The sequence below is a fragment of the Rhea pennata genome, chromosome 20, assembly GCF_028389875.1.
Source record: "Rhea pennata isolate bPtePen1 chromosome 20, bPtePen1.pri, whole genome shotgun sequence".
In the NCBI taxonomy this organism is placed as follows: domain Eukaryota; kingdom Metazoa; phylum Chordata; class Aves; order Rheiformes; family Rheidae; genus Rhea; species Rhea pennata.
The window spans coordinates 1,609,438-1,868,931 of NC_084682.1; the positions used below are offsets into that span (position 1 = coordinate 1,609,438).

A 259,494-nucleotide genomic window follows, 5' to 3' on the forward strand; every position below is an offset into this window, starting at 1 on the left:
GGCAGCACCCAGCCACGGGGCTCTGCCGCCGGGAGGCACGGCATGGCGTGGCACGCTACGGCGTGGCGCGGCACAGCACGGCACGGCATGGCGCGGCACAGCATGGCATGGCACGGTGCAGCACGGTGCGGACCAGCACGGCACGGTGTGGCACGGCACAGCACGGTGCGGCATGGTGCAGCACAGCATGGCACGGCATGGCACGGCACGGTGCAGCATGGTGCAGCATGGTGCGGCGTGGTGCAGCACGGCATGGCACAGCATGGCACGGCGTGGCACGGCATGGTGTGGTGTGGTGCAGCACAGCACGGCATGGCACGGCGTGGCACGGAGGGCGCCCCGGCTCCCCCGGCCCCGCTCCCCCTCCTTGGTTTCGTTTTTAACTTGCTCGGGCTGCACCCTGCAATCCCGCCGCAGGAGAAGTGGCACACCTGGAAAAGGCGGGAGCGCTCGCATGGCGAGGTCTGGTTGGGTTTCTCTGCCGCGTCTCTCTCTCTCTCTGTATGTATATATTATACACACACACACACACATGTATATAGAATTGCCTGGAAGTAGTAAATAGAATTACCGGCTGTCATTCAGAAAAGCAGGATTCTCCGGGGCGTCTGTTGATTTCAAAGCTGGTGAAAACAAAGCAGGCTCCGAAATCTGCCCTCGCCAAGCTCCCGCCGCCGTCGTCTAAAAGATGGAGCTGATGATAACGTTTGGGGTTTTTTCTTCTTTTGAAACAGCTGAAAAATGTCATTTTCTCAATTAAGCCAAAAATCCCGACGTTTTTAATAAGGTCACTGCGACGCCTTCGTCGGCAAGGCGCTGCCCCGGCTCGGTGCCGCACGGCCCGACCCGCGCGGCTTTCGGCTGGGTTTCTTCGCGGCCGTTTGCGGGCGGCTGCTCCGCGAGGGGCAGGGGGCAGCTGCCCCCGCGCAAAGCCCGCCCAAGGGCGGGGGCCACCGTCCCGGGTTTTGTGATTTCGCTGCCGGTGCCGAGGAGGAAAGCGCACAGCCTGGGAAGATTAAACCACTTAAACTGTGGTTGCGTATTAAAAAAATGGATAAGCAAAAAATAATAAAATAAAATAACTAAAGCAAGCCTGACTCATTAAGCCTGCACTCTTAAAAACCGGCGTGCACGTATCGCGCCGGCGCTGCCGGCTGCTCTGCTCCAGGGAGCCTTTCCCCGTTCGGCAGGTGGGGCCTCGCGCGGGGCCGGGGCGGCCGAGCGGGGATCTCCGAACCCCACCAGCCGGTCGGCCTCCTGAACTTACTAAACGATAGATGGAATATAATGCAAGTCATTATTTCTTCCTTATGCGTGAAAATGAATTATTCAGTAAAGATTTAGACCCTTTTTATTATGACACTGGATTTATAGAGCGTACAAAACACAAATGCAGATTTCTCCTGCACGAGACGGCTGAAGTCGCGTTCTCCAGGCAGCGGGGGGACGCGGTCGCCACCGCTGCCCGCAGCGGGCAGGACGCCCAAGCGGAGCCGGCGCGCGGCCGGCGCAGCCCCAGACCTGGCTCGGCTGCTGGCGTCCCGCCTCGGGCGGGTTTAGGAGCCCCGGCGCTACCCGGGCGCTCGGGAGCCCTCCGGTCCCCGTGAGGCTGAGGTCCGGGCTCAGGAGGCACCCGGGCCCCCTCCGAACGCCGACCCGAAGCCGTGCGTCTTGCTTTCCAGGCTGGGAAGCGGGGCGGACGTCGGCCGCGCCGAGGGGGGGTCGGCGAGGCCAAAGCTGCCGGGGAGAAGCAGGGGCTGCACGAGGACGGGGACGGGCGCGAGCCTTCCCGCGCCCGCGGGCCTGCAGCGGCAGCGCCCGCACCAGCTTCGGCTCGCGCGCCGGCGGCAGCGCCCCGCCTTAGGGCAACGCGCGCTCTGCCCAAGTCCAAAAGGGGCCCGGGGGTGGCTCAGGGCGGCGGGCGGGAGGCCACCGCCTCCCCGCGCTGCCCGCCGCTCGTGCCGACGGGCCGGGAACGGGCGCGAAGGTCGCGGCGCCCGCGCGGCGCCGTGGGAACTGGAGCCCTGCCCGGGCGCCGGGAGAGGCCGACCGGAGCAGCGCACGGTCCCCCCAAACCGGCCGACCCGCGATGCTCGCGGAGGCAGCGCCAGCGAGGGAGGGCTTTATTTTTTTAAATATCCGGAAGGCAGCCGTTCTTGTCAGCTGCAGCCAGCCTGGCGGAGGGCCCCGCGGCCGGCAGCAGCGGTCTCCCGGGGCCTCCGCAGCCCTGCGCGCCGGCCGGGCAGCCCGAGGCGTAACGCAAGCTCAAGAGGCAGCTCGCCGAGCAGGGACCCCCCCGCCGCGGCTGTTCCAAAACCCAGCCACGGGCCGTGGGCGCCTTGCAGGGGCAGGAACCGCCGCGTTTGGGGCACTGCCCGCCCCGCGCCTGGCAGAGCCGGGAACGCTGCAGGCCGCGCAGGACCACGGGGCCATCGAGGGCCCCCAAATCTGCACCGGTGACTCCAGAGACGTGACGCTAAACGCGCCTCGGTTCAAGTGCAACTGGTTGCTTGCACCTCACGCGAGGGCGCCGGCAGCGCGGGTGCAGCGCGGTTGGCAGCGCAGTTGGCAGCGCAGTCAGCAGCGCGGTGGCAGTGTGGTTGGCAGTGCAGTTGCAGCACGGATGGCAGCACGGTTGCAGCGCAGTCTCAGCGCGGTGGCAGCGCGGTGGCAGCGCGCCCCGCGCCGGCGAGCTGGCTGCCGTGTTTGTGACTTCCGCCGGCCTTCCAGAGGGCGGCCCTTCCCCGCGGGGCGCATCGGGCCTCCCCTGCCGGGCGCCGCGCTCCGCCCCGCCCCGCCCCGCCCCGCCGCCCGCCCGGCGGTGCTCGGCGCTGCACACGTGGCGCCGCGCGCTCCCGGCCGCGCCGGGCCGTGCTCGGCGCTGCGCGCACCGCTCCCTGCGCGCGCGCGCGGGCCCGGCGGGGGCGGGGCGCGCGGCGCTGACGTCGCGCGGCCCTGGCCCCGCCCCCTCCCCCCTCCCCCCCCCCCCCCCCCCCGTGCGCGGGGGCGGGGGCGGGGGCGGCGCGCGGGGAGCGGGATGGAGGGAGGAGAGGATGGCGGCGGGGGGAGGGAGGGAAGGAGCGGCGCGGCGCGGCGCGGCGCTGAGCTAAGCCGATCCCACGTGTGACGGATCTGGCTGCTTCCCCAGCGCCTCTCTCCAGCGAGGTCCTCCGGTAGCCGCGGGAGGAGGAGGAGGAGGAGGAGGAGGAGGAGGAGGAGGGGGGAAGGGACGGGGCGCAGGCATAAAGCCGAAAGGAGGGCCGGCAGCGGCGCGGCGCGGCGCGGCGCGGGGGGGCGGGCGGGGGGTCTCTCCAGGGGCGCTCGCTCGGCTCGGCGCGGGATCACTGTGGGCTCCGCGCGGCCATGGAGGCGGACGGGAGCCAGGCTACCTCGGGGAGCCCCGGCGACGCGCAGCACGACCCCGGGTAAGTCGGCGGAGGGCGGGGAGGGGAGCGCGGAGCGCGGGCTGCGCGCCCCGCTCCGCTCCGCGCCGCTCCGCGCCGCCCCGCGCCGCCGTGAGGTGCCCCGTCAAAATGGCCGATCCCACCCCGGCGCTGAGCTCCGCTCCCTTCTCTCCTTCCAGCAAGATGTTCATCGGCGGCCTCAGCTGGCAGACCTCACCAGGTAAGGGCGCCGCCGCCGCGGCCCCCACGCGCGGGCCCCCACGCGCGGCGCGGCCCGGCGCGGCTCGGCGCGGCCCGTCCCGGCGCGGCCTGCCCCCCCCCCCCGCCGGCCCGGCGCCGCCGTGCTCCCTCTGCCTCTCTCCTCCTCTGTGTCTCCCGCAGACAGCCTTAGAGACTATTTCAGCAAATTCGGAGAAATCAGAGAGTGTATGGTCATGAGGGACCCCACCACGAAGCGCTCCAGGTAAACCGCCGCGGGGGCCGGGGGCACCGGCCCGGCCCGGCCCGGCCCCGCGGGGACACAGGGCGCGAGGCGCCGCCGCCCGCCCCCCCCCGAGCCCCGGGCCGGGGGGCGGCGGGGCGGGCGGGGGGGGGGGGGCAGCAAGAAGGAGGGACCGGCCGCGCCGTCGGGGACTCGCCGCCGGCGGTTCCTGCCCCGCCGCCCCATCGCCTCCCCCGCCTTTGTCTCTGCCCGCAGAGGCTTCGGGTTCGTCACCTTCGCCGACCCGGCCAGCGTGGACAAGGTGCTGGCGCAGCCCCACCACGAGCTGGACTCCAAGACGGTAGGTCGCCCCGGCGCGCTCCCCCGCGCCGAGCCCTGCCCGGCCGCCGCGAGCGGCGGCTGCTCCGCCAACCTGCAGGCTTTGTTTCGTTTCGCTTATTCTTCTTCTTGCCCCTTTCCAGAGTTCACTTTTGATTTATAGAAAGCTGCAACTTTTTTTTTTTTTTTTTTTTTATCCCAGTTTACCCATATCCAGTGATGACTCCTCCCCTCACCTTATATTTTATTGAGCGGTGACATTGAAAAGATTGTAGAGTAAAACCTAACTTTTTTGGTGTTACACTGCAGAATGCTTCCTGCAGGGAACTTTTTTTTTTGGGGTGTGTGTTTTGAGGTGGCAATGACTTAGTGTCAGATCTGGAAAGCTTCCTCTAGTGTCACCTCTAATTTTTGTTGTTGTTGTTGTTTTTTTTTTTTCCCTCCTCGTTCTTCTTCTCTTTTTCCGTGAGCAAATCCCCTCACCTGTGATGTTGATCAGGGGGGTGTGTAAGAAATACACGCATTATCTCACAGATAACTACGTGAGAGCTCAAGAGTAGAGGTGCTGCAGAAGCACAACTCCTGAATTCTTGGTTTGTTGCTTCTGCAAAGCTTTTTTGCTACATTCGGTCTCCTGTCAATAATACGAGGAAAATACTAAAGAGATTCAGCGGATCCATTTTTAATGAATGTTATTTTATTTGGCCACACAAATTAACCCTTGACCTGATACTGCATTTTTGGTATTGGGTCAAACAATAGGCATCGAGTGTGCGTGTAGCACTAGGGCCTGTTCCTCTCCCTGTGGTCAAGGCCATGGCAAAGGGTGAAGTTTGTGCATGTGTCTCACTTTGTTTCGATTTTAAGCCTCAGCAAACCTGGAGCAGGGGGAAGGACACTGGTAGAGGTCATTATTGCTTTGGTACTGATCGGTCTGCATGAAGGGGGTCATGTTTTGGGAAGGGAAGGATCGTACTGGTTTGACTGTCTGGCAGAGAGCTTTTGCTGACCATCTCGAATGTGTTCGTTGCTGTAACTGTCTTTTATAGTATGTATTCTGGAGCCTACATGCTTTATTTTAACGTGAGCACGGTGTTTGGAGGAATCCTTTCTTAATGCTGGTACATTCTCTGTGTGCCTGTGTCTATGAGATGGATATAGTTAAATGAAGAACAGAGGAGGCTAAGGAAGCAAACATGAGTGTATCATTTTAAATGTAATTTATCTGAAAACACAAAGCCCAAAGCCTTTGTAGAAGCAGGTGGAATCTAGTGTTTTAATTCAACCTACAAATTCTGCTGGGCTTGTCTCAACACGTAGCCCCTGCTCTCACATTCCTTAATAATTTGATTTTAGGTTTAATCAGATATGGTAAGATAACTGATTCAGCTGTGCTCCTGAGATTAAACTTAACAGACTTTTTGTGTACAGCTATGTTCTATATGTGTTTTTAAAGATAAATTTAGGTAGGGGGAGCAAAGGCAAACAGTATTTTGAATTAAAGTTAAATAAATAAATCGAAGACACCCAGTCATATTTCTAACCATAATTATGTCCTCTCCCAGCTCTTCTCTGTATCACAATTTAGTCGTTGCAATGTATTAACTTGGTCTTTATTGGGGGGAAGGGTGAAAAGCCAGACCAGGACAAATTTGCTTCAGTTTTGATTATGTGATAATGATTGAATCAATGAAAAAAGAAGTCAACCTTTGAATTGGTAATACAGCTTAAAAATAAAATTTAAAACTAGCCAGGTTCCCTTTCAGCCATTTATTTTTAGACGTATTAAAGTAACTGTTCTTTAGTATAACATAGCATTTGACTCTGTTTCAACGTTCAGCACAGGAGGCAGATCGGTTGGGTATTGGCATGGAAACGTCGCTCTTGTTTACAGTTACGTTAAAAGCTTTGTTTAGGTAATGGCCATTCATATCAGAAATAGTATTATAGTCATTTCCTAGAGGACTTGTAGATACAGTAAGTAGAATTGTACCTAACTAACTCATTTTTTTTTTGTAGAAGTTTTTTTTTTTTTTGGTTATTATTCAAATAGTTGACAGGGATATGCAAAAGGTATGGATCTGCCATGCTGATTGCTTGTGTTCGCCTTAAAATTGCTGATGATGATTACCTGAAAGTTTTTTGTGAAGGAAAATTCAGTTGTTTAAGAAGTGCTGTTACTGTGATGCAAGGGACCCGATGGTCTTTGAACTGACCTTCAGATATGAGTATTTTGCTTTAGAATTGAATAGCTCTTCCAACTTTGCTAGTGGATTGTTGCAGTAATGTCATTCTGGTGGGACTGAAGTTTACTCTGCTTTATTGAGAAAACTTCTACTTTGAAAGCAAATGTAGAAATATGCATATTTGCTTCTACCTTTGGTTTATCAATGGAAAATCCATACCTGTTGTATTTCTCTGGTAGACAAATGTCTAGTTGGTGCTGAATATATTTGTAGATAATGTTAATCTCTGAAAAGGTTAGCTTTCTAGATAAAGAATTTGACCTTTTTATGCTTTTTGAACAATAAAGTGGCGTGTAATCACTCATTTCTCAGGATTGTCTTAAAAATACTACATTTGTATCTGACGTAGAAAAATTAATTTCTGTTGCACATCAAATGATCATGCTATTTTCAATTTTGAAATATTAGTTGAGTCAAACTGCTAGTTAAAGGTTGTTTCATGGTTGTCTATCAGTGACATCACCACAGGAATAACAGTACCAAATGGAAACCTCTCCTTCTAATCAGGGTTAGCCTGAAGTGGGGGGGAAAAAAAACAACAAAAAAAGAACCCAAACTATTAAATAAGGCCTCTACATTTGGATATGCCTTAATGTGATCGGGGTTAAAGTTTGTTAAATAGTTAAAGAATGCACTGGAAACAGTTGAAAGTTTCACAGTTACAGTAGAATTTAGTCCTTTAAAACATCCTTTCTCAGAGTCTTTATTTAGAATATATCTGTGCAAGTGCTGCTGAAAAATAAAAGTGAAATCAGTAATATAGGGATATGCTGTTACAATCTTCTTAACGATGATAATTTAAGACAGATGTTTGTTTATAAGCTAGGATTTTTATTTATATCCATTCACCTCTGGTGGTGTCTTTTTGCTTTTAGGTGACTCTTTTGAATGGCAGAAAACAACTGCTTTTTTTAAAGAGGGCCTATGTGGAAGTTGTTTCTGAAACTGGAAAATTAGCGTTTTGAATTGCAGAGTGGACGTGCTTTTTGATTTGCGCAGTGAAATGGGACTCAGTGCTGCACCTTAAAATAAGGGGGCATGGGATAAAACAGATCTTTTTTCTTTTTTTATTTTCCTTTTTGTCTCTGTGGTAGCATAGTTCAAGTACACTTTAGGGGACTTTTTCATGGAAGATTTTTTTTATTATTATTTTTTAATAACTTGTTTTCTTCTGGTTTAAAATACCCATACATTTTCTCTCGCTCTCTCCCTCCTCCCCTTCAAAACCTTTTCATAATGTTTTGATGCTCACCTAAGTTCTTTCAGAGGAATTTGTATCCAAGGATCCAAGATCAATTAGGGATGTTGTTATGAAGAATAATCTTGTAGTCCCTTTAACTGTGTAGGTTTAATAATTAATTGAAATTATAATTTTGGTGTTCTGTATTTCTTTTTTTGTGTAGTGTTGCTAGTCATAGTTGACAAAACAAAGTAGAAAAATAAAAGTGAAATAGAAAATTAAAACAAAAACAAGGTAACCCAAAACCTAACCAAAGATGCAGGTGTCAAAAACAACAGGTTAAGATCTTGATCAGGAATGCTGGCTGTCTTTCTGCGCAACCTTCAGAGTAGGCAGATAATGTTTAACTTACAGTTTTGGTTGTAGAGGCAACACCCAGAGACTAGTAGAGTGCTTCCTGTGCACCAAGGGAGAGTGCAGCCCTGATGATCATGTAGGTGGTGTACAGAAGAGACCCCTCTGCCACCATCAAGTAGACTCCACACCAACTCCATTCTGTAGTCATCACTTCCAGAGTAGTTCTAGATGACAAAGTGTGCTGAATTATAAGCCTGAGAAATGAGGGATTAATATTTCAGCAATTAAAAAAAAATAAAAAAACAAAAGCTATCTTGTTGATTTCCCCTTTCTTTTTCCTCAGATTGACCCTAAAGTTGCATTTCCCCGACGAGCACAGCCTAAGGTAAGTAGGAGGATCGATAATAGGATTTTAGGCACACAGAGAATCATTGTTGCCAGGCAGTTCAGGTTTCAAACAGGGAATTGGCAATGAAAGCTTTTAAAGCTGGAGTGCATGGCGTCTTAAGGGTATCAGCGTATGGCTGTGAAACTACAGGAGAGCTGCTTTGTGTGATATTACGTGTCTTCAGTTTAACCATCTCCTTGCAGAGTCTTGGTCAGTTGTGACTGGCTGAAAAGCAGAGACTTCTAGTGGGAGATTGTTGCTGTGTTACTTGCATTTGTTAAACTATTTTATGCAATATGTTTTGTATGGTGTTTATGAAGAGCATTTGGATTAAGTGCAGACTTCAGGCTTGTTTTGAGCTGAGCTTTCAGTTCTGCGGTTGTGATGGATGGGAATATATCTGTCTTCATTGCTTGCAAGTTTTCTTTTGTGTAACTTCTGAGATGTGTCTGGAGAGTAATAAACATCAGATAGCAAGTTTCTGATGAAGCACTGAACTCTTCAGACCATAGGGTATTCTTCTGCAAGAACAGTGAAACAATGAGCTTTAAGTCTCTTATCCGATAATGCTGGCTGGATAAGTGACCTTTTTCCATGGTGCTCTTGTTATAGCGTGGCCAGTTTTCACACTGGGACAGAGACACTTGAGCCATGTGCAGAGAAGCTTCTGTCTGCATGTTCACCCTGAAATACTGCTAGGTGTCCTTCCTTCTGGAGGAACTGTTTATGGAATAGAAATGGTTCTTTTTTAAGAACTGTCTGTAACAAAAACAACAAATCAGTTTTCAAATCTAAATGAGCAGTTAGTCGTATTTGATTTTTCCTTTTGAAAGCCAAAGGCTGAAAAAACCCCTTTTATTATTGACTTTCATCTCTCTCTATTTGAGTGTCTATTGGAAGAACTTAATTTAGCTGGTGTATACCATGTAATAATCTTGGGTTGCTTCTGCATTCTTCTTGAAAAGTGGAAAGAGAAATACAAAGTTGTAGATGCGAGCAGATAGGGAACAGTGATTGCAATCTGATGGCATGAGACTACTGGAACAAATTTAACTTAATTTTACTGTATGTGGTTTCTTATGGGAGCACGCAATTTAATAGCACATGGAACTCTGTAACTTTACTGTATAAAACATGCATCCAGGAAAAACTGTGTAATCTAGGAAGCCTAGGCATATAATAGGAGAGGTGCTAGTGATTTTTTTTTTAAGAAAACAAAACAAAAAAAACTCCCCCCACCAAAAAACCCTAGCCTACCTGGAGAATCTTAAAACAAACTAATATAGTTAAGTATTTAGGGTTCTTGTTTTCACAGACATAGCTAATAACCAGTTAGGGAATAATGAGGTGGCTGACTTGCTTCTGTGCTAAGCAAAGGGTTTGTATGTTTTTGGTCGTCTGGATTATGTGGTTGAATTAATGCTGTCCTTTAAGATACATTTCTAAAGTTACCAAAATTTTGAATAGTTTCATAATTTAATTATGGAGATGATCTTGCACTGTGACTGATGTCACAGTGCAACAACACACTTTTTAAAGACTTATTTGCATTTTTAAGTTGTCTTCAACCAGAGTTATCTGCGTCTTTGTAAAAGTTTAATGCTTACAATGCAGCTGTTACTGTCCCATATAATTTCTTCTAAAACAATTAAAAGAAAGAACATTTCTTATGCTGTGGATATTAATATATTAATTTTCATGTTAAGGAATGCAAAATCAGGTTGGTTTTACAAAGGGGATTTTGTTTCTCTTCAAGTAGTACTTTTTTGGCAGAGGAAGAGGGATGGGTGTTCAGTAACAGACATCTTTCAAGCATGGGGTGAATCCTGGGATGTAATTTGGATCCTGCTCCAAGCAGGAGCTCACTCTTTCCGGAGAGGTCAGCACAGTGACTGTTTCTGCTCATCACCCACTTGTTTTCTAAGGTATTGAGATTTCTGTGGAGCAGCTTTTTGCTGTTGGAAAAGAAAAGCCTTAAGATTGAAAGGAGCTTAACACAAAATTGGAGAAAACCAGATACAATAAAGAACAGATTTTATATCAGTTTATGGCATATTATTCTTTCCTGCATTTTATAATCTGATTTTTGTGTGTTTTTTCTATTATGTAATGAATTAAGGTTTTGGACTTTAGCTGTTCATATGTCCCAGTTGAATAGTGAACGTTCAGTGTTAAAATGTGACTGTACTTTAGTCCAATTAACTAGCTAATGCTTGGGTCTGTGGAGATTAATAGCATTTAATACAATGTCTCTGTGTCTCTAGGTATGAGGAGATCCCCCCCCCGTTCTAGGTAGTCTTACTTCCTGATGTGTTCAGCAAAACGTGGATTTATTTTTTTTTTTTTTTCTTTCCCCTGTGGTCTTCCTGGCTTTCTACCCTGCTGGCTGTAACTGAGTGCCGAGGGAGAAGCTGGTCTGCGTGAATGTTCCCCGTTGCAGTTCACACAGACCTTCTGGCAGTGCTTTCCTTGAGCCCCTTCCTTCAAGAGGCCTTTTGACCTGCCTCGGCATGCTTAACTCTTTCGTGGGCAGCGGCTCCGCCAGCCAGAGGTCCGCTCTGCTAATTCTTGGGCTGTGCTCACCTTCTTGCCAGATCACGCATGCTTGCCGTGATCTGCGGGGTCATGCTCGCTTCATTGTGTGTGCATAGTAATTTGTGTCTATTCCTTCTCCCTTTCTGATTAAACTTTCTTTTTTTTAAATTGGGTGGTCTTCCCCTTTCAAACTGAATTCTGGTAAAATGTTCTTTTAGGCTTCTTAAACTGCATCTTCAAGATCTGACACCTCTCTGATGCAAACTGGTTACTGAGCAAGAAGTGACAGGTTGTAATGGAAGACTTTCTTTTTTTTTTTTTTTTTTAAATGACCCTAGCAGAAAATCCTATGTGATTGCCTCCAGTAGATTACACTATGGTGTGTAATCCTGTTCTTGTGAAGTCTAGGATAACTTGAAACCATTGTTTTAGGAAATTTGCTGCAGGGGTTTAACTTGTTGAGGCTCTAGTGTACGGCTAACAGTGAGATGAAAAGAATATACATAAGTGTTCTCGCAGCTGCCGTTGCTTGATAAAAATCTTTCTCACTTCCAAATGCTGGAAGGAACTCTGTAATAGCTGATCATTATAGCTCTGCTGGCATAAAAAAATCTTAAAAAGCAGCAATGACATGATGGTGGGGGGAAAGTAGTTTTGTCTTTCCTTTTGAATATTGAAGGTTGCAATAATTTATGTTTTTAATACTCAGCCTATCAGTTCTGGCATTATCTCCTATATTAAGTTGGAAAAGTTTTATCAAATTCAGCATGTCTGTTAGATATTTTCAAATACAAGCATTTTTTTCTCTTGAACTGTTACTTATTTTAATAAATACCTTAAGAGTAAAAACTGTTATTTTAATAAACCTTAAGAGTAGAAACAGCCTCAGTCCATGAAGAAGCTCTTTAGCCACAAAGATATATTTGTGTGACTTAGTGATACAGAAATTTAGATGCTTTGTGCAAAGCAATGTATGAAACAGGCAGGTAAAACTCCAGTCTAAGCTTACAGTTAATGAGGCTACCCACTGAGTTGTGTGGGGTTTTTTTTATTTATTTTATTTTATTTTTTTTTTTACTTAAGTTCCTGCAGGATAGGACTGAAGAACCTGTTCTTCCCAGCACTTACTACAGGGGCATAACGCACACGGGTGGGAATTGCTCTGGCAAGTCAGCAGTCCAGAACTACTTGCCGTAGCGTTCAGTGGCACTTAGCAGCATTGTGTATGTGACCTGTGACGGTGATCTGTGTAATTCCTCTTAGCGGCTGTTCAGTAAAAAGGGCAAGCCAACTACCACTGCTAGCAAAGGGAGCTGCTCCCATAGCTCGGGTGGGAGCAGGCTGTGCGCTGGGTGCTAGGTGTTCGGTGTTATGTCGACTGACAACCCAGAGCAGAGACTGTTGTTTTCAAGGCTGCATAGTTTGGTTTGGGATCCGCTCCACATGCGTTAGAGTATACCGGTGATCATCTGCTTAAAAACTGCAAATGAATTTTGTTTGGTGAGGGAAGCCTTTTGTCTGATAGTCAAATGGGGTGATGCTGAATACCAGTGTTTTTATTACATGTATTTTATTTAAACAGAGGACAGTGCAGAACTGATAACTAACTGATAGAATCTCTGTGCTCCCATCAGTTAGTGAATCTGCAAATCACCCCTACCTTGTCTGTGGAAATAGCTGGCTTCTTGTCTGGCCAGGCATGTGGACTGAAGAGGTGCAGATGTGCACCTCATTTCCATCCTCTTCAGGAAAAGTGGGGCATCAGCAACTCTCCTTTCATTTAGGTTGCTTTTTGTTAAACTCATGTGCAGGTGGCTATTCCAGAGCAGTAAAAGGAGGGCGTGCCCTCTTGGAGTAATGCACAAGCTAACCTAGGATATATATATTTTTAAAGCTAACTAGTGGATTTGGATGTGTGATTCCAATTAAGTTAACTGTGGGTGAGGTGTCTAAGTCCCTTGGATATTTGATAAGCCTAGGCCAGAGTAACAGAGAGCTGTTTCATCCCAAAGGAAGTGAGGACCTTGAAAATCAAGAGGTATGTTGCTTGTTTCCTCCCCTGCTTCTATCTCTAAACTCCTCCAGGTTAGTCCCACTACTTCCTATCTCATTTTAAGTACAGGGTAGACTTTGAAGTCTTTTGAAAAGAATGTGAACCGAACATGCTGATTAGAATTTGGGATTCTTCCTTTCCTTCCACTCTTTCTTCCCCAACTAGGCTGTAAAGAGTAGCAAGGTTAGACTTTTTTCCTACTTTCCCCTCTTTTTCTTATTCCTCTGCATTTACAGGTCTGGAAAGTGGTAAGAGAAGAAGTATTTCCTTTCCTTGGTATTGGGCATATATTTTCTATGTGTGTATGTGTGCCTTATCTCATTGTATCTTCTACACGAGGAGTAATATGAAGTCCAACCCTGATGACATTCAAGACTTCTTTTGGTGGTTGATGGCTGGTGTTTGGATTCTTTGTCCTGGGTAACCCACTCTTAAATTCTAAGAGTCTCCCTGTGGCTGCAGGCAGTCAAATGCAAAGGTTGATGAGTTGCATGCAGTTTTGGCTAGTTGACGCAGGTCTTTTCAGGCGGTGGTGGGTCAGGGTTTTAAAACCCATTATCCTTGCTTTCAGGATTTTGGCGTCTGTGATCTGTTTGAGGCAGGGCATGATCTCTGCTCTTTGGTTCTGGCAGCCAGAGGAAAACGTGGCTGTGCAAGGTATTCTATGGCGTACAGTGAGCTTTGTCAGAAGCAGAACTTGAGCTGTTTTTTTGGTTTTTTTTGTTGTTTTTTTTTTTTTGGTTTTTTTGAGATGTAAACATTTATTTCTTCTCCCCAACCATAGAGGTAAGATCGTTCACATTGTTCGCAATCCCTGGAGACCATCTTGCACTTGTATAAAATGTGTATCTTTACATTATGATTGCCTAAGGACATTTTTTTTGTTAAGAATAGTCCTGTGTCTAATGTAGTTTCCTTCCCTTTGACTTGGTGCTAACTGAAAATTAAAATGAAACATCATTTCACTTGTGTGATTTGGTCTTCTTGTTTTCTTTTTTTAATCAGACTTTTTTTAATGTTGTCTATCAGGTAACGTTCCTGCACAAAGATCTTGCTGCTTGGATGTGGCAGGAAGGGGTCTGAAATGGGGAAAGATCGGGGAAATGGAAGGAGAGCAGCATACTAACACCCTTGTACCTTCCTCTCTGCTTCCAGATTGAGTACATCTCGTCTGCAAAGTGCTGAGCCTTTATCAGCCCGGGGGTAGGTCTGCTAATGACTGATCTAAAACCATCAAATTCATTTATTTGTCACTGCCAGTGACAGGCCAGTTAATGCTAATGGATTCTTTTTTTAGCCTGTTGACTCTGGTGATAGTCTCATAAATGTTGTGAAATCCAAAGCATTAAGGGAACTTCTAACTTATTTTTAGAGGAGGGTGCTATTGAAACAGGATAACATGATGTGTATATAGATCAAAATATATATTGAGAAGGAAAGAGAACAACTCTTAAGTCATACATTGATGTCTTTGCTGTTCCTAGTAGTTATTTGACTTTTCAATTGTATTTGAGTGTTCTCTTTAAACACATTTTGGGTCATGCTGTAAAGGGAGGGGAAGCTGTAAGTAGAGCCAGTCATCTTGGGGAAAAAAATTGGCTTGTTTTTGAAAATGGTTCATCTGCAGGGCCTGAGTCTTCTCTGTCCCTATTGTGCAAAAGCACTTAAGCATATACTTAAGTTGGCATAAGCATGTGGGTAAGTGCTTTGCTGAATCAGGATGGACTAAAAGGACATTATTAAATGCTTTGTTGAACTGCGGAGCCTGTAGCAGAGAAAGATTAAAAGATTACTTTGTGTATTTGACAGTACTTTGTATATGGTCAGTTCCATCACTTCTTTTCCAGAGAGAGCCAGTTTCATCTCTCTGTTTTTTCCCCTCTACCAGAAGATCTGTCTCTCAAAACAAATTAGTCTGCCCTTTCCTCAAAAAAAAAAAAAAAAAAAAAAAAGAAAGAAAAAAGAAAAAAAAAAGGCGGTCCCAGGCATGAAGCTGGATCAGTGTAGCATCCACCTTCTTAAAGAAAAAAGTCATTGACTGAGCTTAATTTAGTCTTCAGCTCTGTAATTGCATGTTCTGTTTGTATTAGCTGCTGAAATAATTCTGTAAATTACATGAATAGTGTTCAGTGTGAGTTAGGTTTCTAAGATATTATTGCTGTAGAAATCATGGTTTGTGGAGTAATTTTGAAGTTCATGTGGATCTCTGTAGTCAGATCAACATGCAATGTTAATAAGTTACCTCTAAACTTTGACATTTTGCTGCTCTCCTGTTGAAAATGTTTCAATTATTTTATTTGAGTGCAGAGAAAGTTTTAAGGATGCTGAGAATTGTTTCTATCCCACTCAGTTATTCTTCCTTCTAGGACATCTGCAGTTGAGTATTAAGATTGTACTTTAGGAACTTACTATAAAGCAAGGACCCTACCCTGCCACAATTTATGCAGTTTTATGCATGGTGAATAGTTCCAGGGACCTCAGCAAGTAAAATTTAAATCTGAACAAGGCTTCATGATATATTGGTAAAGTGTGTAGGGCAAGAAGGGTGAAGGAAAAGGAGTACTGACAGCACCAGAAAGCGTCATTGCCTCTGCCCTTCCCTCCCCCAGCAAGGACTTGCATTAATTTCCCATTGACTCTGATGTACAATAGGGAAGAGGTTTCAAGCTGACTAAAGGGGCAAAGGTCCAAGAAAACTGCTGTAGCAAGAACTGATGCAGAGTGACAGTAATGAGGTGGCCTGGCAGGTGGGAGGGAAAATGCTGGGGTGGGGGAAAGAAATTAATATCTAGTGAATTAAGTAGTTCCCAGGGCTTAAAGTTGTTTAAGTCCTGTTGGTTTTGTTTTCCTCTGTATGTCATATAACTGTCAGATGCCACTAGAGCAAGACCTTTATGCTGTTTCTGTTGGATCCAGGTGGCTGAGACCTTGGGCTGAGTTCTGGTGTAGCTTCAGTCTTTGTGGTTCAAGCCCGGGTCACTGGGAACACTGTTTTTGCCCAGAGGTGGTGAAACGTTGAGACCTAAAATCTCAGGTGGCAACCTTCAATTTCCTCTGTTGCTTAATAAGATTCACTGCTTCCTTCTAAAATATCTGCAGACTTATGTTGTATTTCTTTGTGTATTAGTATTCCTGCCTCTAGGGTGATCTTTACGTTGTTCTGTGGGTCAGTTTTGCATCATAGAGAAGTTGAGGAGCATAGGGTGAAAAAGTGCTCTGCAATTTTGATGTTGTATTTGAAATAGGGGATGTGAAGTGCCAGCAGGACTTTCAGCTCCTTGAATGCTGATGGAAACAAAATGCCTACTAGACAGAGTTAATAGAGGTCTGTATAAACATTGTTCAGGAATTGTTTTGAAGGATGATTTAAGGTAGTGCGTAAAGAGGTTACAAGAAGGAGTTTAGTGTTTGTCCCAAACATCTGTAAATGCTACTGGAGTAAGAAGTGTTGGTCGAGTTAGAGGCCTGTTTGGTGGCAGCAGCTTGTTGGCTGCAAATATCTAGCAATAATGGAAGATGCTCTGTTGGCTGCAGTAATAGGAAAAGCTGATGCTGAAGGGGACATTGCTTGTGATTTTGCTGGAGTGCCTGCTAAAAGAATGAAATTTATATATATTTTTCAATTTGGTGACATTATCGATCATTTATGTTCAGAAATGTGTAGCTGCTGTTCCAAGTGTAAGCTGTAACAATAAGCATAATACACGTGCAGAACGCTTATCCTTTTGCCAAAAGATTGCAAAGTGTTGTAGATGAGTATAAAAGATGTTCATTCGCTGGTGAAATGCGGCTACTTCTGGTGTTGTATTTGGCAGACCTACAAAGCCTGTAGCAACACTTTGTGCTCAGTGAATTGTGGAAAGGAACAGAAAACACTGAAAAGAAATTTGAAGTTGCTATTGAGATGTAAAATACAATAGGAATTTACTGAGGACACTGGGGCTAGCACTCCACCCTTTGGCAGGGAGTTGCTACTAATTGTCATGTTACTGAATGATACTGTATCATCTCTACAGTACCCTGAAGATCCCTCCAGATCTCTCATGCCAATCCCAAACCAGCTCAGTGGAGCAACTGCAGTAAGAGATATGGATTTCTGCATGGCTATGGCATCCATAATTAATCCACCTTGCTCTTTCCCCTCCCCAAAGTCTATGGAATAAGCTTCTCTTGCACTAGTCCCCACCCACCTCCCTTATTTGGCTAGTGTTTTTTGTACTAGACAGCTCACCTTACTCCCCAATCACTTTCTGTAAGTCAGCTCTGTAACTGTGGCCCTGGATGGGTGGTCTGCTGAATATACAGCACATCTAAATTTTGAACTCAGTGCTCAAATTGTCCTTGGTGAAATAGCCCCTTGCACAACCTTCTGTGCTGTCTGTGCAGTAATGATAATGTCTCAGGACCAGTGCTCAGTTGGGTTTGACTGCTAAGATAAGCACAGCTTAGCACTCAGTGGAGAGGATTTGTCTGCTGGAGTAGCACATGGGAGCCCAAATGAGATAAGGTTCTGATGCTTTATGCTGGGCCTTATACTGAGGAGAAGGCTACCTCATAGCCTGAAGAGGCAAAGTGTTACAGGAAAAAGAGTGTCAAGGGGTTATCCAAAGTATCTCAGCATGGCAGAAAACACATCGTTAGTTTACCTTGTGGGTACCAAACTTGGAATCAATCTCCTCTGTTTTGAAGATGTTGACGGCATCCTGGATGTTGGAAAAGGAGTATGTGAAATATGAAGCAGTATCATACTCTGGCTTTAATGTCATTTCTGTTTGAGAGATTAAGCTGAGGTTTTCAGTTTTAACTGATTCTTGATTGAAAATTCTTATGGGGGCCCAGGCGTGAGAGTGCCAGTGCTTTAGTGTATGGTGGAGGTTCAGGGCTGCATCCTGAGGTTCTTGCTGCATGCTAGGGTTTCCTAATAGCTGCAGCGGGGCGAGGCGTTGGGGAGCAGGGAAATGAGATAAGGATGCTAGACCACAGTGTGTGAAAGGTAGTTTGTAGCATGAATTATGGCTAATGCCTGTCACATGGTAGCTACAAACTAGCTTGGGGGTGGGGTAAAGTGCTGGTGTGAATAATGCTAAAAGGCTTGGGGGAGACTGGCAGTAGTCTTAAATGCGCTCAGCAGTGCGTGGCAACGCAGGGACAATCCTGGTGCCCTCAGTAATGAGAGGAGAGGAAGCATGCTGAACTGCAGGTGTCCTGGAGGCCCTCTGCCTCCACTTGTCCTCGCAGAGCTGGGCGCTCCGCCACCCCTACGATCCAGCTCCGGGAACGTGGCTTTCGTCTTTGTGCTGCAAGACCCTGCCCGTTTCTCTCTGTGTGGCCTGTCACTTCTCCCTGTTGGAGTGTGGAGGGATGGTTGCGGTGGTTGTTTTGCACAGGTGAGGAGTGTGTCCCGACACGCTTCCACGGAGGAACGCAGCACTGGAGATGGGTTGCATCGTAATTGTACGCGTCTGTTCCCCCTCCGCCCGCGGAGCGGGGATTTCCTGGCGGAGTCAGGCCAGGATCCCGAGGGTGGATGGATGGTGGTGAAAAGGAGCTGTAGGGCCTGCTGCTACGGTGTCTTTATGCTTAAAATTTCTGAGTCATCTAATCCCATGAACTGTGATCACAGCAGCAGGTTATGCATGTGATGTGCCCAGCAAGTTGTGTAGGAAGAGGGAGTTGTGATCATCTTGTGTGAGATGTAGATGTTACATATTTTAGTCTGGTCACATCCTCTGTTATTAACTTTCCAGATGAAATAAAATGATAGTTGAAGGTCCTCTGTAGTGAAGATTCCCCCAAAATTCTGTGAGCATGGCCTCTTTTTTTAATTTCTTGTTTGTTTGTTTGTTTGTTTGTTTGTTTTTTTTGGGGGGGGAGTTGTGGTTAATTAGAAGCCAGTTTAGATTTCTAGGCCTCTGTTTTATAGGTAGATATTTTAGTATGGCTTTTTCTCTTCCCTCTCAGTCAAGTGTGTGTGTGTGTGCAAATAGAAAAATACAATAGAAAAAATACAGAATTAGATTAAAAAAATTGTTACCTGTCCAAAGACTACTGCTAAAGAATCATGAAGAAATCTTATTGGAACTATAATTGCAGATACAAGCTGTGATAGTATGTCTTCGTGCTTTTATAGCCCCTGTCACTGTCATCTGAATATATGAAGCTGATGGGAGTGTGTGCAGAGCTTTATTCAGCTGATGCTACATAATCCTGATCTCTCACAACATGCGAAAAGTTAGTGTCAGTTCATTTGAAAATAATGGCAAAAGGAAAAAGGTGCAGGGGGGGGAAAGAGATGAGTGTCCTTGCAGAAACAACCTTTATTTCATCTAGCCTACAACTGGAAGAACATGGTTGACAGAGTAAGAATCTTGTGTGGAGATGACCAAAGGAAATTTTGCTGTTTCTTAATGTTTTTAGGTGTGTTGGCAGGTGCAGTCCCTCATCTGCGGAGATGCCTCTGTCTGTTTCCTTGAAACACTTTAAATTTCCTCCAGCTGAGAGGAGAACAGCAGCACCTGTTTGTCTTGTGTTCCTGAGAACTGCAAATCGTTGGATCAAGGCAAACAAATAGGTGCTGCCAAGCACTTCTTCAGGTGGAACAGAGACCAGAGAGCAAGTCCTGAATTGCTTGGCCTGATTATTGCTGCCAGTTATGCGGATGAAAATGTGCTCTGGTCTGTAGAGAGGTAGAGGGGGAAAAGGTAATTTGGTTGCTGTATGCAAGACTCTTCCTGATGCTTGCTGGTCATAGTATTAACTTACTAGTAGTTTTTGGTGTCCTTGCTGTGCACTTTAAAGGGTTTTGTACATGATATGATGTTGCTCTGAGGAAGGAGAACTTGCACTACAGGTATAATTGAGCAAATAAATCTAATGTGGCATTTCTGAATTGTAAACTGGTGCCTGTTTTGTAAGGAGGCCTCTCAGTCTTTTCTGCTCTGAGAAATGCTGTATGAGAGACCTTCTACTGTTTGGTGGCCAGAGTGATAAAAGTAGCAGTACATGCAGAGCTTGGGTATCTTGCGCTGAGTATTCAGTCCCAAGATTGGCACAGGCTTAGGAGGCTTGAGTTTACTTGATCAAGGTCAGCATTGCTAGGGTCTGCTTGCTGTCTCTTCTGCCCTTTGCTCTTTTGTTTTTCTGGCAGGTGCGTTAAATGCCTGAAGTCAATTTCTGACTCAATTTTCATTGAAATCAGTTGCTCAGGGTTACTCAGGGAGTCAGTGGAAGAAATGAGATAGAAGCCAGGAGTCTCGATGTCTCTAAATGAACAATACGTGTGTAGTCTGGGGCAGAGTTTGGGTCTTAAGGTGAAGGAGAAAATAGATTTGTGGATGAGCAGATCTTTGGATAGGGGAGTCACTTATTCAGTGTGAAACTGATTGTAGGTTTTTGTTACTTGTGGAAGGTGGAGGCCCAGACAGCTATTTTGAACAGATGCAGGAGAATCCAAAACTTCTAAATCTACTTTGGTTTACTCTGATATTGAGGTTAGGACCAGGTAAAAACCATAACTGACTGTGTACATTATTGGTGGTGTCTTCTAAATTACTCTGTTGATTGTCGTTGCTTTCATTGAAGTCAGCAGGAATTAACCACTGACTTCCATTAGAGCAGGTCAAGGCAAAGCTCCTAATTGCCTAGTACACTTAAGGCCATGTTTAAAACAAAAATGGAAAACAGTAAAGTGCCTCAATACATGAAGAGGTAGGTAATGAGGTTTTCAGTGACACCTGCCTGCCTGTCTTCCATTTGAAATAAAAATGTGGTAGTGATGTTTTGAGAGTTTTTTGGTCTTCAACTTTAGCAAGATGGTGGTAAAGGGGAAAAATGGTTCTTGGAAAAACTCCATTTGAAATATAATTGAAAACCTGTGGGACTTAGATTTCTGGAGACATCAGCATACTGTTTTCATAAATGATTCAATTGCTACTATGTCTTAAATTGGTTTAAATCTACCCCTAATTTTATCGTGTGGAGATGAGGTAAGTGATTGTCATCAGCCTTGTTTTATGGATGTGGAAAACAAGTGCAGCTTGTGTTCTGAAATACACAAAATAGTGAAAGCAGCTTGTGTCTCCGAAGTGTGTGATCCCAAACCCACTGCTGGTGCTTTGAGTAACTCCCCTCTCCAGCAATTAGAAGCTGTACCCAGTGCTGAGCATTTTCAGGCTTTCCTGTTTGTGGTGTGAGGAGAGATGGGGGCTAGAGAAGCTGACGTCCGGGTTGTGCCATGGTCAGCGTGTCTTCTCTGTTGGGTGAGTAACTGCGTTTTCTTTGGTCCCCACAAGGTGACGAAGCTCTGTGCAAAGATTGCCTGACTGTTGCATCACCGTGGTCGTTCTGAGCTGAGACACGGGCGTGATTCACTCGTGAAAACCCTCTGCGAAAGGCTTTTGTAGCTTCTAGTGGCTTATTAGAAACAGTTGTTCCGAATAGGTCTGGTTTCACTGGACATTTGAAGCATCCTAAGAATGATGCTGGTGGTGTTCAGAGTCTGACCGAGGGGGACACAGACAGATGTGGGGGGCAGGCTAGAGTGTTTAAGATGAAGGGGCAAGTGCCTGGAAGAGCTGCCCGAATGTTGTGTGTCCGTCTGACACTTGTCTAATGCTTCGAAGCCTGCAGTGAACTACTGTCATATGATGGGGCAAGAAAGGGAAGCAAAGAGTACAGCTCTTCACCATGGTTTGATTTAGCTTCTGGGGGAGGCTCCCTGGAGAGGGCGTAGATGTAGCAGCGTAAAGCAGTGGTGAGACACTGGGCTCATCCCATTAGGGTGTGCTGCTCGTGACTATGGGTGCTGAGGAGCTTGTCAGTCCGTGTGGGAATGGGAGGCTGTGAAGTAGGCAGCAGGAGCTAGTGAGAGTTGTTCTCCATGCTTGATTCTGAGGTGCCCTTAGCCTCTGTTTCCATAGCTGTAAAATGCTGCTGTTAATGCCCACAGGTGCTGTAGTCCTGAGCACCTCGCATGCTTTGAGCACGCTTCTGCTCCTGCAAGGTAGGGCAAGTGCTTTCCTTCTATATGCAGCAAGTTTGTCGATATGGCAGGTCTATAGAGAAGGGAAAATTGTAGCCTGTGCTTCTGGGTCCCAACCTGGGTCTCCGAAAGACTGTACAATTGTCCCTCGCTGCTGCAGGCTCCTCTGTCAGGCGTGCTGGAAGCTATAATTCATGTGCTTTGGGATCCTCTGGCAGGCAGAGCCGTAGAAATGAGGAGTATCATTGTGTTTTATTGTGGCTTCTAAGAACGCAGTGTGTTTGTGCTTCGGGAGAGCCCCAGGGGCTTTGTTTTTCACCAGGCCCAAGCTATTCTTCAGTAGAGCCTTCCCGGAGCGTGATCTAGTTCTGCCCATTAGGAGCGAGAGACGGGCCTGACTGATTCCTGCTCCCTGCTGCATAATAAATCTGATACTAAAATTAGTGCTGGTCTCCCTAGGCCATAATTCTTGCTGAGATTATAGAGAATTGTGTGTGCAGACAGAAATCGTGGTTCTGTGTGTTTTGAGGTTGGGTTCTTTGTTTTTTTTTTTTTTTAATAACCTTGAGTGTCCGATTTCCAGGTTTTTTACTTAACTTCTCCTCCCCCTCCCCTCAGTCTTTTTGCCCTTTCCCTCTCTTTTGGGAAGTGCTTAGCCTTTCTGTGTATTTTGGCTATTTAAGTCTGCCACTGCAGGCAGATGAGTTCCTTGGGAGCTCTTCTGAAGGTTTAGTAATTGAGTCTTTTACCACGGCGACAGGATATTATTAACCTTCAGTAAAGCAATTTATTTCATACCCCTTTGTGGGGATAAGCCTTTTTTCCCCCAGGAAAATATGTATGTGTAAAGGTTTTACATACAAAGCTACCTGGACTTGAAGCAGTGATTATAATTAAAAAAAAGGGGGGGGGGCAGTTCTGTTTGTGTCTACTTAAAAGAAACTTTTGGTCCTGAATGACTTCCTCCCCACTCCCCCCCAGCAGTTTTGTTTTAAAGAACATACTTTTGGCTATCAATGGCTTTGGAAGGAGATTGTATTTCATTTTAGAACTCCAGATATTTAGCCCCTGTGAGCACTAAAACATTTTGTTTTTCATCTTTGAGACAGCCTTAAAAAATGAACTGTGAATTTGAGGGAGGAGTTCCTTGCGGGGTCTCCCTCTTGGCCTGGCCTTTGCCCTGAAATCAAATGCAGACTAGTCCAAAAGTTGTTAAAGATTGGATAGCTCCTAGAATAGCGATTTCCAGTGAACAAGTGGGAATGCTGGATAAGTAGCCAGCCTGGCTGAATAACCTGTATTTTCTGTTGAGTGTGATGACAAAGGCATTTGTCTGGGATTCTGGGGTTCTGGGCTTGAGTGTTATGCTTTTCTAGGATGCTTTACTAGACTGTTAAACTTACTATTTTTTAAAAATTGACGTTTGTCCTGATTTGTCTCTTGAAAACTGCGCTGTGATAGGTCCTGCTTTCTAAGAAGCTCACCATATCTTGCAGTGGAAATTTATTTCAGCAGTTATATCAGGTAAAGAGAGGTTATTATCTCCACATCAGACGAGTTTGGAAGGTGAAGTGCTTTGTCCAGAGTTTTACGTTTGTAACAAACTTGGATCTCTTGGCACTGTACATGGCTTTAATTGCAGTGTCATCCATTTTTCTGCTCTATGCATCTATAGTGCATTAAACTGCTGCTCCTTTACTATTGAAACAAGTAGAGAAGTATTTTCGTGTGTGTGAAGCTTTTAACAACAGTTCTTTAGAACCTTTTTAAAGCTGTCCTCAAAACCACGATCTTCCAAACTGGTCTTCTAATGTTCGACCACTTCCTCATTTTCCAGATGTGTTTGTGTGTATTTTCTTATACAAACTTTCTAGTGTCTGTTCAGCGGTTCCATCACTTTGGCATTGAACAGGCTTTGTCCATAGGCTGTGTTAGGAGGCCTTGACCCGTGCCTGCTCTTGCTTCAACTGCAAGCTCCTGGTGGCAGGGGCTGCCTGTCTGGCAGAGATGATGACAAACTCCTGCTCCATGGCTCGGTGCCAGGAGCGAGGAGGGGCGGCCGTCCCGCCGCAGGTGCGCGCTCATCCTGCGGTCCCCGAGGCCGCAGCCGCCGTGGCAGCCGGGTGCCGGCTCTGCCGCTGCCTGGGTACCCGCGTTGCACGGGCTACGGTAGCGCGCCCTGGGAGAGCTGCAAGTCGGGCTGCTGGGAGGAGGCTGGGTCTGAGGCGTGGAGATGGCAGGCATACCCGTTTCTCTAGGATTTCCTGCTGTGGGAAAATCCTGATTGGTTATTTTTGTGGAAAAAATGGAAATGTTTTACGTGCTCCCGGAGCACTGTTGCATGCAGGTTTGTGGAAGGGAATTGCCCTTTCCTTTGAGGCAATGGGTGTCTCCATATTTGTTGGTAGCAGTGATCTGAGGTTTTCAAAAACAAAGATAAATCCCCCGACCTTGCTCTTACACTGCAGGCTTCAAGCGCCATCAGTTCAATGTGTTACTGTATTTTCTGACCCGCCAAGTGCGGCGCGGTGGTGTTGCTGCTTGGCGGTGAGCGGAGGGGCTCCTCTAAAATGCGCCTCCCCGCAGGCGCCCTCAGCGTGGCCGGTGGGCGCTCAGCCGCCTGTCCGAGCAGCGCCTTCCTGCGCAGTCCTGTAGCTGCGGCTCGAGAGAGAGGTAGAGGTGCCGCTGCGTGGAACCTTCCTGCTGCTGAAAGGCTTCTCAGTCCTCCTGCGCGCTGGTTTGCGCAACTTTGCAGTTGGTGCATTTATTTTTATGTCTTCAGACACATTCTTCTGTTTTGAAAATGCTTAAGCTACATTTCCCCCCTATTTTTATATCATAACTGTTACTGTTATCGAACCCCACAAGCTGATTTTTTTTTTTTTTAAAAAAAAAGCTTCCCCACCAGAGGTTTAATTAAAATGTTGTGAAAGGCAGTCATTGAAAATGAGACTCCTTTTGAGTGGAAGGCACCCTGATTCCCCTCTGCGGAGCTTTTTGTCACCATAGAGATGAAAAGAGAAGCTCAGAATTGCACTTTCCCCTTGTGCATTGCTACCAAGGGGATGTGGCTGCAGGTAGCAGCTGCGCTAAAATCAGCAGGGCCCTTCGGGCTGGGGGAGGATTGGGGAGGCACTTTCTTATTGGTGCAGACACAGGCTCGCTTTTAACTCTTTGCAGGGCATGAGCCACTGAATCGGAATTTCCTCCTGTGATGGAAGTATTTCTTTTTAGTTTATTATTCTATTTTAATTTCCTGTACTTCAGGGCTGGAATTTATCTAGGCTTGTGAGGGGGAGGAATTAAGACGCCTGTTCTTTTGTTCCTCTAAAAGCATAACTAAGCAACTTTCTGCACAGCATGGCCTGTTGGGTCTGCAACAGAGTTGTTCGAAGCGGTTTTTACATTGCTGCATTGTTCTTGAGATGTTTATATATAAAGCCTGTTAAGCAACAGTATTGAAGTTCATCTTGGCCTTTTTATCACGTTAGTATATAAATCAGAACTTTTCTTGCTATTCTGCAGCAGGGTTCAAGCCTGTGTGATTCTTAATTAAAATGTCTAAATGGAGATTGTTTTTTTTTTTTTTTAATTTTAAAATAGACGTGTTACTAATTTTCCTTTCAGCAATCCTTGTGAAAGCATAGGGATTAGTAAACAAAAAATACATGCGGCGAGTGATAAAAACTACTCTGATACAGTTTCAGAGATGATCACACAAATTGAAGATTATTGGAGGATATGTGACACTGGACAGTGTTATGCTTTTAATCATTTTAAAAACAAAAATTTTCTCCCTAATTATATTAAAACAGGGTGAAGAGCAGACAGAAGTGGATTCTTGGCACAAACATCCCAGACAAATGAAAGTAAAATGTATATTCAAGCTGTCTGCTGTTGTATATTTTACTCCATACCTGTTTTTACGCCTAATGTCAAATGGACTTAATGGTTTAATTTGTAAGCTTTTTGAGCGAGACCTGTTATATTTAAACTTTTGGTAAAATGAGTATAACACATGTAATGGCATGATTAATAGGGAGTATTACCAAATTGTAATTTGCAAATTAATGATTTAACTCTTAGATTAAATATACAGCTGTGTTCTTGTGTAATGTTATAAGACAAAATTAGATCATGTATTTAAAAGCAGAAGGACCTAATTCAAAATCAGTGGGTATCTTCCCAAGGACTTTTCACTAAACTTTCCATTAGGCCTTTTCCTTGCTGTAATGAGGGTGCAGAGTTACCCAAATGTGCATGTGTCTGCAAGAACAGGCTGTTAATATCTAAACTACCAGAGATACCAATATATTAGGAGCAAAATAATAAAGTTATTCTTGTTTCCATGGTGGTAGTGACTAAGGCCACCTAACTGAGTTCAGTTTGTACCTGGCAGACTAATCTAAGTGCTGCTGGTCTGTGTGTGTGTCTGTGTGTGTGTCTGTGTGTGTGTCTGTGTGTGTGTCTGTGTGTGTGTCTGTGTGTGTATATATATATAATTTGAGTACTTGCAAGATTATATGTGAATTTTTAAAGGGGGGAAGTATTTGGGAGCTGGGCTCAGCTCTGATGCAATTTGCCCTTGTGCTTTCCTTAACTCTTGCTAGTAAGAGGTGCTGGCCTAAATCAGTGTCTTAAAGAATCATCGATTCACTAATTGCAGATAATCAAATCTCTGCTCCCTGCTCGTGCTGAGACCACTTTTGTTTTCTGCTGCTCCACAAGGATTCAGGCAGAGTCTTCCAGTGTTTGACGTGACCGGTAAAGTGGGTTTTGAGCTCCTGTATTGTTAATTCTCCAAGGCGACGAAGTTATTGGTATTCAGGCTTGATAAACAGAAGCTATTATACCACTGACCTTTCCTGCCAAAAGCAGACGCTGAGGTCAAAGCTTGGCAGTCGAGGAAGAAGGAAGGGAAGGCACGGTGGGAGATGGTGCAGAGCTGCAGCAGTGGGGAATTCCTCAGCTCTTGCCTCAAGTTAGTGCCGTTTTCAGCAGCTGTCTGCCTACATCAGCCTGCAGAACTTACTCTGAACGCATACAACAGCTGCTTTTTATTTGTGTATATATTTTATAAAAGATTTACTTAATGTTTTTCTTCCCAACTCTGCATACAGTTAGGGATTTTTTTTTTTGTGTGTGTGTGTGTGTGAAGTTTTGCAACCTTTATTTAAAGTGAAGCAGTAGCTGCTCGAAATGTGTGTTTGCTGCCATTAGAGCTCAGTAAAGAGAGACGAGGAGATGAGGTTGCTTCTTTGGTGGCTTCTTCCAAGCATTGTGTCTTCTAGCAGCACGTCATACGTGGCTGCTCTGCCTTGTGCTCTCGCTGGGATAATTAACTTTCTCTTACCTTTCTCCTCTTCCTGCCTCCCTACTTTCTTACTGTTGTCTCCTGCTGAGCTTGTATCTACAACTTATATCTCCACTTTGGCAAACCTTCTAGTTTCCATCAGCCTGTCTTCATTTCCTAACTGGACTGAGTTTTACCAGACAGGTGTAAAGAGGGGCAAGAGGTGATGATGGTTTTCTAATGACTAAGTGCCGAAGAGCAGCTGATCCCAGACCGTGAAGAAACAGGAGGGAGTAGGAGCTTTTTTGTCAAACACCCCGTTATCTGGTGGGTATGCCTTTCTCTTGTAGTGTAGGTCTTCTGGGTTGAGGAGAGCAGGGCAAATGCGTTTAAACTCCCCTTGCTTTGCTTTACAGGTGGAGGAGCTGAGCATATTGCCTTGGCTAAAACATTCTGCAAAAGTAATGAGGGTTTTTCACTTTGTTCGTCTGGATTGGACGTGACACGGTGTGCAGGAAAGTGCGTGCCTCTGAGATGGAGAAATGGGTTCGCTCTTCCTTGTGCGAACTGCAGGGATTTGCAAGCAGGGTTTAAATGGCAGGAGTGGAACAAACTTCAGCCCTGCATGTGTGTGTTTGGTCAGTCATTGTATAAAATGTGCTAGCAGATTTTGAAGTGGAGAAAGGGGAATGATGCAACTTGTGTTTTGAAGTGCACAAAGAGGAATGACAGTTGTGCAAGTCTCAGGAATGCACATGGACACCAAATTAATAGTCCTCAGCCGCAGGTTTGTGCTAGGGTTGGTTGTTAGCCACACTGCCACTTTAAAACAAAACCAGAAGAACAGATGATCACTGGACAGCTTATGTTACATAATCTCTTTCGGGTTTAATGTCAGGACTCCCTGAGCCCCATCCAGTGCCAAAGTTTCCAATCTGGCTCATAATACTCCTGAATGTCCTTTTAATTTTTCTCTTTTATTAAGTTCTTACTGTAGTGTGCTCACTCTGTGCTCTGCGTGCCTTGGAGTTCATTCCTCTTCTCTGAACTCTCCACTGCTTGTACTTCCTACTCTACCAGCAGCCTGGAGTTTTTCGCATGCATTTTCTTTGCTAGCTTCAGAAACATTTTTGGAAAAATGATGAGAAGAGAGAGGCAAGAGGGCAGAGACGGAGTTTGTGAGATGAGTTGGCTGTTTTTATGCATAAATGAAGCTTGTGAAACTATATGGGAGAACAGAGGCCCAATTGGAAGAGATCAGCTCTGTGGCTATAGAGATGAAGCTGATGTCAAAGGTGAGATAGATATATGAGATACGAAGTTCTTTGAACACCACAGCTGGCCATCTCTGATTCCTCCTGGTTGGAGTCCTGCTCTTTGCAAGCACAGTTTTATTAGCTAGACTAATTTTTTTGAAATTTAGTTTACTTATTTCTAACAGGGTTGTTTTTATTGTATTGAGTTTTTAATTATTTAAAATGAAGTTCAGGATATTAATCTTCATTGTTTTTCTGATCTCTTGCGTGTAGTAAAGACAGGCAATTCTGTGGAGACAGAGCAGCAGTATTCTTGAAAGCTAAAAGGCTGTGTGATTCAGGATGCCAGTGCTTTTTCCTCATTCCGAACTCCGTAAGTAGGTGGTTTTGCAGTTATTCTCCACTCCTGCTGGGATTGTCTATAATTTCCTGTATGCTTCCTGATGTCTGACATTTTTCTGAAAGCTCTACCTCTGGTTATGTCAGTGACAGCTAAATTTTAATTAAAAACACAGATAAATACATATGTGTATATATATATATATATATATATATATGTATGTACATACACACATTTGCAGAGGGGAGGGGGAACTGAAATGTGATTCTTTCAGACCAAGTCTGGGAGTCAAATAGAAACCACAAGATGTGTATGTTTAGAGCGCACTTGTGATTTACCAGCAACCTCAAGCACTCAAAATACTTCTGCCTTCATTGAAACAGCTTCTCTAATGTTAGCTGTTGCATAACATTCTCATGCCAGTTAAAGCTGTTGAAAAAATACTGTGAGGAAAGTATTTAATATATTGTGAACATCAGTGCAATGTAGCAGCTGTTTTAAAACGAAAGTATGAAGAGCGGAGAGCGGTGTGCCCAGACGGCTTTTGAAAACCTACTGGTAATAGGCTAAACTTACAATTAGAGGATTCCATGGTCTAGGTGTTAGCCTCCTGGGTTCTTGATCTATTTTTACTGCTTTAAATGATGATTTTACTAAGAAGGAGGAACAGTAGCTAAGTAAGGGAGGAAAGAAGCAGGGGGGACTGGTATGTCTGATTTATTTTGCAAATATAAGTAAGCATTGTCCTTGCTACCTTGTATGCTAGAGATAGTATTTAACAATTCATTCCTGAACTGTGTTTACTAGTAAATTATGAAGCAAAACTGATACTACTGTCATGATCTTGACCATGAGACATATTGTGCAAAATCCAGTAGTGTGCCTCTGTGTCGAAAAACAAAACAAATCATGAACTGATGGTTATAGAGCCAGCTGTTGCTATTTGCTGAAGTGGTGGATTGTAGTCTGTGATCTCTAAGTCTCTAAACTGTCTTCAGAGAAGCTGTGTGGCATAGCTGCAGTATTAATGCATTATTTCTCTGCATAATCTGAAAGAGCAAGACTTCAGGACTCTCTAATTTATGGACTTAACATTTTGGGCTGTGTCTCTTTCCTAGTAGATGTTTGCAAGTAGAAATAATGGCTCAGATGAGTAGGAAATACTGTGTACAGCTGAACAGGAATATGTAAGGAATTCTGGCATCCATTGCTTGTGTGCATGTATGTGTATATACACATTTTTATATAAAATGTACAAGACGTGTGATGGACATCATTGAAAAAGAGAGATGGAAAGGGAAATGAGTTATAGCTTTTGGTTCCTAAACTGCTATTTCTTGCTGTATCCTGGAAGAGCCTTCGTACTAATGATGCTGAGCAATAAATAACACAGGGAAGATTAATAGCTACCTATGGTAGCAAATTATAGTTGATTTATTGCACATAATATATACAGGTGCAGCTAATTTAATTAAAACACAAGACCTTTTTAATGTTGTAAAGACATCCCTCTCCCTAAAAGCAAAACAGCACTATGATACTGTAATAAGGCTTTAAGTGAAATAAGCAACATTACAAACAAAGCTCTATTTGGTCCGATCAGCCTCTGATATCTCTGAGGCAGGCAGTATTTTCCATAACCGTTAATGCCACTTTAAGTCAACTTATGCCATAACAAAGTTCAATTTAATATACTGGTGCAAGTTATTGCATCTCTGCTGCATCATGCAACAGCAGTTTGCATTGAACAACATGTGTAGCTTGTTATTTTCTTGGCTAGCTTAGCAGTGCTGTGCAGGGAATGGCTTGACTTGCAGAGGAGGAGGGTTGGAGCTCTGATGGTGTGGGATCTCACCCTGGGGATGCGAACAAGTAACAAACAAGAAGTTGTATTTCCCTGGAGCTTCTCCACTTGCTAGTGGGTTGTCTTTTGTTAATCCTTCATCCCAGCATCTGAGACTGAAAAGGAGGATTGTGTTAAAAGAAACTGCCTTAGAGCCTGTACATAGGTCTACACAGTCAACTTCTTGGGCTAGCTTGTATGCTCTCTGGGTCAGAGTAACTAGTAGATTGGATGATCAGTGCTAAAAGTCTTTAAAAAACAACAAAAAAAACCCCACAAACAACCTGTGTGTTTGTATATGAAAGCACAACTTTAACCCCGCTTCAAGCTATTCCCTCTGCTCTTTGCTGCTGTAATTTTCACATGAACTCATTCTAAGGAGTTAGTGAGCTTGCCCTCAGTGCAACCTTTCTCAGCTCATCATGATGCAGAGTTGAATATTTTTGCCTTCATATAATGGGAAAGATGCTCTGTGATACTTTGCCACCATTACTTGATTATTTGTAAAAGTGTAAAAGGCTCAAGTAGCTGATTGATTAATTTTTTTCTAAGTTTTTCTTCCCTGTGTTGCCTTCATCTGAAATATGTAATCAGTGAAGGAAAATGTATTAGGAATAGATGGGTATGCATATGAATGCTTAATTTTTCTAATTCAGGCGTTCGTACAGGCACGTGTATCCTGATGCATGCTGTGCTAAACAAATCTCTTCCAGTACTTGCAGGGGATAGGCAAGTTGGGATTTTTTTTTAATACCATAGTTTCTCTGTTCTGAATCAGTTGCTGTTCAAGCTTCTTGGGCACCACGGGGTTGTCAGTATGCTTGGCTTGGTGGGGGGGGCATAGTACAAAGCTCAGTATCTGCTAGCAGAAATCAAATATCTACTTGACCTTTTTATTCCTCACACTGGGAAGAAGTCCAGGAACTCTTTTGTCATAAATCTTTCCAGTGCGTTTGCTTTGGTACAGCCGTTCAGTTAGTCACAGTTAGGGCTTCCGGTTTTAGGTTTAAACAGATATTTGTTGTCAAAAGCTGGCAGGGGAAGTGGGGGGAGATGCAGGATTACCAGCGCGTGTTGAGGCTGAGAGGATCTGCATGTAGTTTGGTGCAACCCTGGGTGTCTGCAGCTGCCTGGTAGCAGGGCGAGCAGTACCAGTGCTTGAGGCTGGCAGAGGGCAGTTAACCCAGTGCTGTGCTTTGAGACAAGTAGTGGAAGTGACTCAAGTAGTATGAATTAAGATGTAGGAGGAGGAAAAGTCCCAGAGATAGTACATTTTGCCAATTTGAAAAACAGATATTTTAAATGCTTTCCCAAAATGAATAGAATTCCTAAGCAATATAAAACAAAAATTGCTTCTGTCCATTCTCCAGACTGTAAGTGACATAGAGAATTCCCCTAGTCTTGCACCACTTGTGGCTTTGCAGTGCTTGCATGGGAGTGATGTATAAAGGCAAATGGATTTTTATTTTAAAAGGCTAGAAATACGTGTTTTCATATGGTTGTCAAAACTTTAGTACCAGCTAATGGGAAGCACGGAATACAGCGTAACCGTGTGGAAGCAACTGCCTGGTTGGCGATAGCGTATTTCCATAGGAAGTAATCTCCCTGAGTATTTTCTGTGTAGTTCTGTCTTTCTGCGTGCTTTCTGGATGAAGACCTCAATGCCTCTGTTTCTTATCTGTTAAATGGATAGAGTAACAATCACACTTCTCAAGGAGTCTGTTGTGAAGTGCTTTTGAAAAGTCTGGGCTGAAATGTCACATTTGATAAGGCTGCTTGAGAGTTTCCATGAATATTATTTCTAATCCAAATAATTTTTGATGATAAAATATTGCAAAGCATTATTTTCCCATCGCCTCTCACTCTTCTGTGTTTTATGTTAGGGAGGGAGCTGAGAACATAGAGCCAAAACTGGAGCGGTTTTTGACTTTGAAATCTGTACAGCTGCTTTTATGGTTTGAGAAAAGAAATAAAATCTTTCTGAAAATCTCTCCGGGAATGAAAAATAACTTTAATTTTACATGGAAAAATTAACATTGTGTTCTAACTAAGTGCATTATTTGCCCTTCCATGCAGTATTAGTTCTTCTCGTACTTGTAGTTCTGATTCTGTTCCCTCAGCTGGTACTTCAGGAAATGTTTTCATCTTTGAGCCTGTCTAGTGACTCAGACATGTCTCCTTAGCATCTGGCGAGTGTAATTGTTGTTATTAATCTGCCCCATGCCAATCTGTCTTTAGAGTTACGGTGGGAGGAAGAGAAGGTATTGCATGACTGGGTGTACATCAGTGTTCGTTGCTCTATAGAGAGATTTGACTTCAAAAAAAAAAAAAAAATCCTAGAGGGAAGTCTTAGCATGGCTAGTGTTCCTTCATTTCCTGTGCCCCTGGTACCACTAGAAATTAAATTCTAGGGCTTCATGGACATCGATTTGGTGACTTTTGGTTGTTTGGGGCATGACTACATGCAGAATAATTGAAATAGCAATTTGAAGGGAAGTAATGTTGTGTGGATAAAATATTGTAAGAGTTGCTTTTTAATGTAAATGGCAACTCTTGCTAATTTTTTTAGGCAATGGAAAAATCTTGATGTGAGCAGTTGCGTATGCACGTTCTCTTCAGAGACTCTGGTGAGGTTTACTGGATCCTGCTGGGTTTTCCTGAAAGCTGCTTAGTTTTCATATGAGCCTGTCAGCTTCTACAAAGCCACTGCGGGCTGGTAAACGCACGTATCAGTGAGTGGCTTCTGTTTCCTTACAAGCCAGCTTTCACAGCTTTAAAGGAAGAATTAATTGCAAAAGTGGCTGGAATCAGTGTCCTGCCTATATTCGGACATTAGCCGATGAGAATATGCTCTAATTGTGTAATGCTTCTATTTTTGATTTTGGGGATGAGTATGTTGTAAGTTTATATCTTGCTTTAGAGTTCAGAGTTAGAGATTCATTGGAACCAGATACAGCCTGGTATTATCTCTAAAGCTTTTTGCATTTTCATTTTCAAATGCAGTTGAATGAAATCTCCCACAGTAAATAACATTCTTCCCTCTAATTCACGCAAAGGTCGCTCTTTCCTGTGTTCTAGCCACAAAGTGGGCAATATACTAGTTATAAAATACTTTTTCATAAGCGGGGAGTCTCACTGTGAGATGACCCTAAGCTCTTTGTACTAGCTGCAGTGCTGCAACTCTTGCTACTAAGACAGTGTTACTGTAGGCTTCACCCTTCTTGTTGTTCATCAAACTTGGCTGTCTGCTTAATGCTGCCCCCCTTCCCATTTTCTTTTTTTGGACATTGTGACTTTGGCATTGCTTCCGTAGTAGCAATTTGTTGCCTTTGGCTTCATGATAAATTGGGAAAATTAATAGTGCACGACTGAGAATATATACTTTAAAATAAGTTTAACTAGATACAGATGATATTATTAAAAATGCCTTTTTCTTCATTCTTTTTGTTTTGAGTAAAGGGCAATTCTGCTCTAACAATTTTATCATATGTATGCTATTGTAATTTACATAAATGAATTTTAAATACAGATATAAGCTGTGGGAAGATGTTATTGTCTCTGCACAATGAATGGGGAGATTTTACTGTGCGTACATCTTGTGTTAGATTAACATTTGTTCCCTTGTCTCTATTGGATAGTGTCATGATGGAGTCTTGAAATCTTTACAGAGGTACTTCTTAAGCTTACTTAAAATGGCATTTGAATTATTCTTCTCTCACAATCCATTCATTTCATTTAAATTCTCTTCTTGAATATCGGACTGATGACATTGACAGAAAATAACAAAACTTCTGCTAAAGGCAGATCTACTGTTAATGCTCCCCGCCCCCGCCAAAGTAAAACAGTTCACAGCCTTGCCAAGGTTTGTGTATGTGTAAGTCGAGCACTTGAGCTGTTTCAGTGAAGTCGGTCCAAGCATGTGCTTAAGCTTCTGTTGCTTTGATGCATTGGGACCTTTGTCACAGAAATTCTCTGCTGTGTTTTTCTGTCTTTTGTTCCAAGCCGTCAGTGACAGAAGTAGGTACAACTCCTGCCAAGATCAGTCCTCAGCTGTACTGCTTGCAACCTGAAGGTGTAGAGGGTTTTCACTCTGCGAGATGGGGGCCTTACTCTGGGCGATGCTAATCATGCACATCCCCCTTAGAATGACACTTCAGCTGGAATACACACTTGCCTGGTATGTCCTGGAGGAAGTGATGGTAGAGGTTAAAATGAATCAAGCCATTTTGCGTGCGGATTTGCTTCATCCCCTGAAGAGGAAGAGAGGCACAAGATGCCACTTTTTTTCTACCCAATCAAACTGTTGCTTTTTCTCCAAGTGGAAGCAACTTGTAAAATCTGTCCGAGTTCTTTTTCAAGATGATGTGACAGTGAAGTTCAGGTAATGGAACATGCCACGAGAAGAGAATTTCTTTCTGCCGGAGATCTGGGCTTGGGCAAGATGTGCACGGAAATGAGTAAGAGAACCTTTCCAAACATGTCTAAAGAGGAAAGCTAACAAACTGTAGCAAGGCTGCTTGCTGACTTGCCAAATACATGTCTGGTAAATGCTCATGTGGGGGCAGTTAGCCTTCATGTTGTGGGGGTGGAGAATAACAATTTAACTTGGGGCTGGTGATTATTCTGTTGCAGTGGTTGAATTTCTTTCAACTGTAGTGGAGTTTTTGAGTTCTGGTGGAAAATTACCAGCTCTTCTAGATGTCTATTTCCACAGCTTAAAAATGGCCATTTGGAGCAGATCCACCTGAAAAACATGGCCGCCTTTCAAGGCTCTCTATTGAGTCCTTTGTTTATCAAGACTCAGATTTTGGTGTGTCCCTGTCAAGTATGGTTCTATTCCTGAAAAATTAGAAATTCACCTGTGTGTGTGTGTGTGTGCACATGCAGAGGGGTGTGAAGGAGAGGTGTGTAGGCATTTTCTGTGCATGTCACAAAAGGATGGATTATTATTCTTAATTGATCACCTGCATCAGCTTCCATCTGGATTATTTAAACCAAACTTTCTTGGATGGCTATTCAATTGGTCTTACAGTTTATATCAGACCATTGCCTACAGGAAGGACAGCATTTTAGCTGCAGCTAGTAGTATGTGAACCCAGGCAGCTGCCTGCCCTCCCAGCTGTGGGTAAAGCTGCAGCACTTACTGAGGAGGAAGTGCCCAGCTTTCCTGCCACACAACTGCACGTGTGGCTGGTGCCACCCTGCAGAGGTGCAGCAGGCTCCTGGTGCTCGTCCCTGGGACTGGCTAGCTGAGGCTGTAGAGAGCCTGTCCCAAGTTGTATGATGAAGGAAGTTTTGCCTCTGTGCTGGTGAAGATGTGGGAAATGCAGTTGCTCACCCCAGGCTGCTTGTAGCTCATCAGGTAAGAGAAGGATCCAGGACTCCTGAGTCCCAGTCAGATTTTCTTATCCTCTAGCCTGTGATGTGGGTGTACTTAGCTGCCAACAGTAGTGGTGGTGGTATTTTTTTAACATTGCAGCTCTTGGTTTCCTGCCAGTTGGAGTCTTTGCCCATTGTGATTGAGAGCAGTATACTTACCATAAACATTTCCTCTTAAAATAAAAATTAAGACAAAAACAGCAGAGAGAGCCCAGGGATTGTGCTTGAGGGCTCCATGGAGCTGGCAGGAGGCAGCTCCTTGCCGGTCACCTCCCTGGAGTTTCCGCACCATAGAGCAGGTAGCCCCAGTGTCCTGTATGACTTTGGAGCATCTGCAGCATCTACAGTCCCGTGGGGTAGGGATGCTGGCCCTGGCTGGACATGTGGCCCTAGAGCGGGATTTGTGGGGAGAACGAGGGAGCTTGGGAGCTGAGTGGCTTGCCCGCTCCCAGCCCGTGAATCACCAGGCTCGGTGGGCACTGGATGAGTCTTAGGGCCGCAGCGCTGTCGAATTTGGTGACTGAGTGTTGCTGAACTAGTTGAAGGGGATGGTGCCTTTGCTTTGTGCCTCCTTTAGTCCTTTGAGTTTTTGTTTTTGCAGAGGGTGTATGGCGGAGACACATAATGGATAATGCTCTGTTCTTTACAACCTGAGTTTTCATTGCAAACTCCAGAGGGAAAGCTTACTTATCCTCCTTAGTGAAGGAGAAACCTTATACAAAGCCACAATTTTAACTTTTCTGCTGGCTTGGAAGGATGAGGGAGAAGTTTAAAAAAGAAGAAAGCTATGCAGATAATACAAATATTTGTGGTCATCTTGCCTCTCCCTTTAAAAAGGAATTTACTTGTTGTAGGTTTGAGTAACGGCTTGTCGGCAAAACAAAATTTCTTGTAGGGGAGTCTTGAAGATAGAAAAGGGTTGGTTTCATGGGGCAGTGAAGTGGTGGTGAGGGAGATAAATCCAGACACTACGGTGACTTCAGTGAGTTTTGCATGTTCTAAGCTCGTGCAGTCTTGCTCTTCCTTTCTTGCTTTCAGCCTCTCTTTCCATGTGCGAGGAATACTGTAGTCTTGCTTTCTTAGGTTTGAACTGTTGTTAGCCTTCAAGGGGAAGGGATGAACAAATACCAGTAAGGTAAATAAAGATTCTGTGTTTAGTGGGGGGTCCCCCGCCAAGTAATGTGCTCACTGGAGGTGGTTTCAGACCTCAGATCCTTTGGGGAATTTGATAAATTAATCTGTAGGGAGAACTCCTGCTAGGCAAATAGGATCAAGTTCTTTGGTGTCCCGGCTGAGGGCTTGGCTGAGACAACCTGCCTTTATTCAGCTTGTGTGAAGTCTCCTTAGTCAGGGGAAATAAATGGTCATGTGTGAGCATTTTTGTTTTTAACTTAGGATTTAATTGTTAAGATCTTAGACGTTGGTGTTCCATCTAGCAGGGAATCTGCTACAATTCTACTTTTAGATAACCTGTTTGCTCACTGAGGACTGAAGAAACGCAGGATTGACCTGAAGTTCCTAGGCCAGAGGTGCAGCCATTGACATATGCCAGTGTTTAATAAACTATGAAAGAATAAGTGCCCTAGAACATAGGGACTTTGATACACTGGACTCTACCTCATTCTTCTACGGTCATTACAGAAGTACAAGAAAGTGTCTGGAATCAGAAGCTTTGTCTTACAAGGCAGTGATTCTCCTTGCCTTGCCTCAAAGATGAAGCCTAGTTGAAAAAAGGCAGAATTACAGGTGTTACTAGCATAGAGTCATTCTGTGCAGTGGTGCTGTGAAGACTAGACTAACTGAAGGGGGGGGATTTAAGAGGCGGTGAGTAGCCTTAACTTTGGAAGCAACATGCAATCTTTTAATGCTCCATTGGGAAATATTACCCCATTTCACAGATAAAGAAAGCTAAGGCATAGAAGCTGCTGACTGGTGAATTGGTGACAGAGCCATATTTAAATATGAATGTCTGCTGTTGAAATTCAGGTTGTGTTAACTGGACTTTATTGTTTCTTACTGACTTGAGCTAATGAACTGTGGTAGGCATACTGAAAACTGTTCAGGGATTTCTTGTTATCTTTTAAGATCTCTTACTGAATATTACAGAAAGAAAATGCTTTGTTTGACAGTTCTTGAACTTCAAACCAAAGACCTGCTCTCTGTATCTAGGTATGTAACATGAAACTTCCTGAAGAATCAAATTTTGGTCTGAGATGAGGGCAAAAGGGACGGGTAGATAATCCAGTTATCTTAATATGGCAAACCAAGCATGCTATTGCCCTCTTCCCATTATCTGTTTTCCTCTTGGAGAATTGCAGGAACAGTTGGCATGCTTCCACAACTCCAGATGATCCAGTTTTCTTTTTTTTTCCATGTTCCTTTTCATACTTCCAATGGATCAAAAGACACTGAGATTCTTTGTACATAGGAAACAGTAAAAAAGGTGATGAAAATGAATGCTGAGTATACTCTATTTTAGTTATGGGCACAGGTTAGTGAGGCTGGGATCTGTAGGTCTTAATTGTACTGAGTAGTGGTGGGGAGCTGCTGTTATGCATGTGGGACTAGGAGAGAACAAGCACAGAAATAAAAGATGATCCTCTTTTCCAAAGACCTTTTGTTTCATTGACAGGCTGGAGACAGGTTGGGCATGCCCAGTATGACCTTTCATTTCTGGCCCATTTGATTACTGTGGGAATGGCCAAGTCTTGAAGTCAATGCAGAAATTCTCTTCTGGAAACTATTTTGACTTTGGCGTCTTTGAAGGTTCCAGCTGGTGTTTCTGGCTGGGCCTTACCCATCCCTTGGGATAAAGCATTAGGTCACTCAAACTCCATTTGCAAGGATACTGGACAGGGAAGAAGGCAGCAGTTATTTTAAGCTTTTGTTGACTAAAGCTGAATTTTAGATAATAAAAAATGTGTTATGCTGCCCATTACCTTGAGCTGTCCAGATTCAAGATTTTAGGTACTCTGAATGCAAGTTACTGTATAAGAGTATATTTGTATAATTCTGTATATGTGGTAGAGATTTGCAGATCCCTGGGAAAACTTGGCTGTGATGACTGTGTGAGGTCATAAAATTTATTGACATGCTTTCTGCTGAAACTTTCTGACAGCAAAACAAACAGGGAGGTTGCTCTTCCCTCTCAAATGCAATAGCTGCTATAGCATGGAGTTGTGTGTGTGTGTATTAACAGCTATGTCTCCCTCTTCACTTTTGAGTCTTTACTGTCCTGTGTAGAGCAGCTCAGGTTCCAGGGGATTTCAGACTACTCTACAGTAAACGCTTGACTATCAAAGATTGAGCCTAAGTGATGAAGGCAGCAGGGTTCAATGGCCAGCCTGCTATACTGGGAACCTGTGCTTGCTTCCTTAAGTTGCGTGAGTTTGGGCTTGTCTCGTGTCCTCTTAGTGCCTCCAGTTCTTTCCTGTCACTGTTTATCCTGTCCACTCCGTTTGAGAGCTTTTTGGGCCAGGGAGTCTCGTGGTGGTAGGGCCCTCATCTCCCCAGGACCTCCATAGGTGCTGCTGTAACATGAGGAAAATAACAGTGATGGTGAAAGGGTCTTGAAATGCCTTTTGACATGCATGCTACTCAGATTCCATTTGTGCCAAAGGAGAATGATGTAGGCAGTTTAGCCCATAATGCAGGGAAATGGCTAGGAGTTTTAAAAATGTTGCAATAAAAACCCACTGTTTCCGGATGTATAGAGATGCTGCAATTGCAAGAAGCCATGTATAGTTTGGTTCACATGGGTTTTTGAGGTCACCTGCTGAACATTATTTCAGATTTAGAGGGGTCTTGTTGATCCAGGAATGGAAACTAAAGAAGGATAGAGAAGGGAATGTTTGCAACTAGCTACTTGCACGATAAACATATATATCATAGTGACTGATCTATCTATCATAATACAATTTCCATCACTTTGATATATTTGGGTGATGTTGAAGGGAGACGAAGCTTTCTTTCTCTGAAAAATGAATCCGAAATGTATGTTAATGTTGTTTTTTCTGTCCTTCCACTCTCCTCCCCAGTGTAGTTTAAAGTTTATGGGACAAGGTAATTTAATGTCATCACTGTCATTCCTTTGCATCTTGAAATGTTGTTTTGCAGCTGCCATCCTACAGGTGTAAACTTGTTTCCTGAGCCAGTGGAATTGCTATTAAAATATGATGCATTCCCTTTTCCAGATCCTGAAAATTCCTTCTCTTCCCCCCCCGCCCCCCCCACCTTTCTGATCCCTCTGAGTGAGATCCAAGGACACATTGGTACCCTGTGAGGTGGTGACCATAGAAAGGGGCCCACTCTGCTTACGTCTGTGTAGTGCTCTCGATATACCTAAGTATTTCACTGAAGAGTTAGGTCTCAGGAAGTGCAGAGGCAAGTGCTCGCTACTAGGAGCAATCACTCCTGCTGAGTCTCAAGAAAAAAGAGCAAATAGCCCTTCACTGAGGGCGAGATACACTTCCTCTTCATGGAGGCGGAGTCCCCTGAAGTTGTGCTGAAATGCTGGTTAAGGCAATGTAAGGGGAAGTTGCCTGGCTGCCTTCTGGGCTGAGGGTAGTTTCTAGAGCCACAGGACATTTCAGAGTTGCTAAAGACTCTGGGCAAACTCTTCAAGTGGCAATAATTTTTGGAAGCTGAACCTGTGAAGTTTCAAATGTGACCTGCTGTATAAGAAGTTCTTTTTCTTTAACTCCCAAACTTGCAAGCTTAGCGCAACAGTGCTTAAGGGTAGCTCTTGGGAGGAGGGAGGCCAGCACTGATGTGGAGATTTGTCATTTGTTTATGTATGATGTTAAGCAAATAACATCTCTTCTGCATGCTGTTTTTATGGCTTTTGCCTTGTTTAAGATCGGATACTCTTTGCAGCATGGTTGAACTTGAACTGAGTGTTTTCTGAACTCCTGGTTTGCTGAGAGATGTGGATATTTGCTAAAACGTAAACAACAACGACCTTGGGATTTGGAGCCCTGGTTCAAGAAGCCAGGAAAGACAACATCTCGATGTTAACTGTGCCTATACCTAGTGAAGTGTGCAGTAGGCAAGTGGTGTCTAAACTCTTTGTAGCCCAAACTTTGGGGTCCTGCTTAGCTGTTTAAGGATGTTCCTTGATGCACAAGCTGTGTAGTCCAAAAGAGGAAAAGTTTACTTCCCGATCAGGAAGAGGAGTATTGTTAAAGAAGTTGTAGCAAAAAAGGCCAACTCTCAAGGAAATATCTTGAGCTTCTTTTAATGAAATGTGAGGAGCAGCTTTAGCACCTTTAGGAATGCTAGCTCGTGAAAACACCAGAGCTCAGTGGCAGGGCTGCTGAGAACTTACCTCTAGACCTTAACGCAAAGGATCTCCTCTGTCTCATTCTGTGTCTTCTTCCGTGGCCATAGCAGTATGTAATGCGCTCATCTTGCTCCAGCTTTGTTTGCGCAGTAGTGGTCTGTGTTGGAGATTGTGCGCTGCTGAGGCATGCCTTGCTCCAGTTTAAGAGTAGAGATCAGAGTCCAACCAGTATGAAGTGGAAGAGATTGAAGCTGATCTTCCTACCCACCTTAAAACTAGTATTTTCTTTTCTCTCATGTGCTGATGTTGCTCTTTTGACTTTTATAAATTAGGTCTCCATAAGCAGTCCTCTCCTTCTATAGATCAGTCTTTGATCATTGACTTTGCTCTGGAGCAAGGTGCTGCTGTTGTGACAGGAGAGATGCTGATGTAAGGAGCTAATCCATAGTGACTTTTTAAACACTTCTGTTTTCAAAGATTAAATGTTCTACTGGACTTCATAGTTTGAGGACATTTTAATGTAACTCCTTACCTCTGGACTAAGATGGCTCATATGCCTCTCATTTTTCAGGATTTGTTACATATGTATTTGAGGCTATTTGAGCTTTCTCATGGTAGCAGCTTAAAAAAAGGGAGGGAGAAGTATAGCTGCCCCAGGCAGTTTGACAGTTAATAACTCCTCAACTTCTGATTGGAATTCAGAGTGGGTTTACACCATTTGCCTTCTGTCTTGTTTTACTGTATTCGTGGTTAACCTCAGCAGAACCCTCCCATATTATTATTACTATTTTCTTTCTTGAAAATTGCCTAAAGAAAATTAGGTTCAAGTTGCATCAGGCAATTTTTTTAAGCTCAAAGGGGAATTCCTTCTGAACTGGGCACTTGTGAGGGAGGAGGAGAGGCATAAGCACTATTAAGAGAAGTAAATCAGAAGACTGGGTCTGCCTCTTCCCACAGGCAAAGTGAGGGCGTGAAACACTGAGGGTGAAAAAGGTTGATATTTGCCCTCTGTTTTCTTTTGTCTGTTTTCTGATGTCATTAGCCAGAGGAGACAGCTAAAGGATATTTATTCAGGTGACACTGCAGTGCTAGGATAAGATATGGACTACCAGCTCTGAAGTTCGCTGGTCCTTGCAATGAAAGAACCTGAATTTTACTTTATCAATAGAATAATCTGCCTACCTGAGATTGCTTCTCCTCCTCTTTTCCTTCACTGGTTCTGGTTGTTGGGTTTACCGTTGAAGCCGCGGTTGTGTTACGCTCTGGAGATAAGCGCAGATGCAATCAGCCTGCAGAGGTGACAGTGCTTGCTTTAGGGAGCAAATGGAATCCTTTGGGGTAAAAGGCTCTGCATAAATGATGGATCTTTTTGTGCATGCATGTATGTATTCTGTATGTCTCTATATTTTAGTAATTTGTGTACAAACGCATATGTGATGGTTCTGAGCTATTTTAAAGGATGCTTTACAGAATTAGATCAGTGTTGGGAGTGTGGTGCTGTGTATATGTCCTCTCCCTTCCGCTATTCCTTCTCTCTTTAGATATGTTTTATCATCCAGGTGGCAAGCTATTGTGAATGTTGCTGTCCAAACCCAGAATGCCGTACAGAGGTATAGGTGGTTTGATGCATACTTTTTTTTATTACTGCTAAGTTGGATTCAGATTTTGCCTGCCAGGTTTTCATGTCCTAAACTGTTTTCAGTTAACACTTATTAGAAAAAGTGATTTACAGTGCATTCCTTTCCCCCCTAAAGGAACACTGTGAAGAGTTGCAGGGGAGGATTAAATGCTTAGATTTGCTCTCCTATCTGACTTTTTCACTGAAAGCTGTATTTCAAAGAGTATACTCCTAAACCAAATCTGCTGTTTCATGCTGGCAGTCAGTTTTGAAAGTGCATCTATCATATATGTGCAGGATGGTGAGGGGGAGTCACTTTAACCTCTGCCAAGAGGAAAACACAACAGTTGGGAGAGGCACAATGTAATGATAAATATTTTATTGACATGTTCCAAACATATTGGATGTAAATTTACACAGTATTTGAGATTTCTGTTAAGTTTCCTTGCGAATTTTATGTCCCTGTAAATCCTAGTTCATTAATTGGCTATAAAGGAACAAACATCTGAGCCAATCCTTCACCAGCAGGAAAGCCTACGTTAACTGCTGCTCTGAGATAATAACCCCTCTGCAAAGCGAAAGCCCAGGCACCCTGCGAGCAGCCCTGCTGTGCGCTCCGCTCGCCCTCCTGCACGCACGGGAGGTTCCGGCCCTCGGGGAGGGGAGTGGAGGGAAGCCCTGCCAGCCTGATTCCTGTTAAAATGCAGGGAGAATAAATTCTGTCTTTACTGAAATGAGTAAAGGACTGGTCAGTAAGTGTAGAAAATCATTTTCTGGCTTCTGGAGAGTGTGATGGGGGTCTCTAGAGGAATTGGAAGTCAGGTTTCCTCTGTAAACTTAATTTGAAAGATAATTAAACTATTTTAACTAGTATCTTTAGGCACTGCCACCATCTTGTTTTGATTACCAGTTAGCCCTGATCTGGCTCCTATTTAATCATTTGCAAGAGGACTGAGCCTGGCTTTGGGACAAGGTTCAGTTCTTTAATAGCTGTAGAGAAGCAAAAGTGCCTGCAGCAGGAGCAGGCGTTTGACCCCCACCTCTGCTGGCCCCAGGCATTCAGGGTTCTCATCCCACGTGTTTCCCTTCCCTGAACACGCTGAGGAAATCTGGGGGAGCTCGTGGGGCTCTGGGTGGCAGACCCGACCTCGGCGGGGAGGCTGGCTGGCAGAACGGTTTGTGGGAAATGCCTCTCTCAAACCACCAGCTCCCTGGATGGTGACTCAAGACAGAATTGTCCCTCTGTGGTGCTAAAGCCTGAGTCCTCCTCCAAAACACAAAGGCTGGGAAAGCTTAGATCGAATTTGCAACTTGATGCGAGTGTTGCAGCAAAGTGTGTGTGGTTTGTTTTTAACAGAAAGGCAGCTTCCTGACGTAAACTAGCATCCTCATAATTGACTGTTGTGTCTATTAGTTGTGTAGCAAGTTTTTACTCTGGCAACGTTCTGAAAATGTGCTCCTCTTGCCTGCTGCCATATATTGGCTTTCCAGCCAAAATCTTTAGATGTGTAATTTGAGTCCAAAAGGTTATGCAGCATTTCTTTTACTGCAGTTCTTCCAAAATTCATTTGCTGGAGTATTTTGAGGTTTTTGTGATTTTTACACTCTATCCAATTAGATTGCTGGGGCTTTGAGGACTTGACTCTGCTGGCTGGTCTCTGTCAAAGTTAAGTGTTTGGTACCATGTTGAATCCAGAGATGATGGTGAAGCCTGTATTTCAGTAGTTAACTGCAGGGATTTGCATGCACAAGTGATTGAAAACTGTGGCTTTCCATCTGACCGTGGCCTGATTGTAACTCTTGCTCTCCTAAAATGTGTGTGTGTCTGGTGTTTTCATAGACTTCCCAGGAGTCAAAATAGATGTTTCAGAAAAATAAAATAAGGTTATTTGCTTCAGTAAATCTCCTCTTTGGAGTCTCAAAAAAATTAAGTAATGCCTCAGTTGATTTTGAAAGATGCCTCTTTAGAAATTAAGAGCATCAATGTATGAATGAATTGCTGGCAGCAAGGAGGTGCTGTGAACCTGCAGAACATCACCTTGTCTGTGGTCACACATGTGCATACACTTCACCACAGCTGCTATTAAAAAGGTTGTTTAAGCTTTTGGGCAGCCACACCTTCTAAATACCAAATCAGCAGACTTCTGTCTCATCACTTCCAGTGAGTGTGGCATGAAGAATTAAGACTTCAGTAAGGCTCTAAGAGGGTGCTTACAGGCTGTGGCACCTGTTCTGGTTGAAGTTAAGATGCTGATTTGTTAAATGTAAATTTCCTAATGTTTACTGAGTTGTCACAGGAGGTAGGCAGGAAATGTGGATAAGCTTGTCTCTTATCCTTCATTTAGTAGCATGTCATGCATTATAGGTACCAAGTGATAACCCATTTGTTCATGTTCATAGTTTACTCTGGAGCTTTTCTGAGTAAATGGTTTGGAGATTTCCCCACCCCTATGCTCTGCTCGCTAATAACAATTCTTGTACTGGCAAGTCATGCACCAAGACCTCCGGTGATAGGGACAGTGGTGTGCAAAGGCAGTTAATTAGAGCTGTTCTGCTCTTGTACTGGGGTTTTCTTATTGGCTGAAGTGAGATTTGGCTGCATGAATGGCTGTGATGACAGTAGGAGAGGAGAACAGAAACCGTCCTTCAGAGGCTAGTCTTTAGCCTGCTGGTAATACCAATAGAAGCATTATCAAATTCTTTTGTTTCAGATCACTTTTTTCCCCTGTTATCTTTTATTAGATTGGCTTTTGGATTAATGTTAGTGATTAGTCTCCAGCTCTGCCTTTTGGAAAGAGGACCTTCTGGGTAATTAATTCCAGAAGAACAAAACAGAGAAACTTGCCAAAAGCCATAGATGTTTCAAGGTACCAAGTTGTATATGATGATGATCTTCAAGCTTGCTTAGAAACACTGTGTATTATAGCATCTTTTTCCTCTGTCCCACCTCAGATCTTATGTAGTCCTAATGAGGATATGAGTTCATATGCTAACAACTACAAATGCCACAAGTTCACCAAAGAAAATGACTTAAATTTTCTGTCAAGGAGGATAAAGGGAAAGATCAAAAGGATTCAACCTCTTTCTCTTTTCTTAAGCAAACCATTCTTCTCAAATGGTAATAATGGAGATATCTCTTTATTATAGAAAGAAGTGCAGTCCTCCCACGGTTGTATCTAATCGTCACTTGACCTGAACACAGGAAGTTTTTATATATATATATTTTTTTCTCTTGCATCTGCTTTTATCTTGCCTTGGCTCACTGGGAGTAAGCCCGTCTAGTGGTATGTGCAAGTGTGCCAGGGCGGATGTGATGGGACTTGAAGAGTTGCAAGATGAGCTGAGCAGCTTTTTTCCCTCTTTACTGTTTTAATCTTGGTTAAACCCCTTAGTCAGAGGGTGATTTCCATTTCATCTTGAGTTACATTGGGCTTCCATGGCTTATTTCAAGCTATAGCTTGCCTTCTCCTTAAACTTCTGATGTAACTCCTATTATTGCATTACCCCCAATGGCTGCAAGGAACCATATCTACTGCTGGCTGGTTTTATATAGATATATGTATAAACACACACGCATTTTCTATTCGTTGCCTTCATTTGTCAGATGTTTGCGTTTGGTATGAGCACAAATGGAAAAGTTTATTCTCCTTTCAGGCAAAAGGCAACAAATGCTTATCTGAATGATCAAAGCAAAATTTATGGAGAAACACAATGGAAAGTACTCCTGGCTGTTTAGAAGCTGATGTACAGGAGTAAGCCAAGAGGAGCAGAAACGAGTGTTCTCAGTGTTTCCGCTGAGCAGATGATCTTGCTTTGCCTGTGTCTAGCATTTACTATGGAACTGTGATAAGAAACAAAGGGTTGCGAACAGGAAGGCCACTGCTTGTCAGTCAAGCCATGGAAAGTTTGGATTGTTTTTTTTTCTTTCCTTTTTCTGTAGTATTTTATTATTTTCCTTTTTCCCTCTCTTCCACTTCTTCCTTACCTCATGTGACTGTTTGCCACGGCTGGCATGAGGCCAGGTGGAAGCTCTTGGCTGTCCCTGCTGTCTGAGGCATGCTGCGTCCAGCGCCATAGCTGCTCCACCGCATTCCAAGTTAATGAGCCTAAACTTAGATTCACCGGCTTTCATTTTGTCTCCCATCCAAAGCTTGCTCTTCCTCAGATGAGGATAGCATTCCTAGCCCGCTTGACCAAGATGTCAGCATTACAGTGAGGTAGCTTATCTTATTAAGTTAACTCTAATGAGGCGTGACAGGGCTTCAGGCACCGGCTGCTGGCAGAGAGCAGGTTCTGTAGAAAGTGGGGGTTCAAGTGTGTGCATTACGTTGTTTTAACAAGTGTATTTGAACACTTTAAATAGTTACAACCAATCTAATGGGCTTGACATGAAGACATACTTGACACACAGATACAGCAAGTCTGCTGGAGCAGCCAACCTGGAACTAAACCTGATTCTTTCAAATAGACGAATCATATACTGCATTGTCTTCCTCTCGTTGCATCGGAAGTCTTATGTAGCAGATAAGCTGATTCTGTCGAGCTTCACAAACAGCAGGGAGGCTGGTTGTAACTCTTTCCAAGCTGGAGGTGTTTGGAATGGCTTTTCAGCTGCAAGTTATCTATGTAAGACCTGATGGCCTCCTTCCTTGTTTTTGGCAGTCCGTGGCTTCCCCTTAAGAGGAAAGCACTGCATTTTGATTTCTTGATCAAAAGTACTTATTCCTGAGGAATACTGTGTATGTTTGTAAGGCTCATTTGGTAACAAAACCAACTTTCCTATTGCTTTCGTGCTCAGGTGGGTTATTCCCAGGTGAATATAATGCTTACAAGGTGCTGAGTATGTGCGCAGTCTTTTACAGAGCAGGAAAAGGACCTAGCAGTGTCTCGTTTTTTAATGATTTCAGTTTGTTTTAATCGTGACCATGACAGGTGTGTCAGTAGCATTACCTTTTCATGTAAAGGAAGCTGAGTCAGAGACCGAGGGCCTCTTCTAAGAGGCAATCCTTGGTGTGTTTATGTGGTCCCACCTGCCCGGCCCTTTGCAGGCTGTGGTACAGCTGGCCTCTCCGCAGCCCTGCTCACGAACTCCCAAGTACAGCGTTGTACAGCAGTCCATTTTAGCCTGCTGAGCCAAAGGTTAGCTTGCAGCCTTTCCAAATCCATGGTCATACCATGTCATTCCCTCCCACACTTAGCATTTTGAACAGCAGTGTCCAATTATGGCCAGGAGACGCTGCAAGAGCCTCACAGAAGGGGCGTTATTTTGTCACCTAGGTGACAGTTTGTTACCCTGGCAGTTGTCTGGAGTGCAGCACGCCACTTCACATGCAGCTGACATGGTTTAGACACTTTTTAGTGAACAAAGTGAGTAGCTGTATCCTTAGTCCTTGTACCACAGAAAAATCAGAGTTTTGATCTGTAACGAGGCTGCTTTGGAATGTTTAATTTTGCAGTAGTCGTCTGCTTTGTCTCATTGTGCATGGGGTGGTGGCATAAAGAGGATTATCCTGAGTTACAAGTGCTTCTAGAAACGTGGGTCGTGAGCACGTACCAGGAGATAGGAAGGTGCTGTTCCTATTTTACAGATAGGCAGTGAGATGTGGTGCTGTGACTTACGCCAAATTGCTGGAAGCAATGCCTGAATGGCTTCCTAGAGTGAAAACAGGCTTCTATGTGTGTATTAACATGCTTATACTGCCTACTTTTAAGAGTTCTTTGGACTGTTCACCTTGAATTTATATGCCACTCATGAATCTCAGAGGTGGACTCTTAAGTGTCTCCTCTTTCTTTGAGATGCCAAGTATAGGTTTAGTTTTTTGGATTTTTTTTCTTTTAGTTTAAATTTTTATGATGCACCTTAGTTACCAATCTTAGTGTCTTCTTTGCCAAAAGCTAGCAAATGAGCAACAGTCTACTCCTTCAGGAAGAACCACCTGTTTATCCACAGTGTTCATCTTTTTGCTCTTTGAGGCTGGATTATATACGTAACACATTTTTAAACCCATTTTGCCCATCATGTGTTAAACATCTATCAACTCTACCTGGCACAGTTTGCAGAGTTTATATTTTAAAAGACTCACCTCTGCGCTCCTCGAATGGGGAAAGTGATTCGTGCAAGACCCCGTTCCTTCCATTTTGAACATGCATTCTGATAAGGCTGTGAAGTGGGGTAAGTCTTTTGTCTCATCCACTACTCGGGCAACCCTGTGCATGCCAGAGTTCAGATGCTCTCCTAGAGCATGCCCATCCTCACGCTTGCTGTGCCACAAACGTGTGGGGACAGCACGCCTGCCACACGAAATCACTGAACCAGTAGTCACGGGAGTAGTGAAAGCTGATAAAACTTGTCAGCTGACATTTATTAGTTGTCTACTCCCCACCATCTCTTGGAATCGTTCTTTGTCAAAGGTACTCTCGGCTTGGGGAGTGTACTATAATCTGTACAAGTCATTTAAAGCAGTGCAGGCAGTTAAAGATTAATCTTGCATGTGGTGACCTCTTTATTTTTAACTACTTTGTACCCTGCATCTTCAGAAATAACAAACAAATGCTCCAAACATCCCAAATCCCTTGGAAGACAACGATTTCATTGTGGCTGTGAACACGACATACATTACCTAAATATCGGTGCTTACATGCCCTGCTGATTCTTCATCCTTGGATGCTGAGTCTCCCAGCCCTGCTGCTCATGTTTCATAAGAGCTTGTGAGGAAACAACCAAAATCTAAGACTGAAATTACTGATTGGTCAGGACTCCCTTTTTAGCTTATCAAGGTGGATATTTTTTCATTAATATGATCAAATTGGCTCTATCTGTTAATTTAACAGCTGTTGTTGCACATTTATGCATTTGTCTTGACTTTTTTTTTTAATGTCTTTGTGTGGGTTTGCAAGACAGCACACACTTTGAGTCTTGTGTTACCTCTGGGAGAATAGTACCAAAGCCTTGTCTTTTTGATGGCAGGGAGAGGAAGAGAAATGAAGCACAGAGAAACTGTCCTTGTAACACTTCTGAAATGTGTTGCATTATAGCCTTCCTCCCACATGGCTTCTGTACATGGGCAGCGGCATACTCCTACTGCCATTTAGTCATGCTGCTCTTTTAGCTCAAGTGATAGAATATTGTGTAAAAGAGCTGAAAGTCCTAGTTTTCAAACCTTGCTGGTGACTGGTGGTAGAAGTAGTTTTAATTTCTTGAAGATTACATGTAACTCCAGTGGAGTTAAGAGCTGTTCTCTATTTATTTATATAGCTAGGCCACACTTCCTTGCAGAGAATAAAATCTAAACCGCTACATGATCTAGCAGTTGTTTCCTAAAATATGAGCAAAATCAAAGAATGAAGAATGTGCTGCTCAGAGCAGCTTGAGAAGCTGAAGTATTGACCTAAGTAGCTGAGAGAAAAGGAAGTAAGGTTCTGTATGGATGTACGGAGTTTTTCAAGATTGTTAAATCACTGAATTAATCTTCGGTGGCAAAGCCTTTTAAAATGAAGTCACGGCAATTATGTGTATGTGCTCCTGTAATTGTAAGGTGGCTACCCAACTAGAGAGGATAATTTTTGGTGCAGTATCTCATTCTCTGAATCAAAGAGACTTTATGAAACTAAAGTGTTTGCGTAAGAAAAGACTCTGAAATATAACCTGCATACAGAAACTTGGGGGCTGAGGGAGTTTCTGATAGACTGGTTTCACCTTTGAATGCCTCTTGTCTCAATGGCCCTTGGATACTGCTACTTCATGGAAAAAGTTCTAAATATAGTACTCGTTTGTTGTTGAATAATAACTTTAGAGGGCAGATGCTAGAGTTTCCAGCTCCTCGCTGGGAGTAAGCAGTACAGGAACTACATACTGTAAATGAGATCATTAATGAGTCTTCAACCCTATAATAGTGCTGAGCACTGACATAAATTTTTGGATGAATTATTGTTGTAATATTTTGTTTAAAGTCTGTCAAACTCCCTAAAGTGGAACTTCAGGCCTATTTTTGCCGTATGAGATGTTACCTTTTCATTCCCTTCTTGCCTGCTTCTAGGCATGAGACATTGCTGTATGTTCATGTACAGAGATGAAGAGATCTTTAAAGTTAAGTGGAATTGGCAGTAAATCTTTGGGAGAAAGGAATTGCCGTTATTTCTGATGACAGGAGGAAGAGCTGAAATCAAGGAAAGGTGCAGAAGTATGCCCAAGGTCGCCCAGGGGGTCTGTGGCCCAGCAGAGGTTCTGAAACTCTGGCTTTCCAGAATCTAGACATTTAACCCAGGCATCATCCTTTGCTGAAAAGTTCAGAAAGCCTCTTTGTTTTAGCCATCCAGTGAATGAATCTGCTTCATTTGTTGCCTCCTTCTCCCAGAGCTTTTACCTTAAAAGACCCTACCATCCTGAGTGATTTCCCTCTATAAAGCTTGCTTCATTGCTGTTTTATTTCACTAACTTTCACTTGAAAAATCACATGTTGCCTTATCTTTTCTTTCTGCTTCCTTATACAACTTTTCCCTGTTGCTATTGCTCATTAAATTGTGCAGCTGTCTGTTGTTTAACATCGTAAAGCATTTAGAGATATCCTTCATATAAAAGGAGACAAAATGAATGTGCATGGTAATTGTAGTCTCAAGATAGCAAATTTCTACTTCTGTGTGGAGTTGTGACTTTAACTTTCATGGCTTTGTAGAAGCTTTTACTTGCCCTCTTTATTTAGGTAGGCTGTTTTAGTGCTTGCCTGATTTTTAATGGTTTGTGTGTACATAAATATATTTATAATGCAGTTAAAGTAGTAAACTGTATAACTTGATACATTAACATAGGTATGAAGTTGTCTGAAAAAAGTGAAGTGTTTTTCTTTTCCTGAGTTCTTTAGCAGGCAACATGCTGAAGTGTTAACTGGCAAATCTGTGTTAACACATTTGAAACAGCAATGTCAACTCTTACATGTTGTATTCAGTATTCATAGCTCATGATTAACATTTAGTTGGTGCTCCCTTCTGTATGTGTGGTTCTCTGTTTTTGTTGTTTTTTTCCCAAAGCATATCATTTAGAAATTGTTTATCTAGATTTCTTCTTTTGGGGCATGGAAGTTCTGTACTTCCTCTCCTGGAACATGGAAAGACTTGACAGATATCATGCCTGTCTTCAGAAGTGATTGACATGATTATCTGTGTCTGAGTACTATTTTCAGGAATCTGGTTTTCTGCTGCACATGGTTGGTGGTTTTTGGATTTTTTTTTTCCTTAATTAAAATGCTTGTGGTGAGTGCCTCACTGCCATTGTTTCTTTATGTATTTTGGACCTGTACCAAGGACTTTGCTGGTTCTACAAAGCTATTTCTAAAAGTGGGAATGCTTTTCTCATGAGCCTCCAGTGAACAGCAGTAATAGTGAGGTAGTGAGTGCTGCTTCTTACTGTGTTTCTGGAGGGCTCCAATCTTGTTTCTGGCACAGTGCAAAAGTTGCATTGACTTCAGTGGCACCCAGCCCCGGGGAGAGTGTGAGCAGAGAAATCTATTGGTTGTATCTAGAGCTTGGCTGTTCTTGCTTGCATGTAGGTGTGCACAAATTTGTGCATGTTTTCAAGAACAGAGGGGAAACTGTAGACATAGAATTGTGTAATGTGGGGCACAGGTACCATGTTCTGCAGGCTCACTTCTGTTATTGCTCTTGATTATTTGCTTGTTTGTATTTCCAAGAGGTGATTTGTGCATCTGCTTCCCAGTAGTGGGAACATCTTTAACTGTGGTGTGCGGAAGATGGCTCTTCTCAGACTTTGTCCGTATCAAAGTTTTATATTAGTTGCATGTCCTACAGAAAGTAGGATGCTTGCAGGAGTGATCTTGTGTCTTGCAGAACATACTTTTTGACATACCTTCTCAAATAATCATTACTTTCTCTCTCTCTCTCTCTCTCTCTCTCTCTAGTATCTTGGTCAAAGTAAATTAGAGCAAGCTGAGGCTAGTAGAAAATACTAAACCATGACTCTTAACAGCAATTAATGTAAAGGAATGAACATTTTACAGTGCCCTGCAGTTATTCTTAGTTCTCAGTAGTAAACTGAAATAAGTCTGTTATCTATGTACTTACTAGACTAACTGCTCTTTTTATTGCATTACATTGTTTATTGCTCATTTTCTCTTCCATATTCAGACTTCTCTCAGGCTACTCTCCTTCCCTGTTGATACTGACCCTTATGAAGGGTATTACAGTTGCATGCAGTGTTTTTTTTTTATTATTGCTTTTTTTTTTTTTTTTTTTTTTGGACACAATCTAGCTCTGAAATTTGTACATGATATGTACTACCCTGCTGCCAGGGCTGGTGATAGCTAAGAGAGCCTATTCCCTTGGAAAAAGAGAAAAGGTTTGTTTTACAGAGAATTTGCTAGTTTAGAAGTGTTTAAGTGTGTCTTGCTTTAAGCCCAGGGTAGTCTTACTAGCTTTTCTGGAGCTGCTCATGCACTTGGTCAGATCCTCATCTCACAGTGTCCAGGTTTTCTCAGTTCAGAAGTTATCCCACTTGATCTGTAGTGTGGATATACCATACAAATATGTTCATACCGGCACACTGTGCTCTGTTCAGGAAAATTAGGCAGCTTTATAATGACACTGTTATATCTATGTTCAGGCTTGAACTGACATAATGATTATCAGCAAAAAAAATGACTTTTTTTTTTGTACTGGTATTAAGTAGAAGCCTAAATGATGGGTTAGTTTCATCCCTATCGAAAAGGCTATTAACAGTAGCCCTTTCCTCTTGCATGCTCTGTCTTGGACTTGTCAAGTTGCAGTAAGTTTGAGGTAGAAACTGCAAAGAGTAGCATGCTGGGGAGCTGGTGGGGATGTGGCTCTAAGTGCAACCATGAAACAAATGAGAAGAAGAGAATAGCTGTTGGGGCTTCCTAAATCAAGTTTACCAAGTCTTGCCCCTAATTTGCATGGAAAGAAGGAAGTGGGAGAGAGCCTGAGCCTTAGCAGCTTGTTGCACATGTAAAATGTTGGTGTATGAAGAACATGTGTGAAAGCTTGAGGAAATACTCTTCAGGCAATAAAAAGAACATGTCATGTAAGAAAACACTGTTATTTAATAATTTTTTTTTAACTTGGAAGCTATAGTCAGTGCATGCTGTAATACTTCTCACTCGTGTGATACAGTAGCAGCATGACTTTTCTGATTTATTACTTTTGGTGTCTCTTTAAAGAAATTCTGAATCTGGAATCAGAAGAATGCTTTCTTTTCTTGAGCTACAGAACAGAAAAATTGTTCAGAATAACATAAATCAAAAAGTATATTAAAGGCCAACAGAGCAGATTAAAACTTCTTTGGAAGATTGTCTATAATGTTTGGCAGAAAAGGCTCATACACTGTGTTTTTTGGCTGAATTTGTAACTGAGAAATACTCTAGGGTCCCTCTCCTTGAAATGAGTGATATGTGTAAACAGTAGGGCTGGTTGTGTGTGTGTGTGTGTATAACGTTGTATGTATTAACGTGTATATAACTTGTGTTAATGTACGTAAAACTGAAATTTAATTTATATTATGCAATATATAGAATATTCAATTACAAAATTATTTTTGTAAGCACTCTTAACCTCAGCCAAAAAATTCAGTATCCTCTTACTCACCACAGGGCTGACAGTAAGTATTTTCTTAATGTAGATTCATTTGTACATGATACACGTACCCACACAGCTGGGTATATGTTTTTATAGAGGTGTGTTACTGTATGCTTGTACTCATCCTTTTGGATAAACTACACTATCTGGTGTTTGGAAAAGGTGCACCAGGAACTTCAGAAGCACGCATGTGAAGAGGTTTTGATGCTTGCCTTTTGTCTCGTAGCAGCTGGGATGGAAGTACTCAGGCCAAGTAGTTCAGGATAAGTTGGCTATTTGTTTGCTCTTTAGCAGGTTTTTTTATGACATGTTTCTTTCCCTTCTAATGCATTCTTAAATTTAGTTATGTGGTTGTGTTCTGTGCAACCAAGTCACAAAGGACGTAGTGTGGGATAATTGGTGAAAACCACTGCTTCCTCCTCTGATGCTTTGGGCCTCTTGTGTCCATGACTTCTAGGATATTTCTGACATCTTAAGCAGAGAGTCATTTTTTAAAATCTAAGGAGATTATTTAAAGCCAAAAGATGTTATTGATACTGCTTAAAGTGTTCATAAAGAAATAGGTAGTCTTTTAAGTGTGGCTATCAGTTAGAAAGTAACTACAGCAATGACAGATTTGAGCACAATTCTAAAGCGAGTCCTCAGCCTGGCTGTGGGCCCGGTGGCCACCGCTGGAAGTGGCAGCCTGGGGTGGCTGGAGGCTTCCTGGTGCTGCTGAAGAGGCTTGGCAACATCAGCAGTCCACTTCAAACTCTGCTGAAGCCAACAAGTATAGTAAGTGAACAGGCTCCGAAATAACAGACTTACCTTTAAAAATTTTTGTGATAGAATGGTTAATACAGCATGGTCAAGTGTGATGAGTAGAGAGAAGAGCAAAGGATGTGGCTAATCCTCCAGTCTGTGCCTTGCCTGTCCAGCACGGCCTCCCCTTTTCAGGGCTGTCAGCACAGCATCTTTTCAGGGAGCTTCAGTCTGTACAAAACAGTGCTTTGCGAATCTAAGTTCTGACTATTTTCATTTATTTTCCTTTCTGTTATAACTGTTTCCTGGATGTAGTAATACTCGTAATGCTCTGGAGTTGTGCTGTTTGCGGTGGGGACATAACAACTAAAAGCTACGTGTAAACAGCTTTGTTGGCTACTTTTACTTTCCTTGCTTATATTGTACACCTTAAATGCGCTATTTCTTTTGGCATAATAGCAAAATCGCTGCTTATGGGAACTGCTGTAGATAATACAAAAAGCTCTTTGAAAAGAGCTTTATCAGAGTACAAAGTACTTGGAATTGAAAACCCCTAGAGGATTGCTTTATTTTCCCCCTTCATTCAAAGTTGTAGTGGTGCAGGATCGAGATACATCATGCCCTATTTTCAGCTGATTTGCATGTTAGAGAGAACGGAGTAATTGGTGTTTAACCAGAACAAAAGAGGATCTGTTTGCTAAAAGAAAAAGAATTCTTGAAGTAGACCCTAATACATATACTGCCTTTGTCTCTTCTCTCATTAAGAATTGAATAGGATGGCCTAGTAATTAGAACGTGGAAGGCATTGCTTTGGTGTTGATGCTTTTTGAGCTAATTGGTTTGAAAATTATATTTGATGTAGCTCTAAGGGATGTTGGCACAACACCTTCTTGGGACATGGACATCCTGTACTCCCATTTAACGGAGAAATAGGCACTTTAAGGCAGGGATTTGTGTGTTAGTTGTGTGGGGCGCTTTGTGTGTTTGTTGTTGTTGCTATTTACCTGCCCAATTGAACACAGAATACACTGGCACATTCAAGTTCTTCTCTTGCTGGTGTGGAAAACTTGAAATGACCTTGGGAAGAGATTAGCTCTTCCTTTTCTATCCACAAAATACTTACTCCAGACCTTAAAGCAGAGATTTAAGCTAAATTGAGGGTTTTTTTTCTTTTTTTGACAAAAATGTTAACAGATTAAATGCTTGAGCAGACTGCAGTAAAAACTAGGCCTAGAAACACCTAGGAAGCTTTCCTGAATCAGTGCCTGTGTTGGGGAAGGCTTCACACCATCCTCACCTCATTCAGGGCTATCTCAGGTGGGTTCTCCAGGGGCACTGAGGTCAGGCACAGTGTCTGCTTGATGGGCTGAAGAAGCTGAGGTGCTGATTACATTGGAAAATCCCACCTCTGGATTCTGAAACAAGATTGCTTTATTATGAAAGTTTTGAAACTTCAGAAACTTAATTTGGATCTCTTAATTGCTGAAGTTTTTTTGCTTCAGGTAAGCCCACTGGATAGCCTTTTGATTTTTATCTTGTATGGGTGCTATGGGTTTGTGGGAGGAGAGGTGTTAGGAAATTCAGCAAAGATGGATGTGTTTCTTCATACTGGAGATGATCTTCACAAACAACAAAGATTCAGCTATTCAGAAATTAAGTGTATTTTGTTACTGTTATTGTCTTATGGTACACATTGAAGACTGAAACCTGCTGTCCAACTCTGCAAAGGACCAGTATGATCTAATACAGTGTGGTGCAGTTGTTGCTTCATGAGGATGAAGTGAGCTTTTAAGATTTCCCTACAGGTTTCTAGAGAGAAAAAGAATACTTTCATTTTTATTGGCTGTAGGTTCTAGGGAATATATATTTAGCAATATATTTGTTATCTTTAATGGCTTTTGTCTTGTAATGAGGAGAAGTTTGCTTTTGTTAAGTATGTTTGTTCCCCCATCTTCCAGTGAGTAGGCATGTGCCCATGTTCAATGTTTTCATTAGGCTGCTTACAAACACATGACAGAACAATTTTAAAGTTGTGATTCTGGTTTTAAGAATTGTGTATTTCGTCCAGTACAACTTTAATGCCCTTTATCTTACCTATCAACAGGTCACGCTAATTTGTATTGTATATCTTAAAGTCCTGAGTTTGGACTGATCTTTGAGGCCTTGCTGCATCTTTTTCTCAGTTAGGTCTAGTGCAAGGTGTCACTTAGTGCAATTTTTTCCTGGTGTCCCTCTGACCACTGCCTGTCCGCACAGCTAGCCACTGCTCAGGGGATCAGCCTGGATGGGAGCTATCTATTAGTATAAATTTTCTGACACAGATGCATGAATGCTGGCTGCAAACTGCTTCTGCAGTACGAGCCACTTTGCTCCTCCATCTGTGCACATCAGTATATTAGGTATCTGCCAGCTGGGCAGCAGCAGATACTGAGGCTCATTTGGGCTGGAGCACTGTTGGTGTAAGATCCTTCCCAGCACTGTGGTTCCCTTATTGCCCGTTAAGCAAATCATTCCCTTCTGGACTATCAGCCAAGAACTCTTCAGACTGCAGCTGAAGACTGATGTGCCTAGAGGCATTGCTAGACATAACCAGTTACACTTACGGTGCACTTCATGCTTTAGGGGTAGGGAGGCAGTGGAAACCTGGATTTTATTCTTGCCTCTGATTGGATTGATCTCTTACTAGAAGACCTTCACTAAGGTTGTGATTTTCTTTGAGCAGTTTTCACCAGTAAATATTCCCTTGCATGGAGAAGATCATTCTGAATTGCCTTTGCTCAAGTTGTATGTCCCCAATAGTCAGCATTCAATGCCGACTTCAACAAGGTAGAGTATCTTATTTAGCTGGGTTGCACATAAGCACTGTTACATTCTGGTTTGTGTAATGCATTGGTGTTTCAATATGGTTTGTGTCCTGTGGGCTTGCCCTTCCTTGTTGGCTGAAGTTTGGATATCCAAAATGGCACTGACTGAAATCCTGCTCCTGGAGAGCAAGGTAGCTGGAAAAACTTCTTTTCTGTTTTAAACAAATGACATCTCCAAAAGATGGAGCTTTGAGGAGAAGAGTGGAAAGAGAAACTTAGGAGACCAGATAAAAATTTGAGTTGAATTAGTGCTCACAGTGTTGATATTTTCTAAAACAAATTTCTGACTGGCTTTTCTTTTTCCGAAAAGAATCTTTCTTACTTAAAATTAGGCCTAAAAGGAAAACATTAAAAAGGGATTAAATGATCTGAAAGTAAAAAATGGCATATTTTTGTTTAGAGTTAAAACAATGTTGTAAATTGACCCAAAATAACATTTTTAATTCTTTAAGTTTTGCCAAAAACTGAAAACATATTTGTTTTATCATAGGCAAATTTATCTTCCCTTTTTTTTGTTTAGTTTTGTTTTCGTTGTAGCCAGCAAATTGGGAAGTGGAATTGTTCTGCCAGCACTGCTTCCAGCGACGCCGGCTCCGAGGAAGCCACAGGACTCTCTCCCTCTAATCCTTTAACTAGGAGCCATCAGAACTTGTTGCCTGATCAATACCTCAGAAATTATAAATTAACCATATGGAACTACTTTAGTTTAAGTAACTTGTATGTTCTGATAGTTAATCTCTTTAAAATGTGTTGTTAATGACCAGTTTGTTTTCACCTGAGGTGATGAATACTCTAAAAATGGCTGTTAACTGCACCAGAGTTTTTTTTTCTCCTTTTGCCCAAGGAGGAATGCTGCTGTGCCCCATATTTAATGGTCTAATACGTTTTATTTCAGCCTTACCTTCCGGATATGCTGACTCTTTTTAATGGCTGCCTTGGAAAAAAAACTGTTTATTTTGTCTGCTAATGACTGATGCCAGAGCCAGCTGGAGTGAGGGCTGTGCAGTGCTGGGCACAGCAGAGCGGCAGGCGAGCGCGTGATGGCCCTGGGCTCAGCGCGCGAGGGGTCCTGCGTGCGCCCCGATACTGGGGATTGGGAAGAGATGAGGAATATTAAAACTTCAGATGATGTGCTGTGGTAGCTCAGCCCCCTCTCTCTGCTTAATTTTTGTGCTAACTTACTGCTCTTCTGTTTTGCACTTCTGTCACCTGAATGCAAATGCACTGGCAGCCTGCTTTATGGATAACACTTAAAAAATAATGGTACAGTAATAAGTGGTGAATTGCAGTGGAGATCTTGCTGAAGTGCTTGCAATAGCCACATCAATTTCAAATGAATTAATTGCAGTTAATGCTATTGTATTTAAAACTTGCCAGAAGCCATAATGATGATTAGTGTTTAAATGTAAAATGTTATTTCAGAGCAGCATCAACATGTTTTAAAATTGCAGTATGTGATGTTAGTGCATCTGACCTTAACGGCCATCGTTGTAAGCCTTTGTGTTAAGCCCAGTCTAAATACAGGGATCAAAAATACCTAAATGAGTAAAAGAGAGGCTGTAAACCAAATATGTTTTTCCCTGAGCTCTCTGTGGCAGCAGAAGTGGCTGGATGCTCTTCCCAGTGCTGTGGTTCATGAGCGGCGGGCTGCTGGGCAGGGGCCGCTAGTTGCTGTGACTTGGCTCTGCGTCGCCCTTCCTCTCTCCTGCCCCAGGGTACTTCTAGCTCAGAAGCAGGGGAGAGGAAGGTGGAAACATTGCTTGTAGCTATCAAAGAAGGGTTTCTTAAATATTTATTTCCACTCCTTGGTAACAAACTGATGCTATAACAAATATATTTATTATTTAGTAGTTAATGTGAAAATGACCTAATGCCTTTCCTTTCATAGCAGTCCTTGTTGGTAATGACTTGGATGTCTACAGCAGGTTTGTGAATTTTCCCTTGAGGAATTCGTCTTTGATGGAGAGTTGAATTGGGTGGTTGGCACCTGGGTTAAACCAAGTCTTTGTGGGATGAGCTGACACTGCACTGACTTAAATTACAAAGCTTGCACTGCTGCTGAGCTTCTGGGGGTGTTGCAAAGACTCCTTGCAATCATATCCCCCTACTCTTGTGCTGTGTAAGAGACTCCTCCTAAAAGGAGACAGAAGATTGCCTGTCTTGGTACAGGATGGATTGTGCAAAGGTGCTGAAAAGTTAGCAGCACTTGGTGATTCACCCTGCCAAGTGGGTGAAAGCAATGTGGGTGCCAATCTCTGCACTTCCCTCTTTGCCTCACTGCAAGTGAGGCCACTTGGCCTAGTTTGAAAGCTTGACAGAGCTGGAGGGAAGGAGCTTTGTAGGTACAGAAACCTGAGCTAATGTTGCAGGGAAGATGTGTGCTCAACAGCTGGTGCCACTCGATCATTTTCCTGACTATATTTCTGATAAGTGGTTGATGTTTGCTGTAGAGTGTGAACCTCCTGTGTTTTGGGTCCTATCTCTGATCTCCCCCACAGTATCTGCTCTTCTAACGTTGGTCTCTTTCTGTAAAACCAGATTTGAGTTGATTCTTGCTGTCCTCAAGATCAGTCCAAGTTACAACTGAAACTACTCCCCAGGTATTTATTGATGGGGAATGGGTGGTCCTTTAAGTTGGGCAGTTTGGTCCAAAATTTTTTTTAAGATGATGCCAGTGTGTGTGGAATTCTATTTAGCACATGTACTGATGTAAGTGTTGCAGGCCTGTGGTAGCACACAGGTGGAAGACCTCTGAGCTGCAGTGGGTAAAACCTAGAATGACAGAGGAGTGAGGAGACAGGGCGAGCTAGCAATGATGTTTCAGAGCTGTGGTCTTGTTGTGTGCTCCTCTCAGACCATCAGAGGAACTCTCAGATTGTCACACCTGGCTTAAAGAGAGACAACTTTTTTCAGTTTAACCACTTGTATTTCTATTTTAGATCTTTGTGTCTGGCCCTAGCACTACACCTGCAATTTGTCTGCTGATGATGGAAAGCACAGAATATAATCTAACAGATTAAGGCAGCTGCAGTTTGTTCATCTCAAGTGTGAGTTCTGTTTGACGATTTGCAGACATAGTTTCCACCTGGCAGAAAGGAGGGGACTAATTCTAGCATATGTGGGACTGATAAGATTTCAGGCCAGATCTGTCTTATAAACAAACAGAAGAACCCCCCAAAACTTGGTATGTTACTTGAATAATCAGTTTCTAGGATCTTTAATTAGATCTATGCTTTAGCTGATTTAGCTGTACTTCTCAATACACAGATGATTTATAGAGGAAGTAAAAAAGGATGTGCTAATTTTCAGTGAATGATGTTCTATGCCAAGTGATCTTTCCACTGTTTGTATTAGATATGCTACAGCATTCAGTCTTCCTTTAACAAGGAATTTGAATTTTTAAAAAGAAATGACATGTCTTTACAGCTAGATTGTCAATCTTTTTGTGAATGTGAATTTATGTTTACATTTATATGTAAATTAATTATTTAGTGAGGATTAGCAGTCACTTGAGGCCCTGTCTTTCCATTTTGTATGTTACTATTCATCTGCAAATTCATTTTGGTGTAGATACATTATGGTTACCATTATACTTGAAGTCTTTCCTGAATCACAGTTTCCTTGGACAGCCCTCTAGCTGCAAACTTCATTTGATTCTTTCAAAGGAGTGGAGAGTTCATTGTAGTCTGTTCAAGTTCTTAGTCCCTTCCTGGTAGTTTGGCAGCCACTTTCTAGTGAAGAAAGCTAGACTATAGACTGGGTTGAAGCTATAGATAACTCTGTTTAATCAGTTAACTGGCACTGGAGACATTTGTTGCTGTATTATTGTGTCTGAGCTCAGAACATCTTTGGCCTTGGGTTATGCTGCAGGGATTCGTGGGGTCTGATTGCTGTTGCCTTGTGGCATTTGTGTGATCAACTGTCACAACTGAGCTTTACTCTTTATAGAGCATCATCAGTGTGTGTTACTGTCCGTGTTGCCTCCCTTCCTGGAAGGGCCAAGCAGCTGCTGAACTTGGTCCCCACTGTTCTCCAGGAGGGATCAGAGAATTGTGCTTTCTCCTCTCTAGTGTCTCTATCATTTGAACAGTGTTTTGGGCCTGGGGCTATCCTGGCTCCTTTTTGTAATTGCATCATTCTCATTATTAAACTAAAGAGAACAGTGGTGTGTGTGTGTGTTTTTTCTTTAATAAAGACTTCCTCATGTGCATTCTGCGGTGTCTGTTTGCATCTAATCAAACTGGAATGCGTGTGGGTGCCAGGTCCTTGTGTCTCTTCCATGTCCCAAAACTCTGCTCTGAGTGATTTGCATTTCAGCACTACTGAGCTGCACTTTGCTCTACCTAAGGAAAGGGAAGTCCACATGGGTAATATATGTTGATTTACATATGTTACTAGTGCTGTCTAATTGTGATGTGGATGATTTGCTTGCTTCAGGCAACCAAACCAGGATATTTTTGTTGTTACATCCTGTTGATTTAAGGTGAGAGCTAAACTGGTGCTTGCTCTACTTGGTTTGCTATTGGAAGTTTGGTCTGAGGTTTAGGGGGTAAAGATCTGAGATACTTAGAAGGATTTGATCAAAAACCAGTGAGCTGCAGTGTGGTGTTTTTCCTTATCTAAGAGTTGCTGCAGCAACTTAAAACAAATTTTGTGGTTCTGTAAGTGAAAATCATAAAGCAAGGGAAGAAGCACTACAGGGCACTGCTGAGTAGCAGCATGACGTGTCATTTGATGTTTTAGCCTTTAGCAAATGCTGTTACATCTCTGGAATTCCACCCAACAGCAGCCAAGCTGGCTGTAAAGGTTTGTCATAAGAACCCAGAAGTTTCTTTTGCTGAAAGCTTCCAGGTATTGGATCATACCGATCAGTCTTCTACACTTTTTTTTAAGCAAAATCAAGATTAGAGGGGAACAGGTATTTTGGGAGGAAAATAATTTCAAATATTTTACTAAAAACCTATCTGGGAAGTGTAATAAAATTATTTTTTCTTTAAACAATTGCTAATTTTGCTTGGTCTTGATCTGTTTGTTGGAGCAGGTAGAAGACATTTTCCATAGACTCTTCCCATATAAATGAGGACTGTCCCACTGCCAGCAATTGCTGTCTACAGTGGGATTTTACAAGTGTGCAGGAGTTCTCTGGTTATTTAAATCTGGAAGCACTTAATACTTGAATGTGAGCCACTTAATGTTAAATGCAATGTGCTGTGCTCTTGCTTAGAATCTGAGCTTGTGCAGGTGTGTGTTTGCAAAATGTCCCCATGCAAGGGCTGTGCCTCGGTGGGACGCAGTAAATGACACTTGGGATCCTGGACCTGTTCCTGTTCGGAGGGGTGAGCGCAGCCTCATCTGAACCTGCTGTTGCCCAGCTACTGGTTGGCAAACAGTCAAGTCTTGTCTAAACTTAGAGGATTTTTTGCTGCTGTTTTTGCAGTAGGGCCACATTGATGCAATTGCATCACGTGCTGGGCTGGTGTGCGTAGAAAATACGTCTGCACTGGGGAATCCACTAAGGCAGTGTCTGGTTAGAGCTTTGTGCTGGTGCTGCCTGCTTTGCACTTGTCCATCGCCTCTTGCAAAGCATTTGTCGTGTGCAATCACGCTCCTGCTGATAGGTTTTTGGCATTTCTGTAGGAGATGCCTGCCCAGAAGAACTGGCCAAGCAAGAGGTTTCTTCTCTTAATCTGTAGTTGAATTAGACACAAATGTTTCTGCAGCCTCTGCTGCAAAAGTTCCCTGATTTGTCTGCAGGGGCTGAATTTGAGTGTTCCCTTGCAGAGCTGGCAGGATGGCCTAGTTGCTGTTCCCCATGTACTTTGTAGCTATAGTGTGGCCAAATGGCAGAAAAGAAACTCCTGCTGGAATAGGGGAGGCCTCTAAACAATCCTGAAGTGACCCCGGGTGCTGCCCGGGGTGCTGCCCGCAGCATCCTTTCCAAGAGTGCTCTGTGGTTTTTGCAGGGCTGTACTCTAACTTTGGTAACAGCAAATACTCTGTGTTTTGAAACACTCTTAATTTGTACTGGTAGAAAATGGGCTTAAAATAAAACTGGACTGCGAAGAGATGTCAGATTAAATTTTGACTGTGCAGTGAGGGCTGCAGATGGTGACCAGGCAAAGCAGCATGTAAGGGTCATCGCTAATGCTCCACTCCCTGAAAGCTCCTGAGCAGCTTGAGTGCTACCATTACCAAAATGCTTAGTCTGAAGTATTATTATTATTATTATTTATTAAATAATAATGTGCTGGTGAGTGAAAAGTTCTCGACTGACACTTCCCTGAGGCTGACATGTTTCTGTCTGTAAAGCAAGGAGCAAGTTTCTTACCTACAGGCCTTGTTGCTCTTGAAAGTGGCAACTTTAATCCTGGGTTCTGCACATCCGTGTTATGGTGAAAAATACTACTGTGTCATATTCTAAAACCCAACAGTTTGGCTTAGGAGGCTTTTATGACAAGGTGAGCATGAGCTTGCAAACAACTGACTTGAACTTCCCAAGTAATCTTTTTTTTTTTAATTTTTGCATCATTGTCTTGTTTGATGTTATTATCTGAAGGCTTCAACCTGCATGCTTGTTTTTAGAAGGGAATCACTGCCTTGGTGAAAGAGCTGGTAAATATAGCAGAAACTGCCATAGGAGCAGAATATAACTGATAATTGCTGTGTTAGTCTCAACGAACTGGATGCAATGATGGCTGGATTTATATCCAGGACACTCATTCACAAAAATATATGTGCCTACTTTGACTCATGAAGCTGTTTTTAAAGATTTTCTTTTTATCTTACTTTTCTTCCATTTTCCCCTATTTGGATGAAAAATCTTGAAGCACCTTTTTAACTCTTTCAAATGCTCTTTTTTTTGCATTGCTTTTAGCTCTCTTTAATTTTTAAAAACCCTACTTATTGCTGTTTCATAAGGAGAATGTTTTAGATTATGGGGAGAAGCAATCGTGACATTTTGTTCCGTATTAAAAGTTAATTTAGGACAGAAGGGAAGAGCAAGAGTGTCTTCTCTTATCCTCTACCTCCTTGTAATGCGAGTGACCCCGCTGCCTCTGGCAGACCGGGCATCAGGCGGCAGAGCGAAGTGCGCCGGGCGCTGGGCTGTCGCAGTTGGAGGGGTTTGCCCGACCAGGATGAAGCTCCCTGTGTTCGAGGGATTTAAAGCAGGTCTATTAGAGCGCGCTCCTGTCTCAAACGAAGCTCGTGATGTCTGACCTGGGCAGCCAACCTGTCAATGAGGCGGGTTACTTTGGAGGGCACAGCGGCGAAGGCGGCGAAGGCGCTGAGGCCGCCCTGCGAGCCTAGGGGAGCGAGTTTGGTGTGAAGCTGGAGCCGGATCCAAGGCCAGCCCCTGGTTAGCCTCTGCGCAGAGGCATACCTGGCCCTGCGGGCCCAGATGTGAACCCTTTGGGGCCGTGTCCCAGCCGAGCCGGCGCGCGGGGGCGGGCGGCAGTGGAAGGGCGTAACTCAGGCCTGCGCCGAGGGCGAGCTCCCGCCCCGTCCGCTTGCCTTCCAGGAAAGGCTTTGGGCGCAGCAGGCTGAAAACGATCAATGAACTCGGATGAGGGTTACGGAAACAGATTCCCTAGGAGAGCGCTCTCCTTGCTGCTGAGGTTGATAGAAGCCTGTGGTGCCCTGAAGCTGGGGAGAGGTGGGGGGTACGTGAATACGTGGGTAGGAGAGACCTGCGATGGTCCCCGCTTTGGGGAAGGGAAAACAGCGCTTTGCCGTCATCCTCCCGGTTCCCTTCTTGCCCCACGAGCATTAGCTGGAATCGCCCTCCGCCGTCCTCTTGCCAGCCCCGGGCCGAGCGCGTCGCCGGCCTCCCCCGAGCGCTCCCCGTGCAGGAGAGCGCGGTGTGGAGGCGGCGGCCCGGCCGCCTTCGCCAGCACCGCGTTAACTGCGTGGACTTGATCGGAGGTAGCAGCTGGAGGGTTGCTACCGAGACTTAATTATGCAATTGTAAATTTCTGTAAAATGCATCATAAAACCTATTCATGCCTTATATTGGCTTGAAAGAGTTATTCCAGCCTCTTGAGTTGTAAAATACATATTTTAGGAAATTGCCTAAATCTGTATTTTTCTTGGAGTAGTGCTAGTCAGCCACACAGGTTGCTAATAAATATTTCATAACCATCTATAAAGGATTATAATAATAAATATCTAAATGACTGGCTCTCTTTGGTGTAAGCAAAGTCTGGGAAACTGGTTTTGGTTAACGTCCTTGGCCCTCCCTGGCTCGTCAGTGAAATGTCCTTAATCGTAGACCCTACATAAACATCGGTTTGTTCTTACTGGCTCTAAATTTAATTTCTTCTGTTACTAAATCTGAGGGTTTTTTTAATAGCACTAGTAAGTGAAAAGCTTTTTTTTTTTTTTTTTTTTTTTTTTTTTTTTTTTTTTTTTTTTTTGCATTCCCACAACATTGCCAGTTTTATCCCTCCTGTTGCTATAACAAATATGAAAGTAGGCAGGAGTGGTCATAGCTGAGGAAAATGAGCAAGCGTACCATTTTCTACAACTTTTTTCCTCTTTTGGGGTGAACACAGACCAGTTAAACACACTTAAGTCACCTTTACCTCTGGCTGGCTCGTAGCTGGGGTTCTGGCGTTCCTGTGCCTGGCAGGCTGTCGTGGGCTTGCACCCCTCTGGCTTGCTGCGCTTACTCGCTGGAGCACCTCATTCTTGGTGGTATTTGTAGGCTTTTAGGGGTATTTATTCTGCTAAATAAAAAACTTTATTGAAGTTTTATTTCTCAAACTATGCTATGAGTTAAGGACAGACTAACGACTGACTTTTGTGTGTGTAGTATGTGTGCATGTAAATTGCATATTTGCCTCTATCTACAAGATGTAGATGTAAATACAAGAGATGTATGAAAATATAATGAAAAGGCACAGGAAGCTTGGTCTGTTTAAGCAAAATGCAACATATTAATCAATCATGTCCAGACACTTGTTCTGTACTGTAAAGCAAAAAGGGAAGAACATTAACCTTCGCTGGGGGGCATAAAAGTTGATGTTGCTTTACATACTGGGTGTTTATGGCTTTAGTGTGCTAAAATCATCAGGATCTTTAAAATGATTATTTTTCATTTTTGTGAATACTGAGGAAAAACATAAGACTAAACTTTTTTGATAGAGCTGTGGAAACGTGGTTAGTTCTAACACAGCGGGGGGCTAAGGGGCTGTATTGGTGGAAACCAGCAGTGCTTTCAGTGCAATCAAAATTAAGTGCAGAAATTTAATTAAATGGTAGCAAGGCTGGCAGAAACTTTGTAAAGCAGCAGTGCATTGTCAAATTCAACAATTATTTCAAAGAACACAATCCACAGATGGCATCTAATTGATAAATTAACATTCTGGTGCCGGGTTCTGCTTACATTTAAAGGTTCTTTCTTTCAAGCAAAATCTTTAAAGGTTGTTATCAGTGTTTTCAAAATGTTCATAATAAGCTGGCTTGTGTGTTTTTTTTCTTTTGGCTGAGCTTAATTACTGAGAAATGCACACTTCTTGTATTAAGTAGAAAAGGTGTTTATTTTATATTCTCCTTGTCTATTTTTCTGGAAACGGTGTGGTATCTTACTAGTGAAGCATCTACCAGGACTAGGCTGTTTGGCATCAGCTCCTGTGAACCTCCCTAAGTTCGAGGGCAGGTAGTCAAATAATCTGTCCCCTTTTAATTTTTCGGCTTGCCTGTCTGTGACTGAAAGCTGGCTGCCGGCTTTTGGACCTCGTCGCCAGCGCGCGTGAGCTCTGAGCTTGATGTCCCGCTTTGCCAGGGCTTTCCGGTGCCGGGTTAGAGAGCGCAGGGACCGAGCGTGGCAGGCAGCGACAGGCACCTCCGTGCGCGGGCCTGGTCTGGGGTTTGCCGTGTCGCTCGGCTGCTGCCGCCACTTCCCCGCCGCTCGGGCGCGGGAGCCGGAGCCCCCCGGCCTGGGAAAGCTGCCCGCAGGGCTGTGCCCGCGCGTGGAGCGTGGCCATATCAACGCACAAACCCTGTTTGCCCTCTTCCGACTGAAGATGTATCAGGAATGTTTTCTCTATGTGTGTTTGTTTTACATGCGTAAATCCAGTTCACTTTCCAAGGTTTAGTTTAGCACTTCAGAGAAGGGGCAGAAAACACTGAATCCAGCTCTTCGGATACTCTTTGCCAGTTGTCCTTTAATGCTAGTGAGAGTCTTTTCCTTAAGCTAGTGGCATTATTCTTCTTAAAACAAGTGTTTTGAGCAAGGATGGGAATTGAGAATGTGTCTGACTATAAGTATGTGTGTGTATAAGTGTACATATATACATAAATATATATGCAAAATCCATTTATTATATATATAAAAATATATCATTTGTATATACCTGCATATATAATACTAATTTCTCCTTTGCCAAAAAGAAAAAAAACCCTTTTTGACTTTAAAATTTTACACTTTCTTATTTATTTGGGCATTTTCAGAGTGTGTTTGCAAAGGGGAAATTATCACTTCTTGGTATATGTTTAAGTCCAGTATCCAGTCTCCTTAATTACTCTTCTGAATGTGTTATATTCTTTTTTGGTATAGCCCTTGTGGTAGTAAATTCTCCGTTAGCTGGATTCTAAATGATGTAGCTGAATCAGTTCTGAGTGATGTAGCTGAATCAGTATTTGTTATTTTTGGTTACCAGCAATATACTTGAGTTCAGTAACATAACTATGCCCTTCCCCCTTGCTCTCCCTCCTATGCCTAAATATATCCAGCCAGTCAATCAGCACTGGCAGACATTGGTGCTATGGCTGTCAGATTGAGTTAGCTGTGGACAGCCCAAGCTACTGCTTTTTTGTTTGTTTGTTTGAAGATTGAAAATGTATTCAAATAGTGACATCAAAATTTGACTTGCAAGTGAGTAGTCTGGTAATGGAGCCCTCGTATAGAAAAAATGATGCAGCACTTCAGTCAAATAAGTGTGTCCTTCCCATGAAGTCAGATTAAAAATGAAATATGTGCTGATGTTAATGGCTACATGCTTAGTAAACATAGACATGTTTGGATTTTCATTGAAATGTGGATTTTGCAATTTTTAATGGAACAAAGTAAAAATTCCTGCGAAATAAAAAGATGCTAATGCCTTATGGGGAGACTTTGAAAACATTTGGTTTAGAGGCAGATCTGCTCTAGTGGTCATATTCTCTAATTTTTTTTACCTCCTTATCTAGGCTTTTTGGTTTTTTGTTTATTTAAGAGCAGCGCTTAAGTAAATGCATTATCTTTATTACTGCTTATTACTCCTAAACTGAAGGAACTGGCCTTTGCTTGTGACGGCATAGCTATTTCCAAAGCAACCACACAGGATGTCACAAATTCAGAAGTGTGATTTTTACGTGCAGAACAGCAGCAGGAGCAGATGGGTATTGGAAGCAAAACCCCCACCCCCTTCCTTTGCCTTCTTATGCTTTGGAAGCGAATAAAAGCAGTTCTCACAGCATCTCTTTGCAGATCTTCCAGCATACTTCGTAACTTGCACGAATTGTTTCTACCTGCAGTTGAAGTGCAGCCGCTGCTGGGGTGCAGCGTGGTCGTTGCGCTCGCAGCCGCGCCGCATTAGCCACGTCGGACTGTTCCAGCCAGGCATGAAGCGGAATCTGTGTCTTCAGGAGACTGCTGTAGGGAAAATGAGCTCACTTGGGATTTTGGGCTCAGATTTAGCCTGGAAGTTCTCATTAGCACTGATTCTGGCCAAATTCCACTAATCCTGATTTAAAAAAAAAAAAAAAAAAAAAAAAAATCCTTCAGATGTTTAGACGCGTTTGGTACCCATCTTGCTTAGATGTTTGTTTTAGCACCCACCCACTGTGTGGGCAAAAGCCTCAAGAACATATGCTCGTTCTGTTTTCTGAGAAAAGATAACATTGGAAACAGACACAAAAAGGGTTTTGCACTTAATAAAATTTGAGATTGAAGCTCTGTTCTGAAAAACACAGAATTTGTTCTGAATCTCCACTGAAGACTCTCCAGGCAGTTTGCAGCATTCTCCGTGGGGCAGTGGCGCACCAAATACAGCTGACACGCAGGAGACAAGCGTGTCGGTCAGTCTTTGTGCTCTGTGTTGAGCCTGACAGATACATCAGGAACGAATGCAGATGTCTACCATTTGCTTAGCACCAGGTGATAGTAGTCAGAGGTGAGGAGTTGTAGTGATGTGCTAGGACATCCCATGCTGAAAACCTTTTAAACTGTAAGGATTGGTCTGTATTTTGTGCAGAAGGCATGATATTTCTTCAGACTGAATACCTTTACTTATGTGTGGGGCTAGTGTTGGACAAATAGTTTAATTGAAACTTTTCCTCAGCGTGATCTGTGGTGCCTTAATCTTGACCTATTTGGGACTCCATGGAGAGCAGCATGACACTGAGACCACTTTGGACTAAGCAGCTTGCTCAAGCTGAAAGGCTCCAGAGCACCGAGGAACCTAAATGTGGTGGGAAACCACAGCTGGAGCTGCAGAGCACCAGTGCATAGGAAGAGCAAAGGCACAGCTCCTTCCTAACTCTTGCTGCTGTCTTGCCAGTGGAGGATGTTTTTAGTCATTTTCTACTGAACAGTTGTTTCAGAAGTCACAGAAATAGTAGGATCAATTATAACATGGTCAAACCAACAGGTGGTTGTGTAACCTGTTCTTAGAGACTTGAAATCAGAGTGGTTTCCCAGTCTCTTTGAGTCCTCTTATAAGTTAAGAAATTTTCCCTTGTATCTAAGTTAAACCTGCTGCCCTGCAGATTCAGGTAAAGTTCTTTCATACCCTCAAACCCTGTGGACATGGCAAATGGTTGATGGTTGCCTTCTGTATAAACATTTTCATCCTGGAAGACTGCTGAGTTTGTCAGGCTTAAGGCTTTCTCATTACTGGCAAGTCTGGCGAGCAGATACTGCGTTGCCAACATCACTTAGAGCTTGGTGTGTTCTTCGCCGTGTTACGACAGTACTAACAGGTGAATGAAATACCCGCTCGGTAGCGGCGTGCAGGTGCCTGGTGGTGGCCGAGCACAGACTTACCTGACCCGAGAGCTCTGTTCCTTTGTCTTGGCCGCATCTGACCTTTGTTTCGCCTTCTCCTCAAATTAACCTTGCAACTTCCTTACAGGCCTTAGGGGTCTCATGGCACTGTCATACAAGTTGGGTTTCAACAAGTGTGCCAGATCCTTGCAAATGTCGAAGTGATGTACCTGTATGGTCAGGGGCAGAGGACAGGTAAACCTCACAGTGGTCGCCTGTCTGAGCTGATTCTTCTGGTTCCTGCACAGCCTTGAGCAGACTTTGTTAGGCTTTTACCTATTTGAAAATATCTTGTGCTTGTATGCGTGTGAGCTGCTTAAATGCTGGTATAAGAAACAAACAAGAGTTCAGAGTCCTGGAGCCCATTTTACCTACAGATCAAATACTTAGATAAATCTGGCCACGAGTCTTTGGAGACTCCTCATTGTGGTGGGAGTTGTGGACTTTAGTCCAGGAGGTTCAAGAACCCAAATTGTGCTCGGGTTTAAAGTTTCAAAGACATTAAGTGTCAAACTTGCACTGACTTGAATTTCAGTAAGAGCTAGGTGTCGTTTTTGTTTTTTTTTTTTTTGTTTTGTTTTTGTTTTTGTTTTTGGTTTTTTTTTTTTTTTTTTTTTTTTTGTATTTGTCGTGTAGCAATAGAGTAGTGGACCAGAATCGCCTTGTATTTTATTTTGTCATTCGACTTTGAAAATATGTGATCTTCTATACTAATACTAGTATGGCTCACGTGAAACTTCAATTAGCTTGGGTGAAAGGAGGCTTGTATAATTGATATAATATACAAATAAAAAAAAATGTATTAGAAATTTTCCTGTTACGGTGAAAATGTGTTTTTAGGATTTTCTTGAAATTAAAGTTAAGTGCTCTAGACTGTTCAGATGAAAGGTAACATTGATATTTCCCTATTTCAGTTAAAAATGCAAAATATTATAGCTTAATGGAACCAGCCACTGATGATGGAGTTTATGTGGTCAGAGGTGGCACAACAAATTGAAGTGTTCTTTGCTTCAACGAAAGTGCAATCCCCTTGACTTGAGAATTTCAGCACATGTTTTATTAAACAGGGAAATAATACTTTTTTTCCTTTTACATGCAGTATTATTGGAATATCTGAATTCATGGAAGTAGCATCCTATTTATGAAATGCAGCCTGGGGCTAACGTCATGGTTTTTTCTTGCCCTCAGAGAGCAGAAGCAGTAGCATAGCTCTCCTGGTAAAGTCTGGAGAGACTGGAAAAGTGAAAGAAATAGATATTAGTGCTGTTAATAATATGCAGTATATCCAGAACGATCAAACTGTGCTAATATCATTGTGTTCTTGCGTTGCGGGATGTTTTTGCTGGTGGTTGATGTATGCACCAGGCTGGGCTCTGGATGTCCCCAGAGGGGCGGTATACTGTGTAAGAAAGTTAATCTTCGGAGCTTGCTGATAAGGTACTTTGAGCAGCAAACGTGGAAACTTTAAGGATCAAACTGTTGCTAGAAAGTGAGATTAAACTGCTCCAGAAACTGACATTTCATAACTGATATCTTAAAAAAAAAAAAAAAAAAAAATCTTGTAGCTTTAAATGCGGTACTACTTTGTGTGTGTTGTAAAGGGCTGCTGTAACCAGTGTGCTTAAGTTATGAAATTGAGTTAGCTTCAACTGTCTCTTCATCTTGTTTGGTGACTTGTCCTCCTTCCGATGTTGCCAGGTGAGCTGCTGGTCAGCTGTCATCTGCAAGGAAGATTCTCAAATCGAGGGGGCGGCTGAAGTGTATTTAATCTGGAGCTGCTTGCAGAAATTAAACACCATCTTTCCTTTCTCCTCCTTCAAAGCACTGTGATTTTTTTTTCATTGTTACTTTCCCACAAGATTTCTAATTAATGTTGTTTTTTCTTAAAACAAAAACAACAAAACCCTTGAGCCTACAGTGTTTTGCCAAAGAGAAATTTGACTGACTCTAGTGCATATCTTTCTATAAAGAGCCATTAAACAAGCTACTTATCTTCCAGAATGCCCAGAAACTGCCTCTGGGCTCTGGAGATCTGTCGTCTTCCATGCGGTAGGAGATGCAGCACCCATCCTATGTGGGAGTCACCCTGACATAGTCAAAAGGAGTCTGCTTTTGCAGATGGATGTGATAGTCGGGGGGGGCTGCTCTCCTTAAATCACAGCTGGTCGGATTCAAGTTTCTGTTCTAGGAGAGTATGCTTTACTGCCCCGCTGCCCTTTCCTGGTCTGGCTAGGATTCATCTTCATTCCCGCTCCTTCTACTATTGTTCCAGTCTAAGCTCTGTTGAGTTGGGAGATGATGATGATTTTTGCCGAGTAGAGCCGCAGCCTTCGTTTCCTCCTAATCTAGCATGCCCATGTTTTCTCTTCACCTATGTTTTTCTAATCCCTAAAAATCTGTAGTGCTTCCAGACAGAAGAACCTGGGCACACGGTAGCTGTTTCTGCAACATTTGGTTGTGTCTTTGCAGACTTGCTTTGTACTGGAGCCCAGATTTTATTTCTCAGTACAGGCATTACTATCAGTTATGTGATAGTCCTCTGCTTACCTATTCAAAGTTTTTAGTCTTTTCTTCTATTTCTCTCTTTATTTTCGTTTTACTTTTTTTGCATTCTTTCTTGCTTAAAAAGATCAAAAAATCCAAACTTTTCAGGTAGCTGCGTAAGAAATACCAGAACACTGATATTAATACCTGCTCTGTCTGGGATACGCTGTTAGTGCTAGAAATGATCTCTATTCTCCTCCAGTATTTTACAGATGAGCACTGAAAAGCATCTTTATTCAGTTTGACTGTTGCTATTATGTGGCAAGGCATTCAATAAAAGTTTTGATTTATGAGATGTGTGTGGCCGTTGTTGTTTTTTGCTCTGTCATCTATCAGGGAGAGAAAAGCCAGGCCTGATAATTCTTGGCACATAGCTTTTTCAGTTAAGAATGTCAGCTGTCAGGCTGTCAAGAGAAGTTATTTCTCTGGATTTTTTTTAAAATAGGCAGAGATCCTGCTTCTTACTGTGGTGCGTTGATAAGGGAGTGCTTTCAGTATTGCTGAAAAAGTGTGTCCCATGGTAAGGCCCTTAGTGTATGCCCACTTAAACTTCCAGTGCTTTGTGTTTTCAATGTGTGACAGCACTTGATTGCTTAATATAAAAATGCATTCAGTTTCTTTTTTGCTGCTTTTATGTGTGTGGCTCCCCCCCCCCACTTACTGAATGGAATGCTTTTTTCTCTGTGGCTAGGTATTTTAAAAGCGCTCTTGTGTGAAATATGTGCCATTAGATAATCTGTTGTTGTGTAAAAGCTTTCATATTTTGGAGGCCTGATGCATACATAAAGTAGACCTAATTGAAGACAGAAGCTGTTTGTCACAAATGTGAATATACGGATGGGGGATGGAGGGGAAGAATTATGTTAAATACCAGGGTCATGTTTTTTTTTCCTTATTAGCTATTTGCAGAAATGTATCAAAAAGTCATTTTGATGCAGTGTACAATAGTATCACAAACTTGTGCTTTGCATCCTAAGTGCCTGGTTAGAGCACAGTTAGAAGCTGAAATCATTCCTCGATTAGTCCCTAGAGCCCTATGTAAGTCTTTAACTCTCAGCATGTGGTCTGCGATTTAACAGTGGATGAAGGATTGCTGAACTTGAACTGAATGTATAACCTGAAATTTTCAAACCTGCAACCCCTTCCCTTCTTCCTCTCCCCTTTCTCCAAGAAAAGATCTATCAAAACCTTGCCACAGCTGGCGGTGTATTTGCCTTCAGGGCAGAACTTGGGAACTAGAAAGACTGGCACACCAGGGTTCATAAAAATGGGTAGCAAATCACCATCAAAAAAGGCAGGGCAGGTAGCCTGCTACTCCAGAATTCTCTGGTGTTGCCTTTGGGCTTTAAGACTTTTCGGAAGGTGGGAGGGAATTGAGCCTGACTTGCTACTAGCTTCACGTGGCTGCGGCTGCAGCTTGTGCTGACCTTTTGAGGACTTTCTCGTTTTGATGATGTTATCCTTCATTTGAAAGGAAAACATTTTCTCTGTATTCAGTCTGGGAAGCTCATTTATATATTTTATATCCTTTTTAAAGAAAAGAGACCAGAGGGGTGTGTGTGTTAAACCTCTCTGATGGATTTTGTTGGTGGCTTGTATGAACTGTATTGTTGCACAGGGTGATGTGTGCTGTACAGATGCTCATATGATTCACAGTTTATTTCTTACTAATACCGGAGTGGTGTTTTGGCTGTCTTAGAGTTAGATGTGGAGCTTCTAGCCTCTTTAAAGCCAGCATGGTTCCACGCCTTGGGATTTCTCCTCTGGTTAGAAGTGAAACGTACTACCACCTTGTAGAGAGATGAACAGTAGTGTGCAATTTGCATGCAGTTTGGGACCTAAAGCTGGGGTGACTTTCACCACTGCCAACAGCATGCCTGCCTATTGACAAATAGCTGCTGGCAAGGGCTTGGTGATTTCCTCCCTGGACTGTATTGCCTGTATGTCCTCTTGTCCTCTGTGACAGAATTTAGACTCAAGTTGCAGGAGCTCTCTTTAGAAGTTTTCGGTTCAGTCCCCACGTGTCAGCCAAAGGGCAGATGTTATGGTGTTCATATTTGGCCTAAGTCAAACTACACAAGTGGCTGTTCATGGGAAGTTGGCCCAGCTTTTCATATTCTGCCAGACCTGGAAATGCAGTCATCTCAGTCATTTGGCCTTTTTATGTGAGATTTCTGGCACAGGGTTGCAATGAGTTAGGTACTTTCAAGTCTGTGACTGTATTGAGCTGTGATAGTCTTTGACAGTGGTGGAGTTCTCATGCTGGTGAAAACAGGGGATGAGTGTGTTTCCAGCCAATTGCTTATTTTCAGTAACATAATTATTAGCGACCTGTTGATGATATAAATTGGGTAATAATGAGTTCCTTCATGGTAGCAGCCGTTGCTCTGGGAGCCATTAAACCATCTGTACAGCAGAGCACTGTGCTGCAGAGCCTCGGTGGGGAAAGGAGAACCCAGCAGCCTCTGCTCTTACCCTGCAGTAGGTTGGAGTCTAAACTAGTGACTGAAATGCTACAATTCAGTGATTTCTTGGAGCACTGCAGGTCTCGGAGCTCTAGGGAGGAAGAGAAGTGACAAGACTGTCAACAGGACAGCAGTTTACTTTTAATTCACTCCCTGTGCCAAATTTTGTGATGTTGAAACAAGGGGAGTCTTACATTTGAGAACAGAGAGGCACAGGGCAAAAATCTCTGTGGTTTTGGTATCATGATTTGCAGGGAGCGCATTTTTGCTTTCCATACAACGGAGTGGGTGAAGATGTCTCTCTAGGGAGCACCCCTGCAGTCCAGCATGCTCAGCCCTGGAGGTGTTGCCTGGTGAGATGCTGAAATTGTTTGCAGACTGTCGTGGACTGTCGGGCTTGGCTGAGAGAGAGCAGGGAGTCTTTGTCAACCGTGGTCCAGTGCACTAGCTCACTCTCTTCTGTGCTAAGGTCTCCTCCTCCATGCTCTGTGTTTCTTTTCCCCCGTATCCATACTTAAGGATAGGGAGTTGTGACAGGGCCATACTGAAGATTGAATATACCATAGCTGCCACCCCTGGCTAACAGCACAGAGCTTGGCAGTGTGTGTTGCTGTGCCTGCTGGAGGGCTGTGAGTGAGCCAGAACTTAATTGCATGTGCTTGAAGTTGGGTCGGGATTAGTTCCCTCTTGCTTTTGCCCAACACTTCTAGCTTTGGTCCACCTACACCTTGAGCTTGGTGGGGCCCCCTGCCCAAACAGAGTACCTTGTAGGGGGGGAATACATGGAGTAACTATTTCCTGCAGCTTCAGCTGTCTGCATGTGCCATGTCAGCCCTAAACTAGGTGTCCAGGCTCCCTCTGTAATCCGTAGATTGAGAAAAAAGCCAACTTTGCCTCTCTGGAATGTCTGTCTTGGAATAACAACATCCTCTGGAGATGTCTGTCTTTCCAGGGGTGTAGAGAACATGAACAACTGGCTGAGCAACTTATTTCTTGATAGAGAAAGGTTGGAGGAGAGGAGCCCTGCCCTGAGTGTCTGTGGAGAGTTTGCATACTGTAAATTCACAGCCTGGGATATGGTGCTATGGTTGTCCCTGCGTAGCCCCACTTGGGAGGTGAGAAATAAATGAAAAGGTTGGCCTGTTCTAAAGGACGAATATCTCGTAGAACCCATCAAGATCTTGCATAAAGATGGTCTCTTTAAAGTGTGGGCACTGAGTCATGCTGTATGTTCTGCCATCCAAATGCCAATGTATGAACACTTATTTTAAAAAAGAATCTCACTAAATTTACAATGTTAACAAATTTAAATAAATTCTTCCTTGAGATAACTGGTTTATTAGACCCCTACCCTTCTGAAGGCAGAGCTAGTTGCAGTTAAGGAACAAAGTGCACATAGCAGTTACCATTCTGGGTAAAAAATCTTTGTGCTGTGGGTGCCACTTGCTAGTGGGCTTTGGAAGTAAAACTGCATGTAAGTCAGCGTGTGCCTTCAGCCTGGGTAGGCAGCGTGTGCATGTAGTGTAATAGCTGTTAATATGGTGCACTAATGACTTTCACTTGTGTACCCAGGCATGTGTTAGAGATAGCTGATGGGTTTGTGCTCAGGAAGAGGCAACTGCACAGTAAAACCTCTTCCGCCTGTGCCTAAGGCATGCTCTTCCTTCTGGGTGCTGGTGTACGCACTGGTGGGGCACGCGGGATGTACTGGACACTAGAGGTGTTGTCGTGTGGTTTCTGCCTGTTGCTCCTTCGTCTCGGCAGGACTCATGGGCACGGAAGCCAACGCTCCGTTTCGTTCAGTGGCAGTAGTAGCAGAAGGGCTTTGGTTTCTCTAGTTTAATGAATGAAATAGGTATCTTAGCTTCTGGGCTGAGCATACTGGGCACAGATGAATCATTTAAATTCTACTACTGTCATTCAGCTGGCTAAATTTAATTTTGAAACAGATCAAACTTCCCTGATTTTTCTTTGTTTTTCTTTGGTAAAGCTGAAGTTGGGTCTACTTCCTTACCCTTGGAAAAGGGCTGCTTTTTGCATCAAGTTCTTCTGAGGTTGGAGATGTCCTGACTGTAGGACTGTGTTGTGTGAAGGTGGTCTAGAGCCCTGCTCTGCCCCCCCAGGCAGCTCAGAGCACCAGCGCTCTGGTTTCCAGCTGCGCCTTGGCAGTGACTTGCCAAGGAAGAGGAGCACCGTGTGAAAACAGGGTGGCTCCATTTATTTGGAGCTCTGTTCAGAGCTGCCTCCTTTCAGCTACAACGAACTGCTCAGAGGTGCTCCCAGGGGACCAGAGCCCAGAAAAGATGATGATTGTACAGTGTAAGTGGATGGAGGGAATAATGTTTGGCTGCAGCTACAGCCCCTCTCCTATATTATTAATGGCTTAGCAGTTGCCCTCAGTCCTTTCTGCTTTAGTTTTGTTTTTACTGGGAATCCATCCCTACTCCGTTGTGACTTTTTTTTTCTCATATTTACCCCATTTCCTACTCCTGTGTCTTAAGGCTAGCTCATTTCTGACTGGCATCTTCTGCTTCTCAGACTTGATGGTATAAAGCTGAGAAATGAGCCCTCCAAGTTTTGGTCAGTGGCGATGGTTGTTCCCTGCATCTTTGTTTCGATAAACAATTGGCCCAAGACCTGTTAGCATGGTTTCCAGCATTGGGGAGATATTTCTTGCTGGGTTTGTAAAAATGATCTAAATGGAACTGACATCCTGGCTATAAAACATCTGTAACATTACACGTTTAGTTATGTTACTAGAGACTTGAGTTCATTTTGATGGGTTGTATTTTATCTGCTACTTTTCCCCCTCTGAAAGCAGAGCTTTCTATAGAGGAGGATTTATAGAAACATATTTGCAGCACAAGAAAAGTCAGGCAAATTAAGATGTTGGAGTAAAGAAGAAATAATGTCTTTTTTTTCCTTTTTTTTTGAGACCTTGGCAGATTTATCTCTTGCTTGGTATTTTGGTGTGACCTTCCTAGCTAGGAATAATATTTTTTTTTATTCCTCCTTTAATAACAACAATTATGTCAGTAACAATGTCTTGCACTTCTTCGGCATCTTTAATGAGATTTAATGAGTGAAACCTTGCAGGCTCCAGTGAGCAGTAGGGATATATTTTTGTTGTTCTTTTTGTGGAAATCAAGGCACATAGCACTCGATTGTGCCACGTACTCAACCTAATGAGGCTTCCGCAAATGTTGTGAGTTAAAATGTATGCTTAAGCGCTGAGCTCTGCAGACCCTAGCTGAGTTGCTCCCAAGACTCTCTGATATATCAGCCCTACAGAGACTAAAATGACTTGCCCCATGGTCAGTGAGTGAGTAAACATCACACAGTGGGGACAAAGCTCTCGCAGCTGTGAGGAGCTGCCTTCCTTTGGAAAGACTATGCATGTTTTCTCTTGTCTTGCTTCTGCTCTTCGTTCTCGATGCTGCTCCTCGGGGCCCTTTTATTTCTAGTCAAGGGTTATTTGATACGCTTTAGAGCGACAACCATGTTGCTTTTATGATGGCTGGTGGGTTCCCTTTCTGGCAAGGGAGACATCTCTAGGGGAAGAAGACAGCAGTAGCGTAACTCCTGCAATTCCACAACCATTTGTGGGAGAGAGGAAAAAGAGGATAAAATGCAGCATTTCATAAAATTGTGAAAGCTTTTCCACAGAAGCAATAAGCAAATCTGGACATTTTGCAAGATTTCAGTGGTCTGGCATCGGAGGAGAAGATCACCCCTGTGAAAGAGCAGAGCGGTGTGTTGCATAGACATTAGTTTGACTCAGCAAATGAAGTAAAACTTGCTCATCAGTAACTGATTGCCATGTGCATCTGTATTATGTAGATGAAATTAATCAAGGCTAAGGGTTAAATTTTCCATTTGTTCTTTTTTGAGAAATCATCTGGAGTACAGTGGGAGAGGTAAATTGCTTCATGCATTCCTTTTTCCTTCCTGTGAATCTTTCTTGTTTTAGCAGAACATTGTCTAGAATCTTAACAGAGAGCTCTCATCACTGATTTCTCAGGGTTATCATGAAAAATCGGTTGATATTAACTTAGAAGTACCTAAATTATGTCTGCTTTTTGCACCATACAGGTAACAAAGTTTGTTTTTTGTGTGTGTGTGTTTTCTTAATGACCTCAGTATTTGATTTAGAGCTGGAAGGATTTATGAACTCCTGAAGAACATGAGCTCTTTGTCTCTGAACTTGACTATACTATTGTATTTTGTCAAGGACTGCGTAAAACTTCCAAATATGTTTCTTCATTTTTTTTTTGTAAGTGCATGCTGGGTGGTTCACTGACAGCACCATAAAAGCCATTCTAGCTGCAGAACCAGGTGCTTTGGGTGTATTGAGCAAGCTGCTTGCATGCTGAAAGGCATCGCTTTCCAAACAGCGTAACTGCCTGTGTACCTTCTTAATCTTGGTGCTAAGTATGGCACACTGAAAGAAGGAAAAGTGATAGCAGTTGCCAGTAGGACGAGATTGTGTCCCCTGCAAATCAGTGAGTGGGTTGCAACGCCTTCCTCTGTGACAGTTTGCCAAACGGCAGTGTCCGTGGTGGAAGAGTCCTGTGCAGGATCCAGTTTTTGGCTCCTATCTGCCTGCTGTGATGTGGCAGTGTGACTTTTACAGGCCTGAACAACGCACCGGTGAGTAGGCAGCAGCTTGTGGTTGAACATGTCTCAGTCTGCCTGCACGTCCATGAGCTGTTTGGCTCATGCCCTTAGGAGGGTTTGAGACTGGCCGGTGGGAACGTTTTGCGTGAGCCGGCAGAGCCTGGGGGCTGGCGGGGCTTTGGGCAGTGAGCTGCAGCTGTATGCAAATATGGCAACAATCAAAGATACTTACTCAATTCTGCCTAGTGCTTTTGCTCTTAAGATTTATAGATTTTAATTGGGTTGGTATGACTCAAATCACAAAAATGTCGGGAGGACTCTTGGCTGAGGGTTTTGAGTCAATGGGAGCTGCAGGACTTGGAAAAATTAGGCCACTTAAGTGCCTCAGTATGGATTTTGGAATCTAACTCGAGGCACACGGCTCTGAAGTTGTTGGCCTTTGTGGTCATCACCAAACAGGCAGCTGTCCTCTGGGGCAGATCCTCAGCTGCTCTTGACTGTCAAAGCCCTCTGCAAATCGCTGCTTTCAGTGGATCTACAACAGTTGAGTCTGCGTTGATGGTGCAGCCCGCTGTCCATCAGAAGAAAGCGCTGTTTGCTGCCGTATTCAGCTCCCATACAGTGTCTTGTCTTCCCGCGTGCCCCTCCTGTATCTCGTAGTTGAGGCTGCTGTTAGTTGTCTTACCTCCTCCTTGTATTCTTCCAAATTAAAACTGAGGACTTGGGTATGTTCTGGAAAGCTTCTTGGTTTGATTTCCCAGGGTGCCCTACTTTAGTCCCCCCAGCTGAAAAGCTGCTTCCTACACTTGTAGAGCCCTATTTCCAAATCCACTCTGAACATAACCTTGTAAACTTGCTCTTTTATGATTGTATGTCGTGGTGGAGGACAGAGGGTTTTTGGTTGTTTTTTTGCATATGGCAGATAATATCTTCTGGAAAGAAATATTACAAAATAAATAGTGGAAATGATGAACCGTGGTAATGGTCAATGAATGCTGTGTTCTCACCAAACACTCCTGCCGTATCTTTGAACGTGAGGTCCCTGTGGCAGAGAACTGTCTCTGTTTTTCCTGAACAAGGTAAAGTTTTGCAAGTAGCCTGTGGATTTAGGAACACAATTACTTCCCTCTGAGACCTTTGTACCTAAACTATATGACCACTGGAAAAATCCTGTACCTAGTACATGGTCATATTGGACATTGATGTCCATTTGTGCTCCTGAGATATATTGCTCTAAAAATAATTATTTCTGTTTAATGTATTAATGCAGTTTTACGCATTGTTGAGCAGTTGCCAGGCTGGCATGTTAGGTAAGTTGTCTGCACTCAGCAGAATATTTAAAGTTACCTTCTTTACTATGTGCTGCTTGAGGAGCTGAACTTAACAAGGGAATTTAAATAGATTTTTTTTCTCTGTTCCCCTCTTCCTGCCTCTATACATTGCTTCTGTTAACTCAAAAAGAGTTAACTGGAGCACAGTAGTGGAGAGCAGCCCTAGGGGATATAATATCACTGGTTTTAGCAAGACTGTGGGGCTATGATCTATTCCTGTTCTCTAGAGGTTAAGTCTGACTCTGAATTTTACATATTTTTCAATTTGAAGCTTGAAGCCAGATTTTGCTCAAAAAATGTTGAGCTCTCGCAGCTGGAGCTAATTTTCAGGAGACCAGATCTCCCATGGTCATGCACCAAAACATGTTACTGTAGCTGAGACGCGGTGAACGTTGTGAAGTGTGCTTAACAGAAAGGCTGAGGATGCTTCAGCATGGAGAGCAGGCCCTTCTTCTGGGAAGAGCCCTTCCGAGAGGACAGCTGTGGCCCCTGACAGGCTGCTGCTGCTCCGCTCCTCCCTGTGGCTGAACAGGGGGCTTGTCTTCTCGGGGGTGTCGGGGAGGCAGCTGAGGTTGGGTGGTGGTTGGGAGGATGACCCAGCAGTGCACTACTAGATCCCGGGCCAGATTTGCTTGTGAAACTCCAGGGATGCCTCTGGCTAGTGTTGCCAATTCAATCTATCCTGTAAAAATTGAGCTTTGCTTGTTCTGCCTCCTGCTGATACTATCGTCATCAGAAAAAAAAAAAGAAACACTCCCAAAGTTAACAGCAAAACTAAAGGCAGCCAAAAACTAGCAATACAGCAGGGACCAAGTTAACAATTTCATTTATGAATGAAGCAGGAGAATGCAATCTGTTCGTATTGTCTGCGGAAATCAATGGAACTGATTTTTCCCAGCTCCGAATCTGAGGCCCTTGCACGGGTTCAAGAGCGCTTTCGTCCCTGCCTACCTTGAGTCAGTTCTCGCAGGATGACATTAGCTGCTGCAGAGGTCAGGCACCAGGTATTTGCACTGTTTAAGTCTTGCTTAAATCCAGTTTTGAATGCATAAGCATGTTGTATGTGGCACAAACAGCCATGTGCTGCCTCTCTGCACAGGATTAAGTTTCCCTTGCTGTGTGGGAGCCTGAGACTGTAATATTTACCCGGCAATGGTACTCAGCAAAAAAAAGCCCTTGCTTGTCAACCATGTAGTAGTACTGAGGAAGAGGGTGATTATTCTGCCGTTCTCTTTGAGAACGGAGAAAGCAGCTTTCAGTGAATGTTGCCTTTTTCATAGTGGACTTTTCATTGCTTTATTTTGTTTTTTAATAGCCATTTGGAATTTGCTATGAGGATCCTGGAGGCCAAAAAAAAAAAAAAAAAAGGTGAATTGTTGCTTATGGTTTTATTCTGCCAAAGAAGCCTAGCAATTTAGTTAACAAGATCACTTTCCATATTTCCTGAGTTATTGTTGTTTTTAATTAGCAGTAATGGAGTAGTTTGAACATACAACACAATAGGATATAAAATGCAATTCAGTGTCTACACCAAAGATGATTTTTCCAATTATAAACCTATTTAGAAGGTGGATATGTTGGAATAGATGAAGTGTCAAACTGCAGATTAGGTGAGCAAGCTGTAGTATGCGTGTGCCCACGCATATGCTCTCTAATACAACAAGGAGGAAAATGCTCTGGAAATCAGTTATAAACACGTAATTAGTTTCATCCGAAATAAATGTTAACTTCAGCAGTTTGTGATGCAGATTCACTGCTAGTACTCTAGTCTGCTTCCACCCTGTTGAAGTGTTTAGGATGAAAAACCTTAATAAACTCCACATAGGCTCACACCCACCTTTTCTGGGCATTTTTTGAGCTTGTTGGGTGTTGGTTTGCTTCAGCGGCTTTCTTTGCCTGTTGCTTTGCAGAAGGCGGCGGTGTCTGCCCTTGTGAGCACTGGCCTGATGGAGCCCTTCCCTCAGGGGGCTCAGCCTGACCTTGCTGGCCCAGCCGTCCCCACCACAGCTCAGGAGGCTCTGTGGGCTTCACCGCTTGTCTCCCGAGCGGTGACGTTACCTAAGGAAGTGCTTTGGTTCCTGAGCAGAAAACACACGAATCTGTTGGATGGAGATGGGATGGAGAAAGTGATACTGTTTCAGGGAAAGATGTCGTAGCACACAGCCTGCAGAATAGTCCACCATTTCTGGCTTGGCTCCCATCTGCCTTTGGACACATCATTTTTAACTCTTTGGACACATAATTTTTAACTCTTAGGAGACCTGTATTTGTAGGTAACCCAGTTTCAAAGCATGTGCGTTTTACCCTGCAACAGAGAATGTTTAAATTCAGTGACACAGTTAGTCTCTTCTCTGTGCTAGCTGGATGTAAGTGCACGTCTTTCCAACGATCCCTGCCTCCTACTCCAGGAGCTCTTCACTAAGGCTGTGGGGTGAATGAGAGGAAAAAGGGCTATGTAAAGAATGGTAGGAAAATGACATTAAAAGCATTACCATGAAGTCAGATAAGTAAGTCCTGTGTTAAACTGACTCTTGTCTTATCTGAAAATATGAGTAGATGCCTGTTGCTTGTGCTTTTGAAATTCTTAGAATTCTGCAGTTGTTTGTCACCTTAAGATCCCCTTATTTTTTAATAGTCATGGTAATAAGACAGTTTCATTGAGGAGAAAACAAGAAGCCTAAGAATAGAATTGATGTAAATATGCAAAGTTAAAGGACTTTGGAACTAGAGGCTATAACTTTGCAAAACTGCAATTCCTTCATTTTACATGTTAGTCAATTAGTTTTAGCTCATGTAGTGTATTGACATGGTTGAAAAAGGTAAAATTTTTGTTTCAAGAGACTGAATCTTCAGCTTACTATTTGGAGAAGATTTACCTGATATGCCCCAAACCAATTTAATTATAACTTTAACCTTGCAAAAAAATAAAATTAAAAAGGCATAAACCCAGAAAGTGCCTTGCTAAAGCACTGTATTTTTTTGCAATTGCTGCATCAATGGCAGTTTGCTCAGTTTCAGAATGCAAAGGCAAATGTATTTTTCAAAAGCCAAGCCAATAACGAGATCGTAACCTTCAATGACTCTTCGCAGTAGTAGTCACATGTGTTTTGATTAACTGCAACACTAACACAGTATACAAACAAAGCAATTCTCTAGGTACTTGCAATTAATGGACTTTATAACCAGTGTTAGATCCAACTCTCCTGTCGATTCCCGCACAGCTAGAGAGAGACACCTCCGGTATACAAAGGCTCTTAAAACGTTTAGCATCTAGATTTTATGCAGTCCTTGCAATAGCAAATGACCTGCAAATTAAAACCGAAGACAGGAATTTGGAAGTATTGTGGTCTCTAAATGACCTAGACCCCTTGGAGCCGTTCATAAAACATGGGTTTGTGATTGATGCACACAGATAACCTCCTGTTACCCGCACACGGTCATTCCCACCCAAGGGAAATCACGGCTGGAGCTACTGTCTGAGTGACCAAGCTCTTAGTTGCTTAGGGCAACTCTTGCTATTTGTAAGAGTGCCCCCCCGCATAAGCATCCTCCGGAAGGTGGATTCTAAATTTGCGCACAGGAGATGATCAAGCTCCTCGGTGACTTTCATCTGAGGGACTTCAGGTTGGGGACTGTTCTTTTGAGGGGACTTTTTATTTTGATAGTGGGTGAAAACTGATGACAAAGCATATTTTTCTTAGATATTTACATAGATATATATGCATTTTTAATTTAGTTATTTTGGTTGAAGATGTGCTAAGCTGCTTTCCGAAGCAAATGAGAAATTTCAATTAAAAAAACTTTAGTTTTAATTTTTTTCATGGGCTCTGTTCTGTATGCCTCTGACCACTTGTATTTTTTTAACGTTTACTAAACAACAGATTAAGTGTACTTGCCTAAATGCTTTTTAGCCCCTAGTATTTTGGCCCTGAAACGAGCATGGGTTTGGGGAGGGAGTGGCGAGGACGGTGACTTGAGGCAGGAAGAGCTTCGTCCGGGCTGGGCGAGCGAGGAGTCCCCCGCGCTGCTGCGTGCGGCTTCCGAGCTCGCCGGCCGGCCGACGAGAGGCGCTCCGGGTTGGAGCGGGGGTGCGGCGGCGTTTCCCGGTGGCCCCGGTTGAGGGGGAAAGGGGAGGGCGGCGCGCCGGCGCGCGCGCGGCGAGCTCGGGGGTGCGTTGCGCCCCGGTGCCGGAGGAGGACGGGGAGGTTTCCTCCTTAAGCGTGTCGGGGTGGGAGGAAGTGCCCAGGCTACAAATCACTTGTTTTCCTTTGCTGAGGGGAAAGTGTATAACAAAGCGATTGAACTGTCTTTTCAGGAAAACATGTATCGCAAAAGCAGGCTTAATTTTGTGCTTCACTTTTGTAGCAAAGAGCTGATGCCTGAAACCATTTCCGAGTCTGCTACACATCTCTGGGCATTAAAATGTTGTGAATTTGCTTGTCGTTACCAATATTTTCTTTGACTTAGTCTATTGAAACAAAGTAGTCCTTTTCTTAACCTTCAATCTTGCTTCTGAAAGAAGTAGCTCTCTTTCTTTCTTTTTTTTTTTCCCTTGGTCAAATATAAAAATGATGATAATTTCAAATATTGCTTTAGAATAATTGCTTTCTTCCCTCTTTTGTATGACAACAGAAGCTTGGCCTGATCTTAAATCAGATGCTGGCAGGCAGAGGGCTCTTGACAGCCCTGCAAAATCCTTTAGTTACAAGTTGGCTTTAGCCAATTCTTTATTTGTAAATGACAATTTTCTACAGAAAAATATATGCTTGGGCTTCAATTTCGGAGTCCTAGATTGCAGCCAGGAAAAAAATAATTGAATTTTTTCACTTTTTTTTTCTTCTAAACTTAAAAAATGAAGTGAAGCTCTGTAGAGCGTGGTTAGGGGGCTGATTGAGGGAAATAATCTGCTCCAGGTGATTTGAATGGCGGCGGAGGCTGGAATGATGTTTAATTTGTTCTGCACTGAGAGAACTTGGGGCCATTCCGGGCTCTTCGTGGGGTGTCGCAGGGCTGGGACGGCTTCGCCCTTAGCATCGCGGCTCCCGGCGGGCGCAGCGCGGGGAGTGCGGCCGCCCTCGCCGCGGCCCTCGCCGCCCTCCGTAAGCTTCAGCAGCTGCCATAAAACCTACCTAGTCCTTCGAAAAGGAAAGCGAGGGAAGTCCCGCCGCTGGTGTCCGGCTTGAGCAGTTTCTGGTGGTGCCCCTTTGGGGTGCAGGGTTTACTGGCTCTTAACTGAACCGCGCAGTCCTTTGCTGTCAAGATACGGGGCGTTTTTCACTTCAGTGCTCCTAAGAAGCCTGCTTCAACCAGTTTGCCACAGAGAGATCGAAACTGAGGGTTTAATGCATGAATTTCCGGTTGGCGCGTTCCAGCTGGCTCCTGCGTTAGCGCGTGACATGGACTTTGCAGCGGGGCGAGCCGCGGGTGCTCGGCTGGGTGTTCGCTCGGGGTTTAAGGGTGTTGCCCGTTGTCGGCTGGGGCGTTTCGCCCGTCGTCCAAGCGTGCAGCGCAGTGGCTTTTTCTGCCCTTGGGAGCACGTTAGCGGCGGCGTGCGGGATCTGCGCTTGGTTGGAGGTGGCCCGCGAGCCTCCGCGCGCTTTGGGGTTGGCCTGCCGGAGCCCGGGCTTCCCCGCGGGGCTTCGGCCGCCCGGGGGGCCGGGCTCTCTGCACGCAGGTGCTCCGCGGGGAGCCCAGCGCCCGCCCCCCGCCCCGTGCAGAGCGGGCCCGGGGGTGCTGGCGGCGGCCGAGCAGGCGCGCGGCCCGCGGGGGCCCCGGCGTGGGGCCGGAGCGCCCTGCGCGTAGCTGTTACTGTCTTACGGCACTTGGTTATTTTTTAAAGTAACTCTGCAAGTTCTTTTTAAACTGACCCGTAGAAACTTAATAACGCATCGCTTAGGCTTGATATAATTGTCTTTTGTCTGCTGAAGAACAAGAACACACGCTTCTGTATTTAGGATTAAAAAACAAAGCGGGGGGGGGGGGAACGGCCTGTGTTTGAGACAGCAGCTACGATGATACTACGCTTGGACTCTTTTTTTTCGCTTACATTTGCATTGAGAAGCACAATAAAAATCATTTATTAAAAAAAAATATCCGGGGGCTAGAGTTGTTATTGAGTGCCTTTATTCAGCCATTTCTCAAATAAAAACAAAACAACACAAAAAAACCCAGTATCTAATCAAATAGAATTGCTTTTGTAAAGAAATATTCTTATTAACTGGGTTAGGGATGGCATCTGCAGAGTATTTCTCTTTTTCCACATATTGTTTGAAATAATCTGGTTAAATCGTATACTTGTCTTGTAATTTCTTACAGATGGTCACAAGAACAAAGAAGATATTTGTAGGTGGATTATCGGCTAATACAGTAGTGGAAGACGTAAAGCAATACTTTGAACAATTTGGCAAGGTAAGTTCCTGCCCAAATGAACAGTGCATATTTTGAATTCTTTCTCTCTCTCTCTCTCTTCTTTTTCTTATGTATCTTGAAAAACAAAAGTGTAATGAGGCCTGTGTTCAAAAGAGACCAAAGTTCTTGCCTTTCAGTATAATTTCTCAAAAACTATTTAAATCACTTCTGGAATTCTGTTTCTTTTTGTTGCATGTTTATAGATACAGCACTGATACTGTTTACTGTAATCAAAAAAAAAATCATTGGGAGCTGAATTTGTGTATCTTTAAGAACAATTTCACCCTTAGCTGAATGATTACACAGTTGTCTACTCCATAAAATCAGCCTTCTGTTTTCCCCTAATTCCAGTGGTGAAAGGAGCGTATATACATATTTGAGAGAGCTCATTAAGTTGTGAAAAAGGCCTAAAGGAACCATGTGAATTGCAAGAGTAATACAGAAGTCACTAGAATATCCATTTAATTTCTCATAAAAAAAATCCTTAAGCAAGATCTGTTAGAAATATATGTAGAATCCTGAAATTAGACAAGTTTATGGAAAGATTTAGTACTGTCTGAAGGAAATCTGAACCCTGGCAGAATAGTCTTTTCAGTGATGAGATGAATTACTCAAACCCTACAGCTGAATGTCTGGCTGGAGCTTTGTGCCACTGACCTCTGTGGAGTGCCCTGTCCTCAGGGCCCCGCTGGAGGGTTGGGATCTGTTGGGAGGAAGCTGCTTTGTGCACTTTGGGTCCCCCGGGCTTTGTCAGAAGCTCAGAGAGGTGAGGAGCTTGCAGAGCCATGTGCTTTAAGAGCAATTCATGATAGCCCCTTCAGTGGTAGCAGTGGCATCAGAGACTCTGCTGAAAAACCTCCTGCTGATTTCAGGCTGCTTTCCACTGCATCTCCTATGGCGTTCCCCAAACTGAAAGAGGAAGCAACTCTTCCCCTTCCTCCTCTCCAATCTTGTTTATTGTACTTTTGTGCTGGACTGTTTGCTTTGGCTCAAGACAGTCCACTCTTTTACTTGGTTTTGTTGGCAGGAGTTGTTCACAGAGCAGTAAGGAAGAGAACATTGTCGTGTTAAAACTACAGAGGGTGGCATCAGGATTCAGGGACAAGTGTTTAACCTTTTACCACCAGAAGAACTGTTACTTGTTTCTAACTTGGCTGGTTGTGGAATTACAGCATTTCTTTGAGCGCTTTGCTCTTCCTGAAGTCAGCAGTGGTTTGCCAGCATTCTTTGGCAGATTTGGCTGATTCTACTCAAATGTGCCACCTTTCAAATCTGCTGTTGCATGGAGTGGAAGCCATTTCAGATGAGATCTCGAAGCCACTATTGAGTTATGCCAGTTCTGTTCTCTGGCATGCAAGGAGTTGCTGGGTGTCCTGAGTGTGCATGCCTTTGGCAAAAGAGGCGTGAGGACCTGACTTAGCTTGTGCTTCACTGCCAACCGGAGGCAGCAGACCCAGAACTGCGGCCTGTGTTGCTAATGAGTTGTGGGTTGGCTTCCTGGGGCGTGAGCTGCAAGGGTGGGCTGGTCGGCTGGAGACAAGGAGGGGAGGAATGCTTCCACTCCTGGATATGCGGAACCTGGGGCCCCAGTGCTCCTGACAGGCGCTGAGCCTTCAGTGTCCCGTGCACTGAATTCCTGTCTTTTGTAGTACGTTAATTGATGATTTAGATGCATGGTTGCATGAGGACACAGCAGGATATTCTAAAGCAAAGCAACTTCTAGTCCTTGTAGTTAGTTTGTGTTTCTTTTATCTGGTCCTGAAAAACCTTGGGCTGGCATTATTTTGTTGAGAGCTGAGGAGGGGAGTTGATAAATTGTTCCTGTGCTGAACTGATAGTTGTTTTGCAAACCATTCATTTTATTTTCAATAATAATCTTCGATTCTAGCAGGATGTTTACAGCCTGCTGAGCCTTTTATTAAAGGATTACATGAGCTTTTGGATATTTCTTCTGTAGTTACTTCTAATTGCAGAACTCCTCTAACCTGCATTTTTTAAGTTAATAATAGTTTCAGTATATGCATTTTGCATATTGTCTGGATGCTCTCTTAATATAGTCTTTTTAATTTTACCATCTGGTAGTTTCATGCTTCCAATTTTACAGTCTCTGCGAAAGCAGACAACTGGGCTGCATTTTTCAGTAGTGACTAGTGATTCGGGATGCTTCAGTTCCTGCTTTTGTGCTGTTGCCTTTTTTGAGACAGCTTAAAAGATGCCTGACTTTCAAAAAGCAATGCTTCTGGGAAATCGGATGCTTCATCAAGTATCTTAAATTGAGAGCTAAAAAACTAAAAGCCCTGAAAATAATTGCACGAGTCAGGATCAAGGCTTGAACTCATTCCTCTGGCACTGAGTTCCATCCTACTGAGGCGGTGTGGTCCGGTAGCTAGAGCTCAGCTATTGGAGCACACAGGATTCACAAGCCTTTGCCACTGTGCTAGCAGTGGCCTTTTACAGTTGCGTTTGTGTTTCATGCTTCCCGATTCCAGCTTGTGATAAGGAGATGAGAGTTTGAAGTCAGGGGCATTCTGGAGAAGAGGCATCCTGGTTCTGTCACTGTGACTGGCCGCTTGACCTTGCATGCAGGCAGTTAAGTTCCCTCTACTGCACTTTGCTGCTTATCAGCTGAAGCCGTCTGGTTTGGGGGGTGTTTGGAGGTGATTCTGCCCAAGGCCCTGGGGAAGATGCAGAGCTAGTTAGTGTCCCTAGGAGTTGTGGACTTGTCCACTAAATTAGAAGGCTTGTTAATATGCTGCAGAAGGTGGGATATATTCACCCCAGACTGGCCCTAATCTGCTGTGGGACCTTGCAGGATTTGCTTCCCTCTGCATGGCTGACCCTTCCTTGCCTCATGCGGTCAGCTCACAGGCTCCGTGCGGCAGGAGCTCCAGCAAGGCACCCGTACGACGCTTAGCGTGCGAGCCTCCCTCTCGACTGAAGCCATTGCAATGCGAATAATGCATCGCAATTGATCGGCAAGATTTGGATTTGCTTAGCACTTCCTTAAAATAAATAAATGGTATTATATAATTAACATCTAGAGGAGCCACCCATGTTTGATACAAACATCTCAGGTGACTTGCTCTTTGAAATGTTGAGCTTATTTATTTGAGTGGAATAATTGCTTAACTAGTGGCGTGATTCTCAAAATCTTGTTTGTACTTGCTGCAGAGAGGAGCTTTGCAACCAGGGGACGTTGTTTTGGTAACTTGGGGTAGTGCTCAAAATACACTAGGTAATTAGAACAGCTATCAGGTTTTGGGCTAAACTGACTCACTAATTTAAATAGAGTTGGCGGGAAAGGGCTTAAAGTGTTGAATTTGAAACCGCTTCTTTTTGAAAACTAAACGTTAGAAAACTTTTCTCCAATAAAAAGGAAAGCTGCATTAGTAAACTCTCTTCCCTGACTTTATCAGTGCACATGCCTGCCAGTTAAAACACCAGGAGATGTGGTAATGATAACTCCTGAGACTTCTATCATGAAATTTCTGATAACGATTGCCTTTTCTTCCTGTAAAGCCTGGGATCTGTAAGACTCCCAGCTTTCATTTAGCAAAGAAGGGAAGTCCCTAGTTGCTGTAAGCTGCAGAGGAGAACTGGAAAAAATTACGTGAATAAAAGGAGAAGGCTCAGCAGAATGAGCCAAAAATGGTGCAATTAAATGCCTCATGATTTTTGAATTGCTTATTGGAGCCTCCCTGGCAGCGAAGTTGGGCTGTGGGGAGATGAGACGGGACTGGTGCTGAGGCAGGGGCCCTTCCCGAGGCCCCGGGCGCAGCGCGGCACGTGGAGCCCACCGAGGCACGCAGACACGGGCGGCGCGGGCCCGAGGCCGGGCTGAGGATCCCCCGCCAGTCGTCTCTGGCTGGTTCAGGGAGCACGAGCCGGGCAGCAGGCCGCCTGCGTGGCCGGGAGGGGGAAAAGAAAGCGGCACTGTCTTTCCCTGCAGCCAAGTCGTTACCCCGGACGGGGCTGGGGAGCAGAAAGGGGCTCGTGCGGGAGCCCAGGAACTGCTCCGGGCAGGCTGGGTATCCCCGTGGCTGCCCAGGGAAGCTCCCGTGCCGTCGGGCCCCCGGCAGCCGAGGGCCAGGACTGCCCTCCGGCAGGGACGGTGCTCCGCATGCTGACGGCTGAGCTGCTGCGAGGAGCTGAAACCAGCTGTCCGCGTCACAAGAGTAGCGGTAAGTTTGCAAAGAACCCCCCAAAACCCAAGGCGCAAAACCAAACCCAGCCCAGACCATAACCCTTTAAAATCAGATGGAGGGGGAGAAGCTATTGTTTAATACCTAATCCTGATATTCCAATAAAGTTGTTTCTGTGATCTTCTGTTATTTCAGTAAAAGCCACTCCAAATATTTCTGCATTCACCCGCAGCGTTTGCTAATCCGGGGTCTGTCGCCCTGCCCTCGTGCTGATGCATGAAGAGCTGTCTGGGAAGACCAAGCTTTACGGGAACTTAGCTGAGACGCCGCTAGCAGCGGTGCAGCAGCGGTGCAGCTGCAGGATGGCTGCTGCCGTCCAGCGCGGCCTCATGGCCGAGGAGCTGCCGGCACGGAGCAGCCCCTTCTCCTGGCAGCGTGGAAGCCGCTGCTTTGGCGGCGCTTCCTTCCCTCCCATCTCCTTCCCCTTGGGATACACTGGCCTTCGGGTGGGAATTGGCCTGGATGAGAACAGTCTTGCAGCTGCTTGCTACCTGCTCCCTGCTTTTCTGAGCGTAAGTGCCTTGGTGCCTTCCCCTAGAAGGCTGTGGTCTGACTTTGGTTGTTGTCCTCTGAGATGAGGATATGCTGGAATGGTTAAGGCTTCTGGTATCGTTAAAAAAAGAGAGAGAGAGAGAGAGAGAAAGCAACAGCCTCTTAAAACCTCACTGAGAGGATTGTGATTAGCAGAAGAAAGCCCCCAGAAGTTAATGAATTGCACTTCTCTCCGGACATGCATGTTCTGCACCTTTTAAGCTGCAAGCAACTGATGATAAGGAACTTCTTAGGGTTTGGGTTTTTACTAGGTAATGCTGCCTTTATAGAGCTCCTGTGAAAGTAATGTAGTCCTTATTTTGCGACTTGCAATTATACTTCACATGGTGAACTGTGTAATTAGTTTGGAAGACTTATGCCTAGTCATTGGTTTATCCTAATCGGCTTTGGCTTTTCCCAACAACAAAGTGAGCTTATTTTCCTAAGCTGAAACAACTCTGCTCCCTTTGTTCCTGTCTTTTATTGTCTCATTCCTTTCATTCTGTTTTACTGCCAAAGTTTTGTTTCATTAGGCCTACAAGTCATTTCCAATCCAGTGGGCTGCTACAATAAGGCCTTTATAACTCAGCTGCCCTGGTTCCCATGTCCCTTCTGGTTTAGAGCCAGGACTTGTTGTTTGACATGGTATTTTAACCCTTTTGGTACCCAAACTACTAGTTACCGCCGAGAAAGCTGGTTTGAATTAAAGCTGCTTTGGCATGGTGCAAGCCAATCTTGAGATGTAGGTCAGAGACACCTGAGCTTACAGATGTAAATGGTTGTGTTCAGTCGTTAAGTGATGCATTAATGCGACTGGGCTCCAGATGCACTTTTTGACCCAGTTATTGAAAGGGAATTGTGTAAAAAAATCTTCTTACTGAAATACTGTAATTAGTCTTTATGGGAACGATTTTTTGCATGAAAAGGCTACTGTGTATTTTCAGGCTATGTTGCCAGGACAAAGGGAGCAGTTACAGTAAAGGTATGTTTTAGTTGTCTTGAACTATTAGATCAGTCCAGATAGAACGGTTCTTTTTAGAAAATTCATCTTTTCTTGCATGGGAGAGAGTACTCTTAAATATGTACTTTTTTTTGAAAAAGAATAATGCTCATGAAAGGAAAAGTGTGAAATATTTTTGTGAAATAGTTTACATATTGTTATTTTAAACTGCTAGAAAAGCAGTGCTAATCTTGGTAGCCCCACCTGTTTTAACTGTTTTAAAAATCTTGAAGTGGGAGATTTTTCTTGTTGTCTTTCTTTCACGGCAATCCTAAAATGACTTTTGCAGGAGGGAGCTGTGTAATTTTTTTATTTTATCTTTTCAAATGAAATGAGAACAGAACAGTATGCATTAATCTTATTTTCTGTTCTGGCTTGCACGAGGTCTCTCAGACAAATTGTGGACGTGTTTTAACTTTGATTGGAATATGCTGTTTCCTCAAGAATGGCTTTTAAGATTTCAAAAACTTGAAACAAGACAGAATTTCTGAGTTACCTCTCTGGATCTGAAATGTTTTATACAGTTGCTTGTTATTTCCTGTGAAAAGCCAAACAGACGAGTGGAATAATAAATAATTTTTTGTTTCTGTTTTTCCTGCAAAACTGTTGTGCTTTTGAAAAATTGCAATTTTCTCATGTCTTCCTTCTGTAATGATTGTTTATTGTCTCGTTACAGTTAACCAAGTGAGAGGAGAGTAACTTCTCAAACCCTGTACTTCAGGCATGTCTTAGCAGAGCCTTAATACTGTGTTGCAAGAAAAGTAAAGCTGAAAGCAGCGAGGCTGCAAATAGCAAACGGAATCAAAGTTTCCGTCTTTGGCTGTACAGCATCATGCATTAGATCAAGGGCAGCAATGCAAATAATGACTGGTTTAACCCATGGAAAAAATCTTTTGTGAGTAATAGACAAGAAAGTCCCCCTGCTTTTTGTATTTAATTGTAATGGGAGGGGGAAGAGGGAAGGAGGAGTGATCTACACTTAAGACTTTAGCCTAATCGGGTGCCTTATGTAACTTGCTTCCTACATGCTTCTCTCCCTGACAGCTGTGAAAATATAAATCAAGAAAGGATGAGAGAAATCTCCTCCTTGTTTGGCAAGGCCATCTGGGTGTGAACGAGTTAATGCACCGTTGGAGTATTAAGCACTCCGGTGGTTTACTTTTCCCTGAGACCTTGGGTATGGCCTCTGAAGATGTTATTACAATAGAGTTGTTAGCATGAGAAAGGGTGGTTTTCTTTCTGTGGGTCCATTTCAGGGGGATTTGGAAGCCTGCATGGAGCTGTGGCTAAGGCCAGAGTCAGTAGGTGCAAGGAATTTTGCTTGTATGAAAGTGAAAGCTTAGTTAATTTAGACTTGGCATACGGTTTGAATTGTATTGTTACATCTATTGGACATTGATATGTAGATTTAATGGTCAAAAGCATACATGGACGGTCTATTCTTAAAGTATTTACTTTGCAGAAGAGTTGGGGTTTGATTTGACAAGTTGTTAGCCTGTTACATTTTTCAGTACTGTATTTCCACATTCAGTATTTGTGAATTGGTTAGGTTTTATGAAAGAAAGGGACAGATCTGGACTTTATTTATGTTCTAGTCTGTAATAGCCTAAGTTCTGGTAATATTTTAATATGCAGTAAAACAGAGAATGCGTTGGCATTTTTTTTTAACTACTCCTAGCCTCACTACTCCTTTCAAAAGGGAGATCATCCCTTTAATCGTGAGAGATAGGAGTGATATTAAATAGCCTTTAGCTCATTATACTCTTCTTTCTATCTACTTTCTATCTAAGTTACCTGGGTGTACCTTGGGAGAAGTGGCTTAATTTTGAGTCATTGCACCTCCTTAGAATGAGCAGGAGGCAAATGCCATTGTCTGCAGCTTCTGATAAGTTTGGGATAATGAAAGACGATATGTATGGGCTTTTCTGTTACAGTATTATGGAACAACATTCAGTCTTTTCCACATTGCTGCCTCTGTCCTTTGCATATGCTTTAAAGTTGCAGTATTTCTGGATTTCCTAACCTGAATATTAAGCCCACGATACTCTGAAGGGTAATGAGTATTCCTTTAAATTTTCACTTGGGGTTGTGACAAACGGATTTGGGATACAGTGGTCCCTCATGGCCTAAAGCATTTTTTATTATTTCTCCCTGCCACGCATGCTCTTTTCTTTTTTAATAAACCAAGAAACTCAATCATTGCTTAAGCAGAAGTCATATTTTCATCCTCTCAATGAAAACTTGTACACAGGAAGTCGGTTTTTAGGTGGTCTGTAATAAGACGCACGCTTTGTGGAAGTGGTTTTGTTATAAATTAGATATTGGTTTCTACCTGGGTTTTATGAAAAGAGGAAATATTAAGGCAGGATTTGTGGGCAAGAAGGCTGTATCAGAACTCTGCAGAAGTTTAAAGGACTATTTTATTTCCCTTTTAAACTCTGGTTAAATGAAATGGCAAGGAAGCTTTTGTGCAGGAGAAGAGTAACCGGTGTGAGATTCGGTAGCTGCGGGGGAGCCCAGGGGTCCAGAACATCTGCCTTCAGTTTCCCGCTGCGCCACCCGCTTGCTGTCTGGCTTTGGGCAAGCTGTTGTATCTTGCCTTTCGTCTCCTTGCCTTTCTTACTTAGTAAGCTCTGAAGGGCATGGGAAATGTAAATATGTCGACACTCATGTCTAGCCTTCCTCAGTATGGACTCGATGGACACTAAACCCCCCCCCCCCCAGTAGCAACAGGAATGAGCTGAGGCCGTGCTCTGCGATGGGCGCCTCGGAGCGAGGTCGGGTGTCCAGGCTCGACAGCTCTGGCTGAGCGTGGGGCCTCACAGCGGCGGTAACAGCATAAGCATGTCCTCTCCTAAAAGCGGTAGCAGCAGAGTCTGCATCTGTTGTATAGAAGGTGTTTTTAAAGATTTCTTTTTTTTGCCTAATGTCATGGCTAGTGTCCTGTATTCTGTCTTGTATATGTTAGCAATAATAGTGGAGCAGTTTTGATCCTGAACTTGCAAAGCAAATGATACACCATTGGTGACCCAGAAGTATGCCAGGAGTCCAAGTGAAGTCAGTGACTAATGAGGGGCTGTGTTGGGCGGGGGGAGGCAGAAATGCAGGAACACATTCATGCTTCTTCCTCCAACAATATCTACACTGTAATTAAAGAGTATGCATGTGAATGCATATTTGCAGCGTGTATATATCAATTTTGCAGCTGAGTCAAACCTGTAAGGATGTAATAATGCTTAAAGAATGACCTGTATCTTTTCTGAGACCATATAAAAATGGATTTTGTTTTCTCCTTTCCTCACCCACTTTTTCATATACAAAAGCAATGAACCATGTATCAAATCTGTGATAATCATTTTGGACAGCGTGGTTGAAGTATCCCCAGAATGGCTGTGGATCCTGCCCTAGCAGGGATGGATGGGCTTTTAGATGGCCTTGCTTGTTGTGGAGTTGAGGCTTTTATGAACTTCTCTGGAGTGCTGGAGGCAAACGATGGTTTTGTTGTGCTGTGGTGGTACCTGAGGATCCTGCTTTGGAGCGGGGCCCGTGGGGCTGGCTGCTGTGCAAAAAGACAAGAGCAAGATGATCTCTGCCCCAGCAAGCTTCAGCTGAAGCCAGAGATAGTGGTATTAAACTGCAGCAGTAGGAGTGACCTAAAACTTTCCTTGACAGCTGCTTCTAATGTGTGCTATGAAATTGCATCCAGTTCCATTTTAGTAATTGTTTTGAAGTGCTGTTTTCTTGGACTCTCTAGGAAGATATTTTGATCTGGAGGCACAGCCCCTAACGTCCATGTAAGTGATAACCTGGGTCCAGAACACTATTTTTATTCTTTGAGTAGCTACAACTGAGAGGGCTGAAGCTTTGCCTTGGGAAAAATCATATTTTAACGTCAGTTCTTAAAAGTAGAAGTCCTAGTTATATCAAACTTCATATGGTTTAATTGAAGCCTGCAATACACTACTGGCAAATTTGGGAGGCTCATCAGATAACATGAGTTAGTTGAAATACTTGACTAGAGAGTGAGCATTTGATCACAGGGTCACCACTGTGTAGTAAATTCAACAATATCCAGTGATACGATGTAAAATGTGAGGGCTTTTGAAATGCAGATTTGAGTCTGAGCCCCTAAGAAAAAGGCTTTCCAAAATACCTATGAGGAACTCCATATAAATTGTTCCAAATGTGGAAAAAGGGCATGCGTCCCTGGAAAGGGGTGTAATAGCGTTTTTTCCATATGGAAATGGGTATTCATTTGTCTAGGCAAACAGGGGTCTGGGAGCGCTTTGGCGGCCCCGGCGTGGCCGGCGGTTCAGGGTTAGGCCCGTCGCCGGCCGTGCAGCGCCGTGCGCTAGGTGCCAGCCCTGCGAGGGGGAGGGACGCCTGCGCTCGGGTGTGCGTGGTGCAGTGTATGCATTTATAAATATATCCCCAGAAACGGGGACAAGGGCAAAGTAGCTCGAATGAAGAGCCAATTAAGATAATCTAAGCAGAATGAGGATTAACTGCCTCTTAATCTGAAGGCTACCTAAAATGCATGTGGTCACTTTAGATCAAATAAATGTTTGTCTCTGTCGGGGACATTCGCGGGCAGTTTTGTATAAATAGCAATTAACAATGGTGTTTTCAATTTATTGTCCGGGGCAAAATGTCTTTGAAGCAGCGATATGGGCTCTAACTGGTATCGAGGGCAGAATATATCATGGGCTATCTCAGCTGTAATGTCACTTCTTGGGAAGCTCAAAGAAATACGAATATTGCACATTGTGCAATGAAAAGATTGCTGATGTAAAATGAGTTCACAATTTGCAGTTTTTCTTCTCGTGGAAGATGGAAAACTAGCAAGTCTGCCTGAAGGGTAGTTGTCGCTATTTCTGCTCTTTTAACGAGTCGGTGCCCGTCCGACCTTTGCAGTGAGTCCTGCTGCGGGAGAGCGCTGCAGCCCGACTCGCCGCGCCGGGCCGCGGTCCCGCGGGCGGGCGGGCTGCGCCCTGAGCCTGCGCCGGCGGTAGAGCAACGCTCTGGCGAGCGGCTTCGCGAGTTCGATCGGGGCCGCGCTGGTCAGGCCGGGGAGGGCGGGGGCGGGTTTCACCGGGGGCCGTGGAAGATATCCCATGAATTTCCACTCTGTTTCTCTGCTTGGCAAACCAGCCCCTACTGTCACTCTGCATAAGGAGGTTGATTTCGGAGGGTCAGCCATCACCACTCCCTCTCTCCCCTCCGGCCCACCCTCCCCTGAAGGCCGACGAGCGTTTAATTTCCCCAACAGCAGGTGCTTGTCATCCATCTGAAGATAGCTGCCAACATCTGGTGCAATTGCCTCAGCAAACGCAGTAACAAGGCGGCCTGCAGTTCAAACGCAGAGAGAGCATTGCCTCTTTAATGATAACAAGCTGTTGGCTTCCCCTCTGAGATGAATTCATCTCACAGATGTTTGTCTAGTTTTGGCAATCTTATCACTATAGCTTTGGTGATTATGCTCAACTGGAGACTATTACTATAAAAGAAGTTTGAACTTGTTCCATTTTTGCATTATTTATTTATTTATCTATTTATTTCTCTGCTTTCTGGATATAATTTGTATCAACAACTGTAACGATGTTGGTTCCATTACCCAAGTACCCCTACATTTCTCTTTTTTCTCTCCCCCCTCCTTTTTCTTTTTTTTTTTTTTGCCTCTGCTGCACGGGAGCTTGCTGCCTGACAGTTGCCACTGGTGGATGTCTTTCGGCCACGCTGACGTTTTTAATGTCCCCTATCAACAGCTTTGTGGTTTGAACCCGCTATTTAACACTGCGTTTTCTGGGATTACTTGGCGCTCGCTCTCCTCTCTCTAATAACTGCGCTATACTTGCTGTTTCTACAGAGCGTGAGTTGCCAAAAACGTTCTGGATATTTCCTTTTGGACAGTAGCACTCTGGTGACCTTGGCAGCGGCTTATAATGAGAACATACGACCATCTTCATTTTTACATCTTAAATGTTTCCAGTCTCAGTGTGCTTTTACAAAACCTGAAAACCTGCTGGCTGGGGGCTCCAGCGCGCGGTTGCTGTTGTTCGCTAGTGTGACTTTTTAGCGGGGGGAGACATCTTCTCCTGAGCATGTGGGATTTAATTCTGGTAAATAGAATTTATTTTTGGAAACATGCTTATGAATAGGTGACTCATGCCTGAATGAAGATGTGTCACTGTTGGTGGGGACACCACATATATAATTTCTTAGCCTATAAATAGATGTCAGTCCGAGTAGTGGTGACACGGTGATGCTTTGCACTCGTTATCTGTGTAGTAGCTTCTGAGGAAGGTGTTTAGAGTGTCAGTCTCTTCTGCTGGAGGAATGATTTCTGCTTGTGCTTAAGGAATAAACATTAATAGCTTCTTAAAATACTGAAAGTACTTTAGTTGCTTTAATGGCAGTCAGAATTGCAGACACATTCTCATGTTGCTATTGTGAGGTATATCTGTATTTCTTCTGTCTGTTTTACAGGTGGAGTAACCGAGTTAGGGAGTTTGGATATCAGTTGCAGGTTCTTGAAATTCACACTTGCTCATTTCTTGTGAAGACTCATTTCTGTTGTGACTGGGAGCAATTTTAAGCTAAGCTTTCAGAATTAACGTTAGCATTTCCAGATATCTTTCTGAAAATCCCAATTCCTTCTCCCCATCCCAACTGTTCCTAAACCAGTTACATGATGTTGTTTGCTCAGCACCATTTACCCAACACATAGGGTTTAATGTTGTTCTTTTCCCCTCTTGTGCTGTAGTTACAGTATTATTAAAAATCCATTAAATTTTAATGTACATCATAAAGTATGTGCTCCTGTGAATGCAAGCGCAGATAACTATTTCTGATGAATAAACCAAAAGGACAAGTATGTAAGAAGTTCATCCTGCAGCTTTCAATTTTCATTATATACATCTCCTGCAGGGGCAATCGTCGTGATGTTGCAGCTGGTTATTTCTGTGGCCGGGCTCTCCCTAGAGATGGTTGATGACAATGCAAACTTGAACTAGCAGAAGTGCCAATGTTTCTGCTGGTATATTTATAGATAAATTGTTTGCCAGGGGAAGTAACCCTCTAGAAGGTGGAGGATGCGAAGAGCACTGCAACACAGCGGCAACTTTCTCAGAGCTTCTCTTCATTTCATATCAGCATTGTGGAAAGTAACCCAGTTATTTCTCGTTAAAATAAGCCAGGATCCTAACAACATGCAAGCTATCATTGCTAAAGTGCCACCAGGAAACTAGGCAAGCTCTTTTTGGTTTCCAGAGCCTGGAGTAGGCAAGGGAATCATTAAAAATAATGTATTACAGTGTCCGTAAAGTTTCATGCAGTATGTAATGGTCCGTAGGGGTCTTACCTAGTTTTCCATATATGATACATACATAATGGTTACAGCTTCTCATTAACTTTCCCATAATACTGAATATACTTCTCTTTAACACCCCCTTCAGGCTTTGTGTTATTTGCTAAGCATTTCCTAATAAGCAGGAACTTAAATATTTATCATGCTTGCTCCTGTCCCCACCAGGCTAAAGAAATTGTTGGCCCCTCTCTCCTCTCCGTTTAATTTCCTATTCCTGAATGCTCTGGACAAGGTCCAGCTCTGGCAGTAGCTCAGGGCTTTCCTAGGGCTCTCCTGCTCCGGTTTTAAGAGTTCCTCACCTGCTATTTCTTGTGTTTAAAAGCTTTTCTGCACACGCAGAACTTGCCACACAGCTACCACGAGGCTCATAAATGTGCATAAGCTCTCACAGAGACCTTAGTCTTTGCTAAGGGCTAAGTGATCCCAAGCAAGAAAGTTCAGTGTTATATGGCTGGACCTAGCTGAATTGCCAGGATGGCAAGAGCCTTGCTGAAGTCCTACAGATCCCCTCCCAATCCCTCCTATCTTTAGTTTCTTTGCACTTGGGTGTTTGTGTTACGCTGCTGAGCTCCTGCAAAGCCTCCTTGGCAGCTTGGTTGCCTTCTGCCCTGGGCCGAAGCCTTTTGGTGCTTCGCACTGCCAGTAGCAGGAGGTCTCAGGTGAGTTGTGCCAAGGAAAAGTGATGGTTTGAGCTGACGGGGTCTGTCAGATGAGTCAAGGAGGAAGGTGAACTTAGGATTGATGTCTGGGACCAAGGTTTGGGAGTTGTTTAGTGGATGGGGCACAGACTTGCTGTGTAGCTTCTGGTCTTGTTCACCAGAGACCAGAGTGTGGGACTTGGGCTTTCTTGCTGCTGCCCTTACTGCAGGCCTGTCGGAGAGGGAGTGATCGTGTCTGAGTGTAGCACCTTGCCTTGACCTTGATCAAAGTCATAGTGCTACTGTGATATCAAATAATGACAGATAAATTCACCTTCGTACAGTTTAGTCTAGCTGCCTGTGTTCCTTCATCCCTGATCCTCTCTGCAAAGGTTTTGTTTACTTTTCCTGAAATGGAAGAGGCTCTGTGTTACATAGTCCTTCTTCAAAAATAAACCATTAAAAAGGAAAATAAAAGGGAAGGAACAAGAGTCAGACCTTTTCTGATAACAGAGTAGATACTGATCTTGAGTTCATGGCAGCTTGAACCAGAGGTTTGTTTAAGTGTAAGAGAAGTTGTACTATTTGTGGACATTTTGAAATCATCCTCCTTTCCATCGTATATTTTTTGGAAACAATCAAACAAAAAGAACTGCAGTAAAATTCTAGAAGTAGCAACTATTGATTTCTTCCCCCCCACACACACCTTTTGTCCTCTTCAATTAGATTTATGCTCTGAACTGCACAAAGTCTGTTAGATGCTTTGGAAAACTGTATTTCATTTGACCTTCTGACTGTATTTTGACTTTGAGAAAGTCAAAATATCTTGTAAAGACTAGGTTGTATCACTTCTGAGCCCAGCAACAGACTCTCAAATTGGGCGAAAGAAAGGAGAAAGAAAAAGCCTGCCCCCCCTGTTTAAGGGGCCGTGGCAGCCCCAGCCGCGGTGGCCCTGCGTGCTGCGTCCTCGGCCCTGCCAGCTCCAAATGCTGCAGGTCCGGGTGCGCTGCTAGGACCAGCAAGCTTTCATCGAATTTATGTACTTAGTGGTCATTGGGAATGTTTTATTCCTGTTCGGGGCTTCGAAAGCCTGCCTGTCGAGATGGGAGTGAGCTATCAATAGCCAGCAACGTGGGAGTGAGCAGCTCCGGCTGCTTGTGAAATCTGGATTCGTTTACTTGATAGACTCTAAAGGCTGCGATGGCTCCAGAGGAGCCTGTCATGTCAAAAGGAGAGAGCCGCAAAGATTAAATACTCAGCGATCGCGAAGGCAAGTGAATCAACATAAACATCGCTCTGTCTTCGGTTTCTGACTGCCAGGAATGTGACCTTGTCTTTTGAAGCAGCGAGTTGCTGGGCATCGGTCACGGCAGCCGCGCTGTCGGGATTGCCGCCTCTTGCGGGAAGAGCCTTCCCGCTGCCGCCTTGTGTTTCTGGCGCCAAAGCTGTCTGTCCTGGGACGACGGGGTCTGTTTGGAAAAGGAGCTTTTTGGGAAGAGGGAACAGGGTTAAAGCAGTTCTTGCAGTGAAAGGTTCAGCTTGCTTTTCCTGCAGACTGATGCAGGATGTGTGTGCCAGGCTTTTATTATTAAAGCAAAAATCAGCAACTCAAATCATATCTGCAGGAAGGTGTGTTCTCCTTTGCCACTGATTGATGTTTTAAAGCACATCACATAGCATATTCTACCCTCCTTTTGATAAATTAGAGATACTATCGTTGCCCAGCAAGGCTTGATGGTGCAAATGACCAGGCTTGGTCAGGACATTAATTATAAACTCAACAGTTCCATCATTTCAGATGCAAAACGGAATTCAGGAATAGGTTAATGAGTGACTGCGATACTCCTGACTAACTGGGTCAGACATGACCAGCTGGAATTGGTTTGGATTTCTTCAGGCTCTTTTCCTTGCTCTGACACCACTCTTGGCTATTGGCAGCTGCCAGATGCAAAGTGCGAGGCTTGATGCAGTAAGGGCTTGGTTTGGGTTGGCAAGCTAAGCTCCCGAGTGCCACTGCCTTCCACGCCTTGCTGTCACCAGCAGACTAGTCTGTAAAAACCCTTGCCAGTTGTGGTGATGTTTCCGAAGTAAATGGCAAATGTTGACTATTCCCTATGCCCAAAACAGCTGAGGAAGATAAATGGAAAACCTCTGTAATCTAGAACTGCTTCTTATTCATCAATAATTAGGAAATGGCTTCCTGGTGCAATGTAAGCTGCTTTGTTTTGCTGATTTGTAGGTCATATTTTCCATTCCTGCTTTTCTGTTTAAATGAATAGGTTTATGTACTATTCCTTGACCTAAAAATCTGTGCCGTAAAACTTACAGAACGTAAAAAAGTCTGAGGTAATGCTGCTTTTGGGACCAAGGCTTACTTTAAAGCTCCCCTTGCATGGTGTAAATCAAACTGGAGAAGGATTGTGAAAACAGAACAGGCTACCTTTTGCATGAGGGACGGTGTAGCCTTATCACAGAAATAATGCTGTGTAAAATGCTAATGTGTAGTACAATTTTGCCTTGGCCTTTAGTGATAAGGGAAGTGCTCTAAAAATAAAAGAAGTAGAGGTAATTGATGATTTCAGACAGGTTGTTTGTGGATGTTAACTGGCAAAACTCCTTGAAATGAGAGGAACTGTGCTGATTTACACCCGTGGTGTGTGAATGAGTGTAATCCAGACGTCAGCAGTCCTAAGAGCTGCGCTGATTTACATGAGCTGCGAATTGGACACCTTGAGTGGTATACGGCTGGAAAAAAACCGTTCCTGCTGAATGGGAGTTCTGTCTGTCTGCTTTCAAATCCTGTTCTCCTCTGTACTACCGTGGCCCTGCAAGCAGGAGCCGAGCGGCGAGGCAGCCGCGTTAGCGTGCTGGGGCACGGCAGCAGTCGCTCGAGCAGGAGCCCGAACGAGCCTGCTTGTGTGCTTACATCCCAGGAAAAATCCCGCTCATTTGCTTATAGTGCTACTGAAATATTAATGCAGAACAAATCATCCAGTTTAAACTGAACATCAGGCTGAAGAGAGAGAAATGGTACGTGGTGGTGTCAGTGGTTTGTAAAGGGAAATGTCTGCCTGCCGTGTGATTGAATCCTTTTGGCACGGTGCTTTGTGTTGGCTGGGCTCGAGGGTCTTCGGTAGCCAAAGTGTGTAAGTGGTTAAAGTTTTGGTCTTTAACCCGTCCCCAGGTTCCTAGGAGCTACGGTGATTTGGGAAAAGGAGCTTGACTGTCTTGCATCATCTGCCTGATGGGGAGGATATTTGGAAAATGTTAACTGCTCTTGGGACTTTTTCAAACAGACTGTTTAAAGTAGTTATTTTTCCCAGATGTTAAATGTAGGAGACATCCTCAACAGCCTGCTAGTAATAATAATACTTATATAGCACTTTACATTTTCAAAGCGCTGTCCAAATAGTAACTGATCTGTCTTGTCTTCTTCAGAGATGTGTATTTAAACTAGAAGGATATTGGCCTGAATTAATTCATAGCAGTGTATCAGCGATGTCTGTGGGTGAACTCCTTTTCTGCGGCTTAGCACTACGGGAAGAAACTGGTTTCTCTTGTGTACCTTGACAGTGATTCCAGTCTTTCATCTTGGTAGTGGAAAAGATGATCTTTAAGCAGAACGGGGGAGAGATGTCTTTCTGCCCATTGCACTATAAAACAGGTGAGCACAGCTTTACAGGGAAGCGTGCTCCCTTTATCAGGCTGTATAACTTCTGGATGAACTTGGACCTTCTCGAAGCGAACTTGCTTTTGTTCCGTGGAGCAGCCTGGCTAGCTCACGTGCTGGCTCGGCACGTCCTCTGAGCGCTCTGGCATGGCCCCCGGCAGCTGTAGCCGTTTCCTCCTGGTTCGGGTGAAATTCCGCCCGCGCCGGCAGCCGGGCTCCTGGGGCTGGGCTCGGCGCGCTTCGGTAGCTCTGCGCTCTGCCGGCCGAGCCCCGGGTTTCCGCAGCTCCGGGACGGGGACGGGGCAGGGACGCGCGGCGCACCGTGGCCTCTTGGGGAGCAGGGCGAGAGGCGGTCGTGGAGGGCGGCTCTCCGCCGCTGTTGGCGCGGGGACGGGGAGCCCTCGCGTCCTGCGGCGGGCCTCCGCGGCGCCGTGGCGCGGCGCCCGGCACGCGCGGCCGCCGGCCCTGCGCCTCCCCGCTCTCCCGTAGGTGACCTCTCTGACGGCGTGGGGTTTTTCCTTTTTAAGGTACTTCCAAAGAGCAATAGGTGCAGGGGGAGGGGATAGGTTTGCACACCTGCCTGCAATTAAGCAGTTTGTTTTTATATTCCTTAATCTTTTATGGCAGTCTCAAGGACAGTATGTGTAACGCGAAATTGTCATTAAGCCAAGTGCGTAGCACTCGTGAGTGAAACGCTCCGCGCTCAGGCCTGCTCCCCGCTTGTGCCGCGCCGTCCGCCCTCGTGCTCCCCGCCGCGTCCGGGTGCGGTCCTGGGACGTCAGCAGGGCCGTGCCGCCGGCGGACCCACGGCCAGAGCGATGGCACACGGGTGTTAGGCAGCAGCTTTTGGGAAGGGGGGAGGAGAGGAAGAAATATCCTTAATGAAAGGGATTGCAGGCAGGAGACACCTAAGATCTTAGAAAGAAGGTCTTGCAAAGACTGTGCAGATGACATGGAAGAGCAATTAAAAAAACAGCCCTAAGAGACATCGGGGGGAGATGCAGCTGGACTTGAACAAGCAAATGTAAAGAGGGAATCAAGTCTGCAAGCTTTCCTCTAAGGAACCGGTGGGGAAAATATGGCAGCAATTCTGTTTGCGTAGATCAGCACGGAGTCTGTTGCTGAAGGACACTGGCTTCTTGGTCTGACCCGCTGCAGGTTTGCTAGTCCTTAAACCTTGCAAAAGCATACGAAGAAAGAGGCTGTGGCATTTTGCAGAGGTGATGTGAAGGACGTTTGGTTCCAAAGCAAGAATGTTGACTTCAAAAATAAAGTAAAACTGTTGGTAACATGGTTTGCCTGGGGCAGATTGGTAGTTTGTTTTAAGCAATATTAATTTAAGTATATGATACTTTATCTAAATAATTTATCTATGTGATTATTTAAAAAGTAATTTACTAGCTCTGATCTAGAACAGAAATAAAACAAAATGAAAGAAACAAACTTCAATTAATATTAGCACTTCTGTTTTACTCTGGAGAATAGCATACAGCAGAGACATTTATTTTTAGAAATGAAGAATTTGCATGTGTGATTCCAGATGTATTCTTAGACTTTGTGCTGGTTAAAATTCAGCTCCCACGTAGCAATTTGTCTGTGCCACTGTGGGTATCTCTTTTCCTCTCTCCCGGCAGAGGTGGCGGAGGGGGGGTGATGACTAAGGCAGCCCGCAAGTCGCTCAGCCGCCTCTGAACTTTGCTCCCAGTGCGAGGAGTGACCTATTTAGCGGAGGCCCTTTGATGCAGTTGGGTGAGGTCGGGGGAGGTCAGAGCACGGGCTGTGCCAGAAATCCCACAGATGCAGGAAGCGGAGAACTTGGGAAGGATGCCGACTGCACAGGCAGTTATTTCAGTACGTTCCTTCTCGGCGTGAGCGCTCGTTCTGCTGCCGAATTTCTGAAACAGAAGGGGTCAGGTCCTCCGCAGGGCAAGGAGCGGCCTGTCGTTTTGCGGGCGGGGGAGGATCGCGCACGGGCGGCCCGGAGACGGGGGCGTGCGGCGGGGTGGGGAGCACACGGGGCAGAGCTGGGACCTCCCCTGCCCCCTGCCCTGTTCGCTGGGTCGGCCGCACTGAGGCATCGGCCGCACTGAGGCAGATGCGTCGTGCAAATCAGAACGCTGCCTCCCCGGTTCCTCCTCCACGGGGCCGGCGCCTGCCTTCTGGCCGCTCGGCGCCTGCCTTCTGGCCGCTCGTTTGCAGCAGGCGGCTGTGCTATGCGAGCGTCGCTCATCTTCCCAGGTTTTTAATTGCCGTATAGAAGGAAGGGAAGGAGGAAAAATGCTCCTCTTGGCTCGGACATCCCAAAGGAAAATCTCAGCTGAACAGCTTAAAATAGACGGTCAGCTGGTTGTTAGGGGCTGGAATTTGCCCGGAGAGCATGGCATCTGTTTCCCAGGAATGCTGGCCGGTTATCAGGCTGGATAAATCAGGACTAGTACTGGTCTGTGTTTGCGTATGCGTGAGACAGGCTGTCCCGAGGATGGGAGCTGCCGCGCGTGCCAGCGAGGCTGTCTCGCTCTGCTCCTCAGAGCATCTGGCTGGGAATCGATAAATTGCCGATCACGGCCGGGTCGAAAGCCCCGGGGAGCCCGGGGCTCCGGGGGGGCTGGCACCTGCGTCGCTGTTTGGAAGCGCCGCCTCTTTGGTCGGTGCCAGGAATCCGGCTGCGGAGCACTTTAAGGGTGCATCTAGTAACTGACCCAGCTTAAAAAGAAGAAAAAAATAGAAAGATTACACATATGATAATGCCACAGTGACCAGGCCTGTATTTTATCTTCTGTCCCTTTCCTCCGCATGCTGCCGTCTCCCTGCCTCCAAGGCCGGGAGCGTCGGATCCGACGGCAGGCTTCTGTCTCTCGGATGCAGCGCAAAACAGATTTTTCTAGTGGCTGAATTTAATCACTTAGATGCAGAACACTGATAGACTGAATCAATTTAATTCCTATTGCTCATGACTGGGAGGGGAGAGAGGGAAGAAGGGAAGGTCATAACAATTCAGCGAGAAACAACTTGGCTTAAAAACGTAACCAATAGCTCAGTCTTTTGAGGGAGTTTTTGTTTGGCTGTTTTTCTAAACCTGCGCAGGCCAGTAAATACGGCAGCCTTAGGAAGCGGGCATCGCTGCACCCTGCGAAGTAGGGGAATGCCGTTTACCGGTGTAAGCCTGGGAATGCTGGGGCTGCTACAGAGCTATAGGTTCGCTTCCCGGCAGGAAATGAAGCCGCTTTTCTGAGTGAGCTGCTGGGAAATGCATCTTACCGTTGGGTCTCGAGCATCGTACGTGGCCTGTCGTATCTGAGCTTTCCTGCGTCTCGTGCGCAAAGGAGCACGGTGCTGCTGCTGTGAGGCTCCCTGATGCGTTCCCAGGTCTCTTTGGGAGACTCCGGTTACCTGCTGCGGTTCGGTCTTGCTCTAAGAGTAAAAGGCTTTAGCTGGAGATGGAGCAGTCCACGAGTCTTCTGTCAAAATAAGGCTCTGTTTTTCCTAGCATCTCTTGCAGTTACAAAGTCCTGTGAAATCTGAAGCGAGGAGCTTGCTGGCAGCGCTCCTCTGCCCTTTCACGGCCGCCGTTTCTAGCGCGAGCTCTTTGGGGTGCTGGCGTTGCCGTGCAGCCCTGTGCTGGTACTCGGGGCGCCGCGGCAGTTCGGTCACAGAAGATGGATCTTGTCAGAAGAGGTGGCTCCCAGCTGGAGAGCAGTAACTGGGCAGTGATGCTGGGCCTTTCTTGGGGCCTCCCCGGCCCCCCCAAGCGTGACCCAGCGGGGCTGGCCAAAGCAGTGCGGCCCCCTCGTCCCAATTGCTGCACTCACCCTGGTGAGTCGGGGTAGAAGCAGGGCCTAATTTTTAAGTGAGACACGCATTAGTAGTAAAGAAATAAAAGCAAACTTGGCCAGCTTAGCAGCAGACTTGGTAGCCTGCCATAGCCACCAGCCCATATGTACATGGTAAATAAAAGCTGTAGTTGAATTTCTTTCAAGTTTTATATAACATTTGTTATGATATGCAATGAAAGGAGGGAATCCCTCTTATGGGTAGTTCTAGCAAAAAATAACTCTGTGCCTTCCTCTAGTTAAGCCGGTGGGCAGCGGGCGAGGGGGCTGGTGCAGAGGGACGACCCCCCCGGCTCGTGCTGCAGCCTCTGCCGGGCGAGACGGGTTTTGCCTTGCGCGGGGGCCCAGCACGGCCTCGGGGGGGGGGGGGGGTTGCAAGGTGCCATCGGCGAAGGTGGCTGCGGGGGCCGGCGCGGGGGCCTAGCACTGCGCTCGCCCAAAGACAGGCCAGCCGGCCCTGCGTGCGCGGAAAGCTCAGCTCAGGCTCGCCCCGGGCAGCGGGAGCGGGAGCGGGGGGAGTCTGGCTGCGCTTAGTGATGGTCAGCTTAAAAATAGACCCGTCTATTTATAACGCTGGCGGAGCGCCGTGGCTCTGCGCTGTGCAGCCGCACCTCCGCGCGCACGGGCCGGGCAGGGGTCGCGGCGATGCCCGCGCTCGGCGATGCCCGCGCTCGGCGATGCCCGCGCTCGGCGGCACGGCCAGCGCTCGCCGCCGAGCGCGGGGCTTCCCGGCTTCCCCGCGGCCTCTTCCGCGAAGCGCCCGGCTCTCGCGCTCGGCGTGCAGCTGTCTCCATCTGGCGTCGGCCCGCGGCCGAGTCGCGGAGGGGCGAGGGGCTGCCGCGCGCCCGGCTGAGCCCCGCGCCCGGCCGAGCCCTGCCGGAGCGCGTGCCGGAGCGCGCCGGCCCCGCGGAGCCCGTGGCGGGCCGCGAGGCACGCTGCTGCGCCGAAGAGCGGCCCCTCTTCGGCGGGCGGGTTTTCCCCTCCCCGACTTGTTTTTGGCTTCCCACTCTAAATTAGCGTTTGAGAGCGTTTATTCTCCCGAGCTTTTGCACGCCTAAAACAAAGTCCGCACCGCTGCTTTTGTTGCAGACCCCTGCTTGTAGAAAACGACGGCTCCAAACTAGCTCTCTGCTTACAGCTGAAAGGTAATCTAATTAAGTGTTAATCATATGGGGCCCCAGGACAAGGCTGCGGGGTTTTTTTGGTCTGTATGTTCAGAAAAGGGATGTGTCTAGGCGCTCTGTCCTTCGAGGTTCTGTCCAGCCAGCACTGAGGAATATTCTGTTTATAATCTAGATATTTATAATCAGTTTAATTCTAGGACCTACCAGGCAGGGATGATCTTTCTGGTGTACAGTCACTTGCACATTCAGTTCTGATCTATATCTGGTACTTCTGCAATGGAAACAACCAGCAAAGTAGCATAAACGTTTGATGGATGATATTTGTGCTGATAAAAGCTACCACCAATGAGAATAAAAGACGGTTTTAAGGAGGCATTTGAGTAAAGAGGATGAGTCTGGTGCCTGAGCTAAATCGGAGTTTTCCTCCGCCTGGGGACGAGACGAGAGGCTGGGGCGAGCGTGCGGCGGAAGCGGCGCAACGCGTGGAGCAGGCAGGCGGGCGCTGCCCGCCGAGCCGGCGCGCCCCGCGCTTGCAGGGGGCCCGTCTGTTTGCAGAGCAGTTCAGTGACGCTCCAGCCTTCCCAGCAAATGTTGACTTTCTGCCTAAACACACTTTTACCTAGAGGACTCTTTACCTAAATTAGACATGAAGTTTCAGGAACATTTTATGTGGGAGCTTTTTGCACTTGAAATAGAACTAAATTGATTTTATTGCAAAGAGCGTATCGAGAGATTACCTTTTTCCGTGCACCTTTCCTATAAGGGCAGTTGTGGGATTTTTCTTGTTTGTAAATGGAAGAGGGTTTTTTTTAATATTAATGTTTCAACCTTGAGCTGCCAATTCAGGTTTGAGAGTTTGGTCTGCTCTTTCACTCACTAGTATACACTTAACGATAGAATTTTTGCCTTAATTTTCAATTTTTGAGCTTTTATCATTTTGCATTACAACCTTACATGTTATTTAACACTTTTCTAGTCAGTTATTCTTTTAAGCGGACTCTAATTGTATAAAGATTATTATGCATAAGAGATGCCTATAATTAGAAGGGGGGATAGGTGCTATTAGAACAGTGTTTTAGTGAAGAAAATTACAGTGTTCATGAGGTGTTTGGAGAATGGAGGCAGCATATATTAACATTCAACAGGTTTTATGTAACCTGACAGCGGACTAATACCACTTTGGTGGGAGTTTGCGCCCCCACCCCAGTATTTCCTCTGCTCTCTTCCCATTTGCCCTCATCTCTGTTATTGCGGCTTGCCAGTTTTCTGACACGAGAGGTGGGATGAGCCCCTCGTGCAAGCGGGGCTGGCCGAATGGTGAAGGAGGAGACTGTCCGTCTTCCTGGCGCGGAAGTGGGGACCGTCCCGTCTCTGCTTGACTGCGGTGCGCGGGGCTGCCTTAGAAGAGGCGTGAACGTTGAGCGCGGTCTGCCCTGGGCAAGTAAGCCGCAGGCATGGTGCGGCGCCGAGCGCCTCTGGAGCGCTGCTCGTCTCCAGCGCAGAGCTTCCGAAACTCCCGCTCTGCTTGGGTTTCTGAAATGGAATAGAGCATGAGAGCTTTGGTTTGCAGTTCTCCTTTGTAGAAATAGTAAACAAATTCAATATTGCTTTCACCTTTCCTAGAAAGCAAGAACTACTTACATGGCAAGCGTTAACTGGTAATTGTATATTGGTTGGGCTTGAAAAGCCTGTGAAGAGATTTGACGTTTTTTTCCCTCCGTGTCCCTCTTGAGAAGTATAGGGAACATCTTTCAAATGAGTAAAGCTTTTGAGACTAGCAGGAGTGTTCTTTTTTTAAAAAAAAAAAAATTATTGCATGTAGACTGGATTGCAGCCTTCATTTGTAGATCGTAAGAGCTGGAGTGTCTGCAGCCTTCTGTCTTGTGTTGTTACTGGCATGTGAGCAGAGGGGATGTAGAACATTGCCCTTCTCTTTTGGAAGCATGTTATACTTGGGTTTTTGCGTTGATACAGTGGGGAGAACCGGGAGCTGTGCTTTACTCCGTGCCGTGGATTGCTGCCGCCTTCTTGGCCTTCGTTAAACGGCGCGGGTTTTGCGTCCCAGTGCTGGCAGAGCGGAGCGGGCAGCGGAGCGCGGCGCTGGGACAGCTGCTGAGATGCCCGCGCGGTGCCGGGACGGCTGCTGCTCTTCACCAGCATGCTCCCATTAGCAGCGTGCGCGTGCAGAAGCGCAGGCCGGTGTGCACAGCCGCCGCGGTCCTCCGTGCGCGCGCAGGTAGGTGATTCCTGGGACGCGGTCGCTGTGCGGATCAGCGGCGAGCCGAGCGGAGAAGGTGGTGCACGGCGCGGCGGCCTGCCCGCAGCGGGGTGGTGTTCGCATTTCTCCTTCCCCCATCTCCTCCCGCAGCCCAGGGAAACGACGTGACACTGGGGGAGCACTGATTTCTGCTCTGATGCAGCTGCAACCGTTCAGCTGCTTTGGGAGTACCCGCCAGCCTGGGTGATGCGCTTCCCAGGGACGAAATGCTAGGTAGGGCTTTGCTCTCTGTGAAATCAAGAGGCTTTTCTCCGTGCACTCACTACGTTTTCCATAGCCAGTTTGCTGAACTTACTCTGGTAATTCAGTACGCAGTTTCCATCTCAGATGGAATACTGGATTTATCGTGTTTCCTAATACGTAGTAATTTTATTTTGAAGTTTAAATCCAGCAAAATAAGAACCGGGGTCTTGATGGTGCTAATTAAAGCATTCTTATATATTTTCTGGGACTTGAAATGTGGTCCTCATTTGCTCCTCTGCTGTGTATCTCTTCGCCAAGTTAAAGCCATTAATTTTGAAGAAGAAAAGGATTATTTTAGATCACCTTGTAATGCTTTGTCGCCACATTTTATGTTTCTGGACAGCATAGTAGTGGAACGCTCCATTTATGAAGTGCCAGGTACAGATGGCAACTCATTAAAACTTTAGTGATAATCACCCTTACTATGGAATTACCTCTTAAATCTAGTTAGTAGAGGATGAGGAGGAGTGTCACAGAAACATACTTCTTCTGGGTGATTTAAAAGCATATGGGATTGAGTGTTTTACGTGTGCCCCCTTGTCAGGAGGCCTCCGAGCAGATTGCTGGAATCGTTGAGCGGTTCGAGTTTAATGGAGGTGCAGGAGCTTTTGCTCTTGATCCCTTTGACAGTTAAGCTGTCATTTTCAAGTGCATTAAAAAAAAAACTTTTAAATACAGCTTTTCAGCAGAATAAATGGAGGCAAGAACAAGAATGTGAAGGCAGCTTGTAAGGAGCTTTTTGGTCATTTCAAGGTTGGGAAGCGTTCTTTGGGGAGTAATGCATCACTGTTAGATGGCCTCAAAGAAAGGAAGGTATTTGCTTGTTTGTCTGCACTTGCGCAGATGATGAGAGAAGTGGTCCCAACGGCTGGGTGAGAACTCCGAAGTGCCTGGAAGTTTTTTATTCGTTTGTTTTTTTGTGTTTCTTTAAAAAAATTTTGGATTCAACTCCTAGTCCAGTTACAGATTTTCTTTGAGGCTTTGCACATGTCACTTACTTCTTTTTTTCTTCAGGTTCCCATCTGTGAAATGTGGTTGAAATGTTGCTGCCCTTGCCATAGCAGAGTATTAGGGATGCCTATGTTATAGATTATTAAGTATTTACATACTGGCATGATTGGATACTAACTGTGTGTAGATGTAGATGAGTAGTGCTTTGCTGGGTCTTGCAATGTGTTTTGAAACTTAGTTGTGGTAAGTGTTTTGTGACACCCTGATTCCCGAGAGCATGTAGTTAAGTGAGAGTTTTCCCTTCCGGGTAGCTGGATGCACCACTGTTGCAGCAGGTACTGAGCAGCATTGTGGAAATAAAACTTAAGTTCAGCCTAGAGGCATCTGGTAAAAGTGTCACTGGTTTTGATAAAAATACTATTTTGAAATGAATCTCAAAGGTTTGAGATTTACAAGCCTGGAGCAGATATTTGAGATTTCTGCATAATGACATCCTAGTCCTTTTTCTGGATAGGATATTTCTTTCTGGCACCTGAGCATCCTTTGTTATTTGCTCTTTCGACTGCTGAGAAGAGGGCTTTTCGTCTCATGCTGAAGTGTTTTGCGTTAGGCAGAGGAGGAGGACGAGGCGTTCTGGCTCTCCCTGTCCTGTCCTGTCCTTTCCTTTCCTTTCCTTTTTTTCTTTTTTTTTTCTCAAGTGTTTTTTTCAACAAGTGTAGACTCTTCAAAGGTGACTTGTGCTCAGAAAAGCAAGGGTGGGAAGACTAGGTTAGTTCTGCACACCTTTGCAGGAGCAGTATCGTATTACAGCAAGGTGGGCAACTCAGCCCTGCCTGAAGTAGACCAGCAGATTATCCTGTACGATAATAGAAATACTCTTCCTTGCCCGAGTAACGCAGGTACGCGAAGGGTGCGGACCTCTTTTCCCTGTTCCGGAGGCTGGCACTGGGACGTCCGCGTGTCCCGGTCTCCAGGGCTCTGCAGAGTCGTCTCTTCGTGAATGTCACTGGAGGGCAGCCAGGGGCTGGGTGGCTGCTCCTGCTGCTTACCGCTCCGGCTGTTGGCTGCTGGTCTGCTGGCATGTGTGGGGTTAGCCACCAACCCAGATTTGGCAACTATTTCCCCTGAGTCACATCTGTCTAGTTTCCTTAAAACAAATAAAAGCGCTTTCCTGCCTTTGGTGCTGCAGAGCCAGCAGAGAGCTGCGTTCGTGGCTGCTTCCTGCTTCGTTCTGACTCGTGTGCAGATCTCTGCCCAGTGGCAGCGCTAGGCAAGGGCTTGACTTCGTCGCGTGTCAGGTAGGATCTTTGGGAGAAGAAAAAACGTTCAGAACAGCATCCTGACCTGACTGTTTTTCCTGTGGGAGTGCCGTGATGGAGACTGGGACAGAGGGAGATTTTTTTACATACTGACCCTTCTCCTCATTGCGGCTCTGTTTGAAATCGAAGTTGTCTTGTACACTTCCATGAATGCTGGATTTGGCCCTTATAGCTAGCAGCCCGATTCCAGGTTAGTTTCTGCCCTGTACTCTGCTGTCACTCAGCCAGTCCTTGGGAAACTGCATGTAAGCGCCTTTAGGCGCCTTTTGCTTATCTTGTAGCTTGGGTTTTGTCTCATTTATCAGCAGGCAGAACCTCACCATGCCCGAGCCCTTCTCGTGACAGCCCTGACATGATGGAGAGACAGCAGGGCTGACCAGGGGCCATACATGCTCTGTCTCATATCGCTGCTTTAGCTTTCCCCAGTTTGGGAAAGGAGCTCTGACCCTGTCTGGCCTCTCTGCTGGCTGTCGCGGGGGGTGAGAACCCAGCTTTGAGCCCTTGGATCAGCGCTGTCCTCTGTGTGCGACCGAGGCGCTCCCCTTGCTGCTGTTTGCTCAGCCTCATTTGCTTTGAGCTTAAACTTCATCCTAGCTGCTTTGGTTTCCGACTCTTTCATTTTCAAAAAGAGACTAGCAGCTTCTCTCTCATCACTTCCTTAACAGCCCTCTATGTGGGGCGTCCCCATCGTTTGACCTCTGCGGGAGGCTGCGCTCGCGTTCACTGGGTACCCCTGCAAACTGCGGTGGTCTCTGGTGTCCTGGGTAGCGCTGTTAAACATACGGTCCTCCTCGAATTGTAGAGGAGTTGCAGCCCGGGAGAAGTGCCCCAGGATGGGATGTGAAATTGCACAACCCAAGGCTTGCCTCCGGCATGTGGTGTCCCTGCGGTGGCACTTGGTGGTCTCTGAAGGTTCGAGTTCAGGGTCCTGCTTGCACTAGAACCTTTGGGTTAGGTTGACCGGGCTGATCAGCCTTGTGTTCAGGGCAGATCTGAACCTAAATGTGCGCAGCTGATGTCTCTCCTTGCCTGGTGTGATTTACATATGTGACCCCAGTGTCTCTGAAAAAGGTCCTCTCTTCTGTAACTGCAATCCATCAGTTAACCCGCTGAAGAGGAACCAGTGCTGATCCAGGTGGCTAATCTCTGGAAAATGCTTAACCTTCCAGACCAGTGGCTGTCTTGGGGGGATGAAGACTGCAAAAGGGGGAGAACACTCCCAGCAGCTATTGTACATGCCAGAGAAGGAGGAATCTCTGGAGAAAGTCAGCGTGTCAGTGGTATAGATGACAGCTTGTGCTTTGTTTTAGGGGAATGGCGAAAGTTGGAGGTTTTTCTCAACAGACAGACTTGTATCTGTGGGAGTCGCTGGCTAGGTGGAGAGGGATGGCTGAGGCCCCCTTTGCCGCGCCTGGTCAGAAAGAAGAGGTTCTAGTGGAGGAGAAGGTGGCCAAGAATGATGACAAGGATTTCCGCAGGACACGTGCAGTTTCTCGTAACTCTGAGAGGTTAAGAAAGCAGCTTATATTTTATTGGAGGTGCTTGGAAATAACTGACAAATTCAGGTTCAACAAAATTATATTTTTTTGACTGTAGCTTCATCTGAGTCCCCCACCCCCACAACCTTTTCTTAGGTTCATCATCCTAAAATTTAAATGTATCTTAACATGTCTGTGAATTTCTTAAGGATCCCCTGACCATAAATATCATTCATGTTGTGTACTCACCTTTAAATGAACTGTGATACAAATCTTACTTCTCCCAGTGAGGAGATGGTTGAGACCTGGAAGAGCTCATGTTACCTTGGTGCAATATGGTGGTTCAGAGAGACCAGTGCACTCAAGCAGGGGGAGAAATGCCTACCCCTGCCTGCAGGAGGATCTGAAACCATAGCCCAAATTGCAGGGTGCTGTAAGGACACATGTATGTGCTGCTTCCTGCACAGCTGCTCTCTGAGCAACCCAGGCGAAGACGATGGATGCAGTTCCCCCCGCCCCCCATGTGTATTTGTATGCAGGACAGTGCAGAATAGAAGAATCCACCCGCCTGGAAGGATATCATCTTTTAAACAAGGCACATTTGAAAAAATACAATAAAAATTGCATACATTTGTTCCAGTATAAACACACAGGCTCATCAATGACAGATGTGGAGACTGTGGATCTGAAGCGGCGCACACATGCACATGTGCAGATACAGCAGTGTAATGAACTGCAAAAAGCTGCTGTTGTTTGTGCATGTTTGAAGTGGTCGGTACTGTTTAATACTGGCTTCCCCCACTCCTCCCCCTGAAAAAGAACATCTGCTAGTGCATTGCTTAAAAAAGAAAGAAGGAAAGAAAGAAGAAGCTGGAAAGGAAAGCTCACCCTCTTTGTTCCAGTTGAACTTGGTAAAAAGTTCACAAAAGGGCATCTAAGCTGCTCCACCGTTGGCTTTTGAGAACCCTGGGTTCACTGTGATGTATGTGTGTGTGTTTATATAATATGTAGTTATAAATTGGATGTAATAGAAAAATCATATTTTTAATAGAAATCTGTGAGAGCTCATGATGCTGAAATATGGTGTCTCTGTTGACAATTGCTATTTTTGTTGAAAACAAACCCTACGACCTCTTCAGTGCTTCTGTAAGTTTATAAATACGGCTGTCTGCAAAAGAGGAAATGTATTTTTCAAAAATCTCCTTGCAGTAAGTAATTTTTCTTGTCTGGATCAGTGGAAGACTTCAAAGTCGATTGGGCTACTGATTGCAGAATTGTTGATTAAGTCCCCATTTGGGGTTCTCATCATTTGAATACATTCAGCTACTAAGTGCACAGATACCAGTATGCAGGAGTAATTTAAACAAAAAAAAAAAAAACTGTTTTCTGCATGTTTCCTTCTGCAAAAGTTTTGCTGTGAAATAATAGTGTTGGAATGTATTTAAGAATGAACTTTGTGGTGCGAGTATGATGTTTTATTTGGTCTGTCAGAAGGAAGTCCAATTTACCTTTAGTTGTTCTGTGCATATTTCTTACAGACGTAGTTTATTTTCTTGTCACTTGCTGCCATCTTCGGAAAGGCTGGCGGCAGCGAGCGCTGGCAAGAAGTGCAGCGCTGCTGTTTTCTGGTGTCCTGCAGCCGAGTCAGAGCTGTCCTCCTCCTCCTGCTCTCTCTAATCGGTGGTTCCTGGTGCGAGCTTCCGTAGTGCTTTGCTATTAATTCCTCTAGAAACCATCACTTTAGAGCTCTTGGTAGGGGATTTTTGTTTTTCTGTGTGGCCTGTTTGTGGATAGCAGGAAACGTTCATGTGATCAAGAGTGCTCTGGGGCCAGGAGCTGGGCATCCGTGGTGCTCCGCTTTGCTTTAGGGAACTGTAGCAGCCTCATTCGGTCGCCTTGTGCGGTTATAGCGGCTTTCATGGAGGACTTTGCGGATTCAAAGACCTTTTCAGCTCTCCCAGGAGCGTGAAGGCTCCTAATGGCTGCGGCAGTGGATCTGGTATCTCGCTCCTTTTACAGTTCAGTAGTTTAAACTGGGAGCTGTTGAGGTTTGATGGGTGCTGGTGTGGACGTTCTCGGGGCGCAGCTGCAGGAGGACAGGGATGATACGCCGTCAGCCAGTATAAGCGCGTTGACTAAAACGTACTTTTTAAAATCCAGTAGTGTTTACTGCTCTTGGCTAGGAAGCAGAGGTGAGCACGGGGCACCCTCGGCAGGGCGGGCGGTGCCGGCCCGGGGGGACGGGGGGCCCTGGGAGTGCTGCAGAGGAGCACGGCTCCGTCGGGCAGCAGCGGAGTGCCGTCCAGCGAGGCAGCTTAACATCCCCCAGTCTGCCAGCGGCTCCGTAAGGTGGCTGGGCCCCACTGCGCCCAGCAGGAGGATTTGCCAACGTACAAGGCAAATAGATGTATAAATCTCCCCTTGAGCATGAACAAGCATTAGCAGAGGTGGTTGGAATTACGCCGGTGGATCGGAGAAGGGATCCTGACCTTCCTGGCAAGGCAGTGATGGCAGGCAGCCTGTACCAAGAGTTCTCATATTGCCCTTCATTTATCCCCAGGCATCCATGGTAAATAGATGCAAAGCATTTTATTTATATGTTTAATAATCACCTTTCTTCTTTGCCCCTCCTTCTTTTAGCGTTCACATCATTTTGAAGATTTGTTCCCTTTGCCTGAAGATGAGAATTTCTGATAGTTGTTTTTCTAGGAATTGTTTTCTCCTCCTTCCTGAAAGTCAGTCCAGAAACTGCTGGAGACTGGTATCTCTAGAGAATTTTTGACTGTTTACCAGACACTTCAATCACTATAGCTGTTGTTACAGGCGGTTCTTAGTTTCTGCTGGGTCATCGGCACAGGCTTGGCTTTTGTTTTTGCCCTTCCCAAATCTGAGAGATTCTTCCTCAGGGACCAGAGAAGGTGCTAATAGCCACTGTGATGCTGCATTTCCATTTTGAAGGTTGGCATTTTGGTGCTGTTGACTCCTAGTCTGTTTTCTTTTTTTTTCCTTTTCCTTTTTTTTTTTTTTTTTTTTTTTTTTGTTCCTCTCCTCTATTTGCTTTTTAGAGGAGGGCTAGCACATGAATACTGAATTTTTCATGGTGTTGGTGAAGGTGAAGTTTGCAAGTATCCCATATGCATGTAACTGTGACTGCTGTTTATTAGACTATCAAGAGGGTTTGTCTGCTGAAATAACCCTCTGAATTATTCTGTGTAATTAACTCATGAACTTATTTAAAATGATAACAGGGGGTGGAGGGGAGAGAAACCATAGTGGATCTTAGGAAACTGATAGTGTTGCATCACTTTTCCCCACTGATCGCAAGGTCGTCTCCAACAGCTGTTCAGACGTAATTAGCCAACCCAGACTTCATGGTTTGAACAATTGAAAAATTACAGGGGTCAATGACTTGGTGTCTTAAATTTTAATAAGTACATAAAAACAAAGTGCTGAGTTATTAAAAATTAATCCTGCTATGCAGTTGTTTAGGCATCTTGGAGATGGAAAGCCTAAGCGTGTCCATTTGTCCACTGCGGCTGGAAGAGCGTGGGTGGTTATCTCTCTGGCCTGTGCTGCTCTCCGGCAGCAGTTTAATGAGAATGTTAAGTTTTGATTATTAATTTAATCAAGGTCATATTTTGTTTATACAGAAATAGAATGAACTGTGGCCCTTCACTAATCCTTTCTCTCCTCACTGGCTCAGCCTTTGTAATTCCTATAAGCTGCTCGTACAAGCAGAGTCGGGATATTCACACAGTCAAGTGGATATTGTGCAAGTGTTGATTATAGAGTGCGGCTCTGTCTGTGCTGAAGTACAGAGATGTTCTATTAAAATGGAAGGTAAATCTGTCAGCATTAACATTATAAGCCTAATTTTTTTTTCCCCCTTTGGGGCTTTAGATCCTGGTTATAAAACTTGGTTCAGAGCTTAAAGCTTGGTGAGCACGCTTTCTTCTCTCAGAGCATTCTTGAAAAAGCATTCAACCGTTTCATTTATGTAAGAACAAATTTGAGAACTTCTGGCTGCTGCATTTTCATGGTTGTGTGTGTGTGCCATTCTGTAAAACCACAAGAGCTTCTTACAAAAGAAGGCAAAACCCTTCTCTGACCCACGTGGCATTGTTTTCAGAGGCAATTAAATATAAATTACAGGCAAAGTACAGGAGGATAAGGTGAGCCTAGGGGTGGATTTTGGAATGAGATGTTTATTTCCTTAAGTTGTGTGCAGGAATTCTTAAAGGGATCCAATAAGAATATTTTCTTTTATTTAAACATTAAATACTGGGAATATGCATGCTATCAGATTGCCCCAGGGATAGCTATAAAAATCATGAGATGTATTAGATATTTAATCTACATTTTCAGATATCTGAAGATCGGATATTAGATCTTTTTCCTCTATCTTGAGCCTTTGACTTAACCAAGGGTCACTGCTTACTAGCTTTCCAGCCTGGATAATGTGACTTTATATATATAATGCTTCTCTAACTTTGCTATATAGCAACTCACTGAAACCTTGCAGCTAACCTGCCCCTCAAAGAAGGAGAGGAGACGTGGTCCAGTGGTGAGGAACCAAGATTCAGAACCCTGATCAAGCACTCAATCCAAGTACGACCTTGAGCTGCTGATATTTACAGGCACGAATAGTAAGATTAAAACAATGCTGATTTTGGTTTTCTTTAATTCACTGGGCTGTAATTTCTGGGAGTTGAGCAGTAACTTTCAGGTGCTGAGAGTGGCTGCCCCGTGGCCATGCTGGAGGCTGAACGCTGAGGACCGAGGCAATGGAAAGGCTTCGTTGCGGCCATCCCCAAGGTGAGCTGGGAGCTGGAGCCTGAGTTGCTCCATGCCAAAGCTCCTCATTTGCAAAATGTGCCCCATTGCACAGCAGCATCACAGGGGCACGTGCCCCAGTGGCAGTGGGGGACGCGTGTGCCGCGTTCCAGTGATCGACTGGTTGACAGATAAGCCAGACATCCCCAGGGCTGATGCCTCGTAATGCAAAGGAACAAGCAGAGAAAAATGTTTCTGCTTTGGGGGGATAGAGGGGGTTAATGGGGAAGGACAGATGGATCCGTCTCCAGACCTCTTTCTGCGCTGCAAAGAAACTGTTTATTTTCCCCAGCCCTTTGGTCGGAACCAGGGAGCAGAACCCCCTGGGAGGTGATGGTGTGCGGGAAGGTCCTGCACCTTCCCTGCCTTTGGGTACTGTTAGCGCCGGGTCTTCACGAGTCAGTAACGTTATGTGCTCTCCCTGGGTGGATGCCAAGTACACGCAGTGCTGGGCTCCCCGAAATGCCCTTTCCCAGGGCAGGGAGCCACGTGAGAGCAGCAGTTTGTCCGGGTGTGCGTAGGTGTGCCGCCGGCTTTCTGCTTGAGCAGCCGCTTGGCAGTGGCCCGAGCTACGCACCCACCTCTACCAAGTTAGTTTTCTGCTCCTCTGACTTGTAAAACACAAGATTCCAGTTTTACAGCGTCTTCCCTTCTGGGCTCATCAAAATCTCTCTCCCGATCCTTCCCCCTCTTTAGTGTGCATAGGAAGGATCAACTCTCGTTCCGTATGCTGTAGGAATTGGTGGAGGGTTGTGGAGCAGGAAGAGCTAATTGACAGGGCAAGCCTGTGCTCATACAGATAAACAGTTTTGCCTCTGATTAAAAAAAAAAAAAAAAAACACATTCCTGAAAATGAGCAGCCAGTGAACGCAAAGATGATTTCAAGTTTCATTTGTGATTCCTCACAACCCTCTGATAAAAGAAGAAAATACTGCTTAGTTGCTTGAAGGTTCAGGATTGTTGACGTGTATTCAACATTGCATGTTTGTTTTAAATGTTCTTTTTTTTTTTTTTTTTATGGTGGAAGTGTCCCTGCACCCTTGCTAGGGACCACAGCTTCGCTGTGCCAGGTGCTGCTGCCCAGGCTGGGAGCAGAAAGGTGGTTGTTGTCCCAAAGTGTTCAGAGTTGGAGGAATTTTAGCACTTGTCACAGGATCTTCATCTTCCAAGTCCGTACCCCTTCCCCTGAGCACAGATTTATGAGGACGGAAGAGGTAGGCACGGGGGGCCCTGGAAGCAAGACGCGAGCAGCGATACGGATGATGGTCCGTACCCATGGTGGAATGGTGTCGAAAGGCCGGGTGTCAGCGGCGGCTGGTGGACCTGGCCGGAGGAGACTGGAGGTTGTCCTCACGTCGAAGGTCACCTCCTGCCCAAGGTTTCCTCTGCTCTTTCTCCAGCCACCTGGGTTGTGTTCCCTTAAACTGTCTCCCCTGTTACAAGCAGGGAGGTGGAAGAATAGCAAGAGCCTTATTAAGATGTTTTTAGATAACGTTCACTCAGCTGCGAGCCGGTAAAAGATTTTCAGAGCCTATTAGGCAGCCAGTGCTATTGAATCGTAAGGTTGATTTGAAAAATTGGCACCTAATGGTTTACAACTGGAATAAATTTTCGGAAATTGGATTGCAGAGAGAAACTTCTTTTTGTGTGTGTGTGTACGTGCACGCGCGTGTGTGTGCAGCGTACTAGTGTGCTCGAGCCGGTTCCCTTGGAAAAGGGCAGCTTGTCATTTCGATCAGCAGCCCAGGATTTTTTCTTTCTAATTAAGGAACAAGATGAGTTCAGACCAGCCTCTATTCATTCCTGTGTTTTGACAAAACTGTTTGAAGGGGAAAGGACTGTTGCGGGGGCAACTCTCCATGGCGCCGGGACTCTCTTCCCTCCTTCCCTCCTCCTGCCAGGCTTTGTAAAGGCCAAGGCCTGCGAATTCCTGAAAAATTGATGGGGTCTCAATAGGTTCTTTGCCCTCGCTGCTAACCTCCCCTCTCCAAACCCGCCATGGGTCACCACTGAAAAGTTTGTAGCATAATAGCTGCACAGCAGCTGCTCTTTTGTATGTAAATACGACCTAAAGCCGAGTGGGAGCTCCTGGGCCCGTTGTTGCTGGAGCCAGGGAGATTTCAAACGGGCGAGCTTCGGAGCGGTAAAATATTCCACATAGATCCTGCAAATGTCACCAGCAGGTTTCTCCCACATCCCGCTCTGTGGGTGTCACGTTCTTCTCCAGCACCAAGCATAATCACCGCGCTGCTAAATAATTTAGAGCTGCCTCAAAGGAATTCAGGGGTAGGGGAAAGGTCTTTGCCTTCAGAAAACACCGAAATTTCTCCCCCCTCCTTTTAGGTTTTCAAATATTCAGCAGCATCCTAGGGGGCTCTGAACTCATAAGTGGTCTGCCTTTTTCCCATCGTAGGGAAATCTTGCGTGTGTATTACTATTGTTATTATGTTATTTCCAGTTAGCCAGTGCTTGTTTCTCAGTGTGGCTTTGCAATGAAAGGTGTTGGAAATGCTTGATTTTCAGGTGGGACCCACCTGCACACGTTGTCGTCTTTGGTCTCCTGAAGTGTCTTGCCGGCTCGGTGCAGATGGGCTCGGATGCCTCGTCCCGGAGGTGGGCTGGGAGCGCCTGGCTCGGGGCGAGCAGCGCGGCCGTCCCTCCGACCCCCGCGAAGGAGGGGAAGAGCAGGACCGGCTGAGCTGTCCCCTGCGGAGCCCTGCGCCGGCGGGGTCTGGCCTGGACGGAGCGCAGGGCTGGGTGCTGGGCCGGGGCTGCCGCTCCGCGGGGGCGCGGGACGCTGGGGCTCGTGCACGCATCCGCTTTCGCCCCGCGTTCCCCTTCCAGCCTCGCCGCTTCCGGCGCTTCCCAGAAGCGGCTTTTCGCTCTCCAGCGGGGTTGCGTATCCGCGGGACGCTCCCGTCCCTGCCGGGCTTGGAGGCGGTGCAGAGGTGCTTGAGAGCCGTGCCCTGGCTCCCCCGGCGTTTTCCGCCCTGCAGGAGCAGCGAAGGTCGGAGGCCTGCCTTTCTGCCGGGGTGGGCTGGGCTGGTTTTATTCCTTGCGTTACCATAATGCCCCCATCCCTCCCCAAAAGAGAAACAGAACAAGTTGAGGAGTCTTCTCGATTTGGCAATGCGTAAAGGTCTTTAAGAACTAAACAAGAAAACCAATTATTTTTCAAACTGCTTTAGTCCTTCAAATCTTTCACTGTAATGGAGATTTAGAATCCATCACTGTTTAGCTATTATTTCTGTGTAAACAGAGTCATGCCCTATTGCACCAAGCAAACAGTCAATTTTTTCCATTATGCTTAGCTGCAAATAACAAGGGTGCAGAATAGATGACCTGTTTTGGAGCCTGTTTTTCTCCGGGCGCTGCTCGTGTGCCCGAGTCTCCGAGGAAGGGCAGGGAGGGGTTAGGAGGCTGCCGGCGCTTCGCGGGGCGGCTCCTCCCGGGGGGTCTCGCCCGTGTGCCGTGGCTGTGCGGGGGTCCCCCGGCTGCGCGCGCCGGCTCTCCCAAAGGCCGTGTGCGGGGGGCAGGCCGGGGCGCGCGGCGCGCGGGCTCCCCGGGAGCCGTCCCCCTGCGGTGAGGCGCTGTCGAAGGTCCTCTTCATCATCGGGGTAGCCGGTTCCATCTGATTTTCATTCCGAGGCATGAAGCTTTTGCAGGCAATGTGTATGTTGTGTGAAAGTGTAGAGCATAAATATGTAGCCAGCAGCTGTTTTTAAAATTAAACAGGCACTCGAGGTTAAAAATCCACAAGTTCAACATTCACTTCCTTCTGTGCTATTAAATTTGGATTAAATCCAGAATCTTGCTAATTTTATTTTATGCTATTGAGTCTCTTTGTTTGTGTTTTGCATTTTGCTCACATTGCGCTGTCGGATTTTGCTTTCCAGCTCTCAGGGCTTGCTGCTGGGGAGCAGTGGTCAAGTTGCAAGTTTTCTAGGGAGAGTGCCAAAATCGGAAATGCATTTCTTCAGTTTCAAGTAAATATTGTTAGGAAAGCAGTGTTTCCAGGACGTGCGCGGGCCCCGCGGTGGCTGTCGGCCCCTGCGGCGCTCGGGCGCTAGTCAGCGGTGCGCGGGCGAGGAAGCCCGGGCCTGCGCCCGTGACGTTTGCCAGGGGCTCGCGGCCGCAGCGCTCTGGGTGCAGAGCGGCGGCCTGTCCGCAGGGCCGCTTAGATCTGACAGCGAGCACTGAGGGTGAGGTGGTGAAACAGGATAAAGTAATAGCAGAAAACACCGTGAGGGATCATTAACGAAAGTGGCTCGGGGAGGGAAGCTTTCGAGAAGGGTGTAAGGGGAGCGGGACCCGCAGACTGCTGCGGTCCAGAGCAGCCCCTGCCCTCGGGGGTAGCACGCCTCCGGGTGCTGCGAGGAGGGAAGGAGGTGCTGAAGCCCTGGCACAAGCCAGCCTGGCACAGCTCTTACTCTCGTCCTTACGAGAACGGTCTCCAGCGGGAGGGCTGCGGCGAAGGGCTGTTCAGATGATCTGGGGGGAAGAGAGAACTGGGAGGAGTTCTCAGTCCAGCGAAGCGAGGTCGGCGTGTCGGGGTTCAGCGCCAGGAAGATGCGAGTTACTTGACCAAAGAGCATCGTCAAAAAAGAACAAAAATTTTTAGTAGATTTAGCCTGCAAGTGGAAATCAAGCTTCAAAGGACGAGTGAGGGAGCGGGATCACGTGCGCTGCTGCTTCGGGAGCCCGGGGCGCGGGTCTCCCTTCCCGCGGTGGGCCCCGGCCGCCCCGCTTGCGTTTCATTCCTGTTCTACAGCGTTCGACTTGCGTGACTAAGAAGGGACTCTTTTTTCTTTAAAAGATGTTTTATTTGTAGCCTGTTCCCAATTGAGGCCTTTACTTGAGAAACAAATGCTTCTGGTTAGCTTCTGTGTGGAATATGTCCAGCTTTAAACCACTGCCGTGGGTAAAATTCACTGACAGCAGAAGAAATAAAAACAAACATGCGCTGAGATGGGGCACTTCTGTCCGCGGGCCAGTGGGAGTTATTTTCTTCAAAGGGAAAAATTACACATACGCACGCAGAATAAATGAAATATGTATAAATAAAAACACCCTACGGACTTCCCCGGAACCGGAGCTCGAGAGCCTGCGGGCGGCCGGGCCCCGAAAGGAGCCCGTGGCGGAGGGAGCCGGGGAAGGGCCTTCGCCTGGGAACCGGAGGGCGTTCTGCCTACCTGCGGTTACCGCTGGCGCGAGGGGGGGAGTCGCTCTGTAGCCTCGGCCGGCTTTGCTTTGGGGCGCCTGCCCGCGGCGCCAGCAGCGCCGAGCCGGCCGGGGATCGGGCGCGCGTACGGCCTTCCCGCCAGGCCTGTTTTCCCGGGGGTTTTCACGTTTGCCTCTTTGGGCAGGGGAGCGCTCGCTCCAGGTTTCTCCTCCGCACGCCTCCCGCAGCGTAGGCGGGCAGCGTCCGTGGCCACCGCGCTGCCGCCGGCGTGCCGTCCGCCTGCACCCAGCGCCGCCGCGCTCGGCCCCGCGGCCGCAGCCTGCAGCCCCGGGAAAGGGGCTCGTTCTCTCCTTTCCTCTCTTTTATTCCCAAACAAGATTTTGAGCATTTTGAATTGTTTTTGTTCGTGCTTTTGTTTTTGCACAGCCCTTAGCGTGTTTTATACAAATATAATGAAACAATTTAAGAAAATAAAAGGAATGGAAATACCCTCGTACAAAGTGGAAGCAGAAGAACACTATCAGCGTTATCAGCTGTGCTCGTGACCAGGCGTTCAGTATTGCAGTGCGTCAAAGACGCTGAGATTTGCTCCATCTGAGAACCCCTGCGTGGAGGCAACGCCGCAGCGCACCCGTGTCTGCTGTGCTCCCAAGAGGCTGTGATGTTTTGGGTCTGGGGCTGTGCTTTGTTTTGTCTTTTTTTTCTCCCAGGGTTGTTCCATTTATATTTTTAAGGTGGTTTTAAATCTGCGAGGCTTTAAATGATGTGGCACCTTTAAAAGAGTTGTCTAAAAAGGTAAAAATAATTAAGAAAAACCCTGATCCCCACACAAAACTCCCACCTCGCTTTTTGTAGATGTGTTTTTTTCACTGAACGGCTGGAAGAGTTGGGCTGTGTGGGTTGCTTTGTCTTTTCTTGGTTTCCAGAGTATCAGCACCTAGCCTAGTAGCAGTGCTTTATTTAGAAACCTTGTTTGTAGGGAAATGTTTGCAATGTGTATTTTGGGCCTCTGAAAGGAGGATCGTTTTCTGAAATGCCTGGAGAAGCAACTTGTCCTTTATCATGGTTATTGTTTAAGAATATTAATGAACGAGAAAGCAACCTGTCACAGGAATCCTTTGGAAGATGCTTATATTTTTTAAAAAGGGAAGCAAAATTGTTTCTTATTTATTTTTTATTAAACAATAGGGTATGTTCAGACTCTGTTCTGGTGAGCCTTTAATTGGCACAAAAGGGCAGTTTAGCTTCATCTTAAGGAGCGATTGTCAAACAAGCTGAAGTTGTTTGCTCCCCAGAAACATATGGGGCTGTATGCTGTGATTTGCATCCTCTTTTCAACGATTACAGAGCGCGGCAGGTTATTCTGTTGGCACAAAAAGAGCGACTGGTGAGGAGCGCTCTCCGTCTTGGTGCTGCTGCTGCCCGAAGCGGGGCTGAGCGCTCCGGGGCCGGAGGCGGCCGGCTGAGCGGCGCGAGCCGAGGAGGGTCGGGGAGGCGCGTGCGCCTGGCTGGAGCACCGCGAGTAGGAACCCGCTTGTTCGTAAGGGCCCGGAGCTGCTTGTCCGAGCGTCACGAGAGACGTGTTGGTCTGAGCGAGGGGGTTGGAAGCAAGGTTCAGGGCGCAGCAGCTGTGTTTGGGTGGCTGGCTTTGGTGGGGGCTTTACAGACCAAGGACGTTGCGAGCCAAACTGTAACGTGTTTCGTATTAAACGCAGTCCTGGCCTGTGGCATATCGGTCTCTTTCCTCCCTCTCTGCTTCTCCAAAGATTATAAACCCCCTAAACCTTGTTTTGATCAGCATGTGAATGTTCTGGAGCGTCTTAAATTAAATCAAAGCAGCAAGAAATTGATTTTTGAAAAGAAGCTTCTTAAGCAAAAGAATTTCATTATATGTATATATGTACATACACACATTTTTAAAATCCAGTGCAGTAACTTGCAGTGATTCCTTTAAATTCTTCAGTATCTCTCTTGTATAGCATATTTTGGACTATTTCTGGAGTATTGGCATTAAAATTGTGTCCTGCTTCCCGAGTGTTTCCGAGGTTCTCCTGGCTGGGCAGCGGGTGACCCCCAAGCTGCAGCTACCAGCACGTTCGGGTGAACGTTTGCTTGGGCTGCAGAGGGGAAGCGTGGAGTCCGCAGGTGACGCGCACAGGCAGCCCCAGACCTTTTACCAGTGGTGTATAACTTCCTCCAGATGCAACTGGTGGTTAATGGATGTGAAATCCGGCAGGTCTGTAGGATGCTGACTGCAAATGAGGCGGTTTCTGCTCACAAGCACTTGACATTGCTGATCAGAAACGGGTCGTCTTTTATCGTGTGCTTGGCTTTGTGCCTCTGCGTTGAGAGTGGCCATGATCAAATGTGCAAGTAGTTACCCTGGCATCGCTTTTAAAAAGAACACCAATAAAAAGCCGTGTGCTGCGGCAATGCCTTTCTTTTTGAGGAGTGGAGTAGGCTCTTGGAGAGGCTGGAGGAGGCAGTTAACTCTGGTTGTCCTGTCCTGTCCTCCACTCTAAAAAGAGAGCCCTTGCTTGGAAAGCGCAGCAGGCTCAGTAGCACCGTCGGGGCGGGCGTGCAAACAGCAGCCCACGTGCGGGGCTACTGCATGAGCCTGCTCCACCGGACGCCTTCGGAAAGGCTGGCTAAAACCCCTTATTAATTAATTTAACGTTTCGTTCTAATTCCTTTTGCTGCGCTGACGATTCAGTAACCCTTGGGAAGAGAGGGCAGTGCCGCCGCCGGGCTGGCGCAGCATGCCCGCTGCCGGGGGCACGGAGGGGCGGAGGGTGCCGGCGGGGAAAGGCGGGCGAGGGCGCGGGCGCCTCCGACGCCCGGCAGCGTGCCGAGGGGCCGCGCTGCCGCGGCGCGCTCCTCCGCGGCGCCCTGCGCCCGCGCTGCCCCGGGGACGGCTTCTCCGTTCGGGCCCGCGAGCAGCCGGGCACCCGCGGGCGGGGACGGCGCCGGGCCGCGCTCCCGGGAGCCCTCCGGCAGCCGGGCCTCCTGCAAGCCCTGCCGTGCCCTCCGACGGGCGCTGGACAGGCTTGAGGCCGGCAGTCGGCAGCGCCTGGAAGGAGCTGTAAAACCGGAGCAGTTGGGCATTTACTGCCAGCAATGTAACAGCGCGCCCGAACCTTTAGGGGAGCCGGCAGTGGCAGAGACCTGTCCTTCTGGTTTCGTTGAAGTGCACGGCAGCCCTCAGCAGCTGAGGAGCGGCGGCTCTTCCCCGAGGGTATCCGAATCGATCCGGGGGCAGGGGGACCCGCTGGGTCTGGAGTCGCGCGGGTGGGTGGGTGGGTGGGTGCGGCGCCGCGGGGTGCGCCGGTGCCCTTGCATCGCTGGCTCCACGCCGCCCGCAGCGGCGCGTTCCTGACCCCGCTGCTCGGCGTAGCCCTGCGCGCTCAGCGCCCGCTGAGGGACTTGGCTCAGGCGCGGACGGCTTCCAGGTCCTGGGTTTGCGGTTGTGCTGGTGGTTTTCCAGCCTCCTCTCCGGGTTTGTCCGCTCCGCTGGGGCGGGAGGGCGAGGATGCAGTTGCACTGGAGGGCGGGCAGGTCCAGCTCCTCGCCGGCTTCCCTGCTCTCTTGGAGGTGACGTGGTGGGGAATGGAGCGCTGGGAGCAGGATTTAACGGGCTTTGTTTGCTGGTGTCCAGCTGTGTTTGAGGCAGCAACAGAGACCTGGAGCAACAAACAGGGAAAGAAGTGGAGGTTTGAAACAGAACTGTTTCTTTCCTTCCCATCCTGTGCCCTTGGAACCCAACAAATTTTGCTTTTTACTCCCAGCTATGTTAATATAAATAACAAAGCAAGGTACTTTCAGTACAGCTCATAGCAGTTGCGGGTTTGGCTGTTGCTTTATATATATTTATATACATATATATATATATATATATATATACATAAATATACGTGTGTGTGTGTGTATGTTCTGAAGATGCTGATTTTTTTTCCAGTAATTATCACTCCTTATGTCGGCATATTTACTTTGTAGCCCCCAATGCTTCCTTGCCGACAGTGTTTGAGCCTGGGTTTTTGGGAAGACTGTCCTGGAAGAGGCTTCCTGAGCCGAGTTTCTTGCCACCCTAAGCAACATCATCCTGTGGCTTTTTCAAAACTCAGTTGACTATTGCCCTCTCTATTACTGTTGAAAGCCTGTTGACACCTTTCTGCTCTGAGCTCTCCTGTTCCTTGCCTAAAGGCCATTTAATGCCGGTTTTGTTCAGCTGCAGCTCCGTGGGGTGCTGGGCACCTCGCTGTCCGAGGTGGCTTTGAAAATCTTATCTCCAGGTCATGCCGCAAACACCAGAGTCCTCCCTGCTCTCTGCTTGCCGTCCGTTACACCTGCCTTCAGACCCTGGGGCAAAACGTTTGCATGTTGGTTTAACGTGATTTGTAACGATGTCTGCAAGCAGGACTTCGCAGTCCCAGGTCGGCATATTGAACACTTTTTGCCTAGTTTTTGTGGTGGTGTTTCATGTTTCTGTGGGTTGTTTCCGCAGCCCGTCTTCTGGCCCTCTTTCCTTTCCCGCGGGCAGGGAGACGTTACGCTGTTCATCAGAAAAGGAAGGATCCTGTCGGGGGCAGAACTGCTGCTTTGGTTTCGTTGTGCAAGCTGGCTTCTTAGTCCCTTACGTACTGTCGTGCTGAGGTGAATCTTTTCCACTTCAACCCTTCTGCACGCGAGGTTTAGCTTTCGTTCTGTCGCGCGCTCGTGAGCATCCTCGGCTTGAGAAGCCTGTGCGGCGTCACAGCAGCTGGTCCTCGCCCCGCTCCTTCCAGCTTGCTTTAGGAAGTCACCCGGGGCCCGCGGGCGGTGCAGGGGATTGGCTTCATTTGCTTCTGTTTCAGATCGTAAATAACAGCAAAAGGAGCGCTGTGCTAGCACGTCGCTCCTGGACGGCGGGGGAGTCGTGGGAGGCGGTGCTGGTGCCGCGGGGCCCGTGCGTCGGGGAGGGCTGCGCTTCGGCGCTGCCCCCGGGACCGTCCGCAGCACGTTTGAAGGGGCTGCCGGCGTGCCAGCTTCTGGGACGGGCTGGTTTGGCTTCCCCCAGACGGGTTTGGATTTCGTCCCCACCAGAAGTTACCATTTGATTCTCCTATTGAAAATCTCCACTTCAGAAACGTTGTTTTTAATAGCTGCACTGTTCTTAATTTTTAAACCCCAGGAGTGGCTCTCCGGCAGGAATAGAAACTGAAAAACAAAGCAATCAAAGGAAAGCTGTCCTAGCTCGCTGGGCATGTTTGGTTAGGGGAGTCTCGTGGGGCTGCTGTAGCTCGTTCTTTAAACTGTTGACTCCTTTTGGTGTGAAAGCCTGGAAAGTTGCAGCCTGCAGCATCTCTGAAACTCATCTGTGACTTGTAATGTATATCGAATGGAGATATCCGTTCTGCTGGAGAGCATATAACAAAAATAATCTAACCTATTCCACCCAAATAGATAAGTCTGAAAATAAGTCTCTCATTGTATTGTCTTTATAAATATCTTTTAAATTGAGTCTGAGTGACAAGATGTGGTTGAGTTACTAGAAGGGTATCTCTGATAGTGTTGGAAAAGCCTTTTCAAATACATTTTATACCCCAATTGTCATTGCAACTGTATTTATCTGAGCTGCCTGCATTCCCCTTCACTTGCTGCAGATTTAAAATGACAATTGGGAGATTGAAGATGGAGATACTTGTGCCACGTAACGCTCTGAACGCGCCGTGGTTCTCCCTTGATTGGGCCCGAATCGCGAGGAAGGAAAAAACATTTCTCGCGAAGGGAGGGGACGGGATGCGAAGCGGCCCAGTGCCGTGCTGGAAGGCAGCGTGGGGAGGGCCGGCGGGTGGGAATCGCCCGCCGGGAGCGCGGCAGGGCGGCAAATCAGCCGGGGCCGTCCGCGCCCCTCCAGCGGGGACGCTGCGTAGGCTTATTAGATTTTCAAATGTTATTTAGCTTGATTGCAGCCTTTTTACAAAAGGAGTTAAGACATGGATATAAAAGATAATAGAACTATAAATTGCAGGACAGGTTCTTATGAAATCAGTAAATTATTCGTTTAACAGTTCTCCGTGTTAATTCCAGGTTGCTATGGCACCTCAAAATGGAGGCTGGAGGTCATTCTGCGCGACGCGGGGCTCGCGCAAGCCGCGCCGATCTTTGTGCGAGGCAGATAATGCCTCGCACACAACCTTCAGCTGAATGATGAATTGCCTCTTTATCTAGCGCTGTCCAGGGAGATCCAGTGCAGACAACTGAAAGAGATGTTTCACACTAGCTCACATTTTTTGGAATTAGACCAAAAATCACATATTTCAGTCCTGAAATCTGTTTAAGTATGCATTGTCTTAGTGGCATCTCTGCTCTCTGTCTCTGGAGATAGACAAATCACGGCAGGCTGAAAGCTAACTTTTGGGTCTGCTTTAACGTTCGTGTGTTACTGCTCACTCTGCTGTTTCTGATGGCCAGGGAGAGCTACTTGGAGAAAATGGATTTGCTTCTAACTTACTGTTTTCAGGAAGGGCCCATGGTTCTCTGTTTGCTTTGAGGAGTGTTTTGGTATAATCTATTAATCCACAAAAAAATTGCTGGGCCCCTGCTAATCTGTATGTTGTTCGCGTGTATTGCTCAGGAGCCGCGTTGTGCCCTGGACGGTCGGCAGCGGTCTTTCAAGCGCGTTAAACTGTGGGAAAGCGGCACGACTGGTGTGGGTTGGTAGGGTGGGGATGGGGATGGGGATGGGGATGGGGCTGGGGAGGAATCGGCGCTGAGGTTGCCTGTCTTTTGTTGTTTTCTCTCCGGCCGTTACTGATGAAACGAAGGCGTTTGCTGCAGGAGGGTACTGCCCTGGTCAGGGATAGCTGGAGTCGTCAGCGTTTCTGTAACGAGTGTCCTTGGTTGGGTTCTTGTTGGTTTGCTTTTCGCAGAGCTGCGAAGCCCCTTTCTCAAGGTCCTTGTTTAATTCTTGTCCTCTCTGGACCTCTTCACTCCCAGGTGCTCAGACTACTCGTGTCTCTGGTGGAAGATAGTGCGATGCTGGGGTAGCGTATCCACACGGTAGATTCCACGGACACCCGGAGTGGGCGCGTACAAAACCGGTGTGTCATGTTTGTGAGGGCAAGGAGAAAAGCTTTAAAAACCTGGCTGAGTCTCCTTTTCTTTGTAAAAACAATGCTTTTGGAAAGTGTGAGTCTTTCTAGTTATCTTAGACGCAGCAGCCAGCAAAGCAAGCTGTACGGGGTATGTCTGTGTTGTAACAGAAATACTGAGTGTTGGATGCGTGTATAGAACATCCACCAAGCTCGTGAAATCCAGTTATGTTCAGTCAGGCGATGCAAACCAAGTCTGAGAGTGAGGACTCCAAACCAGCAGCATCTCTTTCTCTGCTTCTTCTGCACATCTTCCGAGTTTCCAGCCCTCTCTCAGCTCCCCGAGGCGAATGGGAGACCTTTGGTAAAAATGGCCAGAAGTCTCTAAAGCTGCATTACCCAGAGGGAAGCAGCTCCTGTTCCGCGACAGTGCTGTGTTTGCCGCCGTGCTTGGTTAATTGAGCCCGCTGTGAATGCTCCAGAGCACGGGTAGCGAGACTTTTTTTTTTTTTTCCCCTGAGACGCCAAATGCAAAGAGCCCCCTTGTACGTGTGGGCAAGTATTTGTGGTCTTTTGCACTGAATAGCCTTAAGTCTTCCTGCTGGCACACGTGCTAACTGCTGCTCCACTTCAGGTAAGAAGATAATGATCACATCATTAAGACACTACTAAAGCTGGCATTACTTGTTAGGTCAACATATCGATCTTGACATTACGCTGCCAGATTTTTTTTTTTTTAGATAATGCCTGTCCGTCCTGCCTCTTGCTGGAGGGGGAGGAAAGTAGAGGGCGAGAAGAAATGCAAAACCAAAAGCAACTTGACACAGATCTTTTCCCCAAAATAAAAGCACTTTGCTCCTTAAAAGATTTGTTCTGCAGCAAAGGCTCCTGCCTTGTTGCTGCTGATTGGATTACTGGCAGATTTCCTTTAAGTCGATAGAAATCCCAAGGGAGCCGTAGGCTCGTGGGTGGATAATTTGGTCATTCTACATAAAGACTCTCCTCTCGCCTTCCGTGTGGGCGCGTGGAGAGGGGGCCGGGCCGGGCACGCTCCCGCGCCAGCCTGCCTGCGGGGCCGTGCAGGTCTGCACCACCTGGGTCATCCCCGAAGAGCAGAGAATAAGTGCAAAGTCTGGCTGCGTTGTCTGTCCGGGGGTGAAGCCTGAGGCCCCGGGGGCCCCGCGGCGCGGGGGTCCCGGTCCTGGCGCCCCGACACATCCGCCAGCTCCCTGAACAACCCCCTGCAGCGCGCGGCTCTCGCGGCTGCCGCAGTTCGCGCTGCGCCCCTGTTCGGCCCTTCCCGCCCTGCTGCGGAACAAAACCCCTTTGCTCTTCGATAAATTTCTGCTTTTCTTGTGATCTCTTCTGTACTGAACCTGCCCAAGCCAGTCTTCCTGATTTCACCAGGCTGTTTTTATAGCATGCTATTTTAGTGCATTTTGGAAGAATAGCAGTAATATTAAATTTTAGATAAAATATATCTTTTATTTCAGTAAACCTTTATTGGGAGTTTTAATCTGTGCTCACTGTCTGTGTTTTTAAGGGCTTAGAAATCAAAAGCAGTAGTTCCAAAATACATGATGTTTTAGTCATTGACTTCCGGAGCGGCGGCGTGGAGACCCGTGCTGAGCTAGTTCAGTGCCCCTCCTGAATGTATTTCATTAGGAAGGGTCCATATGGTGTGTCAGGGAGAAGGGGAGCACAGAGCAGAACCTGTGTCTGCCAAAGAAAACTGTTTTGATCTAATGTTCTGCATAGTACAACTTTGGGGGGGGGGGGGAAAGTAAACATTGTCAGATGGGTGCTGCTAAATTTCACAATTTATCAAGAATTTCAGGCTGTTGAGTGTCTGCCCCCCTCGAATACTCCAGTTTCTGGAGTCTTGTGACTTACACAAGACTGTTCATTTTCACTCATCACGTTGCAGAAAAAAACCCTCAAACGTGAAACCAAAAGGCTCCAGAGTCAGAAAGCTAATTAAACCCTCAACTACATAATTTTTAAAATTTTGTGGCTTTCTGCATGCATCTCCTGCTGTGGCGACAGTGGACTGGGCCACGCAGGGTCCACGGAAGGCAGGACGCGGCAGAGAGCAAGGTAACTTTTCGAGGGTATTAGGATTTTGGGTTGGTTCGTGATTGCCTTGGAAGCACGCGGTAAATCTGTCCGGCTTGCTCTCCCGCGCCCTTTGAGCTTGGCTGCTTTGACGTCGACGGCGGCGAGGGAGCCGCGGCGCGGCGGCACCCGCCCCGGCGCCCGCCGCGTGCCGTGCAGTGCTTTTCTCAGTTACCTTTGGCTGAATGAAGCAAAATTCGCAGCTGGCGAGGCTGGGCGAGGAGCGGGGCCGAGGCGGCGGCCCGCGAGGCCGTGCGCCGTGCCCGGTCGCGTCCCGGGCAGTCCTCCTCCTCCTCCTTTTTGATCCTATCCATTTTTTTCCTTTTGGGCTAGCTTTGCACTTACTGTACTGAAATAAAGAAGAGCCAGTGTCCTATGGTTAGAAGAGCAAGGTTAAAGTCTGGCCACTTCTCTTAGTCCACTGTGGATTTAGCTGCGAGATCAGCACTGTAACCTTACTTATGAAAGGGGTATAAATCTCATTTCTCAGAGTGCTTAAAATTGTGTTAGCAAAAGCACAAGCGAAACATGGTACAAAACACTCTTGCCTTAACCTCTTGGGGATGGGACAGATCCTTCCACTTTTTCTTAAAACATTTTCCAGCTTGCAGCTGGCGTTTGAAAACGTGCTGTTAGTAAATCTGTGAACCTCTCTGGTGGTTGTTTCCAGGTTATTTTTCTTGCTTTTTTTTTTCCTACTATTTTAAAGCATTGGTTACAAAATGAATGCTTTGCTTTCCTACAGCCTTTTATCTTGTAATGTTTTCAGCAGACACTCAAGAATTAAATATGTACAATTTCCATAATACTGATTATCCCCGTTTAAGTGCTATTTTAGAGGGTATTAATTTCTGTTGCAATAGCAGCCGTGGCACTTAGCACCAGCAGCCCAGCTTTCCCCCTGTGTCTGCGACTCGCTTTTGGTGTGAGCCGTGATTTGGCGTGAATTGCACATCACCTTTTTTTAGCCCGGCTGTTCTAAATGAAAATGCATTTCTGTGCTGAGACGCTCAGACATCCAGAATGAGGAGTTGGTGCTTTGTTTGAAGAAAGCTGCCTCTGTCACTTTTGATATCTTCTGTTTTTTGTATGCAGAAACACAAAGCACAATTAGAATACAGTTATATATCCTCGCAGTTATTAAAGCTTGGATTAACATGACATAAAGTTTTGTCTGGGGAGCCTTTTGCTATGGCTCAGGGAGCATTTTTGTGTGACAGTAATAGGCTACAGTTAATATACTTGAATGATACCAGAATCTGTGTAATAAGACAGAACAAAGGGGGTTTATTTGAAGCTGAATTACAAAGGTGGAATTATCATTGTGAACAATCCACCGAGATTGGAGCTTAATTATTGTATCTTGTGTTATTTCGGCATAATAAAGTGTATTCAGCAAAGCAGAAAGTTAAAAAATACATACTTGTGTCAGAAGGACATCTTGTCAGTCATCTGGAATTGATGTGTGGACCTGTCACCTTATTCTTAGCACCAAAATCCTCTCTTTGCCCATTTTTGCAGTTTGTTTGATTTACCGAGCCTGTTTGCCATGATTCAAGTGTCTCTTGCAGCGTTTCTAGGAGAGATTCATCACTGGGACATAATCCATTCAAATAGCTTTTGGACAAGAGAAAAGTGTATGAAGGCAGGAGGTTTGAAACCGAATTTTGCAAGGCAGCTAGCTGCTGGGCCCTGCCGCGGCTGGAACGGGGGGTTGTTATTCTTCGGGGCTTAACAGAGAAAAGGGGATGAAAAGGTGGGAACTCCTTTTAAGCACTGCTTTCCTGGCAGCGTGCAATTACATGCACGTCTCTGCAATTAGGTACGAAGCGCTGCTCTCCCTTCCCCGTTCCCTGCCTTAATGTGCTGGTGGCTGAGGGCGACTGATCTAAACCAGTCAGCGTCAGCGTAATCTCATTACTGTACAGATTTTATTTCACATCTATGCTTATAACCTATTAAATGGCTTAATTGTTTTGACAAGCCAGGCAGCTGCTATAACTTGGTGCCTGAACTGCCCGGTTCGGCGCGGGGGGCTGGGTTTGCTCAGGTGTTTGGCTCCGAGTGGCGCTTTGGGGAGTCGCCGGCGGGAGCAGCTCCCGCGGCCGAAGCGCTCGCGGGCCCCGGGACGCGCCGGGAGAGGGGCGGGAGCGGGGCCGGGCCGCGCCGGCGGCCCCGGCTGCAGCGCGGGGTGGTCTGCCGCAGCCTCGGAGAGCCCCCTGAGCGCGGGCGGCTCTGGCCAGCAGCCCCTCGCCCGGGGCTCCGGGCACCGGCGTGGCGCCCGAGGCTGACCCTCTGCCGGGGCCTCCGGCCCCCTTCCCGGGTCGAACGGGAGGAGGAGCGTCCTCTTCCAATTCTTGCTTACGAACCGAAAGAAAACGCCGCTTTTTCACGTTCCGATTCCGGTACCTGCGGGAGGTTGAGTGCCTTCAGCTTGCTGTTAAACAAACGCAGGTCTCGCAACAGAAAACGCTGCATTTTCCGCAGTAGGGTGTAAAGTGGTAGGAATGCAGTTTGAGAAACCTGGATGTCGTGATTATGCCTGTAATCTCTGTGCTGTCCCGGGGTAATTAGAAAATACAGCTGAAGCTGATAGTCGGGCGACCGGGTGAGGCTCTGTCAAAGCGCTGAGCGCTCACGTTGTTGAGGTGTGCAAGACCCAACTTGCGCACCAGTAAGGGCAGTCTGAGGGCCCTAAACCCCCTGGGGGCAGTAGGCTAGGGAGCTGCAGGACACGGCTGCCGGGAGGCGTGCGGCGAGGGGCAGCCCTCGGTTTAGGTGCTGGAGCGTCCGCGGCGTACCGTACCGCAGCCGTGTCACTAATTGCTTTTTTCCTAACGTTGCGTTCAGCCCTGATGGCCTGTTCTGGGTAGATTGCCTTTCCCAGAATTTATTACAGCGTTCTGCGAAACCTGCGCAGCGAGTGGGAAGGGCTGGAGCGGAGGGCGATGAAATCAAGGCTCTGGCTCTGGCGAGGCGTTCCCGCAACCCCTGCTGGCTTCCGGTCCGCGGTTCCTGGCGTGTTTGAAAAGGGCTGAAGGTCGGGCCGAAACCCCGAGCGACAGGAGTCGGAGCGAGTGCTCCGTGCGGACCGTCCTCGCCGAGGGCCGCTGCGAGTCGAGGCGAATTTGTGCTCCCGAGCGTCTGCGTTCTGGGTGCTCTTTCCAGAAGTGAACAAACAAAAGCGTACGTGTAAAGATACAGGCCGTGTTTGATTTAGGGGTGGAGGGAGAAGGGGAGAGAGAGTTCTGCTTAGAAGAAATAGCCCTGGAAAAGTATCGTTTAATATGCAAGTCAGGATATGAAAAGAACAATAAAAGGTGAAGGGATCTAGCAGGAAATAAAATGAAACTTTTTTTCATTACAGTGGAGGGAAACTTAGATGAGTTTTACTTGCTAATAAACTACCCTGTTTCATTTTGCAGCTGAGCCTTTTTCTGAAGCTGACTGTGGCAATTGTTCATACTGTTTTTTTTTTTTTAAACTCCGGGCAATAAAGAAGCCCTTCATGCATCAGGAAACATAGTAATGTAATACTTGTCTTATCTTCACACTTATTCAGCAGGTATTTACAAAAGGGCAGGAGGAAACTCTTTAAACTCCATCCTGCTCCTCTGCTCGGGATGTTTCTTAATCAGAGCTATTTACCTGGGTCTGTCCTACGTCAGGATTGCACTGCGAAGGCGTCAAAGGAAAAAGAGGGAAAAAATCTTTGATTTCTCGTGAATGCAAGATGCTTCCTTTGTAACAAGCAAGGTTCTGTGCTGGTTTTTATTGTGTGCATGGACTGTGTGGTTCCAGCGTGCGCTAAGGCTGTGTGCTCATCCCCCGGCGTGCTCAAGGTGCACGACCATGACCAGGCGAACGGGAACTTGTTCTTCGCTGCGTAGAGCGATAACGCAGTCCCGTTATCAACACAGAAATAACTCTGTGTGGACCAGTAGGCCCCTTAAGTCTGGATTCCAGAAAGTGCCCAAAAAGCTGTAGACCCAAGAAAGTGTGAAAATGCCGTTATCGTCTTCAAAAAAACCATTTTGGAAGGACTTAGTTGGACTTAACTGTATGCTTAAAAGTGAGCCGCACTCAACGGTAGTCTCCACGCGTTAGGGGCCTTTCCCGAAATAGCCGGCGCGCGGTGTCCGGAGAGAAGAAGGTTTCGATGCTCTGCCTGGGACGTGGCGTCGCGTGGTCTCTGCCTCTCGCCGTCTGGGCCGTTCGTTTGCAGTAAGCCGCTGCTGTGCTGGTGGCATCGGCGGGGAAAGCGCTGGGTTTGGGAGGAGGAGGATTTACGGTTCGGGTAGCTCCCCTCGCCCAGGGGCTGCGCTAGTGCTTTGAGCCCCTTGGGCGCTGCGGGTAGCGCTCCCGCCGGCTCCGGGCAGCCCGGCACGCAACGCCCGTGCGCTCTCGCTCCGTCCCTTCAGAGGTGTTGGCAGCCCCTTTTGCACCTCCCTTGATCATGGGAAAGACGGGATCGAAAGGGATCTAGTGGAGCTAAAGCCCATCCGGAGAGATTATTAACCGAAAAGCGTCGCGTGTTCGCGAGCGAGCGACGCTGCGTAAGGGACGCCGCGTGGTTAAAGCGGGCCGGTACCCTCAGGCGAGTGCGGCCGTGGCCGTAGCGCGCGCGCGCTCTGCCGCGTGGCCCGTCCGGCGCGGCTGGTCCGCGTCCGGAGCGCGCTCCGGGGCTGCCCGTCGGCAGCAGCCGCCTCCGCCCGGGCCTGACACGCAGCACGCCTTAACTGTTGCTTGGGGAAGAAAAGAGATCCTTTGCAGCGTTAATACGCAGACGAGCACGGCGAAGGGAGAAGAATTGCTCCTGCTGACGGCAGCTAATGTTCCGTGAAAGTAAAATCACAAACGGCCGCGCACCTGGCGGGCGAAAGTGCTGAAGGAGCAATGTTCCACCCGTGCCCCCGTGGTGGCTGCAGGAGAACTCCGCTTCCGCTTCCCCTTCCCCTTCCGCTTCCCCTTCCCCTTCCTCTTCCCCTTCCCATGTTTAATGGTGTGGGAAAACTTTGGCGTGCTGGCGGGGACGTGGAGTGGTTAGGCCCGGTCTGAGAGCATCCCGCTGACTAACGGAGCGGAGGTGAACCTCAGCGTCGTCAGCTCTCGTGGTTCTGCCATGGCCCTTGCGATACTGGATATATTTAAGCTTCAGTTCACAGAGTGATGTGATTAGGTTTAACTCTCGGCATTTGCTTGCGAAGGAGTAAGTGCGCCTATGTTTCAGCTGGAGAAGCTTAAGGCTGTGAACTCTACTGGATCACGTGCAAATGCCAGAAAAGAACATTATAAACTCTGTGTGTGTGTGTATACATACAGGAAACTAAGAAAGTATAGTTTGCTTCCTCTCTGTGATTGGTAATAGCTCCTGTAGGCAGGTGCCGAGGGGAAAGGTGCCCTTTCCCAACTGCATCTCGGAGCACAGACCTGCCATGGGGTGGTAAAGCACTGTTGGGCCCTTACTAGCAGCACCTCTGCTGGGCTGAGAGAGGAGTAAGAGGATTTGGTACATCTCACTGGCTCCTGAGAGCTCCCGTGGTCTCTGTGCCAGCTCCTCAAACTCTATTATTTTGCCTCAGAATTGCAGCAACAGACGTATTTTCCATGCAGCTAAGGAGACCCAGGGGACAGCCGCCCATGTGCTGGCAGGCATAAGCTGTTCTGGGCAATTAGACCCGGCTGCAGAACGTGACTGCGGACGAAGGAGATGAGACCAGGCCTGAGGCTAGCTTTGCTGAGGTGGAGGCAGGCTTTGCTGTCTCCATAAAAGCACAGCAAAACAGCAAACACCTACATGCCCTGAAGCTGAGAAGAAGATATCACTATGATGTTTTTACTCTGCTTTCTTGGTTGCTGTTGTCCTCAGCTTAATTTCCATTGCGGGAGGCATCGCTGAAGTACCTGGCACTATGTTAGCGTAACTGTGGGAGATCAGGACCGCTTTGGCTGGAGAAAGTAACTGCCCGTGCCTGCGCGAATGAAGGAGCAGTCAGTGACTCTTTCCTAGGGTGGGTTGCTCTGCATCCCTGTTTCTGGCAGGGACTCGTCCTGCCTCTCTCCCTGGTGGTGTATCGTGGGCGGTGGGTGCATCATACCTACTGGGGGCAGGACCCTGGGAGCTTGTCATGCTTCCGATCTGCCAAATGGAGAACAAGGCTGCTGCCAACCCGGGCTGACTTTCCTGCAGCTCGCTGGCACTGGCTTCGTCTGTTTTTCTTACCTGTTTTCATTGCCTTTTCATTGCTTGGGTAGTGGCACAGCAGTCCACGATACCAAAGCGAGATCTATCTTTGTTTCCGTGCTTTTTGCAAGAACCTCGTCCTCCCTCGTGGTGGTGGTGTTCCTTGGTGGTGTTAGCTGATGTGTGGGGGAAAGCTAATAAAGACAAGGCAAGTTCCCAGATGAGAGCAGGTTAAAGGAAAACTCCAGGAGCCCTTGTGTAGTCTATAATGTGATGTGAGTGTGGCAGATTGCCTTATTTTCATCAATACTTCATATTATTAATGCCAAAGAAAGAATGTGGGAGAGACTGTCTCTATGGAGTCATCTTTAATTTGTCCTACTGTGTAAAGCTCTGTTATTTCTGGAGAGCATTAGTCATTCCTACATCTCCCTTGGTAGACTGAGTGTTGAATAACATGTTGGCTTTTTGCAGGAGCATTTTGAAGTCCAAGAGCAGCCACTGTGCTTTTTGGCAAGGTTTTGGATGCTCTCTGCCATGTCACGGCTGGTGAGCAAGCCCTGAGATTAACGTGATTGAATGACTGTTTTAATTTCAGCCCCGATGGAGCAAGATTAGTTACAATGATATGTGTGTGTTGAATAAAATTGTAGTTTTATTAGCTATAATTGCTAAAGAAGACTTTTTAAAGACTTGACTGCTGGGGGGAAAAATTGCTAGCACTGGAATTTGTTCTTGCACAGTATGGCATTGATTATTACCGTGGAGCATAATATGTTAGCCTTGGCTGGTGAGTCGTCATTGCCATGCCCGGGGAGATGCTCAGCGAGGGGCCCGCCGGTGTGTCGCTAACCCCGGAGAGGGGGGTTGCGCAGCCCGTGCCCGGTCTGCGGAGGATGCGGGTCTGCCCCACGCAGCCAGGGAGCTGCGGCTAGCCAGTGACGCTGTAGCGGCTCATGCTTTTAGCCCTGGCGGTCTGGGGAGCGTTGGCCGAGGTGCTGGCCATCGCAGTGAGTCCTCCAGCAGCACCCGCAGCGTGATGGCAGCGTGTGGAAACGGGGATTTGGCCACTTTCTGGAGCGAGAGCCTGGACTTCGGTGAGTTTACCTGTGCCAGGCCAGGACATGGTCGTTTATGGACGTGGTCCACCGTGGTGTGGCGGGCTGAGACGGGAAGGGTCCGAGCAGTGACGTGCCTCGAATGGGCAGAGCTCTTCTGTGCACTCGTAGAGGCTTCGGTTCGCTGGCTCGTCGCTCCCAGGAGCGGTGGCCCCAAGCCGGGCTCCGCGTGCCGCTGCCGCCTGCCAGCCCTGCTCGTGCCGCCCGTCGCTGAGCTGGGTCAGGCCGGCGGAAGGCGAACCCCCAGGAGGTCCTGCCGTTACGGCTCACCCCGCGTAGCTGTTGCGTGAAGCTGCACCGCGGTGCACGGAGGAGGTGTGACCAGAGGAGGGCTGGAGCCCTGGTTGCACGGTCAGGCTGCAGGCCACAGTTGCCCCGGCTGAGCATTAAAGACTTCGCTCGGCTTTGGAGGCATCTCTGTAATCAGTGAACGGCCCTTTCTGTGCGTTAAGGAAGGGGCTGGAGCTGCACCGGGGACAGAAAGAGGGGGGAAAAGGTTAAAGTATTTGTTTCTTTGTTTAATTCCATTGTAATCAAACCCGGAGGCCTGGTATGGGGGAACAATCTTTTCTCTAAGAGTCTGGCGCGCTATGTGCATTTGTCTCAATTTATGTGGGGAGAGGTTGTAAATCTGCAGGAGCACGTTGCTGGCTCTCGGATTTCACAGGAGTATTTAAAATAATAGCACCTGACAGTTTACTAGCAACTAAGAGGTTTTTCTGCTTCAGAAAGCAAAATACTGTAGGAGTTATGCAGTGGGTATAAATAATTTGAGGAATTAGGCCAGAATGTCCAACACACTTTTCTAGGAGGAAAAAGATTTGATAGATCTGTAAAGTTTACGTATTGAGGAACAGCCGGGGCAGAAACCCAACCCAAATGAGTATTGTTGAGTGTCATCCTTGTTTAATTTCTTTGCTCGTAGGACTTAATCTGAATTGCCCAAGCATTAGATTACAGGGCGTGATTTCATTTTTCTGGCCTACTTCTTCTTTGCCTCGAACAGGTGAGAAACGCAGCCCTCGCCGTGGTCGGCCGCGTTTGCAGTAAGCAGCCCCCAGCCGCGGGCAGCCGGAGGGGCGCAGGTTTGCGAGTGCTCGACCTGGGCTGGCCGCGTCGGAAACTCGGGTTTTGAATCAGGACAAACTTTCCTGGACTCGACGAGAAGGAATGTGAGGAAGAAAGAGCGCTGTGTGCTCGCTGGGGAGGTTGTGCAAGCGGGCAGCTTCCTCGTGAGGCTTGTACTGAATGAGTGAACTTGATCTAAATGAAATAAAAAGAGAGCTTAGAAATATGAAATAGTGGCTGTTACTGCTGTGTGTGCATGCAGACACCCTGGAAATAAATGTCCGCTTTATAAGCCGCGTTTACACTGTTTGCCGCGGGTTTCCGGTGCGTACGGATAGCGGGACTCCCGTGCGGGCACGGCTGCCCGTCCTGCACGCGTGGGTCGGCCGGAGGGCGACGGCGCTGGGCGGCAGGGCAGGAGACGGGGAAGTCTTCTGTGATTTCTGGGCTTCGCGGCTCTGCGGGTGGTGACCATGCCTTGGCGGGCGTCAGGGTGCCGTCGGGCATGCCCGTCTCCAGGTGCAGGAGCAGCCCACCTCTGCGAGCAGTTGCAGCCTTCCCTGGAAAGGAGGAGGAAGACTCGGAGATAAATCGTTTGGGGCATGAGAAGCCCAGGGATGGGCTAGGCACCAAGCACGGGCACTTCTGTCTCTTGCTCCCCTTTGGGAAAGGTGCGGGAAGCTACTCGCACTGGGAGAGCAGGTGCCCGAACCGGCTCTGCCTGGCAGCCCAGGAGATCAAGGTGTAGCTGTTCAGCCCATATCTGTGTTTTTTCCTTTCTTATTCCCCAAACTGTTCCCTTTAAGGGAGGGTTGTTTTGTATCCTTGGTCCACTTTTTCATTCTAGGACTTTCCTGGTGGCTTTGTGCCTGGTATTCTCATGCCAAAGAAGTGCTGCAGGATTTTCCCTGGGTTCCTGGGAAACTGGTTGTGCTTTTTGCTTGTTTTCAACTGACTTTACTCAGGATGCAAATCCAGATTGTATAAATAAAAGATTGGGCATGAAGCTCTCCAGAAAATACCCTGTTTTGGTCAGCTCAGCTTTCTAGTTAGGTTTTCCCTGATTTCAGCAGGAGCACCTTTGGTGAACGGTTTTGAAACTCCTGTGTGAGTCTTATTGAATTGCTGCTTATCTTCATAAAAGGCTCGGTCTTTTCGTTAAGGCTTGAGTAGTGATAGGCCAGCACTAAGTTTGATCTTCTTCGAGTGCTCAGGCCTGCCCCGTGGAAAAAGAGAGGAGTTAAAAACCCTTGAGAGGAAAGTGGGAGGAATGAATGGAGAATACAGTGCATTCTTGCACTGAGTTAATCAGCTGCGTTAAATTCAGGACCTTTCCAAGTACAATTAATAGTCATTTTATTTAGGTCATCCTAGTTTTGTTGCTTTAAATACATGCCTCCATTAAAGTTGAAGAAAATCAAATACATTTATCTCTGTGGATCCTTTTGTGAACGAGTTGGGCATATTTTAAATAACCCTGGGAACTGTTAGCATTAGTAAAGCCTTTGGCTCCTCCATTTTTTTTTTCCTTCCTCCTCTTTTCCACTATTCCTGCTTCTGGGCAGTGATTAAAGAAATGGTATGTGCCTTCCTTTTCTTACAGCCCCAAGTCAATTGAAAACGAATTAAATAAACGAAAACCCATTACTTAGGCTTTATGTAAGAAGCTAATTTTAGTTTTGTTCAGGGTCTGAGTCAGGTGTGCATACATGGTGTGCTAGACCTGGGGAGAAGTTGTATGGACTGAAGATGTGTCCTTTTGGTACTAGTATTATCTGGCAGGTCTCTTTTTTTATTATTATTATTTTTTTTCTTCTCCTTAAGTGCTAAGACTTTGTTCATTTTGCAATGTTCTCTCATTTGATACTCTTAATTAGTAAGGATTAATAAGCTGCTTTAAGGCTCCGTGTTGAGCCATAGTAGGTCTGACAAGGATCTGCGTCTCCTGCGGCGTGGGGCTGCTGCGCAGCGGCCGGAGGCCCTGCCGCAGGGCGCGCGGCCTCCTCGCCCCCGTCCGCGCGCGGAGCTGCTCCGCTGCCAGCTCTGGCCCGCACCGACCCGTCTGCCGCGAGCCGGAGCCGTCCTTTCCTCCACCGCCGCTGGCCAGGCAAAGTGCTTGCGTGCACCGGCCGTGCTTTGTGGTCTTGTAATAACTCGAGCTGGGTTTGTACCGGTTCCGGTTTTCCTCCTGTCCGTTGATGGAGCAGCGGCGGTTCCATTTGCTCTCCCGGACCGTGCGAAGCTGAGTGACGGAATAACGCTCCCAGCGGGAGCCCGTGGGGGGGCTGGGGCAGGTGGTCCGGCTGGGCTGTTTGCAGGCTCTGTTCAGACCTTGTAGTGAGGTCCTGCGCAGGCCAGGTGAGATGTGGCTCAACTTCTCACCGCTGCTATAGTAAAAATCCAGTTCTTTGCTGGCACGTTTTTTCCACCCCGTGGGGAGGGGGCTGCCCTCATAGCTGGTCCCAGGGCTGAGCTCGGGGCTCGCTGCCGCCGCCCCGGGGCTGCGCGCTCCAGAGGCGCTCGCTTGGCGTGTAGCGCGCTCATCCGACGTTGGCATACGAGTGTGGGCAGAGCAGGTCTGCAGCGACCCGCACGTTTGCAGCGGTAGCGGGGAGGTGGGGCTGCCGCTCCAGCAAGCGGTACGGGAAGGGCACTTACACTTGTCTTCAGCAGCGCTGCCTAGCTGGGGCTGCTGAACCTGAAACGCTGCCTGATCCTTGTAAAGTCCACGCACGTTAGCGCGGTGGATGATCTTACCGTCGGGCAAGGCTCCCTGCTCTTACTGCCCTGTCGGTAATGTGGGGTCCTGTCTTTTTCTGTTGTTAAAAAGTGCCTTTGAGGTCTGTTGGTTTGCCTGTTGCTGTACGATAGGTGACTGGTCCCGAGTATAGTTTCAGAAGCAACATCACAGCCAAAAGCAGGAGGAGGGATTGCATCTTCTGGTCCTATTTCTTCCCCCTAGAGAAGCTTTCTCCTTTTTTGGAAGCATGGTGTTAGTGGCATATTTTGAAGTAAGACCTGGAAAACTTGCTGTCCAACCTTCCTTTTAATATATACTGGGCAGGCAAAGGAGCCTCATCATGAAGGGGTTAACTTGTGGACAGTCACAGCTACTAAATCTACTTGAGTTTCATCTTTTTTTTTAAGGGATCAATTTGCTTACTATAGGGTTTACTGCCGGTTACCTTGACTGTGTCCCTTATTTCTCCTTGATGAAAACTTGAACAAGCCGCTTGTGTTTGATTCACAGAGAACCGTGAGAAACGAGCTGTGTGTGTGAGGCAGTGTGGTTTTTTTCATTCTATTCAGCCCTTTGTATATTCAAATTCTTCTAGTTTCAGTTCTTGCTGTTCTGCCAGATTTCCATACCATTGATGGGTTTTCTGAATTAATAAGTTTCTTTCTCCCCCTCCCTCCCATACCCTTGCCACCTTTTTGCAACTAGTGAAAAGTTTTTCTAAGCACGCTGGCCTCTCCATATTGATTTTCTCCTCTTGCTTGTCTAACCAACTCTTAGATGTTTTATTTTGCAAGGCGTTAATAGAATTTTTCTTCAGCCAATGCACTTTATCTATTCAGGAGGTTTCAAGAAGTCTCATTGTGTCACTGGACTATGGAGGAAAGAGGCTATTCTTCTGTTACAATGGCTGCCCTAAAAAATAACGCGGGGAGGGGTAAACTCAGAAAGGGCAGAGACGGAGATAAAATGTTCTGACCTTAGAAACAGAAAAGATAACCAATTAGACATTGCTGAAAGGGCACCAACTGGCTTAAAGAACACCCCACTGATTATTTTTTTTTCTTTAAAGGAATGTTTGGTCCAAATCTGAAACTCAGCTGCAGAGACCTGTTTCCTCTCCCTTTCAGGTTTTAAGATTTGAAGTTGTGGGACTGGCCCTGTAGAGCTGCATGCCTGGTCCGAGTCCCCAAAGTAGATATGGAAATCTCCTGGATTAGCCCATGCAGGCTTAGTTTGTAACTGCTAGTAAGAATTTATTTGCATAAAAAAGATCTCTGCCAAGATCATCATTCCAGTGGAGTAGGGCCTTAGTACACAAGGTACAAAGTGCTTTTTGCCCAGAGGACTTGCGTCTGATGGGTGAGAAGACATGTCATGGAGAGGTGAACAAAGCAGCAGGTCCTCCTGTAACTCGACACTGTACTGAACCCCTAGTGTCACCATCCAGGGCCAGGACCTGTCTCTTCTCTGCCTGGAGGAGCAGGATGAGGCTGCACAAGAGGTTAAAGTCTGTGTTGCAAGCCATAGCTGAGAGTGAGACAGGGTTTTAAACAAGGCAGCTAAGGTTTCAGTCTGCTGGAAGGTTTCTGGACAAGACACAGCCGCGCTAAAGCAAAATGAGGTTAGAGTCCTGTCATGCATCATCTTATTTCTCCTCTCCCCCTAGAAGTAATAAATCCAGAAGTTTCAAAGTCCCCAGTCATTCATATACTTCCAGGAGGAGGTGTCATTTTGAAATGATGGACCTTTCCAGTGTGGATTTAGCTGGGTGAGCCTGCTCTCAGCTGCAGCCTTTGGCTTGGGATGGAGAACTTCACCATCATGGCTGTATTTGCACCATGATGCATCCGAGACCTTCCTGGCTGCCTCTGGGTCTAGTGTAGGATTTGAAGCAAGGAGTTTATGTTAGAAGAATTGCACTGGTAAACCTCTGGAGCAGACTGGTGAGCACGCTTGCGTGGACTGAGGTTGAGAGGCAGTCAAGATGCTCTAGGAGAAGGCATTTGGTTCATCATGGGATTTTTGGTTCCGGTGAGGCCAAGACCTGTGGGAATGAAAAACAGAGACTGCTGTGCAAATGTAACCCCAGAGCAAAGTGGTGGTTGGAGGATGAAGGGGAACTTCTCCCTTATCTGCCTTCTGATATTACTCAGGCCTGTGAGTTTTCTTTCTTGAAGTGAAAAAAAAACAGCAGGACAAATGACTCTGTGCTTAATTTAGTTTGTATTTTTCATTGCATCAGCATCTTTAGGTCTCCCTTGAGATGGATATTAAGGATTAAACAGAATTAGGGAGGTATGTTATTCTCCTCCATCTCAGGCCATTGCTAAAACATTTTGCAAACCACTTTGACTAAAGAAAGTCAATTCACTGGTGATACAGGTTTTCAGCAGGCCCTATTTTAAAAGAAGAAATAGAAAGTCAATAACTCTTTCAGAAAGATTGTACAGGACATTGCCTGTGGTGCACAGGACTGACCTACCCCAGCTCCTGAGGCTCTGAGCAACAGTTTAAAATGTGATAATGCTGGCAAATAAACCCCAGCACAACATCCTTCTAAAATAAGTGTAAAATTTTAGGTGTGGTTGCACAGATTAAATGGAGGTGGAATAAATCATGCAAATAGTAATGAAACTTGAAAGCAATTTGGTTGCACTTCAATACGTTTCATCAGTCATCTCTCTCTTCTGAAGTGGAAATACCAAGCCTGATGCGAATTAAACTTTCTCCCTCCTCCCTCTCCCCTCTTCCTCTAGCTTTTCAAAAGGCCTTTTGAAAACCTCTGAATACCTTTCTTGGCTGACCAGATTTTACCCTGCTCATACTTCTTGAAGCCTTCTAATTCTCAGCCAAGACAGTGACTCTCATTTGGAGGAGGCATGGGCTTGATTTGGCATCTGCAATTCCTCGCTTGGCCTTTCCTTATCTCTCCACAAAAGGGAAGAAGGCTGAGAGAGCGCTGGCTTAGGGACACGTGAGAGCTGGAAAAGCTACTTAGATGTTTGGCTTTTTAGGACAACAAAACTTATGTTCACTTTTCTGTTTTATGATCAAATGCCAGCTAGGATGTGAGTTGAAAGCAGCAGATTTCCAAAAGCAGGAACTGACTCTGAGCAAAAGAGAGGAGATTTGATGAATCGTTTGGGGCTGAGCTGAGCTGCTCCTGCCTCTGTCTCCTCTTCCCATTCGTGTGTGTTTGTGTTTCTGTGGACTGTGCAGCTGGTGTGTTAAAGCCTGCGTTTCCCCTCTTCTGTCTTGCAGGTAGAGGACGCCATGCTTATGTTTGACAAGACGACCAACAGGCATAGAGGTAAGAGAGAACTGGAGCTCAGACATCACTTGTTATGAAAGCTTCTGCACGGTGAGCACAGCCTAAAACCAGTGTCAGCGTGGTGACCTATGTGTCTAAGTTCAGCGACACTAAATTAGGAGAGCATCTGGTTTTGAGACAGCTCCCTGTGTCCTGCAAGTGCTGCAGAGGAAGGGCTTTTTGGGCCCAAGTACCATGCGTCATGTGGGGTATCTTACTGGGGATGCCTCTTCTGGTCAGTCTGATGACTTGACTTTGGGAGGATCCCTGTTAGGCTCTGTGGTGTCCTGGGGATGGTAAAGCCTGGGGAGCTGGTGTGTGGTGAGGCTGCAGGGAAGGGGCCTGAGCTAGAATTGGAAGAAAACATCAGAGATCTTTGTATTTGTACAGCTGGTCCCCCTGGATGCCCATCCAAATGGGCCTGCCCCGGCCCTGCGGGGTTAGCCTTCAGCCCACTGGGCACCTCCACACATGACTTCTTCCTGAGGCTGCATGTTAGATACCAGAACTGTTCCAAGATACCCACAAGCCCTTGGGGACCAGCAAGACTCTTCTCCTTTCAGCCTCCTTTCCTTTGACACAGGACAGGTTCAACGGCTCAGTTGCCAGTTGGTTTCTGTAGGCTTGCAAATTTGTAAACCTGTATGGGGCATGTTCATGTCCACATGTGTATGGACTTGCAGCCAGAGCCCCTGGGTATGCACAGCTCATGGTGACAGATGAAGATGATCCTTTTTAGTGCTGCAGCTCCAGAGAGACCCATCACAGATGAGGGTCCTATCATGGTAGGCGCTGTGCAAATACCAGGCATTGCAGTGGCTGGCTGAGATATGGCAATAGTGACAGCACTTTGTGAGGTGCCAAAATTGGGGCTTTGTTTTTCAGGATTTTTGAAAGATGGTCATGCTTTTGAGACAGTGACTAACATTTTAATTGAGATGTTTCCTTGCCCAGTGGCTTTCCTGGAGAGCCAGTGGGGCCTGACCCCTCCAGTCAATATGTGGCTGCTGGTTCAGCTGGAATGTTTACCTAAGGTTGAAGCAAATAAGACTGAGCCTGAATTACCTGGAGCGGATGGGGAGGGAAGTTTGTGAGATGGGAACCTCAGCCATGCTGTGGTCTCCATCCTACTCCCCTCTGTGCCAAAAGCACCGTGATACTTTATTAGTAGCATGCTCATTTGTAGCTCCTAGGTGAGACCAAGGTTGCCTTGCGATAAGTGGCCATAGAAAATCCCCGTCTCCAAAGAGCTCGCAATCTAAACAGGAGAGAGAGCCTGGAGGAAAGGTGTGTGCAGCTTATCCCTGCTTCAGTGAAGAGAAGCTGTGCATGTGTTTGGCTTGCAGACAGACAAAGTGCCGTGCCCTGCGACAAGCTGTGACCGGTCCCTGGATTCTCACCGTCTCGATCTGCGGGTAAGCGCAGAGCTGCCCTTCGGCCGCTGGCTGCAGGTCTCCGCTCGCAGTTCCCTGGGGCAGGGGCTGGGCAGCGAGTTCAGGGGCCTGTGGGCCAGGGAGAGGCAGCCAGTGCAGCAGGAAACACGCAGAACATCAAAGCTGCCCCATCTGCCTGGGAGATGCAAGGACCAAAGATTGAACTCCTGTCAATCCATGCACATCTTACAGGATACATGGAGAGTTTGTGCCAAGTTGGGTAACACTAGATTGAGCTGGCCATAAGGCCAATTAAGTTGAGAAACCAGGAACTTAAGGTTTTACAATCTTGTTACTGTGGATGGTATGGGGCACTGTCTGGGTGCAGACAGTTGTTTAGTGCCCGTGGAGAGGTCTCCCTAGACTAAAGGACCCACAAGAGTCTAAATTTGGAGGTTGGGAATTGTAGAGGTTGGCAGGAATTCTGGTGCTACTTGCTTCTAGTTTAGTGTTAATCCACATGGCATCACAAATCACGGCTAGAGTGAGCGGTTTAGAAGACCTATTTGTTTCCTTATCTCTTTATACAGTAGCAAAAAGTGGCGGGCAGTTATGCTAGCACTTTGCTATCTGAGCACGAGTGTCTTGTCTAACAACCACTTATCTTGGGTACTGTGCATTTGCTTGCTTGCAGACCTATGTGCTGCACAGATTGGCTTGCATGTATGCTAAATGTAATCCTCTCAAGCCTTGGGACTTGAGGATTAAAAGTCTGTTTTCTCACTTTATTAATTTTCCTGTAGGCTGTGTATGTGATCCAGCAAGGTGAATGAATCTGGAGCCAGGAACTCCAGATCTCTAACCACCTATTGAATGCCAGACTTTGGGCAAAACACAGCAATTAGATATCCAGTTTTCTCAACAGTAAAATGAGGCTAATGTGTGCTGATGTTGTCCTTCAAGAATGCTCTCCTAGTATTGGGGTTTCAAGCATACTGGTGTCTTGAAGCTCAGAACTTTCACTCCTCTGACGATGATATCTCAGAATAAGCAGGATCTCCGGAAGGGGAGTTTCCCTCCATACACTTCACAACAGAGACAAGTTTCATTATTGCTTCTACAGTTCTGTGAAAACGAGCTGAGGATTGTTTTCAATGTTACGGTCATTCATTTCAGCGGAAATAAATGACATGCTTCTGCCTCTCGGTGGACTCGTTCACGCTGCAGCAGAGATGCTGAGCTCCCAGGCCGATCCTGGTCTGACAGCACTACCATTTAGCTCGGTGGGGCTAAAAATACCTGGAGTCTCCAAGTGACACAGGTAACTGCAGCGTGGGCAGTCTCTGTGACCCTCTTCTGTCCTCTCTGTATAAGGCTGAGTTTATGCTACCGTCTCCCCACTTTAATATGGCATGTGTTAGGAGACAGTGTAGAAAGTCAGCTACAGCATGTGGCTTGTGTCCTCGTGTGGCAACCGTGAAATGTAGCTTGGATATTTCTGCCATTTGCCTTTCGTGCTCCAGGCACTTAAGTGTCCACACTTTTACTCTCTGAAGGGGCTCGCTTGATCGATGCAGTTATATTGGCCAAAATGTGACAGCTCCCTGCAGCGATGTATATAGCTCCTCTGTTCAGGGAGTCTGCCAAAAGGTGCGGGGGGTCCGAAGTGAAATCAGGAGGCGGCACGCGCCCTGGAGTTCGGAGGGGAGAGCTGCCCAGCTCGGAGCGCCAGCCCCTGCTGTGCTACGCCGGGTGCTGTCTGCCTGGCAGAATCGGAAGACTTGAACTCACAGACGTCTGTCTGAATTATTCACTACTCTGACATTTGCCTTAACAAGAAACTTAGTGACGATGCCTGGATGAGTTGAGCAAACCTCCATAATAATATTCCCTCCCAGCCACTGTTTCCTCTCTAAAGTTGAGGATCATAGGACCCAGAAAAATTCAGTGCAATGAGTGAGAGACTTGCTTGGAAGGTTAAGATTTTTCCAAGCCAAGGAAACATTTGAACAGCCAGTGGCCATCAGTTTTCTAATGGGAACCAAGCGTTCAAAACTTAGAGTTTGGAAAGGTCAACCCTTGACAGTTTCCTCTTATCATTGGCAAATTTCCAGCCCTTCTCTTCGCAACCACCCATAAAGAGGCCATAAATACGTTTCTGCAGCCAAGACCTTGGCATGGTGTTTGTTGTGTTTAAGAGCTCTGTTACATGGTCCGTGGCTGTTGGGCACAAGGGGCCTGCATTTCCCCTCTGCCCTGGCTTCAGGAGCGCCACAGGGCTGAGTCTCCAGCAAGGCTCAGACTCAAGACTTGATGCCTAGAAACGTGCTTCAGTGAGTCCTCTGCATGCCTGTTCTTATTCTCTGTTTTCTTCTCTTAAGCTGCCTCTTAACCTGGTGAGTTTGTGCAGCATGCAACAGGTAGGCTGGAAACGCACCCCAGCGTTCAGAGGGACTCTGTTCCCTGTTCTTTTGAGGCTTTTGCTACCTCATTCAGGAAGTTCTTGCCTCTGCCCTGAGATTGCACAGAGAGGAACCTGTTCTGTTAGCCTGGAAAGCGTGGTCTGAGCTGCTCGATCCAGGAGCACGGGAGGCTGGAGCCAAAGGTGGCTCCACGTGGATGGGGAGAGAGGAGACTCTGTAGAGACATCAAAAATGGAGCGATGGTATTTTAGCCCTTTCTGCATATTGTTTCCTGCAAGCGAGACTCGCTCTTCTGAACAGACCTCAAGGTGATCCTTGCTTTGTCCCTCATGTGGCACTGTGCTGCTGTAAGCGCTTTCCAAGACATGAGGGTGCTGGGAAACTTTTATGTTTGCACTCTGTGCTAGTGCTGAGCTGTGCTTTCCCAGCTCTCCTTCAGCTCTTTCCATGCGCTTGCAGGGAAGGTGGAAGAGCATGCTGGGCAGCCTGCGTTACCCACCGAGAGATAAGCCTGTAGAGGATGGATTCTTCTTGCAAAACACCTTTCTGATGAAAAGTTCCATAGCATCTGACATTGAAGGCTGCAGATGTAGTCGGCACGTTAGCTTTTGTGCAATCCTTTGCTTGTTCCACAAAGGGTCTTTCCCCCCCAGTTTATGTTGAAAATGAGAGGCAGCTAATGTTCCTTGTTTTCCAGCAGTTCTGTTCTATTGGCTAATATTTTACTCCTCTTGAGTGCTGTTAGACAGGAATGATGTTACTTGCACCTCCATTGCTCCACCTCAGTCAGCTCCGGGCCCGGATCTGTTGAGTGCTGGATACATCCCTCTTGCTTGTGCCGTCCAGGGTCAGATGGAAAGGGCTACAGCGATTTTTCGGTGGTGCTTGGCACCTTGGAAGATCGGTTGCGTTTGAGACTATTTCACAGAAAAGAGGCTTATCCTTTTGCTAATTGAGTGATGATGACTGTTGCTTATTCATCCAGGATGAGCCAAAATGCCTCTGCACGGGTGAAGCACTGGGCTAGTGCAGGGCGCTGCTTCCGGAGCAGCACCGGAGAGGTGAGAAATTCAAAGCTCTAGATCTTTAGACCTGCCAAGTTAAGGTGGAAGGAAAAACAAACGTAGCATAAAACGAAAGGCAGAGTACCGTCTTCATCTTCGTATTTCTTTCCTTTTTTTTTTAACAAGTTTTTTCAGACATTTTTCCCTTTTTTACAGGTAACTATGGCTAATCAGGCTAATCAGCTGTGTAGTGAGTTGTGACCAAGAGAGCTCTGCTGCACTGATGGTTTATAAAATTACCCCAGATTTTACAAATTGTGACATTTTCACTGGGTTTGGAAACATGTTTAAAATGCAGTAGTGTGCAGCATCAGTGTTAATGGCAATTCTTAAAACCACTTGCGGGTTGCAATCTGTATCTTCATGTTAACCAGGGGAAAGAGAAATGGCAGATAAAATATCCATTGTGGTTACTCTAGTTAGTAGATGCCTAGAATAATCAAAGTAGGCAAGGGAAAGGAAAAAATATTAAAATTCACTCCCTATTGCTAGGAGGGGAGATAAATTTCATTGTATCAAATTGAAAATATTTGTTGACATAACTCTGGCACGTGTGTGTTACTCGTGTGTATATTCTGATGCAGCGTAGCTTGTCTAGATGTGCGGCCTTTGAGCAGCATTGATTTGTGAATTGAAATACACAGATTTAACCAGCCACACTGAGGCATTTCCAATGCTTCTCAGTGTTGAACAGTGTTATTAATACCCTGGGAAGGCTTTAAAACCCCTCCCAAAATAAAAATTAATGCCTTTTCAATTGGGCACATATTTCTTTGCAGCATTAAAAAAGTCATTAAGCTAAGCATTTGTTGCCTGTGTTGGTGCCTTGGTATTAATATGTATTTATATATAAATATTGGAAGTCTTCTATTTCTATACGCTATTCTGTACTTCTGTAAAGGGAAAAACCCCAGAAGCCCCCCAAGCATTCTGGAAGATCACTTGCCTCACTTTACTGCCTAAAATTTCATAGAGTGAAAATTACAGCTCAATCTTGAAAGGATTTAGCAGATGAAAAAAAATGAGAGAGTGGTGTTATTTTGTTACCCTTGCAAACTCCAGATAAAATCTTGAGTTCAGCATTAGTTATTGATCTTTGGGGTTGGAGGGAGCCTTGCAAGATGATGATGTCCTTCTAACTCCGTCAGGTCAGGGAGCTCCGGAGGCGTACGAGTGTGCAGCGCGGCCGGGCGGCGCGGGGCGAGGATCGCTGCCGCCGGCGGCGCGGAGGACTGCTGCCCGCGGCTGGCTGCGCGGGAGGAGGCGGGAAGGACGTGTTAGATGGAAGCAGCCGAACCAGCGGGTGCAGGAGCGGGACCCGCTCTGCCAAGCTGCGGGAATTTAGCGGAACGGAAAGCGCAGTGCAGCGGGGTGTCTCCTGATAAATTTGTTGGGCAACTCCCCTTCCTCTCCGCAGCGGTAAGCGTGGAGGTAGAGATGAGTGGAGAGACGGTGATGTATTGGTTAGTTAATGCAACGGGATGCTCTTGATCGCTGCCTTAGGTAGCCTCCACCACCGCCTACCTGCGTGGGGCTGTGCTTGGCCGGTGCCCGTGTACTGCCTGTGCTGCGCCAGCCCCCGTGCCCAGCATGCACAGAGAAGAATAAAGATTTTGAGGGACTGATTCTCCCTAGTTGTGATGGCTGCTGTGACATGTAACGCGATGGGTTTTCAAAGCCACACGGCCCCCCGAGCTGGTTTCGTACCAGTTAGCTCTCTGACACGGCCAGGGATGGCGAGGGGAGGCAGGGGGCAGGTGGCAGCGCGTGACTTGGGCTTCCTTAGTCTGAAAACTGAAAATTAAAGAAAGCCAGGCTGCCTGCGTGATGCACCGCGCGTGCCAGGGGCTAAAGCGCCCCAGAAGGCATTCACCGCGCGATCATCGTGGCAGGGGCTTAGCTACGGCTTCGGCGTGACTTGCCTGTCTGCGCGCGCGGCTGCCGCCGAGACCTCGGCAGAGGCACGTGGGAGCGTAGCGCTGGCCCTCGCTGCGCTGCGCGGAGCAACGTGAGGGGGCCTTGACGTCGGCCCTCTCCCCTCTAGCGGCTCTCGGTGCGTAAGAAGTAATTGTCCGGGCAGACGCTGTTGGCATTAATCGTTCTATTTATTGGAAGAGACGAGAGTGATGTTGTAGTAAGATAACATCTATGCCTCAGCTAAGGACGATGCTTTTCTCAGGAGAAAAATAGCCTTTTGTTTTCTGTCCCACTGCCAGAAACTCTGTTTTGTAGTTGACCTCTGAAGTTTTAATTGACATTTTTATAGATGAGCTATAAATATAATTAAGAATTGCTGCAATTATTTGTTTATTGCTGTCTGTCTCAAGTAGAGCAAGGTCATCTGCATTTAAAAATACATCCCCAGGCAGTTTTGGAAAAAGAGTATTTAGAAAATATAGAAATAATTGCCTAATTTGGTCATTTTCAGTGCAGCTTTTCTTGGCAGCAATCTATCGATAGTGCGGAGTGCTTTGAGGAGGGCTTGGGAAGGACCCTGTGGTCTGCGAGCGCGGCTCTGCTTTTAGAGCGGATGGGGCTAAAGGGAGAGCGAGCTGCTGCCTGGCCACGTTTGGCCGTAGCGTTTTGGAAAAGCGTCCACACACACAATGGTATTTTTTTATTGCGTAAAGTGCTTCAAGGGCTTTGAATGAAAAGTATGACATACGGTGTAAATGGAGGCGCTGTTATTGTTATTGCTTTCGTAGCTGAAACCAGCTTTTATTCCCTTGTGAATTTTATCACTTCCTAAGCGGGACTGCGGAGAGTGCCGCTGTTCGGGGAGACGCGCTCGCCCTGCGCGGGCTCCTCCTGGCGCGTCCCCAGCCCGTGGCGGGCATCCTAGGGACCTGTGAGAGAGGCTTTAACCCGTGCTGCAGAGAGACACGGTGCGTTTATCTTCTCCAGAAGAGCCGAAGGAAGAGTAGTGGCAGACAGGATTTTTTTTTTTTTTTAGTGAGTTTTAAGCAAATATTTGCTTAAAAACTTCAGATGAGGACTCTGAAGATTCATTACTTAATATTGTTTACCATTTACTGAGCTATCAGGGAAAGCAGTGATGGCTGAGCTGTAACGCTATCATTCATAGCTCTTCAGATTGCTGTTTTGACATGTGCCATATTAATATTTTATATGTGTATGTTTTCAATATTACCTCCCCATTTATAAATATTCATACCATAACGCACGTTAGCGGCTGCGGCGCTGAAGGGTAACGTTCGCGTCTCCGCTTTAGGCTGCGGGCTCAAGTCCACCCCAGGCGGACGAAGCGAAAAGCTGGCGGCGGCTGCGGCGTCCGGGCGCCCCACGTGAAGCGTGGGAGCAAAAGCGCTCGAGGCGGCGCGGGTCCTGCGTCCCGGCAGACCCGGTTTCGGAGTGGCAGTAAGGCTCCGGGCCCGGCTCTCCGGGGCGGTTGTCGAACATCTCGGGTGGCTACAGCCGCTCTGCCCCCAGCCTCGTGCTGCGTAACGCCACCTGAGGCCTGGAGTAATTGCCCAGCTATGTACTGTCTGTCATACCTTATTGCTTAATTTTATACCAGTAATGAAAATTACATCCAGAGGAGGAGGAGGGAAGAGCAGCTGCGCTGGCCAGCCCGCACCTAAGGAATAGATGTGTGCAAACGCCGTCTCTAAAGACGGGGAGGGAATCGCCTTGCCGGCAGCGCTCGGGAGATGGCTTGACGTTTTTATTCTCTTGTTTAACAAACAAATACAATAATAATAATAAAAACCCCTCTAACCGCAAGTGAAGGTTGCAAATTTAGCCCAGCAATTAGTTGGAAAGTCTCGAGTTACACAAGCAGACTCTAAGGTAAATATCAAATTAAAAGTATATAGAAAAGGACAGTAGATTTGTGAAACTCATTTGTATCTTGTCTTTTTAGCTAGCAGGTATTAAAAAATTACTTAGTTCTCTCCCCAGAGCCAGGCCTGTTTGACCTTCTGAATTCATCTAGCCTCTCTTCGATCAGCGTTGATCCCGGCAGTGACGAGAGGAGACGCTGGCTGAAGCGTCCGGCCCCTCTCCGCGGCGCGGGCCCGGGCCACGGGCAGCCGTCCCCGGTGGCCTCGTGCCGGGCCGGCCACCGGCGCGGGCGCAGAGCGCTTCCCGGGTGCTGGCGGCGACGTCCGGGGTGGGAAGGCGCGGGAGGTGGGAGCTGCGGCGCTGGTCTCACGGGTGTCTGCATGGCAAGCCAGGGCGGGAAGCGGGCAAGCCTGCTAGCAGAAAACTGGGCATTGGCTTCCCGCGCGGCTTCAGTACTGGTCACTGCCGTAAGCAGAAAACTCTTAATATTGAGCAGAAGTCGGAAAACTTAATACTGAGCAGTGTCGGTGTAATTGTAATTAGACTGCCATCGTCCTAGAGAGCCCAGAGCAAATCAGTGTAGCCTTTCTCATCACTTTGAAAGGTTCTTCTGGAAACTTAAAGCAGGTCATGCAAATATTTAAGACTTTTTTTTTTTTTTTTAATTATGGTGAAGTTTCTCTTGCATTTGCAGACAGTGTGCTTGAGCTCTGCTAGAACGAATACTGATATTAGAGACAACGTAATCTTCACGGCTGAAGCTGCACTGAGAAGATGGGTCACTGTGGTATGACTTGAGCTTGCTATCTTTATTGCCACTACTGAGCAGCTGCTTTGAGTGACAGATAAATTAGCAAAAATCCTGATGATCTCTGAACAGAGAGAAACCCTAAATGCCATGAATAAGTTCTTACTTATGAATAAACTCAGTCAGCTGATGAAACCAAAAACCTTTGCTTCCCAGAATGCAAGAGCGAAGTGATTAGCAGGTAGTTCTTCAGGTCTTGTGGGACTATTTGAAAATGTTAATTGAGGAAAGGCCAGAAACACGAGGAGAACAAAATGCAACATTTACATAGATGGGCAGTCTTAATACAACGAGCAGAATTAAAATCAGCATAGTGACCTTGAGAAAATAGGCAGCTCCTCTCAGCGAGCCCATGCCCAAAAACGTAATGTGAAAATCTTGTAACATGCTGCACTGTTCTCACTCCCTCGTGTGTTGTTTTCTTTTCCCAGGGGGTTACTTAAAGCCTGTCGGATAAGTCCTCTCACATACGCATAGCGAGTGGTGAGGTTTATTTATTTTATATCTGCATTTTATCTCTGCTCTTTTTTATAACGAAGTTTTTAGAGCAGTTCTGCTTTTACTCAATGTGAGGAGGAAGCTCTAAGCAGCGCGGAGCGGCGAAGCTCGCGCCGGAGCCCCCGCTCCCGCTGCCGCTGCGGCCCGGCCCCTCGCGTCCTCCTTGCACCGCTGCTCTTCGGGGCGCTCAGTTTCCAGCGCGTGCGGGGGAGATGCTGGTTCGGGCTGCGGGTCGCTGCCGGGCAGCTCTGCAAGGACGTGCGCGTGCCGTTCAGGCTGCGGTGCGCGTGCTTGGGTGTGTGGCAGGGTCCCAGTCTGTGTTTGGGGAGGCACCTCGTGGACTTTACCCCAAAGAGCGAAGACTGAAAGCCCTGAGCTGTCGCTGGAGCCACCTTCCTGGGGTTGGGCTCCAAATTCCAGCGGGAATCTCCAGCAGCGGGAGAGCTGCGGCGCCCGTTGCCGGGATGAGCTGGCTGCTGTGTTGCAGGGGAAGAGGCTCAGCACTGGGCTCGGCCCGGCTCGGCTTGGCCCCTTCTTCCGCTGCTTCCTCTCCACTTCTCGGCCGAAGGGGAGGCAGCGCTGGGGCTTTCCGTGAAATTCGGCGTGCTCAGCTCCCCTGCAGTAGCAGGGCAGAGAGTCTCCAAAAGCAGCGGTTCTGCCTGGTTTCCCCTTCCGCGCGGCGAGCCCCTCGCGTCCGCTCTCCCCGCGCTCGGAGGCGGTCGCGCGGGGTGGCCGGCGGCCGGGCGCGGGGAGCGACGCCACACCGATCGCTTCGCCGGCTGCGCTGGAGCAGCCTGTCCGGTTACGCCGTTTCTCATCAGCCTCCTGTTACCTGTACTCTGGACGTGTGATTCCTTTTCTCAAAGTGCTGAGCTTTGACTCAAGGTTCCTCTAATTAGGTTGATTAATATGTACTGGCAGGGAGTGATTTTGCTTATACTGTATTTTTTTTATGTATAAGCTGAAATAAGAACATCTGGCACTTTTTTTTTGCTGGATCTGATAAATAAGTTAAGCAGTTTCTTCCGAAACCTTGCAGGTTGGCTGGGTTTTTTTCATTTGTTTTGTTTTTTTAATTTATTGGATGTTTTCTGGACCAGAAAGCGTACCTTAAACTGGTGTAATACTTTGCAGATTGTTCTCCATTTTAAAACACCTATCAATGCTGACAATTTATTTCCTCGTTTTTCGGCCGTGGAAGAAGACCAGGAGCGAGCAGATACAATAACACTTAGCCTATAGAGCCTCCCACTGAGTGATTTCAAAGCACTTTGCCAGCGCGTAGTGCGTTAAGGCTTGCGCCGTCGATGTGCCGCGGGAGCTGGGGCAGGGAGAGGTTAATCGACTTGCCCGAGGCTCCTGCCGGAGCCGGGAGCAGAGCCCAGGCCTGGCTCCGAGACTTGCGCTGTCGCCGCTGGACCGTCTTTCCACATTCACTCTTCATGGGGCTCTTGCCTGCCCCGGCGTAAGTCATTTGAGACTTCTGTCGTCGACGGCGCTTGGAGCGGGGCTCGGCGGCGAAAGCCTCGCTGCCCGCCGGCCGCGCGGTCCGGGCGGGATCGCAGCAGCGGGCAGCGCCGGGAGCCGGAAGGAAGAGCCGAAGAGTTTGTGGTGTTCGCAGGGGCTGGAGGAGTTAGCAGCTGCGCAGGGAGATGAGAGCAGCTGCGGGTAGGATCTTAGTCATTCGATGAAGAAATGGATTTGATAAATAATAAAACAGTGGTATTAACAACAGATGCTTTCCAGGTCAGATGACTGATAAAAGCACCCAACAACTGTGGGTAATGGTATGAAAAATACATATCTGTATTTATAGATCTATCTATATGAAAAGGCATATGAATAAAGGTGTGTTTGCATATAGGGGTGTGTGTGTACACATATATGTACATATATATATATATACACGCACACATACATGTACGAGTTTACCTATAAGTGTACTTGGCATTTTATTTTTGTTTTAAAATGCCGGTGCAAACGTTGCTGCTCCAGTTCCCTGCAGTCCTTTGGGAGACTATTGCTGAAGAAAACCTGAACTCTGATCAATTTTTCCTTAATCTAGGGTACATCCTCGCCTTTCTTCCTGGGCGCTGGCTCCTCTTGTTTTTACATTCATACCTTTTCATTGTGGTAACTGTTTTGATTTGTAAAACGCCATGCCTTATACAGTGTTTCCTTTCTGATAATTTAGTATGCTCGTCTTATCTTTCACCCTGAATCTTTGATAAGAGCATTTTAAAAGCGAAATTGCTGCCCGACAGCGTTGCAAGCCGCTGGCTGGCTGCGCGGGGAGCAGAGCGGGGCAGAGGGACCTGCGGGGCGGGCTGTGCGCCCCGGGAGCGGGCGGGCGGCGGGCGCCCCGGCAGCGGCACCCTCCTGCCCGGCGCGTTTTGGGGAGCAGATGTTTTACTTAGGGCCGATGCCAACCGCGGCCAGCGCTCGCGACGGTCCCTGCGCGTTTCTCTTTCCTCCGCGGTGAATTGCCTGTTGCTGCTGCGGCGGCAGGGACGTCCGGGCTCGGCCGGGGGCTTTGCTCCCCTTTCCCTTGAAGCCGCAGAAGCGAAACCCTGGGATCGGGGTGGTTTTCTGTGGCAGCACGGTGTCGCTTGCAAGTTTCCAGCGTGTTCAAGTAATTGAAATGTTTTTGGATAACCGTTCGTGGTGCCTGCCGAATGCAATTTATCAGTGGAAAGGCATCAGCAGTGGGAATATCAGTAAATAGAACTGTCTGACATGGCAGGTCATTTTTATTTTAGTATAGTGGATTTAATGAACTCTTGTCTTTATAATTCATGGTACTTGCCGAATGCATCCATTTCCCCCCTAATGACGTTAGTTACAGATCTCTCCTTTGTTAGAGGGCTTCATTACGCTGCTGAACTTCCCTCTCCCGGAGTTGTCGTGATACGTTTCCAAAGTGCAAAGGGTGATAGAATAAATTGTTGCCTTTTACATTCACTACTATTAGTAATAAATGTAGCCAAAAACTTCCTTAAGTAGTTCATGCATTATTAATTATTATTATTATTGAGCCTCTCGAAAGGTCATTTGCAAAGACCTGCGGTACTGGTTTTGCTGGCTTGTTGGGGGCTCCTTTATAGGCCGTTACTTGCCGGTAGTTTGTGTGTGTTAGGGTATGTTTAGGTTGCAGCCAATGGAAGACCCCAGATCTGCTGCCAAGTGATCTAATAGCATTTGTGTCCAGCCTAACCCAATCTATCTCACCTCAGAGAGAAGAAAAAAAATAATCCTGCATCAAAATTACTGCTTTTGGAACTGTCTTGTCTCTTTTGAGTAGGAACTGGAGACAAGTAGACAAGCTTCAATGAAAGCGAATAAAGAAACATTACTTTCTGAACACAATCTTCTGTTACCAGTCACTTTTCAACAGACGTTCAATCAAAATGCTAATAGCAAAGGCAACAAGGGAGTGAGGTTATTGTAATACTAATTGATAGGCTGCAGGGATGGGTTTTGATAAGTGCTGCTGAAGATATATTTTTGAAATATGATTCTCTTTAATTACAATGATACTAATAAGAATGAACAAATGATTTAATGATAGTTTTCTGGGTAATGACTTAAAGATTTTGTTCAAGTTATGTTATAGGGGTTTTTTTTAAGCCAGATATTATGAAAATCACCTTAAAAATAAAGCCATAGTGAGAGATAGTGACTTCATCTAGACTTGCGTGGCTACTTTGCATCAAAATTAATACTGTCAAATCTGAAGCTTTCAAATAAGAAATCCAATCATTTATTTATACAATAGACTTTGCTGAAAGCCATAGTTGAAGCCACATTGCGTGTAGGAATGCATTTAATATCAAATGCTTAGAATAATTAGGATCAATTATACAGGCAAGAATTTTAAACTTTGCTTGGAGGGAGGGGAAAACGGGCCAAAGGAGTATTCGCTAAGGCACTGGCGCGTGTCCCAGGTCCCGGGTTTGATTGTACTAATGGAGATTATGGACACTGAGTGATGGGAAGCTCCGAGCTGGGTCCCACTGTCCGGGTGCAGCCGCAGCTGCTGTGCAGCACCCGCGATGGGTGGCGGGATGCTGCAGCACAGCGGGATGCTGCGGTGCAGCCGGAGGCAGCAGGATATCATGGTGCAGAGGGAGGCAGCGGTGCAGCTGGAGGCAGCGGGATATCGCGGTGCAGCGGGATATCGCGGGCAGCGGTGCAGCGGGAGGCAGCAGGGTATCGCGGTGCAGCAGGATGCAGCGGGAGGCAGCGGTGCAGCGGGAGGCAGCGGGAGGCAGCGGTGCAGCAGGATATCGTGGTGCAGCGGGATATCGTGGTGCAGCAGGACGCAGCGGTGCAGCGGGGTATCACAGTGCAGCGGGACGCAGCGGGGTGCTGCAGGTGCGGCTGGGGGCTCCCGCGGACGCCGTCCCCCACGCAGGCACCACGCGCTGCGCCGTAGCAAACGCCATCCCACTGCTTTGTCCCCGGGCAGACGGGAAACAAAGAAGGGCAGATCTGTCAGAACAGCCAGTCTCTGTTGCAGCTAATTTTTGATGAATTAATTGATAATAAAACAAAGAGGGATTTTGAGGGGTGGGGAATGCTTTTGTTGGTGTGACGGGGGCCTTTGCTGGGCAGGGAGGGGTGATCTCGCCTGCCTTTCAATTTGTCAAGCTCTCTCTCGAAGATCTGCCAGAGAAGAAAGGGTAATTAATAGGCTTGAAGTCATTTCCGATGTGTCAGTATTTCTGCCTAGCTTCCAAGTGATAATGTTCGCTGGCTCGAGGCCTCTCGGGAGCCTTCCATCTTATTAACTTGTCTCGGAGAAACAGTGAGTGGGGACAGCTTGGGCCAGTGGGTGACATGAAATCAGGATTTGTGGTGTAGTGAGCTGTAAACACGGGGCCTACTGAGTACAAAGTGAAAAAAAACAAAGAATAAAGGAGGAAAACCACATGCAGGAAGGCCCCGGTCGCACGTGCCGCGGGGGAGCCCGGGCTCGCCACCGAGGCGTGGGGCTGCTGCGGCCCCGCTCCGCAGACCTGGTGTCTGCTGCGTGCACTCGCGCGCTGGCTGCGCGGCCGGGGAAACGCTCCTTCCGCCGCAGCGTGCCGGCTTTCGGCAGCGGCTCCCGCCTCGGGGACGGCGCCCCGCCGCCGCTGTGCCGAAGTCGTGTGTGATTTTCAGGATGCTGCAGTCGAGGCGCTGCACAGGGACCTGTTTTCCAGCAGGCCGAGCGCTGGGTCCTTCTTCCCGTGACTTCTGTTTGCCGAGCTGACAGATTTCATAGCTTTTCTTTATCGCACTGGAAAACTGAGTATTAAATTCAGGACGCTTGCATGCAGAGATGCCTTTGTAGTCGGAAGTGCCGCAAGGATTTAGTAGTTTTACATCCTGTGTAGGGACCAGGAGACATAACAGGACTTGCACGATGCTGTGGTGGCGGTGTGCAGCAGAGAGAGGAGTAAAATCCCCGGTGGCCTGGTCGTGCGTGAGTGGCAGCTGGGCTGCAGCGCTGTGCGGGGAGACCGGCTCGCGGCGGGAGGTTCTGCTCTCAAAAGCGCTTTCTGGAGCCTCGCGCTGCCCGGTTCTCCGTCGGCCGTGCCCGGTGCGGACAGGCAGCCTTCGGCGGGAGGGCCGGCCGCGTCGCATGCCAGCCCGCCGCTCGGGTGCGCGCGGCTCCGAGGCCTCGCGTTTCGGTCCTCGGGGACCTCGGGGTTTCGGTCCGCGCGGGGCAGCCGAGCGGCCCTGGCCGCGCAGGGCTGCGTGCGGTTGCCTTCGCCCCTCTCGGGCCGGGCGGGTGTTAACTAGAGCACTCGGCGACCGGTTTTGCCCCCTTTCCCCGCGTTCGCCCGGGGAGGAGGCGCGGGCAGCCCGCCGTGCCCGAGGCCGTGCTCTGCCTCCCCGTGTAACCCGCTGCGCCCGCTCTGCTTCGTCCGGCCCTTAATTCCGCCTCCGTAGCGGAAGCGCGCGAGAGCCTGGACCGGCTGTCGGCGGCGGGGGCGGCCCGGGGCTCGGCTTCCTCGCGCAGCAGGGCTCGGCGATCGGGGTCGCCGGGAGGGAGCGGGTTGTCTCCCGCGGACTGGCAGGGGGTTCTTTTCTCTCCTTTTTTTTTTCCCTTTTCTGATCTTGCTCGTGTTTGTCAAGCTCACTTTCCCTTTTCCAGAGAAATGAGTATGACTAAATGTCTCTGACAACCTCTTTGCAAAGTGTGAGAAGGATAAAATGAAAAAGAGAGAGGAAAAAAAAAAAAAAGAAACCACCTCAAAGCACTTCAGTGATTAAGCTACTTAACTGGGGGAAGTTTTTCTTTCTCTTTCCCTGGTGGAGCCTATTCCTGCACGATGGAGTTCCCTTGCAATCACTTATTAGGGAGGCACTAGCGTAAGTGCTAATTAAAATTTTGTTTTAATATTCTTTGAAAATTAAAACTGAATCCTTCCTATTAGAAAGAATGACCGTGCATGTATTAGTCCTCTGTTTTGTTGTTGTTGTCAGCTTATTCAAATACTAACACCGCTTGCATGCTCAAAATGATAGTTTGCGTCCATTAACAGAGCTTAATTCTCAAATTAAATGATGAATGATGTGTAGGAATAGGTGAAAGCAGGTTGCGGGAATTTTTTTTTTAATGCTAATGTTAGTTCCTGGAGGTAAATAAGGGGAGAGGATGCTGTGCAGTGTCACCACTGTGAAATTAAAATAAAGTCTCATTATTTGAGGATGGAGTTTAGTGGCTGAAGGTTTGCTCGTCATCTGCGCCTTCATCCTGAATTTTGCCAGCTAATTGCCTGCTGATTAGCTGAGAGACAGGCATCGCTAACGGGGGCCTGGAGCGGCAAATCAGCTCCCGCGCCGCGCGGGGCTGGAGCGTCCGCAAGGCGCCGGGAGTGGGGCGCTGCCCCTCGCGGCGCCGGCTCCTCGGCCCCTGCCCGGCGAGGGGCGGCCCGCGGCCCCCGCGGCCCCGCGGCGGCTCGCCCTCGGTACCCGCCGCGCTCCCGCGCAGCGCCGTGCCGCTGGCGCGCGGGGGCCGCTTCGGCGCGCCGAGCAAGCGTCTCTCTCGCTGCACTGCTCTTTTCCCAGCTCCTCGTCTTTGCTTTCGGATCCGAGCGGAGCGGCGTCCCTCCCCTGTCTGGTCGGACTCGGCTCGGGTTGGAAAGGCCTCCTGTGGAAGAGGAGTCCTGGGGCTCCTCAGACTGGATGAAATTTTGCTGCCAGACCTAATGTTGCTGGTGATTTTCAAATATTTCCCGTGGCCGACTTGCACAAGCACAGCAAATTTCTGATGGCCATAGCCTGAGGTTTTAAGTCAAAAGTGCAACCAGTTAGTGAGCTACTACGTGCTGGCTCGTGTGACATCCCTTGTGTCCCCGGTGCTGGAGCTTTGCTTTTGTGCTTCAGCCCAGCCGAAAGGCGACGTGAGGGAGGTCTAGTTTTGCTTTGCTGCCTGTTTGCGGCATGCCTGTGGCAGTCTCCTAGCAGCTCTGTGCCTCAGTTTGTCTCATCTGTGCTGCGTGATTGATAGCAATGCACTTGCCTTTTGCCAGCTGCTCAGAGCTGCTTAAATGATTTTAAAGCAGTTTGCAAGTGCCAGACGCTATTAAATGAGGAGAAACAATGTGATGCTCAGGTGGAAGCGATGGTTTCCATCAAAATCAAAGGGCCTTTGGCCTCTGCCTTTCATCTTCTAAATTAGTGCAGTAAAATCAGGGCTAGCGGAGGGTGCTAGAGTGACGCCCAGGAGCCCGAGGGCCCTTTTCATCTCCCTACGGGGCCCAGTACGGGCAGGCAGCCTCCGACGGGGGCCGGCGGCAGCGAGGGGGCCGGGGCTGGCACGGGCCCGTGGGCTTCCTCGGGGAGCAGAGCCGCTCTGCGCTGCGCTGCGTCCACCGAGGTTGCTGGTGGCTTTGCCGCGCGTGATGGAAGGCCGGCGCTCTGAAACGACGTAGGCCGCTAGCGAACATCAAACTTGGTTAATGCAGTTAGCGATCCTCAGCTATAACCAGTCCGTTCCCGTTGCCGGCAGTACGGCTTCTGCAGGGCGCCTCGCCGAGCTGCAGGGCCTTTCCTGAGCCCTGGCCTGCCGCCGCCCTGGCCTGCCGCCGCGGCTTTCCCCGCGGGGGTGACGCAGCCGCGGCGGAGCCCCCCGAGGTTGCGGGGAGCTCGGCCGCGGGGCAGGGGCGCCGCTCCGCGCCCGGCTCCCGCGCCTCTTGGGAAAGCCGGGAGGCGAAGCGCATCCGTGCCGCCGCGAGCGCTCTGGGTCCGGCGGGCTGCGAAACCGCCTGGGGGACGGTGCGGCTAAGCTGAGCTTTTGCAGCGACTACAGCTCTGCTTTCAAGTGCGAAGGTTGCAGCGCTTCCCCCCGTGGCTCGGACAGAGATTGAACGTGGGGGGAAATCCATAAAACAACGGGAGGAGGAGGAGAAGAGTCTTCGGGGTCGCTTCGGGTGCGCTGGGGTCGGAGGGAGGAAGAGCAGCTCGGTGGGCAGCTCCGGCCGACAGGCGCTCGAGGGGCGCCGGGCCGTCGGCCCGCGCTGGGGCTCCGCTTCCCGGCGGCTTCGAGCATCCCTGCGCCGCCGGTGCTCGCCCGCGGCACGCTGCGGAGGAGGAGGGGAGCGAACGTCGAGGGAACAACCTGCGCGCGGCTGTCCGGGGCGGTCGGAGCGGTGACCCAGCGGTGGTTGCTTGAGGTAGGACGCTCGGCAGAGCGCCCCGGTCGTCAGCCTCCGTGCCGGCGCGGGTTAGGCTCCCGCCGCGTCCGAGGGGCGTCGGAGGCACGCCGGCGTCGCGGGCGTGGTGGTCAGCAAGGGGCTCTGGCCTTCTCGCCTGCCCGGTTTTCGCGTTCCCTGCCAGCAGATCTGTTTTATAGAGCTGCTCAGCTCCGCGTGGTCCCTATTAAAATCTGCTTTCCCAGAGTGATTCTGCTTCTTTGTTGTACCTGGTTCTTGAACGCTTTATACTATCAAACGGCAAAATCGGTTTTATTGATGCAGCGAAGGACAGCGGGATCTTTCCAGCAGTGCTCCCGAAATACGCCGTCTTTGGGGGGGGGGGGTGTTTTTTAATTTCTAGCTTCCAACTGTCAGCAAACGATGCGTTAGGTTTGCTTCAGCAGAACAGTGGTACTACCAGCAAAGGCTTCCAGCGAATGGCTTAGCCCCTGATATCTGCGATTTGTGACATCTCCTGGCTATTGGGAACTGTTGTTGTACAAACTGAGCCGTTTGCCCCCATTTCAGGAGGAGGAGGAGACCGTAGAGCTTGGAAGGGCTTTGGAGGCTGCGAGCGTGCACAGTGCCGGTGAGGGAGCTGCGGCACCGCCGTCGGCGCTGCGTCGGGGAGCGCAGGCGCGGGAATTGCGGGCCCCTGCTCTCCAGCGCGTGCGCCCACGCACCCTCCTCCGGCAGCAGGAACGGGGAGGGCCGGGCCGTGGGTCCGGCCAGCAAAGAGCTGCCAACCCGGTGGGAAAAGGAGAACATGAGCTGCTCCGCTGGTTTGGGGGGAAGGTGCAGGAAGGGTCGTGAGTGCCTGGTGGCAGTGGGATGCCCGGAGCAGCAGGCTGGGGTCCGGGCAGGGCCCCCGGCGGGAGCAGGGCCCCAGGGAGGCCTCGCAACCACAAAATCCTGCGCGAGAGCAGAGCCCTTGCAGGGGCTGCCGCCGGGCAGAGTCTGCAGAGCGCGCTGCGGGTGGTGCTCCCAAAGCAGCCCTCCTTCTTCAGTGTTCTTTAAAAACAAAAAATCTGCACGAAGTTGCGTTTACGCTGTGTTGACTTGGCAGAGGAGTGTGTTTTCCAGGCTCAAGGAACATGGAGGGTTTTAATTCGGTGAGTGCATGTGCTCTGTAATATTTTTATTTGTTCACCGATTCGGTCGGAGGGCCTTATTGTGTGGCCTTTGTTTCCCTTCGGATTAAGGTGCTCATTACAGCCCTTTGCGTGCTGGCCTGGGCTGCCAAACCTGAGCATTTCCACAGCAGGTTGCATCTGGCTTACTGGGAAAGAAAAGAGTCTGTATACAGTGATTGAAGATTTCTTCTTTATAGAGTGCCTTAAAAAATAGTGTAGCACCATTGAAATCAAACCCCGGCTTTCTGCGATAAAGGGCCCTGGGGACTGACCACAGGCTCTTTCAGAAAGTGTATCTCCTTTTGATACAGGCAGTGCTCTGGGAAAAGAAAAGGGGAAAATAGGGCTGCCTGTGTTTGTCGGAGTAAACAGGTGAGCACTGTCGGTGCGCGTCCTGAAGAGCAATCCTGCCCGCTTTGCGGACCCTGCGAATGCGTCTGGTTCAGTTGTGTTCACGTACATCTCGGCTCTCAGCAGACTGCCGCCCCACCGAGATGCCTGTGCTTTCCGTGCGCTGGAGTAATGAAACGTCACTCCTCGTGCTCACCGACGGCTGCAGAGGAAACCCACCTCTTCTGCACAGCCCGTTTACGCTTTAATATACATTAAAGGTGCCTTTGGGACAAGTCCCTATCAGTTAAATCTACAGGCGATTCTCAAGTTGTCAAAGTAAAAGCTGACATGAATTCGTAAACGATGTTAATGTAATTGATGTGTGTTTCCCCCCCACATACCAATTCTAGATGTATATGTAAGAAAGTGATTATCCTAATGCGATTCATCATTTGCTTGAAGTGCCTGCTCAACCTGAACCTGTTTGCTCTGATAAGCATTTAGATGCTGAAGGAATTGATGTTATCCTCTCTTTGCCTGTGGTCCCGAGAAATAAAGCACAGTCTTCAAGCTTATATTAAAAAAGGATGACTTCCCGCCCACCACCACCACCATATTTCTTCTGATTTGAGCTTTCCTAGAGACTGCAGCAGAGGTGCGTGGGTTTTTGTTTGGTTTCTAACCCAGGCACACAGGGGTGCAACGAACAGGAGTGTTTCAGCCCTTGCTGGGAGGCCCGTGGGCCTGTACGGTGCCCGGTGGTTTTTCAGCGAGGCCGTGCCTGCCCCTGGGCCACCTCGCCGAGCGCGGGCTGCCCTTCGGGGGGGATCCAGTTTCCAGGAATAGCTCGGTGAATAGTTACTTGGCTTTTTACATGTGCATCCAGAGGAACAAATGGTGCATATATTCAAAGCATCTGTCGTAGGCAGACTCTCTTTTTCACAGTAGTGTATGTTGTTCACTTAGGCAAATACTGATTTGGTGCATGAGCAGTGGGGCAAAGTGTTGGTATTAGTGATGCCCTGGACTGTTGTACGTTGCTGAAGCTCTAGCCTGAAGGGGTTGTTCTGCACAGTTTGAAGGTATTATTTTAACCTAAGACCAAGCTGCTCGTTTTTGCTGTTATTTCCTTTGACCCCAGTTGGTATTTATTCAATTCCTTGAATAGCTTTTTGAATTTTGGTGCCTAATTCTTTATTCCTTCACATTATGATACATAGACAGCAGGGCAGCTGAGAGTCCACGCTCACCTTCCCTACCAAAGCTTGCAGAAGTTTGGAGTGCGACCCAAGAGGGGCACAACATTTGGCTAAAATGCAAACCCTTAAGAAAATATGCTGCTGATCATTTCATCAGTTTTTGCATGCAAGGACATTTGGGCCAGGTAATCCAGAAGTGAGATGCAAATATAGCACATAAACCACAGCTGCACAAAACGAATGACTAGAGGTAGAGAACTCGTTGCAGTGAGAGTCCCTTGCGGAGGAGCGGTCTGTGGACCATGCTCTCCTGTGCGTGCTCACGTGAGCTTTGTATTAGCAGTGGTTCAGCTGGACACTGGGCTCTTGAAAGCCGTGATGCTCTGGGCTGATCTTTTGTTAATATTCCTGCCTCTTCCTCTTTTTTTGATTGGTAATGCAGGATCAGTGCGGAGGGGGGACGTCTTCCACAGCAATGCTGTCCTAAATGGATGCTCTGCTCAGGATTACAGTGACAGCTGCTAGCTCTATTACGATCCTCCATTTTTGGAGCTTGCCCCGTGGTAAAGCATGGCCTTTTGCCTCCTCATTTATCTTAGCTGATGTTTATGTATTAACGAGCAAAAAGATGCTGCCTGCATGTTCCTGGGAGAGCATCCTTCATTTTGTGTTACTTCTGCTCGCTGGGAGGAGAGACTGTAGCCTCGTCGAGGACCTCGGCTGCCCAGCCAGCTCCCCCGGAAGGCTCGCTGCAACGGTGATTTGTAAAATGACACTTTCTGGAAGCAGGTTTCTGATTTCCTCTTGCGGGGGCTCCCGTTTTGCCCTGCACAGCGGGATACGGGAATCTGTCTTCCCTGCAGCCCCAGCCTCTCGCCGTGCTGCGTGCCCTAAGCGAGCGTGCAGGAGTCACCTTGACGGCAGCGTCTCAGCTGCTTGAAAAATCTCCCTGTGCAAACGCCGTTCTGTAGGCACGTTGTTTCTCCGGGGCGCCTCTTGCCGCTGCCGAGCCTCCCAGCTGGCAGTAATTAAATTTTGGAGGCAGGAACAGCGCGAAGTTTCTCGTTTTGACTTGGGCTTTGGATAGAAGCGGGTGTCCGTGGTGGGGACGCTGGTGCTTCTCCTCGGCTCGCTGAGTCGAGCAGCAGCGATGCCTGCTCGGCACGTTCGCGCCTGTCTGCCTGCGCCGGACTGAGACGGGGGCTCCGAGGTCCTGTGGCTCCCGCGGAGGCTCGTCTCCTGGCGGGGAGGAAGCCGCTCGGCTCCGTGCCGGGGCCGGGCGAGCGGCGAGGGCTCGCTTCTCGAGGCGGCAGGCATCCCCGCGCAAGGGCGCCGACCCCGGGCGAGGTGTCGGCGCGATCCTGGTGGTCCCCGGCTTCCGCGCGGGAGCCGAGCTCCTCCTGCGTCCCCGCAGCTCCGTGGCCGGGCGCCGGCCTGGCCCTCAAGTGGGAAGGTGACGTTAGAGCCCGCGACGGGAGGTGGCCGGTAGCGCGGAGCCCCGGCCGGTGCGGGGCAGCCGCGTCCCGCCGGTGGTTTCTCCGTTACTGCCTGGCTTCGTAGCAGCGTGCAGCACCTATCCAGAGGAAAAGTGCGTTTCCCTGTATTTTATAACCTGTTTCTGTCATTGAAGGATTTCAGATTCCTTTTGTAAGAGCAAGAGCCTGCTTAAACATAGAGACAAATACAACCGATAATATGTACTTGAAATTTAATGCAAGCTAATTCATTTTGGCACAGTCCCAGATATGCTGATTAAATGGCCTGTGAAGTGCTACAATATCTTGATAATGTACATTCTACATTTGATTATATAATCAATTATGTTGCACCTAATAAAATTTAAAATTAGTGAAAAAGCTCTGAACAGATTGTATCAGGTACGGAATGGTTCTTGGATGTGTTTAAAGAAACTTCTGCCACCTGAAGCTGTGAAGGAGTACGTGCATATATATATGTAGTTTCAAAAGTACCAGTTTTAAGTAAACTGAAGGAAGTGGTTCAGCAAGGCATTTCTGTTTAATTTAATGTCCTGATTTAAAATAAATTGTCTACAGCTCCTACAAGGTTCATTGAAGTTCACAGGTGTGTAGCTGGAAAGGTGGCTGAAAAATTGGTGCTCATATAGTTTATGTACAAGTTCATTTAAAACCTCTTTGGCCATCAAGCCCCATCTCTCTCTTCTAATTCCTTCCGTTGGGACCAGTTTCTCCCCCAGCCCATCACATGTTGGTCCCCAGGTCATGTGGGTGCCACCTGTGTACGGAAGGGTTGCTCCAGATCTCCTGCTTGTGCTTCCTAGTCCGGATTTAGCCACAGCTTTTCATTGCCCATCCCATGGCTCTGTGGCATCATTCTGGGAGCTCCTGTTAATCCCCGAGTGTAATTTGAGGGACATGCTGGGTGCTGCCACCGAGGACCTCCACGGGCTGATCCGTGCTGGGAGCAGGGCGGCACGGAGCCCAGCTCGGGGGACTGGTCCCGGACCTGGTTGGAGTTGGTGCGTCTGAACATGGTCCTGCCGGCATGCAGTGCTCACGGTATGCCTGGGGTGGGGAGGAGAGAAGGTGCAAAATGTCCTTTTGTGCACCGCGTCCCTCATTGCCCCATCAAACTTTTACTAACGTTTTCTGACGGCTTCTGTTTTTTACATCTGTCTATTGCTTTTTGGCAGCCTATGCTGTGACAGCTTTAAGAGGGACGTTCGCACCCTTCACTAGACCCTGTCCCTGAGGAGCAGGAGCTCAGTGTGCTCAGTGTTTGGGGGTTTTATCACTGGGAGCAATGTGAAAGCATGGAGGGGGACCTCAACCGAGACCCCCTTTTGCCAGTGGCAGCTTTAATTTCTTCGCACCACCATTAACTTGCTCTTTCTTCCTCTGAGGACCTCAGCACTCGTTACGGTCGAGCGCAGCGTGTCTCGGCCAGCTCGGGCAGCTTCTCCTCCTCTGTCGTCTGCAGCATCTTCAGGTCTTTCACTGATCTCGGCCCAAAGCAGGTCACCCCCAGGGATGCCGGCTCACAGGGCAGTCCCAGGACTCGCGTGTTCACCCACGAGAGGCATTTTGCAGCGCAGCGGCTCACAGGAGCTTGAGGTTTTCAGCCCCGGTTCAGCTGTGCATGAGGGACCAGCCATGGCAGTCTGGCAAACGCTCCTCATTCCTTTACGGGAAAGTTTGCAGTTTCTGGGTGACTAGCTATGGCAGGTTAGGGGGAATTTGGCCTGGATTTTATGGCCCTCCTGAAAGACGGGGTTGATGGGAAACAAATGCGTTATGGCCCCAGACAAGCTGTTGCTACATTTTTTGTTTCATTTTAAAACAGCGCTATCAACCAGTTGGAATATAGGCCTAGAGTATCGCGGGGAGTAATCTAATTAGTATGAAGTCAATTCACTAGTTCCTTTTGTATCTCGTGATTAAATAAGTGGGAAAATGGCTTGAAAATTAGGTGCTAGAACGACCCAATTACATTTCTGTAGCTTTTTGTATTCAATTTCATAAACAATTTTGCTCTTCGCTGGTTAATCAGTGAATGCCTTTTTCCAGTTTGAAAAGCACTTTTGAAATTATAATGCAATTAAATTGTGTGTGGATGTTCTGGCATAGCGAGTGTGAAAGCTGGGGGCCTGGCACACGGCCACGTTGTACCTTGACAGTAATGAGTTCCTGGGCTGGCAGCTTGCTTGTGTCATTCATAATATCGTCGGCGGCGGGTTACAGTGAAACGCGGCTGCCTTAACTCCTCGCTGGCCGCGAGGGCCGGGCCGGGCCGGGGAGGACGGGTCCTGCCGCCGCCGGCCCTGGGCGCCGGGGATCGCCCGGGAGGGCCGCAGCGTGCCCCGTTCGCACGGCCACGGGTTTTGCTGACGTCGAGGAGCGGCCGCGTGGCTGACTTCTCTTCTTGTCCCCCCCAGCCCTTCGGGAGCCTCTGCAGGCCCGGAGGGTGGGAAGGGGGACGCGGGTGCCGCTGGCCCGCTCCCCGCGCGGCGCTGGGCTCCGTCGCTTGCCGGCTCACCCCTCTCCGTCCCGCTCGCCTTCCGTTTCTTCTGCATCTCCGCCGCTCTGGCAGTCCCCGCTGAAGCCGCTGCCACCGTTTCTGGTGTATCAAGGGTGAAGGCTCGTCCTTCTCCGAGGCACCGGTAGCTCTGCCGTGGGCCTCCGGCGGCCTCTCTGCCCCGCAGCTCTGGGCTTGGGGAGGTGCTCAGGAGGGGTTGCTGGCCCCGTCTCTGCTCCTCTCCTCCCCTTCTCAAATGTTTGAAAACTGTCTTTTTTCGCCAGGCGCACTGGTAAAATCCCTCTCGTGCAGCAGGACGAAGGATTTTACTGACGCGAGCGCCGGCCTCGCGCCCGCCCTTTCCGCGGCGCCCGGCGGGCTGCACTCCGAGCCGCGCGCGGCGGCTCTCCTCTGCGGCGGCTCCCGGCCCGCTGCTCGCCCAGGCGCGCAGCCCGCGCCCTCAGCCCGGGCTCCGCGCGGTCCTCGCGGGCCGGCGCGCGGCGCCGGCGCGGGCGCTGCTGTGGGAGCGCCTCTCCTCGCAGCCGCAGCGCCGGCGGCCCGGCGGGACGTCGGTCGTGCGCAGCGTCGAGTGCTGCCTCAGAGGACGCCACGCACCGCTCGCGCCTGTCCTGGCCTGCCGCGTGTCCCCCCCCCCGGGCCGTGGGAGATCCGGGTTTCTCCGGGCATGCCCTCCGCGGCGTGCTTCTCTCGTGTTTGGCCTGCTGGTGGTGCGAGCGCTGGGTTCAGCCTGGCCGGGAAGGGCGGCCGAGGCCGCGCGGCGGCCGCGCGCTGCGACGTACAGCCGAGCCCCGCGCCGAGAGGGGCGAAAAGCTGTGCGCAGAGAAAAGGGAATAACGTTAGAAATAATGACTTGCTTGGCAGGTTTTAACAAGTTCAGTAATGGCATTAGATGCCCTTGGCTCAAGACAGTAACCTCCTCCTAAATGATCATTACCTGGCTAATAAAGGCCTCCGAGCGGGTCATTACAGCTTAATTTAGACGTAACGTCCTGTTTGGTTTGCACCATGTTGCCATCCTTCACGTTGTTGGATCTGTGGCCTGACCGCTGTGGGCTGGGAGTTGGGGTTTGCTTGACGTGCCTCTCTCCCAGCTGCGGAGCCGTTAATAAGGAGCCGAGCGTTGGTCCCGACGCGCCCGCAGCTCGCAGCGGCTGGACGGGCGGTTTCGCTGCAGGTGCTCGGCAGCCGCGCCGCGCGCGGTCCGGACGGTCGCGGCAGGGAGGAGGCGAGTGGCGTTTCCAGCCCATCGCTGCAGCCGCCCCTGCGGCTTGGGCTTTGCGAGCGTTGACTCGGGGAAGGGAGGGGAGAACCGCTGGGAGCTGCGGCCCCAGCTGTGGGTACCTTCACGTCTCGTTCAAAGTGGCGGGGTTCAAGCGTGAGCTAAGAGCTTGCTTTACACTGGCGTGCTTCTGGCCCGTGCCCTGCGGACGGGGCCAGAAGATGCCACCAGGCTCGAAGGGAGCTGTGGCCACCTGCAGAACGCAACGCCAGCACGTCTGCTGCAGCCTGCAGAGAAAGTGGTGGCGTTTTCTGGTGGGCGGTTTCCTTCTACCTTGACTGCTAGCTTTCCTTCCTTTGTTGCTTTCTTTTTTAATATTCAGCAGAGATTTGGCTGGGTTGCCCTTGTAGTAGGAGATAAATGTACTAAATAACTCTTGTCTGGCTTTCTTTTAGGTTGCAAAGAGCTTTTCTTTTGATACCTCTTTAGACCAAGCATTTCCTCTCTTTGTTCCTCTGGATGAGGCTGTATTTCAGCTCTGCTCATGGTGCCCAGTATCTTGTAAAAATTTTAGGTGTTTTTGCATTGAAAAGAGTATCAGATATGATACTGTAGTGTCACTCCTTTCTAACGGCTGAATAGTGCAGGAGCCCACTGCCCATTACTCTGAGTTGTGTGTCGTGCTGCTTCTTGGTCCAGCGGGACAAGGTGAGGATAGCAGTGTCTGCCTTTGGTTTATATGTATATATATTATATATTTAAGTAGATATACGTATATGCAAACAGACACAAGCACACACAGAAGTGCTTTGTGTCTTGGCAGGGAGGTGACTTCATGGAACCTTTTGGGAGGTAACTGGAAAGCTTTTTTGCGCTCTGATTCGGTATAAAGTCTGAGGGCAGCAGTTGCACACTGCATGTGGATGTGACTGCAGCGGCGTTTCTGAATGGATCAGTGGCCGGGTTGCTCAGCGCTCGAACACTTCAGAAACCTGCCGCTGCTCTCTGAAGTGCATGGGCGAGCTCGCCATAGTCTCGGCAGATCCGGGAAGCCTCCGCGCCAAGGAAGCCTCCGCTTGCATCTGTTTTATAAAGCTCTGTAAGGAAGCAGCATTTCAAAGAGAGCCTGCCCGCGCAGCCGCTCCTGCTGCAGCGCGCGTTTGGACGGGGACGCAAACCTCCCGGAAGGCCAGATGTGCAGCGGGAGCTGCTGCTCCAGGTGCCGCTTTCATGTTCGCTGCACCAGCTTTCTCATCCCTCTCCTTGTGAACATCTCTGAGTTACCATTTCAGAACCAACCCCAGACATTCAAGGAGAGTCCCAGCTAAACTGTTTCTGTGTAGTTCGTGTACCAGCTCCTTGGCGCGGGCCGAGGGAGTGAAGGGATGGATTAAAGGATGCAGCCGTTTCCAAAGCAGCATCAATACTTGGCAGAGCAGGGAGGATAGTCACAGAGCTGCTTTCTGCCAATACTGGCACTGTCCCTAATCCCAGATAGTGTTGGGAAAATAGAGCCATACAGACAGCTCTTGAGGAGATACCGGAGCTTGGAGAGGGGCTCTAGGTGTCGCGGAGAAGCGCGGGGTCCTTGGTACGTGCCTCGCCTGGAGGCGTCTGGCTCGGCTGCTCCCTGCTGCGTGATCCGCGGCGCTGGCTGGCAGGCGGATCTCATCTCTGTGCGTCCGGCAGTCCGGTGCGGCAGGTCCCAGCAGAGCTGTTCAAGTGAGGCTGGGCAGGAGAGTGACCCTTGGGGCTCGGAGATGCTGACATCCCACCGTGGCTCACCATCATGAAGTGCTACTGCAGGCCATTGTGGAGGGAGAAAAGCTGGCAGGAGCAAAGGATGGACATCCCCGCCAGAGTGCCAGAGCTGGCTGCAGCCCCTACGGCTGTCCCAGAGCTGGTGAGGTGCTGGTAAACCCAAGTAATTGGTGCCCTTTGCCCAAAAGTTAAGTGCGAATGGTTTGGAGATACTAGCATTGCACTGCAGCTAAATCGTGAGCCAGGGCTGGAGAATCCAGGCTCTCTGATGGCTTCATATGGGCTTTGGGGCTGGTTTGTATTTCGTACGAAAGATAGTCTTTAAAGGTCTTTTTAATTGGCTACTAGCAGTGGAGGAATATTGCACGTTTGCTGAAATACTTCCACAAGTGCTTCTCAGTGAGAGGTATCGTGTCGTTTGCTGTTGTTCATTTAAATATCATTCTTCCTTTCATTCTGCAGGGTGCGAAACTGCTTAAGGACACACAAGGAATGTAATTTATTTTGGATTTTTGCTGGTTAAAATGTGAAAACGGAATCTCTCAGTGCATAGCTCTGGACAGAGCTGTGAGCACCCATGTTATTGGGTGCTCCCTCCTCGTCGCCTCCCAAGGTGACAGGGCTTGGTGGGCTTCAGCAGCAGGTGGAAAAGCAGAGTTAGGAGCAACGTTTAAGAGAGACTCCAGAGCTCTCAGGTAATCTGTGGGTCGTGCTGGCTGTTTGGTGGCAGAGCGCTGCATTTGCCTCTTCTAGAAAGAGGCGAGCGGCGGCGTGCGTGCAGACGGCCCCGCTCGCTGGAGCGGTGGCTGGCTTGCTCTGCGGTCCGTCATCGCTACTGCCACAGGTCACCTGGGGTGTTTCTGTTTTGAGGTGGTGGGTTTGGATGGGTATCAGGAAACTAAATCATCAGGGAATGGAGTACAGTCCCCGTTAGTTACTGACAGACTGGCTTGCTTTTCAGCAGAGCCTTCTCCTTATGAAGGCCAGAGGCCTGGTTCAGGGCTTCGCTGGAACTGGTAAACCCTGACGGAGGTCACCAAGGAGTCGTGCAGCAACTGGTGCAGTAGCATAGGTACCGTTCACTAGTCTGCGGGCCTCCTGGAGCTCACCTTGGGCTGTTCCTGATCTTGGGTGCAGGGTTTGTCCTTCGTGGGTGAACTCCCTGCCCTGCCACTGGGCTACTCACCGTCATCATTTGAGTTAGGAGCTTGTGCTCACTGTGCTTACAGGACATGAAAGGTGTGGGCACACTTATCTTCACAACGTCCCCCTGAGGAGGAGGAAGAGGAGTTAGTGTCAGTTTTATAGACGAGTAGCCATGGCCAAAGCCCCACCAGCAGCTGCGCAGGAGCGTGGAGAACCAGCCTCAGTGTCCCCGCCAACGCAGCCCTGCCCTTGCGTGGGGAGGGGCTGGCGTGCTTCCTTACGCCTATTAGCAGCAAGAGTGAAATGCAAGTAATTACAGTTACCAACCCCCACTAGTTATTAATGTTTTGAGGATATCTCTTTGATAAGCCCGTCTTTTCAGTCCATTTCCTGTTTAACTGAAAGCAAAGCATCTTTCCTTCCACTATTATAAATCTGTTGTTAAAATGAAGAAAAGGAAAAAGAAAAAAAATCTCCCCAACAACAAAACCTTAACACCAGGCTTGGCGCTGCATCGCCTTTTGTTAGCCGTGGATAGAATTATGCATCATGAATAAAAACTGCTGTCAACATGCATTGGTTTCAAAACATTAGAGCATATGGTATGTGATTATCTGTATTGTCAAATGCAATAAAGTGAATTTGGATATAATAAAAAATGTAATATTTTATAAATTTGGTAATAAACTGTAGAAGAATTGACAGGCAGAGAGTATTTGACGCCTGTAGGCAAACAGATAAAAATGGCAGGACTTCCCAGCGCAGCGTGCAGTGGCTACTGCCGTCGAGTTAGGGAGCAGCTCCGTGCTCTAACGAGAGAGCCTGCCCTGGTGAGCTGAACGCCGGGGAGCGATGGCCTTCCGACCTGGCGCTGCGGGAGCAGGCCCTGCAAGAGCCGAGGCGAGGAGTAGGTTAGATGTTAAAGAGACCGGGGACCTGAAAACATCACTGCTGCTGACTTGCTCTGAAACACGGTGTCTGTGCTTCCGCTTTATCTGTGCGCTGGGGAGAGCCCCCTTGGGTTGTCCTTGGCAAAGCCGAGCGGCTCTCGGGGCGCGCGGCCCTCCCGGCTGTGCCGCCGGGCTCCGCCAGCTGCACCCCGAGCAAGCGCCCCTTCCCCAGCCGTGGGGCTGGGTACGTCCCGAGCCTGCTGGGAGGGAGGGTCGTTTCTGCGGTGGGAAATAGTGTTCAAATTTGTCCGTGACTTCACGTGTCGCAGGTCCTGCTAACGAACAGAAACAAGCACAAGCGTGAAAAGCAAAGTTCGCACTGCTTGTAGACAGAGTAGTTAGATTTTGCAGACATGTGGGGTTTTCCTTTTTGAAAGGAAAAAGAAATCCATTAGTTTATATCCTGCTTCCACTCCAGTCTTTCTTGTATACCAGTGACTTGTTAGAGAGCTAGAAAACCTCACCTGAAATAAAAGGAGCAATGCAAAGCTCTGATGAGCTAGAATGGATCTGCTCCCAAATGCTCCTGAGGAGCTGGAGTTAAATACCGGCAAAAAAGCAAATGCCGACTGAGGTATCTTCCTCTTTTGATAGCTCTTACTTCAACCTGATGCGTCAGTTCTCAAGCCTCTGAACAAATGTGAATGTTCAGACATGATGTCTCTGACTTAGAGAGAAGCTGAATCAGGAGAAGACTTTGAGGCCTCTTGTCTGGAAAATTCAGAAGCCAAAAATGCAGACAGAAGTGCACACGTACATGCAGTTTTTCGTAGGTCACTGTTAATGCTTCTGAATGATCTGTGAATATATTAATGGTTTCTGTTAATTAGCAATATGATAAAACTGGCATTTATTAAGTTGCTGTGTAGTGTGCATTTTAGTCATTATGTACTCAGCACTTTGATTTCAGAATGTTAATAGAATAAAATTTTAATGAAGATTTGTTGTTATGAAAAATTTATTATGAAAAGTTCAGGTACCACTTATATTAGCATGGCCGTAACATGAAGTTTCCCCTTTCACACCATGCACGATGAATAGATTTTAGAGGAAACTGCTCAGCTGAAAGAGCAGCTCCCAATGAACTTGCAGGGCAGAGAGGAGCTTGGCTGGGATAGGCGTCCTTGCTTGCTGTGCGCTGCCTCCGCCCCGGAGCTGTGTTCTTCCCGCTCTTCCGGCCTGGCTGAACAGGGAGGAAATAGCCCAAAGCCAGTCCGGGTTGGCCAGATTGCTTTTGTTTCTCAGAGCTGTGTGGAAAGCAGAGGAGTTTGGTGGTCGAAACAGAAGCTGGTGAGGACCCGTGATCACTTCGCCCGGGTTTGGTCTTTGCTCGCAGTGAGGAAGGATTGGTGCGCGGCGCCGCTCGCTCCGTGCGCGGATGCTCCTCCGCCCTCGCGCCGTGCTCCTCCCCGGGGCGGTCGGTGGGGTGTCGCATCCCAGCGAGCTGGCGCCTCCGGCACCCCCTGCGCAGACTCCTTGGCCAGAACGTGTCCTTTGGGAGAGGGACGAGTCCATATACCCTTTGCCCTGCCTTCAGGGAAAGTCACTCCCCAAAACGGGTTTAAAAGGACAGGCTGCGACCTGGGGCTGTGGTTTCATCTTCGCAGGCGCCTTTTTCTGACCGACGCTCCCTTTGCAAATGCCACGCAGCCATGGGGAGGACGGAGCGAGGAACCGGCGCCTTGCAGTTTGCAGAACAAAGGCACAGGAATCTCGAGCTGGTGCCCTTTCTCCCGCTGCGCGGCTGACCTCGGCTCTTGGCTCTCCTGCTGTGCTGGTATTGAAGCGCTAGCACCTTGGGTGGAGGTTTTGATCTAAGGCGGTTGTCTGCTGATTTAATTTTGAGAATTTACTCTCATGTCATGGAGTACATATTGACACTTTAAACAGCAGTAATACCTGCCTGTGTCTGTCATGAGAACCTGACTGTTTTCCTTACCCAGGCCAGGATGCACGTAAACACCAAATGGATCTGCAGGCTAATCATCTGTCTTGATGAGCATCGTTCACAGAGGCGCTGCCAGAGAGCACACCGTGCACTTAAATGAGGATGGTATTTCCTACCCTAGATCAGAGGTGTTAACCTTTGCTTTCCCCTTCCAACTCTTCCGGTCACACCGCGTCCCGGCTGGCTCTCACCGGGGTGGGATGAGGTTTTGTTCTCGGCAAAGCACATGGCACCATGGAATATGGTCATCAGTATTCCAGGCATTCGTCCCCATGCCAGGATTATGTTCAAAACGGAGGAGAAGGGGTGAAAGTGGTTGTGTGTGTGTGTGTTAGAGACAAAATTTGAGGAGCGTGGGCGTCTCTCTTGCTACATACTCATCTCTGTTGATTGATGGATTGGCGAGGTGCATGGACGTTACGGCTTGTCAGGACGTGAAGGGTTCCCGTCCTAGAGCTTCAGCGACTGAGAGCCGCCGTTTTGTCACGGGTGTTGGATTGATCCTGGTTGGAGGCTCTAGGTGCCGTGAGGATACAGATAACAGTGGATTCATCCTTTCTGCCACAGTCACTGTGTTTCTCTTCCCGGTTGCCTGCTCGTTACCCTGCTCTGTGTCCCAGCCGCGCGTGCCAGCCCCAGCCGATGCTAAGGCAGGGCTTTCTGCAGGGTGAGGCGAGCAGGCGTTTGCGTGGCGGGCGGTTGTGCGAGGCTGTGTGTGCCGGGAAGCCTGGAGCACACCTGGTCGAGTAGTTGGACGTGCGTGGCAGTGGAGGTGTGAGCGACTGCTGGGGTGAGGAGGCCACTTGGACCAGGATGCAGGGCCGCGGGGTGATCTTGGAGCTTCAGAAACCTTGGAAAGATGAGGGAGTAACCACCCGGTCCTGGGCCGGTCCCTGGCCATGCAGGTGGCTGTAAATCTAGGGAGAGTGCCTTCTTCGGGAAAAAAAAAACAAAAACCAAAACTCTCCATGTATTTGTAGCACAGGAAATAGAAATAACGGGAGCTAAAACTCAGCAGGAACAGCTCTTACCTGAACGGTTCTGGTAGCTTTAACAGGGTAAGGTGCAGTACCTCGGGGGAAGGTGTCATAGGAACAGATTTGATGGAAAGTAATGGAAATTTGGTGGAGAAGAAGAGCAGGACCTGAGGCACAAGGAAGACCTAAGCAACTTGTCCAGAGACACAAAGCAAGAAAGCGGCAAAGCTGGGGCTAAGTTTTAGGCGTTCTCAGTGTTGAGTTCCTCCTCTAACGAACAACTCTATTCCCAGAGGTAGGACTAAACCCCAAAGCGCCTGTTCCCAGCTCTCAGCGTAATGATTTGAGTTACCTTAGCAGGAATTAGGAAGCGGGAAACCTCCCTGATTCGCTGTCCTGGCAGCTGAAATGCCCCGGCCCTCCCGTCGCGTCCGCCCGTGCGTCTGCACCCGCCGGACGTGGTGACGGCATTGGGAGACCTGCCGCCCGCGCCCGCTCCCGCGCGTTCCTTGCTCTTGTGGGTGGCTCGACGGGCTCGGTGCTAGGGAGCGTACTAAGTAACGTGCTCCCTCTGATTACAAGGGATGTGTGAATAAAGGAGAACTGTATTGATTCACACCAATCTATGCATCGACTGCGTGGGAGCCGCTTGCAATTCCCAGCAGCACCAGAAAGCTTTGCAGCGGGGAGAAATATGACCAGGCAAGTTGAGAAAATAAATTAAACTAGTGTCAACTTTTCCTGTTTCTTCCCTCATTATTAATGGATGGAATGGGGCTCATTTATCAAGAAGAGGAAAAATTAATTGACACGGGCGTTAATATTATTATGCCTGGCTTGTCTGGTCACATTTCTTCCCCCTTTTTTTTTTTTAACTTTCTGAAAGGCATTTTATTACAGTTTACAGCAACCAGCTGCCAAAACTACGGGTGTAAACAAGAAAGCAGGTGCATAGACAGTGCCCCAGCGGGACTGGAGGGCTTTGTGTTTCAAAACTTCAGTAGCTGGAACAGGGCAGAGCCGAGGAGAGGCTTGCGAGGCCGCGGCGGCGCGGCGGCGCGGCGCGACGTCCTCTGCGCGCGCGGCTCTGCGCCCCGGCGAGGCCCGGCCGAGCGCAGGTCGCTGCGAGCAGTGGAGAGGAGATGCAGCTCCTAGCAGCGATGTCGACGTCTCAGCTGTGTTTTACCAAAGTTGACGTAAAACCTTTCAGCTGACGACTCAGGTGCGAAATGTGGCTGATTCGAGTGCGAAAAAACCAAGCGCAGGACACAGGGGCTTTTGATGCTTCTTATTTATGATTTCTAAAGATTTTATTAAAAAATGTTCTGAATCTTTTGGCAGTTTTGGTCGCTTTCTCTGAAGAGTGTTTCTCTTGTTTCGGGTCACCGTGCTGGAGTGTGCAGAGCCGTCGACCGCGGTGCTCTCGGAGAGCAAGCCTGCGGGTCGGGGAGCCTTGCAGAGTAACGCGCGTGTGCCGGAGGGCGCGATGAGTGCCGTCGGGCCTCCTGCGCCGCCATCGGCACGCGTGGTGGGAGGGTTTGTGGGGGAGCTCGGAGTGGCAGGGATGCTTCAGAGCATCTTGTCTTTCACTAATATTTCGCCAGATTTTTGCCCTCTGCTGTGAATAACGCACCTGTATCTGTTTCCTAGTGAAAAAGTCTCTTTTTTGTGAGTAATCAGAGTAATGCAATTTGCAGTTGTGCAAAATACCTTCAGCTTGTTTTAAAAGCTGGAAGTAGCTGGGTCCTCTGGTATTTGACTCGCAAATATTTTAGCAGAACATTAGAATATTTAGCTTTTTTAAAAATTCCAATTAGCAGGTGCAGAGACTGCCCAGGATCCAAAATAAGTCATTTGGAGATGTTGGCTCGTGTTGGGTGCCCAGCACGTGCCGCCGCGGGCAGGAGTAGGCTGCTGGGGCCGCCGGGGCTGGAAGAGGCTGAGGCTCGGAGCATCCTCGCTGCCCCGGGAACCGGCCCTTGGAATCACGGCGTTTGCACGGGGTCCGCGCGGTGTTTGCACAGGGTCCACGTGGCGTTTGCACGGGGTCCGAGCAGTGTTTGCACGGGGTCCACGTGGTGTTCGCACGGGGTCCGCGCGGCGTTCGCACGGGGTCCGCGCGGCGTTTGCACGGGGTCCGAGCAGTGTTTGCACGGGGTCCACGTGGCGTTCGCACAGGGTCCACGTGGCGTTTGCACAGGGTCCACGTGGTGTTTGCACGGGGTCCGTGCGGCGTTTGCACGGGGTCCACGTGGCGTTCGCACAGGGTCCACGTGGCGTTTGCACGGGGTCCGCGCGGCGTTCGCACGGGGTCCGCGCGGCGTTTGCACGGCGCGGAGGCTGGCCGCAGGGTGCCCAGCAGCCGGTGGCGGCGGGCGGCTTTGCTCTGCTTCCCCGGAACGGCCGCGCCGGGGCGAAGCCCGGGACCCCCCCCCGCCTCGCCGTGCCCGGACCCGTCGGCACGCGCGGCGGGAGCGTGCCGTGGGGTCCCCGGCTCCTCCTGAGCAGCTGCTGAAGGGGGGATTTTTCACCCGAAAGCAGTGAACACGTCTCAGCTTCCTTTAGTGATGCCGCTTGGCCCAGAGCCTCTTGTTTAGGGGCATTTATTTGCCTCTTATTTTATTTTTCCCCCCCCTCTTCTTTGTTTTTTCTTTTACAGAAAAGATCATTCAAATAAATATTCAGTTTTATTAATTTGAAAAAAAACCCAACCATTTGACTCTGTTAAATGCTTATCTCAAATAGAGCTTGTTAGCTTCCAATAATAGCTTCATTCAGAAGGATGCGGTATAATTTCATTTTAAAGTGTGTGTTCCTTGACAACCGCAATCCTATTTATGTCACCGTTTTAAACAGCCTTCTTTGTTTTGTGTTAATCTTTTTCATACACTTTCCGAGAAGCCTTTTTTTGTTGTTGACTCTTAGTACCTCTCACAAGAAATGCCCGTCTGGTTAGCCCAGGAAGGTCGCTCGAGTTTTGGTAATCTGGAGGAGAGCGAGGGTTCATTATGCTGACTAATAAGGCGTGCGGGCAGCGATATTTTTTTTGCATGGGCAGTTATTAAAAGGTGGAATCTGATGTTTAGAAAAGCAGAACCGAGGAAAGGATGAGGTTTTCCGTGGCTTTTCTCGTGCTCGTTTGGGCTGAGGTTGAGGTTGGGAGCCGAGCGAGGCGCGGGACGTGGCCGGCGCAGCCCTGCGTCCGCGCCGCGATGCTCCGCGGATGGGCGCGCGGCCCCGCGGGGCATGGCGAAGTCGGTTCTGCTGTAATTCGGGAGGAAAGGGCCGAAGAGGCGGCGCTCGCGGTGCCGCGCCGCGGGCCGGGGGCCGCGGGCCGCGGGGCGGGCGAGCGCTGGAGCCCCTCCGCCCACCCTCGCCAAGGAACGTGGGAGTCGTCGCCTCTCGCCCCGAGAGTTTTGGGGGCCTGCAGGGAGTCAGCCCTAATGGAGAAGTCCCGCGGAGTCAAGCAAAGATAAAATCGATAGTGTTCCATAGAAATGTAATTGGGTTTTGTAGAGATGACTCTCAGAAACCTACAATATATGAAAGAAAATAAAGCCTTACTGAGGTTCCTGAGCCATCGGGTAACAGGGATGTAACTATCCATTAAATTCTTTAGGATGGATCAAAAAATCTATAAGGAGGTTTTACTTCTCTGTTAAACCCTATGGAAGGGCTGTAACAGAACCTTATTAATTTTCTCTGAGACAATGTTTCTTCCCTCCATTAGTCTGTAATAGGTTCTGCAGCGGCTCGGTAGAAAGCAACTGTATTTACGCGTGCATATTGTTATGAAAGTTCTCAAAAATCCAAAGTGTCTAAATAATGCTTTGTTAAAATGAAATCTGTTTAGTGTGGTTAATATTTTCCTCTCCCCTCTCCTCTTTTTCTTTATTAACTAGGGTTTGGCTTCGTAACTTTTGAAAATGAAGACGTGGTGGAAAAAGTCTGTGAAATTCATTTCCACGAAATCAATAATAAAATGGTAAGTTTTTTTTTTTTTTCTGAAATGCGTGTCAATGAAAGCGAGATCTCTCCATTTGCTGCAGAAGCATGCTGTGCCTGGGTGGTCCTTGGGGGAAAGTTCTCCATAAAATTAACTGTGGTGCTAGACGCGGTGTGTCTGACAGCTCAGCTTATGGGTGAGCGTGCTGAGCTTCGGCGTGGCCCCTCTTGGCCCCCCCAGGTCTGCCGTCTGTCCTCCCCTGCATCCGTGGGAGCTGTCTCCAGCATCAGGCATCCTCCGGGGAGCAGGAGTTTGGTGTGGGGAGCAGAGGGCTGAAGATGGCCTCAGTCAAGCTGCCCACCTTCTTGGCCAGCCTTGGAGAAACCCTCCTGCTCCCACCCTGCTCTTGGGAAGAGCCGTGGCTCTCCACCAAATTGCTCCTTTAAGGGTTGTCAGAAGGGCAGTGGGCTGGAATAGCTATTACAGACTAAATGCTCCCAAAATAGCTGTTCTGGTCAAATCGTCTGTGCAGCTGAGCCCAAATGCTGCTCCGGTGTTGCTGCTGCCCGCAGCTGCAATCCCTGCTTCTCCACTTGTCCACCCTGTACATGATCCGGGGGCCAGACCCGTCTTGAAGTTTCTCCTAAGTTACAGTCTTGTCCCAGATTGTGGGTTGCCCTGTCACTAAAGCCACCGAGCCAAATGAAAAAGGGCATTTGTGTTTCAGTTGATGCAATAACTTTGATATTTTCAGCTAAAATATTCTTTTTCCTTTTGTCAAAACATCTTTGCTTCTCAAATGTGTACTCAGATATGCATTGTATATTAGTCTGATATGTGTTCACAGACTTTAAATTAAATAATAGAGCTTTTAGGGTGGATAAGATCAAAGCAATCTCCTTGGCATATAGTGGAGGCCTGATTCAATATTTGACTTGCTAATTTTTCTCAGGGCACTGAAATAATATTCTTCATATTGTTCCTTGCTGCACTATGCATCTGAAATAAAAGTAACGATCCCTTTGGCGAGCTCTTCATTGCGATGTCAGGGCTGGGCTGGGGCAATTCCCACCTTTCCCAGCAGGAAGTGGTTTTCCCTGGCTTGGAGGAGTGAAGTAGGCTCAGCCTCGAGATGTCCCGGGCAGCTGGCTGCTTCCTCCGTCTCCTCTTTCAGCCCGTTCTGCTTCCAGAGTTTCCTCCTTGCTACCAGTGGTACCTAGTGTGAAATAAATGTGGATTGTCGGGGAGACTTCACTCCGTCATGTAGTTACTAAATGATGATTAATCTGATTCAGCATTTAACTTAAAACAAAGCAAAATAAACCCAAACACCCCCACCCAGAAAAACAAAACAAAAACCCCTCGAAACGTCAGGCGGGGCGCGTGGGCGGCCCTGGGGCTGCCAGGGCTCCGCGGCGGGCGCGGGCAGGGCCGAGCGCTGCCGGCGCTGCCCTCCCTTATCGGGTGTTTCGTGCAACCTTTCCCAGAAAGTCCGGGCTCGCGGAGCGGGCCCTGCCTCCGTCACGGCTCCCCGCCCCGGGCCCGGCTCGGACCGTTGCGTGGGCCGTTGCTGTTTGGTTGTCGTGGATGGTTGAAATGCCTTCTTCCCGGCACTCCGTGCCTGCCCGGAGCATGATCCAAGTGCCACGGTGCGTTGAGTAGTCTCCTCTTGTCACTTCTTTTACAGCACTGATTTTAAAAGCAGCCCACGAGGGAGGAGATGAGACGTGCTCCTGTCTTGGCACTGACTCATCGTACGGCTGCTGCGTCTGCAGCCTCGGTGGCGAGCCCAGGCGGGCGCGCGGAGGCCGGCCGCGCCGCTGCCTCCCGCGAGGCTGGCCCCGGCCGCGCTGCTCTCAGCCTGTCGCCCCGCGGCGCGGATCTCCGCGCGGCTCCGCCGGCTCCGGCTCTGCCCTGGTCTCCCGCGCGCCGCCGTTCCCCGAAGCGCGGCGGGACGGCGAGGGGACGGGGCCGCCGTTGCTCGCCCGCCTGCTCCCAGCCTCCCTGCTCCCTTGCGGGTTATTTTTAGCCGAGCTGCTCTGCCTCTGTTGCCACCCGGAAAGCTTAGGATGTCTAATGTGGTATTGCACCAGCGCTGGGAAAGCGAAAGGAAAATGCCAGCGAGATATTTAATAAATGAAACTCGGAGTTTACGTGGGAGGCAGAGATCCTCGCCAAGCGCTTGGGGGGATAAATGCATAAAAGCAAAGCAAACGGTCCCCGGGACGTTGTGCTGCTTGCACGGGCAGGCAGCGTGGCGAGGAGAAGCCTGGCGCGAGCGTGCGCGGGGGCCGGGGGGCCGAAGGAGCTGGAGGAGCGAGGCGATGGTGGAGTGATTGCTTCCGTTCCGGGCTGTGCAGCGGCAGCGTTGCGCCCGTGGCGGGGCTGGCCGACGGGACGGGTGCTGCTCTCGCTCGGCCGGCGGGCGGCTGGCGTTGGGGGTTAGGGCATCTGCGCTCCTCCACCCTCTGCCCGGAGCGGCAGCCGTCGCCGACTCGCCCCCTTTACGGGCGCCGCGCGCCTGGCCGAGCGCTCCGTAGCCCGCGGCGCCTCCCTTCCCGGAGGGCCGAACCCCGCCACGGCGGCAGCGCCGGTGCCCGTGGTCCCGGCCGAGGCCCGGTGGACCAGGCGCGCGGCGGCCTCGCGCGGACCTTTGGAGGTGGCCCCGGTTCGCCGGCAGCAGGACTCGCCGCCCTCCGCGGAGCTGGAGGAGAGGAGAGCTTTGCCTCTGGGCACACCGGGTCCGGGAGTCGCTGTCCGCAAGCCAAAGGAAACTGCTGGCTTGGTAGCTCCCATTTTAGGTTTCCTTGAGCAGCTTGCGGAGCTGGAGGCTGGTGGGATGCGGGTGGCCCCGGGGGAGCTGGCGTGGCCACCGCAGAGGGCTGCAGGGTGGCGAGCCTGGTGGTCTTGGTGGCAGCTCCCTCCCTGCAGAGCGAGAGCGTTAGGACCCCGTGAAGGACGGTGCTGGGAGTCAGGTCGTCTCCAGAATTTGTGATGTTGGGTAGAAGTACGAAGACTGCAAGGTGGGGCAGCTCTGGCAACCTCGTCTGTCAGCTGAAGGGTGCTGCAGACTTGTGCAATCCGAGCGCGTTACTGTGCTGTTGCTCTTGACTGTGCTTTAAGGGCTCCGGCTTGTGAGATGTGCAAGGATGGCTCCCCAGGAGGTCCGCAGCCTCCAGGGGGGCTGGCGTTGCCCCCCTGCGCGGGACGAGCGAGAGGAGCTGCCCGGCGCTCGGAGCTCTCGCGCCTTTGGGGGACCAGCAGAGCCGGTGAATGCAGAGGACATCGGCCAGGCTGCTCTGCGCTCCCCTAGTTGCTGACTTCCCCCGAATCTCCTGTGCTCTGAGCACGTGTAAGCAACCCCTTATCCCATTCTCCACGCCCCAGCTGTGTCAAAGATCTGATGCCTTTTTTTATAAGCTTTAACCTTTCTTCTGTTTCCTGGTGTAGTCTTGGCTTTGTGGCACTGGTAGGTGACTGTAGATTTCCCTGCTGCAGGAGCAATAGTTCTGGCTCGCGACTGCATGAGTGACGTGGAGTCTCCAAGGTAATCTAATCTCAACTAGCTGTGAATTGCACTTTGCTGGCAAGACAAAGTTGCCTTGTCTTTGGGTGGTAAAATCGTATTTTGTGCATTGTGAATACATGAGCAGTCCGCTTCCCTGAAAATAGCTCCGGTTTCCCTGGAAGGCTGTTAGCCATGTTTTTTGAGCCGTCCCGGTGCTGAGAGCTGACAGCCTGTGCTGTCGCGCTGGGTATAAGAGGCTTTTCACTCCCCATCTCGACCATCGGCGTTCTCCTGGGTCTGGCTGCTCGTCCTGACCCAAGAATACCCCAGTGCAGTGTTAATTCTATAAACTAGACTAAACAAAAATAGTGAATTTTAGTTCCCCTGCCTTTTTTTTTTTCAGTGTTACACTTAAAACTTTCTTTGTCAGGCGGCTGAAACTGAGGCACATCCATCCTGCGGGGTGGGTGGGGAAGCAAACGGGAAGTTGCCGAGGTGTACAGAAACGCCGAGGGGAAGGTGTGCGGAAGAGCCGCGTTTACGCCGGGGCGGAGGCTCTCGGACGCGGCGGGATCCCTCCCCGCCGGCGCTGCCGCCCGTCCCGCGTGGGCGGAGGGCCAGGACGCGGCGCCGCGCGCCGTCCCCGACGCCCGCCGGCCTCCCTGGGGCGCCCGGAGCTGGCGCGACGAGCCGGGCGCGGACCTGCCGCGGCGTCGGGCCGGGGCGCGCGGCTGCCGCGGGGCTCCGCCGTGCCGGTCCCTCGCGCGGAGGAAGCCGCTCTCCTGCGTCGTGGACGGTGCCGTAGCTCTCGCTATGGGGTGTGTTTGTTTACAAAGGCGTAGGAATTATTTTTCTCTCCTGCTGATGACTTTTTCTTCCCCTTTAAATCCACGTTAAAACTCTTTGCAGCTCACTACCATTCTCTTTGTGTCCCTGCGTGCTGTGAAAATCATAAATTAAGCTAGCCTTTCAGATAGCAGCGGTAGGCTGTTTTGTGGTTGCAGAAGCTAATTACTGGGTTATTGTTTCAAACGGTGCTAATCCAAACTTCATTTTCCTGTTAATTGTCCATCGAGCGGGGCTAGATTGCTTTGATGGCTCCGCGCGCCGGCCGCGCCGTGGCTCCGAGGTGCAGCCAAGGGCTCCGCGGCGCTGGAGCAGCGGCGGGCTGGAGGCCGCGGCTGGGAAGCGAGACGATACACTTCTGCTGATCGCCCTAATTCGGCTGAAGAAATTAGATTGGCATACTCCTGATAAATATCCCTCTGATTAAAAACAAGCGAAGGAAAGATTCAGAGGACATTGCGTAACGGCGTTGTCTTGTGTGGGGGACGGTCATCGGGGAGGCTGCCGATTCTGGGCGGCGCTCCGTGCTCCGCGCGTTTTGGAGTGCTGTAAGGAGGTGGAGGGAGGTAGCGCCCGCTGTCGGGCTTGCAGTGTGCTGTCCTCGGGGGCACGGACGTTTCGGCGAGGACGGGGACAGCAGGGCACAGAACGCGATTAGCCTGGACACCGACTGTCTGTAGTCAGGCTTAAAACTCCCAGCAAACGCTCGGGAAGGTTTCTTCTCCCGCGGGACAAGCGAGCGGATGGGGGGCTCGGGAGCTCCCTCCGTCCCATCCCCATCCCTGTCTGCAATGGAGCTGCGCGTTGCGGGCAGGTGTCCCAGGGCTGCGTGGGCGCCCTGTCCCCACCCACGATGGAGCTGCGCATTGCGTGCAGGTGTCCCAGGGCTGCGTGGGCGTCCTGTCCCCATCCCCGATGGAGCTGCGTGTTGCGGGCAGGTGTCCCAGGGCTGCGTGGGCATCCTGTCCCCATCCCCGATGGAGCTGCGCGTTGCGTGCAGGTGTCCCAGGGCTGCGTGGGCGTCCTGTCCCCATCCCCGATGGAGCTGCGCGTTGCGGGCAGGTGTCCCAGGGCTGCGTGGGCGTCCTGTCCCCATCCCCGATGGAGCTGCGCGTTGCGTGCAGGTGTCCCAGGGCTGCGTGGGCGTCCTGTCCCCATCCCCGATGGAGCTGCGCGTTGCGGGCAGGTGTCCCAGGGCTGCGTGGGCGTCCTGTCCCCATCCCCGATGGAGCTGCGCGTTGCGTGCAGGTGTCCCAGGGCTGCGTGGGCGTCCTGTCCCCATCTCCGATGGAGCTGCGTTTTGCACGTAGGTGTCCCGGGACCACATGGGCTGCACTTAGGACAAGTTGGTGCTCACTGAAGTCGTCGGTGGGAAGATTTCTGTTTCCTTTTCCTTTATTTATTGTACTGAAAGGTCAGGCGCTGGGTCGCTCTCCATGATGCTGTCAGTAACACTGCCTGCAGCGTTACGAGCTAGCGGGAGCAGATGCGTCAGCTGGGTCTCCTCGCTCTGGATAGTGTAAACCTGCAGACCCCAGAAGGAAATCCTTCCAGCTCTCCTCTTCCTTCTCAGCCCGTTAATTCCTTTAATGACCCAACACTTGGCAAAACAGTAACAGAAGTCAAACTCTTGAAGAACTTGACTCCAAACTTGGTTAGATTCTGGCAGTTTGTTTGCAAGAGATGCATGTTTTGACAGCACTGGCTGTATCTGAGCATTGTAGCTTTGGGAGGTGTTGCAAGCGAGCTAAGTAAATACGATCTGCCATGAGGTTTGCTGTGGAAAGGGGAGGAGTAGGTGGTTTTGTTTAAAATACTCCCATTACAGTCAGTTAACCTTTATGTTACCTAAATGGAAATTGTATAAACCTAAAATTTTCACTGATGAGGTTGCCTAGGAACAGGCAGTTGGTTTTCGTAAGATGATGAATACACAGTCACTGATCGGGCTGTTAGGAGCAGAGACATTTAGCCATATTATTTTCCCTCCTGCTTTGGGCTGGTGCAGTTGCCCGTTTGCACGCCGGGAGCTCCCTGTCCTTGCCGGCTGCGCGAGCAGCAGGTCATGCACAAGGGGTTGCCCTGCTTCGGGCAGCCCAACATCCAGCCTCTGCTTGCAGATCGCTGGTGGCATGGCCAGCCGCATCCGTGGCCAGCCCACGAGCAGGGCCAGCCCGTGGCCAGGGCGCACGGTGCGTTTCTTGTGGCCACGCAGAGGGCAGTGGGGCTGCGTGTGGCCATGCCAACATGTAACACAGGGATCATGGCCCTGGCCTTGACGCATTTCTGTCCTTGATCTAACGTGGGCAGAGAAGAGTTGGAAGGGAAAGGACATGCAATGAGGATGAGGAACCTGGGAACCGGGTTAGGAGCTCGAGCCTCCAGGTTCAGCCGAGACCTTTGCCATCAGACTGGTGGTTCTCAAAGCATGCCAGGCTGCAGTGTGTCTGCAAGGTTTGCCTTTTGCTGAGGGTGAGGGAGGATGAAGGTGTAGAGACATAGAGGTGGGCTGGGACACCTTCAGCCTGGTCTGGCCGGGCTCCCCAGCACGGCTCGTGCCTGTGCCAAGGGGAGTGCTGGGGCTGGCCGTAAGCGCAGACAGGGCACCAGGGAGCAGGGAAGGGCCAGACCTGCTGAGCACGGAAAATTGCCTCATTTTTCCCATTTCCCACCTAGAAGGACCCTGCGAACCGCCAGCGTATGGTGCGGGTGGGCCATTGCCCGGCGCCACGCCGTGCGGTTTGCAGGGGTGTCCTGTGCTGCCGGTGAGGCTCCTGGGGGTAAGGTCTCCCAAGGTGTTAGCTGGAGCCTTGTAATGTGATTAAAATGGCATTGAGCAACTTCAGAAGGTAGCAGGAGTACCTAGAAGTGAAAGAATGCAGATCATTTATTAGTAGGGTTTGCAGAAATTTTCTGCTGGGTAGAAATATTGATTCTTTATTCTTATTTTAAAAGGAGCTTTATGTAATGATCACCAAGAGTCATTTTCTGTTATCGATTGTAATAGAGCTGTGCTGAGGACTTTCCTCCATTCATTCCATGCCCGCAAAGTAGCATTGAGAGTAAGCGCAGCCCGGGTTTTCCTTTCAGAACACAGCAACTTCTTAAATCAGCATTTTTTTCATCTTTACAGTGTTTTCTGCTATGTGTGTGTAAAGAGACGTACACGTTTGCTCTTTGAAATCCGTTTACGCTATTCTTAAAGTTCACCTTTGAGGGGGAGGTGGCATGGGGAGGCAAATGCTAAAAATAAAACTCCCCCCTTAACTAGCTCAGTTCTGCATTTGACATTTACATGGAATTCATTTGCATCTCATTTGTACATGTTTCTGCTCAATAGGTAGAATGTAAGAAAGCACAACCTAAAGAAGTGATGTTTCCACCAGGGACGAGAGGAAGGGCACGTGGATTACCCTATACCATGGACGCTTTTATGCTAGGGATGGGAATGTTGGGTAAGTGTGCAATGGCCACGGCTTCGGCTTCGGAGCGAGCCGCTCCCGTGTTGTCTGTCTCCCCCGTGTGTGAACGCCGCAGGCGTAGTGGTGAGCAAAGCTCTGCGCTTGTGTGGGTGCGAGGCTAAAACTTAAGCAGGGGTGGAAAGGGGAAAATAATCCTATCTGTGGTAAATGATTAACTCCCCCCCCCTTCCTGGAATATAAAAATTTGCATTTAAATGGTTGTTTTAAATAGCCCATTTTACTCTTACTCACAAAAATAGAATGATGAAAGATGCAGTATGTTCATTCTGACTAAAAATGATCTCTCCCCCTTTTTAGAGGAATTGAGTCACACATTATTCCCCTTCTTTTAAAGGTATCTTTGACAGTTCAGCATAGATAATTGAAAATCTTGCTGGTTCTTAAATGGCATGCAAGATGGAGAAAGCAAGGAGATGCATAACAGTATAGGTCGCAACAATAATTACGACTTTCAAGGAGATGGAACAGTATTTTAGTCCAGAGTATTGTGTCCAGAAAATACTAATTAAATGGGATAAATGATGTTTAATGGCAAAATTCTATTTGTGCATCAGGGCTGTTTAGTTATAATTGGTTCTCATTTGTTTCTGCCTAGATAGTTCTTTTCTTTCTATATAATCTGACAACTTCCTGATATACTGTCCTCAGATTTGCCAAGCCAGAATGCTGCTAATCCGTTGCCAACATGTTTTTAGAAACTTTATATATTTTCTTCCTGCTCCCTTTGTGTTAGTGAGCTGTCCCCTGGTTGTCACCTGCTGGGTCTGTAAAGGGAGCACGGAAGAGAGATTCTTTGGAGGTGTCGCAGGCAGAAACAAGCCTGTCCTAGCTGGCAGTCGATAGGAAGTGGCCTTCGCTAGGTGCTTTGAATTTTCTGTCCCTGGTAAGGTGGGTTGGCGGTTGAGCAGAGGGGTTGGGGATGTCAGAGCCCCATGGAAGAGCGTTTGGGCCGTTGCCTACAGTCTGGAGGCTTTCCTCTCCTTCCTGTCTCCCCACCGGAGGTGTTCCTGGAATTCACCCATTCAGAAGGGAGCGTTCACACGTCCGGCTCCTCCGGTGTCCTCGCCCAGGCCTGCCCAAGGTGCGCCTGCTCTGCTCTCCTCCTGGCTGACGTTGCGTCTCCTCTCCAATCCCACCTGCCGCCCAGGCTCTGGTGTTTAGGAAAGCTTGAAATAAGTCATCTGAAAGTCCCCAAAGCCAGAGACAGAACAAGACTGATACCGTTTGCAGTAAATTGTTGTTAAAACAGAGGTCAAGATAGTTAAGCCAACCCAGTGACTTGGAGGGCCTGCCTCCTAATTTGTGAACAGTTGCGCTGCTGAACATCAGCATTGGGAGCAGTTAGCATGGAAATACTAGTTGTTGTATATCCCAGTCAGAAAGGAGTAAGAGAAGTGTTGATACTTGCTGTCTTCAGCAGGAGGAGGAGAGGCAGGAGGTTCTCAGAAACTATTCCAGGCCATTTCTGCGTGGAGCCGGTAGGTGCAGTCACAGGGCATCTAGCTTTGCTGGGACCAGCCCATGAAGAGGTGTGGGTTTTGCTTTTGAGAAATCCATATTCTCAGGCAAATCCATCCGTGGAAAGAGTAAAAAATCCTCTGCCTCAGTAAGGCTTTTTGTCTGGTGCTTCATAAGCAAGACACTCTTAAATTTTTGAAGACGAAGTTTTCTGAAGTTTAGTTACTTCCAGAAGCTAAGCACAAAAACAAGCCTTGAAAGCTGGATCCTTAGTTCTCCCGAGCTCTGCAGAGCAGATCCATAAGCAGCTTGGCTGCTGGAGAGGCTGAAAGACCTGCGAGGCTCTCTGAAGTCAGCATAAGGTCAGAGTATTTAGTTCCTATGAAAATCAGGCTGTTACACTGAGATGTCTGATTTCAGGCAACTTGCTTTGATGAGGATAACTTTCCTGCCATGTTTGCTTTATCTCTGAATTAATAGTAGTGCTATTCGTGTGACTGGAGCAATCCATTTCTGGGCTGTTGTAATTCAGTTATTTCAGCTGATCATCTATTTTTCTGTCCCATCATTCCCTCCCCCCACAATCACCCTGTACTATTTGGAAATTACATTTTAGGGTTAAAATATTCGGCTTGTTCTAGTAAATCTGTTATTCTGTCACCTGTGTATTCTCAGTGTGCTTGAGCGTATTTTTTTTCTGTTTTTATTTATTTATTTTGCTCCTGTGGTGTCTTATGTTCTGGTTTCTGGGAGCTGGTTGTATGCAGCCTTGCTAACTCCTAGTGCAAGACGGCTGCTGGCAGAACAGAGATCCTGGAGCCCTAGTTTAGCAAAAAGGGCAAAACCCCTTCTCTGCTCAGCGCTGCGAGCACTTGACTGCACTGTTCTGCTCAGCGGAGCAAGGAGTAGTAAAGGTGGAGAGCAGTTTGCAGGGCCAGGGTCCACCCCTGTGAGCTGAGAGGAGCGTTCAACCTGCGGACGTCCTGTGGCTGATTCTCGCTGGGACTGCCTCTTTGGAAGAAGATTGTTTTGAACGTTAAAGCTAAGAAGTAATGAAAGGACCCCTCGACGAGCGTATCTGTTTCTGTGGGAACCAAGCAACGTTGATGTGTGTTGGCAAATGGTTTTCTTGCTGCACAGGTGTCTGTCAGGCATACGCGGTGCCTGACTTCATTAGGTCATCCAAACTGCGTCTGCTCCACTGGCTTTCATAGGGCACCTCTTAATGTGATCTTATTAGATTTCAAATCGGAGTGACTTGCTCAGAATTAATGATTGATTCATGTTGAAGGCCAGATGCTTAATTATCTGCTCTGGCTGTTTTTTTCATCTTCCAAGTTCCTGCTTGCTACAGTGGCATCGTGTTAAATAATTAAGTAAGTGCTAAATAACAAAATTACAACATGCAAGTCCAAGGCTGTCTGAATGGCTATTATAAATCCCCATTTTCAAAGGTTGCCTGTAAGAGTTCACTGCAAGGCTGGAAACTGGGCACATCGGCAGTGTCTCAGCGTGGAAGCAGCGTCCTTCCTTGGCCAGCCCCAGCAGCAGCGCAGCGGCGAGGCGCTGTCCCTGGGAGGAGAAGGGCGTAATTAACCCATCAAACAACGAGGCGTTCAGAGTAACATATTGCCAGAGGGAGATTCTGAAGTAGCCGAATATTTTGTTAAGATCCCAGGAGGCCTTTGTCAGAATCACTCCATTACTCGTTTAGATATTTAGCTGGGCTGAAACAGAGTGAATTGGAGCTGCTCTTGAAAGATTTTTATACCTGTTTCCAGAAGCCCTTTTTCAAGGTCACCTTCTCCAGATGCTGATCGCAGGCAGAGGAGGAAATCAGAAGCAAGAACACACAAGACAACCCAAAGGAAAGAGTGGAGAGTGACTCCCTCCAAAGCTATTAAGGAAGTTGGTCTTTTTCATTAATCATAGCCTCCCCGAGGATCCTGCAGCAACCGGGGTCTAAAGGTACATCGACAGCCACGTTCTGTGATGATTTGGTTGATTGGAACAAAATTAAAGTGTTCTTCTAAAAAGGATTTTTTGACTCCAGGAGCGCAGGCAGACTGAGTCTTTTGCCAGGACTGCTCCTGGGCTGTCTCAGTCGCTGTCTGCTGATGGAAAGTGCACGTTCTCAGGGGAGATTAGGAACATTAATTAGCCACTCTGCATAAAGAACAAGCTGGAATGATTTCAGTTCCAACCATCTCTTTCTCCCTAGCAACCCACTTCACAGGAAGGAGTGGTGAAACTCCTCGGCATCCTCTCCAGCACCAGGAATGCCTGTAAATGGGAACCGTGTCTCTCCCAGCAGGCAATGCAGACATTTCCAGCTGAATAAGGACTGTTGTTCAATTGCCCCAAGACTTGCAATGCACCCAGAGGTTTCACCCCTGTTAGAGAATCCTGAAAACCTGAGAAACGAGAGAAAAGGAAGAAAAGTAACCAAGGGGCAGCATTAATAGCAAGTTTTCTCTCTCTCTCCAACTTTCCCATCTGAGGCCGCTGTGTGCGTCTGGGATGGTGCAGCCACCGGAGCAGTGGTCCTGGAGGTCACATCAGGTGCGGGTGGTAACTGCTGCACTGACTGCTCTGAGCTGGGGCCCGGCAGCACTCATTTCATTCGGTGATGGGCATCTTAGACATGCAGGGGGTTAATAATAAAGCTGGGCCCTTTTTAACTTGCAAACCCTTCCAGGGATAGGAGAGCTCAGCCTATAAAGCTTATACCCCAAGACTGCTGAAGTAATGTCTGATACGAACACCGAATTTCTGAGAGTCTCTAACAGGCTTCTTATATCATTGCACAAGCCAGACCGGGGCTCTGCATTACTGCGCACATTCAATCTAGGTAGGCTGAACTCATGCATAAAAGAGCTAGTGCCCTTCAAAGAAAGTCATTCCTTTTTTCCATCAGACTCTGTTTAATAGAGTAGTAGCTGCCTCTGAGGCAGAATTAGGGAAGGGGAACCTTTGCTAGACACGCTTCCTGGGAGTCTTGCAGAACGCATGGGAACCCACCTGGCTGCGATAGCAGCACCCCGCGTAGCGTTCACCCTCATGAAGGCAGCTGCAGTCATCTGTAGCTTAACTTTTTAATTCCCTTGATGTAGGAGATAGATCAAATTTTTTTTGACCCTGGGAGAAACTTTTACAGCAGATGTTTTTCTTCTCTGTGGCTGCTCCCTCATATGTGATCACCCCCGTGCGCCTGTGGGAGATGCTCTTTGTTTTGTGCTCCCTGGTGCCACGAGTTCTTATGTCAACATCACAGCACGTTTCTTTTGAAATACCCTGAACGTATTTTTTTGTAGCATGGGGCTTTGCTTTGGAAAAAGGTCAGAGTGTCTTTCCTTCTTGCTCCGAGGTGCATCAAAAGACCATAATTTGCTTGTATGGATTGGAACATTGCAATTAAATTTCAGAGCAGAGATCTGCAGGCCCCACCGTGCTCAGTGTGTTCACGTATTAACCATGAGGTTTGTGTATCTCGACCTACCATCCCGCAGGCAAAATCTTAAAAATTAAAAGATGTTCCCGTGGCCTGATTCTGTGACTCTGCCTCCTCGCGGAGCGGAGAAGCCGTTCCTCGCCATGGAGGCTCGTCCCTACAGAGCGGAGGCCGGGGTCTTGCTCGGGCAGGGGCCTTTGCAGTGGCTCTTGGCACGCGCCCTGGCCAAGGGTTCCCGAGGGTGTCACGGAGGGAGAGCCCGTGGGTGTGGATGGTGCCGGCTTGCTGGGCACGCACAGAGCAGAGGCGCTTCGGGAAGGTCGTCCGGGCCTCGAGGAATGCCCCAGCTGAGGCATACAGACCGCCTGGGTCACCCAGCTCTCCTGTTCGGAAAACACCTGTAACGCTGCCCTCACCACGACGGGCCTCAACACTGGCCATGTTGCAATACCCTTAAATAAGCTGTAAGTAAAGGGGCCAGTAAAGGTGCTGCACGTGGCAGTGCTGCGCATCCGCCTGCCCGTTCCCGGCCAGCGCGGCAAGGAGCTGGCCAGGTGCCCATCGGCGAGTCCTGCTCTCTTCGGTTTGGCAGGGAGCTGAGCAAAAGCGTTTGTGAAGGCAGTTTTGCCCGTTGGCTTACGTTTGCCCTTCCATGGACAGGAGGGTCTCACTTCAAGGCAGGTAATCCAGTCAAAACTTTGATTTTTAGTTTAGCAGCAAGAGATAATTAGAGAGATTGATCATTCACGAGGAGTGCTGAAGCAAATAAATTGTTCGGCGCCCAACGCAGGATGAGAATGGCACCTAATGGGAATGGTGGGTAGGTCAGCATGGCCGTAATTTGGCTTGATGAAGCATCCGCATGGGCATGGTGTTAATGTGCTATTGATATTCAGGCAGCCAGTTTCCCCTGTGCACATTGGGCTCAGGCTCGTTAGAGCAGAGCTGGGCACTGCAGCAGCAAATGAAGAGGAAAATTGAAGTAATGTTGTATTACAAATTTATGATTTCATCTGCCCTACCCGGGGAGTGTGGCGCGGAGCCGGCGGAGTGCAGCGCGCTGGGCACCACCAGCGGTTCTCCACCGCCAGCTTCACGGGGGTGCTAATGGCGCTACTTACTTAGCAAACAACCCATTTATCAATATTGTTGCTTTAGGAAAAAACAGGTTTGTAAAGCTTAGCTCTGAAGGATCTGGTTTATCGGCAGAGGTGATAATTTCCGAGGGGATGGAGCTGTTGAGCCGTAAGCACACAGGGGCTCGCCATGGGCGTGCGGAGCAACCTGCTCTTCCCTGCGCTCTGTTGAAGCCCCTGGAAAAAAATCACCAGAGCGTTTTTACCTTCCAGTTTTAGATTATGATTGATAGTAAGTTGTATGTCTATATAAAGCCAATCAGAAATGGAGGGACTTGCTGTGGCACAAAAATAATTGTACACAGTGTTTTAGTGTTTTAGAGGCTAAATAAAAGCAGAGATGGGAGACCTCCGGAAGAACCACTCAGCTGTTAAAAGTGTGCTCAAATTCCAGTCCAGTTGCCATGGTAGTCGCTGCAGAGATTTCTGTTGACGAACAAACTTTTTACGATGGTGGTTCGGTGCGGAGAGTTGTGTCCCAGGATGCGGGGGCAGCCCGCTGGGCGCTGCTGGTCAGAGGCACCCTTACGTAGTGGTTCGGTTGCGTTGGGGCTGGAAGGGGCAGTTGCTGTTTCGAAGCAAACTGAGCGAGCGGACTGAGGAGGGAGGTTACAATTCCCGGGAACCTCCGGAGCGTAAGGCCTGGCGCGCGGTGCCCGAGAGCCCAGCCCTGGCGGGGCCCGAGGAGGTGGCGCTCCTGCCGGAGGGCTGAGAAGTGACAGGTGGAGAACGTGCGCAGCCTCTTCAGCACTTGGCCTCCAGCAAATGAGCAAACCTTAATTCTTCCGTAAGAGTAAAATCTCTCTTCTTTGGCCTAGTCTTCACTGTTAAACATCAATTTGAGCAAGGCGTTGGGCGAGAGATGCACACAAAGAGATAATGAAGTCCTCTCTGCCTAAATGGCAGAAAATTACCTCTCTGCCTCTGCACGTTTAACGGTTTTCGGAGATGTTTTGATGTTGCCTAGATAGAACTGGTACGTAATTTAATGCAGAATAACTCGGAACAGTGAGCTGGAAGTGAACCTGTTTCTTAAGCTCCGAGTCTCTGATAGCCCATGCTCTGTGTCCCCTGGATATACCATTGCATATTGAAGATCGTGAACCCTTTCCGGGGTCCCATGGTGGGCCCAGGAGGCCGCTGGGCAGCTGCTCATGGCGCGGAGCTCCCATCTATCCATCGTGGTTCCCAAAGAGGCAGCAGAAGCTCTTTTTTCCTGGGCACCAGTGAGTCTGTGCGTGGCAAGGCAACATACTGCATGATGCAGTACAGCTCTTGGCCAAGCACCTGCTGGTTAGGCAAGTGAGTGATGGTATCTATGTTCGTGAGATGTTTGCTCGTGGCCCTCTTGCAGCCTGCTAGCACCTGCGTGGATTGCGCACTGGGCTGTGTGCAGGCAGGAGCTGACCTGCGCTCATGGCTGTAGCCCAAGCCTTGTTCCAACGTCCACCCTCATCAGAATGACCTTGCCCTCTTAGCACCATCACATTTTACTTCCATGCGCTGTGTTTAAGTGGGCAGAGTTGCTACCCGATGCAGTTACTTAGGCACTTTTATGAACAGAATAGTCTTGAATGGTATTTCTCTCATAATAAAACTTCAAAAGCTGCCTGAGGTTGGATGTGTTTCTGTGTGTATCCTAGAAATTGCTTTAGGAAGCGGTTCTCATGTCTGAGTTTTACTTTCCTGAAAAATTAAAGGCTCTTTGGCTCATTGCTGTTGCTGCCTCGAACTCTTTGATGTGTTAACTGTTGTCCTTCACACTCCTGGGATAAAGAATTACTACTGCCTTAATCTCCCACTGTCAATAGCTCTGAAGCAAAGTACATTCATTGTAAGCTCTCCAAATGTCAGAGCAAACCTGTGTTATGTGTTTAGCCTTAGCATTTGGCATTTACTCTTCCAGCTGAAAAGTATGCACAGTCCTTGGGCTCCAGATCCAAAGTGCATGTTAATTATGAGAGTGGCAGGTCTTACGCACAGCGGCAGGCAGGCGAGTGGTCGGGGAAGCAGGGTATCTCTAGATGTTTCTATCCAAGCTGAGAATGAAATGTTGCTGTGGTTTCGCATGAGGAGAGTAAATCCTGTTTTTCGATACCTTCTGTAAAATTGAGTTTCACCCATCCTCCATGTAATTTTGCTTTATATTTGAAAACAAAAACCCTTACTAATCTTCAAACTTTTTTCTCTCTTTCTTTCTCTCTTTTATTTTATTTTACTTTTTTTTTATTTTTACATTTCTGTGATCAAGGTTACCCGAATTTTGTTGCAACGTATGGTCGAGGATATCCTGGATTTGCCCCAAGTTACAGCTATCAATTCCCAGGTATGTACGTTTCATTTGCAGATTTACTTTGTTTCCCCCTTCTTTCCTTATTTATTTTTTCCTTTTTTAAAAAAACATAGCTGCAAGTTGAGACAGGAAAGTCTGCAGGGAGCATCTCACACAACAACTATTTTTTTTGACTATTTAAACATATATATATATATATACACACACATATTTTTAATATATTTTGATTAATGTGTAAATTGGTACTGGTTATTTGAAAACAAAATTCATAAATTAAAACATAAAGCAACAGAAATAACTCGAGCTATTACCCTCCCTTTGAGGGTTTTTTTTTTCTTTTATATATATTCTGGATGAGTATACATGCACACAGAGACTCACACTCAGGCACACAGAGACTCACACACACGTTCACATACTGTTCTGTGGTAAGTTTATATTCATTAGAAGTGCAGTTTTGGAATAAAAAGTCCAACATTCCTGTATTCTATACAGATCTCTTTGGTGTCCTTCATAGCAAGTAGCTTCTACCAGTGTGCTGATCACTGGGTGTTGTCCAGTTTTTCCTCCCTTTCCGTGGCGTGGTTGCCAGGCTTGGCTGCGCTTAGTGACTTCCATTCCCTGAAAGTGTTTCTGCTGCCGGTCGCGGTTGCCCGGACGCGGGGGGCGGCTGCCTTTCTGCAGAGCGCGGTGTGGATCGGGAAGAGCCTTCTCCAGCTTCCCCGCGGCGCTTTCCAGAGGCAGGCCCTGGCGCGAGGTCTCGCTGCCGTCTGCTTTATGGTGAGGCTCCTTCGAACTCGAATTGCGCAGGCGAGAGAGGCGCTTTCTGTTTCACCGTAGGATTTCTCGGGGAGATCTAACAAGCAGAGTTACGACTGCTGTGTTTATTGCTTACTAATAGCGAAAGCCCACCTGGATGTCGTGGCAAGGAGATTTCTGTGTGTTACACATTAAATTCATTAGCGTGCTTGTCACTTGGGTCACACTCGAGCAGTTCCTCCGTCCTGTGCTGCGTTCTTTAATTGCCGAGAAAGGGAACGGTGGAAGCACAGCTTTGCTCAGGTTAATTAAAAACCGAGTTAAACCATCTCCTTAGCGAACAGGCTACAGGTACAGAAGAGGGGCAGCAGCTTAGCAGGGAAGGAGGAGCGGGCGCCTTACGGGGCAGGTCCTTCAGGACGGATTAGAGCGCGCGGAGCGGTGCTTGACTGTCGCTGCGGCGTGCTGCGGTGAAAAAGCATCCTCGTATCAAACAGATTATTAGGATGAAGCACAGAAGGGTTCATGCTGTTGACATCCGTAAGGTGGAATAATGTCCCGGCACTGCAGTTTCCTCAGAACTGGTTTCTGCAGGACTGACGCCGTGGAGGGAAGCGGTGGCGTTAGATTTTTCTTTTTAATAGCTAAACTTTACAGATGCTAAGGCTCTATTTTGAACTTATCTGCCTCTTCCCCGCCTGTGCCACCACGCTCTCAAACTGAGCCAGGTCCTTTTAAGAACATAAAAGTAAGTAAAACGAGCGCTGTCTAGCCGGGGACGCAGGTGGAGCTGCTTCAGCACGCGAGGGCGAGCTCTGGGCCTCTGGCCTCGTGCAGACGTCCTCGAGGAGCTCTGCTTTATTGGAGGAAGCAGCCCTGGCTGGCAAGCGCGGTTACCAACCGGCCTGAAACCTTCGCTGTGGAGAGCACTGTAGTTCTTGTGAAAGCTCTTCCAAGCGGGCGCGTCCCTCGCGTAGCGGCATGCCCGCTTGCGCCCGCCGGCGCGCGTTAGAGCTGGTGACGCTTGACCGCGAGGAGAAGGCTTCCGAGGGCGTCCGCGTGTCGTCCCATCGCTTTCCTCCCCGGCCCTCGTGCCTCCTCCCGCCAGCTGAGCGGTGTGAAGGCAGCTGAGTGCGAGACCGCTCCGATAAGCTCAGTGATGAAAATTGGCAGAGCTTAGATGACTTTAATTGTAAACATGTCTAAAAAGAAGATGTCTGCCAGTTAAATGCAGAGCTGCCGCTTGACTCTAGCCTTCATCGTGTGCTTTTTTATTAAGGGCCTGATTTTTCAAAACAAGCCTCCCAGTTACGTGCTAGCTGTTTTCAGTCGCTCGCAGAGATTGAAAACACCAAAAACTCTAAGTGCCAAAACTGTCGCCTCTGGAGAGCGGGCGCAGTCCGTTGCCGGCCCGCGCTGGCGGCCAGCTCGAGGGCCGGGCTCTGGAGGAGCGCGTGGGAGCCCTCCGGCGCGCCGCTCCGCTTTGCCTGTCCTACAGCTCAGCTCCAGCCGTGCTCTTCATTCCGCCCCCACTTAAATAACACATTCCTTCACCACAGTTAGAGGGTTAATAGGGCTTTTAGGATATTCTTCGCTGGCGGGCGCGTCCCGGCGCGGCAGCGCGGCTCGGGCGGGGTGTCCCCGGCCGGGAGCCGGGCGCCTGGGGGAAGGCGGGTTTGGGGCAGCGCGGCCGCAGCGGGGGAGCAGAGTCCCCGGAGCCGGCGAGGGTTTCCGGAGCTCGAGCAGCTCGGGAGCAGGCGGACGGGCAGACGGGTAGGTGCCGACGTGCGGCGGCGGGAGGAGGAGGCGCCTCGCTGCGCGCGCTGCCGCGGGAGCAGCGGCCTGGGTCGCGCCGCGCGAAGCAGGCCGGGCGCCGCGGCGCGGGACCGGCGTCGCCGGGCCGCCCCGGTGCGGGGCTGCACGCGGGGCGGTGCGGGCGGCGGCGGCGGCCGCGGAGCCGCCCGCGCCGGGGAGGCGGCGGCGGGCCGGAGTCTGGCCGCTGCTCGCGTGAGGCGGCCCGCGCGCCTCTCCGAGGAGGAAGGGGCCCGGGCTCGGGCGCGTCGTGGCCGCCGCCCGTAGTCAGACGGCTGCCCGGTCCGCTCCCATTGAGTTGTTGTTTTCCTATAGGCCTTTAAAACTCAGTACATAGCCTTTTTTTTAATTACAATCACTCCCTTTCTGTGTCTTTTTTTTTTTTTTTAATTTCTGGGACTTATCTTTTCAGTTTAATCTATTAATTTCTGTTCTTATTTCACTTTGCAGACTATTTGCCGATTTCACAAGACATAATTTTTATCAACTAGTTCTTAAAGATGCATAACAAATTAATCGGGGTTTACTTCAGTGCTAATGAGAGAGAGAGACAGACAGAAAAAGCCTGGGTGGTCCATGTTTAATATCAATGTCCACTGAAAAAATGCTGCTCTTACTGGCTGGTTTGATTGACTGGACTTTTTATTTTATTTTTATTTTTTTAAAGGCTCCATATCCTCACTGCTTTGAGTTTGCTTTTTATTTTTTCCTTTTTAATTTTTTTCTCCTGCTTTGTTATGAGTTTTAATGCCCCCTTGGAATGTAACTCACACGGATTGGGGTTAGGGGCATTCTGAAGGCATGACTTCTCACAAACTTTTTAGAAATGATTTTATTAAGGAAGCAAAAATGATGATTGGGTCCTAAAAGCAGCCCCAAAGCGATATGTTGGTGCTTTTTAATGTACGGTAGTAGTAAAAATCATAATTACAGTGGAGAGACTAGTGTCCTGTCGCTAAGATTATTGGGCAAAACAGGGTTTGGAGCTTAATCGCTCCCAGCCGGGACGCCCCGCACCCGCGCGTCCCCGGGGCCGAGCCGCTCCGTCGCCTCGGCCCGGCGGCTCCTGGCCGAGCAGCCGCAGCCGCGGAGCTCTGCCCCGAACGCGGGGGCCGGAGCGGGGCTGCGCCGAGGGCTGGGAGGCGCCGGAGCGGGTGCTTCGGCGGGCAGCGAACAGTTGCGCTCTCCGGCGGGATTCCCTCCCCGAGCTCGCAGCCGCCTCCCTACTTTCAGACACTCGGCTGGTGCAGTCGCTTTTGCTTCCATACTTTGCTTGCAAATCATGGGCAAATTATTTAAATTTTGGCAAGAAGGACAAGCTTTTACCTGCTAGCTTGGGCTGTATCGCGCCTCTCAATCTGCACCCACATACCAGAGCTCCAAACCTGTCCGATAGCCTCTGTCCATTGGCTTTGGTTTTAACAAGACCAGGTTCTGGACTGCTGGGTAGAAAGCACGCACTATATTTAAATTCTAGGGTTTTTTTAAGTGCTTCTTCCCATTTTATAAGTTTGTGAGAAGTAAATTGCATGCTTACAGTAGAACTGTAATGCATTTTAATGTTTGTTAATCCACTTGTTTAAAATGTCAGTGTCAAAGGCTCTACAATACACGCCTATGCTGTTCATTTCATTAAAGATGCTTGATGTAATAATTGGTTAGTTTTCTTTTTACTTTTCTGCAGGCGATAGCTTTTTTTTAATCTGTATGGCTTTTTATTATTTTGTTTGGGTTTTTTTGCTATGAATTGCTTTGCTTTTGTGAACTTGTCTTAGTGTGCATGATTTGCAAACATTTCGGCTATTGTGAATTTTCTCATTTTTTGTAAATAGTCCATCTGTGCTTTTCTTTTTTTTTTTTTTTCTTTTTTATGACTTTTTTCCTGTAAGTAACTAAGGTAGAAAATAATAATAAATTGTTTACAATGGATATGCTGTGTTGCTGCTCTCTTAGCTTGCAGTTCTAATATTTTGGTTTGGACGCACCAAATAACCAGTACCAATGACAATTTAATAAAAGAATAAAACAACCATCGCTCAAAGTGTGTGACCCAGTGTTTGAAGAATCTGCAGATGGAAGGTTGCCTATGAGAAGACAACACAGTTGTAATTGGGGGAGAGGAATAACTCCGTGTTAAAATGGCAGCGTTTTGACAGTGTGATCTTCCACCACTGGGGTCAGTGCGATCCGTGCCAGTGCCCAAAGCAGGCTTAAGCATCAAACCCATAAATGTGTTAGGAACCCTTGTTGCAAACTCTCTGGCACTAATGTGCAGGAATCCGTTTCTGCTCTTTTGCAATGGAAAGGAAAAACCCAGTAACCCTGTTGCTTTAGAGGAAACCCACTAGCGGGCTGGCAGGCGTGGTGCCACTGCGGGACCAGTGCCGCCGGCTGTGCCTGGAGTGCATGGAAGTTGCCATTGCTCTATTTATCTCCGGTATAGTTGCTCCTATCATTACCTGGACGGCTGGGGGTTGTCGAGTTGCTCAGAAGCCTCCAGCTCAGGAATTTAAATTTTTTTTTTAATTAAGGGTTTGTTTGCTTGTATGTTTGTTAAAGCTTATTAAAGCCCGTCTATATGGGGAGAGGTGGGAAAAACAAATATTTTCATGAACTTTCCAGAGCTCAGGGATATACACTTGCTTATTAGTAATGATACTGTGTAGTCACACTGAGAAGCCCAGTCTTGGGTCATGCAGTGCTTGGTGCTGTGAAAATGCAAAGCAAGATTAGTTCAAAGTCCAAACTAATGTTTTTCATTACTATGAGAGCACTTAAACCAACTTTCTTTCAATCTGTAAGGCTTAATTTAGTTTCTTTCCTGAGACCAGTCACAAACCACTCGCTTGGAGGCCATTCATTCTGGGCAATAAGGGACTCTTATGTGAAAGTTACTATTGTAATGCTTGCCTAGTAAGTTAATAGTAGTTAATTTTCTGACTCAAGAAAAGGAGCTGATGCCAAAGACGAGGGTGACTCTGTGACTAATGCCATGCTTAAGGCTTCTCTTCCCTAGTGCCTGAAAGATGGAGGTGAGGTAAGGAAGGAAGTTCATTGATCTCCCCTTTAGGACTCCCAGCAAACAGTACAGAAGTGCAGGGCTTGGTTGGTTCCTGCAGGTCTCTCGCTCTTGGTTTCTCCCCACCTTATCTGTGGATAGCTTCATAAGGGAAGCGCAGTGGCGTTGGGGGGAAAGGAGTATGTTTGTAACTTCACCACGCTGCAAAGCCGACCACTTTGTGTGTGGTGAGACGTGGTGCCACCAGCCATGGGCAGGTACAGGAGATGCAGCTGGAGGGTGCTGAGTGCAGTAGAGAAGGTCTGGGAGTACCTTCAGCTCACTGGAAAGAGCATCAACCAACTTCGCAGCCTTCCCAACTTAGCTGTAATTCTGCCAGTTTGTATCAGCGAAGGTCTGGCTCCAAATGGGACATGCTTCAAGGTGCTTCAAGGACCCTGAGCAGCTTCTTATGTACCGTAGCACCCAACTGAGCTTCTCTGGTGATGGAAAGAGGTTTTAAAATGGAAGTGCTACCTATGCATGGCAGCTTCTCTGCCAGGAGGGAGTAATGAAATTAGTGTAAATAACAGTCAAGTCCCTAAAAGACTAGGCTTATCTAACATTTGATAATGGGAGCAAAGTTTGTCTGGTCACGATGCCTTATTGATCAAAGTTAACATTAAAAAGGAAGGAGAATTGGCTGGTCACTGCAAAATCCAGGAGGAAATACAAAATATATTTAAAAATGTCTATTCAGTTAGTTAAGCTCATCACAGTAAGAGATGCTGAACGAAGCTGGAACTTTTTCTCGCTCCTTCATCTAACCCTTTCTTAACTGCCTAAAATCTGTTCTAATCATCCCTGCGCTGCATGTCTTTATTCACCTAAAGCACATTAGCTGCATCTGCATGGCATAAAATGGTTTACAAAGTGCATATTAAATCTGCTAGAACGACCTTAATTATCATTTTTCAAACCTCTCAGTTTCAGTCTCCATCAGTGAAAACAAACAATAAAGCCTGGACCTGTTTTAAGATTAAGAGTTTGGGTTTCTTTTGCTGGCAGAAGGCAGGCTGGAGAGGGGCTGTTCATGTTGCTGTTGCATCCCTGGAGCAAAGGGCAGTTGAAACTGTCATCAACAAACTGAGGATTTAATATTGCAAAGCCCCTAAATATCCAACCAGAAGGTATTCTGTCAAGTTCTGCTTAGGCGATAGAGCTTTTGTTTTGATGCAGGAAAAAAATGTATCTAGAGCTGTTCCCAGCGCCCAGGCAGAGCTCCTGCAGCTTTGCCTTTTAGGTGAGCTGCATCTGTTATGTTGGTGGAAAGACTTGCCTAAATCTCCTCTTTCATCTCCTGTTTTTCCTCTGCCCCTAAAAAAAAATATCCTGGATATTAAATTTTGGGTAGAATTTTCAGCAGATGAGCTGCTGATCTGAGTGAGTGGTGCAGCTTCCACCAGTTTCCACGGCAGTGGAGACGGTTGGTAAAAAGGCTGTCCCCCGTCCTCTTGCTACATCAATGCAATAGCTTCTACGTGAGTACGGTTTCCGTGAAGGTTTTCTGAGCAGCACGCCTGGCTAAGGACCACAACCTCACAGGTCCTTCGTGGCATTCTTCTGTACTGATGCCCTCAATAACTGCATGAGCAGTAAGAACACCTTGAACGTTGGACTTCTTAAATGCTGGTTGTCCTCCTCTTCCTAGCTGCTCACTGATCCACGGCATGGAGCTTGAGACAAGCTGTAAATATTCAGGGTTGTTGCCTGGAAAGTGAGTGATCCTAAAGGAACAGGAAGGACAGAAAAGGAAAAAAAAACAAACCTGCCAGTCTCTCGTGGTCTCTCCAGAGCTCTTTGGGCTTCTGAGCAACGCTGCAGCGAAGGAGCTCCTAGCTGATCCTTGCTGGAACAGGCCACAGCTGCAGCAACTGCAAAATGTAATGAGAATAATTACTCACAGGAGTAAAGAGGCATAACACAAACACGCCAGTGTGGACGAGAGCATGGATTACCCTACACAAAGAATAACGTGATTTTACAATGCCAGTTCTGCTGTAAGAAATCCTGCATGGTCTGAGTTAGCCAAACTATAGTGGCTAGCCTGCAAATGCCTCTGCCAACATGATTTTTACCTGTAAAGCTGTTAAAAACTGGGGGGGGGAGGGGGAGGAGTGCAAAAAAGAAGACAAAAAAGCTTCTGGAGATCGGTCTGCTTAATGCAGAAATCATTGAAATGTGGAAGTTTTTCAGGCACGTTTGCTGGTAGGATTTCAAGCTGCACAAGTAAGTGGTAAGAAGCTCGGCAGTCCGCTTCGCCCAGCCGCGTAGCGGGGTGATGAAGCGGGCGCTGGCGGTTCCCCGCGCGCGGGGCGCCGACTCCCCGGCCCGGCCGGCGGGCCCGAGTTGCGGTGCAGCCTGGCTTTTAGGAGGGCGTTCGCTGGGGACTTGGGAACGTCTGGGTAGGGAGAGCCTGCTGTCCTTCGATAACCTTGTCCTGTGATTAATTACCTTCTCTTTTCCGGAGCTGTCTTTTGTCTGTGCTGAATTTCTCTGGCTGCAGCTTCCCGATACGAGTTCTTTTCATGCCTTTGTTCACAGTGTAGGATCTGTCTTTTAATAATACTTACCCAGATAGTTTAGATCATTCATAAAAATTTAAGCAAGCTGCTTGAACGAAATAGCTCATTTTCTATACCACCGAAGCAACTGAAATGAGACCTGAAGCAAATCAGTGCCACTTTGCTGAACTTGAAATATATGCGTTGCCGCTGCTCGGCGTAACCTGCCCTTGCTCGCTGGGCGGCAGCGGCAGGTGACCGAACCGCGGAGCTGCTGCGCTGCGCGGCAGGCGGGCGCGCGCTGGCTTCGCAGGCGTTCGCCCCCCGCCGCCGCCGCCCTTCGTTAATACCTGCCTTGCTTATTAAAAATCCATGGTGAGCTGTTTGGCTTTGGGCTCTGAAATGAGAAATGCTTCCGTCGGGGTGATCAACGCAGCGCTAAACAGAACTACTCGCTTTTAGAAAGTGATTTAGTAACGATTCTCTTGCATTCGCATCAGCTGCATTAATTTGGAGCTCATAATTCTCTGTGTTTCACCGGTTACTAAATTAGAATCCAAATTACATATTGAGTTAGAGTGTTGGAGGCAGAAGGTGTATTCATAGGCCACGTTTGAGAATTATGGTGGATGTCTTAAAGCTGTTATAGGGTATGGGCCGTTTTTAAATAGGGTGAAAACAGCTTTTGCTTGTTGTTTATTTGGCTTTTTTTAATAAATATTTTTGTTAGAATGAACCACTTGCCTTTGAGAAGTTTGCCAGTTTTCTGTGTGGTGAAATAACGGCAAAGGGCTATTACACTTGAAAAGACACAGAACGGTAATTTGGAGACAAACACAGCTTTGTCTCACTGATGCACAAAGTAATTACTGGACAAAAGTGCATCATTCTCATTTTAAAAACTGTGGCCCAAGAGTGGTAAACAGCTGAAAAATGGGTCGTTTACTGTACATAAAGTGGAAGTGCCAAATTTTAAATTAACTCTATTTGGGCTTTATTGTTTTGTTGAAATTCCAAAGCAGAAATATTTGTTCATAATAACACCCATCTGCAAACACGCGTCCCGTGTGAAGTGCATTACGGCTGTCTGACGTTGAGAATTTCCCCACAAAATCTGGCCACGCACTGTACATGTCAAACAGCCGGCGCCTGTGCCCGGAATAACGCAGCGGGCGGTTTAATGAGGTTTCCGTTATGCACGATGTGCTGTATCTGAAGTCCGCTAATTTTCTGACCTGATGAAATAGATTTTAATAAGCTGGATGTAATGCAGCATTAAGAGACGAAGGGAAACGCCTAGCGCGGCTGTCACAGCGGGGGGCTCCGAGCAGGCCGGGGGGCTTGGAGGTGTTAGGGGAATTGATGGAAAGCTGAGGGACCGGGTTTGCCCTTGCCGGGGAGGTCTGCGCCGTGCCGCGGCTGCTCCCCGGGTCGCCCTCGCGCAGCCGCGGCTCCGCCGGGCCCTGCGAGCACGCCGGGAGCGCGCCGGGAGAACGCAGGTCGTTCACCGGCCCGAGCTGAAATTCGGTTTCTCTAGGTATTATTTTCCTCTAAGTCCTGAGCATTTTAGTTGTTTGTTTAAAATTTGAAACGTTTGGGAGTTTTTTTCCTAGTGTTTTTTTTCCTTTCTCATTCATGTTTCCCATATAGAAAGGAGAGGGGAGACTGAGACGGAGAGGACTGAAAGATAAAGGTGTTAAGCAGAAAGGGATTGCTTGCACTGGAGCTTTCCCTCATGCGTGCTCGCCATACAAGACTGCGTTTTTGTCCAGTAAATTGGACCCACGCCTGCCTGCCTTCCAAAAAAATACAAAGGGGGAGAGGAAGAAAAAGGCTGCTGGGCTCTTCTGCTTCATGGTTTTGATACTTTTGAAATGAAGCCTAAAGATCCTACAAAGAGGATAACGCTGCCTAATGGAAAGAATAACGCAGGCGCGAGCCCATTTGGGATGACAGCTGTGAGCCTCGCAGAGCTTTCCGGGGCTGATCAAAGCTCCTGCTAACAGCGTTTGAAAAGTGGATATCGGTTTCCCCGCTCTTGTTCCTGTTCAGCCGGCTGACGGTTTTATATTCCGGGCTTCACGCTTTCTGTTTTCCCCGGCGATCGAGCGAGCCTCCTCAGCAGCTGGTGCTCGGGGCAGCCCGCCGTGGGGCCGAGAGCGGCGCGAGGTGCCGAGCGCGCCGCCCTTGCTCCGCTCGGCCCACGAGCCCGAGCACCGGTGAACCGCGCGCGCGCGGCCGGCCGGCTCCCGGCCCTTCCCTCGGGGCCGCGGCGGCAAGGCGAAGCGCCCGCGGAGGCTCTCGGCGGCGCTGGCGCCGCACCGAGCCCGGCTCGCGAGCGTGGAGGAAGCGGTGGGGCATCGCGGGCGAGAGGACGATAAAGGCAGGGGTCTCTTGTCAGGCGCTGGACGAGTTCAGCATTAATTGCAATGTCCCTGTAGATCACGTTCTTCAAATTTTTAACTGATTCAGAAGTTTATAGACGACGCAAGGTAATTCATAATGCAGAGTGACTAAAACGGCTTGAACGATGCCGTAGGGGTAGCACTAAGGGAATTACGGAGGTTTAGTGTTGGAGCTGGAGACCGGAACCCGTCCGGGGGCTCCCCAACCCTGGGCTTCTCCCGTTCCGTCCCGCCTCGGGAGCGGAGGCGGTGTTGGCGGCCGCTCCCGAGCTGCGCGGGTGCAAGAGCTTCGCCAGTGCGGAAGGAGGACAGCACGGCTCTTGTGTGCTGGGTAGCGTTAGTGCGTTCAACAGGGTGATGAGTGGCAAATCGGTTTGCAGTTGAGCGAGCTGATGAACGCGCTGCCTGGCAAGTGTGATTTCGGTGTGTGGGATTGATTTAGGGGTCCTCCAGGTGGAGCCGCTCTGTGAGCCTGCGTTGGGAAGCAGCTTTTCCCAACGTTGATAATCAGTCACCACTTCCATCCCGCGGTCCTGCGGCCGTAACCGCTGCACGCACGTGTTGCTACCAGTCGTCCTCCGCTGGCAGCGGTACCTGGCTGGCAGCACCTCACCTTGCCTGCATGTGAGCAGACCCGACTGCACTTGAGCTGCCTGGAGTGCCGTGCCGGACGGATGCTTTTCTCTGAAGTTAGAGTAAAAGCTTTCTTTAGGGGTGGAGGGATTAATTTTTCACACATCTGTCCAAAGTGCACTCTGGAATGCAACAATACGTCTTTTGTTCGGGCTCTTTCTGTGGATTGCCTTCTCCACCCTTGTTATTTCATCCTTCTTTTGCATGGCAAAACGTTTTGTCCTGCATTTCAAATAGATACTTAGAGTCCCTGGCAGCTGAACAAGAGAAACAAACTTTCCAGCCCTGCTTTTTTATGCTGCTTTCGGTGTGTGTTGGGGGGGAGGGTGATTTGAAGGGTATTTGATTGGTTTTGGCAGAAGCATTTTGTGCTGTGGAAAATCAACAGCTCCTCTGAGCCCTCGTGTTTGGTTTAGGGAGCCCCCGAAGCCTCCAGCTGACAGGTTTGCTGGTGGCCAGCTGCTCCTGGATGTGACAGGGGCTGCTAAGGAGGCTGCTCGCAGGATGACCTAGCGGGATGCGCACGGCCGTAGGCAGAGACAGGGGGAGGAGGAGGAGGAGGAGGAGGCACTTTATGGATGGTGTCAGCTCTGCTGCTGAGCTAAAAACCAAAGCAGCTCTATCCCAAGTGGTCCAAGATGAGAGTTTGGCCTAGGCATGTCTCTGCAAGAAAGTGAAGCCCCAGAGCCTCACCCCGAGACCTACAGATGCTTTCGCAGCCATGTGAAGGGCAGTTTGACCGTCTAGCACCAAGGTCTTCTCAGGCTCTGCGGAACATCGCAGCTCCTGTCTGCCTATCAGAGGGGAGCCGGCCTACACGCCTGTCTCCATCACCAGGTGGACTGAATTTAGAGTGTGGATAGTTGGTTGTAATTTCCGCTAGTCTGCATAGCCTTCCCACCTGCATCTCACTTCTCAGCAACTGCAGCCGTTCAGCAGCACAGTAAGAACAGACTCACACTGGCCTGAAACAGCGGTTGGGTTTGGTGGTGCGTGTGGGTGCTGAGCGCTGGGAGCAGGAGCAGACGGTAGCCCGAGGTAGCTGTGCATACATTTACCTAGACTTTTTTCTTCCCCCAACAGCCCTATTACCATATTTAAATGCAAGTATGTCTTTTTTTAATTGATGTTTTAAGTAGCTTCAAGTCACTGTAGCCTAGTTGCTCCTTGTTCATTTTCCCCCGGTAGATGATGTAGCTCAGACGGTAGCGCTAGAGGTAGAGGGCTTGTAGTCTGCTGATTCCTCTGGATCTCTTTCTCCATTTCTCTCGTTAGTTTTCGCTTTCCTGTTGTCTCAGTTGTTTTTCTGTGGTTCTTCAGCATTGCAAAGCAGCTGGGATCAAAGTCCTGGAGCATGCTCAAGGGGCAGGTACCGTGGTAGTGACTACCCCCGAGTTTGTCCTTTCTAATGCCAGGAACAGTTGGAGCTCCTCAAAGCCTGGGAATCCTCCAAGCGTTTTGTTGGCTTTGCAGCAGGGGTATTTTGCGTTCTTGTTGATACCTGGACCTTGCCACTGCCCCAGTAAAATATATATTTAAAGTCAGAGCCTCTGGCAGATCTTTTTAATATTAATTAAGTAAAGAATCTAAATCTGAAATCTTGCTAGCAGCATTTCGTGGATCTGTAACATCTCAGTCCCCTTCTAGCAGGGTGTATGTCTTAGACTTCCTTGATCTGCGGCTGTTTTGCTTTCAAAAGCTTCTTTCTTTCTTTCTTTCTTCTGTTCTTTCTTTCTTTTATTCTTTCTCTCTTTCTTTAAATTACATTCCAGTGAGTTTTTTCCTGCTTGATCCCAGCAAATCTGTGATCTGGATGGGAGGACCTTCTCCTGTTTTCCATTACTGCTGTGCCTGTAGATCAGCACGTTATTATCGCTTGCAAATAAGCAAAGACCAAAATTCCCCCGTTGTTTTGCGCGAGCGATCTGACCCTAAACATTTGAAAGCAAGAAGGCGTTGAGCTAAGCACTGCACGTTTTCCCTGCAGATTTGTTCGCCCCGGTGGCTGGCAGTGAGCCGCCCCCGCGGCGGGCGCCGGGCCGGGCCCCGGCTCCGGCACGGAGCTCTTGTCCCGGCCCGGCGCGGGGGGAGCCGTGCCCTGGGCAGGGCCGCGCGGCGCCCGCTGGCCTCCTTCTTCACCTTCTCCTTTTCTCCACGGGCAGGTTTCCCGGCAGCGGCTTACGGACCAGTAGCGGCGGCGGCCGTGGCGGCAGCGAGAGGATCAGGTAGGGGGGCCCGCGGAAGCGCAGAGCCGCGCAGGGCAGGGCCAGGTAAACGCCCGGTCGGTACTCCGTGTGGCTGCAGCTCTCCACCGTTCCTCCGATTTTCCGCACACTTGTCCTGGGGGCCTGAAAACACAAAGCAGACCAAAGTTCAGCACCAAAGCGAGCCCCAGCCGGGAGCAGGGGCCGGGAGCACCTCGCCGGCGCTTGGCGGGGGCCCTGCCCAAGCCGGGGAAGCTTTTCTGATTTGTTCCGTTATTTATTCCTTTATTCCGTTGGTTTATTTGTTCCTTTGGTTTAAATTTGGGGTTATAAAGGACACCAAAATAATAATTTTTTTAAGAAGTGCTGTTGGAAAAAAGCTCTCGTTTCTCGTGGAAAGCCTGCGGGGGATGACGAGGGAGCTCCGCCGGCCTCGCCGCGGGCAGCCCCCGAGCCGAGCCGGGAGCCCCGCGGCCGGGCTCGCGCCCCGGCCCCGCCGCCGAGCCGCCCGTGCACCCGCAGCCCCGTCGCGGCCGAAGCGCCGCCCTCAACCTGCCGGCGGGTTTTTCGGTGCCGTGCCGGCCCGGCTTCCACGAGAAACGTTAAAGCTTTCCTTCCCCTCCTTCTGCAGACTTCCACTTTTTTCCCCCTTTAAGGGCAATAAATAAATCGTTACCAATTGCCGTCATCGCCTTAGGCTTTAAACCGAGCTTCGCCGAGGTTGCTGGAGCGTCGGGCGGCGGCGGGAGCCCGCGGCGCGCCGGGCACCGCCGGCAGCCCGGCCGGCGCGCCGCGGGCTCGCGCTGCGGGGCCGACGCGGGGCGCAGGGACCGTCCCCCCCCGGCTCCGCGCGGGGCCGACTGGGTCGCCGAGCAGCAGGTTGCACGGAGGGCGCGGGAGAACTCCGTTCCATGCAAACTGGCACTGCTTGCAGGCTACAAAGGACTCTCTGTACCGATCGGTGGTGTGGCATGGAGAGAGCGCCTAAGGGGTGACTTGCCAGACCGGCTGTGGGCATGCCCCATCTGCCCTCTTCCCTCGCTGCCCCCTCAGCAGGGGAGAACCGATAAATGAGCAAACAAAGAGGGGGGAAAAAAAGATTTTTTTTTTTAAAAAAAAAGATTGATTTTGCATATGATTTGGGGAAACCAGACCTCATTGTTTCTGCCTCTTCCTCCTGTTTTGCCCTTCAGGTTGTGTTTTACGTGCAAACAGACCTGGTGAGTTGCCCCTTAGCAAGGCACAGAGGGTTTGGCTGGATTAACGTTGCTTCCCTGATTGTTATTTTTTTAATCGGAGTGCTTTTGGTGCCCATTACAACTGAACTGAGCATTGATCAATTCTGTGCCTGAAAGTCATTTGTCTTTAATTTGAGTGTTTTTTGGTTTTCCTTTTGTTGGGTTTCCCGTTTTGTTTCGTTTTGTTCTTTTCGTTTTTTGTTTTTTTTTTCTTTTTTTTTTTAATTTAAACTTGCAATACGAAACTAAATCTAACCCTAAATTAACAACACCCTTTCTGGCAAGTTTAAAGAGCAGTATGGTGTTTGGAAACGTCTTTCAAGCCTCAAAATTACCTGGGTGCACGAAAGTGGCAAAACCCCCAAACTGAATCGAAACAGCCCCAGCCGCCCCCTCGCCCACCCCTTGGCCCGGCCCGGCCCGGCACGGCACGGCCCCGTGGAGGCCCGGCCCGTGGAGGCCCGTGGAGGCCCGCGCCGTGGAGGCCCGCGCCGTGGCCGCAGCACCGCGCGCGCGGTCACCTCCAGCCGGAGGCGGTTTCGGAGAGGGCCGGCCGGGCTTCGCCGCTCCCGTCCGACGGCTGGAGTTTTTCTTGTGTTGTTTTCGGTTGGTCTTTTTCCCCCCTCCCCCGTTTTTTTGCAAATTTGCACGGCCCTTCTTCACGCCGCCCCGCTGGCGCCTTTCCCCGGCCAGCCGGGAGGAGGCCGGAGCCGGGAGCGTCCCCGGGCTCGGGGGCCGGCAGGTGCCGCGGAGCTCCGCGTGCCGCCCGGGCGCCGCCGCGCCGGAGCCGCCGCCGGAGCCTCCCCGTTCCCGGCCGTTCCCGCCGCGACCGGCGCGAGGGGCCGTTTCCCGGCGGTGCGCGCCGCGCCGCGCCGGGCGTCCCCGCGCGCCCCATCAGCGCCCAGGGCAGCGGCGCTCGCGGAGGCTTTCCGGAGCCGGCTCGGCCGTCTGGCCGCGTCCGAGCGCGTCGAGCGGAACGGTGCTGCCGAACCCCTCGGCTGCCCTTGACAGCCTCATCCATCCTTGGATTTTTTTTTTTTTTAATGAATTGGGACCTGAGCCGTGGAAAAGGAGCAAGCTTAAAAGTCGGAACGCTGCAAACTCCTCTAGACAACGTCGCTGTCAACGCCACGTTTCTTTTCAATTCACCCAGCATATTTTAAATGCAAAACATTTTTTTGTCTTCATAAACACCTTTTTAAAAAAGAAAATCATAGGGGTGAGGGGACACTTTTGTCTTGCATTTGACACGGGAGGAACTGATTGGAAGGAAAGTGAAAATTTGCCAGGAAAGGGGTCCGGGTGTTCTTTTTTCCCGCCCTCCTTTCCTTTTTGGTTTATCGACAGTCTTAGATTTGTCCGGTTTCCACCCCGTTGCCGTCACCTGTCCCTCCCCGAGGAGCGAGGCCGGAGCCCCGGCGCGGCGGGACGCGGCCCGGCCCCCCGGCCCCGCCGGCGTCGCGCGCCGGCCGCCGCCGCTGCTGCCTTTGCATCCGGAGCCCCCGACAACCCCTTACTGCGCTTTACACTTGCCAGCTCTAACCCACCCAGTACCGCGAGCTACTGACCTTGATGGTGAGTGTGAGCAGTTATGTTCTGTTGTTTTCTCTCTTGCTTGGTTGGGGCTGCTGTGAGAGAGGGTGTCTCTGAGGCATACTTTCCGGCCTCTCTTACACTCGGACGTGCACACCTCCTCTCAAACACTCTTCTGAGCGCCCTCAGCGGGAAGGTTTGTCCACACCTATTAATCCTCTCTCCGTGTCCAGCTTCTTGTTAGTAGCAGCTGGTTGCATGTTTTTTGCTTGTTCGGACGAAACGGTTCAAGAAACGACTCATATCAACTCTCGAGAAATGTCTCTATTTTTTTGTACACTTTCTTTCTTTTGATGTTTTTATTAATTTCCCTTACTTAAAAAAACGAAACACCTGTCGTCCCGTAAAACATCTCACATCTCCCCTTGCCTGTTCTTAGAGTGTATGTATCTGTGGGACTGAACTAAATGCATGCACTGTAGTGGTCGTACTGGTAGCAGTAGATGTAGTCGTAGAACATGCATTGGTGAGTTGATATTACAGGTATCATCCACTTGCAATAGCGTGGCAGTTAAAAGCATAGCGCTGGCTCGAATGAAAGCGTAGGGCTGTCAGCAAAGCAGAGAGCTGCTAAAGGCTTGGATCCATGGTAGCGCATTTGCTAAACCCCATTATCTGGAAGTTTAAATTGAACACGGCTGTAGGTAACCTACATCCTTCCTTTACGAGAACCCGCACATGCTCTTATGTTGATAGTAAATTTACCATATTTTTTTCTCAAATTAACACCCCTCCAGGAATTAAAACACTGAATATAACTATATTCCGTTATTTTTATTTTGTATTTAAAAAGAATTTAAGATCTTTTAAAAATCATTTTACAATCATGGTTTCTCCATCAGCCCGTTACTCGTCCATATTAGCCCATAGAATCATCGTTAGCACGTTGAAACCCGTTGTGCTCTCCGCCGATCACTCCATCGGATAGCTAAACAGTGCCGTGTGCGTGAGACAGCTTCCCGCAGCTGGGCCTGCGGCATAGAGCAGTTGTTTTTAGGTCATAAACCTTAAATCTCGTTATGCAACAGAGACTCGGAGCTAGTGACGGTTTGTATTCATTGCTGTGTCGCTGAGCTTAAGGGAACGTTTTTAAATGAAGATTGAACATTTCATAAATATCAGCGTTAGCAGTTCCAAGGCAAGTTCATCACCTTCGCCGCCGAGCCCCCAAACGTCTTCGCTTCTTGTGCCCTGCTTTGAACGTGCTTCTGCCGAGGAGGCAGCAGCCGCCGAGTTCAGGGGACGGCAGCCGCGGTCCTGGGTTAGGCTGCTGTTTGCTTGCTGCAGGCGAATACCCTGCTGGGGCGGGCGGGATGGGGCAGGCAGGATGGGGTGCACGGGATGGGGCAGGTGGGATGGGGCAGGGAGGATGGGCTGTGCGGGATGGGGCAGGCAGGATGGGGTGCACAGGATGGGGCAGGCAGGATGGGGTGCGTGGGATGGGGCAGGCGGGATGGGGCAGGCAGGATGGGGTGCGCGGGATGGGGTGCACAGAATGGGGCAGGCAGGATGGGGCAGGCGGGATGGAGCAGGCGGGATGGGGCAGGCGGGGTGCAAAGATTGGGGCGGGCGTGATGGGGTGCACAGGATGGGGCAGGCAGGATGGGGTGCGTGGGATGGGGCGGGTGGGATGGGCCGTGCGGGTCGGGCACGTGGGTCGGCTGCAGGCGCTGGGGCTGCGGCACGTCCGGCTCCGCTGCGGGCAGTCGCGGCAGTCCGCAGCACACTTACTCCAGCAAGCGCTTTCGCAGGAAATAAACTATCCAGAATGGGCTTCCAAAATGTGATTAAGAATTTGTATCCGCTCCTTACCTCTAACAGAACATAAAGCAAATCAAGCAAACAGCTGCCCGGATGGAGGTGACACGGCGCGCGCCTGCGCGAGGCCGTTCGAGCCACCCGTGGCACTTGCCTTATTGCCGCCGAGGAGCCAAAACACTTACGCATCGAGGGGGAGAATCGTTTCCCCCTTTGATCTCGGTCTGCCAAGGAGACTGGGGACCCACTGCTTAATGTGCGAGGCATATGATGAAGTGAAGGATGTAGCTAAAAGCTAGCAGAGCAGCAAATTGCATGGGGTTTAGGAATCCTTGTCTTACACTTAAAGAAGGTGCTCTAAAAATTTAATCTTGTCATTAAGCACCCATCGCGTTAGCAAATTGCAGCCATAAAAAGCGGGACGACGGTTGGTCTGCGCGGGTGGAAGGAGAGCAGCCTGCGTCAGCCCGGAGAGGAGTCGGGAGGAGAAACATCTCAAAGACGCAGCGACGAGCCGATTTGGGATTTACACGGCCCGCTGAGAGGGCTCCCTCGTGGCGCAGCGGCTCGCGCGGAGCTGCTCCCCTGCGTTATTTTGCTGTATAGAAGTACATAAAGTTTAATGCGAGTGCTGTAATGTCTGAAGCCCGAGCCTGGCGCGCGGGCCGCTTGGGAGAAGCCAGCGGGCTGCGATCTCCCGCTCGGCCGGGAGAGCCCGCGGCGAGGTGGCGGAGCCGGTGCCGGGGCGCCGCGCCGGCTCCCTCGAAGCGCGGGCGCCCGCGCGGGGTTTTACCCTGCGCTTGCCTCCGTGGCAGAGAAGTCTGCTTTGCCGGCGCTGCAGAATGAAAGTGGAATCGCTTCTGTTGCGGGTACCGAGTCGTGCGTTGCTGCAGGGTGGTTTCAGACCCCTCACGGAAAGGTACGCGTGTGAATGCTTTCCAGAACCCAGGCTTCGCATCGTACCTATTTATCCTGTTTTACTGCAGGATGCCATTGGAGGGCGGGGGTTAATCCTTCGGGGACTGAACTTCCTACTCTGTCCCATAAAAAAATTCAGTAAATTTAAAACAATTCGGTGCTGCCGTTGTTAGGCCTTGACCACCGCTGCAGTCATTTTACAGGGCTCCTGGCTGAAGTCTATTGTGGTTAAAATTCATCAGCTTCAATCAATAATTTTGTAATGGAAAATCTTGCGCACTTGATAAATCATCTCCAGTGCAATTAGTGACCACCTCTGAAGTACAGACTTAAGTACAGTGTAAGTTAATCTTTAATGAATTTATTAGCTAACTTTTAATAGTCTTTTCAATCAGTGGAATTATTTTCAGTGGGGAAACACTCTTGCCCGGCGACCGTCCCGGCGTCCAGGGCTCCTCTCGTGACCGTGGCGGGCGGTGGCGGCGCGCGGGCTGCCTCCGCGCTGGGCTTCCTCGGGCTGACGGCCCGTGCCGCCGCCGCCGGGCCGGTCCCGCTCCAGCCCAGCAAAGCCCTGCAACAGCCCGGCAGCGGTGTTGCATTTTCTTCTTCCCGTGGAAGCAGAGGGTTGTTGCAGTTACGCTTTATTTCACACGAGGTGCAGGCGAGTCATTGCAAAGTTTGCAGCCGGGGCCTTGGGCGCGCGGCGCCTGGCGCAGTAGCACACTTAAGCGCCGGAGCCCGTCTCGTGCATTTTAATCGCCAAAGCGTGGCGCGCTCCAGGAGTAACCTCCTCGTCTGGCAGCAGGAGCAGACTGTTCCCCATTAGTGCAACAGCCACTAAATGAGATGCAGTGCATATTTTACAGACATACTGTTGTAAGTATTTTCATGCTGATTCAATCCCAAAATGCTTTAGAAGTAAATACATAATTACAGCTGGGGGTTTTTTTCTCTCTCCTTTCTGAGATTGAAAAGCGACAGTGGCATTTTTCCTTGCAGCAGATGTTAGCATGCATCTGGCTCTGTATTAGCTGGAGCAGCACGGTGAATTTCTAGTAGCCAAGGAATTCACAGTTGGTCTTCAGGTGTATAAACTTGAGCTATTTAAAAATAATAAATCTGCACAGCTGGGTCTTTTTAACAGTATTTCCTGATAGTTAAAGCTGGAGAGCAAAATGCAAAGCCACGGAGGACTCTGTGACTGCATGCAAACTGCTTTGGGTGTCTGCGTGGAGGCGCCGGTGTGAAAGACGCCCTGCCGGCGTTGGCGGGCGTCTCGGCAGAGAGCCCGGCCGGCCCCGGGGCGGCGTGCGAAGCCCAGCCCGGTCGCGCCCGCGGGTTTGCCCGGGACGCGGGTATCAGCGCGTCGCCCAGCGCTCGTGGCGAGACCGAGCCAGGCTTCGCTCGCGGGAACCCGGCTCCCACCTCCGCAGTGCCCTGGCCGCCCTGGCGACTTAAAATACGCAGCGAAACAAAGAGCCACTTTTGTTTTAATTTTCCTCTTCTTTTGTCTGTTATTGTACAAAAGACTTCAATTTAAAATTAAAAGGAGTGATAGCCAGTTAATGTGTTACAGTGGGAGGCCGGAGTTTCCGTTGCCATGGCAATGGAGTTCGGCTCATTTGTTTTGTAGATGAGTAATTACTACGCAATTAGAGTAGGCTAAAAATAAAGGGGCCCTTTGTTCCCTGTTACTCATTAATATTAATAAAAGACCTGTCCCGGCTGTGGTAAACAATTAATGCAGATGTGGTTGCCCGTGGTAAAAGTTGCAACAGATTTCTTATTGCTCAGCAAGAGGCAAAAATGACGGAGAGCTTAGCTCTTGTCTTCATTTTAAATAGGAAAATTATTAGAGTCTGGTGTAAGCACAGAATCACAAGCTTTGGCCAGTTGGATGGATGGTCATAACTGGTAAGGCTCAGTGTGCAGACACGTTCACGAGGGACTTGAGTGAAAAGAAATTGCCGTGTTTCAATATAAACCTGCTGCTACAGAATGAGGACAGAGGGAAAAACACAACATTAGTAATACTCTAGTAATACAGAAACCTGCTCACTGGGGGAGTGTGCAGAGAGGCACGTAGGGGCACTGGGCCGCAGGTTGGGGGATGCCACAGCATCGGGTGCTGCACCACAGCAGAGCGAAGAGCTGGTCAAGGAGCTTGCTTGAGTAAGTGCATTTCTGCTGAAATGGCTACAGTTCCGTATGTTTCAAACATTGAGCAAAAAAAAGTGAAAGAAGATAATCCCAAGCACTTAATATGAAATATATAAAATACATTGGATTTTTAAATTAACTTCAAAACCAGTTAAAATGACAGCAAAACCTGTTAGGACGGTGGCTGAGGGACACGATTTATTTACTGATTTGCTTGTTGCAACTTTGCTGATGAGCACCAGAGGCTCGGAGTTCCTCGGAGGGAGGAACTGCTCAGAGGCAGAGCGTGGACACCAGCATGACCTCGCTACTGAGCCGGGCCGAGCCGGTTGGGCCAACTCAACACTCGGCTCTTGATGCTTTCAGTTGGCTTTGAGTGAGCGAACTCAACACTCAGCTCTTGATGCTTTCAGTTGGCTTTGAGTGAGCCAACTCAATGCTCTTGATGCTTTCAGTTGACTTTGAGTGAGCGAACTCAACACTCGGCTCTTGATGCTTTCAGTTGGCTTTGAGTGAGCCAACTCAACACTCGGCTCTTGATGCTTTCAGTTGACTTTGAGTGAGCCAACTCAACGCTCTTGATGCTTTCAGTTGGCTTTGAGCAAGCCAACTCAACGCTCTTGATGCTTTCAGTTGGCTTTGAGTGAGCCAACTCAACGCTCGGCTCTTGATGCTTTTAGTTGGCTTTGGGTGAGCCAACTCAACTCTCTTGATGCTTTCAGTTGGCTTTGAGTGAGCCAACTCAGCACTCGGCTCTTGATGCTTTCAGTTGACTTTGAGTGAGCCAACTCAATGCTCTTGATGCTTTCAGTTGGCTTTGAGCGAGCCAACTCAACACTCGGCTCTTGATGCTTTCAGTTGACTTTGAGTGAGCCAACTCAACACTCGGCTCTTGATGCTTTCAGTTGATTTTGAGTGAGCCAACTCAACGCTCGGCTCTTGATGCTTTTAGTTGACTTTGAGTGAGCCAACTCAACTCTCTTGATGCTTTCAGTTGACTTTGAGTGAGCCAACTCAACACTCATGTGGCTGAGCATGGGCACCTGTGAGCGCTCAGCATCTTTGGAAAATAAGATTGATAAGGTGGAACTTTTCTAATTGGCAACAGAGACATCTGGGTGCTGTGCCAGTAGGGAATTTCCCTTGCCCCAAGTGCTTGATGACAGCACGCCTGATGGGCCCTCAAAAGCTCCTTGGATTTGGTGGGAGCACTCTGTAAATCTGCGGCTTCTCCTGGATGGCTCCGTGTCCTGTACACGGCCTCCCGGCTGCGCGGGGCCGTTGCCCGCGCACAGAGCAGCTGAGGCACCACATGCCTCCCGCCGCTGGGGTCTCCCAGCGCGGTGCTTGGCTCAGTCGTGAGCAGGTCCAGCATTGTCCACTGTGGGGAGAAGGGAAGGTGCTGGTGGGAGACGGAGGAGCTTTGGGGGAGCCTGGGGAAGGGGGGACGGTTGCAGAGAAATGGAAACTGCATCCCTCCCAAACTGTTTAACTAATGGAGGGAAACGTAGCACAGCCTTTGTAAGGTCGACATTTGTTTGTTGTTAAGGATCTAATTAGAAACATGAGAGGGAGCTGAATGGCTGCTTGCTCGGCTAATTAGCGACATGCACGAAGACCACTTTGAACTTCAAGGACACAAAGCTATTAGCGCTTACATCAAAAATGGATTAAACTTCTGTGCTTTTATAATGATTAAAGATGAGCTGCTTGAGAGGAAATCCTTTTGTAAGGCTGTGACAAGAGCTGGCTCCCCGGTTGCAGCTCCTACAAGTGAAGCTTTGTGTGGCCTCCGTGTAGCACTCTGCCCTGATGCGAGAGTGACACCGTTAACTCGCAATATGGAAAATGTGTTTAGGCAATAAATATTGATCGTTTGCAAGAAATTACACCTAAGCTGGAAAATGCATTTATTTTTCCTGGTACATAACTGCAGGACTCAGAAAAGATGGGCTTGAATACGCTGAATTCTGTCTTTTTTCCTGCAAATCAGCGCACATCCACAGCCTGCCAACACGGCTGGTGCCTCCGGCGAGCCGACTGCGTTGTGCGGCAGACGCGGGCGCTGCTGACATGCTCGCAGCGTGCACGGAAGGGACAGCGGTTGCTTTGCGAGATCGGGACCGGCTGGATTTTTAGCTTATCCAACTTCGTGGAAACCGCCTGGCTCTGGCTCGCTACTGGTCCGGCGCAGCTTGGAAGCTGCCCGCGCTTTCCGCGTACGCGCCGAGCGCTCGGCGCGAGCGCTGCTGACGGAGCCGCGGCAGAGGTGCCCGTGCTGGACGGAAGAGGGGAGGCGCGGGAACCGCGGCAGGAGCAGTTGCCCCGAGATCGCAGCTGTAGTTACCACGCGGACGTGCCCAGCTCGGCGGGTAGCGGCTCGGCTCGCCGCTCCGCGCCGCCCTGACCGGCGCTGGTAATCGTCGCCCGAACGGGGCCCGCGCTCCCCCTAAAGTCAAGATTGAACTTGTTGACATAAGAGAAATGTCTCTAGCTTTTATTACTCACAGGGGAACTGTGTCTGCTGGAGGCTCCTTGCAGAGGGGCGTTTGCTTTGTAAGTCTGCTCGGAAAGAACGAGACTTCAGTGCTGCGCTGTGCAGGTCTCCACGAGAGATTTGCTAAATGGAGCCTCTGATTGTGCCGCTTGCAGGGTTACGCCTTTTTCTGGGCTGTCTCGCGCTTTCTGTTGCAGGTACTTGGGAGCTGCTTGTACAGCATCAGTCTCCAGAATATCCGCGTGTTTCCAGCTCGTCATTTTTGGGGCGTGTTTTGGTGTGAGCGTTGATCTGAACTCGAAGTGTGCAGGGTGCAGTTGAGACGTAAAGCGGTGCTGCGCGTAGAAGCCCAGCTCCAGGGAGGTAGTGCTGCGGCGGCTCAGCGGAGCGCAGCCGCCCCACTCGCACGCCAGCCGCGGCTGCGCGCGGCGGTGGCCTGTCGCCGGGGAGCCTCCGAGTTCGCATTTAATTCGCGCTGCTCTGTCCGCGCACTCTCGCAGCCCGAAGAGGCAACCGCGGGCCAGCGGCGCTGACACCTTCCTTCAGAGCAGCATTAATCCATGCGTGCAGTCGTGGGTAAACCGCGTCTTGGCCGCCAGCATCTCCGAAAAGCGGGGCGCGGGCTCCGGCTTCTCTCCGGACGCTCGAAGGATGAGCTTCAGCCAAGCCAGCTGCAGGACGGGTGCAGCGCCGGCTCGTCCTGCTCGCGAGGCGCTGCGCGCTCCCTGAGCTTTGTGCGTGGTGTTTCCGTAGCCCCCACTGTGCCCGCGCCGTGCTGCGGCTGCTGGCCTGGCAGCCGTGCGCGCGGGAGCCTTGGGAGCACGAGGTCCCCGGGCGCGACATCCCGGGCTCCTTCGGGCTGGAAGATGATGTTTGCAGCACGTTATATGAATTTTTCATAAAGATTAAAAAAAAAAACCCAAAACAGCCTAATCTTGTGAGCTTTGAGTCTTGGTAGTGGGTAATGGCTTTGATTTAAAGCATTTTATCTTAATGATAGTTACATTGAAAATTTCCTGCTGCTTTTAAGCACGTGTAGTTATTATCATAAGCACTGATGGTAGAAATGCCTGCCAAATTGCATGTGGCTGTTTATGGCAGATGGGAGAGTCATCCCGGAATCGGAGCGCGGGAGCAACAAGTTGTCCAAAAGCTGGTGCCTGCAGAAAGCCACCGCCAAGGTTCAGGGCGCGAGGAGCACCGTGCCGAGAAGGCAGGTGGTGGACGACCAGCCCCGGGGGCAGGAACATCCGGTGAAAAGGGCTTGGCGTGAGATTTCGCATAGGATAAGTGCCGTAACCGGGCCCCGTGTTGCATGCTGAAGCATCCTGCCTCTGCTGCGGGAGGGAAGCCGGTGGATCGGGTGCTGGGCGCCTCCGAACTGGAGCGCTTTCTCGCCTCTGCGCGCAGGGCCTGGAAGGGGAGACACGAGTCACGCGAACCTGGTTCTGATCTGGTCACTCTTCACATTGCAATCTTTTATTTTTTACTTCTGAAATACTCATATTTGTTAAGTATTAAAAAAAAACCCAGTAAAAGCAGTGTTCAACATTGACGAGTCTGCTGCCTGCAGTGGGGACAGGGACACGTCTGCACGGATTAACCCTTTTATCAGAGGCTTTTATCAAGCCCTGAGTTAATTTATCCCCAGGGCATTAAATGATGAGGGTTTTAGTCACTCTGTGGAGCTTGTCTGGCTTTACATGTGTTTCTAACTCTAGTTTTGGTGTTGAGAAGGGTCTTAGGAGCATGGAGAACGCTCTCCGCAAAAGGACCCCGAAACAGCCTTGCTGACTGAAGCACTGTCTTGAGGCTGCTGCTGCATTTAAAAGGTCTCTCCGAGTTTATTGTAGTAGAAAGACTTCATCGGACGCTCGTTTCAGGAAGCGCATCTTGGGCAGAGGAGGTCCCAGAGGTGCTTGAGGAGAGGGTGGAGCGGGCTCGCGTTGGGGTTGCACCGCGTGCATCCCAGCGAGAAGCCCCGTGTGCCGGAGACGCTGCGGCGCCCTTGCGGGAGGTGCAGCCGTGCCCGGTGACGCGCGGCTCCGGGCGGCTCCGGCGTCCTGCCCGAAGCCCGTCCTGCGGGGCGCTGAGCAGCTGCGGCGGGGCGGCTTCACCAAGGCGCTTCCAGCCCCCCGGAAAGTGCTGTGGGCATCGCCGGCCGCGCGCTGCAGCCGGAGCCGCTGCGTTACGCTGCCTCCGACGGGCAGCGTCTGCCCCAGCCCGGCGCCGGCACGCCGCCCCCGAGCCCGCGGAGAAGCTTTGCTTAAACGGGTTTAGTTTCCAGCTGGGTGCCAGGCCCCGTGAGGATGCTCTTTATCCCGGTGTAAGAACGGCTCGTTTTGGCTTAGCTCAAAGGATTCGTAGTCAGTAATTCACGCTACAAAGAAATAAGCTTGTCGAGGCACGGGCAGGAAACAATTTGTCTAAATCTGCTTAAATTCACCCCCTTTAACTACACCAGTGTAACTTCTTGTGCGGCTAAGGAGGCCTTATAAATTAACGTCGCAGCTCGGGGCTGGGTCGCCGCTTCCAGGAGCCGTGGGAGGCCCGGAGGAAGGGGGCTGTGCTGCGTCCCGCCGGGTCCGCTGCTCAGACCACGGGTGATCACGTCTTCTCCTACGGCTAGACCCCCGCCCCCTTCTCAGCCATCCACCCTGGTGGCCGCAGTCCAAAAGCAGACGCCCCAAAGGCATCCCTGGCGTTTTGTTTGTGCTTTCCTTTCTTCTTCGCTTGTCTCAAAACCAGTGCTTTTTCGGTTCCTTGTGAAAGCCTGCGACTGCCAGGCTGAAGAGGCTTTTTTCAGAGCTTTCTGCAGTGCTACCGACCAACGGAGCTTTCCCAGGAGCAAATCCCATCTTTAGCCATCCCCACGCGGGCACACCGAGACGGTGCAACGCTGCACGTGCCCGCCGTCGAGAAGCGCCCGCGGCAAGGCGCCGGGCGCCTTGCGTTCCTCTGCAGCCTCGCCGGCAGTGCCGTTCCTCCGGCTCTTCCCGTGGCCTCTGGCAGACGGAGACAATACTTGTTTTTCTGTGGGCTCTTCCAGTTGGTCTGCCCCTTGCTGTGCCTGCCTTTCCACATCTCTCCCGACCTTAACCTGCTGCAGGGCTTCCTGGGGGCGCTTGGGATTGTAGATCATGCCTAGAAGAAACCCTTAAGCTGGAGGTACTAAGCTGCAGCTCAGAGCCATGGAGGTGCCTGGCAGGATGGTTTCCCGTGCAGCTGGTTGGTAAATCGGGCCTGAACCTTTCAGCAGAGGCTGAAAATGGGAGCTTTGACTAAGGAGACTCCCTTCCGCTCGCTCCTGTGGCCACGCTGGCAGCAGGAACTTTGCAATAAAGATACGTCGGTCCAGAGAGCCTTAATTTTTCTTTGTGGATTGAAACAATAGCCAGAGTCCAGAGGATTTTTGTTTTTCCGGCTTTGGTTTAGTCTCAGATTATTCACATGTTTATTTTAAACAAACAAATTTGTTTCCAGATATTTTAAAACACATCAGATTTTTGTGTATCAGAAAAGTCATTCGTGGTGTCCTTGGTGTTGTTTCAATCTTTAAGGTGTTTCTAGCTCTGGGTGCGTGTAGGTGCAGAAATTACGAGAGGACGAATATTTAGCAGTGCATCGTGGCTGAATGAGTCGTTAAGCTGAATTAACAGGAATCATCTGGGAAGCGCTGGATCTCCCCGAAGCTAGGAGAACTTTTCTCTTTTGCTTCTTGGGTCTGGAGCCACACGTCAGCCCCACAAAGCTGCAAGCCCTGCTGTGGGGCTTCGCCCGCGGCCGCGTAGGGCCGGCGGGTGCTGGAGCACCGCGGCGCGGCGTTGGCCGGGGCGTTGGTGCCCCCGGCCAGAGGGACGTTCGAATGCAGAGCTGCCGGCGCGTTTTGGCCCGGGAAGGCGGCGCTTCCCGCCGCCGGGCGCAGCGGGGGGACTCGGGCCCTGCACTTCGGCACTGATTTTTCTTAAATCTTTCGGGCGTTCCAAGGTGAGCGCGGTGCATTTCGGGTTGCGGCGATTCGGGGCTTTTCTCGCCCTCCGCGTTTCGGCGTCCGGGTGCCCTCCTTGCCGAGGGTCCCGCGCGGCTCTCGGCGAAACGCGGCGACGCGCGCCCCTTCGCTTCCCGGCGAGCGACTCGGCAGTGAAACCCCGACCTGGTTTATTGGACAAGACGGGAAAAAAGGAAAAGAGGGGGAAAAAGCGCTAGCTTACAGTAATGAAGGGCTTTTGAACATCTCAGCAGGGCGTTTTTCTTCGTGAGCGAGAAGGCCAAATGTTGTCTTGACATTTAATCTTTAATAAGGAAAAAATGGAGCTTTGTTTGCCCGTGAATTCCAAAATAATCTGTTTACTCTCTCATGCCTTATTTCTTTTAACTTGCTTGCTGGATGACCTACTTACTTTCCCCGCTTACCCGTTCAGAGCCACGTAAAATCAGCTGTTGTGTCAAATGCGCTTTGCTGTCCGCGCCGGGGCGGCGGATGCCGCTCGGACCCTCCTGACCGGTTTGTTCATTCGGTTGGCAATTCGGTGTCTTTGCCAGGCCAGGGCAGGCGGGACGGGGGAAGGGGAAGGAGCCGGGCGGCAGACCCGGGCCGGCGGCGTCCCCGGGACGCTGCCCCGGCGGCGCGGGGGCCCGGCGCGGAGCTCGCGACGCCGGCTCGGGCGCCCCGCCAAGCCCCGCGGGCAGCGGAGCCGCGAGCAGGAGCCGGGGCGGCCGCGGCGGCGGCGGCGGCGGCGGCGGCGGTGGCGGCGGCGGGGGGCTTTGCCGGGCGCGGGGCGCGGGCCGGGGCCCTCCCGGCGCCGCGGCCGCCGGCGCCCGTGACGTTGGCTCTCCAGCTCCAGCAAGCCATCTCCATCCTTGCCCGCTACTCCTCTTCTGCATCGAAACTTCTCATGAACTTCACATCCAAGTGTGACTGTGAGAACTGCCAGAAGCCTGATCATCTAACATGCTTTAATCCCTAAAGTTGTTCTCTAGTCTCATTTACATTGTTTTTCTGTCTCAAAAAAAAAAAAAAGACCATAAAAAGGGAGGAAAAAACCTTAAGTTTTCTTTTACTTCCACGTTAGGAGGTGAGTTTTCATACACCCTCTGGAATTCTTTTTTGCTTTTGATCTTTATTTATTTGTTTAATTTTGGTTGATGTCCCAAGCATGGTTTTGGAGACGAAGGTAGGTCTTCGCTCTCCAAATCAAAAGGAAACAAAAATAAATAAAACAACACTCTCCTTGCTCATATTAAAAAAAAAAATCCAAACCGTTCCATTCCATACCATTAAAAAAAAAAAACAACTATTGAAAGATTTCCACAGCTTACTAATTTAAAAGGGCGGGTTTTTTTTCCAAAAGTATCGAATGGATCCAAAAACGATTTTTTGCTAGATGTGACTGAAGTTATTTATTTGCTGTCAACATTTTAATATCAATATTACCACAATGTGTAGTCTCAAACTAGTTCCTTTGTAGTTTGCATGGGATGTGAATGCTGTCTCGGCGTGCCCAGACCTAGAGAACTTGTTACTACTGCATGAGCATCAAGTCAGATGTTGAAAAATATCTATTATATTTTGTGATAATTTGGTGAAAATGAGCACCTACAGTCTCTGGTTGCAGTAGTGTGTTGAATGATTGTTTTTTTTCTTTTATATATATTCATATATATATTTTTGGAGCTCTAAGCTTCGTAGTAGTCCGGGCTGACTATTATTGAGTACTTGCTCTCCTATCGCATGGCCTTGGTTAAGTGTTAGAAGTTGGGCCTAGGCTGTTTATTCTAGTGTTTGGCTTTGTAATACCGGTGCATGCCAGGCGTCCGCCCTCATACCCAGCTTTATTCTCTGCACACCAGTCTTGAATAGCTACAGTGCTCAACCGAATTTTGGCGCACCCGCTTCCCCGGCAGGCTCCACCGCAGCGCGGCCCGGAGGCTTCCCCGGCGCCAACAGCCCGGGGCCCGTGGCGGACCTCTACGGCACGGCCAGCCAGGACTCCGGCGTGGGCAACTACATAAGCGCGGCCAGCCCGCAGCCCGGCTCCGGCTTCGGCCACGGCATCGCGGTGAGTACCGCCCCGGCGCCGCGCTCCCTTCCCCGCGGCCCCGGCCCCGGCGGGGGACGCCGGCCGGAGGCGTCCTCGCGCGCCCCGCTCGCGCCCCGCTCCTCGCCGGGTGCCCCGCCGCTCCCGCTGCTCCAGGCTCGCCCGCTGCACGTAAGCCGCTTCCGTGGTGTTGTCAAGTCATGGGAAAACGTTCCTTTAACGCTGCGTGGTTCTGTAACCTGACTAACGCTGGGCGATGGAGATTCGCTTAACAAACCTGCATGCTGTCCTCCAGACTGCGCTGTTTTACCTGTGCGCGTTAGCATGAATGTGGTTGAACCTCTGCAGCGGCTGTCACTCTCCGAAACAGAAAACCGGCAGCCAAAAGGCGGCTTCTCCTTTTTTTTTATTTTTTTTTTTAAGACAACCCTGAGGGATTGCTGTTTGCTCTCCGCTCTTGCAGAGCAAACGCGTCGGAGCACAGAGCCCCGCTGCGCGTCCGCAGCTCCCCGGAGGAGCTGGTGCTCCAGCCCGGCCGGCCGAGCCGGCGGCGCAGGCAGAGCTCCTGCCATTGGGCACTGTTATCCTGATAGCACAAACAAGTACACCTTCCCCCCCAAAACAAACTAAAATATTTTTGCTTTCCATTCGTGCGCTCACGTTTGAATCCTTGCTCTGTCCGTGCCGCTCGTAAGGGCGCCTGCGCGCCCGGGGAAGCCCCTGGGTCAATCCCGCTGTGAGAGCTGGAATATTGTTATTCTGCCAAGAGCCACATCAATTTAAACTGCCGTCTGTCGGCGCTGAAAACACCCCGTAGTTCCGTTTTTGCCTAAAGAAAAAGACCTATTTGTTCTTGCAACGCGGCGCGCCTTGAGCGCGGTGACGTGCTGTTTTTCCAGGCAGCAGGGCACGAGATACGAACCCTGCTGTCCCGACCTTCTGCACGCGTGTTTCTTCGGAGAATTACCTTGCACTTGGCGTGCAGATTGGCAGCCGCCCGGTTCCTGCCCCGTAGCCGCGACGAGTCCCGTAGCCTTTTTCACAGGCACGCGCACGTTTGGCGCGCGCTCTCGGCTGGCCCCGGTTCGAAGGCGCCCGGAGCTGGGGCCTGGCGGGCGCGCGGGGGCGACGGTCCTGCCCGCTGCCCCGGCGCTGCCCCCCAGCCGCCAGCCCCGCGGCGCCCCCGGGAGACATGTTCATGCTGGCGACACAGTCTCTCGAGTCCTTTGATAATTTCTTGCCGAAATTAATAATCATCTGTTCCCGTGTATAGAGCACTGATGAACTTAACAATTGTACAATTTTAGGGGCCTTTGATTGCAACGGCTTTTACAAATGGATACCATTGAAACGTTACACATGGGTGGTTGCCATCTCACTTGGAGGTATTGCAGTATATACCATTTGTCCTTTGTGCTGAACTACCATTTCCCTTATACTTCCTTTACGTGAACGATTCTCACTCTTCATTTCGTCTTTCCTTGGCCTTTAATCATTCCTTTTTGTGATTTATTTCATTTAAATCAATCTCAGGGTTGGAAACTGGAAAGCAGATCGGGAGCTGGTGCCCCCAAAAGCGCCGTTTCCCGCGCTCGCGGCGCTCCGCGCGGCCGTCTGGAGGCCGAGGAGCCCCAGGAGCGGCGGCGGCGGCCGTGCCGTGCCGTGCCGTGCCGTGCCGTGCCGTGCCGCGAGTGCCGCAGGCGCGCCGCGGCGGCAGCCGCCTGCAAAGAGCCGAGCCCCGCGGCTTCGTTGCGGGGAAAACCATCCTTCTTAATTAAGCGCTGTACCAGATATTAAAGCTAAAAGATAACACTGTAACTAGTAACCATAGAGCAATTATCAAGATTAAAAAAAAATTAAACCTAAGCAAATTAAATTAAAGACATTACCTGAGTAATGCATCCTTGGATCGCTGCCAGTTTCCTACCCTTTGAACTAAGCTCAAGTTAATTAAATGTTTAAATTTTTTTATTTTTTTGGCCTTTGGCATATTCATCTTTGCAAACAAATATTCCTACACTGAGAATAGCGTAGATTAGAAAAGTCAATCAACGAAAAACAAAAGTTTTGCCCGTTAAATCACACAGGCTCACCGTTAGAGGTCTTTATCGGCCCAGACAAATGTAATGCATGTGACAAATTGTATTTCCCTGTCTTTAGCTCAGCATTACCCGATCAATGTCACATGCTTTACATTCAAAATCATTGTGTGAAATTAGAATTATAGTTAGTCGTGAGGCTGGGAGCTGGCCAGTATTTATGGAAAACATTTGGAGGCTTTAAACTGTACAGAAATAGATTTATATGTAAATACTGGTGGATAAAAGTTTTGCATTTACTCTTCATCTACCAATATGCGCACAAGATTACCTGAAATTGTTGCATGAATTGATTCGATCCACCAAGTAATTTTTTTTATGGGAAAGGGGAAAAAAAAAAAAAAAGCGTAAGCACCCTTGCTCTAACCCTCGCTCCTCTCTGCACGTGTCCGTGTATGTCCACGGGTCGACCTGTGAGGAGCTGCCGGGTTTTCTGGCCGGCAGCCTTCGTAACGGCGCGGCGGCGCTCGGAGCACGCTGCAGACTGATGCCGAGCGTCGTGATTCAAACTAACAGCGCTGCGGCGGCGGCAGCGTTCGTCACGTTAATACGCTGTGATCGTTTTACACTTACCGCGACACGTCGCAGTGTAACCATCATTTACTGGCCAGCGCTAGAACTCCAACCATTAATGACTTAAAAACAGAAAGTGCTTTTAATGTCGCTCATTACTAATTGCAGCAGACTTTGAGGGGAGGAAATGAGCCTTGTTATTAATCCCCGCGGAGCTGGCGGGGCCGGCCGCGGCAGCGCGGACCGCGGCGAGCCCCGGCGAGCCCCGGCGAGCCCCGGCCCCGCCGCCGCGAGCCCGGCCGCCGGCCGATGCCTTTCAGCTACTTCAGCAGCGCTTTTGGCAACAACAACAACAAAAACCGCGCTGGTTTTGCGGGCGCCTGCGAGCGCGTGCTCTCGCAGAGGCCTTCCGAGCGGGTCCTGCGCTCTAGACGCGTCAGGGCACGTGTTGTTGTTCCCAAACGGCGCTAGTGCGCAGCTTAAAAAGCCAAAAAAAAAAATCCGAACGCACAGCGCGGCGCCCGCGGAAGCTGGTGCTGCTCGCGGGGAGCCGCGAGGCGCCAGCGCGGCCTCCCCGTGCCGGTGCGTTTGAAAGGGAAGGGCGGCCGCCACGTTGGCCACCGCCGCGCTGGCCACCACCACATTGGGCACGGCCACGTTGGGCATGGCCGCGTTGGCCACCGCCGCGTTGGGCACGGCTGTGTTGGCCACCACCGCGTTGGCCACCGCCGCATTGGGTACGGCCGTGTTGGCCACCACCGCGTTGGGCACAACCGCAATGGCCACCGCCGCGTGGGCCACCGCTGCATTGGGCACGGCCGCGTTGGGCACCGCCGTGCTGGCCACCGCAGCATTGACCACCGCCGTGTTGGTGGGCACGGCCGCGTTGGCCACCACCGCGTTGGGCACAGCCACGTTGGCCACCGCCGCGTTGGCCACCACAGCGTTGGGCACAGCCACGTTGGCCACTGCCGCGTTGGACACCAGCGCGTTGGCCACCACCACTTTGGCCACTGCCGCGTTGGCTGCCACCACATTGCCCATTGCCGCGTTGGCCACCGCCGCGTTGGCCGCTGCCACGTTGCCCACCGCCGCGTTGGCTGCCAGCGTGTTGGCCACCGCCACGTTGGCCGCCAGCGTGTTGGCCACCAGCGCGTTGGCCGCCGGCGGGTCGCGGTGCCGCGCCGGGCTGCTCGCCGCGGCCCCGTCGCGGGCGGCGGCGGCGCTGACGGCCCCTCTCCCCGCGCGCGTGTGCTCCGCTCCCCGCAGAGTCTGTCGGGATGTCCGGGCAAGGCTGGGCGCAGCTTCTGAGCGGCGCCGCGGCGGGGCGACGCCGTCGGACCTGGAGCACCAACCTCGTCATCCCCGACCACGCGCGCTGGAGGTGGCACTCTGCGGACTTAGGTTGTTCAAAACGAAAAAAAATTCTCTCTCATCATCTCATGAATCTGCTGTACTATAAAAACAACAGCTTTTAAAGTATGTATATAGAGCCCGTTTCCTGTTCGTTTTATTTTCTCGGTGGGCTCCCCCCACCCCCGCTTTTAAACCTACTCAAATCACGTTTTTTCGTAGCATTTTGACATAGTCTCGTAGTCACGTAGTTCTGATTCTTTGTGCACCTAGAAAGAGCCTAACCATAGTGTAACTGTTTATATTAAGAGTTTTTCTTTTTCTTTCTTTCTTTCTTTCCTTTTTCTCTTTTTTTTTCCTTTTTCCCTCCTTTTTCCTCTCGTTTGACGTCGTCGTCGCTGCTCGAAGGCCGCCGAGGCGCTCGGGCGCCGGCGGCGGGGCTCCCGGCGGGCGCGGGGCCGCGCGGGCTCCGCCGGCCCGGCCCCGGCCCCGGCCCCGGCCTTTTCGTTTGTGGCGTCTTTGTTAACCTGATTATATCTATTTTCGGCAATAAGGCGAGGGCGACAAGGTTTTGTGCGTCCTTTTTCTATAAGTGCTTTTTTTTGTTGAAAGAGGTGATATAAGGTTTTTTGAAATTGTGAATTCTGAAAAAAAAAATACTGTAAATACAATTCCATTAACTGCATATAAACTATTAAGAAAGAGAAATACAAACTATTTTTGTGATGGAGTCAGTCTAAGGCAGTTTCGCTGTTAAAATGGAAGAAAAAAAAATAAAGTTTTAAACTTCTAGATCAACTGCCGGAGCTGGCCCCTAGGAGTTAGATTAACACTGTTTAGCTTGCTCTTAGGTGTGTTAGACCTTCTAACTGTCCTAGCGTCATACCAGCATATTATCTAGTCATACGTGCACAGCTTAAAAAGTAACGGTCTAGTTATATTTTTAATTTAAAAACTGCTTTTCCCAAGACTGAAAAAGAAGCTACGGTTTTCATATTTAACGCATTTAAAGTTCAAAGCACACCTTTTTTTTTTTTAGTTGTTATTTTAAATTAGATCAACTTGCTGTCCAGTCATTTCAGCTGCTCTGTGCGTCCTACACGGCTCCGACAGGGAAGAGGTCCCTCTTCGGGGTTTAACGTGCTGTACGAGGAGCGGTTTTGAAGCTTGCATTATTACCTTTTTTATCCATTATTTTCTGTATTAACAAATTAGGAAAGCAACTTTGTTTTTCGGGAATACCTCAGTGCTACAAGTATCACCCTAGAAGCAACGGAAGATTTTAATTTATTGTAGTTGTAAACAGAATTTTAAAAAAATAAAGTATAAAACATCATTGCACTGTGACTGGTAGGGGAAAAACTGACAGTTTCCTATTTGCACATGTTTAATATTTGGCTGTTATATATATGGTCCTCTGTTGGGGGAGGAAACTTATGAAGGATATTTTTTAATTTAATTTTTTTAATATTGGTAAATAGGCCTGCAACAGCAAAATAGAAGTACAACATGGTAGGTGGCATTAAGAACATACTGTAGTGTGGATATATTTCTTCTTTTTTTAACGTAATATTGACAAGTTTTATTAATATTTTTTTAAATTGTTACGTTTATAAATTTGGTACTTTAGGTACAGCCAGTATAAGACACTGAATGCGACATTTGTTAAAAAGAGCTGCTGCACTCCTATTTTTGTAAATTTTACTAACAAGTAGACTAATGTAGACATTCAATAGACAAGGTAGAGCAAGGCATCTTTAACAAAAACAAGGCACCATACTGCTAACCGAAAGGAGAAAACCTTGTTTTTTCTTGTTTTTAAAAAAGAATCATGCTTTTTTGTGTAATATTTTAGGTTTTTTTCTTATTTCAGAACAACCAGGTTTAAGCAAAATGCTGGACGCTTTTTAAATATTGAGACTTGATCAAGTAATAAAATAAATGAATAAAACAATTCTTTAAAAAATAAAAACTAAAAAAAAAAAAAACAACAAACCAAATTCCCTGCAAGTCAGTGTGCGAGTCAGGGAATTTTTTATTGCTATTTTGTCAATGTTGATGATGTACTGTACTACCGGTTGGTTTTCCTCTCCATTCCCGTCACCTCATAGACTCTTCTTCGTTGAGCATTGTTGTATGTTAATAGTGTATAAAATGGCTATCTTGTAAGAGTGCTGTCCTGATGCTAGTGTAGTGACCCCCCCTTCCTCTTCTAGTACATATTGGTAGGTGTATCGTAATTAAGGTTAAAAATTTAGATGTAGTTACTCAGATTTAGGACCAGTAAGGATAGAACTTTCTCTTATTTAAGAAAAAAAAAAAACTAATAATTTTGGGAAGATTTTCCTTTTCTTTCTTTTCCCGTTTTCTTTTTTTTTTCACCTTTTTCTTTCTCTCTTTTTTTTTGTTTGTTTTTGCTGATCTGATGCGGTTTCAACTAACCAAAGGTCTCACATATTGTTAAAAATGCTGGCAAACTCTTAAGGCATTTTGTAGATCCCCACCCTTGACTTTGAAAAGGGGATGTGCCATACTACCTTAAATGCTAATGCTAGATATGCAAAACTGGATTTTTTTAATTTATTTTTTAAAAGAGGGAGGCACGGTATATTAAAATGATTTTACTAAGAGAAAAAAAATATTTTTTTAAGAATGCTCAGAAGAAATTGCTAATCTGTGTGAATATGTTTTAGATGTTTATATACCTTTTGGAAAGTCCCAGTGGCCCATAGCACAAATGTCGTGGAATCCGATATGTTTTCGATGTGGCTACCTAGACTACGGTTCACATTAGTCCCCCGCTCATCTAGAAATCCATTTCGAAGGGGGGTTCGTTTGTTCGTTTGTTTGGGGGTTTTTTATAAATTCTCAGCACAAAGGTTCAGCTACATCTTTATTTTAGTCGAGCACCGTGGCAGAGGCACAGATGGGACGGATGTTGCCCTTTTCTTTCCAAATTTCTCCCGGCGAACTGCTGCCCCGGGAGTGACCAAAGCGAGCGGGCGAGCGAGCGAGGGTTCCCTCCGGGCGTGCGAATCGGGCACCCCGCGCCGGCGCCCTGGAAGGGAGCTGTAGAAACCCAAAAGAGTTTAGGTGAGCAGGTAACGACCCTCCCCCCGTCCAGGGAAAAATAAAGGAAAAAAGAAAAAAAAATCATTGGTGATCGGCTTGGTTAAAGTGAAGCCTGATCTGTCCTTTTTTGTTCCTTACACTTCATAAATGTTCATTTTAAGTTGGATTTGTAGCTTGGACTTTAAGGTAGCATGGCTCTCTTGCTGTAAGTTGTTTTCGTTGCACAGCAGCATCCAGCTGGTGAATGTTGCCCATCTCGCTAGACTAGTGAATCATCGGTAACGTTGGTGATGACGACCTGAAAGGTGTTCCGGTTTTTTTCTTCCCTCGCCTGCTCTAAACCCTGTAATGCTCTTTTCATCTTTAGTGTGAACGAGGGCTAGCGACTTCAGCCACAGTTACCTTCCTGTTTCATTTTTGCCATTCACTCAATGCAACATATTCAATAATAAAGCAATATAGTTTACTACATTTTTACTGAAGGCCAGCCATGGTTATGTATGATATTGCATATGAAACTGTTTACAAAAAAAACACTAACTCATAGCTGTCTTTTATGCTATGGAAATGTCTCTTGGGTGGAATTTTCTGAATTTTTTTTTTTTAGTGTTTTTTTTTCCTTTTTTTAAGCAAAATAGCTCAAACAGAGAACAGAAGTTAGCGCGAGTTTAAGAGACAGATTGCATTGAAGACACACGGGCAGACGCTGTGATCTGCGTGCATACACTGTAGAGTTTCATACGGGCAGAATCGAGTCCAGCCCATTTCTGTGTGCAAACACTACGTGAGGCGATTCTGTCAGCTAAGCAATACTTTAATACTGTAATAAAAATTTACCAAAAAAAAAAAAAAAAAAAAGCCCACGCCGCAGCGAGGGGGTGCGCGGGAGCGGGGGCCCCGCGGCCCCGGCGCCGGCGGGGCGGCAGTGCAAGCGCAGCGTTTCGGGGGCCGCAGATGTACCGAGGTAACCGATGGCACAGTGGCAGGCCTAGCCCTTCCTTTTATACTTTAGTATGAACTGATGAGAACTTTGGTAGTGACTTTTTTTTTTATATATATACATATATATATGTATCTATATATATCAAGCATCTTTCAGGTCTCTGTGTATGGCTTTCTGAAGCCCTGTTGTAAAATACTATGTGGATGGGGGTCTCTCACATCACAGATGTGGAAAGTATAATTTTATATTTGTATTTTCAAATAAATAAGTTTGTGAAAGGTTTCCATCCTCTACTGTGGTCCAGAAATCAATGTGTTTGTCTGACGAAAAAATACAATAAACTGTTTTGAACAGACGCGTGGCCGTGCCTGTCATTGGGGCGGGGGCGGCCGCGGGGCTGCGGTGCGCTTAAAGGGAAAATAATGCACGCGTGCGCGGGGAAAATAAAATCCCCGCGGCCGCGGCGCTGCCCGCTTGCTTTCCTCGCTGGGAGCCACGTGCGCCGGCCGGCGTCGCACGCTCCCGGCGGCTGGCGTGTCCCCCAGCGGGTGGGCCCGCCGGTGCCGTGGCAGTGCGGTCATCAGAGCCACAGTCGTCTGTAATTTATATTATCACTATTAGATATTTCTATAAATAAAAAATATGTAATGGATAGATTTGATATAATTTCTGTAATAAACATGTTGTTATATTTTAGAGAGAGCATGCACAAAAACACATATAGATATGCATACATGCACACGCATGAGACCAGCACCCCGCGGGAACGGGGCTCCGGGGTGCCCGTGCCGGGGGTGGGCAGGCACCGCGGAGCGCCGCTGCTCCAGCTGCTAACAATGCCTGGTTTCAGTCCCAGCTGGTGACCTTTTTTTTTTTTTTTTGCGGGTTTTCGCCCCAAGCCAAGGGCCGGGGGTCGGGCGGTGCGGGCTGCTGGCTCGGTGCTGGAAAGCCGGCAGCAGACCAGCCCCTTAATGGGACTGATGATTAGTGAAGCACCGAGGGGAAAATTAGATCAGGAAAACAAATGAAAATAATTTAGGAAGTACTGTTTATTCTTGGTGGAAGCCGCTTCCATAGCAAGGGCTGCAGGAAACAATTTGACTTCAATCCAGAAGAAAAGGAGCTCAGGTCTGGAGTACATTAGTGTGGTGGGAGGCCGGGAATAGCAGCCACTTAACCCTGTCATTCAGCAAACATTAGTGAATTATGAGTGTGTTATATGTGGGGTGACGCGTTTTGTGCGCTGCCTGGAGGCCTGCTATGGCTGCGCTGTGATGTTAGCGGGGGGTCTCTGCAAAATGTAAATTTTTATGTCGATGCCAAAATAAAAACAAGATTTTGTGTTTGCTTCCCGGCTACTGAAATCAACCAGCAGCCAAAAACCAGCATTGTAAAATAAGCAAAAATTTCCCTTCCCTGTCAAATTAGTGCCCCGATAACGAAAACAAGGGATATAAATGTGATTTACTTCCCTTTCCTCCTGTCATAAACATTTATGGCTGAGGCATAACGGCGGGTTGGCGGCGGCGGCCCCCGCGCTCGCCGCTGCTTTTGGCAGCGTAAGCAGCTCTGGTCGGGCACCGCGGGAAACGCCGCTGCCACGGGCCTCTCGGAGCGCGGGGTGGCCTGTGCGGCCGGGTGCCCTGCACGCCGGGGTGCCCTATACGTCCGGGATGCACTGCACGCCGGGGTGCCCTATACGTCCGGGATGCCCTATATGTATGTCTGGGATGCCCTATATGTCCGGGATGCACTGCACGCCGGGATACCCTGTATGTCCAGGATGCCCTGCACGCCGGGATGCCCTATATGTCCGGGATGCCCTATATGTCTGGGATGCCCTGCACACCAGGATGCACTGCACATCGGGATGCCCTATATGTATGTCCAGGATCCCCTGCACACCGGGATCTCCTGCACGCCGAGATCCCCTGCACGCTGGGATGCCCTATATGTCCGGGATGCCCTGCACACCAGGATCCCCTGCCCATCAGGATCCCCTGCACACTGGGATGACCTGCCCACCGGGATCCCCCGCCCACCAGGATCCCCTGCACAGTGGGATCCCCTGCACACTGGGATGACCTGCCCACCAGGATCCCCTGCCCACCGGGATCCCCTGCACAGTGGGATCCCCTGCACAGTGGGATCCCCTGCCCACCAGGATCCCCTGCCCACCGGGATCCCCTGCACAGTGGGATGCCCTGTGCACTGGATCACCAGCCATGTATGATGGCTCCGTGACACCGGTCTGTTAACCTGCCACAGGCACCTGCTGCGCTGCAGCCCCTGGGCAGCCGTCTTGCGGCTGCAAATCGGCTGCACAAACAGCACCAGCATTTATTAATTACCAGCTTAAGCACTTCCCTTTGGGGCCGTTTACGAGGCTCTCGCTGGTGTTAGTATAGCAGGGCGCGCTTCAAAGAAGTGCAGCACCCACCGCAGCCGTGGTTTCCCTGGAGCTGACCACGTGCCTGCAACGCGAACGGCCGCGCAAGGCACCCGGGGCGCTGCTCACTCACGCACTTACTTTTACTTCAAAGCTTGCAAGACCCGAAGCGTTACACGGGGCTCCAGCCTGCAAGGGGCCCCGAGCCGCAGGGCACGAGGCGGCAGCGGCGCCTGCGGTGCGAGCCGGGCTGTGAGTCGTTACTTGACTTCTTTTTCGGCTCAAAAAGCCTGATTTCCCCACAGTTTCCCTCCATTGCGGGGCGCTCCAAAGCGGCGCCCGAGGCCTCGCTGCAGGGCGAGCGCCCAGCGCCTGGCGCCCGCAGGACGCGGCTGCAGCGGGGATCGGGTCAAGCTGCGCTTTTCCAGGGGCTCCCACTGCCCTGCTCCACGGAGCAGGCGCTGCCGCTGCCCGGTTCCCACGCTGCCAGATTGGTATCAAGGATTTTGGATCCGTTTATCTGCTTATTTAATATGAAATTATCTGGAAATACTTAAGGGGAAAAGACGCATCCTGGGGTGCATCACGGTGCTGTGCGGCAGCTCAAGACGCTCGGCAGCGCAGAGCCGGACTGCCTGGACCGGCCTCGGCCCCGGCTGCTGCGGGGGCTTCTCCCTCCCGGCCCTGAGGGCGTTTCGGAGCGTTACGGCGCCCAGCCGAGGCCCCAGTTCGGTCTGGTCCCGGCGGCTGCTCCACGGCGGCCCCGGCACACGGCAGTGCCGCGTGGCCGCCCCGGCACTGGGGCCAGAGAGGCTCCCGCGCGAGCGGCCCCGCTCGTCCCCCGGGAGTGTGTATCACGTGGGCCTGTCTGCCTTTGGGAAAATTGCTATTCTTGCACAAACCAGGCTTATTTTAGGAAAAAAAAGAACCCCAATCTGTCACTTCCGAGTGCTGCTTCAGGTGTGCAAGTCGCCGCAGGCGAAGGCGAGCAGCCCACGAAGCCGCTTCCCCGTCCTTCCCAAGACCTTGCGGCAGGCGGCACCGGTTCGGCTGGTGCCCGGAGCCCCGGGGGCTGCGGCACCGCGCTCAGCCCGGCCCCGGCCCCGGCCCCGGCCCCGGCCCCGGCCCCGCGGCCGCCCAGGCCCAGGGGACGCGCGCGGCTCCCGGCACCGCGAGAGCCGCTCGCAGCGACGCCCCGCGCCGCGGCGGGGTTTCGCGGGGCGACGCCGGCCGGGCGCAGCGCGCGGTTTGGGGGCTCCCGCGCGCAGCGGCGCCGGCTTTGCACGCCCGGGCACCGCACCGTGCGCTGCCATTAGCAATCAGCGCATCGGCGCTGCCCGCCTCATAGAAAATCAAGAGGCAAAATAATTGAGTCAACAGCGGTACGAAAGGATTGCTCCTTCAGCCCTATTCTTTTGCTAACAATTCTTCGGCAGGGCTGGAAATTCAAAAGCTCAGGGAATCAGGGAAGAATTGATTTGCTGCAGCGCCTCGGCCTGGGCTGCATTTACCACCTCTGCTCTTGCTCGCGCTGCATACCGCAGGGGTGCGGCAGCGCCGGCGCACGAGGGCGGATCTTCTCGGCCGGTTTTGGTGCAAACCGGCCGGGAAGGAGCACGGGCGGGCGGGAGTGCGGCGCCGGCTCCAGCGGGGCTCCTGGCTCCCGACGACGTCCGCGCGCTCCCGGCCGACGCAGCGGGGACGGGCGAGACCACCACCGAGGCCGGTGAGCTGAGGCGTTGCCGAGCAAGCCGTGCTGCTGTATTAAGGAGTGTTTATTTGAATAATAAGGTCAGGGAGTTAAATAGTTGGTATTCCGCTCATACGAAGCCGTTTGCATAGTGTCACTAGTAATTAAAGGGGGTTTTTGACTAATCTAGTTGCTCTTCCTAAATATACTCTACTCCGTTGAAGAAACTCATCAAAGCAGCGAAGTGATCTTCGAGGTTATTAATCTCCTTTGCTCCACAGCTGGAGCAAATTTATTTGCTTGAATTAGCATGTAATAAACTTATAATAAAGCTGCCATATCCCTCGCTTTAGAGATATAGTTTGCGTAACGGGTAGTTAAATCTAGGTAATGTAGCAATAGTCTTTAGGCTCAGCGATCAGGGCAAAATAATAATACAAAGGAAGCGTGTCGCCGCGTGCCCGGCAGCGCTCGCGTGGCTCCCGGCCGGCTGCCGGCCCCGCGCCGGGCCGAGGGGCACGCAGGGCGCCCGCCGGCGCAGCGGAGGCTCCGGGCGCCTCCTCAGCGGCCGCTGCGCACCGAGGCGGAGCGGGGAAGTTTTAGTCCGTTTAGCTCCGGTTTAGTCCTTTTCTGGGTTTGCAGGAGCTGCTCGGTGTTATATAAGGCCCTGGGCATTAGCCAGCGGTGTCAGAGGTGTTAGACAAGGTATTAAGGAGGTGTCAACGGTGAAATAGCTGGGATTACAGTAAAGTCTAAATAAGGTGTAAAATAAAACCAGAGGTGATAAAGTCATTGATAAGAAAAGCCGGAGAAAAACAGGAGAGCAATTATTTTCCTGCTGGTTGTTCAGCCTCCGAGCGCGTTATTTGCGGCTTTGCAAAGACTTAAGCGAGATCTTTTCTTTCTGGGCACATCCCAGCGTCCCCGCAGGGCGCCGCGCTGCGCCCCGTTCCCCTTCCCCAGCTCGGCGCCCGCAGGAGGAAACCCCGAGCCCCGGGCGCGCAGCGGCCCAGCGCGCCGGCTCCCGCGCCCTCCCCGGGCCCCGGCCCAGCCTCGGGAGCAGAGCTGCACGCTGCTCCCCGGAAAATCCTGCACGCTGCAGGGCTGCTCCCGGGAAAATCCCGCCCGCCGCAGGGCTGCTCCCGGGGCAGACGCCCCCTTCCACCGCTGCAGCGGCCCGAAGAGCCGCCGCTACTGCGGGGCGCGTGCCGGAGGGCCGGGGGCCGGCTCGCTCCCGGGAATCTCCCGTCCGACCTCCCGGCGAAGCTGCCGGCGAGCCCAAGCCGTGGCTGCGCCGGAGCGGCTGCAGCGGCATTCCCGGGGGATTGCTCCCCGCTCCGCTAGCAACGAGCAGCGGGACGCATTCGCTGGGGCTTCGTGGCCGGGGCCCCATCGGGGGCCGTGGCCGCGGCAGCGCGGCTGGTTCGCGGCGGGGCGAAGCCGGCGCCAGCCCGGTCCCGCCGCCAGCGGCTCCCCCGGCACCTTGGGGTCTCGGCACGCAAAACGGGCCGAATACTCGCCGCTTTTGCGCAGGCTGCAGGGCCTCGTTAATACGCTCAGGAAACACCTCGAAGTCTCCCGAGGAAGGCAGTCGGAGCGTGCGACCGCTGGAAAAAGCACGCGGTTATCGTTAAACCGCCGCTCGCGGTGTTCTGCCTCCCCTCCAGCACAAGCCCTCGCGCCCCTGCTGACACCCTCGCGCCAGGACTCGGCTCTCCCGCGGTGGCGCCGGAGCCCGGCTCCTCCACCGCCCCAGGGTTTCGCGTTCCTCGCACAGCCAGAGCCCGCGGAGCGGCAGCCTTGCCCGGGGCTCACGCGGCAGGCGGCTGGCGGTGCCCACGCACGGCACCGCCGGTTTGCAGCCCCGGCCCGGGGCCGCCCGGCCGTCGGGAGCGGAGCTGCTCCCCCGAGCCCCAGGTGCTCTAGTTATCTGGCCCCGACCGTTATCCTGCCTCAGTTTCCCCGTTGCCGATGCCCCGAGAGAGCCAGCGGCGCCAGGGAGCCCTGTGGCAGGCAAAATCACACCGGCGAAGGGAATAAATTGATTTTCCTTTTTTCCACCCTGAGGGCATTAAAATTTTAAATAAAACAACTGATTGTCATTCCGCGTGCACGGAGCAGGGCCCGGTGCGATTGCACCTGCCGGGGACGGACGCCCCCGCTCCGCGCTCCCGCGCTCCCCGTTGGGGTTTCAGCAACGTGCTTCCATTTTTTTTTTTTTTTGCAAATATAAAACCATTCATATTTATGAACAACTCTGTCGCTACCATATGTTGTGCTCCTTTTCATATACGAAACAAGCTGTTTTTAAGCTTTTTAATTATACAAAAGCAAGCAAAGTCTTAGCTGAACAGATAGAGGGGACGAAGGGAAGCGATTTCCCCCCGCACCGCGGCAGCTCCAAGGATTTCCTCCCCTGGTGCGGCGGGCGCGATCCGGGGCCGGGGCCGTCCGCTCTCCCGGGAGGAGGGGAGCGCCGCGGCCGCCCGGCCTGCGCTGCCGCTCCGATCCGGGGCCGGGCTCCGGCGGAGCCGTTCCCGCGCCGGACGGCGCTCCGGAAAGCCCCCGCATCCCATCGCGCGGCTCCGTCGCTGCTGGGATTGCGGCGTTCACGCTCCGGATCAGCTTGGATCAGCTATTTGAAATCTGCCAGCTCTTATTAATGCGACTCGCAGCACGAGCGAGCCAAGATAAAACAGCAATTTCGTTAGCCTCTGCGCGCGCCTCGTGTGCGTGCATAATATCCCGCCCGGCCACAGCGCTTCGGTGAAGATTAACAGATCACAGCAAGAATTCACGGGCGGGGGGACGAGGAGGAGAGAAACGCAGCCGGGGTCCCGAGGGCGGCGAGAAGGGCGCCGTGGCCCCGGAGCGGCGCGCGCCGCCGGCGGCCCCGCGGGAACGGCCCCGCGCCCCTCGGCCCGGCCGAGCCCCCTTCCCGGCGGAGGGGGCGGCAGCCCCGGGGACGGGGCGGGAAAGGCCCCCGCTGTCGCTGCGAGCGTGCAAAACGCCACCGCGCTGGACAGGCGCGCGGAAACTGCCGCCGCTGACCGAGCCGAGCTTGGCGAAGCCGGCGCCCGCCGCGCCTCGGGAGCCCCGGGAAACCTCTGCCGGCTCCGCGCCGACCCCAGGCTTCGGCCGGAAGCTGGAGGCAAACGAGAAAAATGCCATCTGTGCTTCCCTCTTGCGGGATTTAATTGTTTTTTGTAGAATAATTACAGTAATAACAGCAGCAACAAAAATCCCGTATGGGAGAGGGAAGAGACAGGGATCATCGCAGGCGAGCAGACCAAAAACCACTGCTGCAGCTATTGCGCTGCCGCGCTACGCGTTTACCCCCAGCCGCGCGCGGGGCCAAGAGCAGAGACCTGCGGGCCAGCGCGGGGGCCGCAGCAGACGGCGGCTCGACGCCCCCGCGCCGGGCCCGGGCTCCCCCGCCGCCTTTCCTTTCAGCTTGGCCCTACAACGCGCGGAGACGGGTTTTCCTCCCAGCGCAGGGGGGTAGTTTATTGCTCCAGGCTGTCGCTGGTCCGTGGGGGCTGGAGGCCCCCGGGGCGGAGAGGCCGGCGCGCACCCAGCCCCGCGGCCCCTGCACGCCGCCCGGCTCCGGGGCTCCTCGCCGCGGCCCTTCCTTCTCCGTCGCAGCCCTGCCAGGAGCCCGGTGACCTTGCAGCGAGGCGGGCGAGCAGGGGCGGCGAGCTGCAGCTCTGGCTCACGTCCCTCCCCTGCGCCCACTGCCCGGAGCCGCGGCCAGCTGAAAAGTTTCCTCCGCGAACCGAGAGCAGCAAACCCGCTCCGGGGGGCCCGCCGCCCCCCGCTCCCGCCGGCTTCGCCGCTCGCTCGGACAGCGCCGGCTCCCGGCAGCAGGCAGGCTGAAGGGCGGCAGGGCGAACTCCCTCGGCTGCGACACATTTTCACGAGATGGAATCAATATCCATAAGATCAGCAGCACCATTCACACTTACCGCGGGGAGAGCTTGGAAAGGGGCTGAGCCTGCGCAGAGCCGGCCGCGAGAAACCTCAGAGAGAAATAGTGTTACCAAAAAAAAAAAAAAACCCACCATCTGTTCCAGTGCTGCTGCTGCTGCAGCCGCTTTTCAAAAATTTCTTCTATTTGTTCTGGGATTGACAAAGAAAATGAGCAATTCTGCAATTCTGGGGGTTATTATTTTTTTGGCTGGCGTTGTCTGCTGCTGGGGGAGCTCGCGGGAGGCTGGTCGTCCAGCAATTTGTGTAACAGCAAAGATCAAGTACAAAAGAGGGCAGGAGGGAATTTGCAGTCGAGAAGGGAAGTTACTTGCTGCGGATGCACCAGGGCCCGGCGGCACGGGACGCGGCACCACCTCGGCTCGGCTCACGCAGCAGGCACCGCGGCCTTCCACTGTGCTAGAGAGCGAGGAACCGGGTCAAAACCCCCAAATTTCCTAGGTGTTTTTGCACAGCCCTCTGAAAATAGCGGCAAAGTACAAATATACGTATCTGTGAGCGTACACACACCCTAACACTTAGTGCAAACATTGATAACCCAGCGAAGCAAATGGCAGAAGCTATCTTTAAGAGCCACAAGAGCACTGGAAATGCCACGCTGGCCTGAAGCAGAGCTGGGACTTGCTGAGGACGAGCCAAAAGCAGTCAGGCCAGTGAGAAATCCTTCACCGACTTCAGCAGCCCGCAAACTTCAACCCCTTTAAAACTTGCTCTTTGCAGAGGCTTCATTTTTCCTTTGACTTCTCCAGGCAGCCCTCGTCTCCGAGCCCACCATCAGCACGTCTGACTCCCGTTTGTCCGTCTGGTTTGGCTGGTGTAGCACCACGCCACGGAACAGCACCGTCCTGCTGCAGGTGGCACGGGGCGCCTGCCACCTCCGCTGGGAAGGACGCCCGCGGCGTAACGCCCTTCGTCGCCGCCGGGAAACGCTCGCCAACCTGCCCCATCGGTCCAAACGCGCTCAGGAGAACAGGAACGTCCCAAACCAGGCTTGGGCGGCTGTCACCCCGGCGCCAGCGGTCTGCTGGGCAGCGACAGCCGCACAGCTCAGCGGTTACCCCCAGGCGCGACTACGGGATTTGGCTGGGCTGCCACCACCTGACAAACGCCGGGAACGTTTGTCCTAAAAACCTAAAAAACACGGCCAAGAAAACGAGACCGGCTCAGCCCCTTCGCGCTCAGCGAAGCCCCACGCAGCCGCGGCGCGCAGGCCCCCGCCTGCCCCACAGCACCCTTGAGCGGGCGGCTCCGTCCGAGGCTTGGCCTGGGGCAGGCAGATGGCAGGTGTGACCACCGGCAAGGGATTTAACTCCTCTGTGCCTCAGTTTCCCCTTCTGGGAAATGGGGTTACCAGGCCCCACCTGCGCGATTGCAGTAGGATACGCAGAAGGGCTCGACTACTACCGGAACAGCACGATCTCCATGTCTTGCATAAGCTCAGCAAGGTCACTTACTCCATCGCTGGGCACGACCAGAGGAGGAAGATTCCTCTCTGCAAGAGGGGAGACGAGATTCTGGCAGGTCCCTGAGGAGCCAAGCTGGAAGAGGCCTCCACGGCCCCCTGACCTTCCCCACGCGCGCCAAGGAGAGCTGGACTCGCGCGTCGCTCTGCTCCCAGCTTCAGCTTCCCGAGCGTCTGCGCCACTACCAGCTCTGCAAACATTACAAGGACGTGTTCTTTACACAGAAATAATGTCACGTTAAAGGACCGCACGTGCATGAAAAGGCTTCTAGTAGATAATACGATAAATAACACATCATGTAGGCATTCGTGGATTTAGCATCTAGAGGAAGCAAGAAACACCATAGAAAATTTTAACATGCTCCCCTTTGACTGACGGCTTCTGCAAAGGTCTAGCGGTCTCTGACATTTGTTCTGAGTCCCAAATTTATAATATAACCAGAGGAGGCTTACAAGGGCTGAGGTCTAAGCTGCAAATATTTCTAATGATCCTATCAGGAAGAGGTTTAAAGTAAACACAATTGTTGTGAAACGATCCCTTTTATTTCTAAATCTCCAAACACTGCGTGTATATATGCCTAGAGTATTATGAAAATCATACTTGAAACCCAGATTCAAACTCCATTTCCTAACCACTCATATAAAATTTTCATTACAGATTACTGCCCTGTAGTGGAACAGAGGGCAACTTTATTAGACGACACAGCACAGCAGTCTAGCAACAGAAGAATGTGCCAGTTGACAGCTACAGATATTCCTCTGTGAGATACGGCAGAATGCTGGAAATGAAACAGATTATATAAAAAAAGTAATTCAGAGCAATTTCTAGTAAAGAGTCAAAGAACCATATAATTCAACATTTATATAGACAAGTCTTCAGGGGAACTCTTAAAAAAGAGACTGGAGGTAATGTTAAGAAACTCTGGCTTGATTCCCCCCACTTTTTTTTTTAAATCAGTTATGCTGGTTTGTACCATATATGGCCTCCAGCAACACACTGCAGGAAGTGTCCCCAGCTTTTATTGTCCTCCTTTGATTGCTGCTGCTCGCCCCCTCCTCTTTCTCCCCCCCCCCCACACTCACGTATTCCCCTCAATTTTCTTTTTACACAGCATTCTACTTGACACGAGGGCAGGCCCTACATTTTCTAATGACTTTTGTCAGCAAGGCAATAATGTCTTTGTGTACAAGCCAAGGATGGGGTATTATCTTCCTCAAATGTGTCCACATGCAATTTTCCTCTTCCTCGTCTTCCCTTCCTCATTTATCATGCTATAAAAAGAACTTGAAAAAGAACAGGAGAAAAAACAATCCCTTTTCTCGGTGATTAATTAAGGCCAGAATGGAACCCCAAGGCATGGAACAGTAAAGATACCTGTATAATTTCCAAGGTGTTGCAGCTGCGACAATGTTCTGCAGCCCTGTGACTTTCCCCCAATGTCGTTTGTCATAATTTGACACTGATAAAGAGCTTCTCCAGTGCTGTGTCTTTGCAAGGGAACATATCCATATCAAAGCTGCTTGAATCATCCTTTTAGAAACTATCTACTGCAATTTTTGGCCTAGTTTTCTTTCAGAACTCAAACTCATGCTCTTTCCCTCTAAAAAGCCCCACCACACACACGCCTACATACCCCCTCCTTCGTCTGTCCCCCTCCCAGCCTTTCCCCCGGTCTGCATCTCTGATGCTCCTCCAGGAGCTAGGGCTTAAAGATTCTTTGGGAAAATGGTAAGGGGGCATTCAGGTTCCACGTTTCTCAGCATTACTTCTTTTAAAAGTCAGATTAATGAAATCCATCAACCACAAATACACCCCTGCCAGCATTTTAATTAAAGCATGCAGGACGTCTTTGTGGCACCAGAGTAATATTTGCCAAAGGTAGGATGCACTCTGCTCTCCGTAAATCTAACATAGCTTCTACTAGTAAAAATCCACTGATGTTAGAGAACAGTGTGAGCACTGCCTTCCGGGAGCCATGCTCTCTGCAGGGCAGTACACAAAACAGCGGTTTGACACAGTGGGTAAAACTGGGGCTGGAGCCCGGAGCAAAACAGCTTTCTTAATATTACAGTGAGTAGCCTAAAGCTAAACTTCCTTGTAGCCCACTGGAAAACAAGGTCTGCATATTAACACTAAAACAAAGCTCTGCAGGAGTTACTCAGCTGGCAGGTCAGTGGACTACTGCTTACAGCAATTCGTATTTCACACTTCCAGACATTTCTATCCAGCTCACCTGGGCAGCATAAGACGCTAAAAGCTCATATGAAGAGTAAGGAGCCAACAAGGATTTTTGATCAAGCAGAAACAGAAACATTGCACCATATGATCCACTGGAAGAGTTATGGATGCTTTCCAGAAAAAGTTAGTATTCCATATTACTATTCATCTGCTTACCATGGTATCAAACCAAATGGGTCTGCCTGCTTAACCTTGAGTCAATGGATGTTCTGGTCTTGTGACTAAAGCTCCAGGTAGGTGTCAGGAGATTTGGGTTCTGTTCCCACACAGACTAATTCTTTAATTTCTTTCAGACCTCAGCACCTTAATCTGTTAAACTGAACCAATAATGTTTCTGTGGGCTAAGCTACGTTCATCCTCAGGCAGTACTCCACAGCTGACAAAGTTCTTTGGGACATTGCTGCAGCAGGTACGTGGAGCTGCAGCTACTTTTGGGAAAGTGGCTGTGTAAAAACAGTACCTAATTCTTCTCACTACTCGCTCAAGTCACAATGTTCTCTCAGAACAAAAGCACTTACCTCCACCCAGATGCACTACAGCTATAGAGGAACAAGCCTGCAGCCAGAATATGAGCAACACAGTTACAGCCATTAGGAAAATCATCTCACTTGTAAACAGTAAATTTGATCTGGAAGACCCTGAAAGAGAATAATAAGAAATTGAAGCAATTTTATTTTATTTTATTTATTTATTTTTAAGAGAGATGCCTTTCCTTTATGATGGCACTTTAACAAGAGCTTAATGAACAGCATTTTCTTGTTCTTGAGAAGTACAGACAGACCAGATAAAGTTACCAATTCATTAGCATCCCATCATGAATGTAGCCTCCGTATTCCCCAGCCATATGGTCAGCACGATATGCTTCCAAAAAGCAGGGACATCTACAAAGGCTTTATTAGCATCAGCCATCACATTAAAGTAGCCTGTGGTTATATGGAGATCAGGAACATCTTATTTCTGCATCTTTTGGGCGTAAAGGAACACAATACGGACTTTAGAAGCAAGGTGACTTTGTAAGAAGTATCTCTTCTACTAGCTCTAGCATAGACAGGTTTTTAATCAGGATCACCTCTCAATCCTGAGCAAAACAGTCTCCAGAGTGAACACATATCTCTTGGAGCTACCTGGCTGGGTGGGAGACAGAGCATCTGTTTCCATCATTCTACAGATAAATTCCCCATACAACCAATTAAATCTCCCAGCGGGCAGAACGACGTGTCCTGCAATTAAACATATCTGAACTGGAACCTCAGTCAGCTATGGAAAATCAAGAAGTTCTCCCCATTTCTGCTATGTGCAGACCCAGCAGCCACAAACAGCATCTGTGGATGGTATTAGAGGGCCATAAATAGATGTTAAGTGACCATATGCAGCTGCTGAAAGCAGTAATCTGTAAAAGACATTCCTCACTCTCACCAAGGCAGGCACAATGCCATGTAAAGCCAGCAGAAAAAAGCACCCAAAACAATGCAGCTAATAGTGGGGTCCTGAGATTACAGGGGAAACGGACAATAGCCTGTGAGGCCTTTTATAGGCTTTATTTGAAGAGTAAGAGAATTTACTTTGAAGTGTATTGACTATGCCAAAGCAACTGTTAACCTCTGCAGAGCAGCACACAGAGGGGCCTCCACCACTTGTTACCTCTGCTCAGCCTGAACATTCAGCACTTCAGGACGCTTCTTTTCTAAGACACCCCAGGTGGGTTTTCTCATTCCTCTTCACCGCTGAGATCAAGACATTTCCTTTCCACCGTGGTGTGGCTGCCTTTCAGTAAAGTATAGTATGAATCTTCCTTTTTTAGTACTGAGGAGGCTTTAGTATCCATAAAAATAGATGCTAGCTTCTCTGTCAGTTGCCTCAGTGTCCCCGAAACCTCCATCCCTGCCCCTGAATTGACTCATGATGCTAATGAAACACTTTAACCATTAGCAAATAAGGTTTCCCACTGCACTTGGTCAACGCACTGCTTGTTTAACTCCTTTCTCCAAGAAGTCACAAAACAACACCTGGCTGACAAGTGGACAGCAATAAAAAAAAAAAGGAAAAAAAAAACAAAAAAAAAAAAAAAAAACAGGCCACAGGCAGGTGTCAGCATCACTGAAACCTGCTTCCAGACCCCCAGCACTTAAGCATGTTTTCTAAGTAGATGACCTGTTCCTTATTCTGAAGCTCCGTTTGCAATTCAGTAAGACACAGCAGGAGGGATGTGCTCCTTCTGCATTAGCCGACCTCTGTCAGCATTTTATTCTGCAGCCCTGTAAATTTTTCAGTTAAAGAAGGGGGGGGGGGGAAGAACAGAGGAGTTTTCAAAACTTTAATGGCTTTGAAAACAACACGCAGAGTTCTCTTTATTGCAGAAGAGGTTAATGATCTCCCTCTGCTACAGAACTAAACTGGACACCATAATAAATAATCATAATAAGAAAAAAGTATCATCTGGAGTCATACTATAAAGAACATGTAGAAGTTATGATGTATTTCCATTATTCAGAGCAACTGCTAGGTATGAGATTTTCAAAGTAAAGGTAGGTGATTAGAAAAGAAAAGCAAAAATCTACTATTAAAATATTATTTAAGTAGAAAGAGATTACATCTTGTCCTGCCTAGAAGGACCAAATACTGTCATTCCTGACTGGAATGCAACACTGAAGCTCGCTGGTCCTCTTTCTCTCTGTTTTTCTCCCTCTGCTTGCAACCTAAGCTAAGCTATCTGAAGCGCGACCCCAGTCAAACCTGCCACTGAAACCCACCGTGGTCTTGCAGGACCCGGCTGGGCGGCTGCGTGGTGTAGCTGGAGCCGAGCGGCTCCTCAGTGCCTGTCTGCGCTGGCAGAGTCAAGCACCACGGAGCTCTACCTTCAGAGACGCAGCAGGGCCAGCGTGGCCTCCACCAGCTCCGAGGAGGTGCTCTGGCTGCGAGTCATCTCCCTGGTCTTTCTTGTGACTATGCCCTGGCGGTAATCCAGAGGCAGGCAGGGCTGACTCCTGCTTGGGCTCTCAGCATGACACAGCTTTGCATAGAACTGCTCTAACTTTCTGGAGAAATACTAGACAACAGTAGGACACTGCTCTTTGTAAACGGTTAATGGTTTGGTTCCCCCAACGCACTGCACGGGCAGTTTCTTGCCGGCCTCTGTCTCACATGCACATTGCCAAAAGAAAGGAAACTCTTGCAGCTTATTTCTGAGCTACTCACTGGCTCAGCTCTGCTATAATTAACCCTGTTGCAGCCATACCTCTAACAGCAGCACGGATGTAACTTGGGTCTCTGTTAGGTGGTTCTTAATCTACTTGCCCACCAGGCACTGAGCAATTCTGTGAGGAATGGAGCAGCCTCAACTCACGTCACAAGACGAGGCTCTTCTAGCACAAGCTCTCTCCAGCAAGACCTGTGGAGTGCCAGTGGTCAAAACAGACAGCATTGATGAAGCAGTCGTGCTATGAATGATGCTTCCCTTGCTGCTTTCCCAGTGGTCCCCATTTTAATACAACTGCTCTTTGACATGCAACAACTTTGATTAAATTTCCACATGCAAGTTTTATTCTGGCATATCCAAAAGGATGTTTGCATTCGTAGGCGGGTAGGAGAGTAATTTCCAACCAGGTATGCAAATAAATCTTGTAGGAGTATCCTTGTTTCCATTCCTAAAGTTCAGAAATGCATTACTTAAGCTCCATGGCAACACACAAGCTACTCTGCCCCACTCCTAACCTAGAGGCAGAGGTGGTTTAGACACTTGCAAAGCACAAGGCAACATGCTGGCTATCTGGACACTAGCAGAAAGTCAGGTTTGAGCATTGATGATAAAAATTACATCAGAAACATCAACTGAAATGCTCAGGAGTGATACGACCTTAAAAACCTCAGTGCAAGTCAGAGGTGACCACAGAGTTGCCACAACCCTGCCAGTTCCAACGTGCACACAAAAAGGGAGGCAGGAATCAATCTGTCACAGGAGCAGAAGGTGCCCCCTTTGCTCCCCAGCATGTTGTTCGCAGGGCAGAGGGGGTCAGAGTTCGCATCAGACGGCATTAATCACCTTCCCAGAGGCTCCGCGCGCATTGGACAGTTCTATTAATCAGAGGCGTATCAGCCCTCCAGCCTGGTCGGGGCCCTTTGTCCCGGGCCCTACCTATCATAGACAGATAAGATTATCAGTGACGAGCGAGACACCCATTGAGTAACACTGCAATCGAAGAATGGGGATTTTTTTTTTATTTATCCTCCTGTCTCAAAGATGAGCTGTTTCTTGTCTTGTCAAACCACATCCTTTTCTTTAAAGAATCAGCTTTAAGAATCCAATTTGTCAAGCTGGACAATCATTTGAGAATCCATAAAAAGCCTTGGTGACTTTATCAAAAAATAAATCAGAAGCTTTTAAATGGTAACTGAAAGGGATTTGAAAATAGGTTGAGTGGCCTACATCAATTAATCTTCAGAGAGCCAGGGCTTTGTGAAGATGAAGTGGAACAGAAGTGTCAAAGGCTAGTTACTGGGTTTTAGGAGATAGAAGTTATTGATATTTTTCTTTTCCCTTTTCTCTTTTCTTCTTTCTCTGTCTCACCAGAACACAGATGGTAAAGTAATACCCTCTGCTATAGAGAGGTGCAAATTTAAAGCAGCGTAAATGTGAAGGGCTTTTTTCTGGTAGGGTTTTCTGTGGTCATTCACAGTGCTATCCATCCGGGGTGGTCAACCCCCTTCTCCCCACATTGGTTTGCTTCCTTACCTCACCGTAAAAGTAATAACACTTAACTCAGGGTATCAGAGCTCACATTTGATACAGACTCAAGGACAAGAGTCAGTAGAAATCTGCAAATTTTCCAAATTTGGGGAGAGGACACTGGTAATGGAAGGCGGAGGAACTTGGTGGGAGATCATGCCAAAAAATACTTGTGCTTACCTTTGGACAGGAGAATGGCTGAAACATGACCTCATGTATCCCATCAACCTCAGACAAGCTGCAGGGTGGTGTCAGCTTCTCTCCATGCTGTTTCTCCAGCAGCGTCAGCTGGCAAAGCAGGAGGTCTGTCCTCTCCCAAGAAGAGCTCCTGCCCTTCCCATGCTCCAAACCTGGCCACGGGGGCAAGAAGTCGTTGTTGCAGCCAGACTGGAAGTGGCAGGCGAAGTATGGCTACTCATGACTCTGAAGGGATATTCAAGGACAGAGCTAAGGACATTCCTGCAAAAGCACACTTCTCTTGGTTACTTTGACAGCACCAGTCACTGGTGTGTCCAATTGCTGGCAGTCCTCCATGTCAAAGGAGAAGGGAAAGGGACAGAAATGAAAGTACTCAGCTTCACTGGATCTTTGGATGGTCCTTCAAGTATAAAAATAGCTGTCGTCCTTCAGCACTAACCTTTACCCCAGGCACCTGCGGGACAAAACTGCCCAACCTTCAGATTTCTGTGGGGATGCAGTGACAAGCTGGCCAACAGCTCCCTATTCCATGTTGGAAGGAATATCAAGCACACCATGCACTAACACTGCTTTGTCCCTGGAAGGTCCCCAAACACTTCTCCCACTGAGAGGAAGTAAACAAGTGTTCTCAGAGCACAGCCTATGCTTTCTGAAGACAAGTCTGGCACCATCAAAACGTAACTGAATGGCTGATCTTTGGATTAACAGCAGCTTTTGGAAAACACTCCCTTCTTGTCACATACTGGGAAGCTGAAGCCCAGAAAAGCTGCAGATGCATCCAAGAAAGTTGCAGGCTCAGCCTTGCACGTTCTTTTGTGCCTTAGCCACTTGCCCACACCAAGGCTGCCCAAACCCATCTCCTGCTCCTGTGCTTTCAGACTCAGTCCTTAAGGCAAAGGGCCTGGTGCTACCTACTCAACACCATTTTCTCTTAGCTGCCTGTTTATGCTGTAAATACGCAACCAGCTTATCCTTGAGATATCTTGTTAGTTCAGTTATGGAAGGCAGAGTAGAGCTGACACAGACACTTT

The 259,494-nt window shown here is 48.7% G+C and overlaps 1 protein-coding gene across 6 annotated transcripts; it reads left to right on the forward strand.

Moving 5' to 3' along the window:
• The first annotated feature begins 3,306 nt into the window (after positions 1 to 3,306).
• Positions 3,307 to 237,897, forward strand: MSI2 (musashi RNA binding protein 2). 6 transcript variants are annotated; one of them, XM_062592220.1, is made up of 15 exons: positions 3,307 to 3,425; positions 3,584 to 3,624; positions 3,786 to 3,867; positions 4,102 to 4,186; positions 8,291 to 8,332; positions 88,419 to 88,511; positions 150,713 to 150,761; positions 188,001 to 188,083; positions 195,739 to 195,853; positions 204,177 to 204,251; positions 217,552 to 217,614; positions 218,787 to 218,813; positions 233,608 to 233,816; positions 235,103 to 235,180; positions 237,677 to 237,897. In XM_062592220.1, the coding sequence occupies exons 1-14, from the start codon at positions 3,364 to 3,366 to the stop codon at positions 235,142 to 235,144; spliced, it is 1,068 nt and encodes a 355-aa protein (XP_062448204.1). In that variant the 5' UTR covers positions 3,307 to 3,363; the 3' UTR covers positions 235,145 to 235,180; positions 237,677 to 237,897. The 6 variants fall into 6 exon arrangements, with proteins under 6 accessions (XP_062448204.1, XP_062448207.1, XP_062448205.1 ...); XM_062592223.1 differs by having other exon boundaries at positions 233,662 to 233,816; XM_062592221.1 differs by lacking the exon at positions 235,103 to 235,180.
• Positions 237,898 to 259,494: the final 21,597 nt, after the last annotated feature.

Excerpts from the sequence above, each read along its gene's own strand:
- MSI2 (XM_062592220.1), top strand. The coding sequence starts at position 3,364 with ATGGAGGCGGACGGGAGCCAGGCTACCTCGGGGAGCCCCGGCGACGCG. Across the intron at positions 3,625-3,785 it reads CAGCTGGCAGACCTCACCAG|ACAGCCTTAGAGACTATTTC; the intron begins GTAAGGGCGCCG and ends TGTCTCCCGCAG. Across the intron at positions 150,762-188,000 it reads GACGACCAACAGGCATAGAG|GGTTTGGCTTCGTAACTTTT; the intron begins GTAAGAGAGAAC and ends TTTATTAACTAG.